The sequence below is a fragment of the Pelecanus crispus genome, chromosome 3, assembly GCF_030463565.1.
Source record: "Pelecanus crispus isolate bPelCri1 chromosome 3, bPelCri1.pri, whole genome shotgun sequence".
NCBI lineage: Eukaryota > Metazoa > Chordata > Aves > Pelecaniformes > Pelecanidae > Pelecanus > Pelecanus crispus.
In genome coordinates, this window is record NC_134645.1 from 124,584,492 (window position 1) to 124,856,729 (window position 272,238).

A 272,238-nucleotide genomic window follows, 5' to 3' on the forward strand; every position below is an offset into this window, starting at 1 on the left:
CATAATATTATTTCTCCAAGAACCCCCATCCACAATTAAAGTAGAAGCTAGTCTCTCTGCTCCAGTCCACTGGCAGCCGTTAATAACAGCAGCTGTGGTAAACTTCATTCTAGGCCTGATCCTTCAGAAGAAATCATGAGGGTCCAGCCAACCCTAGGATTTAGCTATAGTGTAACCATGCCACAGATTTTACAGTTAAAATACACTGAAAGTAGTGAAAACAGCTTTCTAGTTGCTCAGTTTCTGACACTGCAGAATCATAGAATGTCTCTGTATTGTATTAGAATAGAAGGTCATTAGTGTTCTTTGTTCAGAAATTATGTCACTCTGCTTGGTGGTCGCATTGAAATGCTTTTTTTGTAGGAGTGACCTCCACAGACTTCTGAACTGTCAGTTCCATCCCTTATAATTATCTCTTCTGTTGCTTTGAATATTAATGGCACAAAGCCGTCCTTGTCTGCAGTGAGCACAATCCAAGAAGAGCCTACAAAAAATAAGCAAAAAAAGAAAATGAGTGTACTTCTCTGGTTACATAAAATGTACAAACACGTTTTAAAAAGTCAGCCAGCACTCGAGCAGAGCAGGCTTTCTTTTTGTGCACTAAAGCCTTATTACACTAATGACATTAAGGTATGACAATCCATGCTAAACACGCCTATGTGTAAATGCGAAGCGGGGCTAAGTGAAAGGTCTTGAAAGGTTTGAGGCATTTTGTCCCTTATTTAAATTAAGTTGAAAAACAAAGTGCATCTTTGCTAGTTCTGATACACTGTAAGTATCTCCATTTTCTGAAAACCCAGCTAGACTTTCCATGCTGACTTTTGTTCTAGTGACATCTGCTTCTGCTTATCCTTTTTGCTCATCTGCCCTACCCAAATGATAAAGAGATGATAAAAGCTGAAAAAGTTGGCAAAGAAAATGATTGTGCTGTATTCGTTCTAGAAGGAAGTAGGGGTTTCCATCTCCTTTAGTGTCAGCCAAGATTGTTCAGTATGTTTTCAAATTCATATAGCACATGGAAGGAAGTTACACCTTGAAGATGATTTACAAAAGATATCATGATTTACAAAAGATGATTTACAAAAGCTGATACAATAAAATTTCTTGTCCTTTATTTATCAAATCTTCTCATAAAGAAGAGAATGAACAAAATCTGAATGACATTTTTAATCCTTTTTTTCCTGAAAAAAGAGGCAAGATTAAAAACCAGACATCAAAATCATTCAGGTTCACTTTCTATATTGCATAGAAGCAGAAAATAAACCTACCTCCCCCTTTGTTTTTTACTTTCCTTTGCAAATCAACTTGACAATGAAGCTATGTATACCATATATATTTTTTCTAGCGATTAATCTGTTTCCTTTTGGACTGGATATTGCAGTTCTTATAGAAAGTAGTGAATTCCCTATTTGTCTTTTTTTCAGTTTGACATTTTATGAAAAAGAAAAAAAAAATCTGTGGCAAATGAAAAGCATTGTGGGAGCCCTTGTATCACATGTTTTTCTTACAGCATACAATCCTGTCATTACTGAGCAGGGGCATTTGCTGGGATCTGAGGTAAAGAAAGCCCTGTTATGTTCTGTTGTTGAAATTTTTAATTTTGGCAGATAAAACTGTGTTTTGAAGAGGAATGTGAAAAAAAGGAAATGTAGAAAATCGAGGAGAACCATGCTTAATTTTTGTCAGTCACAACAAAGCATGTTCCTGGACAAGGCAAATCTCCCCTCCTTACACTATTAACACAGCACTTTTCCAGGCTGCTGCGCTATTGCATGTTGTCATGTTACCTGTTACATCATAAGATGATTGTCATTCCAACCCATGAATCTTTAATCTTCTACTCTTAATACTTTCTTTCTAATTCTGGACAGACTTCAGATTCCATAAGCAATGGGCCTGAAAGTGGAAATTCTGCTGTCTGAATCAATAGTTACTTTGTTGGTCAAACTGATAAAGCACACTCTTTTGTCCCACTGTAGGACTTCTTATTTTCATCCATTGAAATATTTGAAATTCTCTGTGTCATTGGTAACACTTGCTTTGAAGCATATCCTACAAAATATTTAAATGGTGGAAAAACGCTGTGCAGAATGTAATACCCTTTTGTGATGCACAATTATTGCAATGATGATCCGCCGAAAAGAGAGACTTCTGTGTGCTAGTACCAGGGCACTATATGACAGGCTATATTTAGTACAGGTATTACAGTCCTGGGCTTAAAGTGCACATGATGCGGCCAGGTTCATTGCTCATATAACTCTGATGATCTTAATAGCCTTGCTGTGGGTATGAATTTGGCCTACAGTTGTGAACTTTTTCCCAATGTATTCCAGTTTAAGTGTTTATTCATAGTAAAAAATGCCAGGCTGTCACTGCAATACAAACGTGCTCTTCATTACATCCCCTTTAATTATACAGTATTAAAGGATCAGAGTGATATTTTTAAACATAACATTTAATATTAATGCTTTGTGGCAAAGGAAAGATTTAGGAATGTAAATCTGTATTGGTCAGAACTGAATAAAGAGCTACATAACTACTTCTGCCCCAAACCTGATGATTTTGCAGGATTTTGGTGAGTTTTAGAAAGATTCTTATTTCAGTTGTTCTTTTTGCTGTCAACAGACTCAATTTCAGAAAAGCCAAGCATCACATTGAACAGAGAGAGAGGCATGTCAGGATGATTCTGAGACATTGTCTTTCGATATCTCTGAAGTCTAATGCATGAAATTGAGGAATGGTGTTCTGCTAATTAAATATTAAATATTCAGTTGTTCTATAGAGCTGAAAATAGGTTTTCTCAGGCCCATTATTTATTATTTTCATACTGAATTTTAAACTTCTTTTTTCATTATTGGCATTTGTTTCCAAAATCAAGAACTGGAAGTACAGGTTAAAAATGGCATCCTCCACGCCATGCAAGGGCAGAAGCCTGCTGGGAAATAGCTCAGGCCTTTACAGCAAGTGGAGTTTTTTCACATATGCCACTGCACTGTACACTCAAGAGAGACTGTTGACAAAAATATGAAATCTGCATATCCTTATTTTCTGGTACAACTCTCTGAAACTGCTGTAAGCCAAGGGAAAACTGAAATGGCCCAATGTGTCTTAGATAAAGGCAGCTCCCATGATCTGTGTTGTATTTGTAGCCCCTTTTCTTCATTCTTGTGGTCTCATCAGCAACAAGGTGATAAGCAGAATATGAATGGCAGAATGGTGCATATTTTACATCTCTTTCTCCAACTGTCCTTGGTGCCAGCATCAGTAACATCCCAGGCCCGGTTTCTTTCTCATCAATAAGCCTATTGTCAAGTATGTAACTGTCATTATTTAGAAAATTATAGCTTATATTATTACTTTACTTTTCTTTTTGATTTCACCAACAGTTGAATTAATTTCTCAGAAGATAGAGTATACCGATTAAGCCAATGTGTCTCAGCCTGTCAGGGGCTAAGACAAGGGGCAAGACAGAGAGTAATTTATGGATCTCTCAGTGTGGAAACCATGCAAGGGGATCATAATTACAGACAACTGTTGTGTAGCTTAAGATCATCATATACTTAGACTGTGATGAGAAAAACCATCAGAAGCATTATAGAGAAACGGCTAAAAAATAACAGTATGTATGTTGCTGAGAAGCTAGCATACGTGAACAGACAGGGACAAGGTAATGCAGAGAGCAGTCTGGGGCTCGGACTTCCCTAGCTGCTTCTGTCCTTACAAGTTAATCAGCGGTGGGTGGTAGAAATGTGAGACTGGCAAATTAGAGCATTGAGCTTCATTGTTTATTTTATGTTAAAATAATCCCAAATGCTACATGACATATATATATATATATATATATATATATAAAATACTCTGCGAATGAATTTTTCTCCAACCTACCCTCTATTGTCAGGTCTGGAACATGCTTATAAAGATGGGCAAAGCAAAATGCCAAAAGGTGTCAAGGAAGCATTTCTATTTGCAGGTAACACAGTGTACTGATTATTTTCTCAGCCTCCCTTTATAGAAGCATCTAACATATTACCCTGGTAATAGGTAGTTCTGCAATTACTTAGCATTTAAGTGATTTCAAGAGACACTCTGCTGTATTTCAGACAAAGGAAAACACATACTTCTAAAAAAAAGTTAGCTATCTCAGTTTACTACAGTATTGGGTAATTACTCTACCACAAATGCCTCTTTTATGCTAAAAATCTCAAGTGAAACTGGATACCAGAAATAAAAAGAACATACCGTGTTTCATTTCAATAACAGGCAGATTGAACAGCTGCTGAACTAAATTCAAATGGATCTTGCCATCGCAGAGGAGAACATCTTTTGTTTCTTCAGTAACTGCTCCATTTGAAAAACTTTTCTTCAAATGCGTATATGTAAAGGAAAAGATCTTGTTAAAGGCTTAGACATTGTGCCTGAGTTCTTTTAACCATTCCTCTGCTCTTACGCCTTTCAGTTCTTTAGTAATTTTGCTTTTTCTTTGTCTGTCTTTGCTACAATTTATAGATGACACCATCATGCAGTGCAATTCTAAGCGCAATCTCATAGTCCCATGTGAAGAGGAATATGCCTCTTTGCTTTTTGCTTTGTGTGCTTATGCAGCTCAAAACTGCATCAGCCTTGTATATATAATGTATTAGGTCATGCATATAGGTGTCCCTTGGGCCTTTCTGCCTGAAGAGTCAATTCAGTGGAAGGGAATGTATCATGCCTGGAATAAAGTTGTCCAAGACGCTACCAGAGCAAATGACTACTCTGCTCAGTTTCAGTTGTACGCGTGGGTGGTTTTGATAGTCATTGGTCAGCAATTCCACCCCAGTAAAATAACCTCAGTTCTGGCACAGAGAGAATTGCAGAGAGACAGGACATAGCGACTGTCTCTCTGAAAAGCTGGCATGACAAGGTAGCTCAGGAATCCTGTGATTTTCTTTGAGAGAGAGGGAAGGTATGGATTTACAGCCCTGGAATTTGCTCTGACATTCACTAAAAGAACACACTTGAACATAAAGGTGTTCATGCTTCATGAAGTTTAGCTGGCCTTGAGAATCGACACCTTTGTGTTCCATGTTGTGGTTTAACCCCAGTCAGCAACTAAGCACCACACAGCCACTCGCTCACCCTCCCCCCTGCCAGCGGGATGGGAAAGAGAATCGGGAAAAAAAAGTAAAACCCAAGGGTTGAGATAAAGGCAGTTTAATAGGACAGCAGAGGAAGAGAAAGTAATAATAACAACAACGATAAAAGAATGTACAAAGTGATGCACAATGCAATTGCTTCCCACCTGCTGACCGATACCCAGCCCGTCCCCGAGCAGTGATCGCAGCTCCCCGGCCAGTCCCCCCCAGTTTCTATACCGAGCACGACGCCATATGGTATGGAATAGCCCTTGGGGCAGTTTGGGTCAGCTGTCCTGGCTGTGCCCCCTCCCAGCTTCTTGTGCACCTGGCAGAGCATGGGAAGCTGAAAAGTCCTTGACTGGTGTCAGCACTACTCAGCAACAACTAAAACATCAGTGTGTTATCAGCATTACCTTCATACTAAACCCAAAACACAGCACTATGCCAGTCACTAGAAAGAAAATTAACTCTATCCCAGCTAAAACCAGGATATTCTGTCATTCTGATTTACTCCAAAGTGCAAGGACCACAAAATAGTTGAGCTAATATGGTTACGGAGTGGATATGTATTTGCATTTACATTTTCCTATCTGCTATCATTTGAAAGTCATTTTAGCATTAAAAATTTTCCAGTTACTCAGTGCCATTATAAAATATATGTGAATTGGACATTTTATTCTAAATAATCTTGTTTGTCCTCTGAATTTCATTGTGTTCTTCCCTCTCCATACTGTCCACCTGTGTAGTTCCCATGTGTTATGGTTTGGGGGTTTTTTTCCCTTTGGCATCCCTTATGTTTGCCATACCCCCAGATTTAACATATTTGTTATTTGAATGAACAGTCTATTTATCCCATTTCCTAGACCTTTCTGCTTTGTACATTCAGAAGGGTTCCAAGTTTTAGAATGGGTTGAAAAGATGTCATCTATCCTAACTGTTGTTCTAGTCCTACCCTGTCTGTGTCTGCTTCGTAGACTTGAATCTTTCTTGCTAATATGAAACTTACAGTTGAATGAATTCACAACTGCATCTTCTATTTCTGTGCATAGTAATCTAACCTTTGACTAAATAAATGTCTTTTAATGTGTGTCTTCAATTCTAATTGTGCTGTCTTTTGACTCAGTCGCTCTTTTAGTGAACATGTGCTTTTCTTGCTGTATAACAACCTTTCTAAATCAATCACTTTCATTTTTCTGTACATGGTATGTATACTGTCATGCAGCCACATTGGATTCTGTAAATCAGAATGTCTACCAACTGCTGCAAAAGTATTTTTTCCCCACTCTATCATAAATTTGCTATGCAGATAGTCTATGGCTGATGGTTATTTATTTATGTATTATGGTTGACTGAAGATGTAAGAACTGTAAAAATATCATTCCGTTAAAAATGTAAACTTTCCAACTTTCAAAGGTCTTTTCATCTCTTTCCTCATTCAAAACAGCCAGAAATGTGTTGCTGTGCAATTAATAGGAAAATACCCAAGGAATGCATCAAAGAAGTATCATTTTCTTAGTCATAAACCTATAGTAACTTTTTAACTATATAACAGAACTTCTTTGTCATTTTTAGGTCTCTTCAAATTATATAGTACTATATTCTGTTGAACCTAAATCCACTGAAAACTCAATGGGCTGAATGTTCAGCAATGAGCACGTGCTTTGCATTTACATTGCAGAGATGCTGTTTGCCTGTACAGGTATTTGTGCAAAGCTTTTCATTGCTGCATTTTGTGGATTAGCACATCTAACAACTACTTCATTTTCCTGAGTTCAGGGTGAAATAGCAGAGTTTATTCAAACTTGTACTTCGGTCAATGAATCATAGAAAAAGGTGGACTCTAAATGAGACAGGCACATTGCCTTGACCCGAGTGGTTCCTTTTTTCACGTAGGCACGCTTCAACTCAAGAATAATCAGAAAACAATCTAGCTCTGCCTCTGTTGACTTGAAATCAGTTGAATGGAAATGCATACTAAGGATGACTTCATTCTAGTATGTTTCCTACTTAGCCTTGCAAGTTATTATTGAAACAGCCATTAGAAGTGGAAGACATTTTTGTATATACAAAACTACATGGCATCTATTTTTTTTTCCTAACCAGTTTTTCAAGCACAGACCTCAAAGCTTAAGTTTCAGAGTTGTTTTGTCTTTCATCATTTGTGAGCATTCATATTAGCTATTCTCTCTGTCTTTGTCGTATACTTCTGTTTATAATGGTAAACTTAATCATCTCTACCTTTATTTTTGTCTGCTGGCAAATTCTGTCCGGTCACGAATCTTCCTCTGTTTCAATCTTCTAATTATTTAGCCTTTTTTGTTTAATGTTTAGTGTAGGTGATGATAACATGCCTCCTCTTTGAGGAATATGTTCACACATGTCATATCATAGATAACTGATTTAAACCCATGCCTTCTTGAGAGGTAGGTAACTGTTAGTACTCCCTTTTAATAGATGATCAAACCATTACACGGAAAGATGAAGAGATTCACTCAAGGTCATGGAAGTAATTTGTGACAGAGTTAGAAATACAACTAAAATCTCATCTTAGTACTTCCCATTTTCATGCCTTAACCCAAAGACAATTTTCTAGTCAAATGTAAATTTAATCCACATCTTCCCAAACTGCGTATCTGTTTTTGCTGTGTTGCTGTTTATCTCCAATAGAACCCAGAGGATTTGCCATTCTCAGATTAAAATCCCTTAATGTTAGTTGTTTTATCCTAAACCAAAGTTTATTGGCAGACTAAGAACATATTAATCACAGAAGAAACAAATGTATTTCCACATATGTGAGTGGATATTTTCACATTAAGTTTCTTTAGCCAACTTCGTGTAGTATGTCAAGTCCAACTCTCCAGAGAAGAGTTTTGATTCATGGTCAGCTTGTAGTCATTTAACACGTGCAAGCTTTTGTCATCCTTGGTTATTTCCAGCTAATGAATATCCAGTTTGTAGCAGAAATTCCTTCTGTTAATCCTGGAATATATCACTATGTGCTTCATATTTGTTCATTTCAATCCATTTTTTTTCATTCTAGATGCTAAGGTCATCAAATTACAGGTGCGATATCCAGATCCTCTATTGAAAATACTACTACTGTATGCCATATGCAGATTGTATTAGTATATCTCATCAGATCACTAATGAAACTTTTAGATTAGCCTGAAGATCTATCATGAGAAAATCCACTAGTAAATTTCTTCCTTTTTTTTTTACATTACTATAACCATTTTCTATCTTCCTTCCAGCTAATTCCTCAACCATCTTATATTTCCTCTATTAATCCCTATTCTCTGCTGTTGAACAAATAATTTTCCCTGTGTCACAATTTCAAGTACTGTACTTAATTACAGGTATTTTAAATATTATTAATTTCATATCCTTTGTGTTAATAATCTGTTCTTTTATAAAGGAAAGGTATCAGGTTAGTCAGCCACATCTCTGCATTGTAGGATGAATAGTGCTGTAGTTGCCTAGAATTCTGTTTTCGTTTTCTTAAACCCTTGATTTCAGCTCTTTGTGTTGTGCTTGAGTGGTAATTTCAGTTCTGATGCCTTAGTACCCATTAGTCAGCTTGCTTTTGCCTTGCCCCCACATTCATTGTGTGGGATGAGAAAAAACTAGTAAATTAAATAGACGTGGGGGTTCTGGCCCAGGAGACAATGAAAAGAGAGTTAAATGGCTAAGGAAGAGTGCTGAAGAGGAATGAGAAGTATGATTTTTGACATTCAAAGTACTGTGTCTCATTAAGCCTTGTGCAGCATTGCCACAGGTAGTGTTAATTAGGTTTGGCAGCCTGCACTGCTCCGCCTTCCTGTCATGATTTCTACTGTTGTTGTGATTCCCATTTGATTTTTGGTGGATCCTGATTTTATTTTGGTGGAGACCTTAATATCTTTGCTTACCCTTATGTGGGACATTCCAACTGCAACCCTAATTAAACTGTCAGAGCAGCATATGCCTGTAAAATGTTTATGTTGGAAGAGATGTGAGGTGCTCGGGGTGCTTAAATCCCAGTGCAGTTTGCATTTATAGTGCACATCAGCATTTCAGATGATATGATGCTAGGATTTCTCTACTCTTGGCTCCCTGTTGATAGCTCTGCAACTACTGTTTCAGGTATATTGTCATCTAAGATACACCCTTTGTCCTCATGCTTGCGCTTCCATGATCTTTGTGTTTTGAGTGTGGGGATTTTTTAACTCAGGTCTTTGCTTTCTTTGCACAGTACGAAAACTTTGATGCATTTTTGACATTATATATTCCTTTTCTTTTGTGTCTATGTATCCAACAAACAAATCATCTGCTCTAATAAAAGGCATTGTGTCTCCTGTACAAACCCTGCTTGTCTGCTATTGATCGGTTTCAGAAAATTGTTGTCAGAATTTGTTCTTAACAAACTCCTCAACCTTTGCTCAAAATGTTATCCATGCATTAATCACACCTTCTCTTGACTACTGCAGGTCTTTCTTTTATGGTTATCCTAAATCTCTTCCTTCTAAACTTCAGGATGGCTGACTAGTTTCTTACTCCAGGGAGCAGTCATATCACCTTACTCTTCCATCATTTTCATGACTTTCTTTCTGTTGCTCAACCTGAGTCAAAATTGCCCTTTGGATTTCAAAAAGGTTCGTGGTCTTACTACAGCTGATCATTGCAGCCTGGTCTTTGCTCATTTTACTGTGCCACCCTTATACCGCCCTTCTTTATCTCTACTTCATGTATTTCTATCAGGAGAACTTTATTGCCATATGTTTTGATCCTTTCTATTCACATCTCAGCTCTGTGTAAAAAAATTGCTTATTTTATAACTGACCTTGGCAATAAAGTTTCCCATAGTAAATTGTATGAAGATGCTATAAAAGTACAAATTGACTTGTATACAATTATTGGTGAGTGCTAAGAAAAGGAAATCATTGTGACTAATTGCTGAAAAGATATTTATTTCCTGTTTAATTATGCAATATGTGCTCTCAGTGATATACACTTTTGACATAATACTGCTTGTGAGCAAAATGTAGGAGTTTTAAGATAGTCTTCAGATTAAGATGAATCTTATTCCTTCTGGAGAGGTTTGCCTAAATGCCATTAATTTCAAATCCAGATTGGCTTTATTTCCACTGTAATTAGCTTTCGAATGAGGCTAGTTTAAATATTCTGCAGCTGTTTCTTTTCTGGGGATGATAGAAGTCTCTTTTTGCAAAATGAAACAGAAACAAATCTGTGACAGATCCTTATCTCTTCTTTTTTTTTTTCTTTTTAAATAATATCCTCTTATTGTGTTTGTCTGTCTGCCCTCCCACACTATCCTGAATCACAAGTCTGTATGTGATGAAAGAGCAATAATATTTGCTTTTCAGGGTTGAATGACCAAGTCATCTCTGGTGGCTGAATGCTATTACACAAGTGATAGTGCAGTGACATTTCCAAAGTGTGAGTGATCATGGTTTTCTTTTATGGCTATGGGCTGCAAAGAATATAAATTCTGGTAGCACTGCCTGGACGTGACTTCAGGGGAGTTATAGGTAGGCTAGCACTAACAGAATAAACAAAGGTTCTGAAGACTATTTAGTGAGCAGACATTATGAATTATTAAGTAATACACATTCTGGTTTGTATTCTGGTTTTCTAAGCAGAACCTGAAACATACATAAATATGTCAATAGTGCTTCTGCACAACAGTGTTCGTAATTGTCCATTAATTATTTTATCTATTATGTTTTAAACTTTTCTTTTATGTTTTTAATGCATAAATATGGTTATGCAGTACTGATCATTATATTTTATAGTACAATAGATTTCTCAATCAAGATTGAGCCTCTGCTGTGCTGGGGATTATACAAACACTTAAGAAGACATGCACTTGGCACAAAAAGCTGAAAGATAATGGCCATATTATTGACTGGACTGCAGTGTTCCTAAAGCTTGGAATGTTTTCCACAGGCTGATATTTATATCATAAGGCAATAAAGCTATTTCCTGACTTTTTGCACTGTGAACACAGAGCCTGGCTGGAACCCACAGCCCAGCTGGTTTCTGAGCTCACAGAGCGCTAATCAACTCCTGAAGGAGGAGCAAAGTTCAGATGTCTGAATCCAAACTAATCAAAACAACTATTTTCTGAGAAAATTATTAGCTGCCTATGAAGCAAATATTTCCCTGTCTGTCTGGAGGCCTTTTTGCCATCAGTCTATTTTTCATTATTTTTTGGCATCATGCTGCGATCCTGTTAGATTTCAGAAGAGGGGCTGAACTATGCAAGGCATTAGTTGAGACTTACACAGAAAAGCTGTGTGTGTGTCGGAAAGACTTTTTCTGAGTCATTGTAATGCGGTACTAGCGGTGCTTTCTGCTGGCTCAATGTGAAACTAACCTGTTCAGATAAATAAGAGTTTTCCTTCCTAAATCCAGTTAGTCTAGCAGTATTTTACAAGCACTAATTTTTTTTTTTTTTTTTTTTTTGCTTCTGAAGAAAAAAGCAGGATAATTAATTCTTACTGCTTGTGCAAGCAAACGTGCACAGTGACTTCGGATCTTAGATTAATATTACGTGTCACAATCAAAACTTCTTTGGGAAAGGTTAATCCAATCAAATCCAAGAGATAGGGCTGCTTGCTAAATAAATAACTTGATTTATGTTAAGAAATCAGAATTAATTCAAACATGCTGGAGAACAGAAGGGCTTGCTTCTTGGCAAATAAAATCCTAAATTATTTAAAATAGACATGTTGCTTTTTTCACCAGAATTTGTGTAATGTATTCAAGTTAAATTATTGACTAATCCAGATCGAAAGCTTTGCTTTTATCCTGAGTACCTAACATACTAGAATCTGCTTAAGTGCCAAGTAAACAATTGCTAGAAATTAATGAATATGATTGAATTGAGTCACCAATCCCTTAATGAGTGTTTAAGGAGGGGTACTCAGATGTCTCTATGGATTCCTTTAAAGTAAAATGAAGTCAAATTTGTTTGAGATGTACATACTTCAGCATCATCACAAAGTGATGTATTACTTTGACATAATGCTGCTTATGTTGCAGTAGATAAGAATGCATTTATAATTGGCATGTACATTCTGAAAGGGACCCCAGTTTTAGCAGCAATACTGCTAGCATCAGCATGACCAAAAATATTATCAGTATAACGTTAGTATTACTGCAAATAATGCTAAGAATAATAGCCAGAAATAATTACCCAACCTACATTCCTTAGTTGAAATTCTTATTGAAGCCAGTAGGAATTTTGCCAAAACAAGGGTGGGGTAGGAACATGATGATTTGACATTCGTCTATTTATTTAATGGAATGACAATTACATATTGACAGATTTTTTTTTTCCCCAGAAAATTTGAAGTGGCAGTATGTTTTACAAATTGAGTATGTCCAGCTCTGTGAAGATTAGTGGTGAGAAATTAAAGTAGAAATAAGCCAACTTCATGTCATGCCCATCTGAATTTTCCATAAATTGAGATTCAGTACTTTGTATCAGCCTTCATGAGAGTCTAGCTATCTTCAAATTTTGGATCTGAGCTCAGGTTTGAATTTATTATGTTTCTGGTGGGCTACTGTACCACCCTACGCATAGGCTCATCTCTACACTAAACCAACATACAAACCTTTTGTACATTAACAACTGTTTGGCTCTGTTCTCTCTCTTTGATAGATGCACACAAAATCAGCTAGTATCCGAGAGAGTTATGCGTAATCAAAGAAGAATGGACACAAATCTCCCATGTGAAGTATTGTCTAAGTTACCCACATCATCCTGAGTTATTGTTTCAATGACAAATTATAATAACATTTTAGATTAAACTTGATGCCAAACTCAGGTTACATTTCTCATGGGTTGATAAGAATTAAACTGCATCCTTTTGATTTAAAGCTAAATAAATACAAGATCGGTTAAAAATTCAGTGTCCTATCACATTATTTTTAAGCTGAAAAATAAGTTACCTGGTAAGTGATATGAACAACAGGTGGTTCCTGTGAACATGGATAGGCTAAAGATATCCTCCTCCCATTTTTAGCAAGGTCCGTTATTTCAGAAAGACTCAGTTGTAACTCATTGAAGCTGCCACAAAGTCTCTCTAAATTTCTAGATATGTGACTCATTCCTCTTTCACTTGACAAATTGTTTTTAGGAGAACCTGATGTTTCTTGGGTCACATTGAACTGCACTTTAGGGGAAGTTGGTCTGCTGGGAAGCCTGGTAGGTGTTCCAAAACCAAGAAGAGACACTGAACGATTGGTAGGTTCAGCATCCAATGTTTCCAAGGCCACTGAGGGGTCACCTGGGAGCCTTTTTTCATCCAGGTCACTCACACTTGATGAAGAGCTCTGCTCATAACTAGGGCTCTTTACTTCTTCAATGAGTCTTCTCCTGCCACTAGGAGATTGAATAACTGTGGTTCTTGGTATTAACAGCTCCCTGCTTTGAGTTTGGTCTTCTGTAGCAAGATTTTCAAAGAACTTTCTTTTTCCAGGTATATTAATGGAGGATTCAAAGTTATAAAACATATTCTGCTTAGTCTCAGGCAATGCTGAAGAATCTTCTTCCAGCATCAATTCTTTGATCATCAGACGCATTACATACCTGTCTGAACTTGAAGATGGAATGGCATTAGGCTCAGGGAACTTTTGCTTGCCAATCAGAATCAACAGGAGTTTATCTGTCAAAAAGCATAGGCCCTTTGGTCTTTCATTTTTTTCCAGCTGGATTTGTTGAATATGAGGCATGCAGGAAGAGGTTACTGAATACACCAAAACAATGTTAGAAGTATTAGAGGCTACTGCCACAATCTGAGCTCTAAGGTCAAAAGCCATTATATCAGGAACCAGAATACCTGGGATGGTGACTTTTCTGGTGGTGGTTACCTTCCTCTCAAAAGTCACCAAGATCAAGTGAGAAGAATCTTGACCATTTGTTGCTGCAGAGTGTTTGCGTTTCAGAGTAATAAGAGGATCGGGATCAGACCGACGGTGGTTTGCAAGGATATGGGTTAAATCGACAGGACCTGATGAAGAAGAAGCAACTGAATCAACACCTGATCTATCTGAATCTGTGGACTTTCTTCGCAGGTCCATGGAGTATTCCTCATCACCAAGCACCAGAGCAGACTGTGAGATTAAAGAACCAGTTTCTGTACCAGATGGTGTATCAAATGCAGTGCCTGCATTCAAACCACAGATATTATCTAAAGGAAGCTCGGTAGCTACAGCAATTTGGAAATCCAGTGTGGCATCTATAGCACAGATATAACCTCCCACATCAAAGACTGGGCAAAAGGAGCAGGTATTTAGAGTTTTCTGAGCATCATCCCATATGTAGGAATGCAGGGCACTGCCTATAGCAACTACTAAGCGATTACCATCCTTAGTCCAGCAAGCGCAGCGGATAAGCCCGCTGCTTTTGATATCTGCCTTAACTCTAGTATTGTCAGTACGAACAGCATGCAAGACTGAAGCATCTCTTTTTGTAAGCACAGCCAAGACCTCCTTCTTTGGATGCCAGACACAGCCCTGGGAAAGCAGTGGAAATGGCTCACCAACTTCACAAGTCTGAGAAATCAAGGGTTTGTTCTTCTCTGCAGCGCTGCAGCACAGCTGCCAAATGCTAACATGCTTTTTATGCTGAACAGCCAGCAGAGCTGGGGTGTCTGTAGAGCAACATGGGCCCCAGTAAAGCCCATGAACATGTTCAAATTGACCAACAACACTTGAGTCTCCAAACTTTAGCTCTCCATTATGATAGTATAAAGCAGTCAGTATCACTTGCTTCCCATCTGTCCAGGCAATTCCATGCACAGGGTGGATGGCCTGATATAAAGTGTTGAGGCCAGTTCTCAGTAGTTTCGCCTTTCCCAGCTCCATCTTTTAAAGCTTTCTGTCTACTGGTGGTTGTTCCAAAGTAGAGAATCCATGGAATTCACTTGCAGATCACAATGAGGAAAATTGTTTCTCGTATCTCCTTCCCTTCCTTTCCAGAATCAAGCTGGTTTTTCTGCTAATAATCCAAGAGCCTATATTGTGAACTTCTTCCCAGTAAGCCTGCAGCTGCTCTTCTAAGTATAAATCCATGTCAAAGCTGCTTTTGCGATGTCTTTTCCTGGGAGGAGTTATCATCTTCATGTGATGGCTAACAAGGTTTAACCAATTACTGTACGTTTTCGTAGAAGTCTATTTTTAACTCTTCACTGCTGGGAGTATATTTAAAAATAAAACCCTAATACCTTGACCTTCAGTGAATGAAGGTCTTTGGTGAAGACTGGAGAGAGATCGTACACTGTTAAGCCTAAGTATTAAGCTACAGCCCAAAATAATGACCTGACGCTTCTTTCAGCCAACCTTTGAAGGATAAAAGAAGATTTAAACGTACCTGAGAATTGTACAAGGCAGATTGCAATCTCTGATGGACAGCATCTTTCAAAGATACAAGATCCTAAGTGGCTATGAAAGGAAAGTAGAAAAGGAAAATCATGCTCTGTTCTGTTAGTAGTTACAAGAGAATTAAGGAAGGTGAGATTTTAAAAGAAAAGCAAAATAGTCTAGAAGCAAAGACAGCTGATTAGTGTTCATTTTACTGGGACAGATTTCCTAGCCACAAATGTATATTGATTTCTTTCTTGGTCTTTCCAGGCACCTGTATCTGAGGACTGTTCACTCATCATATAGCCAAAATGCAAAGAGGAAGCCAAAATTTCCCTGTTTCCCTAAACTCTGCAGTTTCTACACTATGTAACATAACATCAGGCAAAGATCCTTGACTTGACAAAGACCCAACCAATTAACTCATGTAACACAGCGGGGCCGTGTGAGGATACGCCAATTTGTTTCGGCTGTATTGTTTCAGGACCAGAGCTGGTTCAGATGGACTACCGTGGGTGTCTCCATTCTTCCCTCCTCAGCGCATCCTTTTCTGGGGTTAGCTTGGACAGAGCTTGCATATCGCTGAAGATAAATTGTCAGGGTGGGTCTCATTACTTAAATACAAGCAACCATTACTATTTTCAATTACTATTTTCCTAGGATTTCTGAGACAGCCACACTGGGCTGGCAGATATGGCATAGGACTTACAGAAGAGTAGTGCCATTCTGGAGTGGCAGCTGGCAACAGAGATGATCCCTAGATCATCCTTAGACTGTCTAAGATGGCATTAGAAGCTTATATACAGGTAACTGAATCCCATCCTCAGCATCTTTTTGTAGTTCTTGTTTTGCCAGCATCTCCTTTCTGCTTTGATGTAACTTGTGTCTCTTGCTGTTTACATTAAAAAAGTAATGTGAATAAATTAGACCTGGGTAGAGGTTTACAAATTATCAACATAATCACTATAGTTAAAGATGTAAGACTTAACTATACATATTCTGCATCTTTGGCTGATTTATACTTTATATATTCTTATAGTACTACCTGTGAAAAACAGACCTCTTGTTGAAGGCAGTTGGACCTCCGTTGTAAGAATTTTTTTAGTATCCTTTTTCCAGGTGTATTTACTGAGGATGGTGAGTACCAATAAAGAACTCCAAATTTATGTAAAGTAATCATACCATATTCTTATTCACAGCTACTTGGGTTTTGTAGATTATTTCATGAAGATTACATTCAAAATCAAGACTTTTTTATATTCATCAAGGACAAGCCAGCAGTGATGACTGGAATAGGTAAAAATTAAAAAGTTACATACACAGGTTAGAAGATCCCTTTTTATGCAAGACTCCTGAATTTTTGGTCCCTGTCTGTGCTTGCAGTGAAACCATGTTTTTTAATGATTTTACCTTACCCATTGCTGACACAGATGCCCAGGCCATGCTCAGGATGCCACACTGCCACACCTGCTTCACTAGGAACTCTGACTACTCTGCACTTCCTCAAAATGGTAGCAGGATTATTGTGTCATATATTAGTGGTAGCTTTTTACTCACAGTAGTTATAATGAATAAATTACATGAAAATACAGTCCCAGCTCCACAGATTTGCAGAGTCTGTATAAGATATTTTTGTTTTGCTTTAAAATAATGCTGCTTTGCTGTCTTCTGGATGTATTTCACTGAAACTGATAGAGCTATTCTTTAGCACAGCCATCTCGTCTACATTCTGAATGGTGCTTTAAATATCGTAACAAAACTATGTTGCAGCTGGATTCTAGCAACCTAAAATGTGTTTTGGATGCAGAAACTTCTGCCTGACTATGACTGAAATGCTCAGAAGATGTTTCACTAAGGATGATGTGTGTTCTGCCAGCTATGCCGATGTCTTGAGATCATGGACTACTCATGTGGAAGATTGGACTTTCTTTGCTGCTTCTTTTCGTTTCATCATCTCTCATAGCATGCATCTGCTCTTCAGCAGTGTCTGTGACATTATCAGAGGGCAATACAAGGCTGAATCTATGAGATTTGCCAGTAACAGAATCGTCCTCAATTTTGGAATTAAGGATGTCCCACAAACACTGAGGTCTTGAAAAATACTTGTAGCAGAGCCATGGTGAGGTTTTCATCTAGCTCTGAAAGTGTTAGGAAATAGGACTTCATCTGATGTACTTATGTTTATTTCTTGTTAATTTTCCAAGATACTCAGATATAAAAATGATAACATCCACAAAGTTTCACTGGCATGGTAGTGAGGTGATGAGCTAGTGAGGCATGATATATTCACAGCTGATTTCTGCTTTGTCCAGTATTAAGAGATTTTTTTCTCCAAAACCTAGCACCTTCAGTTCACCAAGGTTATTCACCTCCTGTAACCTATCACGTAACACCTTTATGGTAGAATTTTTCTAGAAAGTCTGAAGCAAATCAACAAAGGTGCTTAGTAGATAAAGAGTTACACAGTTCATTTAAAGCAAAGGCGGTTCAGAGATCTCTGGCTACAAGGAATGTTTGTAATACAACTTCAGTGAATGTGAGATGAGGCCCACTAGAAACCAGACTCAGAGAGAGACATAAAACCTTTGACGAGTTTGCTGTGGCCTTTTTTTTAATTCTGTAAGACACAGTGTTCCTTGAAATCTGCACGGTTTGGACACATGACAAGGCCTATTCTGTAGCAATCGAGTTTGAAACTCAGGCTCCATTGGGATAACATTTGAGGATCTCAAGGAAAATTTCCTCCCATGGTTCATTCTGTGGTTTTTTGGTGGGAGATAAGAATGTGGGCAAGAAACTTCTGTGTGAACAGAATCTCCTAGTACCTCCATAAACACCGTACCTGAGGAAATTAATTGGAGCTAAGATTACCTTTCAGAGTGTATCTTTAAAAACCTACGTAAATAATGGAAGACTTGTAAAATATATGAAGGGGAAAAAACCATAAGTTATGCCATGTTTACATAATTTAAACAAGTTATACTTGGGATCAAAGCAAATTCCAGATGCAGGCATAAAGTGAATGAAAGAGACAATGAACTTTTGTTTGGCACAGCCTCATTTTTAAAAACAGGATAAAAATAGAGAGGGGGAAAACCAAGATCCCCTATTTCAGCTAGCATATTTTTTCCAAAACCTGGTAAAACAGTTAAATAATATTTCTGTGTCACCTTGGCATGCACAGATCTATATAGCACACATTCAAAATAATGGCCAGTAACTGAAAACTGTCCTGGCAATACTACAGTTTTCCTTTGAGACTCAGGAAAAGCAACATGAAGCATAATCTGTTAGTAATCTGAGACACTCCAGTGAGCAACCACAGTCTTTACACTGATACTGAGCTAGATTCTGATCCTATTAACATCCCTGTGCCTCTGATTAACTTCGGTATAACTCAGATCAGAATGTCACCCGTGGTCTAAACAAGGTGTTTCAGCTGGTGGCACCTTGGCTGGCTCTGTCCTACAGAGTGATTCCAGCCAGCCAGTCTCTGTTGCTTCGGAGGAGATGGTTGTTCGAAGTAGCGTACAAAGTCCAAAACTGAACACCACCCGCCGAGCTGCACATAGCTGTTAGCAGCCGTGAGTTCCCATTGTTCAGAATGAATGTTGGAAAATCAATCCAGCCCTCATCATTGCAGAGGTTGAGCTATCCTTTTTTATAATACTGATTTTATATTGCTGTTTTCTCACACTGCTGTACTTAGTTTTCACCTGTCTTGGGAAATGGTGAATAAATTTTGAGTTCAATATGAATCAGAGCTAATGAGTTCCAGGCTCTTTAAATATATTTACCTTGATTTTTCTTGTCCAGTGGGAGATCGGTATCTCAATATCTCTGTGGATCTGAGTTCAGTGCCTTGCTGGAAAAGCTGAGATTCAGACTTCATTTTCTCCTTTATTTATGGCAAAATAACTCTTTCTGGGCTAAATCTTCAAGTTAAATTGATGTTAAAATTCCTGGTGACTTCAGAGGAAGACAGATCCAGCTCAGTATGTAATAAAAACGTAGAAGTAATAATTTTGCTAATACTAATTTAACTCAACTTTATAAAATGTCTAATGCTTTGTGGTATTTTTATTTAAAAATATTTCTATTTAAAGCTACTCATGGTGATTTCACCAGTTGAAGTCGATGTGTCATTTAGTTCAATACTTTCAAGAAGCTTGAGTAATGTATTTATTTTTCCACATTGACATTTCTTTGCTTTGAGATGTGATTTTAAAAAATAGTTATCTGTCACAAGCTAACTGGAACAGAATGCAAAAATGATGCACAGTTAATAAAGATACAAAATACGTAATCTGTCAGAGCAGATCTACTGATCACACTATGTAAATCAGCATTCTTTTGACAGTGATATGTCTGTGTGCTGTTACTGCTCTCAGAATGGGATTTAACCCACTAGCTAGCACATTTTTGTATGTATGTCATATAAAGTGGGAAAGATCTAAGAAAAGATTGTATTTTTTACTAAATGTATTTAAGAAAACTGTTAAGAACTTTGGTTAATTAAAAATTAACCAAATTACTATGTAAAGGTAAGGCCCTGATCTTTTCTATGCAGGCTATATTCAAACTAAGGAGACTTCAGGCAGGAAAGTCACAGCTTCTTTCTTAGACTATTTCTTTTATACTTGCAGTGCCATGGTCTTACCCTTCTGGAGTGACTGCCTGGGCCAAATGTAACAGCCTAGCTTGATTTGTCATCTGCTAAATAGAGGCATCTAGTATGGGGACACATATGATGGAGGAGACACTGCTACAGTGCAGACAAAAGGTTTGCAGCTTCTTGTAAAAGTTCACAAATTCTGTGAACTCACTTCCATACTCAGTGATGTGCTGCTAGACAGCAACTTTCCAAATGCAGTAAGTATATGACTGACTGCAGCCAGTCCTCTGATGTGGGACCTCCAGTTCCCAGGGATCTCCTCCTGGATCTCAGGGAAGCTACCAGAGATGCTCCATCATATCGTTCTAACCTGAGCTATCTATCAGTCTTGCAGGAGTGTTGTCAACAGTCGTCTTGATGTTTTTGGTTCTTGGAACTCCCTCCCTTCTGTAATGGAAAGGCAAGTATCATGCAAGTCTAACATAGCAGTCCAGCAAGTTTGGGGGAGTAGAGTCGGTGCAGCATTTGTTAATTTCCCAAGCCTTCCCTTTGTGGTTTAGAGTGAGACTCTTGTGGTTCGTTGGGGTGGGGAGAAGAGAACCAAACCTTTTCAGAAGGCCACTTCATTCCTGCTCCCAGCAAGACTGTTGGTCTCAATGTTTTTCTGGCTTTCACAATGCTAAAGCAAAATAGGTGAGGAATTAGGAAGGAAAGCACATAAAGGTTGATTATGCAAACATAGTCACAGAGAATGAGATTCATTTCACATTTAATTGTAGGAGTGGGATTCATCTCACATATTAACATGCCTGCGTTGAGGTATATACATATGGCTGCCTACACGAAAGTAGTACCCAAGCTCCCACTCGGCAACGGAGTTGAGCTTCAGCTCTGTAACATATCTCTACACATACACACTATAGTTGTCTACGTCGGACCCTGCTTACTGATTCGCTTAAAAGTCAGTGGTGAGAAATAGACACTTTTAGGGCATGATTCATTCCATCCTAAAGCACGTAAAATAGCTAAATTAATCTTGCTTTATGAGTCTAGCTGAAGTACTCAGATAGGACACGGTTATGGACAGGTGAATGCCAAAGAACGGTTGTGCAGTCGTCACACGCATGTCTGTTATAGCTAGCACATTTATCAATGATCAGCCCACTGATACCCCTTTCTAGAGCTACGTGATTCCTACATCCCACATTCCTCCCACCACTGAATGCCCTCTCTGTCTCAAACCACTATTTTGTGACTTAATACTCCCATCTGTACATGCCAGTCTCTTGTGCTCACTTTATAAAGCAATCAAGAAGTTTTCGATGGTGTTCTTAAACAGGAATATTTCCTGAGCTTGAGCTGTGTTTGCATGGAATAGAATCTTAAAGAAAGTGACAGAAACCCCAGTACTTATGTTATTAAAATTAGACTAGGCAGAAGAGTATGAAATGTTCTTTAGGAAACATTCCTGTCTTGGCAAAGAGAGGGAATGAATGATCTAATAGGTCTTTCCATCTGTAAGTCAACATTCAGCTTCCAAATTATGCCAGTCTTTTTCTTTCACAGGCATTAAATGTATTTGTTTTTGAAGATGTCTCTTATTAGTACCTTCTTTTTTACACGGTGAGGTAAATTTACACTTTTGAAGTGATATTTTTATCATTTGCACCAAACACATCAGGTAACTTAGAAACTTCTTGCATGGCTAAATGATAAATAGATCATTCTCATTTGAAGTCGCTTGAAGAAGAACAAAGGGTAATAATATTTTTAGCAGATATGTATTTATCCCAGCTTGATAATTTGTAAAGGTCACTTAAACTCTGTCTGTACTGGGAAAACAATTTATTATTGCAGTGTAAGTCAGGACAGTATGAGCCTTACATAAACCTGTATTGAAACTGGTTGTTTGACAGTGTAGAGAGAGTCAAACTCTTAGCAACATCTATTTTGGGAAGTGCACTAGAAGGCAAATTTCATGAAGCATAGCCAAATTGGTTGCTTCTGAATCACATGGATTCTAGTGTCTATTCAAGCAGTTAAACCATAGTTTAGAATATTGATTGAGAAGGATCGTGGGGTCTCTCTCTGAATCTAATTTTGCTTCATGTATGGGGTGTGTATGATGAAAACACTTCTGATGGCTAGGTTACATGAATAGTTTTGCTGTTGCTGTCACTGCTGTTCTACTTCAGGGATCATTATGGGGCAACTTCAGAACTAGCTGGAGAGAGCTGCCTCCCAGCTGCATTTGGAAACCCATGTAACAAATCACCTTTGACTTGCTCTTCCCTAGAAATGTTCTTGCTAGTTAGACTTAGCAGGATCTCCCTACCTTTCCCTTCACGGTATAGACAAATATACTGGTGAATGTGTTCTAACACAAACCTGATAATTAAAATGAAACAGTGGTAACATTGTGCTGCTATCCACCCGCTTTTTTAAATAGATCACCTTTAAACTTTCTGTGTAGGCTGAGCTATAGTGGACGATGATTTTAATCCGTAACCCTTAAGCTAGTTTAAGTGTTAGGTAGAATTGTACTGAAGGTCCTGTGGTATCTACATTTTTACTGAAAGGCTGAAATGGTTCTATGTTGGCCTTCTGTTTTGTCTCAGAAAAGGCCTTAACTTAGAGGGAAAAAAAAAAAAATACTGTCCTACTTCACTAGTAGGAAGGATTAGAAATTCTTTCCACTTGAAGGTCAGTTTAAGCCTAAATAGCTGTTCTCCAGGATTCAGCCACCTTGACACCATAGGTGCAAAACCCAGGACGGCTGACTCGGCCTTTCCTTTCTTTAAGAGAGCTAAAGGCCAAATGCTGGATCAACCTTGATAAAGAGCTGAAGATTAGTGTTTGTGTTTGTCATAGAGATGAATGTAAAAAGCCTGAGATTTTTAGTGGCTTATTGTTGATCTGTTGACACTTACCTAGAGTTAAAGCTGCTCCTGGAATATCATACAAAAAAAACCCCAACTTTTTACAATCTTTCTGTGCTGTCCTGCTCAGAGCTGTCCTGGTATGTGTACAACCGGCCTCTCTGCCTGCTGATCTTTTAGTTGTACCTTCAGATCTTTTTGGTTGGGAGGTTCTAGAAACTCATTAAATAGTGTTATAATTGCACATGCAGAATGAAGGAAAACAAATACGGCCTTAATTTTCTGAATCCATTACCCGGCTCCCTTGATTCATTTATCTGGAGGATTGAGAATGCCAGTTAATTTCTTTTCCACAGTTATATTTTCCAAAATCATCAAAAGACTAATCAGAAGCTTGTAGCTAGTATTTGCAGTTTGTTTGGTTTTCTCCTGTTGTTTGAACTGCTTCCAATATGTCTTGCCAGTGACATTTCTTCACCAAGCAGAATAAATACCAAAACTATAGAGAAGAGAGTTTTACTGGAGAAAGCACCAAATGTGTTGCACTGTAAATAAAAAGTTTCTCAAAGTCACTGACTTCCTTCTGTAACTTCCATGGCAAGGAAATTACAGAGCTAGAATAATTAGTTTACTGTTTATAGATGAGATTCCAGTTCTGTTTTGTTCAGTTTGAAAGATAGAATTACTTTCATTTTTAAATCAATTTTTGCTGTGAAAAATTGGATGGAAGAGAAAATTTAATCCTCTTGCGCTGTCTGCTTATGATAGTGTTATTATTGCAAATTTTAGTTTTGAGACAACACTGCATGACCCTGAGTTTAGGCTCTCAGTCCCAAGGTGTTACATTTATTTATAATAAAAGAGGACCTCTGCCCCTGAATTGTTTGCAATCTAAAGAGACAAGGCAGAATGATCATTCTCATTATATAAATGAAATACTGAGGCACAGAGCAATTCATAGCATATCTTCAGTTTGGCAAGCTGGCTTCAAAATGGTAGGCAGTGAAGCAGTATCAGTGCAGCAATCTGCATGCATGCTAATTAGCCTGGATGGATGCTGCAATTTCATATTTATATTGCATCTGAGATGCTAGCTAGTTTTTACACATACTGTTGTGCAGTGCCCAGTAGATGTATTAGCCACTCTGGAGCATTATGCATTGCAAACAGAACCAAAGTGATTTAGGGTCATGCAGTCAATTTCAGAACTGTGGTTAACCTCACTAACACTTCTTTATTTCCTTTGCTACTTCATTCTGTAGGAAAAATATTACAGATTCATAAAGCAATTTAGGGGAAGGGACCTTTGGAGGCCATATGGTCCGACTGCTTGCTAGAAACAGGGTTAATTTCAAAGGTCAATCAGGTTCCTCAAGGCTTTGTTTGATAACTCATCTTCTGAAGACTTTTTCCCGATATTTAGTCAGAATTTCCCTTGCTGTGACTTGTGTCCATTGCTTCTTGTCCTTTTGCTGGGCATCTCTAAGAAGAGTGTGGCACCATCCTCTCCACCACCCACTAGGTAGTTATGGACAGCAGCTGAGATCCTTCCTTAGCTTTGTCTTCCACAGGCTGAACTAACCCAGCTCTCTCATCCTCTCCACATTCTCCAGCCACAAGCCACCTTGGTGGCCCTTCACTGGACTTGTACGTCAGTGTCTTTTCTTGTACTGGGGAGACAGAAACTTGTGAGACGATGAGTCCATCTGAAGACATTAATCTAAACCCACATTTTTTTGCAAGTTGTAAACTGCATTAATCTCTTCCAGAAGTGAGCTCCGTTAGTTAGGTCCTGGTCTTGTGGAATTTTTGCCTCTACTCCTGAGCATAAGCTACCAATTTCATGGCTCTAGCAGCTGGTGTTGTATATCCGGGTAAGCTGGAGCTCTTCCCTGTGCATACCTGAGGTGACCTCACCTAGTCCTGTAAAAGGTCTTGAAGATCAGGACAAAAACCTGCATAATGGCTCCCGCATGAATGCTGTGATAGAGAATAAGTGAGTGTCTGAGTTGGGAAGAGGCAGAAGAGAATGCCAGAGAGAGGTGGCAGCTTTCAAGTCAGTTTTAGTGCTGCTGAAAAATTCCAGCTGCAGTTTTGCACTCATAGCTACAGCTGCAGGAGGAAACTACGGATGCAGACATGGATGAGGAGTTCCAAGAGGAAGATGAGGATTCAGAATAATTGCTTCAGGAGGAATGTCTATTCTGTTTTGGTGCATTTGGAACAAGTACTGGTTGGGAGGAGAAGACTCTGCTGCAGACCTGTGGTAACCAGCAGTGGTGAGAAGAGAGACAGCTGTGCTATCACAGGCACATTGAGATTTTTGGTATGTTTTGATCCATTCGTCAAATGGCTCTCACTGCGAGTACACTATCAGAATTGCCCTGGGCACCTGCTTTGAAGGAAATCACTGATTCTGGCCTGACTCCCTGGTTTTTTAATCAAGGCTAGTGATGCACAGGAGCATTCACAGTGACATGACCTGCTGAGCTGTGCAGGCTGGTGCGTACTTTGATCACTTTTTTCCAGTGTGGTGCTGGTTTTGTGTGTCCTGTACACTTTTGGATTAAAATTACTTGATGGCGCATGTTGGTTCAGTGAGTGGAAAGGTTGGTATTTGTGAAATATTTTTAGTTTGCTTTCATTATTTGTTCATAGAACAGTGGCTGGGTTTCAAAGTAACACTGAGTCCTTCTCCATGGATGCTCGTGAGGAAAATATGTATTGTCTGAGTTTTTCTGTGGCCTCCATGAATTTATATGCTTGCAGAATTTGTGCTTTCCATTCATGGGCAATTTAGTGCTTTGGCCTTCCAGGGGTGTTCCTTGTGTGCATATGGAATCTATTACACATGATTTGTAGCTCCTTTGTAGATTTTAAAACCAGTGAAGAATGGGATTTCACAATACAGGAACTATGAACTAAACTATGAACTAAATTAAAACACCCTAAAAATTTGAAAATTGTTTGTCTTCCTATAAGTGGAAATGCATAAATAGTTTGTAAACAGTGCAGGCTGTAGGGGTTTTAATTAAAGAAAATGAGATATTCAGCTGCTAAACTTTGAGGTTTGGGGTTTCTGCAAAACTTCATAATGACTGTGATCAACTTGTCCTCTTTGTGACCACTGAGGAATCTCAGACGTTGGAGTCATGTGGTTCCATCATAACATTTGGAAAGGAGGGTTCAGAAAACCCCCCGCTTTTCCAGGCCGCTGTTTTTGTTGCCAGGATAGAAAGACATGCTGTGGGAAGGTCTTGTGGTAAACCGCTGTTCAGGAAGGCATGCTCCGCAGAGCCTTGAAAGCTGAGACTAATGGACTTCATCCTTGATATAGATACACTGGATCCCAAAGGGGGACGAGGTGGATGTCATGCAGTAGCTTTCAAAGAGCATTCTTTAAAACACTAATCTCCTGGTCTGCTTCAGTAATTTGGTTTTAGCATTTCCTCACTCGCTCACTTTTTGGGGAGCTTCATCCAGCCAGCCCCAGGAATTTCAGAGTGTCCGACTCACAATAAAACATACATACAATAAAGCATGCGGGTGAACAGACGCTCTGATCAGAACAGCGTGAAAAGACACACGGAGATGGTCGGTACAGTTCAGAGCGTGGATGCCAGGGCCGCGTTATCACGGTTACAAAACAGTGCAGCGCTCCCCCAGTTCAATCACCCCGACAACTGCCCCGTGTAGATGGAGATCTTTTTCCCTGAATGGAATCCAGTTTGTAACAGATAAAATTCCTGAAAAAGCAATGTCAGAGAAGTGCAGGTTGGAAGTAGATGGATACAGAGAGCTCTTTAGTTGGAAAACTGATGATGTTGAGGTTCCAGTTTCATTTTTTTAACCCAGAACACACGGCACTGTAAACAGAACTATTCCTTTCGAGTCAGTGGAAACCGTGAGATTTGCGTACAGAGCGAGTTTTATGAGGAAATAGTATTTTTCATCTATTTCGGGTACACTCGTCAGGAGTTGTTGTAGCTCTCGCACAGGCTTTCGGACTCGTAATCTCACGTCACGGGAGCAACGCAGACGTGGATTTTCTTATTTGAAACACAGATTAGGACGGGAGGTTATAAATCGTGTAGCGCGGTGAAACTCCAGGTACCCCAGGGCCGGCCACCCGCCGCGGCTGCTGCTGCCGGGGGGCACCGTGGCGGCACCACGGCCCCCGCTGCGGCTCCTCGCCCGCCGCCGCGGGGCTGCCAGCGCACCGTGCCGGTGCCGAGCCCGTTCCTGACCGGGGAAACGCTGGCCCCGCACCCGCGTTCAGAGCCGCCCGGGGCCCGGCGGAGCGGGCTGCCGGCTCGGGAGCGCCCGCCGCGGCCCCCGCCTCCCGCACGCGCCCCGAGCCCTCCCGCCCCTCAGGCGCCGCGGCCGGGGGCGAGGCGGGGGGAAACCGGTGGGGAGACCCCCGGGGAAGCGGTGTGCGGGGCTCCGCCGCGCAGGGACCGGCGGGGCCCCCCCGTGAAGCCAGCCCTGCCCGGCCAGGGCAGCCGCCGCCGCGCCGGGGGCGGGATGCGGGCGGGCGGCCCCGCCGCCGGGCTCCCCTCAGCCGCCGCGGCCCCCGGGCGCTCCGGGCAGGGGCGGGCGGCCCCCTCCCCTCCGCCGCTCCGCTCCGCTCCCCTCCCCGGCCTCCCCGCCCCTGCCCCGCATTGGCTGCGGGCGGCTGACGGGCAGCCGGGGAGGCCCCTGCCCGCCGGCCGCGGAGGGGCATGCCTGCACTGGGGTCCGGCCGCGCCGCCGAGCGGGGCCGAGCCGAGCCGAGCCGAGCCGCGGGGCGCCGCAGCGAGCCCAGCCGCGCCGGTGCCGCCATGGGGGTGGAGATCGAGACCATCTCCCCGGGAGACGGTACGGGACCGCGGCGGGGGCAGCCCTGCGGCGCGGCGGCGGGGGCGCCCGGAGCCGGCGGGGGTCGCCCGGGGCTGCGAGGCCGGGGGAGCCGCCGTGCCCCCGCCGGCGGGCAGGGGAGGCAGCGCGGGGAGGCGGCGGGGGCGGGAGCGGGAGGGAAGGCACGGCCGCCCCGCACCCCCGCCCCGCGGGCTCGCACCCCTCGTGCGGGAGGGAGGGAGCGGGGCGCGGCGGCCGCCCGGGGTCCCGGCGGCGGGGGCGGCCGGCGGCGGGGACAGCCCCCGGCTCCCCGGGCGGCAGCGCGGCGGCTGCCGGCGGCGAGGGGCCGGGGATTTTTTCTGCGGCCCCCGCCGGCAGCTGCACGGCCCCGAGCGGGGCCGCCGGCCGGGCGCGGGGGGCGGCGGCGGGGCCGGGCGCGTCCCGGGGCCGCGGCGCCCGGCGGGGAGCGCTCCCTGCCGCAAACTTTCCCCGGTTCCTCGGCCGGGCTCGCCGGGGGCCAGCGGCCACCGCGCCCGCCCCCGGCTCCCCCCGGCTCCCCCCGGCTCCCCCCGGCTCCCCCCGGCTCCCCCCGGCTCCCCGGGCGGTGCTGCGGTGCCGGCCGGCGGCAGGGACCCGCCGGGCGCCGGCTCTGCCTCCCGCAGCCGGCCCGCGTCGTGCCGCTCGTCTGCGGCCTCCGGTAGCCTTGCCCGAGCTTGGGGGGGTTGCTTTTCGAAGAGGACGTCATTTCTAACATACAGCCAGACGTACCTATAGAGCAGGCCAGACTCACCCTTGGCTGGTACGCAGCCGTAAATAATTTGTTCAGGTGGATCTCAGCTGAACTTTCTTGGCCCGGTATCTTTTCTTTCTTTGTGTATGCTTTCAAACTGGCTTCTCCCTCAGCGCTGTTTAGCCCTGGGGATCAAATTCTTCCCTTGGTCGCAGAGATGTGAAAGCAGAATACTTACGTGGGTATAAGTAACGTTGCGGGGCTGAGAGTAGAAGGAGGGGTGGAACTTAACCTCGCAATAGTACTTTCTGGCTATTAAATATATCAAGGCTGTCTTTGTAAGCGATACGCTATTCCAAATAAGGTTATATGGATTATTTCTCTTGGTTACAAGTCTTAATCAAAATCAGCTGACTTTAAACGCTGCCTTAAAACCACAGCTAGGCAGTGGTCTTGAGCATCTCTGCTTTTAATTCAGCTTCGATGTAGCTTCGTTGACTTTGCTATTGTTACACGGCAGAGTGTGTGTCGCTAAGGTATGATATTCCTTTTCTCAGACCTCTATATAATAGTGCATCATTTGAATAACACCTGTGTTACCAAGGGTAGGATTCATCTCGCATAGCTTTTCTCAGGCTAGGTGGCTAGGCTAAGGCAGTCTTGAGGTTTTTTGCTGTTGTCATCTCCTGAGAATAATTTGTCTTGCCTCTCTCTGGGTAGGCTGGGTTTCTTTCAAAGCACTGCTAATTCTCCACTGTCAATCGGGGAAGCCCAGCATGCTGGCATACAATAATGGCCTGTGTTTTAGATGATTAAAGTTAAATGAGATAAATCCCACTTTAAGGTTACGGCGGTGCCCTGACTGGATACCTGTTGTACCGCGCTTCGTGCCACCCGCAGCTAGAGATGCTCCAGCCAGCCCAGCTGAATGAACAGGGCTGTTCAGATGACACTTGGAAGCACCATCTTCTCAATTTCATGTTATAAATCTCAGTTCATCATATTAGCCTGCCCTCCTGCCATTTACTGCTCGTGCTGGGTTTGGCATATAAGCCCCAAGTGCATGGCTTATGTGTTACCTGATGTTTTATACCCTGCGATGCACCCTGTAACGTGTAACTTGTTATCATGTTAATTCAGATTAAAGAGACCAGAAAGCCAGCTAAGAGATAACCCTCATTTTCTATCCGAATCCCCAGTTTCTAGCTTTCTGGCAAGAATGTTCCTTAATAATTGGTATCATTTATACATTTAAGTTCTTCTGAGCCTGGGCCCTCCCCTGGCCAACATTACCTGAGAAACCAAGGTTAGCTGCTTTAATATGACATTGGCACCTAATTGAGCCAGGAAAATCTTCCCCCTAGGTTTTAGTGCCTTTGGCAGCACCTAGAACAGGTAAAAAATGGAAATGGTAATTCTGTTTTCCAGTGGCAAGAAAAGAATTTAAACCTTCTTTTCCTTTCAGTATGAAAATTTTAGGAGGAGCTACCAGGCTCTTACAAGAACTCAGTGTATCACTGCTTTACTGTCACCCGACGCTACAAAATTAAACTGCCTTTGTATGTGAAAATTTTTCTAAAACCCTTCCCAGCTAATTAAAGATGCCCTTGTTAGAGCTGTCTTGAGTGAAAGGCATTAGAAATCTGAGTACACATGGATTTTTTTCACAATGTCAAACTACGCCTTTATTTGAAAAATTATAACAAGAGCATTCTGAGAATTTTAAGGTTATAGCCCGTGAAGTTTTGACAGTCCTTTTGCACTTACAGAATGTAAATGCATATACAGTGCCCACCGATATAGGGAAAATTATGCAAGGAAAATATTATTTGGTCTAACAACTAAATAGGAGCCAAGCTGGGACCTTCTGCCCCAAACCATACCCATTCCTGTCTTGCATATTAGTAATTTCGTAACGCATAGTCAATACAAACCTCAGTCTGGCATTTTCCTCTTAAAAGATAAACCTGCCTAGCCACACAGATTAATCAGAGAAGATAAAAGAATAACCTTTTATAATTTTAACAGGACGGACATTTCCAAAGAAGGGTCAGACGTGTGTGGTGCACTACACAGGTAAGGCACGTTCTGAATATTCACTCGATATCAACTGCCTTGCGTTGAAGAGCGATTTGCCATTTCACATGTGGCTCTTATATTTTTTTCTTCCTTTGTTCTGTCACTCATAATCCATCTGATTATGTTCTGATGGGTTTCCTAAATATTTCCCTTCTAGCTGAGCAGTTCAGGCTACAGTATCTAGATGTGCATGCTAGTAGATTTGCGAAGTGTAGTGTTCCATGGTGAGAGGTTAACAGATGAAGCTGTGGACCTGATTCTTTAAGCCGTTATACTGGCTAATGAAATCAAGCATGAAACTGTGAAGATGCTGGGTTCATATTTTTCCAGCCTCTGATCTTGATACAGACAATTAATGGTTGTATATGTCTTAAAAGCATGTGTCTGTGTGTTGGCAGTAAAATTCATTCCAGATTGAAGAAATCAAGACAAGGTCTATTTAACACCTGCTTTATGGACTTGTATGAATCTTAACTGGTGAGTTGGTTAATGGAGCTGTTTATGCTCCACCTTTGCGCAGAGGGAAAATGTCCTTTAAATCCGTTTGTAACATTGTGTTTTGTGTATAGTTACGTAAATTGTAAAAAAAAATGCAAAGACCTCTGCCATCCGAGTCCCCAGCTGGGAAGTTCACATCAAGAGCTGCCATTTTATGTGGTCTTTTCCTTAAGAAAGCAAAATGTAGGTGATGTGGGGATTGACAGCTACTGATCTGAGCCTGGAGCTGCGAGGTCGTGTTTTCCTCTAGCGTTCAGTGACTGTTGCTTTCTTTCAGTTTTGTACTTGCTTCTGTAGCTTACAGCTGGGCAAGGTGGGACCATTTTCCAGTATATACAACTAATGAAGTAAACCTATTTGTATTTTCAATAACTGTTTTGCTATAGTTTCAATAGTATCTCTCCTCAGAAGGTTATATGGGAGTTCATGTACTGGCTTGGGATATAGAATGTGTTTAAGCTCCTATACATTTGTATATTCAGAATATTTTGATCTGCTGAGGATTTCTAGTTTGAATGAGAACAAGTTAATCACATGGGTCTCCCATGCCAGTCTCAGCCTTACAGACGTTCCTCTGTAATTTAGATCTGAAAATAGATGTTTTGAAACTATTTTTGTGAAGATGTTGAAAGATACGTTTCTGTTCTGGCCCAAACTTCAAAAGTTTTTGTGAAATAAAATTGTCACCTCCCACTCCCAGTTAGTTCGAGATAAATTTAAATGTCAGAACTGAAATAGGCAAAAAACTTTGAGGCCTGTGGCTCCCACAAAGCATGGTTCTGCCGGATAACTTCAGAGAGAGTGTGAATGGTGAGTGTGGAAAGATAACAAGATGCTGCATACTCTTATTGATATTAGATAATGTCTTAGAAGAGGTTATCATAAGCTGGCTTTTGACATAAAAGACTTTATGAAAACTCATTAAATCAATCTCCAGTGTAAACGGTGCTTCCTCCGTATATCTTGCTATTGGTGCTATGCAGCCTCTCTAACTCCCAGATTAGAACAGATACCAGAAAAAGCTCATTGCCTCAGTTCCAGTGCTGCTGCAATGTTTAAGCAGTCTTTAGTGGTAATATTTTTAAAGGGAGCCCATGGTTAGTGAATGAAGTGGTTTCCTCCAGTGGTCTGTAGTCACGTGGGAAAGATGAAATATGAATGTTAAGTTTTAATTTAAAACTATTTTATCTGAATACAATATCACTTCTTTTTATACTGATGCAATTCTGGGTACGCCTGGGATTCATCTTGAAACGATCTCTGTCTTATTTATACGGTCTCATTGGACCTCACTGTACTTAACGCTTATCCTCACCACACTCCTGCAAGTCCTGCTTTGGGAAGTGGGTAGCTCAGTTACAGAGATGTCTGCAGAGACATCCAGAACATCTGTCTTGACCCTTAAAATGGGACTTAGGAAAAATTAAGACACTTAGGTGCAAGGAAATGATCCAGAAATCCTGCCTTCCAGAGCTGCTTAATATTGGGAGCATGTAAAGCTCACAAGTTGTCTCCATGTTCAGGCTCTGTGCCACTCCGGAGCTAGACACAAATACCTGGACGGAGGCGTTGCAGTCGGGGTGTGAGGGAACCACGCACTGACTGGACTCTGCCAAGACCTGGAGATCTTTTGGATCCTGAGAGGAGCCTGACCTCACCGGAGTGCTCTGAGCACAGCTCTGAATCCAGCATCAAGCACGGCAGTGACAGCCACTTTCAGTCAAAAACACGGCCTGTGGGAGCCCACTTTATGTATAATAACCGAACGGTTGTTTCAGGCGTGGCAAACCTATGCTCAGTTGCCTTTTCCAACAGAAGAGGGTCATAGCTCTATTTGCCACATCCTTAACTGCAGCCATTACATTCTTGGGGAGGAGAAAGCTGAAATTTCCTGCTCCTTGCAGTTTAGCTTGGGACATTCAGCAGTGAAGAATGCAAGAGCCGTGGGCAAGAAAAGGAGCAGGCAAGAGGGTGAGTAACTGGTTCAGACACTCATGCAGGAGTATTGAAGGAGTTGTATTCCAGTCCCTGTATTCAGGGATTAATTTCGTAAATTTTTTTTTTTTTGATCCAATGATTTTCCCATACAGTGGTGTCTAGTCTTGACAGCTTGGTAGGCCACGTAACTTCTTGCAGTAGCCCTTCTGCTCTCGTACCAACGCACACACTGTGGCGATACAGCAACTTAGCACAAACATGGTTGGTTCCGTGATTCCCTGAAGGGCTAGGTTTTTTGCGTGTGCATAGAAAAAACATTGCCTGTCCACTAATTATTCATGTCTCAAGAGTTTCCAGGAAGGAGGAGGAGGAGACTAGATAGAGCTTGCTTCTGCCGGATCATGTTATGAATTTTTAAGGAGACTCAAATGGGGAGTAGGCTGTGGGCTCTGCTTTGTCTTACTTCCCCATCTTGCCTTCCCTCTCCAGGAGTCTCATAGGTGTGCATTTACCATGTGATGGGGAGCGATGGCAGAGAGCGTGGACAGGAGGGGACTGCTGGCTCTACAGGAGTAAAAGGCCTGTAGCTTGCTTCTGAAGCGTCTTTGGGAGGAATGTTCCCTAAAAAGCAAGCTGTCTGCCTGAGTTGTCCTGGCAGTCCATGCAGAAAAAGTCCAGAGAAGACCAAAGGCTGGTACCCTAGATATTTGGCAGAACGTTAGAGTGATGTCTACTCATCCTCCAGGATCTTACGATTCGTGCGTCGCCAAGGTAGGGATTCAGCAGGGTAGTTTCTAGTCTGACGACCCTACGTGTTCCGGAGAAGTGGGAAGTGAGAACTGGAATCTCCTCAAGACGAAGGAGAGCTGTGATTGAGTTTTACACTTCTGCTGTCAGCGCTCCAGCTATTAGGCTGTTATATGTGGCAGCTTTGCCTCTTTCTCTCCTTGTTCAACTAGATGCATAATCTCAGGAGCAGACTTTGTGGTCTGATTCCCAAATGCGTTGCGATGCCTTAATGGACAGACCTAAGTTCCAGCGGTAGCAGGAGTTAAGGTGCAACCTCACTAGGGAACAGTTTAGAAGGAACCTCTTAGTTTAAGTAAATCTTTTTCTTCTTCTTTTTCCCCGCCCCCCTAAGGAGTAGTCCTTGGCTGCTTTACAATTATAGCAGGATTTTTGGATTACCCTTCAGAAGTACCTAATTGCCCTTTCTGACTACATAAGACGCCTTAGTGCCTAACTTTGGTACTGTAAATCACCTGCTAATTTTTCAGCTTTGCACAGCCTGAGTTAAGTACACAATTAGATGCTCCAGATCACTGCAGAAGATTAGAAAGGACTGTGATAGAACATGAAACTGAGTCCTGATCTTAGTATATGATGGAAGAATGGGGTCAGATTCCCATATGTTTTATCTTTGTTAAGAAATATAACAAATATAATAATTTCTTCTTACCATCCAGCATCTGTGTTGTGTCTCAAAAGTTACCTGACACAATATTAAAGTAATGACATTAATAGATAAGGTAGTGCATTGGCACCGAAATGCATTTCCAGCAGCAATGGTTTATGTCATGTTTTTGTCAGAGATTTCATTGAGCAAGCTTCTGAAAGCCTTTGGCAATCTGCTTACTCCTTCTGTTTTCCATCTGCAAAATGATAGTTGTACTTTGTCTGCCTCGTGTAGATAGATTGCAAGCAATTTGGGATATGAACTGCCTCCTTCTTCATGCCTGACGTAATGGCGTCCTAATCTTGATTGGGTCTTCAGGTTACGCTGTAGTACTGATAGTAATACAAGTAAACAAATTACAGTGTCATTAGTCCTGGAGTGTATCAACAGAATGGAGGCATTTTCTGCAGTTTTGTTTCCTCTGATATAAATTTGTTGACTCTGGCAATGGGAATTAGCAGTGCAGAATTTTCAAAGATTTATGAAGGTGACTTTCAGTTAGAAATGCCCCTAAGGAAAACCTTTGCTGAGGTTGTGAATGCTCTGTCTAGAGACTGCGGGGTAAAACCTGTGCTCCGGGAAGCTGAGTCCCATTCCGGCCCTTCTGCGGGATGATGGTGTGCCCTCAAACAAGCTTTGTGTATACTGGTCCCAAATCTGCTCTTAATAGTGAGAGGGCAGCTTGTTTTCCATGTTACTCAGAGCTGACATTCTCGTATGTTGTCCCATGTAGCTTGTGGCAGAGCTGAATTCTTAACCTCTTCTTCTTCCTTGGCCACATGTAAATCTGTGATAACACCATTACTCTTTTTAAGGAACTGATGATGTTCAGTATTTGTAGTGCGCTGGAACAGGCTTGTTTCAGTGAGACTATGAAGGCACATTGAATCATTAATTACTTATTAAACTGAATTTCTATCAGAGAAGATTTTCCATGGACTTTTTAGGCTAGGGCAATGGCCACAAAATTGCACCAAATAAATTTTGAATAGAACAGAATCATAGAATGTTTCCAGGGATGGGGCCTCCACTACCTCTCTGGTCCACCCCCTCCAATGCCTCACCACCCTCACTTGTAAAAAATTTCTTCCTTATATCCAGTCAAAATCTACCCTCCTTTAGTTTAAAACCATTACTCCTTGAGTAAAACCACTACTCCTTGAGTTTTCCTCCAAAAGAGCCCTTCTGTAAGCTGCTGACCCAGACTGTAGGCTCTGCATTTCAAATCTTCAAAACAAAGAGCCCCAAGCATCAGCCTGAAGGCACCACCCCAAGCAGCCGAGCAAACCAAGCGGAGAACCATGCCCAGGCAAGGGCGAGCCCAGCCGCGGGAGCTGCAGCCTTGCCTCGCACGCTGCTGTGCTCTGGGTGACATTTCAGGAGCTGCTACCCCTCAGGTCCCAGCACTCAAGGGACTGGCCAGATCCCAAGGGTCAGCCCAACAGAAGACAAACGCTTTGCTTTGGCAAGGCGTCAGCACCATAGGTGCACCTACTCCACTGCGTCCCGGTTTGCCAGGCAAAAAGCAGGACAAAGATTAGAATAGGAAAGAATAGAATAGAATACAATAGACTATTTCATTTGGAAGGGTCCTACAACGATCATCTAGTCCAACTGCCTGACCACTTCAGGGCTGACCAAAAGTTAAAGCATGTTATTAAGGACGTTGTCCAAATGCCTCTTCAACACTGACAGGCATGGGGCATCGACCACCTCTCTGGGAAGCCTGGTCCAGTGTTTGACCACCCACTTGGTAAAGAAATGCTTCCTAATGCCCAGTCTGATCCTCCCCTGACGCAGCTTTGAGCCATTCCCATGCGTCCTGTCACTGGATCCCAGGGAGAAGAGATCAGCACCTCCCTCTCCACTTCAATATTTCAATACTGAGAAGCTGATTTTTAAATTCTTTTTTAAGTGTTTAAAGTGAGATCTCCTATTGAAATAAATGAATACTACTCCATTTATTTCAGCTGAGCTGTACAAATTCATTCTGTTTTAGGAAGCAGGCCTTTATTTAAAGGAGAACAAATGATTAATTGTTCTTTTCCTAGTGATCTGAGGACAAACTCGTATCATCTTCTTTTCCCATATACTACCAAAATTACTTTATATTGTTTCTTTAGGTTTGGCAGCAGAGTAGTGTTGAGAGTTATGGTTGTGTCTGTGAAGTTGAAAACCTTCTTTTTTTCCACCTTTTTTTAATAACAAAAGGATACTGCATAGATGCAGATTAACAGCAATTTATGGAATATGCTTGATTTATCATGATTAAAAAAAGCATTTTCCATTTAACACAATACAAATATAATGCAATCGCCTTGAAATAACTCTTGCGAAAAAGAGAGCAGATCTGCCTATTTTTCTTGGATCAAAATCAACCCAGTCTTAAGTGTATGTAGTAATAGCCAGAGATTTGTCTATACTGACATACTCTCAAAAAGACTAACATAAATTAAGGATAACTTTGCAGAGTCATATATTTGTCTATGAGCCTCAGTATCTGCATGACCAGATGTACATTAGCTTTGTGTGAAAGCACTTTGTGCCAGGTGAGTACAGGAATATGTTATTTCTCTGGTCCTGCTTTCAGAAACATCTATACCACTTCAGTGGGAGCTGTGCATATGTATCTGAGAGGAAAATTGAACTAAGTAAGGAATTTAATCAAAATTCTTTGTCTCCAGGAAGCTGTCTAGCTGGGTTTGGAAGAGGATAGTGAACACTGCAATTACAGTTATCATTAATAAGAATTGTATTGTAACAGACATTATAATTGAGCCTTGAATTATAGCCAGCTAAATCTTGCTTACCTAGAAAGAACTTAATCGTTTTATTGAGCATGTTCCCAAGATAGATTACACCAGGAGAGTGTGATGTCTTTCCATCTTTTGGGCCTGCCAATTTTCTGTATTTTTTTACTTAAAGTAATCTCTTCAAATTGCTCTGGTTTGAAAGGATGAAAGCCTTTTACTTCTGCAGAGGTCTTGGTGGCAGCTAAGTACTTACAAGCATCCTTTTTCTTTGGTGAATCATAACTGCAAAAAGTAGTTTTAGTCCTCAGTGAAGAACTGAGGTCTTTTGCTGCCCCTCAGAAATGATTTGCAGGTCTTAAAACTCTCTCGGTAAAAGGAGTAAAATTCTCATCTTTGCTTATTTAATGTAGATTGGTTACCTCTGGAAATATTTTAGCAGCAACTTCAGCCTGATAGCGATCAAAGTCCAGAAGCAAAAGTTTGCAGAGAAGAGATTTCTCCTACGCGTTTTGCTGCCAGCTTAGTGACTGATTTCAGGTATATTACTTGCTCTTTCATTTTTTTTAATTTGACAGAAAAGGGGGCTGTGCCTCTCAAAATGGTCACGAAATTAACGTTTGCAAGTATGATGAGACTTGCTGTGAGAAGAGACTATTGACATGAAAAAGTGATTTGATGGATAAAAAAGGTTCAGAGATTTGTAAGAAAAAAATGTAGGAGCTTCAGCAGCTGAATTAGTGAGTTTAAACTGAACGTACCAGATTGTTGCCTGATGGAAAAGGATCAGCGTAATAAACTGTAGCCTCAAGTTTCCCAGTTGCTCCTCCTTTGCACTGAGTGCTGCATTGCTGTGTTCTGTGCCCATCGGTTTCACTGAAGTTACTTGTGGTATTAGATGCTGTTTAATGCAGGTAAGTGAAACAGTAAAGGAGCTTAAAATTATCCAACAGCATTCTTATTGGCAACCTCAGCTGAGAAGCAATGGTTTGACTAAAAATTGGAAGACTCTCCCCTTAAAGGTGGTCCCCATGGCATTGAGGTGTTATTTGGACAGCTGCTAATATGCTTTCTCCAAAGAAAGGGAAGACTTCAGGATTGCCTGCAAGCACTGTCTTACATTCATTTAAGAAAAAGGCAGGATGAGTTTCTTTCTTGCAGAGTAAAGAAGATTATAAAGAGATTTCTTCAAGATAACATGCACAGACACTTTCTCCCCTGACAGAGACTTCTGTCAGCATGAAACATGCTGAATGATTTGGTGACTGCTAGCTTTGATTTTGGAGCATCTGCTAACCTCTGAAGGATTTCCTTTCACGGAGGGATTGTAGCATCATGCTCCCTTCCTGTTGTGCATAGAAATGAAACTGCTAGCAAATAATGAAACCTCCTACTCCTACCTCACAAAAGCCTTGCAGGAGTGGATTTCAAGATATTTAAAAAAGTTCACAAAGCAGATTATGTATACTACCAGAGAACTAATAGCCTCTGTTCATCAAGTTTTTAAAAGCTCAGAACTGATCCAAACCAGTGCCATCTTTCAGAAAATTGGACTGCTGTTTTCAAACAAAATATTTTTGCTGGGTCCTCTTTGGACTTACTTTCAACGATGCCAGTGTGCCACTCTGCCTACGTACAGCTTATATGTATATTTAGGGACTAGGACCTGAAAGGTTTGCATCAATTCCTGATCATTAGAATTCCAGGTCCTTGCAAGAATGACATCGTTTTCTAATAATTTATGCCCCCAAAAAATCAAAGAATTGCTGAAACAACTGCGCAGTGAATAGCATTTGTTAGTGTGAAGTGTACAAATGGTTACTACATCAGCTAAATGAGAAACTCTATCAGCTGGCACCAGTGCCAGGCTTGTCTCCCTTTATTGACAAAATAGAACTGACATCACAGTATTTACCTAATTGAGAAGTCTAAATTGAGAGCTTAGTTACCTTAGGCTACCTAAATAGTTAGCCTTTGGATATGCCTCTCTATTGATTTAGATAAAGAGCTTAATACAGTTTCGAAGTCAGGCAACTCAGCTAGGCAGGGTTTGTGGAAGGGGTAATATTTTCTTAATTAGACAACGTGTGGTGTCATCTCTCTGCAGTGGATACGTGGCAGCCACATTTCGGGTGTGTGACCCGAGCAGTTCCTGTGTGGCCAGAGATCTCTGCGGGCTTGTGATCCTCAGAGCTCAGCGGGTTGGTCCTAGTGCTGCAGTGCTGTGCGTGGGAGATCCCCGGGGAGGACCATTGCCAAGGAGCTCATACAGTGCCTGTCTTTTGGCGCTGGTAAGCAATCGAACGGGTGGCCCCGGAGGAAGCGCGTAGTGCTGCGGGAAGCAGCGACTCGGCGTTGGCACGAGTTCTGCTGAGTCTTGCTGAACCAGCGCCAGGGGGCTTTACATTGAAAGCGACATCTCTCAATTGAGATGTATTATTTAGCTTTGGTTACTCAAGGGCACTGTAAATCTTACTAATTTTTTTTCACAAGGCTGCTGGCTGCAGAGGTTTGTACTCCTTTGCACATCACTCAGCGCGAGGGATCTTAAATGTTGTAGCCATGGTGTCATCAGGCAGAGCCAGTGGATCTTTGTAGCCGAGGCAGCAGCAGATCCCTGCAGTCAGGCAGCATAGTCCTTCGTCTCCCATCCAACATCCTGGGTCTTCTAAAACTCAGGGTTACAGCAGTGGTTGTGAGGCACATTTGATTTGTAGCTCTCCCTCTGTCTCTGCTTACGGTATCCCAAGTCTGGTTCCCCTTCCAGATCTTGTCCATTTAATCCTGCATAGTTATTGGTTCTTAGTTGTCCTTGCTGCTCTGAATCACTTCCCTTTGCACATTTAATGATGCAGCTACCTTGATTTAGCGAGATTGTCTTCTATTCTGTTCTCAGGGAGAAATTGAAGACTTTTGGCTTGGTAAGGGTGGTTTCCTCCTGGACACAGGAAAAGACCTAACACTTTATTAGTTCATTTTCCAATCTATGATTGCTACAAACAATACACTCCCTGATGCATTGGTTCTGTCTAGTTTTAAATGACCAAAGTGATAATGCCATTTTGCTGCTTCCAAACCCATTGAAGTTGCTGCTGTTAACATGAAAAGTAGCAGCTTTCTGTTAGAACTCTTTACCCTGCGTTAGGAAAAAAAACCAAAACCAAACCACAAAACAAGCAAGTGGTTGTTTGGAAATTACACTGTGATAGGGATTGTAGTTACGGGAACGTATATTTTCATTCTCCTCTGTGGATAAATTTCTGTTTATGCTATAAGCAAGGATTTCCAGGAAGAGAGGAGGGCCTTGTACTTTGAGAGGTGAAATCTAGCCATATGTAGGGCGCATAAAGAAAAAGGAGATGAGTCACACGGTGGACAAGTTCCTGAGGCATCGCTGTGAAGTGTTGCCATTTCCAGACTGGAATGTACAATTCTCAGCCTGAAGAATTGAAGTAAATTTTTGTTATTGTGAAAGCTGTAATTTTGGTGGAAAAGCCTTTCCCACAAATTCAATTTTGAAGACTGAGGATCTGAGACTGAAATTCATAGGCTAGCTGCCAACTCTGTATCATAGAATCACGGAATGGTTTGGGTTGGAAGGGATCTTTAAAGATCATATAGTCCAACCCCCCCTACCATGGGCAGGGACATCTTTCATTAGATCAGGTTGCTCAGAGACCCATCCAACCTGACCTTGAACACTTCCAGGGATGGGCCATCCTCAGCTTCTCTGGGCAACCTGTTCCAGTGTCTCACCACCCTCATTGTAAACAATTTCTTCCTTATATCTAATCTAAACCTACCTTCTTTCAGTTTAAAACTGTTGCCACTTGTCTTGTCACTATAGGCCTTGGTAAAAAGTCTCTCTCTGTCTTTGTTATACGCTCCTTTAAGTATTGAAACTCTGCAATAAGGTCTCCCTGGAGCCTTCTCCAGGCTGAACAACCCCACCTCTCTCAGCCTTTCCTCATAGCAGAAGTGTTCCAGCCCTCTGACTATTTTTGTGACCCTCTGGACCCGCTCCAACAGGTCCATGTCTTTCCTGTGCTGGGGGCTCCAGAGCTGGATGCAGCGCTCCAGGTAGGGTCTCATGAGAGTGGAGTAGAGGGGCAGAATCACCTCCCTCAACCTGCTGGCCGTGCTTCTTTTGATGCAGCCCAGGGTACAATTGGCTTTCTGGGCTGCAAGCGCACACTGTCAGCTCATGTCCAATTTCTCATCCACCAGTACCCCCAAGTCTTTCTCCTTAGGGCTGCTCTCAATCCATTCATTCCCCAGTCTATTGATATTGGAGATTGCCCTGACCCAGGTACAGGACCTTGCACTTGGCCTTGCTGAACTTCATGAGGTTCACATGGGCCCACTCTTCAAGCCTGTCAGGGTCGCTCCAGATGGCATCCCTTCCCTCAAGCTGCACCACTCAGCTTGGTGTCATCTGCAAACTTGCTGAGGGTGCACTCGATCCCACTGTCTATGTCATTAATAAAGATATTGAACGGTAGCAGTCCCAATATGGACCCTTGAGGGACACCACTTTTTACTGATCTCCATTTGGACATCGAGCTGTTGACTGCATTTCTTTGGGTGTGGCCACCTGTATTCAGCTAATTCCTTATCCATCAAGTAGTCCATCCATCAGATCCATACCTCTCCAATTTAATGACAAGGATGTTGTGTGGGACTGTGCCAAAGACCTTACAGAAGTCAAGATAGATGACATTGGTTGCTCTTCCTTTATCCACCAATGCAGTCATTCCATCGTAGAAGGCCATCAGGTTAGTCATATTGGTCTGAGCTAAGGTATCATATATTAACCAAAATTTGTGGCAGTATTTAAAGTCATGAATCTTAATTTTACAGTTCAGGCTTATCTTCAGTTGTAATCTGAATTAGTCTTACATGGTTTCTGCCCATTTTCATTGTAAGGCAAAATTATTTTTTCTTATTAGGAGGTTACTCTGTCTGACCCTGCCGTAACCCTTTCTTGCCTGAAAGTTATACTACCTGATGGTCACCCTACTACACATGAGCAGCCACATTAGGAGCATCCAGCCATAGTTTGTAGTAGCTCTGTACCTGGCCACTATCCACACACACTTAAATTACAGAATAAAAGCTGAAATACATGTAATCTTCTCTCATTCTGAAACTGTTCTGCTTGTTTCTGGAGGAAGCTGGAACAGTAATCACAAAGACTAACTTTAACCATGGGGGAGAATCTTCTTCAATGACATCTGTCAGTCATGGAGAGGAACGATCTTTTCTGAACTGACACACCTGACCTTGGCTTGGTCTTTAGACACGCTCTCTTTAGTCTCTCTTTAGAGATACTCTCTGGAAGTGTCTCTCTCCACTGACGAGAGCAGGAGATGCTCCTCTGTGATGCTGCCTGTGTGACTAGCTCCCCACACCTTCCGTGTCCCACAGTGGCCAGCTGGCAACAACTCTGGAAAAGCTACAGCTGTGTCTGTCCCACCCTGCCAGGGGAGTTTCTGGAGTGCACAGACAGCCCCATCCATAGCTTTCGTTTTATGCTCTCCTTTGAATTTTCTTCTGCTGCCATTTGCACCTTGTCTTCAGGCAAAGAAATAGCAGGGACAGGTTCACAGCTCTTCCTTAGGTGAGTCAGCAGTGCTTCTGCACAGCACAGCTGAGGGCTATCATCTAATGTGGGTTGAGCCCATTTTGTCACGTCCTACCTTTTCCTGGCTGGAACTCAAAAGTCATGACCTGTTATATCTGGATGCTGGGGACTTCCAGAGCCTGTAATTATAAGAAGAGGTGTTGAAAGCACATTGGATCAGGATGGAACTGCCTCATTAAAAAATGATCCATACCCGTGCCATTAAGACTTGTTCAACGTGAAACCATTTATATAGCTCATCTCCTTTTCAACATTTATTCAGATTCCTGGCTGGGAGTGTAGGAGTTTTAAATACTTATGAGTCAAATGCAAATTCAGGGTTTATACAGTCATGAAGAACTGCCATCATTAATCCCCTGTGGACAACTTCAAAAGTTGAATCTGATCAAAGTGCTACACCCTTCATTCATAAATCCCTTTGGAAAGGGAAGAGCATTGTTTACTCCCCTTTAAAAGACAGGGAAATTCAGAAGGGAAGTGATTTGTCCAGGGAACACATCAAGCTTCTGATAAAGCTGGGGCAGAAATTCATGTGCTTCTAAAGTCCTTATCTATTATATTTACCACTAGGCTGTATCAACTCTGTGGAAGAGCCGTTTCTTTTTTTCCAGACCTCAGAAGTGTTTAACTTTTGAGAACAAACTATTTAAATTAAGATAAATGGTGGAAAATCACAAAGTACTTTAGTTTTTATTAGGTTTTCTGTCTTTCTCTAACCAATCCTGATTTTATTGGTTATATAAGCATTATAAACAGATTAAGGGCTCAATCCTTCCCTGCTGTAAAGAATAATAGGGGATTTGATTGTAACGATTCACTTTATTTCAATGAAGTAACTAAAGCTTGCAATACATTGATTCGCTAAAACTGCAGAGCCATTTCTGAAGTGCTTTCCTAAGACTTGCTATCATAGTACATTCAAAGTTCCTCCTCAGATGCAAAGTTTCTAAAGCTTTTGGGAAAACCGTATCAAAGTGAGCTGGACCTGAGAGAGCTTGTAGCTATAAACACAGGCGCCCAAGGTGATGGGGAGCTGAGAAATGGTTTGCCTTGCAGAAAAAGAGCAATGAAATCTTGGGCTGGGATTTTTCCCTGCAGGAGCATGGGAAGAAACGTTGACTGACTGCAAAATTCCTCCATACTGTAATGGAGTTATTCAACCTGTAATCTTTCTATTATTCAGTCTGTCACCATAGGACTGGCCCATTTGTAGACTACAAAGCATTTAAATGATGACAGCTGTATTAGGCAGTAACAGACATGGTTAGCCATTGTGTTTATAGAGGGCAGTGAGATAAGAATAGCTCCCAGTCTTCAGTGCTTGCCACATTTACTTCAGACTTCAGACACCTCTGTATGTTTTGTGGACAAGTAGCTGTGTTGAAAAAGCGGGGGGTAGTAGGGCAATAGTTATCTTAGCTCTTCTTTTTCCCTTGAGAAACTGATGTACAATACAGGCCAAGAGGGTGTCAGCTGATAAAAGCCAGGCAAATGTGAAGTGTTCTCTGAATTTGATGTCAAGGAGCCTGCCATACGAGAGAAAGCGGACATCGTCCAGCCAGCACCATGAATGAATGAATGAATATCCCCAATGTGCCCTTCCACTGCACCCTCCTGTTACTCTCTTACTACAAGTCTACATGTAGGAGCATGCTTCTTCCTTTAGTTTTTCTTCAATACTTCAACAAGTTCTAATAGATTCTTACAAAAATTTTCTAGTCTGTTTGTTTAGTCATATGTGAGTTTTATTACAGTTTTCAGTGTTACTCGTCATACAGCTTCTAAGCACGTTTGAGTCATACATGAAATAATGGGACTTGTTTTCTGATTGCATCCTCAGAGGATGAAGCAGTAAAGAATTTTAACACATCCAAAAGAACACGTGAGTGCAGCCCGCATTTGAAAATGTTTCTTGTTCTGCAGCATAACTTCCTCTTCATAGGCACCAAAGGTACTACGACATGAACAGGCAGGGCTGAAACAGCGGATGCAGGAACACCCCCAGCTATTTCCTCCTGCCTTTGCACCTCTCTGTCCTGCACACAGAAGTGCTGCAGTGGCTGCGCTGTAAACTGGGCTGAAAATCTGACTTGAATGAAAAACAAGTTGGGGAAGGAGGGAAGAAGTGGTTGTGAAGGACAGCAGGACATCAGGATGGAAATGTAGGGTGATGGAAAGAACAACAGCAACGCTTGTAATCCGGCACTGCTGCAGATCCAGAGTCGTGCAGTGGTGTGGGGAACCAAGGCGCTGAGGTGGTTGTAGAGGAGAGAGAAGACTTGCCTGTGGGAACAAGCGGGAATATTTATTTCTGTTTCCTTCTCACATTTCTGACCTGTCAAACTTCCCAGTAGTGTACAGTTTGGGGACCCTGCCATAGCAACTCTCAATCTCTCTATTGCAATAATGTACTGGACAAATTTCTCTTTTTAGCATGCTTCATATATTTAATGCTGCTGCGGTGGGGACTATCTAGGGGTGGTGTTATTTGTTTATATAAGTGATCTCAGAATAAATTTGTTTGACCTTTATTTCCCCAAAAAAGAAAAAAAAATTCCTACTTGAGTCTCTGGACTAATGCACATTTTTGGTACACAGTTGTTTAGTGGGTGGGTGGACAATGATTTTTGGGCTGAGATTATGGTTCACAATGAGAGAATTTTAGCTTGAGTAGGCAGACAAGGTGTCTATACATGGGGAAAGAATTATTGTTATTAATATGTTTATTAATGCAGTGTACATGACTTTGTTTAAAGGAAGTCCAGCAAGACCTGGACAGGCGAGAGAGTTGGGTGGAGAGGAACCTAATGAAGTTCAACAAAGGCAGGTGTAGGGTCCTGCACCTCGGGAGGAATAACCCCATGCAGCAGTGCAGGCTAGGGGTGACCTGCTGGCAAGCCGCTCTATGGAGAAGCAGCTGGGAGTCTCGGTGGACAAGTTAACCATGAGCCAGCAGTGTGCCCTTGCGGCCAATAAGGCCGGTGGTATCCTGGGCTGCGTTAGGAAGAGTGTGGCCAGCAGGTTGAGGGAGGTGATCCTCCCCCTCTATTCTGCCCTGGTGAGGCCACATCTGGAGTACTGTGCCCAGTTCTGGGCTCCCTACTCAGAAAGACAAGGACTACTTGAGAGAGTCCAGTGGAGGTCTACAAAGATGATTAGGGGACTGGGGCATCTCTCTTATGAGGAAAAGCTGAGAGAGCTGTGAAGTATTGTTGTCCTTCTACTGAGCGATTGCAAATTTCAAGCCTTTGTAATTAGCTGCTTATCAGAAAATAAATCAATGTCACTAGCCAAGGTAGCTTCTGAACATGACTTGTATAAACCTGTCACTGAGCAGGATTCATCGGAACTGCATTTGTTCCTGATCAAGGAAAGGTAACAACTTAGATGTGACATGCCCTGTCAGGGTGAAGTACTTCAAAGACCCCCGCCTTACCCTGAAACAGTGGCAATGCTGCACAAGATGATATGCCTACTCCCCCTGCCCCCCCCCCCCCCCCCAAAAAGAAAGATTCATGGCTCTTGGATTTAAAAGTCGAGAAACTCTGTTTTGCTTAACCTTTCTTTTACTGCTTCTCATGAAGCAGTGTTTGCTAATTTAGAAATGCTTCTTTTGGCCAAGCCAAGTGAGGACAGACTCGATGACTGCCCCTGCATATGAGGAAGATACTTAGGACCTTACAGTGAGAAGCCACAACTCATGCATGGTCTTCTACCCACTGTTTGCCAAAGAGCTGGGGAGACAACTTAGAAAAAAATTAAATCAGCATACCAGATATTTTTAAACTGTTGTGCATATCCTATACAACAGAATATTGTATTAGCTTAAATATGGGATCAGCATTTATATATTTAAGGTGGATTAGTGTGGATTTTTACAATTTGTTTTCCTGCTCTTGGATTTATTTGAGTAAGACACCTCTAATACAGGTGTATATGTGTGCGTGTACTCTTGAAGTATAAACATCTTGGATCACAATGTTAAAAACTTTGGGTCAAAGTGGGTGGGTTTTTCTTAGTATTCAGAACATGTTAAAAATAATTCTCATTCCCCGTTTTCATTCAGTATTTGACTTCTGAAATTTATTATGTTATATCGTACCTTGTTCAGCTGGTCTGTCTCATCTGTGTTTTTGGTCAGTAATAGTGGCAAAATTCTGATTTAGAAAGAGGAGAGGAGAGAAGAGAAAAGAGAATAGTTCAGTTGGAAGGGACCTACAACAATCATCTAGTCCAACTGCCTGACCACTTCAGGGCTGACCAAAAGTTAAAGCATGTTATTAAGGGTATTGTCCAAATGCTCTTAAACAGTGACAGGCAATTTTGGGGTTATGGATACCAAATGCTGTCAGGCTGGCTTTCCAGGAGTAGGTACATGGATGACTGGACAATGTTTACAGAGGATCACAAGGTTTTCCATCATTATCTGCAAGGTATTCATGATACTTTGAGTAAGAAACTAAAAAAGGTACAAAATAACCAGTGGATATAAGATTGGCTTTTTGAGTAGAGGACTTGCTGGTGGGCGTTGGAATGGACTAGTGTTAGCCTCACTGTAAATGACATTTTTATCAGTGGAGAAAGATCTCAAGGTGATAAAAATTAACAAATAAATAATGGGTCTCATCCCATAAGGCATTGATACAGAGTAATAGGGATCACTATGTAAAATGGTCACAAGTCAATAATACATTTCAGTTTCTATAAAACCTTTTGCAAAGTCCTAGGTGGAAAAGCAAAGAATGAGGCCTGTGCTTACAGATAAAAGGACTTTGTCATGCAGAGCAGTGACTCTGAAAGATGTGGGGAGTGGTGGTTGATTATCAAATGAACACGAGCTCCGGAGCTGTTCTTTTGCCCAAAAGCTGACTGTAATCCATGAATACATAAACAGGAGCACTGAGGGAAAGGGAGAAGGTCCAGAGGCCTCACACTGCTATGGCTGTTGCAAAAATAGTGTGCTCAGTTTTGTAGTCTACAATGCAGGAAGGGGACGTGAAGGTGGTAGAAATGCTGGGAAACCTTCCTAAGCATAAAGTGCTTCATTTATTCAGCAGAGGTGAAGGGATGGTTTGGTACTTACATGGGGGGAAGAAAAAAATTGATAGGACAACTGAATTGTTCTATTAGTTCACCAAGATACATTAAGATACTATAGCTGGAAAGTGAAATTTTACAAGTTCACCGTAAAATAAGGAATATATATGAACTGGAAATACTGATTTATAAGTGAACACCAATCAATAATTGCAGTCAGTTCATTGCTCCAAGAAATCTTTAAATCAGCTCTAATTCAAAGAGGAATTATTTAGTGAAAATCCTACAGCCTGCATTAAAGTAGGAAGTCAGATGAAGAGATTGCAAGGAATACTTTTGGCATATAACTGCATTAATTAGGAGTTTTGTCATGTATTTTGGAAGCTTTGGTTGCATTCTCATTCAGTGGTCTTTTCCTCATGTAGATTAGTCCTAGAGGCTTCAGATCTTTCCTAGATTCATAGCTTTTAGGGCTGCACTGGCAATTAGTCTGACTCCCCAAATATCCACGTTTGAACTTGAACTTCCCTAGGTTTAATCATGTCAATTATTTTTCTTCTTTTACATTTCATTTTTTGTGTGTCCGTATCTTTGATGTGTTTTCCCGTATAGATACGGATGAAAACTACAAAATGGAGTAGATCAAAATGTTATCTGCGTTTTCAACTTCTTGTTTTTATGATGGTCAAATAAATGCTCTGCCACGGGTGGAATTCACTGACATCAGAGGACAGTCAGCATTTTGTAGGAGATGCTCCATATCATGAAAAATGAGCTGGTACAGAGCTCTGGAACCATTTATATCCACTTGCATTCTGATTGCCAGCTTGCGTTGGGCATCCTTAGAATTGGTCACTTCTCTAATTGGAACATATTAAAAGGTGATTAACAAAATGACTAATCAATTATGGAACGTAATGCCACGTTTCACTCAAAGTCATTTTCCATACTTAGCCAGAGGCCTTAATTATGTTTTTATACTGCTTTAGTTGATAGAATTTTTATTAGCTAGTGCTTATTGTATATGAAAAACAAAACAGTTGCATTAAAACAGATAGGTATTTGACTTCAAGATAATGTCTTTGATGTGGGGATTATTGGGCAGAAACCTTTGATTGGTGCTGTGAATCTGATCAGATTGCTGTAATGGCTCTTTCTGTAGAAACAGGTGAGTATTAGAAATCCCTAGCAGAGGACAGCAGTATCGACGAGAAGGGAGGCTTTCCATTGTGATCTGCAATGCACAAAAATATTTGCAGCTCGGAAAGATTGACAAGCCAGCGCGCTGTTCAGGGTAACAAAAGCTGTTTACCTAAATCCCCTTGCAGTCATTGCGTCTCATTTCATTGACATCCCACTAGTTTGCTTTTCTCGAAAAACTTCATTTGACTGAGTATTCTGGAGAACCCTGCATTGTCAATTTAGTACGGGCAAAGCCAGTTGCTGCAGCAGCTATTTTCAGGAGCTAATGTTGGCTCTTTGAAGCCCTGTCCCACCTTCAGCTCTGCCCTGTTTTGCAGCAGCACTGTTTGACTCTCGCTCTGCTGCTCCCACTCACGGGGCGTGCGGATGTGTGAGTCTGTATGTTGCACATGCATCAGAAGTGTATCGTGTTACAGGAAAACCCTGCGTTGGTGTCGTGGTTTAGTCCCAGCCAGCAACTCAGTACCACGCAGCCGCTCGCTCACTCCCCCTACCCCGATGGGATGGGGGAGAGAATCGGAGGAGTAAGAGTGAGAAACACTCCTGGGTTGAGATAAGAATAGTTTAATAATTAAAATAAAATAAAGTAAAATAATAATAACAACAATATAATAATAATAACAGTAATAATAATATACAAAGCAAGTGATGCACAATGCAATTGCTCACCACCCGACAACCGATACCCAGACAGTTCCCGAGCAGCGGTCGCTGCTCCCCGGCCAACCCCCCCCAGTTTATATACTGAGCATGACGTCATATGGTATGGAATAGCCCTTTGGTCAGTTTGGATCAACTATTCTGGCTGTGCCCCCTCCCAGTTTCTTGTGCGCCTGGCAGAGCATGGGAAGCTGAAAAAGTCCTTGACTAGCATAAGCAGTACTCAGCAACAACTAAAAACATCAGCATGTTATCAACATTCTTCTCCTACTAAATCCAAAACACAGCACTATGCCTGCTGCTAGGAAGAAACTTAACTCTATCCCAGCCGAAACCAGGACAGTATCCACCCCTTATTCTATACCATCTAAGTCATGCACAGGCCCTCCCCTTTCCAATGTGTTCCAATTAATCACCACCACTTTCCCTATCTTGATATACACACAGATATCATTCCCTTCGTCTATGGCCCATCCCTCTAAAATGTCCATTGAGTTCATTTAGTCCATGACTTTGGGTTCCATCTGTCATCACAGTCTTTCAGAGCAGGAGAGGTGGTGTGCAGTGTTGGACTGTTGCATGCTGAAGTCAGTTCTCATTCCAAAATGGTTTCATCAAAGTTCATTTTCATTAAGCTGGGCAATTCTTACTGCAATACCATTGATGTGACATATGGCAATCATAATATACAGTATTATATACTTAATATTAACCTACTATATTATTATATTAACATGCAGTTAAGAGATAACATATAGTTAAGAGATAACATACAGTATTATAAAGCAATTAATATTATACAATTCAGTTCATTAGCTATTTTCACCCAAAATCAAATTCCCTTGAGGTACACATTGGGCTTCCCCATCCTTTCGCATCACCCACCAAGTGCACCCAGGTCCTTGAGCAAAAGCAATCCCACGAATGGGTTTGCCTTTGCCAGAGGGGGACGTAATCCAGACTGTCTTCCCCAGCATATTTTTCATGTGCACTACAGGAACTTTATCTCCTTCTACAGTACGTAAAAGTTTTGATTGGGCAGGGCCAGCTCGATTGGCAGATCCCCTGGTGTTGACTAACCAGGTGGCTTTTGCTAAATGCGTATCCCAATGTTTAAACGTCCCACCACCCATTGCTCTCAGGGTAGTCTTTAACAATCCATTGTATCGCTCAATTTTCCCGGAGGCTGGTGCATGGTAAGGGATGTGATACACCCACTCAATGCCGTGCTCTTTGGCCCAGGTGTCTATGAGGTTGTTTCGGAAATGAGTCCCGTTGTCTGACTCAATTCTTTCTGGGGTGCCATGTCGCCACAGGACTTGCTTTTCAAGGCCCAGGATGGTGTTCCGGGCGGTGGCATGGGGCACGGGATATGTTTCCAACCACCCAGTGGTTGCTTCCACCATGGTGAGCACATAGCGCTTGCCCTGGCGGGTCTGTGGGAGCGTGATGTAATCAATCTGCCAGGCCTCCCCATATTTATATTTCAGCCATCGTTCACTATACCCAAGGGGCTTGAACTGCTTGGCTTGCTTGATTGCAGCGCATGTTTCACACTCATGAATAACCTGTGCAATACTGTCCATAGTTAAGTCCACCCCTCGATCACGAGCCCATTTATACGTTGCATCCCTTCCTTGATGGCCTGAGGCGTCATGGGCCCACCGAGCTATAAATAATTCACCCTTATGTTGCCAGTCCAAATCCACCTGAGCCACTTCAATCTTAGCAGCCTGATCTACTTGCTGGTTGTTTTGATGTTCTTCAGTGGCCCGACTCTTAGGTACATGAGCATCTACATGACGAACTTTTACAACCAGGTTCTCTACCCGGGCAGCAATATCTTGCCACAATGCGGCAGCCCAGATTGGTTTGCCTCTGCGCTGCCAGTTGCTCTGCTTCCATTGCTGCAGCCACCCCCACAGGGCATTTGCCACCATCCATGAGTCAGTATAGAGATAAAGGACTGGCCACTTTCCTCTTTCAGCAATATCTAAAGCCAGCTGAATGGCTTTCACCTCTGCAAACTGACTCGACTCCCCTTCTCCTTCAGCAGTTTCTGCCACTTGTCGTATAGGACTCCATACAGCAGCTTTCCACCTCCGATGCTTTCCCACAAGACGACAGGACCCATCAGTGAACAGGGCATATTGCTTTTCATTTTCTGGCAATTTATTATACAGTGGGGCCTCTTCAGCACGTGTCACCTCCTCCTCTGGTGATATTCTAAGGTTTTTTCCTTCTGGCCAGTCCATGATCACTTCCAAGATTCCTGGGCGACTGGGGTTTCCTATTCGAGCCCGTTGTGTGATCAATGCAACCCACTTACTCCATGTAGCATCAGTTGCATGATGTGTAGAGGGGACCCTCCCTTTGAACATCCAGCCCAACACCGGCAGTCGGGGTGCCAGCAGGAGCTGTGCTTCAGTACCAACCACTTCTGAAGCAGCTCGAACCCCTTCATATGCTGCCAGTATCTCTTTCTCAGTTGGAGTATAGCGGGCTTCGGATCCTCTGTATCCCCGACTCCAAAACCCTAGGGGTCGACCTCGAGTCTCCCCTGGTGCTTTCTGCCAGAGGCTCCAGGTAGGGCCATTCTCCCCGGCTGCGGTGTAGAGCACATTTTTAATATCGTGCCCTGCCCGGACTGGCCCAAGGGCTACTGCATGAACTATCTCACGTTTAATTTGTTCAAAGGCTTGTTGTTGCTCAGGGCCCCATTTGAATTCGTTCTTCTTCCGGGTCACTTGATAGAGAGGGCTTACGATCTGGCTGTAATTTGGAATATGCATTCTCCAAAACCCCACAACGCCTAAGAAAGCTTGTGTTTCCTTTTTGCTAGTTGGTGAGGACATAGCTGTTATTTTGTTGATCACATCCATTGGGATCTGACGACGTCCATCTTGCCATTTTATTCCTAAAAACTGGATCTCTTGTGCAGGCCCCTTGACCTTACTCTGTTTTATGGCAAAACCAGCCTTCAGAAGAATTTGGACTATTTTCTTTCCCTTCTCAAAAACGTCTTCTGCTGTGTTGCCCCACACAATGATGTCATCAATGTACTGCAGATGTTCTGGAGCTTCACCCTGTTCCAGTGCTGTCTGGATCAGTCCATGGCAAATGGTGGGGCTGTGCTTCCACCCCTGGGGCAGTCGGTTCCAGGTGTACTGAACACCCCTCCAGGTAAAAGCAAACTGGGGTCTGCACTCTGCTGCCAAAGGGATGGAGAAAAATGCATTAGCAATATCAATTGTGGCATACCACTTAGCTGCCTTTGACTCCAGTTCATATTGAAGTTCTAGCATGTCTGGCACGGCAGCACTCAGCGGCGGTGTAACTTCATTCAGGCCACGATAGTCCACTGTTAGTCTCCACTCCCCATTAGACTTTCGCACTGGCCATATGGGACTGTTAAAGGGTGAGCGAGTCTTGCTGATCACTCCCTGGCTCTCCAGTCGACGAATCAGGTTATGGATGGGAATCAGGGAGTCTCGGTTGGTGCGATATTGCCGCCTGTGCACAGTTGTGGTAGCAATTGGCACCTGTTGTTCCTCAACCTTCAGCAACCCTACAATCGAAGGGTCCTCTGAGAGACCGGGCAAGGTGGACAACTGTTTAATTTCCTCTGTCTCCAAAGCAGCTATACCAAAAGCCCACCGGTACCCTTTTGGGTCCTTGAAATACCCTCTCCTGAGGTAGTCTATGCCAAGGATGCACGGAGCATCTGGGCCAGTCACAATGGGGTGCTTTTGCCACTCATTCCCAGTTAGGCTCACTTCAGCTTCCAGTACAGTTAGCTGTTGGGATCCCCCTGTCACTCCAGAAATACAAATGGGTTCTGCCCCTCTATAGTTTGATGGCATTAGCGTGCACTGTGCACCAGTGTCCACTAGAGCCTTATACTCCTGTGGGTCTGACGTTCCAGGCCATCGAATCCACACAGTCCAGTAAACCCGGTTGTCCCTTTCCTCCACCTGGCTGGAGGCAGGGCCCCTCTAACACTGGTCACAGTATTCGCTGTTCACTTCCTGTAAATGTGAATCAAAAGTCCCCTGATCAAGGTCGGAAGTAAAATTAGCCCTCTTACTCTGTCTCGGGAACTGCTCACTGGAAACTGGAGCTGCAATCTTCCTGGGAGAACCGCCTTTCCTAATAGTTTTTCCTTGCAACTCACGCACCCGTGCCTCTAAGGTTGAGGTGGGTTTTCCATCCCACTTTCTCATGTCCTCTCCATAATCACGCAGGTAAAACCACAGGGTGCCCCGTGGTGTGTATCCTCTATATCCTCTCTCTTGAGCATAGGGACGTTGACTCCTAATGGCTGAGACACTGGTCCGTGCAGGTGGGGAGTAGGACAGATCCTCTCTGAGTTGTTGGAACTCTTGGCATATTTTTTCAGACAGTTTTTCCACAGCCGAGACACAGGCCCGTAGGGAGGAAGAGAGCTTTTCTTCGTAGTCCCGGAGTTGTCTAGCCACTTCATCCACCGTTGGTGCCTCGTCGTCTTTCCAGGCTAGTATTGCCAACGAGTTGGAATACGATGCTGGTGCGCTCCGTACCACCTTCCGCCACATGGATTGTGTGCACCTGACTTCATCTGGGTCTTTGGTTAACTGCTCATCATTCAGGTCACTGTAAATCACCTCCAGCACGCCTAATTCCCTCAGGTACTGGATACCCTTCTCTACGGTGGTCCATTTGCTTGGGCGGTATAAAACATCCTCCTTGAAGGGATACCTTTCCTTCACGCTTGACAGAAGTCGCCTCCAGAGGCTGAGCGGTTTTGCCCCTTTTCCAATTGCTTTGTCAATGCCCCCTTCCCTGGAAAGGGATCCCAGCTGCTTGGCTTCCCTACCCTCTAAATCCAGGCTACTGGCCCCGTTATCCCAGCATCGGAGCAGCCAGGTGATGATGTGCTCGCCTGGATGACGACCAAAATCTTTTCGCATATCTCGCAGCTCACTCAGGGATAGGGATCGGGTGGTCACCATCTCATTTATGGGTTCTTCCTCCTCTGGTTCTCGTGATGGCCCTGGTTCATCTTCATCCCTTACTAAACGAACTGATTTCCTTGTGTATTTTTTCTTCTGTATAGGGGCAACTGATACCGGCGCAGGTTGGTTCTCTGGTTTAGCCGCAGTGCCTGCCACTGGGGTTGGAGTGGCTGCAGTACCTGTGGTGGGTGTTGGAGTAGCCGCAGTGCCTGTGGTGGGTGTTGGAGTAGCTGCAGTGCTTGTGGCTGTGGTTGGAGTAGCCACAGTGCTCATGGCTGTGGTTGGAGTAGCCACAGTGCCTGTTGTTTTGTCATCAGATCCAGAGACCCTCTCTTTCCCTTGAGGGTACTGAATAGTGTTGAACAGGGCTCTATAAGCATGAGCCAGTCCCCAGCATGTTGCAATGAGTTGTGTCTCTTTGGAGTTGCCAGGGTGAGAACATACTTCTTCCAAATACTTTACTAGTTCTTCAGGATTCTGCACTTGTTCAGGGGTGAAGTTCCAAAACACTGGAGGTCCCCACTGCCCTAGGTACTTGCGCATACGATCCCACACACCCTGCCACTCATAACTCTCCAGCCTTGGGGCAGATCTCTGGATGATATTCTTAAATTGCTTACTAACCTTTGTCAAAACCAAAACAATATTCCCAAGAAGTATCAATAGAAGTATCTTAACTGCCCAGGGATGTTCAAAATACTGAAAACTTTCTGTAATGAGGGAGGAAGCATTATAGAATAAGGTAATGAAGGTGCCATTCTGTAGTTCCTCCACAACAGACGTCTCCGAGGGAAAGGTATAATTGCTAACTCTCTCCATGAGGTGGTACCCGAAGTACAGTAATGACTTGTGTATAAAACCCAGATACAAAACCATGCTCAAGGTCAGGATTTTGATAAGGAACCTCCCAATCAAAACATCCTTAATCACTACAGAGCATAGCGCAATGCACAGACCAACACCCAGCTTTAACATGCACAGCCAAGAAAAGAACATGGTACAGATCAGATGAACTAATATCATGACCGGCAACTGTTAACAGACTCCTTAATACACTCTAGTTAATCTGTTCTTATCTCAAACCCTTCGTGCCCCACGTTGGGCGCCAAAAAGGACTGTCGTGGTTTAGTCCCAGCCAGCAACTCAGTACCACGCAGCCGCTCGCTCACTCCCCCTACCCCGATGGGATGGGGGAGAGAATCGGAGGAGTAAGAGTGAGAAACACTCCTGGGTTGAGATAAGAATAGTTTAATAATTAAAATAAAATAAAGTAAAATAATAATAACAACAATATAATAATAATAACAGTAATAATAATATACAAAGCAAGTGATGCACAATGCAATTGCTCACCACCCGACAACCGATACCCAGACAGTTCCCGAGCAGCGGTCGCTGCTCCCCGGCCAACCCCCCCCAGTTTATATACTGAGCATGACGTCATATGGTATGGAATAGCCCTTTGGTCAGTTTGGATCAACTATTCTGGCTGTGCCCCCTCCCAGTTTCTTGTGCGCCTGGCAGAGCATGGGAAGCTGAAAAAGTCCTTGACTAGCATAAGCAGTACTCAGCAACAACTAAAAACATCAGCATGTTATCAACATTCTTCTCCTACTAAATCCAAAACACAGCACTATGCCTGCTGCTAGGAAGAAACTTAACTCTATCCCAGCCGAAACCAGGACAGTTGGCAAGCAGCGTTCGCAGTTTGTGCTTTAAGCATACCTCAAGGACATCTGTGTATGGTAAAAATAAAATAGCCACACTGGAAAGCACATGGAAAAATTCTCTAGAGTGCCCGTAAAATAAAATAATCCCATCTAAAAATACGATGTGTACCTAGCACAGAAGTTCACCTTGATTTTAAAGTCCTGCTAACGCTGGAGGTGGTTTGGGGAAAAGTCCTGGGGCCACCGGAGGACCTGTAGCGTGACTACACTGAAAGGTGCAGGCAGAGGTAGTCGGGGCCACGGCGTGACCGGGGGCTGCGCGGACACACCAGGAGCCTGGGATTGACCTGGACAGGCTGGACCGATGTGCCGAGGCCAACTGTATGAGGTTTAACAAGGCCAAGTGTCGGGTCCTGCACTTTGGGCACAACAGGAGGAGTGGCTGGAAAGCTGCCTGGCTGAAAAGGACCTGGGGTTGTTGGTAGACAGCCGGCTGAACATGAGCCAGCAGTGTGCCCAGGTGGCCAAGAAGGCCAACAGCATCCTGGCTTGTATCAGGAATAGTGTGGCCAGCAGGAGCAGGGAGGTGATTGTCGCCCTGTACTCGGCGCTGGTGAGGCCGCACCTGGAATACTGTGTTCAGTTTTGGGCCCCTCACTACAAGAAAGACATTGAGGTGCTGGAGCGTGTCCAGAGAAGGGCAACAAGGCTGGTGAAGGGTCTGGAGCACAGGCCTTATGAGGAGCGGCTGAGGGAACTGGGGTTGTTTAGCCTGGAGAAGAGGAGGCTGAGGGGAGACCTTATCGCTCTCTACAACTACCTGAAAGGAGGTTGTAGTGAGGTGGGTGTTGGTCTCTTCTCCCACGTAGTTAGTGATAGGAGGAGAGGAAATGGGCTCAAGCTGCGCCAGGGGAGGTTTAGGTTGGAAATTAGGAAAAATTTCTTTACGGAAAGGGTGGTCAAGAATTGGAAGAGGCTGCCCAGAGAGGTGGTGGAGTCCCCATCCCTGGAAGCGTTCAAAAAACGGGTAGATGTGGCACTTTGGGACATGGTTTAGTCTAGTCTACCCTTGATTGGCTTAGAGTAGACTTGGTAGTGTAGGTTAATGGTTGGACTGGATGATCTTAAAGGTCTTTTCCAACCTAAACGATTCTGTGATTCTATGATTCTATTGCCCGCGCGTCCTCGGGCAGTGCACGTGGCAAGCGGTGCGGTCTGTGCGTGACCATACCAAGCACCTTGATGTCCTTCCCAGTGTAGGCCTGCGTCATAGACATTACAAGAAGTAACAGAGGCATGGATAGCCTCGCAGCCTTTATTTTGGTAAAATACAGCCTCATCCCATAGGTGGTTTGGGTGTAAGACTTTTCACTTGATTTTGTAATAGTTTTGTTCTGTTTAAGTAAAAAATGATAGCTACTTCGTGTATCTTCTAGACCTAGTGATCAAACCGAATACACAACAAAACCTTTGTGAAAGACATTAAAATTCTCTTCTCTGTTAATGTCACACAGCGATAACTCTCAGATGCGAATCCACCTGTAGCCCTGATTTTGCTATGCATCAGTAATGATATGAATTTTATTCTTGAAGTATATATTCATCACTATTTTCAATACAACACAACTATTTACTTGTGTTACAGTAACCCCTAGAGGTCCCACTGGAGGGTTTCATCATGCTACGCACAACTGACATAATGAGGTTAATTTTATTGAGTGTATTTGGGTCCTTGTACCCCGATGTTCATGATTCATCATTTCTTCTATCAGTGAATAGTGAGATAATGAGACAGCAGGTTGACAAGGGCAGAAAATGCTTAAAACGACGGATGTGCCTTGTGAGCAAGTTCAGCCAAGTAGGACCTCAGTCTGTTCCATGGGAATTGCCAGGTCAAAGCTGACTCAGAATTACTATTTATGGATACCCTATCAAATTGTAAGCATGAATAATGATCAATGTCTTATTAATACATGTATTAACTGATATTTTCCTCTACCCAGTATTTCTTAAAATACCTATGCACCAAAGTTGAGAAGAACAATATTTTCAATATCATCAGGTCAGAATTACAGCTGCTGCTGTGATGCAGTCTGTGTTCCTGATACCAGATAATAAAAATACATATTTTGTACTATGTGGACGTGATAAACTTTGCAATGTTCTTGCCTGTCCATTTTCTCACTTTTAAACCCTTTGGGGTTTTTTTAAGTGATAAATGTCATACATGTTTTCACACAGCATCGCAGCTTACGGAGTTGAACTTTTTAAATGAGATGTTTAGGCTTTGGAGTGATGGTAATTACTGTAACTTTGTGATAGTTACACTTTATGTCTGGGGAAAATTTAAGAAAATATTTAGGGTTGAAAAGGTTCTAAAATAATGTAGTTAAAATCAAAGGAGTTAGATGCCCAGATGCATTTGAAACGTCCACAGTATGACTGCTGCATCTTTAGACACCTAATTATCTTCAAATATCTGCCCTTTATGCTGTGCCATTTGTAGCTAGTGTTGTGTTTTCTGGCATGAATGTGTTGATATATATGATGTGAGCATTGCAGAGGTATTGAGAGAAACTTGTATCTTCAGCCAACATTTTTATACGATAGAAAGTGTGTTTGAGACCAGATATTACATTCTGCTATCCTGGTAGGCGTGACATTTTAAATCTGGTCAATACATGCTGCATTTTGTATACATTTGCAGTTAAAAGAAGATTGTGTGCTGCTCTGTAGCAGGCACCAAGTGTTTCTCGGGCTTTCGATATTACGAGTCATGGAGACCGGGGAGTATTCAGCATTTCTGGCCACATTAAATGAAGATGGGTCCCATTTGGCTTGCCTACTTATTAGTTTATTTAATAAAGATTTTGGCTGCCTTTTATTATGTATGTGTGTGTGATTCACAGGCTTAGGAGACGTGGCACGTTCAGCCTCCAGCTCGAGAGGTTCTGCTGTGTTGGAGACAAGCACGTTCTTGTTCTTGAACACCACCCCGGGCCGTGTCTGGGTTACAGCTGACGAGGGCTGGGCGCGGGCGGCTGTGTGAGCCACCGCTGCTGATCGCAGGCTTGCCCTGCAGGCAGTCTACAGGCTGCCCGTTCGGGTGTGCTGAGGTGCCTGGCAGAATATTAAACTGCCAGACAGGCTTAGACATAGAGTCCCTTGGGCTGTGCCTGGGGTTGCACTTGCAGTTTCACCGTCTGAATATAGAGTAAGTCTGATCCGGAGGGCATCCTTTGGATGACCCCGGCATGCAATGTGGAAATACCCATAGTCGCAGAGCATAGCCAGCTCTCTAAGCTGGAAAGTTAGGTCAAAGATGCACGGCTACGAAGGAGAGCGAGCGAGCAATTTCAGCTGAGGAAACATCCATGACCTCAACATGCCCCAGCCGTGATTTTGTAGCCCTCCACTGGCGATAATCCATGTTGGCTCAGACCCCAGCTGGGATCAGACAGGTCAGCTCCTGCTTAGTGATTTCTGACTGGGCAACAGAAACAGAGCTCTAAACAACGGGAAAAGGATGAAAAGTTTTAGGATTAGACTGAGAACGATTACGTTTGGCTTAGCGGTAGCAATGCCACACACGCAGGCAGCGTTTGGGAGCTGCTTCCTGATGGCACCGCGCAAGACGCTCACGGAGCAGCATCCAGGCTGCGTATCGGAGCATTCGCTCGCCTTGCAAACCTAAGCGTGGCTCTGGAGCCAGCCACGGAGCTTGCTGCTGGCCTCACTGGGCAGGTTATCACTTCTCTTATTTCCTCGGCCTTTGGGCAGACCGAGAGGCTGACGACAAGAATGTCCAATGCATGATTAACTTCTGCAGATGGTCAGGACACGCCCGTCTAATTTCTTGTATGTAGGGGCCAGAGGGAGAGAAAGCAAGGAATTGAATGGGCACTGTAGAGCAGTCACAAGGAGCGATACTCTGCAACGTAATGTGCGAGTCACGCAGGTAAAACAGTGTTTTACCGGTGAGGACGCTGGGTTGTGTTTGCTTTATGGGTCTCCTTAGGGCTACACGGGAAGAATGTTTCTCTACCTCTCGGAGGCTGCATGTTGCTGCAGTTTGCAAGGTTTGTGGGGTTACGTTATTGATTTTATTTTCTTGGGAGAAAAGGTAAATAGAAAATTATTCATTTGCACACCCTGCCATGAGTTGGACCTCAGGACTCCTGTACTAAGCTCAAGGTGACTGAGAAACAGAAGATCCTTCATTATTTACCCTCCCAGTGAAGAGATGTGTTTCATTCTTTATTACATAACCGCCTTTTCAGAAAAATTCTCTATTTTTCCCTCCATCTCTGACTCTGTTTCCAGTTATTCTAGTTAAAATGGGTGTGTAGGAAGAAGGGGAATATTTGCTTTTTAAATGGTTGAAAATAATGCAATTACACTGCTGTAATCAGATGCTACAGGATGTGGCTATTCATTTCAAGGTCCTTTTTGCTAACGATCTATCCTGCAGTGATCAACCAGTGGCAGTTCTTGGGCTTCAGACAGAAATATCCAGGAAGGCAAAGCTGGGGGGAACTTCAGATCAAATTTATCCATGGCAATTTTAAGGGTGGAGTGACAAGATCAGCTCTGGAAAAGTAAGGAATGAGCTAGCTAGTTATCCCAACTAAAGAACCATTTTAATGATCCTTTGTTTGCTTTCAATGCAGGTGTTTTTGGGCAAAGTTGTGCTCTCAAATACTTCCCCCCCCTGACCCCCAAGATGTTCCCACCATTATTTTTTTTATAGCATCGTCATTGTCTCTGGGAACAGAGAAAAGAAAATTTGATTATGTTTGTATCATAGCATCATTCAAGAGCTTAACTGTGCAAAAAACAGATTAAGAGAAACTCTTGTTCCCGGACAGCTAAGGAAGGTGAAAAACAAAGAACAGAGGAGGAAGGGGACACAGTCAGATACACAAATATATAAACTATTACATTTACTTTCTGTTTTCAAAGGTAAATAAAGTAAGAGACATCTCTCAGCCAAATCATCCATTTAATAACTCATTTTCTGTAATGTTAGGACACGTTTGGGTGTTGAGGAGAGACACTTACAGAGGGAGGTGGCCTCAGAGAGATGCTCAGGGAGAAGGAGAGCGTTCGGGGCGTGGAGCACAAGAGTCAACACCTCCTCCGGGTCTCCAAGATCATTGTGGTTGGTTTGAATGTGTTTTAGCCCACTGGCAGCTTTGCCTGTGCTCACTTCAGAGAGAGGTTGTTATACTGTATTATGTACAGTATGAGTGCACTGCTATTAATACACCCCCAGGGAAGGGGAGGACGGCATGGTACAGTACATGTGAAAAGACATCTTGTGCTGGCGGCATCGTCGTTGAGTCATTCCATCCCGTCTGCGGCTGCGGGGAGCAGGCACTCCAGGGCCGTAAAGCCGCCACGGGCTAATCGTTATAATAAGCACTTCAGGCAGAGTCTGGCTCCCCCCATGTAGTCTCCCTCCGCTTTAGGTCTGTAAATATTTGTCCTGCCCGCATCTATTGTTGGCACAGAGGCATCGGAAGAAAGTTCTCTTAAGCCTTTGCTTGCATATTTGGCTTTGGGCCAGCAAAAGTTAAACCCAATCATCTTAGCTTCTTACTGCCCCTGCTAATTCTTTTTTTTTTTTTTTTTTCAGTAGTAAACAATCACTCTCTTCAAGATGGGCCGGAATTTCCTGGGGCTAGGTTGGCAGTCCCTCAAGGCATACACATTTAATAGCATGTGCCAGTGCAAGTAAACAGCAGGAGAGAGGGTTTTTTCTTCCTTTTGTACACACTATCCAATTTGTTCCTTGGCACTTTCCCCACTCATGGGGAAGGATGACTGTCTCTGTATACAAGCCAGAGTTTGATTTCCCCCCCCCCCCCCTTCCTTCCGCTAGCTGTCTGTAGCAGGCACACCAAATTTCCAAAAATGAAGGTGTTAATACAAGTATCGCTTACTGCCCCTCCTGCAACATCTATGCCACTGTTATTTCCAAGTTACCTAAAATGAGAAAAGCAATTTGGATGAGTCAGGGAGTCTGCCCTGACTTGGACTGTTTCATGTAGGAGTGTCTCAGGGTCATGCATATTTCTATTAATATAGGGTCAAACTTGAGTAGGGAGCTCTGGTTTGATTTGCTTATTTTTAGCAAAGTCACGCCAATGTAGCAAAACCAGCCAAACTAAACCTGGCTCGGTTTGCTTTGAATTTGTGTGAACAAAAAAAAAGCCCAAACCAAACCCCAAACCAATCATTATCTTAAGGTAGTGAAACTCACTCATTTTATTCTGTGCTCAGCCAACACACTGGTCTTTATGTCTGTGGTGGGAAATTTTGTACAAGGTCCTCCTTTATTCTTGCAGTCCCCGACTGATACGACCATCTAGCATCAGATGTTCTGCTTTTGAGGTGAAAAGCGTTGAAACCTAACTATTTTCATGTCTCATACACAGGTCGTCTTTTTTCTTCACACAGATTAAACCACAAAGACCTCTCTTGAATTCCGGTCCTTTCAAAGTCTATATGTAAGGACACTGAGAGGGACTATATTATTTCTCTTTCCTACCCTCTCAGAAGGCTCCTGATGCAAGGACAGATGAAGAAAGAGTTTGGATCCAGGCATGCTGTTTATTACTGTTAAGAATTAAAAGTAATGAGTAAATATTCTCACTGTATCTTTTGTGATCCCACCAAAGTTTTTTAGTTCTGGGTCCAACAGAATAAATCCATGTTGGAAAAAGTGACTGGTACAAGGATTAGAACATATTCATTTTCTGGCTTCCAGGAAGGCAAATTGTCTTTAAATACAGCGAGTGAGGGAAAAAAGAATAGCAAAAAATTGAATGGAATATCTAGGGAGCTAGGGGGACTGTGTAGGAGAGTAGAAAATGGTTATAGGAAAGTGTGTGGTGGGAAAAACCCTGTATCCCAAGTCTCATATCTCTGGAATGGCTCAGTGAAAATTTCTCCTCGGCTGCGACAAGTAGACCGTACTCTATTGAGCTTTTTGAGGTTCAACTGATTTACCCCAGCTTAAAATCTGACCTTTTGTGTCCAGATAGCAAGGTGGCATAGAACTGGGAGAGATCAGAGCAACACTTCCTAATCTCCGTGAAGGCTTCTGAAGCAGATAAAAAGGTAGCACTCCTGCTTTGCATTCTTCAACACTTTAGCAGAGCAAGCAGGATGTTGAAGTTGCTCTGAATGAGATCGGAACAAGGTTTCGAAGTTCTTGTAACCTTAAAAATACAGGTGACACTGATTTGTGTTCTCTTCTGAGAGCTTAAATGATTGAGATACAAGCAACCAAATGGAGACGTGGCCCAATGCACTTAGTCTGGTAGCACTGTCACCACAAAGACAGAAATAAAGATCATATCTGGGCACCAGCCTAAAAAGGTTCTATGGACTGTTAAACAAATTAGGAATCAGATAACATGTTCTCCCGGTCACTGGGACAAAGCCTGTCTGCCTCAGGGTAGAAACATACGTTGTGCCGTAGCTAGAAATGCTCACTCTCAACTTTTTGTCATGTGTGAAAATCCGTATCATTTTTATGGCTGTGCAAAGCATTAGATCATCTGAAAGAAATGACAAAAATCTGTAGTTTAAATCAGCCTCCCCTCTTTATTAAGCAATACCAAGAGTCAACACAGGTCTTGGAGCTCACCCAGAGGAAGTTTGGTATTTGATTTGAACATGCACAGTACATCTCTAAAATTCAAACTTGACATGGAGGCCAAGACAAATATATTCAGACATGCAGCCTGGACCTGCAGTCCATGTTACATGGCAGCCTGATGTCATGCTCTTAGCCTGTGAAGCATTTGCAGCAGAAATCATCCTTGCAGCATGGCAAATAAGGCCTTTCTGGTGGGGTTTTTTTCACTGCTAGGGCTTCATCTGTAGCCATTATTAGATTACTAGATAAAGAACCTGGCACAGAGCTCAAGCTAATGTGAGAAAATGGAATTGTATATATCCATGCATGCACCAGCTCTGAAGAATTGATATTGCTTATGTGTTGTTGTGGTTTAGCTCCAGCCAGCAGCTCAGCACCATGCAGCCGCTCGCTCACTCCCCCTATCCCGATGGGATGGGGGAAAGAATCGGAGGAGTAAGAGTGAAAAAAACCACTCCTGGGTTGAGATAAGAACAGTTTAATAATTGAAATAAGATAAATAATAATAATAGTATAATAATGATGATGATAATAATAATAATAACAACAACAACAATAATAATAATAATACTAATAATATACAAAGCAAGTGATGCACAATGCAATTGCTCACCACCCGCTGACCGATACCCAGACAGTCCCCGAGCAGCAATTGCTGCTCCCCGGCCAACCCCCCCCCAGTTTCTATACTGAGCATGACGTCATATGGTATGGAATAGCCCTTGGGGCAGTTGGGATCAACTATTCTGGCTGTGCCCCCTCCCAGTTTCTTGTGCACCTGGCAGAGCATGGGAAGCTGAAAAGTCCTTGACTAGCATAAGCAGTACTCAGCAACAACTAAAAACATCAGTGTGTTGTCAGCATTCTTCTCCTACTAAATCCAAAACACAGCACTATGCCTGCTACTAGGAAGAAAATTAACTCTATCCCAGCCGAAACGAGGACAATGTTTATCAGCTGTAGGTATGACACACCTTTAGGCTGTACTACAACAGTATGTGCGTCTCTGTCTTTCCCAGGGCCATCTGTGATCTTCCTTGCTGATATGATTCTATAATTCCCTCTTCCTTCTTCCTTCCGATCCTCCTAGTCTTACTTGCTGCAAGAAGACTAGACAAAAAAAAAAAAAAAAAAAAAAAAAAAGATTGTTGGATTTCTAGTCGACAATATCCTGGGAGAAGCAGCTTTGGCTGCTCCACTGAAAAAGTTGCTACAAGATGATGTCATCTGGCAGTAGGCACCAAAACAAGACGTGGTATTGCAGCAGCTAAAAATGACAATCTGCAATGCACCAATATTTAGGTTTCATGGTCCTATAAAGCAGTTCCATTCAAAGAGATGCAACTAAACACTGTTTGAGTTCTGGCTCCTTGCGAGGTGCACTGTGCCTGTATTACGCACATCATCTGGTGTAACAGAAGTAGAAAAAATATTACACCTAAACAGAAGCAGGCTGTTATATTTGCTTCGCAAATGACTTCTCTGCGTAATGCAATGTTGCAATCCACATGCAGCTGGTTTATAAATCACTTTTTAAAAATCACACTACTTTCTTTTAAACCCTTGGGAAAGCACAGCTGAAAGACTTATTTCTGAAACTGTTTAGCAAAATGTTAATTTGAGATTTGCTATCTAGGAGTCTGGTGTCATAATCTCCAGAGTTAGGTGTTCAGATCTCTGCAGAAAAGGCTGTTTACATTAAAGAACCACCTTAGTAGTAAGGGCAGATCACAGAAGGGCTCGCTGCTTCATTTGCAAGCTGTGCAAAAATTTAGATGCAGTTTTTTGCCTGGAGAATTGGCTCCTAAATACCAACCATATTGGGCTTGGAAACATGTGACCACCTTTCTAAGGCGGCCGTGAACAGCAAGTAAAAAAGTGAAGTTCCATAAGGATAGAAGGTAGTATATAATCCTCTCGCTAGAAGGTAAACAGTAGGGCGCACGGTGCACAAGCAAGGCAGATGATGTTTTGACTTAAAAAGGCAAAGCACAGAAAAATTACAGCAACATGCATAGATCAAGAATTGAGTTGTTATGGCTGGCTTAGACTTTTGATCCAGCAAATAGTATGACAGCTTTAGGTACCTCTCCTTCACCACGTATTCAGGCTGACGTTCAGGGTGTGGTGCAAGCAGCAGTGCCCTCTATGTAAGACCAGGCACCCGTCCGTTAGTGATTTACTACACTTTACTGAAGGCAGAGGAGAGGCTGGTACTGCAAGCCTGCAGAGAACAGTGGTCTTGCTCTCATGAAACCTGTATGGTAGGGTGGAGGGCGCTCAGAAGTCATGACTACATGCCACAACCTGCTTGACATGAAGTTCTCCACAGAGCATTTTCGAAATTGCAAAACTTGCTCATAGCAGAAACAGAGCTTTCCCCAACATACGGGGCGTGATGGAAGCGTGAAGTGGCTGCGCAAGGCAGCGGAGAGGTAGCTTGCGTGGTATCGTTGCAAAGCCGGCCGTCAGGAAGCACCACAGATGAGGGCGCTGCCTGAACACCTTCATCGTGCCACGATGCGTACAAGAGAGAGGAACCACTGATGCAAAATGACAAAACCAAAACTCAGCTAAGCCTTTCAGCTTATCAACAAGAAAATACAGCCAATGAATTATCTCAGCAGAGACTCCGGTATCAAAGAAAGACTTGAAAAATTTGAAAGCCATCATTTGGGAGCACATCATAAGCTATAAAGCACAGGTTTATTTCACAGAATCACAGAATCATATAATACCAGGTTGGAAAGGACCTCAAGGATCATCTGGTCCAACCTTTCTTGGCAAAAGCACGGTCTAGACAAGATGGCCCAGCACGCTGTCCAGCTGAATCTTAACAGTGTCCAATGTCGGGGAATCCACCAATTCCCTGAGGAGATTATTCCAATGGCTGATTGTTCTCACTATGCAAAGTTTTCCTCTTGTGTCCAATCGGAATCTCCCCAGGAGGAACTCACACCCATTACCCTTCACCTTTTCCATGTTACTCCTTGTAAAAAGGGAGTCTCCACCTTCTTTGTAGTCACCTTTTAAATACTGGAACATGGTGGTAAGGTCTCCCCTAAGCCTTCTTTTCTCAAGGCTGAACAAACCCAGTTCTCTGAGCCGTTCCTCATATGGCAGGCTTCCCAGTCCTTTGATCATCATGTTAGAGAGTTTCACTGCATCCCATCCTTATATATTTTTTCCTTCCCCTGTCCCTTTTCCTTGCCATCTGCCTTTCAGTGTTAATTACATTTATCTGTCTCAAATTTTTTTTGGAGCATTAGCCAAGGTTGTGGACATACAGGAGAAGTCTTCATCCAAATTGTGTGTGGGTAAAAACTGATGTACTGATAATGAGGGGGTTCTCATGAAAGTGTCCTGTCTTCAGGGCAGATCATTAAGTTGAAAGCAATAAAATGATGCCAAAAATGGTAGGTGGATTTGGTGAAAATGGTGTTTTTACTACACGGTGATGCTTATTATGCTAGGTGGGTGCTTATAATAGACAAAATAGGAATGCAATGTATGGTGCTCTGTGTCTCTAGGATACTGCCTGAGCCCACAGACTGTGCAGAGCACGTGAGATGTGAAATGAGATGCAGAACATGCTTTCATGTGGTTTGTTCCTGTTAAAATAGAGTTATGGCTTAAGCGTGCCTGGCTGTGTCTTTAGCGATCTTTGGTCACGTGGACATGCAGACGCTCGCAGATACTCAGTTGCGTTAAAGAACACAGATTAGATATACTGGGAAATTTAAATTCTCTGCATCCTTTTTCTTGAAAAAGCCACAAATAAAGTTGTTTTCCCAGGAGAGAGGTTTGTACCCATGTCAGTTTTGAGTCAAATCAGCAGGGTTTTTTTAATTATTTGAAACTTAGATTATTTAAGTTCATTGATTTTATGTAATTTTCCATTTTATTTCCTTTTTTTCCTGGCAACTGTTTGATAACATGAACAGCCAGAATACTTACAATTCTGGTGAATGATTTCCAAAGACTCAGTAGCCTGGGTGATTGCTGCCTTTGTGAGCGAGATCACTGGAACTCCCTATGCAGGCAGCCAGTAAATCTGCAGATACGTGTTTAAGCATTAAAATGGTACACAGAACTGAGATAAATTAACTCCCACTAACCTTTTTCTTTGCTGTGCAAAATGGAAAAATGGCAGCAGCAGCCTAAATGAATGGAGCTTTTACATGTTGCATAACATTACATATTATGGATTACAGAGTAAGGCATGTTTACCTCGTCAGGGAAGATCTGTTCAATTATTTTTTAAAGTGATGTAGAAAACCTCTGAGCATCTGGGGGAATTACTATTTTAGACCAGATAACTCTCACATAAATCTCAGCTTCTTTGATCCAAATTTTAGGTCAGTTCTACCTTTCTTTTGTCTGGCTTGGCTGTCTGGATACCTGAATTTTATCTGATATGCCTCCCCTTCAGCACGCTCCTTATGAATTATAACTTTTCCTTTTATGTTTTCTCCTTAATAGCTCCGGTGTCTTTTAGCTTGGATGTAACTAAACAATACTTGGTGTTAAATAATTGGAAAGGTGATGGTGTTAAAGAACTCCCTAGACCTCATCAAAGCTGAATTCGAACAGTTCATATTAATACCTGGAAACAAAGCGATGTATTCTCAGTAGAATGAAACATTTCAGATGGATTTTTTTTTTCATTTTCTAAAGCAAGATGCTTCACTCTCATTCCATTCAACCCTGATTTGTATTTTCTGTAGAATTTTGGATAAAATTGAACAGAACAATCCGTTATTTTTCTGCAGAAAAAACATCCTTTGTTGGTGTGGTCATGATGTATATGTTTTGGCCATTTGATTGTTAGAAACAGGTTTTTACTGACTTCATATAGTAAGTTAACTCATATAGGATGCTACTTTTTCAGTTACACTTAGTGGGATGATAAAAGTTAGTGTGACCTGTGATCGAGAGCTGCCTGCAGTTCCTGTGAGTTATGCACTGTATTCACCATCTCTGTCTTTGCTTTTACAGATGATAATATGACACGTTTTGCTGTAGAGTCTGAAACCTTCCAGCTTTTCGTTGCTGGTGTAATAATACGTTTGTTTATGCAATGCTTCGCTGTTTGGTCCACTCAACTTGCGTTGTTTTCCACTCTGTTGTGCTACTGAGGTATTTTTGGCAATGTTTATCTTTGTTGTTTGTGTCTATGGACTGACTACTATTTCTATTTGTAGTATCTAAACTGGCTTAATTTACAATGTCTTTTGTTTGCAGCAGTCCTGAGTGTGAAAATACTTTTGCTTTTGGAAAAGTGTTATGGTCTGTGCAGTCCATCCTCGGACTCTGAGAACTTTGTCGAAACAATGCAGGGACAAACCCTGCAGAACATGAGGCACAGCTGATCCAACAAGTCCTGGGAGCAAGGACTGGGATCCAGGTCTCTGTCCATCCCCCTGAGCTCCCTAATTACTGCTTGCTTAGTTCTCTCCTAACTCCATCATTCTCCATTTCCAGCTACCATGCAGACTCACGTGGGATCACAGAGGGTGATGCCATTGAGTGTTTTGTTGTCTGATGACGAGAACACCATCAGAAAAGGTGAAGGACATGGGTTTAAATTCAGGCTTGAGGTGGAGTTGAAGTCGTGGTGCTTTTGGCAAGTGTTTATGATAGAAAAGGTGGGCAGTAGCACCCTTTCTACTAAGCACCCTTTAAAAAGGATGAACCCTTCTCAGACTTGTGTCTGTCCTTAAAATCGGATTCAAAGCTCTACATCCAAAATGGGTAATGGTGCTAAATTCTAGGAAGAGCTGAAAATTGAGGTGCCCCCTTGTACTTATCTTGTCCTGCTAGCTGACTATGCTGCACTTCACTCAGTGCACAGGCTTTCTGTGTCTTGCCTTCTGGAAGTGCCCGTTTGTCCCCATTGCCTCTGTAAGAAACTTCTGATTCTTTTTCTGTCTGTCACTTCAGTAAAACTCAAGGGAGAAGTCACTACTAGGTGATACTTATCTGATTCTCACCCCTTTCTCTGAGATGTTTCCACTAAAACATTTATTTTGTATTCTCCTTGCTTCTTCCCTTCACTCGCCCAAGACATGAGTGGCTTGTTAAGTAGATGAAAACAGATACAGGCACTTGGAAATTCCTGTTGTTCTCCAGAGAGACGACTGTCTAATGTCCAGCAGAGCAATGCCTGAGACCCATCTGTCAAGATAACAGCTGCCACTTTTTCCATAGTTCGTTTATAAGATCACCAAGATCAAAACTTAGAGATGGAAAAGACCTATTTATAATAACAAACTGTGCTGTTAATAGCTCCTTTCCACTGTGGCTCTGAAGATACTTTAAAGGCTTACTGAATGAAGCCTTTCAAGATACCTAAGGCAAAGTATATTAATTAATAATATTATTGCTGGATATGCTAGTGACTCTCTTTCTGACCTTGGTGAAACCACAGTCATCGTTTCACAGGGAATAAAATGAAGGTGAGTTATACTTACACAGCTGTCTGAACACAGAACCTGTTCTTTTTGACATCCAGCTTTTTGCTCTGATCACAAATCTACACTATTCCATATTCCTGCAGGATTCTGCTCTGGAGAATAGTCCCGAGTGGATCATTCAACTTAGTTTTAAATTACCATGATTCAGGTCTTAAACTGCTACATATATTTTTGTATTTTCATTAATATCAGGGGAGCTGTGCCAGTTTATACCAATGAGGATCTGAACACCAGGAAGGATGAAGAAAATGAGGAAACAAATGTGGCAAAAGAGGAATTTTGTAGCTAATATTATTTCAGAACATACTTTAAGAGTTTACAGGCAGAGAGATATTTATGACACTGCTTGGATCTGCCTTGGAGCACGTAAAACACTGTTTACATTGAAAACGATACTACAAAAATACTCCTTTTTGTGAAAGCAAATGCATTCCTAGTAGGTTGGAAGCACAAACTGTACATCCATAGAAAGATTTTTGTTCCTTTGATGAGTGTATCTCATATAGCTTTTAAAAAGACAGCCTAGAAAAGTAATGGTGCCTGAATAAGACATTCTTCCACTGGAGTGTTGCAGTAAATGATAAAGACTGCTTAGCAAAATGCTGGTTTTATCTGATCTTAATGGTAGGCTGAACTTCTGGCAACATAATGAGGGTTACCCAATACCTAACTTGTTAATAAACCCTTCTCAGAGTTCATTCGAAGACTGGAAGTGGCTTTTATCTTCTGTTTTTTCTACAGCATGTTTAGTGTATGTATTACTGTACAGTAAGTGACTAGGTAGATCTGTGGCCACTAAGCCTAAAGGACCTTAGGCAACATAATCCACAGGAAGGCATTTGGTACACAAATCGAAACCAACTTGGTTTTAAACTGCATTTTTCACTAATCTGGACTGTGATCAAGTCGTTTTGGGTGGAATTAATCTCAACTGTCTAGCTACCTAGAAGTCTATGGTCTGTCCATGTCAATGGAGAGAGCGCAGCATGTAGATCCCTGTCCTTCTCCACTCTTGAGCAAGAGATTCGTTCCTTGAGTGAAACAGCAGTGTGTTTCACCTGATTATGCTGGAAGCTGTCTGTATTATGCTGAAGTGAGGCCCCATGGCAGGCCCAAATTGGTGCCAATGAAGTCATGTCTCATTTTCCTGCGTGGAATCGCAGGCGGGAGGAGACGATTCCCTAGGAATTCTCCAAACGCTTGTGAAGGGAGGGGATATTACATAATGCCAGCCAGGAAGGTTATACCACATCTCTAAAATAAGACACATTACAGGAATGTCTGACCAGTCTGGATCAAAAAGTTGGATACCCTGGATAAAAAGCGTTTGAATTCTGCATTATGTATGTTTTATGTACATATGAGATCATGACGGAACGGCAGTGTTTGCCTCTGACTTATTTAGAGTATATGTAATCTTGGCATATTGACTGTGCTTTCTTACATGGCTCAGTCAACACCCATTTTTATAAACTGCGTTTTCTTCCCTGGTTGCATCTTGTGTGTGTCTCTTTTTCCAAGAATGTTTTTCTTTTTCTCCTTCTTACTTAAGAACAGAGTAGTTGCTAAGTCTTTTGCACAATGTTAGATGATTGCTGTGTTTGTCAAGATGAGTTTCAGTAAAACGCTCCTCTGTGAATCAGGTATGGCCATGCTATGCATTAAGAAAGTTGGATGTGACAAAGAATCGGGTGAACAGGGGCCTGCAGGAGCGAAAGAGCATTCATTCACAAGGGATGTGGGAGGAAATGTTATTTTTCAGTTCCAAATGCCCCCAAAGCCAACATGCCATTTAACATCTTGGTCTTAAGTGGTAACACATTAAGAATATACTTTTTCCATGTTCAAATTCTTGGATCTTTGGGTATGCCCAGCCTCTTAATCCAGTGCCCTACTAGAGATGGGTAGATTTTTCACTAGGCTGTTGCTAGTTCTAGCCATGGGAATCTGAAGTGTTGCACTGATAAATTAAGATTCCAGCACGGGTTTTATTCAGAAGGAAACAGAGGCACATACTGGAAGTCTAGACAGTTGAAAAAACAAAGGATGCCCAATCTGGGAACAGCTCATCTTTAAAGCACACCTAGCTGCTGATGCAGTATTGTTATATCAGATTGGGAAGGTGTTTCTTCTGGCAGATCATTCAACATCCCCTTTCGCTGAGCAGAGGAGGAATTAACTAGTAGGGAAGCTGGTTCTTTTCTCCCCAAACCCCTCTCTCATGTGATCTCAGAGCTACACTCAGAGCTTTCCCAAAAACTGTCTGAAGATGCTTTTCTGCTTTCAGTGGTGTTTTTCCATGCTCCCTGCACCAAGATCTGTATTCAGAAGCTTTGGTGACCTAGCTCGGGCCCTTCTTGTGCCATACACAGAAAGGCAGGTAGCTGTCATGTTCACCTATTTCAGTGAGGTTTAACCCCCTACTGAAGTGCCTAACTTCCCAGCGGAGGGTCATCTGCACATTCATATATGTACTACAGGCTAAAATATCAAATCCATGCCACCATTGCATAGGCAAATGATAAAACAACAGTGGTGGGGGAAAGAAATACTTGTGTGTGTTGTGGCATTGGATGAGACTGAAAAAGAAACCAAGAAGAAAAAAAAAGAGATTAATTGTATTGTCCTATTATCTTGGTGCACTAGATGGCCAGAATTCTTTGGCCAAGCTCTTCTGCACGGGTGGGAAATCTTGCAAAATGTCTTTGTATTTCATCCATGCTCTCGAACTGCACTTTGTGCTTCTTGGCCGGTGCTAGAGGGCAAGGACAGAAAGACCTAGCCCAGTCAGGAACATTCCGTCTCCGTCCAGAACCTGTGTTACAGGACATGGCATTTAGGGCTGGAGATGCAAAGTATTTCTGTAGTAATATATTCTCTCTAAAATGTTGCTTTAGATATCTGTTGTCCTATTCATTAGCATACCCAGATTGACCTGATTCTGCCATGCTTATTCCAATGAAATTTACCTTATGCTGCAGAGCATGTATATTTTACAGCTGAACTTTGTAATGGTAACAGAATCAAACCGGAAAGTAAAATGACTGTTTTAAAGCAACAGGACACCAGAGGAATTGTTTTGGTCTCCTTACAATTCAAGTAGAATATGCTTATTGAGCCTCATATCTGCCTTGAGGGCAAATCTACTTTTTCTTCTCTTTTGAAAATATGCCAATCTATAAAGCCGTTAGGACAGAATAATGCCTTTCAGTAGAGTGAACTAGACAATTGCATGTAATTTTCTTGGCTGTGAAGTCAAGCTAAGTGCAAGGCTCTTTCATATTGTCTTGTAGTTGTACGCAACGCTGATATATAGTGCATAGTAATGCATTATTGAATAGTTGTCTGTTGTGTCTTCATTGCATGCTGTCAGCTGCATAATAAATAATTGATTGTGTTGCTCTTACTCCACATTAAAGATATATGAGTATATAATACATGAAGAAAATGAAGCAGCAAGGCTGCCTGTGTTGAAAAGATCAACTGTTACTGAAGTGCACTGCGGTAACAGGAACTAAGAAGTGACCACCACCGCTATCCATTTCCCATTTCTATACTTTGAGTCAGTGATTGTTTGTCATGGCAACAAATGGCACATTCAAATCATTGCTGTTGCCTTTTTAAACAACAACAAAAAAATTGTGGTAAGGAGCTGATATGCTGCAGAGATGCACCCCCCAGTCTCTTCAACTATTATGTCTCTAGACTGAAAATTCCCTTAAAAAGATTAATCATTTTTTTCCTAAGTGGCTGTAAACTGTCAGAAAAATACAGTCTAAGCCAGCAAATCCTTTTTTCCTCATAAGGCTTTGTTTATATGAAGCAGAGGAAACGTTAGCAGGGAAAAACTTGAGTTTGTCTTTACAGTGGTACTAAACCTCTGTTGTTGAACCTTTCCCTTGAAAAGCCATGCTTCCCTTCTCGGTTCAGTTGCCAAAGTCCCCATACAGGACACAGTAAGATGGCCCACTATTCAAACATAGCGTAGGAAATGAAAGCATCCTCCAGCTCACATTCAACACTCTCTCTTTATTTCCATTACAACAGTCATAATTTCTGATGAAAATAGTTTTCATCAGTAAAATTGATGAGATGCCAGATTTGTCCAGAAAAGAATCATAGAATCATAGAATCGTTTAGGTTGGAAAAGACCTTTAAGATCATCCAGTCCACCATTAACCTACACTACCAAGTCCACACTAAACCAATCAAGGGTAGACTAGACTAAACCATGTCCCAAAGTGCCACATCTACCCGTTTTTTGAACACTTCCAGGGATGGGGACTCCACCACCTCTCTGGGCAGCCTCTTCCAATTCTTGACCACCCTTTCCGTAAAGAAATTTTTCCTAATATCCAACCTAAACCTCCCCTGGCGCAGCTTAAGCCCATTTCCTCTCGTCCTATCGCTAACTACGTGGGAGAAGAGACCAACACCCACCTCACTACAACCTCCTTTCAGGTAGTTGTAGAGAGCGATAAGGTCTCCCCTCAGCCTTCTCTTCTCCAGACTAAACAACCCCAGTTCCCTCAGCCGCTCCTCATAAGGCCTGTGCTCCAGACCCTTCACCAGCCTTGTTGCCCTTCTCTGGACACACTCCAGCACCTCAATGTCTTTCTTGTAGTGAGGGGCCCAACACTGGACACAGTATTCCAGGTGCGGCCTCACCAGCGCCGAGTACAGGGGGACAATCACCTCCCTGCTCCTGCTGGTCACACTATTCCTGATACAAGCCAGGATGCTGTTGGCCTTCTTGGCCACCTGGGCACACTGCTGGCTCATGTTCAGCCGGCTGTCTACCAACACCCCCAGGTCCTTTTCGGCCAGGCAGCTTTCCAGCCACTCTTCCCCAAGCCTGTAGCGTTGCATGGGGTTGTTGTGCCCAAAGTGCAGGACCCGACACTTGGCCTTGTTAAACCTCATACAGTTGGCCTCGGCCCATCGGTCCAGCCTGTCCAGGTCCCTCTGCAGGGCCATCCTACCCTCCAGCAGATCGACACTCCCACCCAGTTTGGTGTCATCTGCAAACTTACTGAGGGTGCCCTCAATCCCCTCATCCAGATCATCGATAAAGATATTAAACAAGGCTGGCCCCAAAACAGAGCCCTGGGGAACACTGCTCGTGACCGGCCGCCAACTGGACTCTCCAAAGCAGAGTTTGCTTTGGAAGTCAAATCAAGGAAGTCAGAGGTATATGCTACTTACACGTGGTTGTTTGGAAGGAGGCTCATGGCCAGGTGTAACTACTGATTAGTGGGAGCTGTTGTTATGATGAAAAGGTGTAAAACAGTGAACTGCGTTTTGAGGTAATAATGAAATGGTAAATGAAGATATAAGAGGTGTGAGATATTGGGCTTACACAGACCTGGATTCTGATGGGATGGTCTGGAGACCTGAGGCATGTTAGGTCTTCTAGGCATTTGCTTGGGAAGCAGAAACATGAGGCACTGACTGTATTTGGCTAGAAAAGCATTGCCTAGATCTCTTCGTTTAACACTAAGGCATACAGGAACTGTTCTTGTTCCTGATGGGAAATGACAAGTTTTTCAGGTGCATTAGCGTAAGACTCAGCCATGAGCTAGGGGGGAACGCCACTGAAGGCAGAAGAGTTGTCCTGCTTTACCACAGTATGTCAGAACTGAGTCCTGAAGAGAACTGATCGATTTTTATGTAAAATGCAAATAACACCACTGAAATCAGTGGAGTTCTGCTGGTGTAAACCAACCTGGCATGTGATTTGTGACTTTATGGATGCGTTTCTCCCACCACTCTTATGCGATTATGCTGAACTACTCTGCTTTGCTGAACTTTGTCTTCCTGTATGCACTGTGAAGGTGTCAGTGTTGACACAAAGGCTTTTCCACAGTTTCTAGAAACTTCCCAATAATATATTTTCCAGATGAAAAGTGCATTTAAAAGTGTAATAGTTACGGGTTGTAAATGGGGGAAAAAATCAGAATTTCCAGCCTTTGTGACGTTATCCCAAAAGAATATTGACATATTTTGACATAGAAACAATATATTTTAAGAAAAAAAAGAAACATTTGAGATCAAAAATTCTTAACCCACAACAACACTAACTGCGGCAAATGCTGCCTCCAAGAGTCCTAGGAACTAAACCAAGTGACAAGTTTATAACAGCACAGATTTATTACAAGGCATGATTGGAAAGGTGATTGCATTAATGGGCATCAAAATATAGTCCCTGTCCTGAAGAACCTCTGGTCTACATAAAATGAAACAGGACAGTGTCCTAGAAACACTTTCTGAATATCTGCCCCTCTTTGTGCTGCCAACATATGTTCAGAAAGTAGCTGTCTTCCAGTATGTATTGCCTTTACATTCTGTAGATAACTACACTTGGAAGAAATAAGGTAATGGAATACTTTGCGGATGAATGTTGCTGGTTTTTGAAAGTCACCTATTCAGTTTATCCCCTTAGTACTTGTGAGGTAAGTGAATCCCATTGTACAGGATAAAAGGAGAGCAACTAGTGAAATCAAGGGACTTGTCCTGGATTAGGATCTCCGTCTTCTGATTCCCAGAATGTGTCAACACTGCAAAGACAAATAATTCAGTAAACACTGGAGCCAGTGAAGCCTGGGATGCAATTTGGTCTACTTCACTGAGATATGGATGGATGAGTTAATAGAAGGTTAATACCTCCTCACTAGGGCCCTATAAAAAGCTGGCAGTCTAGCATTTAAAATGAATATTGTTAACTTTTTAAACTTTTCTAAGTTAGTTGACTGAGAATGATAAACAATTCCAGGAGGTTATTGCAGTCCTGACATCTAAATCGAGGTGAGATGAATAGTTCTTGGAGATACCTCTCTCTCGCCATTAACTGTAGAAGTAGCCTAGATGACAGGTTGACACAGTTTCTACCTTTGACATGGCTAATGTTAGCAGTGGAATTTTATACATAGATTTTCCAGATTCAGGCACGTAAGCTTGACAGGCTATCTATGGAGGGCCTTTGGTGTTCTCTCTCCATCCTTCTTTTGTATAGATAATGTTTTGGGCATGGTTTGGGCCATGGTTTTGTTGGGACCATAGGTGTAAGTTAGGTGTTTAAATAGCTGGGCTGGCTCTGGATTTGTGTTATGTGGTTGGTTGAATTCCCAGCTGAATCATTCTCAGATGAAGGAACCCTCTGGTAAAAAGAAACTTAAGACTGCGGTCCAGCTGCAGCATTCATGTCTTCCTGTTGCTGACCTCTCCTCAATAATATAGGTTCTCTGATAACAAATAAAGATTGAGTCTTTCTCCTGGTAGAGGCACTTACAGGATCTTCTGACGCAGATTTCTTTTCATTACTGCATGGGATCTTTATGTCAGTATGAACCCTACTGCTCTGTCAAACTTGGTTGAAATTGGCTACAAGATTCAAAAGTTATTAGGCAAGTACAGACAGTGTCATTAGCCCTCTCCCTTTAGGAAACAGACTTAAATGATGTGATCTTAGCTGAGGTTGACTGACCTCAGTTAGTTAATTCATGTTAAAAGAGTAGTGCAGACACACCTATGTTTTAATAAGAAATAATAGCTTGTGTTAAACCTAGACTGAGGTTTTGTTTTCGCTGCTGTTTTAGCCCAAATGGCATTGTATTATTGGCCGTTTAGATGGATCCCTAGTCATGTTCCTTTACAAAATGATTTGTCAACACTTTGCTCTTCAGCTTCGATGAGCTGAACTTCAACGATTCAGCAGGACGCATGATCTGAAACATCTCCTTTTCTACAGCTGCCTAATTTTTAAAACCTAGTTATTAATTAGGACACCTTGTAGATCAGAATGTTTTCAAATCCGCACAATATTCTGAAAACTGAGTTTGTACAATTATTTTAATACAATGATTGTTACCTTTCAGAATCAAATGTAAGGTTATTATAACAAGTAAGCATATAGGCATCTAGTTGTCCTTGCTCGGTCAAAACTCTTACTGATTGTTCTGACTTCACAAAATAATGTTGTTGTTCAGTTCCAGATTGTGGGTTTTTTTTTCTCCTTGTTGTTAGCTAGATAAATAAAGATGCTAGCAGGCTGAAGATGGGCATCCGTCCTTGCTGAAGAATATTAACCAAATCAATTTTTTTATGAAAAGAAAATCAATTGATGCATTAGCAAGAGAGAAAATAAAACATTATGCTGTTTTAGCTCCCAGGAGCCTGAATAGTCCACTCTTTCAGAAATAGAGAGATAAAAAAGATCTAAAGTTCAGATCTAAATCTGGATCGGAACTTCTGCAGGGCACATGGGGACTCTGACTCATTTCTAAACTAGATGTGCATTTAAAGGGCAGTCATATAAAAATTGATCCTCCTGCCAGAGCTCCGGTGAATATGGACACATCTGACTCTTTGAATCCCAGTTTGTCGTCCAAAACGAGTAAGGTGGGGTGATGACAGAGAAGGTTACATTTCTGAATTCATCACCTGATGGATTTTCAGCCATTGCTGAGAGTAGAATGTTGCTGTAAATGTAGGAGAAGGCTGTTTTCTTCTACAAGACTTAACATGTCTTCCATAGGCTTTTGATGGTGAAATGGGAGTCAGTTTTTATATGATATATATTAGACTAGCAAGCTCATGGGCAGATAGAAATGTTATTTTAAATGGGAAACATTGTCCAGTAGCTGTTGTTAGTATCTCTGGAGAGTTAGTTCTGGTTCTGCCGCTGGTTTGATGTGTGGTATTTAGTAAATCATCAGACCTTTAAGCTAAGAATTTTAATAGGATGTAGTTACAAAATGAAGTGAAAGCATACTAAAGGTTACGGAACTTTGCATTTGAATCTGAACTTCCAGACTGAGGCTGTTTTATAATAAATATCTTCTTCTACCTCCTTGGGCTGCTGTGAAGAATAATTAATGTTTGCATGCTGCTTTGAACATGCAGACTGTAATGACAGTACTAAGTTTTAATATTAAAACTATTAAATATTGGGATTCTGTAATACTCTCCTTCCATTTCATAGAATCATAAGGTTTTATGATGTGTTTAAAAATAAAATTGCTGTGAGGAAGGACTGCCATTTAAATTTAAGATCAAATACTTCAAAAAGGATTATATGATATGCCTGAGAGTTTCCCCCGAGCTGCTTCTCCCTGCCTGCCCTCCTCCATATGCAGGCTGGTTTTCTACATTACAAATGCACCCATGTTTGGCTGTAACTAGAAGGCCTTGTGCTGGTGCGACTTCCCAGCCTGCGTGGAGGGCATTTGGGGATATCACTGAGCCGATATATTGCATAATATGTGTACATACTTGCATGAGAGCGTACATAAAATACTTCACTATTATACTGTGAAAAATGTAAGGAGTATGACAAGCGCTAATGGTGAAGGTTAGGAAACATACCTTATGGGCAGGTTATCCCATAGTTTTCCTCCTCAGGCCTTATACACACGCACACGCATCTCTGAAGTACCAACTTTGACAAATGTTGGACTTGGTCAACAGCTAATTTGCCTTAATATGGCATTTGGTTTTAGTATTGATGTAAAATATCTAGACACAGAACCCCACTGGAACGATCAAATACTGTGTACTCACCACTGCAAGTCCAGAATGCCATCACCACTGATTTAACTACTAATGAATTTGGAGACATCCATGTCTGAGCTAGTTGTTTGGACTTCCCGTATATTCATTGCAAAGAAATGGGCATTGCTAGGATGCAATTCATTATGTCCTAATGTAGATACCTAGATTTGGTTAGATGAATTGCCCCCTGAAAGTGCATTTTTCTCTGACTTGATTATAGAGGGAAGCAGAGTAATTAGCTCAAAAGTAGCTGGCTACATCTTAGAAGCATAATGGTTGGTAAGACCCTTTTCGTCTTTGTTTTTCATTCTGATACATCTCTTTATATTTACCTTTGATTCATAGCACAGACTTTTTAAGCAAGCAAAATATGCCTTTTTTTGTTGTTTGGACAATAACGGTTTTCACTGAAAAATAAAACTTGTGCATCAAGCTGGTCTATTAATATAACTGCTTTAATGAAAAAAACCTAGTACGACTGTATTTTTCATATTGGATCATAATGGCAGTATTTCTCAGCATTTTCTGCCAAAGCTGTGCTTGATAATGTTGTTTTCAACCAGGAACTTTCTCGGATATTTGCTTATTAATGAACTTTTTCTTTATACAGTACCTTGCACAGGAGAGTCATGGTATATGCCCGGAACACTGGCACTACAGCATAACAAAGGAAGCCTTTCTTCTAATACATAAATATCAGCCCAACCTTGCAATATCCAGAGTGTAGCATTTTGAAAGAGCAATTACCAGGTTCTTTTAAATTGAAAGCTACCATAATTATCCACTGTTCGAAAAGAGAATGAGAATATGTAATCACGTAGTGCTCTGTGAAGGTTTATCCATTTGCTGTAGAATCTGGGCATGTGTTCATAATGTATGGCTTGAAACAGTGTTGTGATTATGAAAAGGAACGAGTAAGGTGTTCCTGGGACTGTCTCTTGTGGCTGAATGAAAATATAAGGAATGAGGGTAGAAGAGCATTCATATAAATATCCCTGCTATTTTCATATTTTTGAATGCAGAGTCTTTTCGGTTCTTTCTGTACGAAGAGGAGACACACGCAGTTGTAACGTTGTGTAGCAGTTTCACATGCATGGTGTGGAATGGCCACGTTGTGCAATGCACATTATTTTACTACTCCTGCGTAAATCAAGTAGGGAAGGTAAACAGTCCAAGGTACCAAATATTCCTTCAAGGTATTCTGATATAAATTTGCAGGAACAAGTCAAAGGAGCTGCTCTGTACTTGGCAGACGTTGACTGGCAGCAAATTTGGCTCAAGAGTTCCCAAACCTGAATCGCCACCCTTTGAAGGGGGTGGAAAGCTCCTGTTGAGTGTGGTGAGCTTTGGGCCACACATAGCAACAGCCCCCTCATTACCCCACCTGTACTCCGCAAGGACTATTCCCTTTAGTTAGTTACACTGGTAAAAGAGTGCCTTAAAGTAAATGGTAACTATTTAACGAGAAGTAAGCCTGGTCAAATATATGTTAAGTTTGGTTTCTTTGTCTGTAGGCTTGTTTTAGGGAGGTTTTTTTGTGCTTAGGAGCAGGCCTGGATCAGGCACCTGCGTTGGGAGTCTCTCTTCTGCTGCTTCCCACTTGTTCTTTGCCTGCTTTTATCTACTTAGCCGGGAAGCTCCACTGCGCGAGCAACAGCTCTTTGGTGTGTCTGTGCAACGTTTGGTACGATATGAGTTATAACCTATTGCATTAAGAATAATAAGAAGAATGTATTTCCATTTTAGAGCCTAAATTACTAGAAGGCAAAGGTAACAATACGGTACCACTGCGTTTGACTCTCCTGCCTTACCCGTTTTGGATGAGGCTTCAAAGTGAAAATAGAAATGAGCAGCTGATGTGACCAAGACATTAATTTTTCACTCCTTCCCTCCCCCTGCAGCACTTAAATTTAGATGTAGCTCAGATTGAGACTGTGTGTCTTGTTTTGGCAGGAATGCTACAGAATGGAAAGAAGTTTGATTCCTCCAGAGACAGAAACAAGCCTTTCAGGTTCAAGATTGGCAGGCAAGAAGTCATTAAAGGATTTGAAGAAGGTGTTACACAGGTACAAAGAAATGATTCTGGCTGAACTTCAAGCCGGCTGAAGGGTGTGTGAGCACAGCAACGTCTGGTGCAACGGGGACAAGACCAAGTGGAAATCACAGTGTAGGATACAGATTGGTTTCCTGAAAGCGTGGTTGCACGCGGTCGCAAATTCGAGCACAGTATTTCCTGTAGTTCTCCTCCATCCATCCAGGGACATCCCCTACTCATGAGGCTTTCCGCGTGGTATGCGTTTGGGAGGGGAGAGGTGGGGTCCCCTCCCTGGGTGCCAATGTGCCACATAAGCCCCATCTTTTTCTGATGGGCAGCTCCACAACTAGACAACAGTGGCCTCTAAAATGTTCCAGGTGGCAGCGTTTTATGGAGTGGCCTCTCTTCAGCTACTCCATAAAAGTCCCAGCTGCCGTTTTTGACGACATCCATGACCAAGCTACAGATTTTGACCCTTACTGAGTAAGGTACCAGACTGCACTGTTAAATTTTTATGACTTCAGGCTCCCAGCTACGAAACTTAACATTCACTGACCAACCCTATGCTGAGAAAAAGGAAACTGCCCTCCATTAATTACAGTTTGAGTGCCAACACAGTAAAACCCTGAGCGCCACACGATGCAATTCATTGCCAGCTCCTGCTTTTTGTCTGCAGCAGTGTGAGGGCCCGCTACGAGAGGAGTGCGATCAGGCTGCTCAGGTGCAAGAGTGAATGAGATCAGGGTGCAAATTCCTCGTGACTCTCCGTTTCGGGGTCATAGAGCTCAGGGTAGGAAGAAACTGCTCAAATATTATAGGAACAACTGTAACAGGAAGAAGTTCGTATGCTTAAATAGAGGAATGATGCAACCATGCTTTTCCGCAGAGGGATGGAAGAGAAAATGTTTTCCAGCCCTATGGAGAAAGCGAGGCAAGCATTCCCTTCTCTCCAGCCAGAGAAGGAGAAGTCCATCTGAGGAATCCTAGACACTCTGAAAACACGCACCGTCCTCTCAAGGATTTGAGTTGGAGTCTATTATTTGCTTTGCAATAAGGCCTAAGTGGAGCTCAGGACCCCGGTGTGCTGTAGAAACCAGAAGCCAGTGCAGATAAAGCAGTGGCGACGAGCGCTGGTGAATCAGTTTATCCCTTCCTTGACCGCTCTCGCTCCCTGAGCACTGGCCCTTAATTAACAAGCGGCCGAGAGCCATTGCGGTCGTCAGTGTGGCAGCGCGCTGCCCTCCTGCTCCTCCTGGTGGGTCTCTGACTGAAGTGGAGCTTGCGGCTCTCCCCTTCCACCCCAGGGTTTTGAGGGGTCTGAGGGTTGTGACTGACACAAAGCACTTGGAAAAAGGCAGTTCGTTGCGTCTAGCATGCAGATTTTTCAGACCTTGGTTTAATGACTGTCAGATGTCAGCAGCGTCTGCATTTCTCTGCTCAGCTTCTGACAGTTCAAGGTTGCCCCGCGCCTAAAACCCGCGCGTGACTTACCAGCTGCCTGCTTGCAGGGACCCGTCAGAGCAGCCGCCAGCCCGCCCCACGCAAACCCCTGCAAGGACCAGGGGAGGTCATCTGCTCTCACACCCTCAGCCCCACGATACGAATACTCCCGGAATGTGGGAAAGTTCATATCCACCTTTTTCTTCTACCTAAAGTGATCAAAGCTCTAGCTTTGGCATATTTTATAGGACCTGAAAAAAAAATCAACAGGAGATACCACGTAATCTGTAGTCCGGTGATGTGCTTGATCTGGGGAGAGAGGTCCGAGTTAAAAATCACGGCTTCAAATCAGGGATTGTTTCTTGGCCTATGAATGAATATTCAATCACCAGCGCATGGTGCCTGAATAGCAGTTTGGGAAATGCTCCACCCCAAAATACTCTGTTGGAAGAGCAGGGATTTGATTCTTGTCACCCCAACTCTCGATGAGCACTGTTACCTCCAGACCTCACCTGGAGTGAGGGAGATCAGCATTTCTGTCCACCCCAGGGGCCAGGGCTCTCTGCTGGAATAAGCAGCACCCATGGTGAGACATCTGCCCTCGGGTTTGGGCTGAGTTTAGGGAAGTACGCACCTCTTTTAAGTAGGGTTGCATCAGTGTTTGCTTTGCATCTGCCCAGCAGCAGAAAGTTGGGTGCCTCCAGCGTTAGCATTTGAGCAATGGTTCTTAAGTTGTCCCTGGTGGTGGCCAAAGAAGGAAAACTGTTGCTGAACGCTTTTCAGGAGCTGAATTTAACTGCATTTCAGCACTGATCTCTCACGAATACAAAGCTCCGCTCCTATCTGTTACTGAGAGCCTTTTCCTAACACCTGCTGATGGTGTTACATGTACCCTGCGCGCCGCAGAAGGAACTCACACCTCCTACAGCTGGCTCCAGCGTAGGCACTATGGACCAAAGTCTGCATTAAAAACCCTGTGTATGAATATCAGGCTGGCTCTGGCAATTTAAGTAACTGCTGTGAGAAGCCAGAGGAGTCAGGAGACCTTCATCTGAGCTGTCTGTGGCAGCTTCAGCTTGAAGCTGAAAGATGACTCCGATGGTCCCAACGCTCCTCGATTCTGTAGATCTGCCACGTAGTGATTTGTTCTTTGGTTTCCTCCTAATACCAGTTTTTTGTCTTCTCTTTTTCTTTCTCCAACATCCAAAACCCAGATGAGTTTAGGACAAAGAGCAAAGCTGACCTGCACACCTGAGATGGCCTACGGAGCCACAGGCCACCCTGGGGTCATCCCTCCCAACGCTACTCTCCTCTTTGATGTGGAGCTTCTCAGGTTAGAGTGAATCTTCTCGAGGGAGTTGGCTGGAGACATCTGTTCATAACCATCCGTTCTTTCTCGCTTTGCCAGCAGCGGGAGAAATCTTCACTGGAATCCCAATCTTCCCTGCTCAAGCTGTCCTGTCAATAGCGCCTGCCGTTCGGTTTCTTACGCCTTCCTTCTCTTTTTTTTTAATTTTGTGGTGTCCGTATTTGCCTTTTATTAGAAGCTTTGCTTTGGGAAAAATGTCTACCGTTGTAACATTTTCAAGTTGTACATTTTATTTAATTTGCATGTAAGAAGAATTCACAGTGATGATTGAAAATATATATAAATATAAATATATATATATTCCTTATTGAAAAACCACTGCCTTACTGTACACTTAAACCAAGAAAAAAAAAAAAACCACAAAAGGTGCTCAAAAAGAAAAAAAATCCAGTGTACGCCTTGTACATGAACGGGCATTAGCCAAACAGAGTTACCTGCGCTGCCACTTTTCTCAACTTGTACGTTCTGCTTGCTGCTGTTTTAAAAAATACTGTCTCATTTAAGAATTAAAAGTATATATATAAAAACCAATAAAATCTTGATACTTTACAGTTTCTATTTTCTACTTTTCTCCTCTGGCCACTGGAATTCTTTTTGGTGTATAAGAAGCTCTTCAAACAATCATCAACCCATTTTTTTGTTAATTATTTCTCTTCTTATATGAAATACACATAATTCCGTGCACTGCTGCTGTTATAGATGGCACAGCGGAACATCTCTGTGGGACCAGAGGTGCCAGGAACGTGCGAGTAAGGGCTGCTGGCACAGAGGGGTTTCCTGACTCTCCATCTCCCCTGCCTTGCTGGTGGCCCCTCAACTCTGGCCAAAATTGGGCTGCTGAAGAGATGGAAAGTGATGCTTCTCAAAGACATGCAGTGCTGGTCCAATTCTATGCCTTTACAACAGTAAAACCAGTGTAAAATTTTCTACTGGAGTTGAGAAAGGCTAGGGACGAGCAGAATTACGTGCATCCACCTTACAAAACAAATCTGAGCTGTGGGATGATGTGGCCACTGAACGCACCGGGTTTTTTTTAAGGCTGCATCTTCTGATGCTGTTTACGTATCCTGCAGACTCATTTTGTGTGCTGGCCCTCATGACTGAGCAATATTTATTTCATTTGATGGTTATGTGAATTCACAAAACGCTGGTTCCTCCTCTGGAGACGGGAAGATGCGTAGACTGTCCTTTACCTGGTTTTAGGAGCAGGACCTGATCAGCAGAGCTGCCTCTTTGCTGTTATTTTGCTTTGCCTAAACTTGATTTCTCCCCTCTGCTGTAGGCAAAAAAGAGCAGCATTGGGCCACAATGTTATTTTTATTTAACTTGGCTATAAAGTATTTGCATAGTTTTCAACTGATGGATTTTTTGATGACAGGATTTCAAGCAGGTGGTGAGCTATTTCCTTGTGCGAGTCTGCGTAAGGAGAGCACAGCAGGCACGAGCAGCCAGACCGCAAAGCTCCGTAGGTATCTCCAGGTGATGCCTCCCGGAGATGAGAGAGAGAAGGAGCGCAGAAGAGCAAGACCAGCAATCCGGCCAGTGACTACGGCTCGCCCTCTTCTTTCTCTGGATGTTTGGTTTACCCACGAATCTGTGTTTGAGTCTGTTAATAAGCCCATAAAACCATCCCTTACTGACTGTTACTCACCGAGGGTTGGTGGAGTAAATGTTTTTCTTGCTCCCCTCTCTGTAAAGAAACGAAAGGCCTTTCAGGACTCTTTTTTTGGTGGAAACCTAGGATCACTGCAGCAGCAACATTAAACATTCACATTTCGCTAGCAGTTCTTTTCTTTAGGACAGGCTAATTTCCTGTTCATAAAGAGGAAATTAGACCTGCCAGGGTTTGATGCCCACCAGCTCTCCTCTTTAAAGGTCCCGGTCTCCTTTGCCACTGCCCCGGCCTCTGTCGCTGGTCCTGATTTCAGCACTGGCTCACAGATCGCAGGCTGCATTGCGGCAGCTGCAGATGAGCGCGCCTACAGATGTTTTGGTTAAATGTAACGTAGCCCTGCCATGCCTGTCAGACACAGGTGGATTCAGCACATCGGGCTAAAGCTGCTCCGACTGACGGCCCAGTTAGTTGCTCATTAAAAAAAAGAAAAAAAACCCCACCCATAACGTATCTGGTTTGGGACCTTTCCTGAATGCCTCGACAGTGAACAGCGAGGCAAAGGATTAGCTCAGCGTAGCTGGGACAGCCACGCGTTCCCTCCGTCACCTCTCGGTCCTGCTGTTGGCAAGCTTCTGCTGCATCTAAAGCAACAGGGAGGGCGTCGCTCTGCCCTCCCGCTTCTGCTAGGTTTCCTACCGGTGCAAAACGTGTTCCTGCTGGGCTTTGAGAGCTGATCACATTCAGTCCTATCGCCTCTATCTGCAGAGCCGCCGCGCGCTTTCCTTTTGCCCTCAGCAGTACAACCCGGCCATTACCGAGTCTGTTAAAATCCTTATTACAGCTGGTTGATGAAGCTCTCTCCCTCATCACCCCTTCTCTGCAGAGACCTTTGTTGGAAGCAGAGATTATTACATTTTTCATGCCAATTTCATTAAAAAAAAAAAATCTGAAAGGAAAACTAATTGTGCTTTGTGATACTTAGGGAAATTAAGTCTTCAAGGAAATGTAATCTTCAGCTCTTTATTTGACTGCAAATGCGTTAATTTATTTAATTGTATCATCGATCAACACAGTACATGTAATTATTACCACTATATAATGGATTGGAAAAAATTTACTGTCATTGCCTGTGTAATCAGATATGCTCTTGTTACTACTAATTTCTAAACAGCATCGATGGAAAAAAATGACCTTCCAGGCTTAATTTCATGCCCTACTTCCTGAAAAATTAAATGGGAAGTGAGCGCACACAAAAACCAGCACAGATGCAGAGTACGAGGCTGGTAACATCTGCCTTATTTGCTGCCCCCTCTGCCATTCATATAACTGAACTCATTTCCCTGTCCTTTGATATTACATTTCAAACAAAATCTTGAGCAGACCTCATCAAAATAATCCTCCAGGCATCCGATTTCCATTCCCTCTGTCTTGCAGGTACAAATTATTATTTCATTTTACATGTGCAGGGACATTGAGAGCCCTGAACAGGCACTAGAAGAAAAAGTATGAAATGGAATATTTAATGAAAGGCAGCAGCTGAGCTCTCCGCGAAATCAAAAGCTGCTGATCTGGAGGATTCACTGAAGGAATTTTTATTAATCTTATTGCCCTAAAGAGTTGCTTTTTATATGTTTTTCAAACAGCATCAAATCCTCATCAAAACAGACACTGTAGTGCAAGCACTATGCTCTCCGCTATTGACAGAAGCAATGTGGTATTTGCATATCATTTTAAACAAGGCTGGCAGAACATGCCACCATTATTAGCACTTTGATATTTTATTATCAGTATTTATTATTATTTATTAGAAGCATAAATCCAGCACCTCCAATTCCTGTTACAGCAAGGGGTCTTCCAAGAGCCCAGCAACTGCTGTAAATGGCTTCAGTTATCCTAGTGTTTGGCGTGTGTGTATGTATATACAGGGCATATATATGTATATAAGGCATACGTACATATACAGGGGGTGGTATGTAAGCCTTAAAAAGCTATGGATGTTCACACAGAGGCAAGACCTCCAATAGGATTTCATTCATTCAGACATTTTTAAGGCAAGCTGGTTTTTGCCTGAGAAACTTAGGTTTGTATTCATCCAATGGGCGAGACCTGAAAGCCACCCTGGGGTAGGAGGAGAAACTGCTCACCCCGGAGCGACGGCAGCAGCTCACGGCTGCTCTGCATTTAACGTGCGTGCACGACAGCCGCAGCCAACAGCAGAAGCGGTACAGCACAGGGCAAGGCTGGCAGTGACGCCGCAGCAGAGCTTTACCTTTCTGTAGTTCAGAGGCGGCCCCAGCCGCTGACGGGCTCCAAGTCTCCCATCGCCTGTTCCTGACCTCGGGGACAGCTCACTGGGGCCTGCAAGGCTTCTTGCTGCGAAGAGCAGCATCAATTTTAAGAGAACACGGGCATGGAAAAGCCCTGGAGTAAGGAGAAAGCTTTTTCCTACAGACACCAAGCGTAGCTCCCGCGCACATCCCAAATGCCTGTCTGCAACAGAAGAGAGGGGAGACCCGTCCCGGCGGGGCGCTCCCCGGTCAGGCACAGGACAGGTGCTGAGCACACGTGAACATTCACGTACGTATGAGGACGGATGCTCTACGAATTCTTACCTGTACCACATTCAGGGGATGAACGACATCCTTTCTAAGAGGAACGGTCAAATGCAGAAGTAGCACAGCACAAAGCAAGCCTTGATGAAAAAAAGCAAAACTACGCAGACACACATTTATTTTTTTACTAAATGGACACAAGAACAGCATGGCTTTTTAAGTGACAGATTTCAACAAAAATCTAAGGATAAGAAAATAGAAATATTCCTTTATGACAGTGTAACGCAGCGGAAAAAAAAAAAATAACTTAAATTACCAATCCTCAGGCAAAGTATGTCTGCATCTGCCCATGTTCTGCACTGGCTGGAAGTTGTATGGTCAGGGAATTAAACATCGCATCCAAGCAAATAAATCCTCCTGAGAGGCAGGATAACTATCAACGTTCGCAGGACTTCCAGCTGGTTCAGAACAGAGGCAGAAGTTATTCTTTTCCACTTCCAAAAATATACTAGTTGTGCATACTCTGCATCACACTAATTTTTGTTCACAGGACACGAATGCTGAAAAAAGAAGAGCCAAAAAATGTGAATGTTTTCTTTTTCCTCCACCAGATACTACATCTAAATTTTATGCCCATGAAATATATTACAGTTCAAACATACTGATTAGAAAACAATCATACTACAGGTATCTAAAAATTACCACCATTATGTACTGTCTTGTTTTGGTTGGATGTTCTCTACTTAACATTAAAAGGCGTTAAGTGTATTCCTGTCGCTCCTACTAACCTCAGCACAGACCTGGTACACAACATAAAGATCTCATATACCTCAGTTCAGCCCTGCAGCAACGCACTATCAGAGCAAGATTATTTTACTGCAGCTTATCTGTTTTGTCTTGGTCATGGGGAACAAGATATTTTGACTGAAGTCACCTAAGCAGCTGGATCATTTTAAAAGGCCGTTGGTTTTCTATAGCTTGTAAAAGAAACTTTGTTACAAACATGGATTTGGGCTTGCTGTGTTTCTAGTAAGTCAGCGCCTAACCACCATGTAATGGCCTTAGGCTCCTTCGAACACTCCCAGAGGGAGAACGGTGCAATAAACTGTGTGCGTACCGGTGTGATGAACTATCAAACCATCCTTATTTCTTTTTTTAAAAAAAACACAAAAATCCCTGTGGCAGGGAGACTAGTTGCAATACTCCATTTTCCAAAAGGAGCAAGTGAAATTTACTTCCATGCAGGCAGCTCATCCCGAGCCCTGTGAGCTCTTTGTATGAACTGTATTTAAGCCACGCTTAAAATCTGCCCTGGAGACCAGGCAGAGTTTGAGGAGGTGTGAAACACTCAACGTGCTCGTCCCACCTTGTAAGGTCCGGCCAGAAACAGGACTGCGGTTATGCAGCATTTGCCAGGTCACCCTTACAACGCAGAGAACCCATGTCCACTTAGGAGGATTTAATCTTAAAGCAGATCTTCCGATGTTTTACATTTATTTAATTCTAATGTGAGGATCTACAGAGTCAAATTACAGCTTATCAAATTTAAAAAAAAATTTTAAAAAAGTTATACTTCATTGAGAATGCCTATGTTTAGTTCAAGAACTCAATGGCGGGGCTTGCAAACAGTTGAACTCCACAGCAGGGCTTGAAAACAGTTTTCCAAAAGATCAGCTTATTTTGGTGGGTCTGTATTAATTCCGTATTTTTCCTTGAGAAGCTTAAGCTGTTCCTCTTTCTTCTTTGTGTCCATCTTTTGGAATGCCTGCAATTAGGAACACAAAAGATGTGAGAAGAAAAATAATCTCATCTTATGACACGGTATTTCCCTGTAACCACAACTAACATCACTGCGAATTACATCAACATCACCTCAAACAGCACTGCTTAATTCTCGACCTCAGAGCATGCCACAGTACTCTGGACACCATCAGTAACAGGCAGAACATCCAGCTCTAGAGACTTTCTGCCTGTAAACAAGAACTGATGTCCTGTTGCAACTGTTCAGCCCCCACTACCTCTTCTCCACAGTACACTCACCAGAAGCATGTTTTTTCACACCCTTGGTCCAAAGGTACATTTTTGCAAACAAATCACCAAGTAAAGATGAAATTCTGACAATTTATCCAGTCCATTCCCTCTACCAGTTTGGATTCATTTCTTAAAAATATCCAAGCAACGCTCTTTTCAAACTGGTTTTTTTTTTTTTCCATGGTAGCTGTGTTCACAGGTAACTTAAAAAAATCCCAAGCGTACGTACCCTGTTTGCATTATAGTACAAAACGACGAGGTATCTGTTGCACACGTTGAATCCTGACAGGTGATCGCAAGCGTTTTTGGCATCAAAGATGTCTTCATAGACTACATAGGCTGTTCCTCTAGTTTCAGGAGTGTTTCCACTGCAGGCAAGATTAGTTTTAATGTTAAACAAAATAAACAGGAAATAGTTCTATTAGTCTTTAGCAGTGACTGAGATTAGATTGACTAATGTAACTTCACTAAAACCCAATTTATTGTTATTTTGTTCTAGATACTAAAATACATCCCTGTTTTCCACACCAATCTCCACTTCCAATTCAGAGTCAGAGACAACAGGAAAATGTGACAGAGCCTGTGCTGCATCATGCTCCAAAGGGAATTCACCTCTCCACAACAAGCTATTGCTGTTAGGGGTTGTTGTATTTCTGGAAATACTTTAAGACTGTATTACAGCGATTAGCTTATTTTATTTAATATTACAAGACCAGGCTGTGAGTTAATGGTTGTCTGGATCGGATGTCTCCCTAGGATGGAATATGGCTCTTGGCACAAAACAAAGTCAATTTAGAAGAGTGAAAACAGCCCTGCTGGTGCAAGACCACTTCAGACGCACAGCCGTCACCTATCGGACCATCAATTCAATTTCCTTTGCCTGAGGGACAGGAGACACGTCTGGGCACATAACGCTAACTAGCCCGGAGAGATGACAGAGCTAACAGATCCAAAAGATCTCAGCTAAAAGATAGAGAACTTAATAATCAGAAGAACTCTAAGGCACTTGCTTCTAAGAAGAGAACTCCCAAGGACAAACGATATCACGCATATCCACACCAGGTTGCGTACAAGAATTAAGAGAACGGGATAAAAACCGCACAAAGCACAAATGTCATTCCAAAGGGACTTCCACATTACGCCTCGTCTTGTGAGGACGTTAGGATTTCTGTGGAAAACAATGTGAAGCGGTGGTTCTGAACGACCGGCAGGGAGGCTGCCTGCAGTTCCCTGTTGGACGCATAGGCCAGCACATCGCTTTCATGGAAAGCTCCCCTGATATGTCTTAATTCTTTATGTCCCACTGTCACTCTGTTCCAACCTCCACGCTTTCAGAAACCTTAAATAGTAGTTTTCCTTTATGCTTACTAGTGGAGAATTCCACCTATTTAGCCAAGCAGTAAGTTTATGCTGCCCCTTGTTCCTTTAGCCACTCCCCCAGTCACGCTTCTTGCCCTTGCCTGTATGAGGAGGATCTCACTAGCTACACATTCCAACACAGCATCAGCAGCGTGTCCCACCTGTCCTTATTTCTCTACTGAAGGCAATTCTATAGGTAAAACTCACTTTATTCTATACACTGAACAATCATTTTTAATCACTACAGCTCTGGAATGAGCACTTCTATGTGGGGTAGTGAAGTTCGGTCTGTTTAACTGTTTACATCCTGCATAGTCAAAACAATTAAACATACTGTAGATTAATTACCCATCCAAGTCTCAGAGCATAGGGAAATGGAGAGCCACATAAATGGCAAGAACACATTCTGCTCTAATCCAATCAGCAACACAGTCGAGAACTCAGAGATGCTGCAAGTTACTTTGCCAACATCTGGCTAAAAGCAGTACAAAAAACCCATATCAAATATAAACTACATTTCCTTTCTATTTGTACATCTATTGAAATGTGAATTACAACATTTTCTTTTCAAGTATTAAACACCAAGTTTTGTTTCCTCCCTCTCCCCTTCCTACATATTTTTCAGAAGGGGGGGAGTGGGGTGGAAATCCTTTTGTATGAGTGTCAATACTCCAGCCAGCCTTACTACAGTTCTCAAAAGCTCTTCCTGAATTCCACCTTCAGCCAACTCTTTCTGCTAGAAACTTAGCAGAACATAATATGAACCACACAGAATTACAGTTTAATCCACAGTATTCAGGCCGTACTCAGGATAACAAGGAACATCAGAGCTCGGGTCTTCTGTATTTGAAATGACTAAAGACAAGAGCCTCAGATTCTTTGTAGACATGTATAATCTCAGTGCATTTTAAAACAAAATTAGTCAGATCAACATTACCCACAGACTACGTGGCTCAGGGACAAGCTGTATCCGATACACAGGGAGTTGCTTCTGGTATTTATTTCTGGTTGACAGGTCCAGCAGCAATAACAACATCTCTATCTTCCCATTAGTTAAGTACCTCATACTCATTAAATATGAAAACTGTTTGTATTCAACTTCTGCTTTTCTTATTTTTACCTTTAGTTAAGGTAAAAGGTTAGCTGTATTGAAGATTTACTTAAGGGAGTAACTCATATTTTTACCAACTTACCCACATTCGCATCAATTTTAAGATTTTTCACCCTACCTACCAGCAATATTACTTTATAACAAATTCACACATAAGAGAAGTATCATCACATCCACTCTTGGCACACAGGGACACTGCTAAAGTACGTTTAACTTTTTCAGTGGTGAAATCCAGTTGCTACCTACTGCAATAGGAACACTGACATATAACACATACACTAAAGCACATAAAATCCTTAGCTTTTCAAAGAAAACTAAAACACTTACACTCTGATTTGTCGAATAGGCCCGTATTTCCCAAAAATATCATACATTTCCTCCGCTGTGATTTTATATGGCAGGTTCCTTATATACAGGATCCGATTGACTTCCGGAGGCAGCCGAATCTGATGCAGAAACAACATACGGCGTGTTAGACCTCGAGCACTCACTCCAAACCGTAAAAACAGCAGCCTACGTGCTGAATCCTGGGGCTAACATCACCGAGAGAGCCCATGTGCTTCACTGGTTCTTTTTTAGCCCTCCACAGCTACAAACTTGACGCGTTTCTGTCAAACAAGAGGCCTGCCTGGAGCGGGACGAGCTCCCTCGGCCGGGGACGAGGAAGGAGCCCAGGCCGGGCGGGAAGGCCTGCTCTCAGCCCCGGGCCGGGGGACCGCTCCTCCCCGCCCCGGAGGCCTGAGGGGGCCGGGGAGGGGGGCAGGGGAGAGCACTCACGTTGGCGCGCTTGGCCGCTTGCATCGCCATGGCGCCGGTCGGAGGGAGGGGGCCGCGGCCTGGGAGAGAAACACCGACAGGGAACGGGCCTCCGCCGCCGCGCGCCGCTCGCCTCAGCGGGGGACCCGGATGCTATCCCGGCCTGCACCGCGCCGGGGCGGGCACGTGACCTGCGCCACCGCCGCGCCTGTCGCCCCGCCCATCGCCCGCAGGCCACGCCCACCGGCCACGCCCCACCGGCCCGGCCGCCCGGTCCCTGCGCGGGGGGCCCTGCCCCGGCCCTGGGTCACCGCCGGCGGCCCCCGGGGCTGCCCCCACCGGTGCCCGCGGCGAGGAGGGAGCCCCGCGGCCTCCGCCCGGGCCCCGGCAGCCCCGCGGCCGCCACCGCCTCGGCGCCTCAGGAACAGGCGCTGGGCGCGGTGTGGAGGTCCCTGCCCGGCGGGGGGAGAGGCCTGGCCCGCGGCCGGGGGTGGGCGCGGAGGGGAGATCCCTGCCCGGTGCGGGGAGAGGCCTGGCCCGCGGCCGGGGGTGGGCGCGGAGGGGAGATCCCTGCCCGGTGCGGGGAGAGACCTGGCCCGCGGCCGGGGGTGGGCGCGGAGGGGAGATCCCTGCCCGGTGCGGGGAGAGGCCTGGCCCGCGGCCGGGGGTGGGCGCGGAGGGGAGATCGCTGCCCGGTGCGGGGAGAGGCCTGGCCCGCGGCCGGGGGTGGGCGCCGGGGGGGGGGGGGGGGGGGGGGGTCTGGGCAGCAGAGGAGCTCGGAGCTGAGGCTGGCAGGCGGTGCCTGGAGGTTTTCTCCTGCGTCGAGGAACGCTGCCCGACATCTTGTTTGCACGTTCAAGACACGATGCTGGAGCTGCACCGTGAACCTTTTTATTAAACGCGTCCTTAAGGCTTTGCTTTACCCCTCCTTTTTGGCTTCCTCTCACAATAAATCATTCCACTTGGGGACATGGTTTAGCAGGCATGGTGGTGTTGGGTTGATGGTTGGACTGATGATCTTAAGAAATCCTTCCCAACCTTAACGATTCCTAGTTTTTACTTTCATTAAAAAATAATCCAGCCACCAAGCCAGGAAACACGAAATTACTACTCTACCCTTAACTAGTTCAGTGGTGGACTTGGTAGTGTTAGGTTAATGGTTGGACTGGATGATCTTAAAGGTCTTTTCCAACCTAAACGATTCTATGATTCTGTGATTCCAGATTTGGAAGCAGAAATGGCAGCTTCTCTGCGTGTCCGACACCCGTAACGATTCTGTCCCTGAAACAACTACAGCAGTGGGCCTTTTTTTACGATGAAGCGGGCATTTCAATGACAATTTTGCCAATGTTCTTGTTTTCTTCCATGATCCTGTGTGCCTCTGCGATCTCGTGCAGAGGGTAGACGCTGTCAACAAGTGGTTGGAGGCAAGGGGAGGTTCCTCCAGAAAAATACGGCAGCACATTTTCTGTGAAGGCTTTCACCAGCTGTTCCTTATACTGAAGAAAAAATGAAAGCATTTTGAAGATTATTTCCAATCATTTTGTTCACAGAGGTATCTCTAAGTACAACGTACAAAATGTACACAGTTCTCAGGGAGACTCTGACATCCTCATAGTGAGATGGACATGTAAACATCTGACAGGTGTCAATTACAAACAAGAAAACTTTTAGATCAATTATATTGTAATTGAATTAAATTCTCCAAACAAGCGGTATAAGCTCAGTGCAGAACCACTTAAACTCAAACTGATAAAATTCTTGAGAATATTACGTATTAGACTGCGGACAGAATGTATCCTAGGGCTCTACACTGCTGTCTTTTACTGTAATATCTGAGAACTTTCCACATAAAGTTATTTTTCCTTGGTAATTTCTAGGCATCCAAATGGCCTCGGTCTCTATCTAACAGAGGTTTTTCTCTCCCCTGGCCCTGACATGATCAAGTTGCCTGATCACTTGAGTTTTGTTTTTTCTTAGGCCAAATCTTTAAACTGTGTTGCTCATGAAGTACATTAAGAAGTCCTGGGAATCATTCCTCTGATTCCATAGTTGTAAAAGGGAAGCATTTGCTAAAAATAGAGAAGGGAAATTACAACTTAATTTTGCAATGTTTTCCAAAGAATATAATAACAGTTTAAGGTGGTGCTTTTTTGGTAATAATGTGTTAGATTCTGCTTTAACACTGGTATTAGAAGAAAACTCTCAAAACTGTCATCCATTTTAAGATCAAACTGTATACACTGCTGATAGCCATTACTTGCCTCCTTGTCTCGTGATCGTAATAGACTTGTATGGATGCTCGCTCTTTTGGAAAGCAGCCTTGCAAGCAAATCTCCGTGTACTTCACCTCCACTCAGTAGTCCGTAAATAATCCACCGGCCATCAGTATTCAGACAGTTGAGATTCTTCTCCCAGTATGAGCCACCAACACAATCTAAAATAATATCTACTCCAGAACCTCAAGTAGAAACAGAAAATATTTCAGCAAAGTAATTGAGCTGCATTAAAGGTAAGATAATTTCAGGCAAAAAACCCTTGATCTTTATAGGTACAGAATCAATCTTGCAATTCTTATTTAAATCTTTCTACTGAAATTAGGAATTGGCACAATTTGTAAGCAATTCTAGAATCAGGCACAAAAAAAGAATCATTATAGATATCCAGATGCAGACTCTGTCATAAACTATCCCAAATGCTTAGAAAAGCTAAATTTTTCTAACAGTAAGAGAACTAGGTTTTATTCCCATATTCAAACACAAAGACAAATGTGAGGATTTGGTCCCACAGTTCCTCGTGGAGGCAACAATAGCACAGACGCAATATTTACGCCCCAAATGAACACAAAGCCAAAGAGTCTGTGCAGAAAACAGCACAATTAAACTAAGGACAGATAAGATTCTTGGGCTGAACGGGATGTTAGGTTGTGCTAACAGGGTCACTACTGTCTGCTCCTTCACCGACTAAGGTGACAGTTGAAGCTGAGTGTACGTGCGTATATGTTAGGAGGTACACACTCCTCCTCAACTCTAACAGTGTCTTTTGCATAGACGTTCTTACCTTGGGTGAACGCCAAGACCTTTTCACTAAAATCTTCATTCTTGTAGTTGAACCCTGCAGCTGCTCCGGCGTTTGCTGTTGCTTTCAGTTTCTCTTGAGTTCCCACAGTCACGATGGGAATGGCTTTGGCCAGTCTTACCAGCTGAATGGCTGCCATACCGACTCCGCTAGCTCCAGCATGGATCAACACTCTCTCGCCCTTCTGTATTTTACCTGAAGGAGGACATAAGGGGAATGGTTACTCTTTTGGCATCACCTTTGGATTAAAGTATCATCAGGGTGGAAAATACTACAGAGGAAGCTGAAAGAGATGCCCTTGAGCTGGCTCTGTTTACATCTTTATATCCTTCATAAAAGAAACAAATCCAGAACTAACGTAGCTCGCAGTATACCGACAAGACTCCATTTTATTGACTTCAGTGGAATGACTTTAGCTTGGCCCTGTCCGGTTCTGGGCATCTGTGACCAAGCTGCTTAGGTTAGTGCGGTCAGCCTTTTTATACTGGGACCATCCACTGCCACCAACAGAAAACACACTTGGAGGATGTCACTACTGAGAAATCAGGTACTCAACAATGGAGAAATACCAGGAGTGCTGGGTAATGGTTAAGGACCAGTTCTACCTATCATTTTACCATCTGCCGGTTGCCCTAATGCATTTGTTTGTGTCCCACTGATTGCTACTGGAAGTGAGACACTGAGTAGTCCTGGAGATGTGGTCCTAATTGACCACAGACACCAGGAACCAGCAGTGCTCGAAGCGAGTCTGCATTTTGGGTAGTGAGGAAATTTACTTTGCAATTCCTGTTCTTTAGTGGAGCTTTTAGATGCTACTGCTGAAGAAGGTGGAAGAAGGCTATTTGTCAGCTGAGGAAAACTCTGGCAAGTGCTATTGTTAGTGCCTCTGTGGCACATTTTCAAAATGAAGAGTGAATATATGTCTGTTTTATATGAGCTCAGAGGGGATTTTTACCTACAGTTAAAGTCTCTGTGAAACAAGGTACAAGAAGATGTTGTCTATTTTAGGTCCACAAGCAGTTAGTGAGAAAGTTCATTATATGGTTATGCTTGCAGCGAAGTCAAATCTTTAGAAGTAGGATGCGTTTTCAGTTTTTTGGAGAACATGTAAATTATTTCAGGGTTTAGGCTTAATGGAAATTGCCATTCAAGCTGAGAAATGTAGATGAAAAGAAAAACTGACCATTTTTCCATATCCTTCCTTGTAAATATGCAATCAGCAGAGTAAGATGTGACTGGGGAAATGTGGTCAAGATTTCAGGATCTGGGTCTGGCTTACCGGATTCTGACCCACATGAATGGAGCGACAGAGAAAAGGTTCTTTGAAGGCAAACAGCATTCAGAGGGAGGCAACAAAGAGAAAGGAAGACGAGCTGTTTTGGTGGGATAGGTTTGCAAATACGCCTCTCACCTACAAAATGCAGCAGCTGAAAGGCTGTTAACCAGGCTTTGGGAATGGCCGCAGCCTGAATAAAAGTCATATCCTTGGGAATTGGCATCAGGTAGCCTTCGGGTACTGTGACGTATTCTGCCTGGCCACCTCCGGAGAGCAGAGCCATCACTGCATCGCCGAGCGTCCACCGGCCCTTGCAGCCAGGTCCCAGCCCAGCCACGCTCCCAGCTGCTTCTAAGCCTAAAATATCACTTGCTCCTTTCGGGGGAGGGTACTTGCCTCTTCTCTAAAACAAAAGAAAAGAGAGGGCAAGGAAGGAAAAGCCACACATCAATGAGTGTAATGACCTGTGATATTTTACATGCATGCCTCCAACCTAAATTCCTATTTATTTAATCCTGATTTTCCACTGTGCAAATGTTCCAGTAATTTGAGGGTCTTCTATCCTCTGGCAACACTTCTTGTTTCCTAAGTATGTTTTATTCTTAAAACATATTTTATATCTTTATTCTGTGTGCAAATTTAATTTATTGTGAGTCCCCTTTGTCCAGGCCAATCCATGCTGGGGAGGTATTATGGTCTCCAGTTGCAGAGTGTGGCTTTCAGCACAAATTAAAGCAGCTCGGACTTAACAATTTGAATGTGATTTTCCCACACTGGAACTGAGCCAGTGGAACATTTCATGTTCATCTCAAATGCCCAGAGAATGGTCTAAGCATCTAGAAAGACCAGAGCTTTGGTTTTCCATCTTTTCTTGAAAGGCAGGTGCCTTCCCATGACACCCCTGCATTGCAGTGACCCAGATGAAAACATTTATCTGCTGAATTGACAGACATCTCTTCTGTCAGCCCTGTGAAGTCTCCCATCCAAATGCTCGCCAGGTCTAATTTCTTTTAACTCGTCAGATTTGTCAAGACTTCAGATAGGGGCTGGAAAAATTGGTGTCGTTTTCAGGTGCATAAATCTGCTTAACGTACACATACCTGGAGTAAATCAGCCCTATTCAGAGCGCTGGCAGAGACCTTCACAAGAACTTCTCCTTCTCCTGGATGTGGTTTCATCACTTCTTTCACATAGAGATTTTCTGGGCCTCCCGGGAAATCAAAATAGGCTGCCAACATTTTCCCTGGAAAAACAAAACAAAACAAAACCAAAAACCCAGCATGAACACAGGCACACTTATGTGCAGCTGGAAAATCTCAGTAATCAGTAACCACAGCTCCACAGACTCCACTCTGCAGAGAATGAAACCGTGACATGGCTCGGAGGTAGAAGAAGGGAGGGCTGCCAGAGAAAGGAGTTATAATGCAGTGAATTACCTTAACTTTGGGACACAACATATTGTTGCAAAAGCCATCTGACAAATGGTGGCGATTACCTTGCATCAAGTCATAGGGCTTAAACCTGCACAGAGCTGTGCGCGGATCCAGCAGCACTGACCTCCCACCCACGTTAACTGTAAAGTAGCACTCAAATGAAAATAAAATCTTTTGCTTTCGACTTCGTGCACGATTAGGGCCCCAGTGCTCAACTGACTAAAGGACACAGGCCCTTAAAATAGTAGACACAAATGGGACTTTAAAACTCTCAGCAGAAAGAGCCTTTATTTGACACATTTAAAATCATGTAAGTGCTGCCTTATGATTCAGCCCATGGATGGCAACTTGAAGATACGCAAAGGCACGATGGTGAGTTAGCGCAAATGAAAGATAACAAATGGTTTTAAAAATCCCTATTTGTTTCCCTTGCCTCAGCAGGTGATCCCTGTGTGCCTGATGCACCCTGGTAAAGGGTAGCACTGCTGCAGGAGTCTCTCCAGTAACTCCTCAGCCACTGTTCCTGGGTTCCTCAGTTCTGGCACCAGCGGTTGTTGAGATGGCCTGAGATGTCAAGCCTCCTCCCGCCCGGCAAAATCAAATCTGGAGCAGTCTTCCCTCTACCCCCTGGGTGGAAGGAAGTGAGAAGAAGAGAGAATCACAACGGGAATGACCGTGTTACTTCCCGAGAGCTGGTACTATACTGAATATAGTATTAGACGCAGGGTGGGCTGCAAGCCAGAGCCTCTTCAAGTAAGCAGCACTGTGTGACAGACCACCATGCCCTCTGTAAAAATCACTTGCATTATGATATCTGTGCAGGAAAAGCTAAGAGCATACTTAGTTATTTGTTGTAAGACTGCAGATGCAGAATGATAAACACCGTGAAACCCCAGCAATGTAAATCCCCACGGGGTGGTGCTCTATGGCTATTTTACAGTGAACGCACGCTTGCAATTACTCATATAAAATGTAACTTAAAGGCTTTTCTGTCAGAGGCTGGCTATTTGTTGGTTTCAGCTAAACCATTTAATCCAGTCCCACAAAATGTATCTGTATTAGCACAAAAATTTAATGGGAAGCCCACCAGACACCACTCTGTAACAGATGGTTCTGCCCTCCTAATCTGTCCAAATTGAGTCAATTAAAAATAAGATGCGAAAGAAGCTTTTGTCCCTCTTCCAACACAGTCCACTAAACTGCATTTTTATAAATGCTTTTCTTTGTTGCTAGAAGCAGACTCACAAAAACATAAAAAAATACAGTGAGGATCTGAATATCTACATTGCTTTCAAATGCACATAGGAGTTGAAAACCAAGTTTCTAACTAAGTGCAACAACTTCAAACTGTCAGATCTGCCGGCAGTGGCCCAAAACAACAATTTAAAGACATTGTGTGGTTCCCGAGCGCAATTTGTGACTCACCTTTTTCCCGTAAAGAAGGGAGGAGGTTCTCCGCAGCAGGAGCGAACCCAGCCTGTCCTCGGGAGCAGAGTCTGATCCCAGTTCCTCCTCTCCCAGCTCTGCCCTTGCTGTCAGCCATTCCGCAGCAAGTCAAGGGGTGGAACAGGACGAGGCTGTATTTCACTTTGGAGGGAAAGACATGAGCAGAGTCAGAAGTATTAGTACATCTCACCATTATTTTTACCCACGGACCTGCTTTATTCCACGGATTGAGGCAGCAATCTGCTTTCCCCTTTGGCATTGAGGTCGAGATCCGCCGCTCGTCCCCAGCACACAGGGAGGTTTGGTCTAACGCCTTCACTGTGCGGATCCGCTGGATGCGTCCATATTGGTATGTTCTCGGGCAGAGCACTGTACTGACGGTTTGATTTCTGAACTCTGAGTAGTGCAGACCAGATTTACTCAAATTGCATTAAGAGCATGTGAGCTGTGACAGTCTTTATGCTATATATCCACCTGAGGAGGCTTTATGGGGCTCTGTTCCTGTAAGACAGCAGTGTTCAAGGTTTACTGGTTCACACCCATCAACCTGGTGCATTTCTACCTGATGTTTTAGCTGCCTGATGGCACCTCTTCGTTGAGATTTACTGTTTCCCCCAGAGGGCAAAGGATCACATCATGCCTTTCTCTGTGTCCTAGTCACCAGCTCTTGAGTATTTGAGTTGTCAGGGACTAAAACTGACACTTTAGAGTATTTAAAAATGATAAATCATTTGTCTGTCCGTGTGTGGGACTCTTCTGTGGTATTTAAAAATGATAAATCATATGTCTGTCCATGTGTGGGATTCTCTGTGGATTTTTTTCCTCTTGATTTTGATAACTTTTAAACTCTTCTTTGAAACTAAACTAATTTAGAATCAAATATAGCTAAAAATTCTTTTGTTCTCACGTGACTCAAAGAGCTAATAATTTATTTGTGTCTGCAGATGAAAATATCATGGAGCCTGGTCTTCTTGAGACTGCTCTTTGATGTCCTATAGTACACACAATCTGATTCAAGCCTGGATAGTGATGTTGTCCCTCCTCCCCAGTCCTCCCAGAACTTTGCAATCCAGTACAGTTTAAAATAACTTCCTATAGTGGTCAATGACAATGCAAATTGACATGTTAAAAATGTGTTTTATTTGTAATATTCAAGGATGTACAGGACAATCTGAAAATCTGAAAAATCTGAAAAAATGAAACAATTTCCTTTGTCCCTTGGGTCTGTGATGCTACGCATAGCTGTAATGCTATTACAGAACTTACTTTGCTTAGTGAGATTAATAATTTTCTTATCTGGAAACAGGCTAAAAGAAGATTAAGCAGAGCATCTTAAACCAAATCTTGAAGACATCACTTTCAATTCAGTTAAGAAACTTAGATGATAGATGTGTAATGTAGTCCTCTTATCAGCAGCAAGCCCTCAAGTGTTCTTGAAAAAACAGAAGGAAACTCAGCAGTCGGAATGTTGCAAAGCAGAAGTTTCTTGCTTACATTGGATAATGCTTCAAACTTCTATGCTTTCTTCTATAATTTTTTTTATAATTACTTTCTTCTAGAACTAATTCTATAATTTCCTTGTGAGCAGTCCTTCTGAGGTTGATGAAATTCAAGTTTTCTGCTGATTCAGCTACCTTTCTCTCTAAAGTAGTCTGCTATAGTAACACAAGGAAATAAAAACATTTTAAAAAACCAACAATGATAAAAATCACATACAGAATTGCTGTAATGGAGATGCTTTTTTTCAAGTTCAAATCCACCTCAGACTATATTGTACTCAAGACAGCAGTATTTCTAGCTGAAAATTAAAAATACTAATACCTATATTCATGAGGTATTATCTGTTCTAAAGAATAAACACCAAACACTTTAAGTAATTTTCAGAAATCTCTTATAACATGTGAAGGAAAGCTGTTTTGTTTTCTTTTCACAAACAAATCATCCAGAACAACAAGAATAAACTCCAGAGAATACACATTTTCAAAACCACCTCAAATTTGGCCCTGGAAATACTTAGACCTTAGACTTTACTCAGGAACAGTGGCCAGTTACGGACAATGTGACTACTTGCAAGACCAAATAACTTGTGTGGAAATTATTAAAGGATTTTGCCGGTGTTGGCATTTTTTGCAATCTCCCAACTTTACGCTTTCTGCCCTCTTCCCACGGCAGCAAAGAAGCTAGTATCAAGTATGATACTGCTCCTGAATTTATTACTGAGCCAGCTGGACAGACCTGGGGCTAAATAACACAGTGGCACCTTTTGCTCCAGCTCCATTTGTAGTACTGCAGAAAAAGACTAGGATGGAGTTAGTCTGAAGTTAGCTGAAAACATAAGGTCCAATTCTTAGATTTCGTAAGTCTCATTAATGCTGCCCTAGATTGAAACAATCCCTTGAAAACACTCCTTACCTGGAAGGACCATTCTGGTGTGGTAGTATTTCATACCCATTTTGACCCAGTGATTAAAAACTCCTGTTGATGCTCTCAGTAGACTTACCCCAGTGGACATTCTTGAGGTTACTGCTTGAAGCTGTTTGTCCTTAACTTATGCCAAACGTTACCAGGATGGGAAATCTCTCTGTTCCTCAGCTCATAGCCCAGGACATAAATGTCCCCCAAAATTCATATAATTTGAAGTCAATGTGCTGGCCATACATGTCAGTGACAAAGACCTGTAATACCTAATCTCTAACAGAACCATCATAGCTGCTAAGTATGACAGGGAAGTTTGTTTTAAAACCTGCATTATAGCCTCTAAAATCCTCTTCTTGGCTGTAGCTTTTTGAATTGTAAAAGCCTTTTGAAAAAAGTATGATGAAAAATTTGTTACTGAGAGTCTTATAGCTCATTCCAGACAAAACAGCTTATGCCCCAAAACACAAATTAATTCCACTTACGTTTAGGTACCTAAATGAGGAATGAAAGCTAGGAGCACAGTGGGCCTACAATTGCATACCTATTCAGTGAAAGAAGATGGGCATATACCTAGATTAAGTTGAATCTTAATGGTCTACAAAATATTCCATAGAAATAGCCTTGAAATTCCTTAGAAATTTCTTAGAATTACCCCTACGGTGGAAATCAAGGCTATTCTGGGAATCTGCTCTTATGCATTTTATCCATTTGGATGATGGGATAAAATGATTGTATCCCTGATATGGAGTCAGCCATATATTTCAGCAATAAGTTGTGTAACCCTGTTACTTATCTCCCAGGCCAAGGACAATGAAGAGCGGTTAATCCTTGCCAGCACCTCCACACAAAGGGAAAACTACATTTGAGATGCAGTCAGGATTCTGCAGCTGGTCTGTGAAGGGCTGGGTTTTGCAGTATTTTGCAAAAAGCTCATGTGTCACTGAAGAAGTGGACTGTGAAGGAGAATATCAAAGCTGATGCTCTACAAAAGTGTGCTTAAGACCTCAGCGTTAGGCATATGAGGTCAAGAAAATGTGACTGTTGGGTCCTGTTTTGTTGAAGGGTAACTAACAGAAAACGTGTGCCAGGACAGCCAAGGAAAGAGGGAGTTCTGCAACCTGTTCATACCCATTGAGCCTTTGGAGCACATGTACCTAGCACAGTGGGATGAGATGTCAGGAGAGGGTTTAGCTGTGGAGCAATAACCCATGTCTGTATTCAGTTTCCCAGATTTTCAGGACTTGGTAGTTCATCAGTTTAATTTTTGAAGCTGTTTGCAAGGGTGGAGCTAATCAGTGAGATGCCGGCATGCAGGCACACAGATACAGGCCTTTCTCTTACCTAGTTTCTCCACGGCTTCCACGCACACACTGGGATACATGCCCACTCTGTAAGTAGCAACCAGGATGAAAGTCTTTGTCTTCACAACTATCAGGCCTCCATCTGCCTAGAGAAGATGGAAAATTGGTATAAGGTTACAAGGTTCTAAAAAAATAGAGCTGTATACATACTGCCTTACAATGTGGGCCAATTACAGGTATTTTCTTTGCCAATCTGCCTGTTTTCTTGGGGGGAAAAAAGGCAAATACTGTCTCAAAGTCTAAGCCAGGACTCAGACAAACAGTGACAGTGCCTGTTCTGAAGACTGTTGACTATTAAAGCAAGTCAGTCAAATGCTTTATTATATTGCCTATTCTCACTTCCATTGATTAATGTATTATTGCGCAGCATTTTGAAGAAGTGTTATCCTAGTGCTCAATGTCATATGGAAAAGAATTTGTAAATGCAAATAAAATAACTAGTATTTACATGAAAGCATGCCCAGTGTTGTATGAACCCTGCCTCCCAAACTCTGCCTCACTCATTTGTAATAAGGAATGGAAAAAGGCAATGCAAAGTACTTTTCTGAAACAGGATCCAAATTTACGAGCTGCTCAGCCTGTTCTGCAAGTTGCTTAGCTCATTTCAGGATGGATTTACTGGGGAGGGGAAGAATTAAGAAGACCCCAGAAACAACCAGTTGGATGTATTTACTTCAGATTCTGTGACTTGGCAGGAGTACCAAAATTCTGCCATCCTGAGAACGGCTGCATGCCGCCGTGTTCTCAGTTTCTGTTTCTGAATTTCATAGGTGAATTACTGAGGCTGAAGTCCCACAAGGCAAGTAAGCTGCCAAACAAGGTCCTGCTCACCCCTGTCTCTTCTCTCCCCCAACCCAGCTACCTGCTCCTGCAACCTTATTCTGGCCTGTGGGCTTGCCAGGCCCTCCTGTTGCCTGATTAATTCATTAATGTGGCAAGAAACCAACCCAGCAAAAAAATGAAGTGATTGGGTTTTGCTGCATTAGGGAGATTAACTGATTCAAAGGAGAACATGACAAGGCCTGCAGGCGGTGTTAGGGAAATGAATGGTGTTGCCCATAAAATTTCTATTATACAGCTGACACTTTCTTGTATTCTGCACCAATTTCATTCCACACCTGCTGGGAAGGTGATACGGAGAGAAAGAAAATAAGAAGCATGTGAAGGCTTTCTGCTTGTGTTACGGTAGTCATGTAACCAGGCAGCAAGGGAAAGAAGTAGGAAGTCTCCAGATTTCTCAGGATGGCCACAGCTCTTGTCAACATACATTTTGAAGATAGATGGAATGCTCATCTGCGCGGACACATTTATAGTACTTGTCCTTGAAGTTGAGTCCTCCCCTTCTAACTTGCAGTAAGTTCTTGTAGAAAGCGTGGATAAGGTTTAAAGCATTCTCTGGTGGCACCTGTGTTAGTACAACACAGTGTTATGGACCAAAAAGGCACCTCTTCGCAATGATGAACTGCTTTTCCACCCTCCTACTGTCTTTGATAGTTCACTTAAAATTATGATGTTAAAAAAAAAAAAAAGTCTGCCTGCCTTTGAAACCAGACCTAGTTTCTGTACAGTCCACTGTATTTTCTAAGTCTCATTTGAAACAATCTGCTTAGTCTGTCATTACGATCTGTGCAGTCCCATAACTCAGTGACACTTCTCGAGGTAGGTGATGTGCCCCGTGGCGACCGGACCCTTCTGTTGAAAGGCAACATAGGATAGGACGCAGCCTTCCCCGGGCTTGTGCAGAGCTCACCCAAGGGTGCCGATTTCAAATATTCTCAGTCTTCAGTGGGGAAGTGTAACTTTTAGCAAGTCCAGACCAGATCATCACACCTCCATGGAGTGGTCTACACAGGTCACAGATGTATCTATTCATGTCGATGAGCTCTTGGGCTCAGTGTATGTGTAACTGAGTCACTGGTTTGGCAGATTTATATTCAGCTGGTTGGATGAGGTGATCCAATGATCCCTTCTGGCCTGAAATTCTTTCAAGTCAGTGGGGCTGGTGATAATTTACACTGGCTGAGGACTTTGCTCTGGACCTCAGCATGTAATCTGCCTTGCTGAAGAGCCAGCAGGCTGGCACCTCTACAAGCTGTGGTTTGTATTAAAGATAATTTACATATTAAAGATGATGTCACTATTACCTAGTGGACTGATGACTCTCTCTGCTGAGAATCTGTCCCCAGGGATGGGGCTATCTTAACACAAGCTTCGTCTTCTGAACACATTTTTCTGAGCATGCCACGGGTAGCAATATGTACCCCTGGAAAAACTGCCTGGGATAGTTTGAGAGCTGGTATCATGGGAATTAGGAGAAGAAGTGGTACCTTCCAATGACATAAGGGTGACTGTGGTGTGGGGAGCATTTCTGAACTCCTTGAAAGTTTACAGACTGTGTCAGGGAGTGTGTATTAGTTTTGCCATATAATATGATATGACTAGAAGTGGCGTTATTCTGCTGTTTATCAGCTGATGAACAATGAAAAGAGATAAGCTACATCTATACTAGCAAATTTAACGTGCCAGGGAGCAGTTCTGAGTACTGTCAGAACAGTCCATGTAGACTTTTGGCCTGGGCCAGCAAGCTCTTTCCCAAACAATTCCGAGGCACAGTCTGCAAAATTAGAACGGCCCAGGACCACTCCCCATAGGCACCTGGTACAGTCACTCTGTTTTGGGGTTATAGTATGGGCACGGCACATTCTATACCAGTAGGTCTGGGTGCCAGAGAATGGACCTACGTACATCTGCTTTACTGGTAGAATCATTGAGCGCAAAGTGGTTAAGAAGGACTCCTTGAAAATGCCAGTTAAATGGCATCTTTCTTCCAAAATTCAAAGATGTGAAATTAGCAATCAACTTTGCAAGTTAACCTCTCAACACAGCAGCTAGGGTGTACCCCTGTAACTCAGGCTCCGAGGTTGAAAGAAGCAAGTGTATTTAGTAGAGTGCTGTGCTCCCTGCCATTATCACTACGTTGTGCTCTAGATTTCCAGAGTTTCTACCTCTGCTGTCACTTCCCAGGGTGCTCTTTGATCTCTTACATTAAAGCCAGAGGTTGATGCACAGACTTTTCTTTCCTTTATGTCGATGATAGCTGCGTTTTCCACGTGCTTTGTTCTGATAAGACTGTCATTCAGCAAAGCTTGCAGTTCGTTCATTTTCCTTCTGTTTTGTAAAAAGAAATAGATGTATAAATTCTCCTTCCCCTTTATATTGGAAACCAGATATTCCTCCAAGTGGAATTTAGGAGTTTCAGCAGAAGTGATGCTAGGCCTCAGATAAGCTAAATAACAAAATAAAAATCCTAAAAACAAGAGAGCAGCAGAATAGACCAGCAGGAAGATGGTCACCTTTATCAGAAAGGCCATAAAAGTCCAGTTACATTTTTATAATGTTAGTATTTCTGGGTTCTTTTTTTTCCTGGCATTTAATTTTCCTCTCACTGAGGAAATAATCCACGGTGACAACACGAAGAAATTAGATAAAAGCTTGCTACAACCAGCAGATCAAAGCAGAATTAGGGGGTTGGGGGTGGTTTCTGGGCCAGGCTTGACCCAAAACAAAAATTATTTTCTTTTTAAATGGTCAGCACTAACATGGTTATTGTTAGACCTCTGGGTCAGTGCGACACTACTGGGGTGCTGCTTGGGAATAAATCTTACATTTCTCTCATGCGATGACCTGTTTGGCTGCATAAGTAGCAACAAGAGAAGTTAGATGCTGGTCAAAACTTCAGAGAATTGCCAGTAGGCACCTTGTTTACTTCAGTCCTGGCCAGCTATGAGGCGCTGGCAAAAATTGCAGACTGACAGTTCTGTTCACGCCATTGTGCCCCAACCATAATTCGTTAGTAGAAGAGTAGTATTTTCTTGTCACTGGAGTACAGCCATATCATACATCAGATTTCAGTTTCAATTTGAGTTTTGTGAAGTCAGTATTACACGGTAACGTGTGAAATCTTATAGTAGAATTTAGTAAACGGACTGTGGATGAACCTTGCAGCTTTACTGCTACGTAATCTAGAGGGGTTTATTTTACATGAGGGTATTGGAAATGACATTAATATTGCCATTAAATACAGCTGTCGGGCTTACCAGGCAGCGCTAGTGAACGGCCTGTCATAAAGACACCAGGCGAGAGCATTTGTTAAGTCCTGAGCAGTGAGGATGTATTTGAATTGTAAACCAAGGAGGAATGCGCGGCATTCCGGCGAGGGCCTGCGGCCGGATGCCAGGCACCGCCCGAAGCCGGCCCTCGCCCGCGGCCTTCCCTCGGGCTGACGGGCGGCGGCCGGGCCCGGGCCGAGGCGGCGCAGCCGGGCCGCCCTCCGCTTCTGCCCGCAGCCAGGCGGCTCCCGGGCCGCACATCGCGGCCGGCGGCAGCCCCGTCGCCCGTAGCAGGAGCCCTCGACCCGCTCCGCCGCGGCCGCCCGCAGCCGCCCCGGCCCTCCGGCCCCGCGGCCCGCTGAGGCGTCTCCAGGGCAACCCGCACGCCAGCGAGCCCGACTGCGCCTGCGCGCCGCCCCCCCCACCGCGGCCCCCGCCGCGCTCCCGAACTACTACTCCCGGCATGCCCCGCTCCGGAGGGCCTGCGAGCGGAGTGCTGGGAGTTGTAGTCTCCCGGCCTCTACCTCAAAGCTGGCGGAAGGGGCTGGGCTGGGCTGGGCTGGGCTGGGCTCGGCTCGGCTCGGCTCGGCTCGGCTCGGCTCGGCTCGGCTCGGCCCGGCCCGGCCCGGCCCGGCTCTTCCTTTCGGGCTCGGCGCTGCCGGCGGCGCTGTCTCTCAGCTGCCCTGGAAGCCAGCTGTCCTCGCTTCTGATTGGCTCATTCACCCGGGCGCTCCCTTTCTGATTGGTGGGAAGGTCTACTCCTGACGAAGGAGCCCGGGGAGGGCGCCCAGGTTCGGGTCGCCATGGCAGCGAGAGACGCTGGGCGGCCGGGCGCGGAGGGATCCGGCCGTGCCTCCGCTCTGCCTCTGCCCGGGGCGGCCGCCGGTGGGTGCTGGCCCTGCAGCCGGGGAGCCGGATCGCTGTCCCCACGGGCAGCTCCTCCTCTTCCCGAGAGGCTGGGAGTGATGGGGAAGGGGCTATTTTCTCTGGCGGAGGGACACGGAGGGCGGTGTGACACGCTGTGAGCTGCACAGCGCGGGGGGCGCCGCCATTTTCCCCGCGGCCGGGCTTTGCCGTGCGGCGCGGTGGCCGTTCCCACCGCAGCCGCTTCCCGCGTCCCCTGGGGCCTCCCGGAGCCTCGCTGGAGCCGGTGAGGGGACCCCGGTCCGGCGGTGTGCCGGGCGGCGGGAGCGCCGGGCTCTGCTGCCTGCCCTCGGGCCTGTGGGATTCGCCTCAGGGCTGGGCAGGCGCGGGGCAGGCTGGGCCCCCTCAGGGACGCAAGGGCCCAGCCTCTCCCTCTCGCCGCTCACAGCAGCCCCATCGCTGCCTCCGAGGTGGAGGGGCCAGGCCCGTGCCTGTGGCCTTCTGGACCTGTGCACGCTATCTGTTAGCTTAGCCTTCCCAGACTACTAGGTCCCGTTCCTAGGGCTGCTCTGTTCGCCCGAGAGGCTGGTTCTCTCCTCATGCTCTGTTCTGGCACCTGAGGGAGTCGGAGGGGACCAAGCCACCAGTAAAGGCAGCCAGCTGTGCTTGCAAAGGGTGGCATCCATGTATGCGGAGGAGACGGTGACACCTGAGCCTACAGGCATGGCCCAAATAAAGGCTTTTGTCAGGGGCTTTTGAGAGGACTGGGGCACATGTGAGGATACTTATATTTTGTCACAGAAAGGATTAAAACGTGTCTTCTCAAAGCTGCTGCGAAGACTGGTGTTTGGGCAGAGACTGTGGATTTTAGCAGATGGGTGTTCGCGGGAGAATGTTCTGCTTTACTGAACAGGACTCAAGCAAGAGAAACCTGTCTTTAAAAAAATTTCTGATACAAAGCTATACTGCTGACAGCAAAGTAGGGTGCAGGTATATCTAGCAAGAAATTTTAGGCAGGGTTATTCTCAGGTTTGATCATAATAGAACAAATGTCCTACTACAGAACAGCGAACCTGCTCATGGGGTTTAGCATTTGTGGACACAACTGTTAGATTAACTTCAAACCTTGTTTTATCTGTTCAGACTTTGGAAATCCTTTACTATGTTTCTGTCCCAACACATGATTAAACTTTTAGTTTTAAGACCTGCAAAACAGCTGGTGTCCCATACAAGTGGGCTCTGCTTTTGCCAACCATGGAGAGTTGGCATCTTGTAGGAAAAGTCCAAAGCAAACGGAGAAAAAAAAAAGGATTAAAATTCAGTGGCAGCTTTAGTTATTAAGATAGGGGAAAAAATCTGCAGCTAGAGAGTTTGCCACGTGATTTCTTTAAGGCAGATTGCTACAGCAGGCAGATTTTCTACGTTTGCTCTGTTTTGTGTCTCCTGGTGTCCCAATCCTCTGATGAGAGCAAACATCTCTGCTTTATGCTCACAGAAAGGCTCAGTCTTTCTTTGTAAGATGGATGAAGATGCAGTCTTTATACTAGTTCCTGAAAACAGATGGAAAGGAGGCTAGTGTGGAGGGGTTTTTTTGTTTTGTTTTGTAAGCTTAGAAACTATAAAAATACGCATTTTCTTCTTTTTAAGCTTGTCCAGGGATTTACAGCATCCCTATCTCAGAAGAACAAAACTGCTTTGAGTGGAAGGAAATCTGCAACAGATGTCCTGAAGCAGGAGCCTGTGACACCGTTGCAGGTAGGTAGGATATATTGCGCATAGGAAAGTGTGTTGACTTGTCTAATACCGAGTTTCTAGCACTTTAAGTATCCGGATGTTCTTCAGTCCTCACTGTTTGACTGTTTATTTTGTATCAGAAATGTTATATCATATCATATATATATATCATATCATATCAGAAATTTTATATCAGTGCTGATGAGAGTGCACTTGCTGTTATTTATCCATGAAGGTAATATAGTGCACAGCCTCCTTTAATCGGTCATTGCAGGGTGAAGAATAAACTGTGAGCATCCTTCTCCTGCTCCTCAGAGGCCAGGAGATCAGATACGCGATACAGCGTTCCCTGGAGCTTAGTAGGCTTGGGCTGTCTGGAAAAAGGGGAGATCGTTTTCAGAGCAGGGGGCTTCTCACAGGGAATACCAGCCTCCATGGCAGGCACAGCACTCTGCAGAAGCCACGCGGCACATGTAGGCAATCTTCATTTCCAGATGGAGAGAGGCAGGGTACCTGCTTTCCAAGTCATGTAGTCGTGTCCTAATTGTATGCCTCTGTTGTACTCTCTGTGTCTTTTGTGTCCTCTGTACAGAGAAGGCAGGAAATCGTTAGAGGAATTGCCCTCTAGCCTGCCACAAAGCTAAGGCTAGTATGTATTTCTGGTTTTGGAAGCTGTCTTACAGTGGCTGAAAAAAATATGGAAGTGTAATAGAGGACTGGGATGTTGTGACCTATTCCACTGAGAATCTTTTAGTTTTCCTTGTCTGATGAAAGGAAGGAAAGCTTGCAAAGTTATGTAGAAGGGAAGGAAAGTCCTTGATACCATGTGCATTACATTGGCTTTTTTCCTTGCTTTGGTTTGTCCTGGATTACATGGCAGAAGTGAGGATTTTTCTTTTATAGAAGCAGTTGGAGTGAAGGACATGAGCTTGCAAATTTGAGAAAGGAAATTTTCAAAACTTGACTGGACAAGGCCCTGAGCAATCTTGTCTATGAGGCTAGCTGCTCTTCAAGCAGGCAGTGGGACCAGGTGACCTCCAGAGGTCCCTTCCAACATACGCTTTCCTGTGGCTTCTGACTCTTTCAGTTGGAAAAGACAGGAAAGCATTTCTGTGAGGAGGCAGGAGTATCCAGGCAGATATGTCTATCAGTGCATAAGAGCAGGGAACTTGAAATCAAAGAAAGATACAGATTAAAGACTTCACCTTGAACCAATGGTAAGAGATTTGAATCTACAGTTTAGAGAGGTCAGCTGGGAGTCAGATAGTATCACTGAAGTGCTGGGTTGGACAGAGTAAACTCTTAAAAGTCATCTTGTACAAAAAAATGTTGTTAACTTGTATGAATACCCGATTCGGAGAGTCTTTGTAGGTTGTTTTAACTAGTTGTTGTCAAAAATAGTTAAACAACAGATTTTTTTTTTTCATAGCTGAAAGATCTGGCTGAAAAACGTGTAGGTCAGTATCTCTACAGAATTAAGCTTTTCTTTTGGTCCACTCTTTACCTGAGTAATCTTGCGACTACATCATTTCCTGGAGGCAGCGTGTCTCCAGTGCATCTGAAATAAATAGAGGTTTAAATGGAGGTTCCTGTAAGGCGCATTCTGCCTCTGTGGTTCTGCTGTCTCTCTGTTATAAATTGATCCAAATATACTGGTGCACATACAGTAGAGGAGATGGAATTTCCTGGCTGGAGCTCAGAGTTAGTGCTTCAGCATAAGCTTCATCTGGTAGAACTAATTTTAAAAACAACTAAAATGTAACCATCCCTATGGTGGAATGTAGCAGTTATTTGAAAGTGACTTTTATGTAATTGGAAAAGGCACAAAGGAAAGAAGTAAAAGTCAGGAGGTGGAATTTGATAACTCTGAAATATTTTCAAAGCTGACAAGCATTCTGGAATAATTTGTGAATCACTTTGTTCTTTGAAACAAAATGTACTATCCATTGCTCATGGAGATGAGGACAAACAGTTACTATCAGAGGGCATATCTGACTATAAACCTGATACTTCATCTCTAACTTACTGTGATAGAAAACGCTGCTGGTATCAGCAGTTAGAATTCCTTTAGAGATCTGTTTCATTGTTTGGTGGGAATTGTAAGAAAACTAGGTTTTTGCTGTTTATACAATAGTTTTATATGTTTTTGAATGTTTTAATATTTCTCCCAGACTAGTCCAACAATGTGTACTGTGAATAGCTCAGACACTACCCAGCTACTAAGCCTTAAGTGTCCAAGACCTGTGAGAGAACGTGATCAGCAAAGGCCTTGGCAGGTGAGTGACTGTCCACATTCCTTCAGCTGTAGATTCTCCTGTGAAGAACCAAAGTTCAGGACACATGAAACCATTATCTGTAACTGGGTTCCCAGGATATTTGGGTGTAATTGAGCTCCTGTCTTGGAACTGGCCACCTAATACCCACTGAAGTTGTGGACGGTAATTGGTCTGTCTGCTCTACAGGACTGCTGTCCCTGGCATGTGCCTGAATTCATTAGTGAGTCCTACTTCGCAGGAACATCTCTCTGTTTTGTCTCTCCCTCCTAGGCATGCTCAGAAATGTTCATTGCAGGAAGATGTGTGTACTTTGTCCTTCCTGTCAGCTTCTTGTAGGTTGAGGCCATCTAGCATCCAAATACTGCATGAATCTTCCAGAGGAATCCCAAAAGTTAATGCTGGTCAGCAGTGTTAGTACATTCAGAAATGATATCGCAGCCTGTCTTATGTATGCATGAGTAGGCTGCTGACTCAGTAAGTGGTGGTCTGATATTACAAGAGGTGCTTAAACTCTTGAGTGGGTAGAATTGAACATTGTATGTGTATGTGTATATGTATATACATATGTATATATGTGTATGTGTATATATATCTCTCTCTTCTCTTCGAAGAAGTGTGCCCAAACCATTAAAATTGTGTCTCTAAATTGCATATCCCAATCTCCATTGTTTCCGTTTCATCTGTGTGAAATGTTCTCCATCTCCTATCCTGAAGTATTCCTGAGAACTGCTACAAGGGTGCTTTTTTTGTACTTCCTGCACAGAAATAATGAGGTTTGCAAGGTAGCACAGTGGGAAGATGTGAGGTGAACTTCTTAGCATTCTGTCCCAGTTTGTAGCTTGATTGTGGAACCTAGATGAGAACCTGATCTTTGTAAAACAGGTTGGCTTTTTATGTAGACCTTTTCCTTGTTTTACATTTATCCAGAGGTTCTCCTCAGCACCAGCAGAGTGGCACAGCAAATATTTTTGACTGCAGTAGATGTTTTGGGACGAAAAATAATACCAAAGATTGGCTAACACAGAAAGACTTCTATCATGCAAAGGTATGAGTGGAGGAATGAAATGGACTGGAACGTATGAAGGGAGGAAGGAAAAATAGTTATTTGCAAAGTCCTGTAAAATCTGAGACATTTGTCATTGGGAAAGGGAACAAAGCACTCTGGAAATAGCAATCCAATGGGTTTTACTGAGCCCTTGCATCCTTTAGAGGTAGCTTTATTGAGTTCTGTGCAATTTGGTGTGTGGAAAAGTTTCCCATAAAACCGTAAAGAAGCTTGTGACTAGTTAGAATCATAGACTCATAGAAAGCCCACACTGGAAGGGACCTCAGAAGATCACTTGGTCCAACCTTTCGTGGGAAAGGGACACTATATGAGATTTATCTTGCACCCTGTCCCATTGCATCTTGAAAACCTCCGGCGATGGGGACTCCACCACATCCCTGGGGGGGTTGTTCCAGTGAATGATTGTTCTCACTGTAAAAAATTTCTTTCTTATGTTGAGATGAAACCTCTCCTGACACAACTTGTACCTGTTGCCCCTTGACTTCTCCTTGTGGCTCCTTGTGAAGAGAGAGCTTCTGTCCTCTTTGTAGCCACCCTTGAAGTGCTGGATTACTGTGTGAGGTCCTCCCAAGCCTTTTCTTCACCAGGGAGAAGAGACCTAGCTCCTTCAGTTGAAGGAGATGTAACTCCCTTGGTTCTATAAGGATTCTTCAGATGTGTACCATCCTGAAGGAAAACTTTTCACCTGTTCACCAATGTGCGTTCTGAGTACATTCTGCTAGTGGTTCTTAGCTGGAGAGATGGCCATGTCTCCCTGGTGCTGTTAAGGTACTAGTTTTAGAAAGGTTCTGTGATTATGTGAAGTAGATCTGTCAGGTGTAACACAACACGCTGGTTGTTTCAGATAGTAGGATGAAAGGGCCTTAAAACATGCCAGAAATTTAGATTTCTCCTTTCTACTTTGTTTTTGGGTTTTGGGTTTTTTTTGATACTGCTTGCCAGTTCCTGCCGCCTCCTCCCTGCTTGCTCTGATGTATGGTGTCCTGTTCATGTCACCTCAGGATGAGAAGCCTGTGGGAACATGGAGCGGATCAATAGGGGCAAGGCAGACAACACTGGAAACTACACTGTTTATTGGGATTAAAAATTAATATTAAGCATATTAATATTAGGCTTGTGCAAAAATGTGATGGCTGTAGCTCAGTTTTTAAATGGTACAAGAAGGTCGCAGCGGGGGGTGACTTTGAATTCATCTATGGAAACCACAGGAGGTAGGCAGCGGGTCAAGCAGATGAAGTGTGAATGTTTCAGCCCTGCCTCTGGCTTAGGTCTAAGTAAAACCAGGTCACTTGAGGATTAACTTGTGCTGGTAGAAATATTTAGTATCGATGTACTGAAACTGATCTAAACTTTTAGTGATACCTAAGCTGGCGTTAGCATCTGTGCCACTCTGGTTGAAATGCAAACTTGAAAGTGACCACAATCATATGACGCACTAGCTGAGCCTTCCTGGTGGTGTAGCCCAGCACCTTGTTTCTCGGTTGGGACGGGCTGTGAGCGTGCCATTTACAGCGAAGCAGCTAGCATGGTCATTTGTTAAGCTGTAGAAACTCAGTTGCACACCTGTTCTCTTAGGCTAAGCTGGTGCAAGTGAAGCAAGTTCCTATCAGTGTCTAAACTGAGTGTTAGTCCCAGAAAGCAGAACAGGTTGTAAATTTGTTTTAGCTTAACTGAGATGATCTGTCTAAAACAGGTTGTGTTTTAGTTTCCTGCATTGCAACTTGCCTCCTGAATTTTTGGCGTAATGCTGAAAAGCTGGTAATTTTTTTTATAGCAGATTCTTCAAGATAAATTTTGCCATGGAATTAAAATTCTTTGTGAACTTGTTGCTTATAAAAGCTGCTGATCAACTCATGCTCACAAAGACAAGATCCCTCCAGTTAACCCACAGAATTGGTGCTGCCTGGTCACAGGGGAGATACCCCCTAATCTTGCCTGGAGGAACTCCATCCCCAAATGATAGACAAATCTGGTCTGTATTGCTTATGCTCCTCGGCTGGAGTGCAGGAGTTGCAATTAATAAGCCACATGTTACAAGGAATTACCTGTTTGAAAAATCAAATTGACAACAGCAGTGCATTGCAAGGGCTGTTGTTCTTAAATCATGTTTTAGTGTCCTGATATTCATGATGCAGGGAGCAGCTTCTCCCTATTCTGATCTTCAGAAATCTTCAGAGTAAGATGAGGATGATGCCAGAGGAGAACTTGGCTGATGTCACAACAGTAACTGAGATTTAAAATGCAGACAAATTCATGAGCAGGGGCAGCAGGGAAGCAGTTTCCTCTTTGCAGGGGTTTTTCTCATTATCTTTCCTCTTACGCTTCACTGTTTTCCTCTGTTTTTCCTTTTATACTTTTATGAATTCCTTGATGTAGTACCTCATCATGGTTTCAATTTGTTTGATTGCTGTTTGTATAGTGTGGCTGTATCAGCATTGAAAATGAAGGTTTGTGCCTTCATTGGGCACGTGTGAGCAACAGTGGCAAGGAGCAAGTGGTGGTGCGGTCGTGGTGAGGAGCAGCCAGGGAGGTGTATGGTCTGGTCCCGCTGGACATGGACATTCCAGTTCTTCCCACACTCTTCTGTTGCTACGTTTAACCTAACTTCAGAGCAAGCCTCACAACAATTTGCCTGTCTGTGCTATTCTGCCAGCTGGGTTATGGTATAGCGTGCCTTTAATCACAACACAAGTAATTATTTTGAATTCAAAGGTAATTCCAACTCCTACTGTAAGTCCTGCTTCTACTTCATGTGTTTTTTGATGTTTTGTTAGGCAGCATCTGATGAAAGTCGAGACATCATGGCTTCTGCTCAGTGCATCTTGGATAGAGAAAATTATTTTGTGAGGGTAAGAAGTGGTATCTCTTCTCTCATTTGCTGTGTGCTTTCCTGCATGTCCATTTTTTTTCTCTCCGTCAGTGATTCATGATAACATGTCAATTTGTATTCTTGGAAAACTAAATTTAGAAGTGCAAGTTTCTGGTCTACTTAGTCTCCTTGGGGTAGGACTGAAGTGGTAACCTCAAATACGAGCTTAGGAATCATCTGTCTTTGGTGACCTACCTGCCTGTTTACACCTAACTTTTGTTCTGTGGGTGTGATTAGATGGTGACGGTGGGCCTGTGGATAAAGGGCAGGAGGGCTGATCTGATCTAGCAGAGTGCCAGTGCTGCAGGGAGAAGGTCCTTCTCCTGCTGCCTGTCTTGCAGAGTCTGGTGCTTATCGGACCCCCACTCTGAATTGATTTCAGCTCACTAACCTGGTGGGAAAAACTGAATGATTTTCTGCCAGTCTTGCACTACAGCTTAAAAAATCAGAGTCTGAATGCCAGAGTCCATGCGAGGGAGAGCTTGGAAACAAGTGGCGGGAAGTGGAGCAAGGGAGGAAAACAGGGCCCTTGCAGCAGTGACCAGCCAGATCAGGTCAGCCAAGCTGTGTAGCTTCACCTGTGGACTCTTTAACGTGGTTGGCCAATAGGTTGTATGGTTTTTATTTTCCATTTTTTACTTAGGAGGTGGACAGGTATTTGAGGCACAACGATTTCTTAAATCTGCGAAAGAAGGAGATGCTGTATAAGAAATGGCTTGAGGATGTTTCAGAGCCACTGCTGCAGAAAATTGAGGACAAAATGGACAGCCAGTCAAGCGAAGAAATAAGGAAAAGGAAAGAAGAACAAATGTCTCTCTATTTAAACTACTGTAAAAAGAAGGTATCAATGAGAAGTAAATGTCTGTCATGGTGAGGGTTGCATACAGAGGGCTGTGAACAAGATCAGGGTTTTAGCTGTTATTTGCTGCTCAGTTGAGTAGCCTGGAGTTCAGATATGCCTTACCTGGAACTTACTCTTCTCAAGGACTTCTGTAATGGTGACATACATCATTACAGCTGTTTGTTTAAGTTCACCATCGGATATGAACAATAGCATTGTTTGGTGCAGTGAGCACGTGCTGGGGTCTGAATGTGGTGAGACACTATATTGTGGATTTCCCTCTGCGAGCCGGACTATTTAGGGGGAAAACCTTCAGCTCTGTCCGCTGAAGCCAAAGGCTGAGCCAGTGACCAGGGAGGGGACCGCACTCTCATGTCTCAGTTCAGCTAGGGCAGTACAGCAGTTATGTTGGCACAGCATGAGTGAAACATACTCATGGCCTTGGATGCTACTGATCAAGCTTTATAAAAGAAAAAAGGTGGGAACAGGGAGACACCAGCAGTTTTCTTAAGTCTGCATGCAGGTGAATAGACCCAACTCATGGAGTCTGTAGTTCTGTGTGTTTCAGTACTCATAAAAATTGCAGTCACTGTAGGAAACACTTGCTGGTTTTGTTGATTTTGCTCTGAATTTCACACCGCTGTTGAGTAGCAGATCCCCTGACTCATCTTTCTGCATCTCAGGAGTGGATATGTAGAGCAATAGGAGCAGTTACATCATCTGCCACAAATAGAATCGTATTTTATATAGAGCAGGCTTTTGTTGTCAGTGGAAACCACTGCACAGTGGAATTATGAGACTGTAAAGAAGCTTCCCATCCAGAAATGAAAATGTCGTGGGAGCTGTGTTGTTTTAATGAGAGCAAATGATCTCTTTTTCAAAGGTCTGATGTGAAAGACCCATGCATTTAAACCGCACGTAATGACAAAGAGCTGAACCAGTCCTACTGCTGAAGTCCTGGGGTTTAGGATATGCTGGGTGTACTGTACATATCTGGGTCTGCATCAGTCCGTCTTGCAGTCTTCTGTGTCAGGTCAGGACTTTGCTGGGTGTCCTCCAAAAGCCATGGCTGGTGTACTGGGATGTGTCCTTCTCCCTGAATTAGCACAGCACCAGTGGTCAGCCTCCACCTTTTCTCCTTGCTCTGTGGTGTCGGCTCTACCATCAGCGTATCTGAAAAGCAGGCTGAACCCCTTCAGAGTAACAGGACAATTAATTTGCATAAGTCTGCATTAATCGCGGCAGCATATGATCAATTTTACAGAACTTAAGATGCTTCTGTGGATTGGTTAATATACTGACTTCTGGCTGTGCATATTCCCCCCTCCCTTCTTTTTGTCCATTTTCTCTTGCTCTCTTCCCTGCTGTTAGGCTTCTCCTTGTCCTGTTCCCCACATCTCCTCACCTTCCCGTGTCTCTGTCAGTGGTCCATTCCCTCTTTCCATATCCAGTCTTCCTCCAGTCTCTCCTTTCGCTCTCTTTCTCTCTCCAGTCAACTCTTTTACTCCATCCCCAAGTCTCTCACTGTTTTGCCCCTCTTTCTTCTGTCAGACTCCCCAGTGCTGTGTCTCCCTCTCCTTGTTGCTTCTGATGATTCCTCCAAGTTCTCCACTCTGCTTTGCTTTCCAAAGCTGCCTTCACCCCCTTTCCTCTATTCTCCTCCTCCCCTCTAACACACTCTCTCCTCACTGTCCTTCCAGGTTCCTCCATCTCAGTCTTCCTGTCAGCTCACTTTTCTGCCTTCTTTTTCACATCATCGGAGCCTTCCTCCTTTACCTCCCTTCCCTGACTCTCCGCTGTTCCAGTGACCTACTTGCATGTGGGTTTTTTGCCTTAAATCTGCCTCCTTTTCACTCCCATTCTCACCTCCTCCTTACCCCTAGTCCCAGGGACGTGGACTGCAGATGCACGATGAGATGGTTGGTCATAGTGTGAAGATGGCAGCAGTGCTACTTTTCTTTTAGCACTGGCAGAAGTGCCACGCTGCAGCCTGCAAGGAGGGGGAAGTTCCCCCAGGCTGGGTTGCTGCTGTCTTAGCCACAACTCAGCTTCTGGTAGTCCAGGATATTGCAGGCATTGTGTGCTCAAAAACTGCGGAGTAAGAGACCTTTCCGACTCATTTTTAAGAGCAGACTGTTGCTCTGCTTTCTGCCAAGGGGTGTGTGAGTGATAATATATTGACTGCATGAAGGGATCAAGCATGGGTTTGCTGCACAGCACCTAGCACAATCGACTGAGGTCTCAGCACATATTGTAATGGGGTGATATGTAATAATAAACCAAGGGGTGGCACTAAAACTCTGCAAATTGAGGCGTGTTAGGACTTAAAGCTTTCCAGGGACAGAAACAGGAGATGGTGAGTGCAGCTGCTGCTTGCTCTCTGGGGAATTTCCAGATCCTGGGGAGCAGAGGCCCCTGCAGAGGTGGCAGTGTTCATGCTCAGCAGTAGCTGAAGCCCCATGGAGCTGCCCAGGTGCTTGTTGAGTGTCTGGGAACAGCACAGGCCCTTGGGGCCTGGCTCACTCGCCCATGTGAGCACCTGCAACATAGTGACCCCTTAAACCTACTGCAGTTCCCACTTCCGAGGTTTGGACTCGTCTTGCAGCATTCCTCAACTGTTCACGTTAAAGTATGTTTTTTCCAACTTTCAACTTGAAATCACATCCACAGATTGCCAAAAAGAACTGTGTAGGGCTGAGACCTAGAGGGCCATGGGCTGAATGTTCCCTTTTCTTCATGGGACCCCTGGAGAATCCTCTGCACAAGAAAGCTGAAAAACTTCATTTGCAAGGTTTTGGAAGAATGGCTGAGAGCAGTAGGGACAAGTATTTTAGATGCTTGTCCTGTTCTTACTGTTCTTAGGGCATCACTTGTGGCCTCTGTTCTTTTTTTTTTTTTTTTTTTTTCTTTTCTTTTTTCTTTTACTTAAATGTTTTGTCATCTGTACAGCTCTTAGTTGATGCAATTTAGGTAAGTTGTGGCTTATTGGCTGTAAACAGTGCATTATAATTTGGAGACAAATGGTTGTAATTCACCTTTCTCAGCATCAGGCTTGATCAGTGTGTCAACCTCAGTGTCTGTTCAGCTCCTTGATAGCCTGTTTGATCTGGTGTTCTTAGGTCTTGGCATCAACAGTGAACAGCAAGTAGTGGTACTTGCTGTTCCCTAGCTAACTCTGGTCATAGGGAACTTGAACTGCAGAATACAAAGTTTGGTGCAGGCAGAGTTCTTGGTGAGATGGAGTTGTGGTCTGGACCATTAGGTATGGTTCAGGTCCTCGCTCCTGTATATAGATAGAAAAGCATGCTCATGACCTAGACTTGGAGCTCACATCTCGCAGACTAGTAACTTGCCTAGGGTTATGGCTGGTGGGGGCTCAGTCACTTCTTTCTTTTTTGTTTTCTTTATAATATCTGTTTTCTTCTCTGTTGAAACATTTTCCCTTGAATGAAATTTCCATTTTCTTGACTGCCCTAGTTGTGATAGGCATTTTAGCCTGTAATTTTTTCTGGATGTTTCATGAAATTGTATGTCATGTATTTATGCCTATGAAAAATTAAAAAGGATGGAAGAATTTTCCTGTACACTTCAGTCACTTTCCTTCTGAAGTGCAGTGTGTGACAATTTGTGAGTCCTTTTCTCCACCACCTCTGGTGCTGTGTTCATACCGTGCCTAGCTGTGTAATACCTAGGCTGGCTGCTCTCTCACTGCTTTATTGTCAGTTGCTTCTGAGAGCTGACCTGCTACCTACTTCTCCCGCAGGGCTATGTGGCTTTGGAAGCTTATGACCCGTCAGAGTACGATCCGTTCTTCCTGAAGACCTGTACAGACTGCTGGAAGGTGTGATGGTTATTTATGCTGTGAGGTCTAGAGGCACCCTTTGACCAGCAGGAAGTTAATGGTTAGAGAGGAGGCAGAGCGTGTTACTGTTGTGCTGCTATGGGGCTGGTGTAGAGCCACACATTCTGGTTTTATTAACTGACCAAATATGGGTCCCAGCTCGTACTGCATTTAAGCCCGAGAGTGTTTGAAAATGGTTTTCACCGGGAACATGGTTTGGATCCATACTAAGCCCAAATTTGGAGGCACCATAGGCAGTGGCAGGGGGGAGGTTTGTTTTCCTCATCTCAAATTCATTGTGGCAGCTTGGGAAGTGTCCTGTCTAACGAGGGCTGGTGAGTTCCCAGGCAAGCTGGGTATGTGCTCTGTAGAAGGAAATAATCTGACAGTTCAGATGATCTTTACAGAAGCTCACTCAAATGCCCCAAAGACTTGGGTACCTAATAGAAGAATTAGGTAGGACTTGGACACAAATCCATGAACTGCAATTCTCTAAATCCCTTCCGGATGCTGCGAGCCCTCAGCAGCTGTGGGGACTGAGCTGGTACTTCATTGCAACGTGCCACACAGGGTTTATCAAGATCAACTGCCTTGAGGAGATCAGATCTCTGTCTAAGGTCTAACTTTACAGCAGAGTTGTTGAATGTGTTATAGCCTGCCTTAGGAGCTGAGATGCTCAGTGTTTCTCAGGCTGTGAGTCTGTGCCTCATGATTTTATTCATAAAAAATGAGGTTGATGCTCCTTACCTGCTAACCCAGTGGTACCTTGACATTCACCTCTTGACTTTGGTCTTTGAGACTCTTTGACAAAGTGTTTGTGTTGGTGTGTAAGCATGAAATAACTGTCTCTGTCACAGGTTTCAATACCAACTTTACAGGATCCTCTGTTAAAAGACATTCAAAGAAAGTTTATTGAGACAGGCACTATCAAGCAGTGTGAGACAGGTATTTAAAACAATTGGTATCCCTTGGAAATCTTTTGTATTGGGGGGGCCATCCTTGCTTGTGACAGTAGATGCTCACACGAAGCACTTGTTACTTTCCTGCCAGGAAGACCATGCTCTGCCAGAGAGCTGAACGAACTCAGGAAAGCAGAACTGCCCCTGCTCCCTTTGAGCCGGCAGCGTATGAATGCACTTGAGTGGCTGAAGATACCACACGCCTACATTGCTAGTGAGGTCCGCCAAACGAAGAGGTAAGAGCTAATGTGTTGTTTACTGAGAGGGAGCACAATGGCTACAGTGGATGAGGCCTCTTCGTCTCAGCTGCATAGCAGAGTATTTGCTAAAACTTAAATTTCATGGTGAATTCTGCTTTATTGTGTACTTCTCCTGAGAAGGGAGAAGGGAAGGGAAGGTCTTCAGGTGTGGAGTGGACAGCAGGATGTATCCTAGTAGAGCACTGATGGACGAGCTGAGCCTTGAAATAAAGTGGCTTTTGGTGGGGAGTTTCCTGCATTTTCTGCATGCCAGCCCTACAGGTCAAGCCATGGAGTATCTCCTGGGTGCTTTACTGGAAGATCTGAAAGGGTTTAATGTTCACACTTGCTATTAGTTTCTAGATTTTGGGAGCAGAGTGAGGTCATACTTATATGACTGGTTGAGGTTGGAAGGGACCTCTGGAAGTGATCTTGTCCACACCCTCCAGCTGAAGCAGGGCCACCTAGAGCCAGTTGCCAGATGGCTTTTTAATATCTCCAAGGATGGAGGCTCCACAGCCTCTCTGGGCAGACTGTGCCAGTGCTGTCACCTTCACAGTAGAAAAGTGTTTCCTGATGTTCAGATGGTACCTCCTGTCTTTCAGTTTGTGCCCATTGCCTCTGGTCCTGTCACTGGGCACCACTGAAAAGAGCCTGGTTCTGTCCTATTTGTAGCCTCCCTTCAGGTTTTGTACACACAGATGAGATCTCCCCGAGCCTTCTCTTCTCCCGTCTAAACCGCCCCAGCTCTCCTGGCCTTGTCTCATGTTTGCTCAACCAGCGTCCTTTGACCGTGGAGATACGGTGTGTGTCCTGGCTCACGCTGTGAGGCTGGTGCTGTAAAGGAGCAGCCTGCGCTGAAGGAGCTACACACCACTCCAGAAAGTTGCATCCTATAGCTAAGCTTTGTAACAGGGAGTTTTTGGTGTACAGGTTGGTTGGACTCAAAATACAGTAGAGATCACTAATGGTGAACTCTACCGGAGCAGTGATGCAGCTGCCGAAGCTGAGAACACTAGAGAGCCCCAGCTGGCCTGCCCTGATAGAGAAGCGTTTGGGATCAGCAAAGAGTGCCTTTTTTTTTTTTTTTTTTTTTAAATTATGTTGTTGTTTTTTTAAAGTCCCAGTGCTCTGATTCACCCCTTTTGAAAGCTGTCTGGCTCTGCCATTGCAGCGCACAACACTTAAGGGACCTCCTGCTCCCCCATGACGAAAAGATCAAAGCTGAACTGGGAGCCTGATGTCCTCCTGAGCCAGGCCCACTCTCTCCCCGTCCCTGCCCCCGCCAGCCCCTGCCCTGGAATTTTATGCCTCTTACTGGCCCAAGGCTTAACTCCAGCATGTTTACAGCAGGTGTGGGATAATGGCACATTCTAGAAGGAAAACTCGACACAAAGACAAGCATTTCCTAGAGTGACTCAACATGAGGAAGAGCTAGCGCAGGGAGCTGTGCTGGGCTACAGCAACCTTGGTGTTGCAAGGACTGGCAATAGTTTTTACTTCTTTTTGAAAGGCGGAAAGTCATCAGCCTCCACAAAGGCGGCGAGAACCCATGATGTCACCTGCCCTCCAGCTGCAGCAGCAAGCGCAGCCAGCAGAAGGTACCATTTGCAAAATATGTTACAGCTTCTGCCAAAGCACGTGGTAACAGGCCAGGTCTTCTGGCAAACTGCAATAAACTCCATTGTCTTAAACACGTGGTTCTGAAGTACTGTCACCCAGCAGCCAAAGAAATGTTTGAGATGCTGCTCCTGTTAATTCCAGCTCCAGTCCACGCTCTACAGGCCAAGACCTACTATTTTAGGAGGTTTAACTTAAACTCAGCCCTACAAAGATAGTGCTAATGTTCTCTGGTTTATAGGGTGACGGAGTCTTTGCATTAGAGGAGATGCACTGGTGAGAAAAGTTAAAGTCTGCTAGGCCCCTCTTCTACGCAGTGCAGGATCTGTATGTCATCCCCAGCTCTGGCAACAGCTGCAGCTCTGAGTCCATGTGAGGGTTAGCAGTGGGCATAGGGAATGGCAAAGCTTGCAAAATTTTAGTTATAGCTGTTGCAATTTTGCATGAAGCTGAAAGAGGCCACCTTGCGATTTAAGAACAAACCCTCTCTTTGAAGGAGGAGATGGAGGAGGTGTTCCTGGCTATATGCGTGGTTAGCAGCTGTGTACAGAAGAGCAGCTTAGAAAGCACTGATAAGGAAATAATGATTTGGCTGGTTTGTTCAAATCTTTATCAGAACTCCCATAGTGAATGTCTTGCAAAATATTATTTGCAAATAATGTTACAGTACTACCAAGGTTCCAAAGGACTTTCTCCTGGAGGCAGTGTACAAGCAGTAAATCAAACTTTAACATATGTATTGATTGTTCTGAGAAGGCAGGAAATAATTAGGGGAGAGGAGACGGTAAGTGTTCTTGTACAAAATGTCCAGTGCTTTTCAGAGAGTCGGTGCTGAGCAACAAATGCTGCCAGTGCCCTACAAGTGGGTTTTTCTCTTGCTCCAGTGTGGTCCCTGTCTCCCTGCTAGTGTGACTGCACAGCAGCTCTGGTGTCAAAGCCTGAAAACAGAATTTTCTCCATGCTTGTTCAAGAAGCTCCAAACGCCCACTGTACAGACACAATCTCTCAAGAGTTGCCAAGATTTAGTTTTATTTAGGATTAGAAATACCGAACCACAGAAAACTGTTAAAAGTAACAGAGGTTGACTCAGCCCTGTAACAGGAGGGGACACAGATGGCAATTGGGAGTGAAACTGTCAGACGTCAGGAGCTATTGCTGCACCCAGGGAAAACAAGGGCACGCGCCGCTCAGAATTGCATGCTGTGCTTTTTCAACAAAGCAGTTTAAGGAGGCAGTAAAATGGTTACAATGTATTAAACCCTTTATAAACAAACTTTTTTTTTTTAACCATCCCTGATTCTGGTGCCAAGAGAAAGTTTTTGCTTTCAACTAATCTCATTTTACAGATTCCTGTTGGGGTGACAGTTCCCCCCAAGCAAACCTTTTAAACTTGTAATAAACTTTTCTTGAATTTAATCCTATCAGTTTTTCTCATTATTTCACAATCCCCTTTAAAAAGTATAAAATATACTTTTTAAAAATCACTATGCATCAATAAACATCTGTAGACAAATTACATTAATAAATTTATATTTTACTCTCTATATACATGTTGGCAATATCCAAGATTCACATGGAGGTCTGCAAGACCGAGGAAATGTACACAAATAACTTACATTTAGGAAAAAAACAAAAGCTGAAGAGTATTTTTCCACATTATTGTGGGTCACAGTACTTAAAATATTTTTTTCTAGTTATTCTTCACCACATTGTCTCAGCAGAGAATGATGAATCAAACTGAAGCAGAAGGAAAAATCAAGTAGCAGTTACTGATTTCAGTGCAGAACTAAGTCAAGTAAAGAACTACACTTGATTCTTAAAGAATATACAATATATCGGAGACTTCTCCAGTGCTAAGGCTTCTTCAGCATTTAATCTTTAAAACTATCATCCTGAGACGGGAAGATTCCAGTGGATATCACTTTTCAGATTTCAAATGGAATGATTCTAGTGCCGAGCTAAACCATTCCTCAGTCTATATGTTAGACTAAGTGGTAAAATATACATACATCTTGATGCCACTTTTCTACTTAATACTTTTTATGGCCCTGAAAATGGAAACATTGGCATCCAAACCCAATATATTCGAACATAATAAAAAGGCACTGAGCTATAGTACTGTATATACAGTAACATTTGTGTTTGCATAGATCAACAACAACTTTGAACGCTGCAAGGAACTAAATGCCACCAGTAACTAAGAGGAAATACGGAAGCAGCAGGAACTCTTGCTTAATAACCAGCGTGGGGCAAGGAATCTTTTACAAAAAAATGTTCAGGCTGTCAGCTTCAGTTGTCCTTCATAAATTAAAAAAGTGTTCTTAGAGGAGTGTTTTCTGATCAAAGAGCTGCAGGTCAAAACGCACCCAGACTTCACCTGTTGGAACTTCATGCAGCAGTAAGTGTTTAGTTGTGGGGCCTTTGCTTTCTTGCTCTGTTCTGATTTTTGCTACTGGAACTTCAGTGCGACCCAAAAAATCTGTTGGGCAAATGAATAAGAAATTTCATTAAGCAAAGACATTAAGCTTTGAAAATCTGAAAGTGTCAGGTTAAGCAGCAATGCTGCATAATATGTATTCAGTTCCAGAGCACTGCTCTCAAGCTCCCTGTTTGACTAGCCCTTAGCCCTGTGTAAATCCGCCAGCAGTGACAAAAAAGGGTCTTTTTAGAAGACAAAAATGCTATGGAAATAGGATGGAAGACATGTCTTTATGTCACAGTTTGATCTACAGGCTTTAAAAATACAGTTCCCTTTCAGAAACACAATTTCAAATGTTCTTCTCGCTCAGAGCTGAAAGGTCAGAGTTAAGTGATGGAACCTGTTTACGAGTCAGCTGTGGTGCTACCAAGACAATAAAAAAAAATTTCAACTATTTTGGCTCAGCCAATTTTTAATGAGGCTTATGTATCATTCTTTTCACAAGAACAATGATCTTGAGCAACTACTGCCACTCGTAGGTTTACAGTCCTATTCAGAAATTGTATACCCTCTTTGTAGCCATTTCGTATGTAAACATCTTTGCCTGTGTCTCTGCATTTAAAAGTTTACCATGAACTGAAAAAACAACACTCAGCTGTCCAATGGGGAGAAGAAGCCTAGCAAAGTCACGTTACCTCACAGGAGAAAAGACTGAGCTATAGGTACACATGGGGCAACTCAGGTCAAGGCAGTACCTTGCAAATCTGAAATAATCAACTGTGTGTCAGAACCCTGAAAAAGCACTTAACCTTTTAAAGAGTACTAGAAGCTACCGGCTGCCAAAAACATGTTCCGTTTCCAAGCAAAAAAAGAAAGCTTATCAAGCTGTTGCTGTGCAAATATAACCTAGCACCTCATTTTGGGATATCACCTATAGTGAGAGAGAAGAACTTCTGCTTTCAACTTCTCTGTCTCCCCAGTCTGACAAAATAATAATTCTGTGTCTGACAGAAAAGCCAGAGTACGATCACATCTGACTGCCCGGAGCTGTTGGCTCTGGAGGGCTATTGAACCTCCTGAGTAAGGAGGCATTGTTTTTACACAACATTTCTCAGGAAGCAATCATATCTACAGGCTCTTGGAACTGATGGTGAGGAACTGTGTATCCCAAGTCACAAAAAAGTGTTCTTCTAAAACAAATGCTTACACTTACCATCGGGTGAGAACTGATCTCTGTCAAACATGGTGATACACAGGACATCCTGATACAGATCCTTGATGAAGAACTGGCAGTTGAAGTTCCACTTGGGGTTCAAGGTGTCCTGCAGGGTCCTTGTAGTATAGCTCTGAGAGCCCATGCTGACTTCACAATACGGGTTGCTCTTCCCTAAACACAGAACAAGCAGTGAAACACTCTGCAGCGCAGAAACCTCCCTCCCCGTCTGGAGGCTGCTTGGACACACATCGATGGTCCTGTCCAGAAAATGTGGGTCAGGCAATCCCTACATCCTAGAGCAACACAGAGCTGGTTCTTCACTCAGTCCTCTGAAACTAAAAGGCTAATTCGTTCAGAAGCTGTAGCTGAATCCACGATGTTTCTCAAATCACCAAACTCTTCCCAGCAAGCCTTTCCAAACGTTGCAGGAGTAAGTGATTTGACACTGTTTTCTTCACTTACCATTGGGCTTACAGGCCTTTAGCTCTGTCGCTTCAATCACATGGACCATCAAACGTCCTATTCCTGAGGTCTTCTGTGAACGAGCTGGGAACAAAGAAGTCAGAAATAAATGGATTGGTTGCAACTGTAAAAACTGGCAATAGATCTGAAGAGGGAGATCCTGCACAGACACTGTGGTGTCCTCCAGAAAAGGCCCTGCCCACGCGTCCGGGTGGATGAGAGGGAAATACAGAACCTGGTAGGTACCTTGATAAGCCTTTTCACGTTTCTTCTTCTCGGTTTCGATGTACTGCTCTGATGCTGCTTTGATTTTCTGGACCCAGGCAGTGCTGCAAAGAGCAATCCCTATGGTCAGGGTCATACCACAGGCAGGAAATTCCTCAGTATCAGCAACTCTGCCCCAATCTCTTTTGCCACTTTTTTACCCACTGGGTTTCAGAGACATCACAAATCAAGTTAGTTCAAGGACTAAAGTGACGGAGTTTTCAGATTTGATGTTATACCACATTTCCACATCTGCCTAAATAAATGAAAGTGGAGCTGCTGTTTTATTAAAGACTGCTGGGTCACATTAAAGACTGACCAGGACTGGGGAAGAACCTATGGGATGCTGGACTTTGCAGCCCTAAACTATTCTTCTATACAACTGTAACGTCAAGGAACAGTAGATGTGGCTGGATTCCACTGCAAGAGCAGCTGCACAAGCAGAACAAAAATCAGAGAAAACTTGTAATTCAAATGAGAGTCAAGCAAGTTTACTTCCTGACCAAGAAACTAAACCCTGTTCTTGAACTCAGAGCCTCCCACGCCTGCTCATTGGAAACAGCCTACAGGCATGATCAACAAGTTCAAGCTCAGATCTGCATTTTCACTACTCACCGCTCATTAATGTTGTCAGTTTTAAGCGTGTAAACTCTGTCAATGTGTGATATGTGGAAAACTGGCTCATCACTTGAGGGATCTGTGGGCAGTTTCACTAGGACTTCATTAAGGAAAACAGGCTGAAAGAAAAGCAAACATCACTGTGGCAGCATCACCCTGACAATAAGCGGAAACTCTACAAGGATCTTTAAACACATTGTTTTACTGTAGGGAAAATGAAAGTTGTAGGACACAGGATGAACAGTCAGATCGCCATATAAAGGATGTGAGAAAGGACTGAGAGAAAAACTACTCTGGCGATACACTCCATTCTGTCTTCCTAGATGAAGAGAGTTGTGAAAGGGGCAGGACTGTGTAAGCAGAGCTGCAGTGTGGAGCTAGGAAATCCTGGAAATCTCCCAGGTTCCCTTGTTGGAAAGCAGCCCTGATACTTAAACTTATCTCTCTAAACTTGAGAACACACACTGTGTGGACACAGAGACTAAAGTTTTGCACCTCTTACTGTTTTGTAAAGAAGGACAAGTATTTTCTTGTGCTGCAGGAACTTGTGCAAGCTTAACTCAAGGCTCCTGCTTCTGAACATCCCACTCAGCTGCTCAGGCACGGTGCTATTTCTGCCCTTTCGCCTCAATGTGGACAGAAGTGTTTATTAAACCAAGCCACAAAAGCCTGTCCTTTTCCGGAGACCAAGCCAAACAGCATTCGTGCATGTTGGCTGCCAGTACACGCCCGTATGACAGCAAATGGTTAGACGGGGCCAGACGGCTAATCCCAGCAGGGAGAGCAGCATTCCTCATCAAAGCCAGGTCCCACTGTATCAACATGACCACGGGACACCCCGATTCACTCACCATTTTGTACATTTTGAACTGGGAGTTGGATTTGGGGCTGAACAGTTTATCAGAGCCGGAAGAGACAAACTGTTTAACCATGTAGGTAAGCAGGAGGAAGTCATTGAAAAGGAAGCCGTACAGCTCCTTATTGCTCTTGGCCTTGTACAGCTTGCCACTGTGCAGGAGTTTCCGTGGTCCCAAGCAGTTTGTGAGGGAGTTGAACACCGGTTGCTAGGAGAGACAAAACCCATTAGTAGCAGCACGTTAATGCAGGCATCAAATTCTGGCTCCTCTTCACAGTGGAGATTGCTCAAGCTGCTCAAAATCTTCTTTTATTTTGTTTAATTAATTAATTTAGTTACAAATGAAGGGAAACTGTTTTTACGATCTGCCATGGTATCAGCACTACTCCCAACTTAAAGTAGATTTAAGCCTTACCAACAACATACACATGGGTCTGACTAGATAAAGGCATTTACCTCATGGCCACTTTTCAGTTGTCCAGAGCTGTGTTTAAGAAAAGCCTGCCAGGTTCTGCAGCCAGGTCACCTCTTAAGGGTGCACGGTTAGGTGATGGAACTAGGACAGACCTTCTGGGCCTGTCAAGCCCTGGTTCCTTACAGAGCCAGTGGAGAACTGTCACAACACCTCATTCTGAAGGCTGTCCTGAAAGGTACAGGAGCCTGAACCCCACATACCTTTGAAAATCTGGCATTGGGGGGGTTCTGTGCCCCTTCTGCATGAAGGAAAACCCTGGGAAACACACTTAAGTGAAATTCCAGATAATAACACCTGACTTAGCCCAAAGGCAGCACGAGCAGAACTTCAGAGATAAGACTTATTTCTGTTCGTTTAACCGTTGAAACGGTATCAGTTTTAAGCTGATAAAATGAGATTTCTCCACTGCCAAAATCATGCAAAACCAGCGAGGGCTCATCACGTTATGGCTGCAAGCAGAATTTAATAAAAGCTTCTCTGCCAAGAGCTCAGCAGTGGATCATGTTCCAATAACAGATATGAGCAAGGACCCCCACTCCCCCCCAGCCTCTCCGAAATGACTCGGAAAAGTCTCCTGCTGTACAGCGTATCAACGCAGCTACCTCAGCAAGACCTTCGCACTGGACGTGGGACTGTATCCATTCCAGCCTGTCCGAGTTCTCTTTCTCACGGACTCCTTCATTAACTTGAGAGCACAGCTCCTCCGCACGCTCTAAAGCAAGCTTGAGGTTACTGTGATCAGGGTGATTTTCTGGAGTGTTCTCTAGAATCTGGTACGGATCAAAAAGGAGAGAAAACAAGATCAAAACAGAGGTAAGCGCAGGTACTACTTCTCCATGCTCTGAGAAATCCCCATAAAGGGACAAGGCTTTTTTTTGCTTTTCCTATCCAGATCAAACTCAAAAGCATTCACCTACAAAACTTCGCTTAGGGTACTCACACTCTTTATGAGCAGAGGGTAGCGGGTTATTCTTTGCATAGGTTTCAGGAGGAAACTGGAGAGGGGCATTCCTTTGCAGCGAGGGTCCAAGGCGAGTTTCTGTGGTGCAACCCAGACATGTAACAGAGACATTGCATTACTCATCAAGAAACAGTTGCCTCACCGCACTGAAAACTGATCAGATTCATTTTTCCAGGCATTCCAAGAAATCTTACATATTTTGGTAAGCAAACAATACTTGTATCTAGAACAAACAGGAAAGCCGGCACTGTCATTATACTTGGAGGCTTTGCCACCATAAGCCGTAGGATCATTGTTCATGCAGAAACCTTACATTCAAAATTGTTCCAGCTTTTATTTTGACATTACAGGCTCCACTCAGGTTGAAAAAAAAAAAAAAAAAATGAAGCAATGAAAGAAACAAATGCCCAATGTCAACAGTTCTGGCATTTCTCCTTTCATGGCCTCAAAGCCACGGCATCAGCTGCAGAATGGCAGCAATTCCTTATTTATTTCTGCAGCATGCCTGCCTGTGACGCTCACGGCACACCTCTGGCCCCGGCTGCAACCCCACTGTTCAGACACACTGCACGCCCCATTGAATCACAAATGCGTTCAGAACAACAGCTTTTTTATTTCAGCTCCACAGACTCTTACCCTTTCTGACAGCATGAATTTTTGGGAAGGTGCAGACACCGGCACCATAGCTTCGTGGGGTTAGCATTACACTGAAGTAACGAGCAATGGAATGGGAAATGGAGTAATAAATTAGCTAGAGAGAAAGACAGGTATATAAATAAAACACACACACAGTGTTAACCATGGTCATCATATAAATACACCTTAGAAGGTTCTTAGCTATTTTGCAAGATTTTACTCTTCTGGCTTATTTTGATCTGGTCGGGCTCCTGTCATTGAGGAAAGGAGAAGGCATAAAAGCTACTGAATAAGATACCTTTAAGTAGTCTTTGAAATCAGCATCTTCATCAGTTTTCTGCTGCAGTAATGAAGCTCCGTTAAGCTGGCAGCTGCAGAACCGAATGTAGGCCTGCATGTGAGAGAGCTCTGCTGCTAAGATGTCCCCAATCATCTGCACTGGCATTTTTTCTCCTCCTGTTTTCTTACGCACCCGCAAGGCTCTGAGGAGAAAAGAAATCACCATCCAACTTTGCTGCCAAATCTGCGAGGCCTGAATCAAGATCCTCACAACATCCATCTCTGAAGGGACGCAAGCCTGTGAGGTGAATTCCCTTACACAGCACAGGCGCTTCCAGGCGGCGCAGGGTCCAGCCTGAACCCCCAGGAATTCACCGGCACGACATGCTGAGCTGAACGATCTGCCTGATGGGGTCTGCAGGACTGAGACTCTCCTTTGAGGTTTCTGGGATAACTGGCATCAATCTCTACATTCAACCAGCACCCCATTTCAGTGAATCATTAGCCACTTTGTCTCTCCAAAGTTTACTTTTGGAGAACAGAAGGTTGCTTTGCAGAAAACTGCGAAGAACGCCTCCCATGCACACGCTTTTGTGTAGGCTCTATTTCTAAGGTATTATAGCAAATGTGCATCTGTTATTGCTGTTTATTCCCCTCTCTCTCTTAACAACTCCTCCTTTGTGAGGTAGTCTGAATACATTTAGCTGTTCTGAATACATGCATGCACAGGAAATGATCAGGAAGGACAGAAATATTTACTGTAAAACCAGAAAACTTCCTGGGGAAAGGAACAGGAGAATAAAGATGAAGACAAAAACATAAAAAGTGGTTAAGTACTCACTTTAGTAACTTTGTATTTGACATGATGAGTTCCTTCCAGTTAACAAAGATCAGCCCCATTTCTCCTTCTGTGAGACAGCCCGAATCAGCCATTGGTTTTTGGAAAACCTGCAGTCAAAAAATCAGAAAGGTGAGCAATCCTTCAGAAACAAAAGCAGATCAGCCTCTTGCTCAGCCTAGCAGTGATTTCGCTTTTGCTGAATGCTCAGTGTCCAATTTCTCAGGAGAAGTTAAAAGCAATTCCTTACTGGCACTTGTGACAGCTGTCGCTATTTTTCCTAAGCGTGTGATCTCATTCTGACACCGGCATCACCATTTGTGAAGCCGGGACAAGCACTGGGACCTGCAGGCTGACTGTTCAGCAGAAGAGCACTCCCGTTATTTTGGAGTCAACCGCTACACAAATTACACTTATGCATCACACCCATCCCCGTACCCAGCGCACTCATGGTCAACCTGCGTGCAGAACTACAGCTTCTTTCAGGGGCTTCAGCACGGTACCTCTGGATAGCGGAGTACCTGTGTAACCCAGGCTATTTAACACCTTTAACACTTCACCACATAGCTGGCTTACACAGGGAGGTCAAGTCAGATGCCCAAAACCACCTAATGCTGGCCAGTTCCTGCCCTGCCTAGTGAGGTGGTCTTGCTTCCAGAAATAAAATCAGAGACGAAGGCAGACAGTAAACTTTTACGGTGCTTATACAGCTTCAGTCATGAGCCTGTGCAGCTTTGCCAGACAACCCAGCCCAGCCCATCATCTTTTCTTTACACTGAGCCCAAACACCTAAGAACAAGATTTGGAAAATAGGAAGGTCTTTGTAAGATGATGGCTTTCACAATGTGATGTTTTTGCCTGGTGGACAAGCACATAATATTCGCTAGAAAAGGAGGTGCTCGCACCACCTCACTTTCTTCTTCTAGCATTTCACAATTCGTAAGAATCCCTCTATTGCCATTATTCAGTAGGACAGAGGTGGTGTTCTTCCAAATGCATTTTCACATCCAAGACATCTCACCTCTAAGACGAGCTGAAGATCATCCATATACCTTTCTTCCGTCTGAATGAGTTCGTGAATGTAGCCCTGCCTTTTCCTTTCCATTGGTTGCATAGTGTCAAGGCTTTGGAGATCTGCACACCCTACAAGAAGCAAGCCAGTAGTTTAGATCCCACTCAGACCATCAGATCTGATGAATTAACAAAACTGCGTCACTGTACGCCAGCCTACGGTTCAGACTATATACACGGTGGTAGAACCCTGTCCACAGCAGCAGCGGGTTTCAAAATCGAGTGATGTAGCGATCAGCCCCCTCCCCCCTTCATGTCATTTTTCCATCTGTCACCTTTTCACTTCTTCGAACATCCCTTGTTCTTGTGCTGTGATGCAGAATAAGAATTCCTGACTTCCTGCCACTCCGTTTGTCTCAGGAGTTTTCTCATCTCCTTTTCTGCCATACTGTTTCAAAACTGTGATTTTCTCTTACCTTATGCAATGTCTTTTGTGAGATGCAAGTCATCTAGAACGTGTCTGGTTCTGACTTACAACATTGCACCTTCAATTTCCACCCCATTTCTAAAGTACTCTGCCTTGGTTATTAATTGATGATACAAACCACCAGTACAAATTTGTAAAGTTATAACGCATAATGTTATAGTTGCATAACTTCACAGCTGCACAACTTTTTTTCTTGTTTAGAAACAAAGCGAGCCTGAAATATGTTGGATTATTTTTATGCATCAAGTATGACTAATCAAAATCATGCACAGGAACACACAGACATTAATGACACAAACCCCAAGTTTTCTGTAAGAACATGCAGACCCTACGGCTTCACACTGCTTTTTCTCTACTGTATACATGTTAGTAAGCATGACAACAATGTTTGAAATTTAGTAACCAAATCAAAAACTGGTAAAAACGAAGCGGTGAATATGTTTAGATGGGTAAGGGAGAGCACAGAAAGTCAAACTCTGATCCCTCTGTTAGCCATCACGTGCTAGCAGAGTACTGCAAAGTAGCAGGGTGGGAAAATGAAAAAAAGAAACAATTACAGAGCGTTTGAGAACATACATCTATCACTTGATGTGATGGCATCAGATTTTAATACGACGTGAACTGTGGATTTTGCAGGATAGCAGAAAGGACATCGCAGGGACTCATTTGGATCCGGCATTTCTAGAGGAATGATACTTTTTGAAAGTTTACAGGTGTTGTGAAAGGCAGCGTGACCGACAGCACAGAGGGCTGCGTCTCCCTTGTCACCTACCACGTCTAGGACACTAGAACGCGACTTTATTCTATTCACTGCCAATGTATAGAACTGGTTATGGGAAGGCTGCTCTAAATAATGAAATGAAAATGAGTTACTAAGAAATTCTTTGGGAAAAAAACCCAAGGAACACTAAACATTTGGCTAAACTTGATGTGACAGTGGCCTAATGGGAACCTCCCAGGCTTGTGCACTTCCTGCTGCACAGGCATCGAGCTGCTCTGAAGGAGCAGCATCCTTCAGCAAAAGAGAAACGCTTGTCAAATGAAGTTTTATGGTATCATTCGAAGTAATTTAACAGGGAAACCCTCTGAACAACACAAAGAAGTAAACCAGTAAAGGCAATAGCTAGATTTAAAATCATGACTTTTCAGTTCTGTTTTGTCCCCCTGAGGAGGATCATAGATCTTAAGCTTTCCGACAATATGTGAAAAAATGCCACTTTTTATGAAGAGATCTGGGACTGCAGCTCTTTTGATCATGCAGAATGCTGCTTCTGGCCTTAGTTATTCCCAAAGTTACAATCAGGCCAAAATTGGATGAGAAAAAGAAGCGAAGTTACAGATCAAAGTGATTCCTGTGAAGTTAGGTATCTTAATCCATCAAGATGGACTGTGGCCAGCGTGTGCTATTGCTGGATTCTAGCGTCATTCTTTAGCCTGTACAGGACTAAGTTTAAGCCTGCCTGGCTCCTAAGACATGAAATTTTAGGATAATCAAGGGCTTGCACCATAACCAGCCTTTATTTGTCCAGATTTGGAAGTCTCAGCTTTGACCACGTGGTTCTGTTTTCTGCTGCAAGGTACAGTCCTGCAACATAAGCAGGGACGGACTGAAGCTCCTGTTGCCGTGTGCTTATATCACAGCTGTCAGAACAACCCACACGCTCGGATGTGTGTCTGTCTCATGCTGTCTACTTAAAGTTGAAGCAAACACTGGAAGGAAAACAGGCCTTTTTTATGCACCTAAAATAGATTTGGTTTATAAGCTCATTATCAGATACAAAAATGCAGTTACATTAACTGGCTCCTGCACTAACCTTGTGTTTGGACTGTCAGCTTTTGGGATGAACGGATGAGTGCTATTTTATATTTAAGTAAGCACTAGTGAAAACACCCCAAATTTTGATGCGTCTGATGATACTGGCATAAAAATGCAGTATGCAATCACACATCTGATTTTAGAGGGTGAATTCAGGCATTTGGATCTGAAGGGAAGAAAGGCGAACGAGACAGAGAATAAAACAACCTACCTACTGCATTTGCCAGTGTTTTCCCGAAGTGGCCATAGCAACTCATGGGCTCACTGGTACGGAAAGGGTGGACCTGCATCTCTACCCATTCTCCTCCCACATTCCTGTTCCCTCCTTTCCTTGCATCAATTCTGGCACTTATCTGACTCCCAGCTCACACCCTGGCAGCAAATGAATCCCGAGGGGGGAAAAAGAAAACAGTAGTTCTCTGCTGGTTTAGCGGCCAGGAATGTGCGTGGAAGCAGTAAAAATGCCGGTTTTGGCAGGAGAAAGCTGTTGGGTTCAGCTTCTGTCTTGTGAAGCTTCATCCCAAGCTCCCCATACAGCTCACGAGAAGCAGTGGGATTTTGGGGAGCGCCTGCAGAGGGGACTCTCAGCTGCCCGTGCTGGGGGCTCACCTCCCTCTGTTGCCTGGTAAGAGGCTCACATCACCTTTGGCGGGCAAGCCAGCCTGCCTCCTCCACCAAGAGCAGGGTACTGCCAGGCTGCTCAGGCAACATGGGGCATCCTCTGCCTAGCTCCCTGCGGAGAACAACATCTAACGGAGCAAGCAGCGGCTGCCTGGTACCTTCGATGCTTAGGGCATGGCAAGAGAGCAATGCCTGCTAGGACTGTGGTGCCGGTTGTGATAAATCCTGCTCTCCAAGACGAGGAAGCCACTGTCTCGCAGCAGCAGGGTAAAACAAGCTGAAGAGTTTATAAACAGGAGATCCCAGTCTCTAAATTAGGGTTAAAATTATACTTCCCTCTCCAAATATACCTGAACAAGAAGTACTTTCTTCCTACTAACAAAACTCACCCTGCATGAAAAACTACTGAGTTTCACAGTCAAAGGATGTTCTCCTCTGCAGGAGATTCAAATGCCTGAAAAACATGGGGTGCTGGGGGAGAAAACCTTTCCAATTACTGACATATTTTGGATTTGAGTACGTTCAAGGGGAAGAATGACACTTTCTGAAGACAAGAAATCCTCCAATGAAAGAAAGATGAACGAGACCTAGCACCATTTACAAAATTTTCCATTTTTTTCTTTGTTAAAAAAGGGGGAGTGAATTAAAATTCTTCACTTAAAAGCCAGTTCCAGAGAACTGAGGTAAAAAACCATATGGATAAAAGGCCTTCAAAGATGCCCAGATCTGCTTGGGCACTGCGTGCTTCGTCCCTTTCCCCAACGATCTTCCCCACTCAACAAACAATGAAAAAAACACATTAAAAAATGACAGCTCTGGAAAAACATCTTAAACCTCAAACACGAGCTCAGGCACTTGTCCTGAAGGATCTATCTATACCAGAGGCACCACTGCTTTGGGTCACCAGTGAAGACTATTGAGGGGTAGAGGTGGCCTGTATAAACTGCATTTGTATGGAAATAGCTTGGTTTGTTTATAGTTGTGGGGTTTTTTTTCGAGGAGGTGGGGGTTTTTTTGGTTGTAGTAGGGTTTTTTTTTTTATTATTTTTGGTTTTTTCGCTCAAGCCAGTTGGTATGCCTGGAAACAGCAGATAAGTTGTTGTTGCCGCCCCCCCCCCCCCCCCCCCCGCATTAGCCTGCCTCTATTTTCCCAAGCTACCATAGAAAGACTACATCTCACCTTAAGTACCATGGGCTGGCATGAAAACAGTCCCTTTAGTACAGCCAGAGAACAGACTGATGGTATCATGGCACATTTTACAATCTCTGCTGACACACATAAGGCTAATTCACTTGCAAGGTACTCCTGTCACTGCCTGTAACCGTCAGTAGCCTCTGTGCCTACTGAAACCTGTGAAAGGAACTAATCCAAGAAATTTGCTGCCATGGAAAGGCTGGTTTCCATCAGGCCCTGGGAAACATAATAAAAACTTCTATCCAATCTCCCCCAGTCAGTAAATGCAATATGCTCTCTCTGCTACAACAGAAGAAATTTGTGATTCAATTTTCAAGAGGTAAAAAACAAAATCAAGTTGCTCCGTCACAGAGCCAGGTAACATAATACTCGTACCAAGCTATTCAGATGGGAAAAAATCCTCCCCAGATGGACAAAAAAAAACCACAACAGACAAACTAGATCCTTTTATGTGTCCCTTTAATAAAATACATTTGCATAGTTATCTTACAACTTTGTTTAAAAACAAAGATGAACAATTGCCTCATGCTAAGCATAGCCTGCATTTGCATGTCTTAACAATCATCCCCCAACATTAATACTCTAGCTTGAAAAGAACAACAAAAGAGATTTTAAGGCAGCACACACCATTACGTAGCAGTTTTATTCATTCATTACATTAAAGTAGCATAACCCCGTAGCAGCTCCCAACACTACTACAGGCCAACGTTTCTCGGCATTCCTACGAGCAGACCTATTTACAGGTGTTTTCATCCCAACTCAAGAAAATCACACAGGGATACGATCTGACCAAGCATCGAGATGGCATAAATATTCAATGACTGGTAGGAGACGTTTCAATTATCAGCATGTAACATTTCTGATGGAGCTTTATGCCTTCTGCACTCCTAAGTGTAACATTATTAACACTGACATTACAATAGCGCTTTGTGTGCTTTCACAGCCCTTCACGATCACCAACTACTCGCACACCCCAGCCCTGCAACCGGGTCTTGGTGGTGGCCCAAGACTTGCCTGCGTGGATCCGATTGCTGGAGCAGGAACTCAGCTCCGTAAACTAAGCTGTAAAACTATGCTTTTGTAGGTTGTTAGTCCACTATGCAAACTAGACAGTTACAAAATCTGGAAGCGTTTCAGTACCTGTTCTTGTGCATTTACAGCGTCATTTACATTCTTACACCCAATTATACCATGGCCCCTATTCTCTGCTGGCCCACAGGAAACAATATTAAGCAAGTACTACGCTGCAGGCAACATCATATTTTGCTTTCCTGGTTGGCTTCAGTTTTAACTGTTAACCTTGTGTAGGTCTGAGCAACATTTAGACTCTCAGCCCTTCACTGGGGACCATCAGTTCAACAAGTAGGTCTCGTTTCCACCTTGTCCTTAGTTCCAAAGCCTACCTTTTTCACCCAAATAAGGGATGAACACTTCAACGCTAGTTTTACTCGGCTGGCTGGGCTGACAGCTGAACCCAAGTCTACGGACTTTTACCAACGAGGGAGTGGACTGCACACAACCAGAGAAAAAGTAACATTTTTGAAAGAGAAAGTCTGATTTAAACCCAGCTTCTATTAGCTACATCTCTTCAGTGAAACAGAAGATTATTTGAAAATAATCTTGCCTTAAATACATTCTCGGCATAGTCTTTCCTATCGATGATCTAATGTATGTATACAATTCTTTCTGCACCAGTGTGTGACACAGAGCAGAGCTCTCAGGTGATTGTGCTTGAGCTGTGTTAGGCAGCTTTTGCAGTAGAGATAAATACTGAAGGCAGGGGCTACATCTCTTCCAATCAGAATTATTAAGATGTATTACTATTATTACCGCTATTACAGTTAGAGAATTTAGAGTGTACTCGGGTAATACTGAAACACAAGAAGGTAACTGTGGGAGCCCCAAATGCTTCATTTCAATACTCATCAGTTCAAACTGAGGGGCAGCTGTTTCAATAATTATCAATGCTCCTATCTACATACCCAACTATGTATTTCACACCACTTGTGTGAAACTTTACCTAATACTACCCTAATCTCCAATTGTATCAGTTAAAAAATGGGTAGAATGCCAGTTGGTTTTGGAAAATGCCATGTAACTATTTCCCAGAACATCCCAGATAGGATGTGAAGTTGGTTTTCGTTTTTTCAAAGACAATTAGTAGCAATTTGGCATTCAAGGCAAACTGTCACTGATGACTGAGAAGTCGGTTTGGCTCAAATCCCACAGGTTAACAGTGCCTTTCAGAAATGGGATAATTTATAAGACCACCTACTTATTAGACTACAGTAAGTGACTGCTTGATGCCACTGGTGTAGCACAACACAGTGCAGCCTGTGTTAAACAGGGTTTCAAAGTCAGAAATTCGGACAAGGCAATTCAGGGTGATTAGCATACTTTAGTAGGAATACTTACAATATAGTTTCATAAGGAAATCAAGTCAGCTAGAATACTTGAGGAATCATCTAGCACATTATTTGCCTACAATAACATGGTTTCATTCTATAACAACATATTGGTTTAGACAAAATACATCCAGAATAAAAATCCATCTGTAGTTTTATGTAGGCACATTGCTGTAGTCCATATTGCACAAAAGATATCTCTCTGAACTAAAGGGCACATATACATTATTTGATCAAGTATATTAAATACGTAACATCTCACTCTTTCTATAGAAGTTTTGGAGAAAGGCTTTCACACCTCTGCAACTGGACTGACCTTTTCCTGATAGTACCTTCACAACATTCATATATATATATATATATATATACAGTAAACAGACAGTATTTTGTAAACATTTCTGATTGCATAAGTGACCTTTGCTGTTTTGTAACCAAGTTCAGGAAACCAACTAAATTAAATACCACGTCTACTAGACCTCTCCTGTTGTTACAGGAGCACAGAACTATTTAATCAGACGAGTAGTCTGCTATTAAGTTAATCCTTTTATTTCAAGCTGTATCAGGGTTATAGTCCTGAAGTCCTGGTCCCTCCCTCCCCCCAAACTAATAAAACGTGGGCACCTTCACTGCGCCGTGCTGCTGACATGCCACAACTGTACCTTTAAGGACCACTTTTGAGCTGAGGAATATAGTTCCATTTCTAAACCCAAATGCTCTGCCTTCAGCTCCAGGTGTCTGTTAGTGTTTCTTTTCTGGCAACATCTCTTTATCGACGTTACCTATGTATTAGGCTGCTAATTTATTTAACAGAAATAGCTTTCAGATCGTTCTTACTTTTAAGTCACTGCAGACCATAGCCAGATAAAAACACTACTCAGTACCGTTAACTATGTAATGGAGAAAAGGGGCAGGGAAAGGGTCTAGTAGCACAGAGGCCGTATAAGTACTTACTGTAGTAACTAGTACATGTTTGCTAAAACTGAAAGCAAATATGAATTATCAGAATAAAGTATTTGAAGGAAGGAGGTTGTTTAGGGATAGGACATATCGAGCCAAAACAACCTGAATTCCTGCTATAGTACTACTGTGAAGGAAGAAAAAAATTAAATTATCCTCCACTTTATGCTTAATAGTTCTTTCCCCAGTTAAAAAGGGCATTAAAAGGCTGGATGGACTGCACCAGATCTAAATCTTAGATCTCACAGCATGTTTGTAATCACAGTGACTATCAGCAGCAGAGACAGGTAGGGTTTGTTTTCCAGATGAGCCTTGTAGGCTGCCAATTTTAAAAGCTCAACATGTAAGAGATTAAATCAAGTCCATTAGAACAGTGATCAGCGAACATTTTAATTCTGCAAAGTATGTACATTACAACATTAAAAGAACACAACTGCCCATTCAAAACAGCTCAGATAAACTGTGCAAATAGTGGGTCTTTGTGTGTCTGCAATCCCACCATGCAAACGATAACTTGATATGCATGCTAATGATCTACAGTTAATCAATACCAAAGAAAAATACTAAAGGAAACAAGAATGAACAGCAGTGAAAGCCACACAAAGACCCACTATCCTTTCTGCTTTTACAAATCAACTGTAACTGTAGATTAGAAGAAAACCCACAAAAACCTAATTACTTGACTGGATCTAACGTTCAAACGAAGCAAAAGGATTGTGTCAGAGATATGTGAGCAGGGCTGGCCACCCTGCCTCCACGCTACAGTCAAACTTGGATAGTGGGTCTCTGAGGTGCTTTCACACTGGAAGACAACATTGGGTCCTAAAAAAAACAAAAAAAATGAAGGATAAAATGAACATAAATTTGAAGAGTGAAACATATGAGTTCTATGGACAAAGACAGAACAACACCAAAAAAGTCAGAAAGGAATGACTAACATTCAACTTTCTGAAAGCAGACATCATGAGCTTCTACTCTTGCAATTTCATATTTATAAACACAGTTCTAAGTACTTGCGACTAGCCACCAGCCATCGCTGACTCTGAAAAACACTCGTAGCTCATTCACTTGAAGACGATAGTTTCTTCCCAAGGAAGATTTCTGTTATATAGACTCAACAACACAAGGTCAAGCTCTAAAGGGTTTTTTTAAAGGCAATGGCAAAATTCCCTGAGATTTCAACAAAGCCAGGATTTCTCCTGAGAAACTTCTAATGAGACATTAGAAAATCAGATACAAACTAAACTTGTAAAGAAAAGCCTTGCTGGAATTTACTCATATTGGCACATAAAGATTAACCAGTTCAACTCTGCTCAAAGCCTGAAAAGAAATGAAATCTTGTCTCTAGTAATGTATGTCCAGGAAGTAGGAAGTACGAAGTACCACATCACTCAATATACCCATCAGAAACCAAGGTCTACAGGGTCTAGAAGAGGCACTGCAAAGTCAGGTTAAAGGCAGATATATGACGTGGGCTGCAGCTGCACACACCTTGTGGGCAATCTGGAGCCTATTCCAGACCCCAGGATTTCAACCTGGAAGCTTTATCAAGCCTGACTGACATTCACCAAATAGTTTGAGAAATACAAAATGACTAAGGGATTGATTTCATATTTTATCCCTAGTAAAAGGGGTAAAAATCTGGAGCTGTTGAGTAAAATCTTAGAATAAACTATTAATCTTCATGTGTTAAAAAATTAATGTGGACCTGCAACATGCAACACCTCAAAGCCACTGATACCACAAACTCTTACTCCATAATCATAAAGAGAAGTTACTTGGCAATAACTAGAGAACTTCAAAATGTGTTGTCCATATATAGACACAGAAGTGCACCTGCCACGAGCAATGCCAGTTCAGAAGTTGGTTTTTTCACTATGAAAACCCTTGAAAAACCAGTCAGCTTCATTCACTACAGTGATGGACAGGAATTACTAATGATCTTTTGTGCATGGAGATAAACTTCTGGAAATACAGATCCTTGTTTTTGAAAGGACAGGACTTGCCTCACATAGAGCTCTAACGTGTGACATCTACAAGTAAGGTTTGGGGAGGAAAAAAATTAGTAGATCTAGTGACATTACTATAAACATCAAGTCTGCACCTAAGGAAATTCACATCGTCATATGCATGTCAAGAACAGTCTACGGAGAGAGGATTTGTTCCCAGTCTAACCAGCTTTTGCCATTGCATGGGCAGAAGGCAGAGCAGACAGCTTTAATGGGGGAAGGAGGTGCTTATCAGGCTATGGGGACTACCTGGAGCTCACATTTGAGCACCTGAAGGAGTAACTTAAAATGCCTGAGGAACTGCAGCAATGCTGGGCTATGACAAGGGGAAAAAAAAAAAAAAAAAAAAAAGAGTGAACAGAAACAATAACTATACGTACATTACAGTAGAAAGAACTGGTACAACATTCAGCTCTATGAAAGACCAGTCCCACCAAGGGAGATGAGATGCCTCAGATAAGATGAATTAGAAGCTTCTGCACACTGAACATAGGTATGTCCACCTGGCTGAGTTACCCAGCTCTCAGCAAGAACATCTGAGAGATGAACTGATCTCTAACACTAAAAGACATCCAGCAACCAAGTATACAGACATAGCTGCAGCATCTGTCTTGCCTCCATCTGAGGTACCTGAGGGGAGAAAATCTCAACTAAAGAGAATATAAGGACAAGGCTCAGACTGGTCCCATGGATAAAAAGACAAACTGAAAAGCTATCTCGCTGACAAAGCCAACAAATAAGGAGAGAACAAGTTTCTAAGAGTAACTGTTTAAGGCAGACAAAGACTGGCTGAAATAACAAAATTATCTCCAGACCAGGTCATTGGGGAGAACTGTAAAGTGGTAAGTGCACCCTGCCTACTCCGCCCTACACACCCCTTGGGAAGAGTGGGAAGGTAGGCTGTCCTAGATGGGTACTGGCAATACATGAAAGAGCTATTGAGCAAGCACTCAAAGAACAGAAGATGATGAGATTATGCATATTCCTTTACCTTAAATTTATAGCTATTTATATTTTGAAACCTCCTGCGTATCTTATTTATTCTTTATGACGATTTTTGTGCAAACATTAGAAAAAGGACTATTAAAATGTCATTAAAACATGAGTAAGTCTAACCATCACCAAGGTCACTGAGAGCATGACTCTCAAGTATTTTGTGTTCTGCAATCATCAGGACTCAGTTGTATTTAAGAGACCTGTTGACACACCTATGACACCCTTCATTGACTTTTTTTTTTCCCCTTGCAGAGACCTGCTGCCAGGATGTGCAGCTACACCAACAGGAAAAGTGATCTCGTCAGCACTGCTCATTCTGTTCAGAGACCTATTTCAGCAGCCTGAAAGAAGAAACATCTCACTGCCCTAAGTTCCTTCTTTGTTAGGGAAGTTTGCCATTACAGCTATAACTAGTAAGCCCCAGGAAAGACTCTGGGTACAAAGGTGGTCCATATAACAGAGTTTATATTTGAGGGAAAACCAGAATTTTCCTAGGGCGCAAATCTATTTGAGTAAACCAAATCTGCCTGCTCCCTTTCAAATACCGTTACATTTGACTGTCTACAAGAGACAGTGGGAGAAACTGCTGTTCTTCAACAGAAACATTACAATACTCAGATTAATAATTCTTTAAAATATGGCAATGCATTTTTAAAATTATATTCTGTCATATCTCCAAGCTGGTCCCTAGAGGGCCACATCAACATTTCTGTGGGACAATTCCTCAGTAATTTCTCAAGAATACTAGTGATAGTTTCTGCACTATATTTAAATAAGAGCAAAAAATAGTTTAAGGAAATCCAAGAAAGTTTGAAAGTTCAATCAGTACATATTCAAGTATTTCTCTGGTTACTGAAGAATGGTACAGCACTAGCTTACTGCTAACACAACTTACTAGCTCAGACTTCACACCATATGAAAGCAGCCCAGCTGAAATCTGTGTAACGGTATTTGTACAATGCTGTGCTTGAGCTAACGAGCCATGCTGATTTTGAGCGGGCTCTGGACTTTAAGCAGGATTTTTCCTGAAGTTTCCAAATACATATGTTTTAATATCACAAAAAAGTGGCAAATCCCAGCACAAAACTGATAGACAAACTAGCTTATTTGAAATACTCAGAGAATTTTTTTTAAAAAAGATTCAACATATTCTTCATTCACCAGCAGGCAGATTTCGTTAATTAAGTACCGGTAGATCTGCTTCATAGCAAACAGACTAGTTCTTAAACCAAAGTTTAACAACAACATACAGATGAGCCGGTACACGTCTGCTCATGTGACTGCCACTGGCTGACCTTTGTCAATGTACTTTCAAAGGAAAATTCTGTTCACACAGACACAGTTTGATGTGAATGGAAATATTTTTACTCCACAACACTGAAATCTGAGAAAAAGACAGCCTAATGACATATCAGCAAACAATGAGAAAAATTTAATCATCACATCAAATGCTTCCAATTACAACTTGATCTTAACACTGCTTTTGTTGAAAGTTAGCGGTACATATAATAATCTTGCACTTACCACACTCAGCGACATAACTCTGAATGGAAACACACCAGGTGTGATAAGCTAGTGTCTCTATTATTTTTGAAAATTCAGAAAGTTTTAATAACACAGCCAGAATCTTAATTTTATAGCCCATCTGGATTTAGTCTACTCATTCAAACCTGAGATTTTTGTCTCTATTTAAACAACAAAAAACTTTCAAAAGATCATTTTAATGACTAATCGAAAGAACGTTCAGTTTGATCTAAATGTAGAAGTTTTTGACATCAAAGCCACACCAGCCAGAGGCATTAAAAAATCAGTATGTTACCAAGAATGCAAGCACAGATGTAATTTAGCTAAAAAGAAAACCTCAAGAATGGTGCATACTGTGTTTTGCCCAGGTACCATAACAAGCTACCCAGGGAAAATATTTTAACTTCCCAATCCAAGCTGTACCTTCATGACAGAGTTTGTGAAGTCTTCTGCAAGAACACAACTATGTTGATCAAATCTTAAGTGCAAACTGGTCCTACACACTAGCTACAGGCTGTTAAGAGTCTACCTCAACCAGACTTCTGGATGCATGTTTTTATACTGGGAAAACTACAAATGATGCCTAGGGAAAACATAGTAAGTGAAGGGACAGGCTTGTTTTGTCAAAGCAGCAACTTTTATGTTAAGATATGTTCCCAAACCCACTGATGTCATGGATTGACATAAAAGTTTGTTTAATCACAGTGCTCCAGGATGAAAAGCTGAGGGAGTATAAAAATAGTGGTAATTTTCTCCGGGGAGAGGGGCCAAAAAAACCAGGGTGTGCGTGTAGGGGGAGACACCAGAAACCTTTACTGTGTTTATATGCAAAAAAGACAGAGAAAATTCTCACTGTCAGATAGACAGGTGTATATCCTAGCATTCAGTTCTCAGCCTGCTGCTGATAATTTTCAGCTTAAGGTGTGTTTCGATATATCTCGTTTCTCAGAACTGGATGACAGCTGGATTATTGGGAGCCAGGACACGCATATTTACCATAGGAGAGATCACTTGCTAATGCTAGAATTGTTTTCCTACCCTTTCTATGGTTATTTTTACTTAACTGACAAATAGTTTAAATATAAGTTAAAGATGACTACAGCAGACACTTTTTTGTATTTAACAAAACTCGAGCAAGTACTATAATCAAGCACAGCATGCCTCCACTGACTCCCAGTCCGTGTCAGTTATCAAACAACAGCATCTTTAATGGAAGGGGAACCCCTACCAAATCTAGTATTTTTAGCTCACCCTAGTGCTCTTACTATCACACACTGGCTGGTTGGCAACATGCTGGTTGTTTGTAGGTTAAATAGAAGAGCATTTGAAGTACATAGTGCTGTAGTAAAGTATTTTTAAAGAGAGTATTTAAAGTACCAATAAATTCAGCTGATGCTTGGAACTCCAAACTCCAACCACAAAGCAGAACAGCAGCAATGCACCTTTGAAATGAAGTAACAAAATCAGTAAAAAATAAAAGTTGCTTACACTGCTGACTTGGATCAGAATCCGTGGTCATCTTCACATAGTTTGAGGGGAAGAGACCTGTCACACCACTGATTTCCCCTTGCCACCAGTCAGCATCATCTTTGCTCAGTACATTAATAAGCTGCCCTTTGGAGAAACTGAGCTCATCTTCGTTGTTTGCCATGTAATCATACATCGCTATCACTTGACACACTAGAAAAAACAAAGAAAAAACAGCAGCAGAATAGTGTTACACAAGTATTAACACTGTTTTTTCAGTGTTTTACATAACCACAGGAAAGAAACAATTTCACATACACTGTTACATAAGAAAAATGCCACATGATCTTATCTTGATGTGGAACTGTCCTCCCTTTTCTTTTACCTTTTTTTTTTTTTTTTTAATTGGGCTGGGCAGTAATCTTTATTTCCAGTTTATATATCTATGCACTTATATAGCAAATTGGTTCAGTTAGTATAGCATCTGTTGACCTTCTAAGCATTTTAAAATATAATCAAGTATGCTTCTATCTCTTTTACTGGCTCAGAAAAGAAAGTGAGTTTGATTGATGTGGGTTGGGCTAGATGACCTCTAAAGGTCCCTTCCAACCCAAAACACTGTATGACTCTTATGATTATCTTATAGCTGATACCTGTGAGAAAAACATGGCAAAGAGGAAACGTGCATTAGCAAATTGTAAGCTGCTAGTTTAGTCAAAGGGAAGTTTTGTCCAGTAATACCCAGGAAGCTGTTGTACAAGCAAATCATAGCTGTGGAGAGCAGCACAATTTAAGCATGCAGAACCAAAAAAAGCTCCTTTTCTGTGAAATAATCTCATTTGTACCCGGTCATTTAAATGGAAAAATCTAGTGGAAATTTGCTGCTTAGTCTCCCTCCTTGTAAGAAGCAGTGCCTGCAATTCCAAGGTGTTTGTCAATGATTGACAGTTTTCTGTAAGATTTTTGCTAGCATTTGGAAACACGGAGTTTCCAAATGAGAAGAGCGTGGGTCCTTACTGCATTCAGCAAAATTAAAAAGCTCTTGCCACAGAAGATGGACTGCTGATCCTCACAGATTTGTGGATATAAACGTCTTTGTATGACTGAGACTTTCTGTTGTAAGGTACGTAGAGGATAGCCTATGCTAGGGAAGGACCCCCATGAAGAACTGTTTTGATTAAGAAGTTGTGAGATTTTTACCTTTCTTGGACAGAGATAAGAGCTGAACGGACATGTCTGTCAAAAGACCCAGATTCAGACTAGGACTTTACCTTCCACCGTGACACCACAATCAGATACGGCCATTAAACATAATATTATGCTAGTTACATAATTCAGACTAGTATCTGAACAATTGAAGCAGTTACATAAAATACTCTAAATGACATTTAAACTAATTTTTTTCACCTGAGGGAGCAGCAGATATGGTTCTGTCACTGCTTGGACCCAGTAATTTCACATGGCTGGCAGGGAACCATCCTTTCTGCCTCTTTTTCCCTCTGGCCTGTAAATGTTTAAAATGGTTATTACATAATTAAGAAATGAAATAGTCTATAGACTGGGAAAAAATGCAACAAATACATCACACAGTTTTGCCAACAAAAGACAAAAAGTCAGGCTTCCAAACACCAACTAAATACTAAACAGATCTCAAAAGGAGAAAATCTGGCTAAAGGATAAAATAACCCAATTCAAATAAAGCTGCACCCTAATATGTTCTGGCAAATGTGTTCATCAAAAAGTTTCAAGAGCAGCTGATGATTTCAGTGCACAATTTAATTGTAGGGCTGAAAATTCACTCTATGAATGTTCCACTTATGCACCATATAGGGAATCTCTAACGAGATACCCAGAACAGAGGTAACAATTACCATGCTGAATAGTTAGATCAGCCCTGTTCTAACTGTTGGAGAAGGAAGATAGGTGTTAACAAGGGTATTCGCTCCAAACAGAGTGTGTGCAGCTGTAGAATACCTTGGGAAAGGCCAATTAAGTGATATTAAGAGTACAGAACTTTCTATTGTGCTGTTCAACCCCAATACTGGAAATAGCATTCAGTATTGGAAGTAACATGTTTCAATTCAGGCTAACGCTGTGGATTCAGCTAAAGAAAAGGGTAACAAAGAGACATTGTAAGATCATGGTTTAACTTTTTGCATTGGTTGCAAAGATGAAGGCTATTATGGACAAGATCCATGGGGCTCCAAAAGTCAAAATAGCAACTACGATTTAAGAAGAATGTCATGTAACAGTACCCTCAAACCTTGGGACTAGAAATTCATCACTAGGTGGGGAAAGGAGAAAAGTGGGAACAGCAATTTTCACAATAAACTAGCTTCCAACTCCAACTTCCAAGAATTACTGTTCTTTCATTAGAATAATTTTACAATTTAACGTTTTACCAATTAAATCCTAACCAGTTTATTAACTGTCAACATCCCTCTTCCCCCTCCCATGCACATGTTCATTAACAGCTTTACTGTTTTCCGTGACCAAAACAACACCACAAAACAAAACAAAAAAAACCCCAAACACCCCCCCCCAGCAATCCCAGATTTAATTAAAAACTTGTTTTTCTCCAAATATGGTTTATACAAGATGAAAATAACTTCCTAGCCAGCTTTTAGAATGCTATACTTGGGTTTAATTCAAGAAAACAACTAAGATCACCTCCTTGCCATTCCTGAAGTCACAATTATTTCTCCTTCAATAATTACCTGCAACTCTCCTTGCCACCATCCACTAGCATTTTTCTTCAGAATAAGTATTAGCTGTCCTGGAGCAAGACTAAGCTGTTCGGTTCCTGATGCAACATAAGCAGTAGTAACCTGAGCAATTTCTGAAAAGATAATACATTAATTGCATTTGTTATTTTTTCATTACAGTAAGAGCTAGATCCACAGAAATATCCTGGTACTTGTCTTGCAGCTAAGCACATTAGCCACCATTAAAACACTGCTATGAATCTAAACGCTCATAGTCACTTAAGAAACAGTCCTAAATGTTAAAAAGTTATTACACACTTACCAGGTTTCTTATTTATTGCTCCAGTTTTGCCAGCATTACTAGAAGCCTACAAAGACACAACAATCATCTTTTAACGTGCAATAAAAACAGTAGAGTCTACACCAACTTTAAGCATGTGGACAGAAAAGCACGTGGAGATTTTAATTTTGAGCCCATACTTAACAAAATACCATACAGTACGGAGAGAGACAGTGTGACACTGTGGCTAGAGCACTGATGTAGCACTCAAGCTACCTAGGCTTTGCTTTTCTGTCAAGCACATTAACCTCTGCTTAAAATCACTTTCTAAGAGCTATATAGCAATATCAGTAATACAATGAAATTGAGAGACAGCATCATGTGTTAATTCTGAGAATGTGAACTCACTTCTTGATCCTTTGGTCTGACGTAATTGGAGGGGAATATTCCAGTTCTGCCATCAATGCTCCCGGTCCACCATTCCCCTTCCTTCTGGGACACTAGGATCTCCTCGCCTTCCGTGAAAGTCAAGTCACCAGGCTCAGAGCTTGAGTATGAATACAGCGCAACATACTCTGTGCAAACAGCACACAAAGAAGGAGACAATAGTTTCAGATAGGAGTATAAAAGTATATCAGATGCAAGTAAAGCTATCTTTAACATCAGCGTTCATCAGTGCATTCGTAACGTGGATCATGTCTTCACAAGTTTGTGAATCAACCTACCTACTTGCTTGATTGTAATCACATCTTGCCTCATGCTTACAGCTCTGAATTACAGGTACACAACTTTGTACAGATAGATGAATTTGGCACAGTTACTACCTTGTGATCACCCTGTGGATCAGCAGGAGCCTGTAGACCACAGCTAGCATGTATATTGCACATGTAAACCTGATTAAAACCATTCTTACCTGACTAACACAACAAAAAAATGAAAAAACATAAGTGGAATTAAAATGTAATTGAGGAAGCATGGAGATACACTAGATTAAAAGGCTCAGAAAGTGCTTCCCACAAATTTTTCTCCAGTAATATTTTTCTCCACTACCTACCGATTAAAAGAGAATGAACCACACTCAGGAGACTAAAAATCCCTTCTCATGTCTCTACAGTACGGCATAAGACAGTAGAGAACAGCAGGAAGAGAACTCAGCTTATGGGTATGAGACATATTTAAGTTTTCAGAAATAAATTAATGCTTGAGCAAAAGTCTTAAAAACAAAACCAAAACCCAGGCCTATGCTCAACTTGGATTAGTTATAAGCTTTACTTAAGTTCCTGTTTTAGAATTCTCGTAACAGTAGCTCAACATTTGCACTGTATCTTTTGGACAAGCATTAAAAGGCCTGCTCAGAAACTCTTCACCTATTTAAGCTTATTCACATGCCATTAAGCAGAAACAGACTGTATCATTAAGTAGCATATTTCATGCTGTCTTACCCTCTCCTGCTGCGTAAGACTGTGTATTATGCTTTTTGTTTACAGATGCATAAATAGCGTCTGGTCTGCGGAAAGAAAAAAAAAAGGTTGAGTACCTAAATGCTGATCAAAAACAAATCTCTTTATTAGGATGAGACTAAACTCACTTCGGTTATCTCAAAGTTGGTATTGCCTCTGAATTAATTGCAAGGACTTCCCTGACTGTCAAACAGTGACAGGTATTACTGATATTTAAGATATGAATGGCATCCAAGAGCACAACACTTAAAAAAAAAAAAAAAGTGATGAAAGACAAGAAGATACATTCGCAAATTATGCTATCCAAATTCTTTTACAAGTTAAAGATTTTGACTAAATTCTCTCATTCTAGAGAGCTTCTAAGAACTTTTATCATAAAGCATGAAAAGAACGATTCACACACAATCCCAGCAGAAACCAGACTCTGAATTATTTATTACCTGAACAGTTACCTTGTAGCATTAGAACAGACATAATGATCTTTTCAAGTAAAGAAAAATACACTATTTCTGCAAGACGCGCCTTACAAGCTTAGAATTCTTTGTAGGTCAATTAGAAATTGGCACCTTCAGAGGCAGAAAGCAACTACACTGCGGGAGAGCTGACTCGGTAATGAACCAAAACAAGGTCTGGCACTTGAATAATCTAAGACCACTGATTTTTCACAGCACTCAGGCTTGGAAGACTGTCTGTTTACACAGTAGTGAGCCCAACATTACTTGGCTTGCCAGAATGAAATAACAAAAGCCTAAAATGGCACGGTGTAAACTGTAAACAGTATTTATATTCTGCACTTCAAAGCACTGCAAGAATTTTGCACTCTAAAACCACCTTTTTTTGTAAACTGTTGAATAAAAAACCAAAAGTCATACTTACTCCTCTTTCTTGATTTCACTCCCAGGTAACAGCTTGACATAAGACTTTGGAAACCAACCCCTTCCTCCATGTACCTCTCCAAACCACCAGTTTTCCTGCTGCTCCAGGACAGTAATGATATCATTTTTTGAAAAATTCAAGTGGTTATCTTTTTTTGCAGTCCAAGAGCAAAGTGCTTGTGCTTTTAAGTTCTCGACAGGTTGCCCCTGTTAAGACAGAAGTGGAGATGTTGATCGGCCACACTACCCCAAATTGGCGCAAGTGTTAGAAAACCCAAAACAGACACAGTGACGTATCTTTTAATTGCAGTCTAAGCAATTTCATTCCTAAGCACTGGCTGAATAATTTGTTGTCTGGTCCATGACATTTTACATTGCTGTATACAACCTGTTCACTCAAGAACAATCTCTCAACTCTGTTTCTTATTTGCTAGAAATATCCTGTGTCTAATTACAGGTGAAAATAATTATAGAATTCTGAAACATACTGCATGAGTCTTCTTGCTCACTGGTCCATGGAAATGCATGGAATTACATCAATGCACACTAGTGGAGAATTCAGACTAGCTTCTTTATCCTCTAGACTGTTCAGTGCACCCAGTATTAGAAAAGCTGTGGTCTCGTTTGTTTTGGGGGTTTTTTGTTTGCGTTGTTTGGGTTTTTTGGTTGTGGTTTTTTTTTTTCCCCCAATCAGTTTCATTAACATCAATCTAAAATACAGCAAGTTCTCCATACCTGTCCATGAATGGGTGAAACAGATCCAGGGGACACAGTGCGAGTAAAAGCTGATTTCTGTTGCCATGCTGTATTAACATTCAGGCTAGAAAAAGGTATGTTTTGGTAATCAGATCCTTCTGCGGATTTACTTGGTGAAAGTGGTCTGCAAATTGAATACAGACATATTTAACACATCATAATTTTTATTTCAGAAGTACCTCAAGCAGGATCACTTTTTTTTTTTAAAAAAAAAAAACATATGTAAAACATATTCTACACAATGCGAAGCAGACTACCAAGTACTTAAAATTTCCAAGCTAAGACTTTCAGGTAGGTTCTTCTGCAGAAGAAGTTTTCTGCATTTCTATTTTAAAAACAAACACCAAATGAAACTATACAGCACATTACGTGCTAGTTAAATTTAGAAAAAGCAATTTTAACACACATGTAACAAAAACTCACTCTGAAGCAGCTGAGGTAGTAGATAAAGATACTGTAGGAGGAAGTAAGGCCTTCTTAGGAGATAAAGATTTTTCTCCTTCTGGTATTTTTTCTACATAATTGCATGGAAACCAACCAAAATGTCCTTGAAAACTCCCATAAAGCCAATCAGGCTCTCCCACGGTTTTTTCATCAACCTATGGGCAGGAGGACAAATACAAAGAAATCACAATTAGCAGCATGAAACAAACAGGGTATCTAGTGCATCAGCACCTGCTGGCACTCTGAATTGAACAGCGTGAGCAGCTCTCACACAAGCATCAGCATTTTCATTCTCTTCCCTTTCAGAATTGAGCTGATTTTGCCCTTTTCAAGAAACAGGGTGATGATGCAGTTGCACTCATTTTAGACACAGGCAGAGACAGGCCTCAAAGACCTTATATTCCTTCAAAGGGGTCCCAAGCATGCACGTTGGGGACCATGTACTATACCTGGGGCCATTCTGGCTTGCCAAAAATTATGGTGCATTGTGTTGTATTTTGCCAAATGTGCAGCCAAGAGGCAGCAGCTGGTGAACCTAGCGGCACACGAAAACAACTGCTGTAGTTCTGCCTACAGATATAATTGTGTCATTTGACTGCATCCAAAACATGTCCAAAAATTCTGTTATTTACTATACGGTAAGTACAGAACAGAATCATAGAATCATTTAGGTTGGAAAAGACCTTTAAGGTCATCAAGTCCAACTGTAAACCTAATGCTGCCAAGTCCACCACTAAACCATATCCCTAAGCACCACATATACATGTCTTTTAAATACCTCCAGGGACGGGGACTGGACCACTTCCCTGGGCAGCCTGTTCCAGTGCTTGACAACCCTTTTGGTGAAGCAATTTTTCCTAATATCCAATCTAAACCTCCCCTGGCACAACTTGAGGCTGTTTCCTCTCACCCTATCACTTGTTACTTGGGAAAAGAGAACTGCACCCAGCCAAGAGCATCCTTAAACATTCGTAGCAATACTGAAGCCTCCATTACGCTGCAAATAAGTCAAAAATAGCTAAAAGTTAGCAGTTCATCAAATACTATCAACTAGTTAGCTTAGTTGACATTTGGTGTATAAGAGGAGAAGGAAGAGGAGGCGGCGGTGGTGGCTATTAGCTTATTTCTGTGATAAGTTATCAGTAGTTAAATGACACAGTTAATTGTATCTGAGAAGGAAGCCAAAACAAAACCTACTTCTCTCTTTCATGTTTCATTGGTATGAAAATGCAAAAAAATGATTTAACACTGTCAAACTGAAGGCTAGTACTTAAGTGTTTTAGTACTTTGTACCACACTGCTTTGCAAATTCTCCCTTATCACCTACCTATATTGCTTATAATCTGAATGAGGAGGAACCGCATGGACTTACATATTAGATACATATGTATTAATTGTATTACCCACAGTTGTAAAACAGTTTTCACAAGTCCACCTTAATGCACATGCTTTCAAAAACGTGTATGCTGACAGTTGATATAATTACATGAAATAACACAGAATTCAACTGAGAAGCCAGAATACATTTCCATTCTTATGATCCTGCTGTAATATTCTAGATAGCACATTCAGCTGAATCCAGAAAAGTGCTACAAAGAACGGACACAGAATAGACTACTATACAGATCTGCCTGAGGGAGCATTTACAAAGGACCAGCCAACAAGAGGCAGAAGTCTATGCTAACAATATATTAGAAAATGGTATTAAGATTCAGAAGAACCCTTCAGATCTACTTGTTAAATAACTAGTTTAATTTGAACTGAAATGTATTAATACTTTTGCCATTTTAGTAGCCATTCATGTCTCTATTTTCTACACTCATATTTCAAGTAGATATTTAAATGCTAACCTGTACACGTACAGCAAACTGCAGCAACTACATCATTCCTGATTAATTGATTTCAGAAAGTTTATGTTTAGAGTCCGCTATTGTTATTCTAAACAGATTCTCAACACCTCTAGGATATGTACAATCCAAAGAAAGATTTCAGTCGAGCTAATCCTAGTTTAACCCGTTAAAAAACAAACAGAAAAACCCAATCAAATTTAAATTTTGAGTAAGTCTTAAAACACATCAAAATAATGCTTTTGACACTTAAGATCTTGGTGTATCTCAAGGCTGAGAAAGTGGGGTTGGGTTTTTGCAAGTTAAATGTCAATGGCAAATCTTACCTGAATTATATCCCCAGTATTAAAGCTCATTTCATCATGATTCCTTGCTTCAAATGGATATAAAGCTCTGTAATTTACCAAGGCAACTGAATTCCTAGACTCTGAGACACTAACTGCATTGCCTGAAAAGATAAGAAAACTAGTTACCATTTTGATACAGCTGAAAGACATGCACTTAGTTGGAGCCCTACCATTCTAAGGAGCAGGTATGAATACAAGAGAACTGTTCTTGCCCCAAAGACACTATGCAAGTGTCAAAGGAGATCACTAGCTACAACAGGCTAATAGGACGCATGCAATGCAAGCATTTAACATGCTCATCATAGTAAACGTAACACAGGCAATAAAATGCATTGTCTTCTGAAGTGAAAAAATTACATCTTTATATTCTCATCTTTCCCTGTCAAACCGCTCTAAGCCAGTGCTTTAATATAGTCTCATTTAACACAATTTTCCAAGTTGAAAAGATACCACTGCTACAACAATAAGCGTTCAGCAGCAGTTGTGAAGATTTTACTTCGAAACCTAAAATACCATGATTTCTGTTTTCTTTGCATCTATGTTCTCCAAGTCTGCGACTGATGTTGCTAACAGTGAATGTTTCACAAGGTATAGCTGAGATGTCCAAATATCTTTCAGCACTGCTCTAATTTGGTTCTTGCTGAACTCAGTGATAGAAGTGGCTAATAAAAACTGACAAGAACTAATGAAGGATGGAACTAATCAAAACTACCTTTAGCAAAAATATTGCTAAACCAGTATTTTTCAAAGTCCCACAACTAGACTTAGGTTGACTTCAGTTCTTTGTTTTTAAATAAGAGGCATTGACTATTGCAGAAATAAAATAGATTTCAACGTTAACAAATCACTTCGCTGAGTGTTACCTGCCCATCCACTCAATCATTGAACAAAACTCCATATTAGCATTCTGCTTTAATGACAGAAAGTGCAGGCTTTAGGGAAAAGCTGAAATACTACTGTTTCCTGCATCTGTGATTTGTTGGCCATGATCACTGGAAGATTTGTCATCAGTCATAAGTGCCGAAAACTGATATAAGTTAATAGGATGATTTATAACTAACTAAAGACATGAAACATTGCTGGAGGTTTTTTTTAATAATATTTTAGACAATAAGCCTGCCATTGTGTCACATTAACAATAATACATTCAAAGAATGAAGTAACGCTCAGGAAAATAAGAACCATTAAAGCAAAAAATCTAACAGACTAAGATTACCTTCACTTTGCCAGGGTGGCTTAAGACTTTTACCCTCTGCTGGTTTCAACAGATCTGCAAACTTCTCATTTATGTTTAATTTAGAAGTGCGTTTCTCCACCTCTTGAGAGTTGGACACTTCTTTTATCTTTTTTATTTCTTCATTCTGCTTACGCCTCTCCTCAGCTTCTTTTGCAATTTGTTCTTGCTTTCTTTTATCTTCTTCCAGTTGCCTCTGCCTTTGCCTCTGTTGCTCTGTTTCCCTCAAGATCGTGGCTTGCCTATTTTTCTCTTGCTCTGCATGAAGCTGTTTATTTTCCCTTTCTCTCATCAGAGCAACTGCTTCTTCAGCTTTGAGCTTTTCTTGAACTTTTTCCTGCATTCGTTCTTCCTCCAGTCGCTTCTTTTTCTCTTCCTCTTCCCTTCGGATATTTTCCTGCCATCGGTTCTCCTTCTCCCGTTTTGCTTTTCTGAAAACAAAGAGTGAGAGAGGAGTGGGAGAACATTCAGATAAAAGTGAATGAGATTGTGTTCAGAGAGTAATCAACTGCACTTTTAAGTAACATTGAGTCTATAATATCAACTACTTTTCTCTCTGGGCAGTAAGCTCTTCCACAGGAGACCATGCTTTGTCTTAACACGAGTGCCAGTATATTTCACATATAAATAACAAATGGATTCAAATTCTTGGTATAGAAACACTGCCACACAGTTACTTTTGCAGTGCCTCCACGAGCACTTCTGCTCACCTACATCCTGATGAGCAAGAAGTGATCTATTAATTGAACAAAGGTGGTTTTAAGCTGTCCACCAAGGTAGCATCCAAATCTCACGACTGGAAACTAAGATTTCCAAACAGATTAATAAAAAAATTTCACTCTGGTACATACATAAAACCAGCCTTTGCATACTAATCTTTGCTGCTTTAATTTTTTGCCTTCAGCTGTTGTAATCTATTCAATACGCTTATCCCTGCCACTGCCACACTCTTCAGCAGACAGAATCTGGAAATCTGAATGTATTCTCTGAAACTATTCATATTTTATCCTCATCTCTCCAAAGAGGTTATTATCCAATTCAACACCCTTAAAAATTATTGTACGTTAGCTGTTGAGACCTTTCGTCTGAGAAGAGTGGACCTAACCCTTTGGGCCACCCCCTGAACAGGTTGTTGAGGAGGGACCATGCCTAGAGGAGACTGCTTCATCAAGTCACTGTGGGAGGTCCACTCATCTGATGGGCATCTGATGATGTTTTCAAGCACATGACAGGATCTACTATGAGCTGTGCAGTAATACTGTTGCTCTATCAGATAGCTGTGTTCAACAGAAAAATTAACAGAACGTCGTTATACATGTGGCATATAGTTCTCTTAAAGGGACTGACACAAATGTTATGAAACTCCCTCACACTGTTGTAGAAAAATGCTGTCATGAGTTAAGACCATGAATCACACATACTACAAGGTCACTAGCTCTGCTTCATTAAAAACAGTCAAAGCAAATATGAACCACTGAAAAAGAAAATCCCTCTCAAATTGAAAAGACAAAATGCAGCAACTCTCTGAATGAGAAGTCAAAACTAGTACACTAAAGCAACTCCAGAGCTGAGGACTGCCCACCGAGAGCGCCCATCCACCCTCTCTCTGGCACTGTTTCAATCCAGGGCTGTTAAGCACAAAATAGGCAGCTGATAGCAGAAGGTCTGGAGAGAAGAAAACCAGAGTGGCATCTTAAGACAGCCAGAATCAAACCCTAGAAACTATGGTTTCTTAATCAGTCAAACAAAAAAACCCAAAACGAGTTGGGAACAAGACCATGAGAAACCAAGAGCTGAGCACAGTCAAAATTTGAGTGCTTGACAGAAGGCTGGGCTGAGCAAAGCCAGGACCATATATATGTGAAGGGATGATCCTCTCAGTTATATGTTTAACTTTTCTCATTGCCTTCATGAGAAAGGAACCAAATTTAAAACTCAAAGATTGCTCACTCATCCAGCTTTCAAGATTCTATTAACATAGGAATTAAACAATCAATGCCCTTCCTATTGTCTTAAGTATCTATCTCACAACTGTCTGGATATACATCACAAAAAACTAGTACCTACTTAGTCAGAAGTGCTTTTAAGGAAACAGGTCAGATCTTTTGAAGGCCAGCAAAACAAGGCAGAAAATATAAGGAATTCTAAATGTGTGAGGATTATCTATTAAAGGAGCTAAAGATCTTATTAGCAAAAGTGACTACTTGGTTTATCTGAATTATAATTTTTTTTTTTTAAAAAAGAGGGTAAAAACAGACTGGAAAGAGGAAATTCAAACCATCTTTTATCAGTGGTACTCCATATAAAATGTTTTCTCTAAGGCAACTCACTAGGATGTATTTTTACTGATCAGACCTCCTGCTTATTACAGTCAAGTGTCTTAAAGTCACTACAGCATTCTTTTGCTTTAAAAACTGCTACGTTGATACATTCAGACATGGTACCTTGCAGCCTCATCTTCCAGTCGCTTTTTCTGTGCGAGTTCAGCTCTTCTTTTTTCTACCTCTCTTACTTTGTCCTGTTTGATCCTGTGGAGCTGCTCCAAGGCTAACTGCTGTGTACTGTAACTTTCTCTCAGGTCCTAATGAGGAAAGACAACGAAGTACATCAAAAGGAATAAAACCAATCTTTCGAGAAAAGCATCCAGGCATTTTAGTGCTTTGTGAACCAAGTTTTAATACAAATGGATGAAGTAGTATTAAGTTATTAATAATCCTTGGAGGTCACTGTAAAGAAAGTCAAATAAACAGAATTATAAAAGTAGCTGGCAGGTTTGCAAAGCCTTTGACATAACTTAGGCTTTCAAAGAGCCCTTCCAGCCATACACCTGCTGGAAATGGCAAAGGACAGAGGAGAAGGGAAGACATAAAACTGAGCGTTCAAACACAACATTATCTAAGAACGAGAAGGCAATGAAGCATATTTTAAATAACTACAAGACACATTTGCTGAGGAGGCAGACTTCAGCTGAAAGCCAACACAATACAATAAACCTGAGAATGCATCCCTTCAGTAGGGTGTTTGCCCTTGTGATGCTGTCTGAATGATCAGTCCCATATTTAAATCAGAAAAAGTTTATAAAAATATCCAGCAAGCTTACCACTGTGGGAAGCCATAGCCTAAAGACACTAACTCAGACTGGAGTTTTCAGGTATACCCTGACTTTTCATATCTGATCTCATAAATGCAAATAAAGCAATTAAGAATGATCTATTCCCACTACAATATGTACCTCTACCAATAATCACATCGCCGAAGAGATACTGTGCAATTTATATGAAAAGGGCAAGATAACAAGATTTCTGTGTCAGTGAAAGTCTCTGTAGCAACAAACTAAACCAAACAATTGACTACTACATTTCCGCAAACCTACTCAGCTGAGAATACTTTTTCTTCTCATTTTGCATAGAAATTGAGGATCACTATGGAAACAAAACTGCATTATAAAAAACTCTCGTATCTTTGATTTAAGGACAGAATAACCCTTATACAAAATGAAAAGGTCAGTTAAGTAATTCTGAGAATAACTGGGTGGGTGGGTGGGTGGGACACCAAAGTTAGATTTCTGACCCCAGCAGACAAAAGCAGTGTTGAGGAAAAACAGCAAGTAGGTTTTAGTACTGGGTTAATCTGGAGACATAATAGTGTTGCGTTTGCCATGTCATATGTCATATTCTGGGCATTAATGCTATTTCTAGACTCTTAAACTGAAATGAGAATTCATTAACCTGACTCACAGCTTAAGATGTATGGGCACAGACATAGTGAAACAAGTAGAGAGCAACAGATGGAAAGGTGAGAGAAGACACTGTTTCCATCAAATTCAGTATTTTTTTTGGTTGATGTTACGTTAACTAAAAATAAAAATACTTGGGTAAAAGAACTTTGTGAACGTAGCCTGTTAAGAAATAAAATGGCTATCCATATTTTGCAGTGTGGCTTTCTAAGCAGGTAAGAAAATTTTAAGTCTTTAAGAGGATGTGAAAGCTAGCAGAAATAAAAAGAGCCTATCAATTTGATTTTAAGAAAATTTATTTAATAGAAGTTGTACATCCAAACAGAAAGGGTAAGCAGAGAAAAACTGCGAAATAATTAAAAACCAAAAGAGCCAAAGATTAGAAAATAACCTTAAGTAAGAGGAAGAGGTTGTTGAGACAGCTTAGCAGAGACAAAAGGCACTGAAGAACAGAATCATCCATATTCTCACACTGTAAGATAAGGCAGATAAAAAGCCAATTAATCTTTGCACTGTATTTTTAAAAACATATTTCAGGGAAGACTAAATGGTGGATTCAGCCACTGAACACAGCAAGCCATGCAATAAACAAGTAACTAAAAATGCATGTTGTATGTAGCCATTTTTTAAAAAGAAAAGAAACTCCTTAAATATTTACAAATTTTTCTTTGTGTTCTTTTTATAGGAGAGTGCAGAGCCCTCACGCTGGCCCAGCATAAATCCATTACTTAATAAAGTTCATATCAGTGCCACTAGGAGTAAGCTGGTAAATAAAGTTAAGTGGATGCATGCTACCCTGCCTGAGAGTTGCATGCATTTTTAGGCAAGTCAAGAGTTGTCTCTGAAACAAAAACGCCTTCAGGGCCAGAGGTCAGTATTTCTTAACTTCTACACCAGTAAGTGGCCTATGCTTACTTTTAGGATAATACTGAAGTCTGCTACTAGATCCTGTACAATGTCCTATGAAGCCCTGTATTTCTTTCAATAGAAGTTGAATGTTCAGTCCACAATTCAAAAATAGTGGCCAATATAACCTCAGTACTGTAAGAACAGAATTTGCAAAGGCCTGAAAAACTTCAATTCTAAATCAAAATGAATTCTAGAAGGCAAAAGTTGAGAGTGAGCAACAGTTGATTCATGCAAAGCAATGATTAGCAAGAGGTTCATATTTTAGTACGTTAGCAATAGTTTTAAATGCATTTTTATTGCACTATTTATGCCAAGACTTTTGCTACTTCTTATTTGACACCGAAAGTTGGGAAAAACTTTTTGGGAGCCTGGTAGAAGTGCCAAAAATCTTTATGACTGGATGAAGATATGAAGATACTGCTTACCAGTGTAAGAGTAAGTATTTAGAGAATAGATGTACCTTAAGCTGACTGTTAAATGCATCCATTTCAGCAAGTTTAGAAGCAGTTTCTTTCTCGAGAGCATCTAGTTGTTCCTTAAGTCTTTGGCATAATTCTTCCTTTTCTAGGGACTTTTTCTGCACTGAACTGATTCCTGTACCTGCATAAGGAAAGACAAGCAATTTTACAAGGATTTCTCTTTTCACTAATTACTTTATTACTTTCCTAATATACACAACTTTTATATATATATATATAACCACTTTTCCTCACAAAAATTCCTTGATTTACCTTTCTATTTGTATACAGCACAAAGTGGGCCCAACATTTAACTGAGACACACAGGCAATACATGTAATACATACAGAATAATTTTCAAGTTGTTTTTTAGTATCAGACCAATTCATAGCAAGCTTCTCTAAATAGGGACTTCCAGTGTGATTTGATATAAAGACTAGTGTAAATGTTACATAAATGAAATCCCTTGAGTTTACACTACCAAAAAAGACAAGGTGTAGTATCATCTGTGGGCTGTATAGTCTGTATAAATAAAGTTCAAAGCAAAACCTGTGCTTTCTCACAAAAGTAAGTTTGTTTGCTCCTTATTTAGAACATGAAGGAAATAAAGAAATGCAGATGAAACAATGCTAAGATGGCACCACCTCAAAAGATCCAAAAGTGAAGGTGTGATTAACACCTCTGTATCCTTTTTTATAAGTGATGAAAAGCCAGCAAAGCAAACAGAAGAGAATTCATTTACAGGTACTTACTTGGAGTGTTTTCAAGTTGAGCGTTTTTAATTCTTTCACTTAACAACTGCTTTTCAGGAACTAAATAGATTAGTTTATTCTGATACTCCTGTAGATATTGAAGAGAACATAACAAACTTTTAGTATTGTTTATAAATCAATAAGTAGAAATGGGTGAATTTTCAAACATAACTTCAACTCATGTTAATGAAACGTAGATGCAAGTTACCATTATCGGGTACAAGAAAAAATGACTTCTATACTCTCAATATAAATACTATTAAAATTGAATGCTTTTTGACCCAAAAACATTAACACAGCTGGGAAAAAAATTAAGACATGCTAAAAGTGTAAATACTATCACAGGAACATTTAAGTTGACTGCCCCAAGCCTAACACAAAACAGTAACTTTCTCTGATACACAGGAACATGAAAAGAAGTTTCCCTGATGTGTGGGAGCATTACGTAAAAATGTAGTAGAGGATGATTTATGGTAGTCAACTGATTTGAAATAATTCATGTCTTGCTACTCAAAGAGAGAAGAAAAAAAAAAAAAGAAAAAAGAGCAGCAAGATAATTCAGCCTAAACACCAGCTTGCCCGGCGTACAGGGAGACATTCCTCACAAAAATTTTTAGTCTGGAGCCATAAAGAAATTCGTAATTAAAGAGAAGTCACTATTAGTGGTTCAAAAATAACAGCTGAGGCTTTGACAACTGTCCTCATTCAACTATCAACTTGTTGTAGTACATGTAATAATTTCTTTAACACCACAAATAAAACTAAAAACTTCTGCAGTGTTGATGGCCTTGCTGATTTCCTCTCTCCACTATAATCGAAGTGATTCACTAGACCTCCCTATGGGGATGTATTACCAACAGCATTAGGGAAACATGGAATAGGAAGTAAAGGAAAACAACAAGCTTAACAGAAAGTTACATACCTGAAGCTGTCGTTGTAGTTGCTTAACCTCCATGATTCCTTGGTCATATTTCTTATCTAAAGCCTCCAGCTCAGCTTTTCGAATTTGCTTTTTGCTTTGAATATCTTGCAATCTGCCCGAGATTTGCTGATGCTTGTCCATCTAGGAAGAAATCAAAGACGAATTATACCATATATCGCAAAAAAACCTTCTGCACTAAACCTGTGGGCAGTTTAGTTCATGATGGTTGACTTGATGATCTTAAAGGTCTTTTTCAACCTAAACGATTCTATGATTCTGTGATCAAGTCTTTAAAACAACCCAAAATATCTGCTTTAGATTGCTCATTCAAATAGACTGAAACTCCTAGTGGGCCATTAATGTAGATTCTAAGATTTGCATACTTAAAAATAGCGTATTTCAAGACGTGTAGTGAAATTACTGTCTTACCAGGGCTTCTAATTCAAGATTAAGGCTCTTCTTTTTAGAGGTCAACTTGACAATTTCTTCTTGTTCCCTGTTACGTTGATTAAGAAGCTCTTGGCGACGAATTCTCTCCCATTCCAGTCGTCGCTGGCGCTCAAGTTCTTGCTTTGCTTCCTGCAGAAAAGTTACATTACCTTAAATTACAATGGAGATGCAGAACTCAGAAACTGTGATTGAATATAATGTACTCTATTTCTAAATAGCATAACAGCAACACAACATACTGTCTTTTGAAAGTGCTCTTATATACTTCAGCATCAAAGAATGGAGGAAGCGATCCTATAACCATGCTCCTAACTCTGCATGAAGAAAAGCTACGTAATTCAGAGAGAAAGTCTGTTTAGCTTAGAATACTGTCCACAAATGAGCGCACTGACAGATATTACTCATAACCTCCTTTGAGTATTTCATGGAACTACACAAAATATGCAAGTCTTATGCATGTACTGAGACACCAATAGACGCACATTTGTCTCAAGTTCAACTGTCAAAATATTATCAGTTATTAATTCAGTACAATCTTGTTGGGTATACATATTTTTGCATAAATTCAAGAAATCTGTCCAAGAAAATCTCATCTGTCCTATGAAGTATCTGAAAATACTCAACCTGTATCAACACTTGATTCATTTCTAACAGACACAACGTTTTCAAACAGAAACGATGTTCCCTCTCCAAGACAACCTGCCAATGGCCACACGAGGAGACAGAACCAAAGCCAGCATTCAAACCCTGAATGCTCTGTCAAGTGGATACTTTATGCATGTACATATTCCTTAAAGCATAAAAAAAAAATAATTTCAAGAAAACAACCTCCCGCCTTTCTATTTCTTTCCTCCTTTCTTCTTCCCTTTGTCTTTCCAACTCTCGTTGTCTCTCCAGCTGCCTTTCCATTTCGAGTTGTTTTTTCCGTTCCTGTTCCTGACGTTCCCTCTCTCTTCGCTCTTGTTCTTCTCTTTCTTTCTGAGCCTTACGTTCGGCCTCTCTCTGCTGCTGCTCCAACAGGACCTGACGGCGTTTTTCCAGCTCCATATTTCCCCTCTCATAGTTTGCTTTCCTTTTGTCCTCGAATGTCACTAAAATAAGGGAAGGTAGTTATTTCTGTCCTGGGCAAAACACTGCTCTCAAACAAGTACCTCAGTTATGTCACTAAAGATAGATACTTTCTTTTTGGCCAGCTCAGGTTGTTAGGTCATGGATGATACAAGCATCTTGCGTTTGTTAAAGTATCATTTTCCTTCTCCAAAATACCTTTAAATTTTCCTAAGTCTACTGCAATTGCAAAACAATGTTGCAATTTAAAAATTACCATGAAAATGACTTGAATTTTAGAGGAAACATAAAAGAACAGCTTTTATAAGCTAGGAGAAGACTATCTTCTGTTAAAAAGGTTTTCCACTGTGCAAGAAAACATCAACACACAGAGAAAGAGCTTAGTTTTTAAGGGTGTTCCCTATAAGAGCTCCTGGAGTTAAAACCAGCAAAAACCAAACCAGGATCAAGCTCAATTACTGCAGTAAAGGATAGTAAGAGATACAAAGGAATGATTTAGGCTCCCAGCAACCACCTTTCCAAAAAGAGAGGGAAGTCGTGTCTCACAGTGACCTTTGCTGGTAGCATCAGGGAGTCAATAGTAGAATCTACATTATGTGCAAATTGCACCTAGTTTTCAGAGAATTAAACTACATTGGAACACCTTGTATTCAAAATGTCCAGAACAAAGTAATGCCAGGAACTTTCAACTGAAAAAAAGCTTGCAGTAGCATGGCAGTATTTGGCCATGAAGTATTTCTTTTCCAAAATACATTATTAATCAGCACACTTTTCCTTTCCTACAGCTAAAAACAGCCCTTACCTCTGCCTTCTCAATTCTATTAGATGTCATAGGCTGACTACATCCACTTAACAACCTTCCGGCCATCCAAGTTAAAAGGGATCTAAAAGGGATCTCCTGAAATGAAGCTCCCTAGGGGTTTGATTACGTCTTCCACTTTCTAAATGTTTCAGTGCCCTTCAGAGACAGCCCTATACATTAAGAATGTGAACCGTACTTTACCTGGCTGTTTTTTCTGTGGCTCCTCCTCTTGCACAGGCTGGTAAGATGGCAGGGTTCCATTTATACTTTCAGTATACTTTCCAGTCCTGGAAGGAAAAAAAACCCACCATTGTTAGAGAAATAACACGGTTATTTTCTTTGTATAAAACACTTCCATTGAAAATTATTATGTTTCACTGCCCTCAGTGATATACCTGAAAGAAGGTGGTATCAGTTCAAGAGGCAGAGTTAGTGGCAGAGGTTGTCCAGCTTTGGCCATATCAGTTAGGTGCATGGCTAATACAAACTCATCAGCTTTCAGCTGTCCATCTCCATCAATATCAGCTAGTGACCTGCATAGTTTTAACATCAATAATAATTAGAACCAAACATCACAATCACTCACAAATGATAGCTGAAACAATTTACTGTAAAAATAATTTTTAAAACGGAGAATTCCTGTGCAATGTTCTGGTAAAACTGATTACAATTAATAACATGAATAGTTGATAAAAGGAGATATTATTTTGTTCAATAATGTACTGCTACTCAGATGTTTTTGTACAATACAGCAAAAAGGATAGGAAAGGTTAAGAGACATCTCTTGATTTACTGCATCACCAAGAGAAGAGCTACGAAGAGAATCCAGGACCATTCTTAATCAGCTCAAAATGCTAAAACCCACTTTTTACTTTTTTTTTTTAAAACCAAAAAAACCCATTATATAAAATTACATCAAATTCGACAACAGGAACTTTTGCATAGAATTATTTTTTCCCCTTATGCCTCCTTGACAGTGCAGGGAAGATGTGAGCTCCCCCAGAGTACCTTGCAATGGGTGGGACAAACATCACCTACTCTAAGGAGAGGGCAAACCACACAATCCATCATCAAGGGAACTTTGTGGTTGGTGTCTACTACAGGCCGCCTGATCAAGGGGAGCCTACTGACAAAGCCTTCTTCCTCCAGCTCCAGGAGTCTTCGCGCTTGCAGACTCTCATGCTATTAGGGGACTTCAACCACCCCGACGTTTGCTGGAAAAGCAACACGGCGAGCTGTAGGCAATCCAGGAGATTCCTAGAATGCATTGAGGATAACTTCCTAAGCCAGGTAATAGACACCCCTACCCAAGGAGATGCAATACTGGACCTGATGGTCACCAATGTAAGTGAGCTTATCGGGGACATCAAGACTGGAGGCAGCCTGGGCTGCACTGATCATGCACTGGTGGAGTTCACAGGCCTGAGGGATATGGGTCAGGTGAAGAGTAAAGTCAGGACCCTGAATTTTAGGAAAGCAAAATTCCAGCTCTTCAAGGAGTTAGTCAATAGGACCCTCTGGGAAACTGCCCTTACGGACAAGGGAGCAGAACAGAGCTGGCAGATCTTTAAGGATGCCTTCCATGGAGTGCAAGAAGTCTTGATCCCCATGTGTAAAAAATCAGGAAAGGAAGGCAAGAGACTGGCATGGATGAGTCGAGACCTGATGGTCAAACTAAAGGGCAAGAAGGAAATGCACAGGCAGAGGAAGCAGGGACAGGTGTCCTGGGAAGAGTATAGGGATGCTGCCCAGTTGTATAGGGATAGGGTCAGGAAGGCCAAGGCACAGCTGGAGCTGAACTTGGCAAGGGATGCAAAGAATAGTAAGAAGCACTTCTACAGGTTATGTCAGCCAGAAAAGGATGGTCAAAGACAGCGTACCCACCACTGAACAAGACTGGCAAACTGGTAACAACGGACGAGGAAAAGGCTGAGGTACTCAACAACTGCTTTGCCTTAGTCTTCACTGGCAACCTTTCCTCCCACACTTTTCAAGTGGATGGACCACAAGACAGGGACTAGCAAAGTGAAGTGCCTCCCACTGTAAGAGAAGATCAGGTTCGTTGCCACCTGAGGAACCTGAACATACATAAGTCTATGGGACCTGATGAGATGCATCCCAGAGTCCTGAGGGTGACATAGTTGCTGATGTAGTTGCCGAGCCACTCTCCATGATATTTTAAAAGTCATGGCAGTCAGGTGAAGTCCCTGGTGACTTGGAAGAAGGGAAACATTGCACCCAGTTTCAAAAAGGTACCCTGGGAGCTACTGACCTGTTAGCCTCACCTCTGTGCCTGGGAAGATCATGGAGCAGATCCTCCTAGAAGATATGCTCAAGCACATGGAGGACAGGGAGGTGATTTGAGACAGCCAGCACGGCTTCACTAAGGGCAAGTCCTGCCTGAGCAACCTAGTGGCTTTTTATGATGGAGTGACTGCATCAGTGGACAAGCGAAGAGCTACAAATGTCATCTATCTGGACTTCTGCAAGGCTTTTGACACTGTCCCTCACAACATCCTTCTCTCTAAATTGGAGAGATATGGGTTTGATGGGTGGACTGTTCGATGGATAAGGAATTGGTTGGATGGTCGCATCCAGAGGGTCATGGTCAATGGCTCGATGTCCACGGGGAGACCGGTGACAAGTGGGGTCCCTCAGGGGTCCGTACTGGGACCGGTGCTATTTAACATCTTCATCAATGACACAGACAGTGGGATTGAGTGCATCCTCAGCAACTTTGTAGATGACACCAAGCTGAGTGGTACAGTTGACATGCCTGAGGGACAGGATGCCATCCAGAGGGACCTGGACAAGTTCGAAAAGTGGGCCCATGTGAACCTCATGAAGTTCAACAAGGTCAAGTGCAAGGTCCTCCACCTGGGATGGGGCAACCCCTGGCATCAATGCAGGCTGGGGGATGAAAGGATTAAGAGCAGCCCTACAGAGAAGGGCTTGGGGGTACTGGTGGATGAAAAGCTGGATATGAGTCAACAACGTGTGCAGCCCATAAGGCCAACTGTATCCTGGGCTGCATCAAAAAAAGCATGGCCAGCAGGTCGAGGGGATTCTGCCCCTCTACTCCACTCTGGTGAGACCTCACCTGGAGTACTGCGTCCAGCTCTGGAGCCCTCAGTACAAGAAGGACATGGACCTGCTGGAGCAGGTCCAGAGGAGGGCCACAAAAATGATCCGAGGACTGGAGCACCTCTGCTATGAGGACAGGCTGAGAGTTGGGGTTGTTCAGCCTGGAGAAGAGACGGGTCCAGGAAGACCTTATTGCAGCCTTTCAGGACTTAAAAGGGGCCTATAAGAAAGATGGGGACAAACTTTTTAGCAGGGCCTGTATCGATAGCACAAGGGATAATGGTTTTAAACTAAAAGAGGGTAGATTTAGACTAGATATAAGGAAGAAATTTTTTTACAATGAGGGTGGTGAGGCACTGGAACAGGTTACCCAGAGAGGCGGTAGATGCCCCATCCCTGGAAACATTCAAGGTCAGGTCGGACTCCAAGCTCTGAGCAACCTGATCTAGGTGAAGATGTCCCTGCTCATTGCAGGGGTTTGGACTAGATGACCTTTAAAGGTCCCTTCAACCCAAACCATTCTGTGATTTTATGATCATTAGCCTACAAAATGCTTCCCACAAAACAGGGGAGGGAGGGGGTGAGAAACCAGTGAGATGTTTCCAGGGATGCAGGCAATTTCCCCATACTCCAACCTGACACTCCATTTTTATCTTCACAGCATGCAACCAAATAAGCTGAAAGAATGTAAGGAATATTTCTGCTTGCTGCTGCTAGAGACAAACAAATGACTGTCCTGGGATAAAGAGGAAGAAAGGGAACTCAAAGAGATGTAAAGCACCAAGGTATTGTGAATTCTGCTGGGCCAGTAAATTTTATGTATAACATCCGAGTTATGCCTGAAGGTATAATCCAAACTACCATATCTAGCAGGGTAAAGGCAGATTATTCAAGCCTTCAGATAACTGTAACCATTTCCATCACCACAGTAAAGGCAAGTCTTAACAGATGTGTAATATGCAAATATCTTTATGGGACAGCAGTAAAACTCTAAACACCTGAAGGGTTACTCCATTTTTAATCTTTCTCCATATTTTGAAACTGAAGAGCTTGATTTCAGAATCCTACTTTTAAAATGAACAAACCCTCATCTCAGCTAAACTAGTGCATCACTGAATCAGAAATTGAAATTACTATCTGTACTATTATATGGAGTTAAACACAAAGAGTGAAAAAATTAATTATATTATGTCAAGGTGTCTTTTGAAAATGTACTAATGAAAAAACTAGTTTAAGAAGTAGCTTAGTTTCAGTTTATGATTTTAGATCTATGGTGTCCCGTCATCATTTCTTGTTAAATAAAGTACATTTCCTCTCTTAACACTGTAAATATGTTGAATTAATAATCTAAACTTACCAAATAGTAGCCAACTGAGTCTGTGAAAGGTTTGATTGCAGAAGGGCATTCCTTGCTTGAAATCCTTAGTGAAAGTGTAAAAGATTTTAATAAAAATAAATACTTTGTTCAAAGAATCACATGTAGCAAAAAATGGGTCATGAACTGGGGCATTTTTATTTTTAATATTAATCTAATCCAGTTTCATCAGTGGCTGACAGTTGGCATTCCAGGCTTAACAACAGGCATTACAACCTGACCACAATAAAGATGCAAGTATTCTTGTGTACTTTTCACTCAGAACACCTAACAGAAAAACTGACATGAAAATGGGTATTTATGGTAATCCCCAGAGCTGTTACAAAAGCACAGCTGTCTACCTAAAGCTTGAGCTAGCACGCTGGAAAGCCATCAGGTTTCCTCTGATAGCAAAGAACTGTATACCTTTCTAGGCAGGTTGATGAAACCTTCAGTCCAAAATCAACTGAAGACGATAAAAGGCATTGAGTCCCTTTCTTGAGAAGGAGAATTGTCCTCCTTTTTTGTAGGTTTGGAAACTGAGGCAAAGCCTTGGTAAGTGCTTATTCAAAATGGGAAATCTAGTAAGCTACAGACATACACACTGACTTTACATCTACTAACTGCTTGGCCAGCACTCTACTTGCTGCAGTACAGTGATTAATCCAGTTTTAAGAACTTTCATAAAACTCTGCTCTTGTGTTAAACCTTGTGCGAAGTCTTTCAAAACCACCATAATGCCGTGTGCACAGCAAAAACGTCACTGGAAGTCCACACGGAATGACTCCCTTTAATTACTTATGAAAAATTCTGATCAATGGCTGCAGTACTGCAGTGTCTTTCCTGAACTGCTTTCTTTGAAAAGATGTGGTGGTGCATCCCCCCCCACCCCCCGTTCCTTTCTCTCTTCAACAGCTTTACGATCTCAGGAATTCCAGGCCGCTGCTTTTGTGTAGTGAGTTGGTCAGTTACGCGCGCCTTAATTGTACTAGAAACTCCTACGTGGCTGAAGCAGAGGGCAGCCCTGTCCTCATCAAAATCTTCATATTATGGCTAATAAGGGGAGCAAGAACAAACAGCTACCCCTGACAGCCTTGAAACAGAGTGGTATCATCGTTACTGGAATTCCAGGAACTACCGACCCAAATTGTGGCTCGGATGGAAATTTACTGGTGATTAAAGTCAATCATCTCACAATCCTATGAACAGCAGTCCTAAGTGAGGCCCTTTGAGCTCTCCTGGACTGCCGCGGGCTGCACCAGCATCTCCCTCTGAGCGAGATGCCCCTCAGAGCCAGCAAACTCTGAAAGTTTGCTGCAACCAGAAATCCATTGCCAAAGACTGACAGTGGAGCTTGGCCTGAAACCCTTCACTCCTCAAGGCTCAACCCTTGCCCATTGAGAAATGCCAAGACATTAGACGTGAGTATTTCACTGAACTCGAGGGGAATTTTTAACAGGTATACCATTTTCATATATACATTCATATTTGTGAGTGTGCATGCATGAATCAATTTAAGTAATCTGTAGATGTATGATTTAATTTCAAAGGGAGTCTTATACTGCTGTATTATTCTTATAGCGTTACTCTCATAAACCGTTGACCAAATCTGAGACTAAGATTAGACCTAGCCGCACCTAGGCTCCTCTCTGAGAAGGAGTTTAGAAAGCAAGGGGGTCTATTCTGAACCTCGTGACTCAACAGGAGGGTACTCTTTATCCCCTGCATACGCAATCCCCTTATGAATCATTCCAACCCAGTGTAATTTAATTTTCCTTTATGCACTTCCATGTAGTAATAGAGTGAACCTTGCCATCTTCGAATCTGTAACTAAGTCACTGTTTTGATCAATTATGTCTAGTCACTTTATTAATCATTGATGATTGAGTGCTATTAAAAATATTACAATCAAATTCTGCGATTTGCTCCAAGTAAATTCTAACTGTTACTAAATCAAACTGTGTAAAGTCACTCATTTATAGTAAATTGACATAATCAGCAGGAATCACAAACCTGCATGCGTGACAAAAGATAAAGCCCAAATATCTAAGCAATTATTAATATATATACATAGGAGCACAGGGCACAAAAATGATCATGAGATGTCCCCCATTTTACAAAGTCATGAGAAAGAGTCTCAGTCCAAAGAGTGATGCTTGACAAATGACTGCTGACTTCATGGAGCTAACTTCCCTAGCCTTATGGTTCTCAGGCTCTTCTAGTTAGATCCCACCACTGCCACTCTTCTCTCCTTCCCCTCAACTGCTGCTGTAGCTTCCCCAGTCTACCTGGGGAGACTGCTGCCTCCTCAGGCCCCTCCAGATCTAATGCAGAGCCCAAGCCAATAAACTGATAGCCATTTCCATTGCTTGGCTGACTGGAACCACTCTCTCCTGCATAGGTTTCAATGTCAACAATTTCAGCTTTAATTTCATATGGAAGTCAAATCCCAAGCCAGGATTCCATTCCTCAGCTTGCGACATTCCAGAGGCAGAAAACGCTGCTGGTTTTCCCCCTCCATATCAAATGCCATACTCACCTGATAAATATCCACTCATACTTTTATCAAGACTGTTAAATTTCTGTCTGTATTTTAATCTGGAGGCCTGAGGAACTGCCCAATCTGTGGATGTAATCTTTGGTGAATTCCCAGCTAGTGAAGCACTAGAGGAAGAATTTGAACTGTAATATAATTTTAAAAAAAGAAAAAAAAAAAAGAAAAGAAACAAAAGAAAAAAAAGGAGAGAAAGAGAAAGAAAGAACTCTAAGTTACTTGGCTTAATAAACAGGCATTGAAACAGAAGATATATAGCATCTTCTGGTAACATGAAACAACCTCCACAAAGTTTTACCTCTGCTAACTTGCTATAAACATTTTCCTCACTAATATGGAATTTTACTGTGAAAGTAGAGACACACATTTAAAAGGAAACTCTTGAATTCAAGATCCTATTCCCTTCGTATCACAGACACTTATGCCACATAATTCATCGGTCCACCACTGCAAAATAATACTAAAGAAAACCACAGGAAAATATTTCAACTTTCACAAGAATGTTTACAAGGGCTGTGAAGCACTGGGTGGATGTCTAAGAGGTATGGCAAATGAATAACCATGAGCATAAAAATTTATCCAAAACTCACAACCAAAGCAGCTTCTAGAGCTGTTAAAGCCACTATATTCCACCTCTACCTCTTTCTGTTAGTGACAATGACAGGCTGAATGGAGTTTTTCCATCTCATTCAACTTCTGCAGAATAGCACTGATCGAGTGTTTAATTGTACCGATAAAACTTCTACCTGCAACTCCCAGCATTTCACAGTGTCCCATCTTTGAAGATTAGACAAAACCAGGTGCATCCAGCCTGCCCTGTTTAACGCAATCCCTACTCTGTCAAGTAAAAAACTATTTGCAGTGTTATCCAAGGCAATAAAGTAAAGAATGCTGATATAAACAAAGCCTTTCGGGCACGATGCTGCATAGACATCCTTTGCATGGAATTAGATAACATGATGGTGAAAATGCTGTCAACAGTAATATCAAAGAAGAGCTACTCTGCAACACTACACCACCAGCAAAAGAAAGCTTTCAGATGAAAGAAAAAAAGAAAGATGATTAGAGGCACACACCACGCCTACAATCATCTTGCCGAACATCTGCTAGCATAAGGTGTCTGTCTGTATGAGGAGCCCAAGGTTAGACCTGCGTTCATCCTCAGTGCCTTCTACCAGCAAGAAAGAGGTGCGAGCACTTCTGAGCCACCTTTTGGAACCGAGCTGGGGCTGAGATGCCCTCTGGATTGTCTTTTGGGAGACCGTTCCCTGGATGCCCAATGGGATAGATAAGCCTAGTCCCTCACTTTGTCTAGGGCGAAGCTGTAAAATCAGCGAGCAGTTGATGACAAAGATTCATAATCTTCTGTTATTCATAAAACAAATTCACACATAAATATTTATAACAAATACTATCCTTACATGCCTGCTAATTACATGGTAGCCTCTATAATGAATGAGCACATCAATCCGTAAATATTGCTTTTGTAATGATGTGGTAAGTTTTACTTCTATTTACTAATGAGGTACATTCCCCTCTTTTTGGCACTGCTTTCTCTCATTTGAACTTCTCACCTACTTCAGATAGTTTTGTCATATTTACTGAAATTATTTATTGTGCATATCAAGACAATCTATTTTCAGACTTGGTAGGTTATATGAGATAGACTAACTTCTAATGAATATACTTTGAAAATAGAAATGCTCTGAAAATTTTGGAAGGCATACTACTCAAGTTTAAGATACAACCATTTTAAACTTAACTTTCATACCTGCTAGATCCTAAATCGATCAGTGACTGTGCCTTCTGTATACTAGTACCACCAAACCCTCCTGCCATGGGACCTAAGGAGCCAGTATGAGGCAGCGCTGAAACAAACAAAAAAAAGCAAAACCAAAAACTGTAAAGCAACTGGGTATAAGGCAATGATTTGTAATAAACACTTTGACGGAAGTAAGAAAAGCTAATCGGTGCCTTGTTGTTAAGACTAAATACTTAGAACCAATTTGACAAATATGAACTTTGGAAAAAATACCTTTTTTTTTTTTTTTTTTTTTTAAAACTCACATGCAAGTATTAGCATTCCTGTCTGAAATTATCCATAGAAAAAATAATATTAATAATTCTGAAAGCGAGTACTGGACTGTACTATACTTACTTGAAGAGAAAGGTATGGACAAAGGCTGCAGAAGGCTGGATGTTCCATTTGGCAACGAGGAGGTACTGGCAGAAGGCACCAAGGGAGCAGAGATAACCAAAGGAGGAATGGAAGTCATGGAGGTCAGAGACATGGGAGCTAATGGTGTGATCGTAGACATAGACGTTGGCATGGACAGATTTGGCATACTACCCATTCCTAGAGCAAAATCCAACAATTCATGATTTAATACTGCAGAGGCTCCAGCAAGAAATTGGCTCCACTATGCTAGGCAGAAACTATACAAAGTAACCTGCGTCCAGAGATGCAATGAGCTAAAATAGATGCTTGTGTATAATATTTACTTCTTCCCTAAAGTTTAGACAAGACAGCTTACAGAGGAAATATACTGAAGAACATGCTTTTTTTTTTTTTTTAAAAAAAAAAAAAAAAATCCTTACAAGCAATTAATTCTCGAGGTAGATTTAGCTAGTATTTCACAAAAGAGTAAGACCTAGTTTTCTATAATTGCAGCTATAAGTAGCTCTTCAACAAACCTTTCCATGCCTGGTCCCTGAGAGAGAATTACAATGCAACTCAAAAGTTGTGACAATCCTCTAGAGGGAAAAGCTGATATTGTTTCTGCACTAAGTCTCTTCCAAGCATCAGCCTTAGAAGAATCTGTACAGGTGAGAAGTCCGTACTTAGGGACCCATGCCTAGCAAGTGGTTTCTTTAACGCAGTTGCCTGAAGCAAATACGGGCACTTGGATTACTGACTGAATCTTGTGGAAGAGAACAGTATGGAGATGCTATGATGGAAGGTTAGTACGTAATTGTATGCCAACCACAGCTATCTATAAATGCATGCACTTGTATACAAACACACAAGATTTACCGATGGGCAGGTATTTTAAGTCATGTATGTAATTAATATATGCATACATTTAATTTCAGCATAGAAGTATGCACTAATTTTGTAATCCAGCTGAAGTCATTATGTATACTTTGTTCTACAAAATAGCAAAATAACACGCATGCACTAAATCTCAAAACACCATCAGAAAAGGAAAAAAAACCCAGTTAAAATAATTATATTCAAATGATCATATAACCAAAATAGACAATCTGACTGATTTTGAAAAAATATTTAAAATAAGTGTTCTACCAAAAATTTGACCTTTACTAAGTTTAACTTTAAAAAACCCGAGTATAAATAGGTGAATGAGTAGGAGGGAGACAAAAAAAGACCTTCACAGTACAAGATGACAGCCTGCAAGTCAGATGGCAAACGTGAATGGTCTTCTTGCACCTCATGTCAAAATTCAATAGAAGGTTTTTCTTTATTATTAAATGTCTTCAAACAATGAAATTATCAAAAATGTCAAAATTTCCTAAATCAGAATACCCTTGGGTTTTTTTCACTGATTCACTCAACTGTCGTGGTCAGATTAATGCTTGTATTTGGCTGCAATTAACGGTGTTTTTTTACCTCTGAACACTAAGTAATTATATATTCATAAGTACCAAAGCGAGCTGACATTAGTGGCGAATATACTGGGGTTTGTTTCATGACAGGTGGGAGAACCGCAGGCAAGTTCTGTCCTTGCAATTTCAACTTGATGAGTTTCATGGCTATAGAGAACTCCTGTTGATCCATTTTTCCATCCTTGTTCAGGTCTGATAGTGTCCTTAAAAATAAAATAAAATTAAATGAAAAAAAAACACAATGAAGAAACATAAAGCTAACTTTTTCACTTAATGAGAAGCTTTTCTATCAAATTTATTTACTGCTTTTGTACAAGAAAACAACAAACTTATTGCAACCATCTGGAGATTTTTTTTACAACATTCAAACCCTCTGAAGTTTGCAGATCTTAATTTTTCTAGTTTGCCAACCTACAGGTATTGAAGGTCAACCTGGACCTCCTGGGCTTCAGCCTGTTCATCTAGCTGTATTAAGTATAATTCACTTGGTAGTCTTCTGCAGAGTTCAGTTTTAAAGTTGCTGTATATTAAATAACACCTGAGAAAGTAGGAAGACACTCAGAAAAGCAGCAGTCTCCTGCTGAGTGGATACACTTGTTGCTACAGATATGCCTCTTCTATGCTTCTTTCCATGCTACTAGCCAGACTAATATTTTAAATTAATGTCCAGTAATGTAAGGAATTAATGCAAGAATCTGAAAGAGGAGGATGCAGAAACCTGCTGAAGACACTATATGCCACTATCAAACCTGCATTAATTCACAAACAGTGGGCCTTTTAAGCCTGATATCCACACTGCCTTCCTTTGACACTTTTCCAAATAAACTTAAATACAACAGAAAAATATATGCAACAGTGCATACAGAAACAGACAGTATTTCTGGTCAGAAAGAAAACATGAAACCTTATTAATACTTAAACATGTGAGGACCAGGCACAGGAACGTAAACAAAATTGGGGGGGGTGTGGGGTGTGTGTGGAGAATATCAGACTTAATACTAAGTTACATTTCCCCTTTCACTCTGTTACTATTCAGTATAAAACTCCAAAGCCCTATGCAAAAATTTCCCTACCACTCTTTTCTAGGCACTTTAAGTGTCTGAAGAAGAAAGTAAATTTGCATTTAGTTAGTTTCTTTAATATTCTTTCACAAGTGAGTTCTTCTTAAGAGCCTCCACTGTGTGCCTTTTAGCACAGGCACATCTTGGTAACAACCTAGCACCCCAAAACGAACAGAATATTCTAGTGAAGACCGAGGAGTTACAAAGAAGAAAATGTCTGTTTCAAGTGTCGCAACCACCACATATATGCTGCAAAGAACAGCGCTTTTTCCAGTTCCCGTATTACAGCATTGGTTGGTATCTTATAGTGTATTATAACTGACCTTCCACTAGCATTCTCTGTGGCTTTAGATTTTTTTCCTGTCTTCTACTTTCAGTGTATTTCCCACTCCCAGTTTAGTAGCATATAATTTTTCCCACACTTAATCTTATTGCCATTTTTAGTGGTTACTAGTATTTCAAGCATCATTAAATTTGGTATCTCCAGGAATTCATTAACCCATTATTTATCTCTTTTTCCATATTGCTATTTAAAGTGTTATTTTTTTCCTCTTTTTCCGTATTATTATTTGAAATATAAAGACAAGGCTTAACAATGACCTTTGTGGCAGTCCGACAGGCACTTCCCTCTATAAAAGCCCTGCAATTTATCATTGCTTTTTGTTTCAAGCACTTACTGTAGTTTATAGAGGCTCTGTTCAATATGATCCAATTTGAAATAACGTAAGAAAGATTTTAAAAGATGCTGTGTTTTAATTAAGTGTTGGTACACATATGGGCTCAATCCTTCCTCTACATTTAATAAAATTAAAACAAGCATTCAGACAACACTCCTACCTTGACTGCTGAAAGCCTCTTTGAGACAACACAACATACTAAAGACAGTATTTGAATGCTATGCATCTCCTATCTTATAAAAACAAAAAAAAGTAAAGAATACCTTACCATATTTCAGCAAGGACTGAAGCTGGTAGACCTGATTGCAAAAAAAAGGTACGTGCTTGATCACCTATGATAAACAAGAAAGACAGACAGAGTTTTACACTACAGACATAGATTTTCAGAATACCTCAGCACTCTGTCGTGGGACAGATTTCCAAAAGGAACCACAGTGCTGGATATCAAGCTTTCCAGTTTTGTTCCGCCTAACTCCTCCCCTGGTGACAGCGATTGTCAGATACCCATGTATTCTGTAATCCTGAATCTTGGCTCTGAGAAGTGATTTCAAATAGCTATAAAAAGCTTTAACAGGTCACAAAACAACAGCTGCCAACAGTTTAATAGATGCAAGATTTAAAGAAGTAAAAATGACTGAAAATTTAGTCCTGACCCAATTACTTTTACATGAAAGGACACGAATGCTATTTCTTTTCTTCTCCTTCATCCAATCTAACTTTAGCCAGTACTGCCTCTCTAGAAAAACTGGAAAAATAATCGTGTCCTAAATAATACTCTGTTCCATCAGACAACATCCACTGCTTCAGTATTTCAGGAAGGGAATGGAAACTGTTGTGCAATTCCACACCAAGTTCCACATCAATTGGTACTGATCACGCTGTTAAACAAACTCGTAAGAAAACACGGATAGAGGTGTTTATGCTTACCTATGAGTGAATTACAGATGCTTAAAGCTAAGACTTCAAATTACTCTTTCAGCTCTTTCTTCCTTTATATTCATACACGGCCTCTCATTTCAAGCACTTGCCAAACAAATAATGAAGCCTGCAGATGTACGTGCAGGTAAGAGCCCAGATGTGGCCTACAGGGAGTCCCTGGGACTGCATACTTTTCAGCTGGTGGTAAAGCAAACACCAACCTCCCAGAGCTGTTTGGCCAAAGCAGGAGTTACCTGTCACTTAGCCAGGAGATGTGCATGTTCCCACTCTTCCCTCAGTCTTTTTTGGGCCAAACTGAGGAAAAGCAGGGGCAGTGGAGTCACCAGACAGGGCATTAGCAGATAGTTAGGAGGGCAGGAGCGATCAGGGCTGGTTCTTTAGCGCCCACCCGCACACAAAGAACAGAGCATTCTTAAATTAAGTCGCCTTTGCCAGCGAAATCGAGCCTTTTCTTGATGTCACAAGCAGATTCTTAAATTTAAAAACTTCAAATTCTGAGGTTCGCGGAACCATGACCCAATTGTTTCAGAGGAGCAGCAGCTGAATGCAACCAGAACTGACGACAGGCCATTGCGAAGCGCCATCAGTCTATCCAGAACTCGCTGAAGGCCCAAGGGTTAATGAATCTCAAGCAGTCATTAACAAGGACAAGCTGTCAGCATCTCTCTCCCTGCCTCCTCCCCGAAACAAAGATATCTAACAGCACAGTATGCTCTAACAGTGTTCAGACACTTCTGGTGTCTCTGGCGTCACTTGCCACAATAGCCACTCTAAGTGCTCCTTGGCAGCCTCCCATCCAAGCACAGATTTCGCCTGATACGCTTTGGGTTTCAAAACTAGACAGAATGACAGCACATAACCACTAGCCGCAGAAGCGACAGGGTTAATAAAAGAGAGTTCTTGTGCCAGACTTTAGCCCAAAGCTTGTGTAAGTTTAGTAATAACCCGTGGATGTTTGCCCAAAGAGCAGGGTTATTAGTCACACAACAAAGGGCTAGAAATAGGATATAGTTTTCAAACTGTTTTACAAAGATACTTATGTGTACGCAGAAGTTAATGTGTAATGCAGAATCTCAGACCAACCTGTAATGTAGCCTCCTGTGGGTTTGAGACTATCAAACTGCTTGTCATGCTTGGCCCGCTCTTCAGAGGTGATAGCCCATATGTTTGGACCTCCTAAAAAAACAAAACAAAACACCAACAAAACCACCAAACCAAAGAGATTGAAGACTTTTAAAAATAAGGCACGTCACTTGCAAAAGAGAAGCTTGGCTTCTCAAGAGACAGAGTTAGATCCAGACACACCCAGCTCCTACCAGTTTGGCAAGGGCCTTACGAAACACCAACCTGCTTCCCAGATGTGCAGGCGCTAGCTGAGACAATTCCTCGGCTAGACTGCCTTGCACTCGGCTTTCGAACAAGCTCTGTCATCCTCCAGAGCTGGTGCAAAGCAGTTTCCTGTCGCTGCTGAATTGTTTGCAGCCTGGGCAGGATGCACGTTGCTCACCATACCCTGTGTGAACCACATACTCCCCTGGTTCACTGGTAAACAAAAGGGATTCAATGTCACTTAGAAGTTCTCATGCAGAGGGCTAACACCCTACAGCTGCCAGAAAGACTCATGCTTAGTCTTGCCAATACTCTAAAAACAAAACTGGGACTGCTAACAAAAATATGTTTATTTTGTCTGACACAGGAGTAACATTCTAGGTTGGCTGTTTGGGTTTTTTTGAACAGCATACAACTTCAATTTACCATTTTTCAATGCTTAAAAAAAAAAAAAAGTATAAAATATTACAGCCTCGAAGTAACAAAGAGAAATTGCAGGGATTAATCATGTTTACAGAGCTATGCTGATACACCAGGCAGAACCAGAGTGACTTTCAGAAATGCTCCAACCTGCTGTATAAAGGTCAGGGTGTGTGTCCTTTGCGGGAAAAGCAGTTTGCCAGAAATAATTTGGTTTGGTTTTGGTTTTTAAGTAGGAGGAAGTTTTAGTCGGGAAGCTCTTGACAAAAATACAATTTTTCAAATCAATGAATGCAAGAATTGGCAGAAATTCTGAACAGAAACCCCCAAAACAGCATTAAAAGGTTAAAAGCACCTTTGAAGACACATTCTACTCAGCATTGCCACTTCCAAAGAACTGTTAATCTGTTGTTCAAGTATTTGCATTGCTCACTAAAAGACAGTCAAGGGAATAAACAATCCTTCTAATAAGATATTAACAATTGCTTTAAAAACAACAGGGCTTTGAAAGAAAGTTACTATAAAATGCTTCCTCTTTTCCTATATAAACCTCATTTCAAAGCCTTGAGCCTACAGAATTTGAGCACCTCTTTTCACTGTTTTTCCAAAGTAATAACCAAGCCAGCAGACTGCAAGCTGACATACATGCTAATATGCACGTATTAGGGATGTTAATCACCTCTTGTCTGTGTTTATCCATACATACAAACACATTTTCCAAAAAGACCTAATGTCTCCTCTTAAGGAGGTCCTGTTAAGACCATCGTTCTCCTTTTGTATTTACAAACTGAATTCTTTACCCCTGCTGCTTAATAGGGAAATATAAATAGCTAAAAAAACCAACTGGGGATATGAATGACAAAAAACTTGGAAAGGCATTAGGATACAACCTCTAAGCACCTGAATTTGGAGTTTTGCTTCCCTCTCTTCAGGATCTACTGGTGGGTTTGGTTTTTTTTTTTTGTTTGGGGTTTTTTTTGTGTTTTTTTTTAAGTGTGGCCTCAATGAAAGGGTCCTCTTGCAGGCTGCATGCAAAACTGCACGTCAAGAACCCCCTTATTTCTCTCTTCTAATTAAAGGAGTCTAAATAAATCTAGACTAGATACCGATAATAAATTTAAATAAATCTAAACCAGATGCTTAAAAGTTGATGGGCAGTACAAGTATTGGAATAATACACAAAAGAGGACAACTTATGCCCAATGGCAAAAATTAGAGCGGCACTCAAATCTTTTTAAAATGTTACTTTTAATATACAAATGGAAAGTGCATAATGTGGTTAATGCTTATAGAAATGATCTTGACAAGATGAAGAAGTGCTCCTAAAGCTGTCAGCAACAACTTCAGAAAACTTGACCAGTTTTTTCATATATGGAAAATAAAATATTAGCAACAACACATTTTTGTTACATGAAATACCACATTTTGATCATCTTTAGAAGCAGGTAGCTGCAACACTCCTCAGCTTTTATAATCAGAGACAGAAGGATTAAGACCATCACAATATATTCACATGGTCAGTGGCTGCAAAGTGCTAGAAACACAGTAAAAATACCTTGACTGGAGTTTCTGGCACCCCCATAGCTTTTGTAAAGAATCCAATTTACACTGTAAGGGAACTTCTGTTTAAATATGTTCTCAAATGCACAATTTCCTATTTATATGTCACAAAGTAAGCAAGAATATGGCAATCCATCTTGAAACTCTTCTAATATATTTCAGTGTCCTGGTTTCACCTGGGATAGAATTAATTTTCTTCCTAGTAGCTGGCATACTGTTGTGTTTTGTATCTAGTATGACAGTAACGCTGATAACACACTGATCTTTTAGCTGTTGCTAGGTAGTGCTTACACTAGTCAAGCATTTTTTCAGCTTCCCAAGCTCTGCCAGGTGCACAGGAAGCTGGGAGGGGGCAGAGCCAGGACAGGTGACCCAACCTGCCCAAAGGGCTATTCCATACCATATGGCGTCATGGGCAGTATAGAAACTGGGGGGGGTTGGCCGGGGGCAGCGATCGCTGCTCGGGGACGGGCTGGGCGTCAGTCCATGGGTGGTGAGCGGTTGCATCACTTGTTTTTCCTGGGTTTTGTTTCTCTCTCTTGTTGTTCTCCTTTTCATTACTTTTTTTAAATGATTATTATAATTTCAATGATTAAACTGTTCTTATCTCAATCCATGAGTTTTCTTACTTTGGCCCCTCTGATTCTCCCCCCTATCCCACCAGGATGGGAGGGTCAGCGAGCAGCTGCGTGGTGCTTGGTTGCCAACTGGGGCTAAACCACGACATACAGCAAAACACCCCTCAGAACAAAATCTGGTAAATGCTGTTTCCTCTCAAGCTATGAAATTCGAAGTTCTACACGGCACTGTCTCAAATGTGTTAAAATTTTACAGCTGAACAAATCACCAGATTCACACCTGTAGCTATACGACGATTAAGATTAGCTTCTCATTCAATTAACATTAACATCTCACTCAAGCAGCGTTTCAAGGTCAGCATTCACCCTTCATTGTCATTTTTTACTTCATTAACACGCCTCAAGAAGCTTGCTGGTTTTTGCACACTAAATATTTTGTGCACTTTTGCTCAGAGGACTGCGATTGCTTTTCTCTGACACGCAGAGGTGCTGAGCGCAGGAGTGCTGCCATTGCCCCACGACCTCGTGGTCATCACAGAGCTCTCCCAAAGCCAGAGCGTGGGGGGCACATGGGGTGCTCATCGCACCCCAGCTCCAGCTGGCTGACTCTTATGACTGTGCACTTCACACTACTGATGCTAGGCTAGGCAAACCCCCCCCCCCCCCCCCCCAAAATCAGTGCAGCCATAACAAGAGGCCTCTAGATGCACACTCTACTGTTAAAATCATGCTGTTAGCATAGTTTATTTGTTCCCAAATTAAACACAAAAAAGCATTTCTTCAGCAACCATCTCCATGACACGTTTCTTGCAAGTACAAATTTAATTTAAAAAAAAAATCTCTGAAACCAACATTATTATAGCAACAAGTGCTTCTAGCAGTCCCTGCGAGCCAGTGCAAGCAGCTACTGTCACAAAATGCTAACTATGAACACATGTGTTATCAAAATTACATCATGTGAGTGTTTCAGGAAACTGAATATATCTCCTGAAAAGGCCAACCTGCTAATAATTTCATTTCAAAGGTATGAAGACTTTCAGATTTTCCCTGTCCCCGAGAACAGAGACTGAAAATCGTTTTTGATGACTAATTCCATAAAGATACACTCTTGTCTACTGAGTTTTTTTTATACATATGGAAGAAAATAATGTAATAGACCTTAAAACCAAAGGCTGGCCTCCTCCCACGTAATTTGACTGTTTTCTTTGAAAGTAAATATATAAAAATGTACACACTGTATAAATGTAAATTAAAAGAAAACACACTCAGTTCAGATAATTTCAGCCACATCTCTCTTAAGACCTATCAACATTTAATAATACCTTGAAATTTAAGATGTTTAAAAGGAGGTATCACAGCACCTTTTAATTTAGAGGGTTGAATGAAAATATGTACTGAATTCCAACCAGAAATGAGGTAAGTGGTGGGAGGCGAAAGCAAGGCATTACCCAAAGTCCTTGCAAAGCCGTGATTCCTTACAAGCTAAGCCTTGAAAGTAATGGGGATTTTTTTAGCAGGAATTAGGATCTAGAAAACAGCATAAATCCAAGCGAGTACAGCTCTCCCAGTCTTGACAGTGTGATTTTTGGTGCTTGTCTATAACTGAACAAAGTCCCAGAAAACTAAGCTTTAACCTAAAGTCATTTAAGAGCGAGTTCCTGCCATTTTTAGCCTAAACTAGAACAGGTCATTGTTTTATGAATACAGGTTAATAACCACTGGACAATGAAAATGTTTAAAAAAGAAAAAAAAATTAAAAACCACCCAACACTTATGGTAGGGATCCACAGTGTGGGCATTCAAGCCCCACCCAACACTTCTTATTTAAAAGATTCACTGTTTTTTCCAACTCCTACCCCAATATGCAACAGAAACAAAATTAAGAGCATAGCATAAGAGGGAAGGTGAAAGCATTGCGAGCGCTTATTTTTAGCTTAACCAGGTGCTCACGACTCTTTTGATGTTACCATTTAAGAAAAGAAAAATCTATGTACAGAAAGTGTCATCAAAATTAAGATTCCTGAAAATACAGAGCAAAAATACCACATCGGTCTATCTGAAATTAACACTTTGAACAACGGGGATCACAAGGTCTTGGCAATTCCACAAAGCGCATCACGAAACCATTCTTCAAAGTAATTGCCATGTTTACTTATAGCACAACTGAGACCATCACAATAAAGACTTACCACAGACAAAATTAGTTTGAAACCCAGTTCTCCTGTGCAATCACCATCAAAACATGCTACAATCCTCACGAATGTTGTGGCTGTCTCCCAAAGCTACCACCAGTGGTAAAACTGGCCACTCAGCATCACTGCTGAGAAAAATTACACTGCCTGGTTTACAAACAACCAAGTTTTGGGCACCTCGAACTGTGACAAATGGAAGACAACTACTCTTCTTGGAAGGACAAAGCTGCAGGAAGAGTCAAACAGAAACATGTGACATCCAAGACATGTCATCTAAACTTACCTGGCTTAGCTCCACATTTTTTTGCACTAGCACGCCTTCAATCCCAGGGCTGAGAAATGTCTTGCCCATAATCCAGATCCAGCCAAAGAGAACAATAAATTTTGCCCAGAGACATCGCTGTTCTTATTCCTTCCTCACAGCCCCATTCCTTACTTATGGCAAGTCATACACGAATCACTAAACCAAACTGCAGGCATTTTCTCTTCGCAGACACCTCTCTGATCGCAGGATGGGGCAAGAGGCACGCATCTCCTTGCTGGAGCAGTAGTGATCCTTTGGCACTCCAGAGATTCTGAGCTGGCACCAAGTAGCAGTGCTTGTAGTAAACTACAATATTTTAAAAATCAGTTTAGCATCAGGAATCAAAATACAGTTGCCACTACATGCTCTCATGACAGGCTTTGCTGCAGCCAATGAACGGTGCATTTCTACTTTTCCGACTTAGCTTAAGTTTCCTGGAAATTTTCAGGAGACAAGCAATTTTTTCCCAACTGTAGATGGTATAATTTTGGAGTGGAAAAACATACAATCTCTCTGACAAGAAGGTATCTCATTAAATCATTATTCTTCAAAAGAGGTTACCTGGCAATCTCACAACTTCCTACATGAAGCAAGACCCACCTAGATGAAGCTAACGCTATATTTGTCTACGCTGCATTTTTAGGAATCAAAACTCAAGAAATGCTGAACTTGGAGATTTTCCCCACAAAGATTCTCCCTACAACAGAGTAACTATTGCCTTCACTTGATTTTCCTGTTTATGAATAAAACCACATTTCTCTATTAGTAACACTTTTGGAAGACAGACGTCAAACTATCTTTCTACTCTAGAGAAGGCTGGTACTTGCAAAGACTGTGGACAAACATCAGGACTGGCAAGTGTTCTCAAGATCCAAGATGGGAAATCTGGGCTCAAGGTCCAGAAGTGTCTCAGCTGATGCCTTATACCAGATCAGAAAGCTTGGGGGAAAGCAACAGAGAAAGCTCCTTTACTTGCCCACTCCACACCTCTACAACACATTCAAGAGTCCAAAGGCACGTGTGGATTCTACCCACGTAGAAAGTCCACAACAGAACGACAAAGACCCACACAAACAACCCGGTGCTACACATCATTAATTCAATGTACCTTCAAGACTTCTCTAAAGATGACAAAATACATACTGACCTCCCCTTCATGTAACAGGTGTTAATATGTAAATCAATGTGGTTGCACTCACGATTTTTTTAGTGTTGGAAAGAAGTGACTATGCTGGGGATTAAACAACATTTTCTGTTCCTTTAAGCTAATTTTAAATAAAAGACATGTTTCTACAAGAGAGCACGAGGGTCTGTTTATGGCAGGATCACAGCATTTGGTAGGACAGCTCCAGAAATGCCTTTACAATCCTGCATCAGCCAGATAATCTTCTGAAGAAAATAAAGGACTTGCTTTGATGGGCTGCCAACATCAGAAACAAACACAGTTCTTTCCTAAAAACGGTACGCTGCAATTGAAAAAGAAGGGAGAACAGAAAGCGCAGTCCTAGAAAAAAATTAAATAGACTTGAAAATGTGCTGTAAGACCTCTGCCACCGGTTAGTACTACCCGTAGGCAAAAGATAGTTGTACCCAGAGCAGTACTACTAGTGAAAACGACACAGGCAACTTTTCACTTGTGGACAATCATAAGACATTTCTCACATTCTCCAAAGAACTGTGTTTGTTTTTCACCGATAGGCGTTGCTTGTTATTCTCTAATAAAAACTATGCTCCTACAAAGTTAATTAACTCCACAGAGATAATAAACCTAAATTGAAAGAGCATTCCTTGTACACATAAGTCACGAGGATGACTGATTATACCACCACCTTTTTCACCATCCAAAAAACTCGCATTAAGCTTCATAATGACCCTAAATAAATATTTATCCCCGTGTTTAAAGACAGGGAAATTTCAACACAGACACGCAGCAGCATGCCTCAAGCTGCACAACAAGGGGTTTTCCGTAATGCAACCAGCAGTCGCGGTACTGTCTCCCATTAGGAGCCTCAAGAGAGTTGTTTAGTGTAAGACATATTGGGATAAATCTAATCATTCCAGTCTTCTTCTGTCTGTGTTTGTAGATAAGTTTACCACAGAATTATTTATTACAGGTCAGATTTAATGCTCTCAACTGAGACGCTGAATCACATTTCTAATTCTTCCTCAGTGGTGAGTAAATACTCCAGGAGTCTGAAAATATACAGAACATTTTACCATTAGTCTGAATTTCCAGACTCCTTATCAGTGTTATTGCTATTTTCAATATTTGCTTCCCTCCTTTGTTGTTGATTCTTTGTATCAAATGCAGGAGAAAATGCTGCCCGATAATAAGCACTTACTTAGGTGTGCAAATGTGTTACAAACTACTGCTGTGGTGGCTGTGGGTCCATCCCAAAGTACCACCTGCTCTTCCTTGAGGAACATACCTCCTATTTCCAGCTCCCATGTTCTCAGGCCATGGCAGGAGCCACATGCAACCTCCTTTCACAACACACACATTAATCCCACTACTACTTGTCCTACCAGAAATGCCTCATGGAGGCTCTCAGCGTTATTAAGCAACACTGCGGCAACTGTCAGAGGAAAAAGGTGTGTCTACGCTTAACAACAACTTCAGCAGCTTCTCTAATGTATATACAGTTAAAAGCAAACACCTGTAGCTAAAGCACGTTAAAGAGGGAAACATGTTTCTCCTTCAATTTTGTATTTTCACTAAAATTACAAGAATTGTGCCCACTGAAGCCAAGATAATTTTTAAAGATTTTCAAGTGTCTCTGATGTGCTATCCAAAAATAACTGTTACCTGCAGACAGGCTGCTAAATAGCATCAGGCAAATGCAGAGCTACACACATTTGGCCAAGAAATGCTTGCTTAACTGAAGAGCATGCTTGCAGAAACGTGGACAAAGCAGCAGCTTTGTATTTTAGGGTACAACTCATACTCTACATTACATACAGGATTTCTAGATATTTTGGTGTATTTGGAATCCTTAGGTTCAGCAGTTCACTAAAATCAAATATTTGGCTCGTTTAAACTAACAACCTGCTCCTACAAAACAGGAGCAGAACTCCCTGTGATGCAGTATTTTGCCTGATGATGTAGTCATTGGCATCCCCCCACTCTTGATACACAAAATCTATCTGTAAAGGAAGAACATTAAAATTTCTGTGCCATGCAATGATCTCAATTTAGCAACATGAACCTTGCTTTTAGAATGAGTATAATCCCTAAATCAATTTAGAGACGCATAACAGTCTAGTCCATGCTAACAGTAAAGATCCGCTTGCTTTCCAAATTTTACAGCGCAACTTGATGATTCCAAAGCACTGAAACGATCAGTTCATAACAGGATAGTATTTCTATACTTTATAAAAATCACAGAATCATTTAGCTCACTATGACTATCCATTTTCAGAAGCTCCTTTTTAATTAAATTATTGCCAAGCTGAAACATAAGAGCAACACACGAAGCAAGCAAAACATATATATATAAAAAATAAACAAAACACAGACATAGCAAATTACAGCACTTTTACTTGAAGATGTGTAAACAAAAAGATCTTTTTTTAAGGTTTTGTTAGAGCTCTACTAATGTAAAAACTACATTAGGAAATGTATAGAAACATGACGGTACTCTCAACTGCACATTAGCATGCTACCTTTTACACTAGTTTTCTGTAGAATTTGTGACAACTCATTCAATAGTATTTTCTGAAGTTTTAATGAAACAAGTTTTCTATTTCTCATCAAAAAGTGTAACCTAAAATGTTTTAGAGATGGAAAAAAGAGATAAGAAAAATGTCACACCAACAAGAATCTTTCCAGTGGAAGGTATGAAAAGTTCAAAGTAAGCAATATTATCAAAGCATAAAATAAGCGTACTTTGCCAAATTCTCCCCGACCAGCTTCAAGACCTGCCTCCATTTGTTGTTAAGGTAAGCATACTTCCAGCTGATGGACTCCACAGCCTTCGTTCCCAACATGACACAGAAGATGGAAGATATGCTTACCTTTCAGTTTAGGACAAGTCAGAAGCTTTTTTGAGTAAACTCCTGTCAACCTGCAGAGCATCAAAGTCTTCAATGAGGAAAAGAAAAGTTTTTAGTCACCATGTCTGAGGAAAAAGCCCACCAGAGCTTAGACTAAACTTCTAATTCTGAAAACGGGTATTTTACACTGCTGCTGCTCATCAGCATTCACCAAAAAAACATACAACTTCATTAAAAATTTACAAAAGGACAATTTGTTTAATTATTGTCTAGCAAATCTCTGTGGAATGCAGCAAAACTAATAAGATTCAGGTGAGTTTCCATCTGCAGCAGCTAGTAAATCTTTCTGCACCAGGAGAAATGCAGGCAGTAAAAATAACAGTCAAGAGGATGCAAAATGAACCTTGAAATTAGGTGGAGTAAAGGAAATGATTCTCCTACAAAAATATACGTTGACATAAAATCAGAGCAGAATTCTGTTCAAGGAATATTAGATCATTCACAGTAATTTTTGTGGTTCTCGTCATTATCTGGCCATTAGAGTAAAAACGACATTTCCGGGTTCTCAGACTTGAGGAGGAAGTCTGGGACCAGGAGGAAGGCTGATGTAAATATAGCATATTTACAACAGAGAATTGGGATACAGACTTGAAAGTACAGAGGAAAAGAGAAGAACCACCAAATTTAAAAAAAAAAAAAAAATTACACAGGAAGGGTGGGAGAGAAGGAAAGTGAAGAGGCATTTCCCAAATGATCTGTGGAATAAAATTAAATTAGGAGATAATTTAAGAAACAAAACACAGTACCGACCCTGCCAGCTCAGACCGAATATTTGCCTACCTAAGCTGCTGGCCCAGAGTGACAGGCTGAAGCAAGCACGTGGTGGTACTTCCCCAGGATGTCTTCTCAGACCCCAGTGTAGCTCCTGAACCAGAGGTGGTACCTCATTAATGGAACAAAAATCCACCTATCTCTAATCACTTAAGAAATCCAAGTAACCTTTTGGCATCTACAGCTTCCCACAGCTTTCACTGTGTATTTGACACTGTGCAAGTGCTTTGTTTGTTTGATATCTGCCAATGGTATTTTCATTTGATAGTGATTAATTCTTGTGTTATCAGAGAATAATTACCATTCCCTTGCCTACAAAACGATGAATGACCTTGAGAAGGTGACATCTACTGTATCTGCCATCCCCACCGTTTCTTTTCCAAGCTGAAATATCCCAGTCAATGTAATTATTCGTCATATGGAAGCTGTTCTGTATCTTTGATCATTCTTGTTACCCTCCTTTTTATAATTTCTAGTCCTGACAGAAAGAAAACATGTAGGGAAAGCTGGAAGAAAACACAAAGGTAACAAAAGCAAGAATAAAAGGGTTTGCTTAAATAATACTCCTTACAATGTTAAATTACTAGTTAGCAGAACCTGCCAACTATATCCAGTACATATACAATATTATTTTCCCAGAACACTAGTGAGTTTGATTTTAAATATAATAGATTAAAATTATCTAATTTATGTTCATAAGACCTTTGGTATCAGTTTATACCATAGTTCCTTATCCTGCCTCCACAGTGGCTCATAGGACCCCTTAGGGAATAGAATTAGGAACAGAGTTCTTCCCTGGGTATTACAGTTTCTCAGCTGTCAGAAATCAGCAATTTGGCAGACTTCTTGAGCTAAAAAAGCACCAAAAAAAAAAAAAAAGTACTGAATAGCCATGGCATAGATCTTTCCTCCCCAAGTTTTGATTCAATGTACTTGGAACTTTTTTTTCTAAAGCATCTTGAGACACTGAGTCCAAAACTGAGTTGTTCATTATGTGACACAAACCAACCAACCAACAGACCCATTTTCTTCTGCCTGCCTTAAGCTCCATAATTTCACTAAGTATTCCTTTCCTTTTCAGGTATGAAAAAACAGTGACTATTCTTTCCCTTGTTAGCCTTTTCTATACTATTATGGCTTTACAGATTCCTATTATATCCTCAACTCAGCTGTCTCTAAACTAAACAGCTCTAATCCATTTAGTCTCCCCTAACACAGGAGCCATGTTCTCTCTTTGGCCATCTTTTTCACAGGTATCATTACTCCGTGTATAATTCTAGGTTTTTCCAGAGCCTCAAGTGTAACAGATCCTGGCAACAGCAAAGTGGATAATTTCCAGAAAGGTGAGCCTAGTGGATGTTGAGTTATCTTCAGGTTAGGTTAAAAAGCACTGTCCATGTATTTCTTAATTCAGTCTGAATATAGAGAACGTGAGAAATAAGAAGAGTAATTCTGCTGGCCTTCCAACCCACATCATCTCTATCAGAAAGAGTTTACACATTAACCCGCACCTGTATTTTATTTCCCCCAAGCTTGAAGATTTGTTGCGAAATACAGTGTTATGAAAGCACTATCATTTGTTGCATAGCAAATTTTACCTGTAGCTCTTAAGAAAATACAAGTGTACTCTTTTCCATACTGTTACACAAGCATCAACACACACTGTAACAAGTGCAGAGTCCTTCAACAGTGAAACCATGACTTTCAGGAAATACATATTTCCTAAAGAAACAAAAACTGTACTGCAGAGATCACAGTTAAACACAAAATTATGGTTATAAGAAGAAATGCAGGGGAAAATGTTGGCACATGCTTCAAAATATACAAAGTATTATTAAAATATATATATAAAACTTTTAAATAAATTACTTCAATAAACAGCACTAAAACAGCTCTCGATACTCAGTTAATCTTACCTGTTCTTGAGACTCCCACCCACAGAATTTCACATCCAACTAAACCACAAATATTTTTAAGTTATTAAAATATCTTCTCTGAAGGTACCCGATAAGAATGTCAGTCCCAGGAACACTGATACTCTTTCAGCTTTCCTTCTAGCTACCTCAGTTATGATTTAAGGTTACTGTTCCATTGTAAGAAAAACAACAGATGTCCTAAAGAACTCATGCAGTATATTGAAAAGCCTGAACATACACGAACCCTAAATAAAGTAACACAGCATTATATAAATACATTTGACAGACCACAATGTCTAAAAACGTGTTTATTCTTGCCATTATAATTAGTGGGCTAAACCTGAACTCATTCTGCCAATAACAATTAATATCATCCATGGCCTCTTCAAAGTGGCCATGATGATCACAGACAACATGGAATTTAGTGGATGTTAAGCTGGTCACACAATGCCCATCAACCCTAAATTGCAACAACCACACAAAGTGGTTTATCAGAGTAGTACACTTCCCAAACTTTTGGAGCTAAACCTTCAAGGAAATCCAAATTTTAAGTCAAAGCCCTTTGAAGCTCAGCCATGGGATAGATTTATGTTTCTGAGTCCCTTCAGCTACGCCTTCAGTCCTCTGGCTCCATTTTGGGGAAGTATTTGTAGATCTTCTTTTGGTTTTTTGTTTAGGTTTTTATATGCTTTGCTTTGAAGAAAAAACATCAGGAAGTCTCACTGACTTCCAAAATGAATAAACCAGCTTGCATTATAGTATTATTATTCCAGATAAAAACCATCCTGGGTTCACCACTCAGTGTAACCTTACCTTATAAAAGCTAACACGATACCAACAAAGTAAAAATCTTAGCAAGACAAAGCAGCTATGGCCTTAAAGTAAGTTAATGGATGAAGATCTAACACTCATCTTCACCAGGTTATTATCCAATTTTTTTATTTAGTTAATTCTTTGAATTTTAGGAGCATAGGATTGGAAGGAACTTCCAAGGCCACCATGTCCAGACTGCTGCTACTCCAAGAAACTCTAATACATTAATTCCTTCCTAAAATGCAAGCTCTGCCTTAAGGCTTTTTCCTTGACCATGGTCCAGAACGTCACTGCTGGCAGAACCATTCCCATTTCTGCACCAACTGCACCAGCAGCCGATTCATCTCTATTTAACCTTGTGCTAACATTGTACTTAAAAAAAAGTTATTTTTCCTCCTTAATGTTTATCTTCCTACCAAGGAAAAATAAAGAGCAAATTTATTTACTGTAAAGTAAATACAATTAAATAAAAAACCAGTAAGCTTTTATTTTGGTAGGGTAACAAAGCTGATCTCTCTAGTCTGTCTCAACACTTAATTTCTCCTGGATAACACTGAAGCCTAACTCTGCATCTATTACACTTCCTGGGGTTTTTCCCTTCCTAAGCAGATAACCCAAATTCTACCCTATATCCCACAAGATGTCTCACCAGTGCCTTATGCAATAGCACACAGCACTCCTTATTTCACCCACCACATTTTAGGATGCACTTCCCTTCCCTCAAATCACATAATTATTACTTGATCATCTAATTCGTCCAGTTGTCCTCCTCCTTAGTCACGGCCAACTGCTGAGTTCCCAGCATTCAGCAAAAATTCTTCTAGTCCAGAATGTTATGACTAAAACGCTATTTGAAGACAGCACAACAGAAATGTGATGAAATTTAACCAATAATATGCAGTTCATACTCTATAGTTCTGGCTGGAAAATGACTCCTAATTTTGTCATCAACCAATTTAACCAGCATACATTTGCTTTTTACTGATGATGTCGCCATAAATAGTAACAACTAAGACTGGTCTCAAGATAAAAATCCATAAAGAAGATCACTATTGCAACATCCTAGTTTAAAATTTCCATTTTCTCTCCCTTTTAGCCAGTTATTTCTCTAATGAAGTCCAAACATGGATCTGTTACACTTTGCCTACAAAATTCAGTTACTGAAGAAGGCATAAGGTGTAACCTTCCTCTGTTAAAACCTAGTTCCATTTATTCCATTTAACATTTACCTCCATGTCTAATTATTTCTTCCTTCCAAGACTTCCTCTTGTATCTTCCGTGTGAAATGATATCATCCTTATAATTAAATATGAATAAGACACTTTGTATTCTGCAATCCTATAGCGCTATTTCTAACTTGTTAGGATTAAAGAAAACATATAATATGGCACACACAACTGGAAATCTAATTATTTGCAGGGTGTGATGGTGAAGATATATGCCCCTCTGACTTAGGCACATGAATTTTGCTCCGTATCAACTGATACCACTGTGTTAGTGAAAAGTGGAAGGAAGGATTAATTTATAAGTAAGGACATAGAAAACACTTGTCCTTGTCTTAGAATTTCTTTCTTTTTCCTTCTTTTAGATGGGAGAGCAAGTTCTGATATTTTCTTTGCAAGGTCTAATTCAGCTTAGTATCTTTATCCATACTTGTTGATATCCAAGTCTACAGTTTCCGTACCTACAGTGCACACAAGGTTAAGAGTCAGGTTGCATTCAATTAGTTTTTAGTTGAACTGTGATGACGAGGGTTCCTCCTAATTCAAAAAAATTCAGACCACTGATCTTGAGACAGACTTTTTTTAATAGAGAAGATACAGCAGAACTTAGCATCAGTGAGTGTGTTACCCTTGACATCAGTGGAACCAGGACCTCACTCAATCCATTCATGTCTACCCTAGTCTCCAACACACCTCAGTGCGGGGACACAAAACTTAATTCTGTTCACAGCAGCATAAAATCCAGTTTGACTTACAAAGGTTGAGAAGCATGTGAAATGAGTTATGAATATTACTTGTTGCACCTCAGTTTATCAGAGGTGTTTTCCTGCTGGACCACAAAAAAGTATATCAAAAGGAAACAGGTGGTAGGATGGAAGAGGAAGGACAAATAAAAACATAAACAAAAAGAAAAGCACAGCCCAAAAATTCCAATGGTACTTAAGGAAACAATGTGAAAGATACTGATCGGCAAATACTGCTTTCCTTGTTCCGCCTGGACCGTCAAGATTAAATCTCCCCAAACCAAGATCCAGTATCAGCATGGATATTAAACCCTGAAAAAATTTAGCCTACAGAAAAAGGGGAGTTAGGAGAACAGCAACATCTTGCAACTGCTCTCCAGCTGTAAAAAAGTAGCAGTGAAGGCTACTTCTTCCTGCTCTGTGATAAAGACAGCAATCACAGAGACGAATTAACTGGAAGTGCATTTTAACCTATTAAAGCCTTTATGCTTTTAACTGTTGTTTGTGGTTAGTACATTAACTCCTTCTTTAGAAATGCAACTGTTGAAGATACTTGTTATTTAGTGTAACTAAATGCCACATCCAAAACCTTCTGCAAGACTTTGGATGAATTCCTACGAAAGCTTTGACCAGATAGAGAACTGTATGTAGGGAGAATAAACTACCAGAAACTGCGTTTGTTTTATCATTTTCACAGAGATAATGATGAATATTCAGACAGTTACAGGATAAAATGAAATCCTTAGTAGGGAATCCTTGATCTTGTTTGCGTACTGGGGAGATGGATATGCCTGGAGTAGCTCTTTGATTGAACTGGTCTCCAGAGATAATGTCTGTTATCCATCTGGGGCTGTATGTATATTTTGTAATTGGCAGCCTTTCTACGTAAGAAGAAACATGTTACTCAGCCTTGCCTGTTCATAGAAAATGTCATCACAACCTTTACATTTTGCATGGGAGACACATTTGTAAGAACTGGCAGGTCTGCCCTGAGTTCCAGAAAAATCAACATGTGCTCTTTAAGAACTCCTTTTCCTCTTTGAATTTCCAGCCTGTTAGTAAGGCATCCACAAAGGTCACCTTGGACAGAAATGGAGAGTCAAAGGGAACTCCTTTCTGTTCACTGCGTCCTTTCATGACTTTAGAGAAGAAAGGTAAGCAGTCTAGCAAGAGCACGTGCCCCTAGAGCACACAACACCTCAACAAGCTGAAGTTTACATGTGGCCACATAATTGGAAAAGAACATGCCAGTTCTCAGTATAACACGCAGTTTGGCCATCAGCCACATGCTGAGGCTGGACAGTCTCGGGAGCCTGCTCTGGTGGAGGTATATTCCGAGTAACAGGTCAAGGTGCCCTCAATGAAGTTGAGTCTCTCAACTGGAACTCAAGCACACGACTCGGTTACCCTTCCTCCTTGAGGTCCTGCGCAGACTTCCCCTTCTCTGCTTAGGTTGGTAAATAAAGTGTTGTAGCAACTTCTACTACTATTTGTTTGAGACTATCTGAGTATTGCACTTTGTCATCTGAACCCTGCAGTTCTCAAACTCATCGTCGCCCTGTGTCATATAATCACAGTTGTACACACATTCGCGCCATGCTATCCACTCACTTTTCTGTAACACCAAATGCCAAAAATACTCCTGAAACGGAAACTACTTCATGCGTTGCACTACTAGTGAACTAAAAGCTAAGTATGTTGTACCTTGATAAGAATAAGAGGGTTTTTTTCCCCAGAAGAAAAACACCATTTTCCCCTAGTAGGATACAAAAGGAAAGGGTCAATGCTCTGCTAATACGAAGGTGTGGCAGGCAGCCAGTGCTCTCAGGCTGCAGCAATGCCTAATGGTTTAGTTGGCTCATACATAATCTCATTCTTCATCCCATGCTTGAAGTCACTACCAAGGTCTAACAACATAATTAGAGGCTTACCCTGAGCAATGAGTGGTAAATGCAGGTGATCTACTTTGAATACAAACAACAGTGGTAGCAAGTAGCAGGAAACAGGAACACGAATTAGAGAAGAACGATTTCAACAGCAAAGGTTGCTCAGTATTTATCCAGAAATCACATTAAAACTACTCTTTTTTTCCCCACCTGACTCATTTGAAATTTAATCAATTCTGATAAGAAATATGACTGCAAAACTACACCCAGTCATTCAAATATCCTGTGAGGAGCAATAATTTAGCTATTGCCTGGTATCTCTCTTACTCGCATCCTCTTACTATGTTTTTCAACACAGTAAAATTCTGCAAGGGGAAAGGCTGCATCTTGTGGCACCGTTCCTTTTGAGAGTGGCGGACAGTACAGATCAAGGAAAGGATTGCTCTCCCAAACTAGACTTCTGAGATCAAGTCGTGTACATGCTCAGTGATGCCAATACACCTTGCAATCCTCCAACAGAACCGAGAAGTAAAAAGCCAAACCAAAGAGACACCAAATAATTTATGCATAAATCAACCAAGGAGACAGCCAAGAACATAAATCTGTATCCTCCCTGAAGAGAGCTTCTCTTTGTTTATTTTAAATTGAGGAGCAAAAAGCATGTGGCAATTAAAAAACCGCTTTTTCATTATGTACAAGAACATGGGGAAAAAATCTAGTATTTAGGTTTTTCCCTCTTATATACAATATATTGATTCCTTTTACTTCTCTTTTATTGTTAAGTCTGTGAAACAGTCTGGAACAAACTGCAGCTGACAGTATTAAAAAAAAAAAAGGTATTGATCACACCGATTACTTTTTCACAAAATGTTTTATGCACACATGAAACATGTGAAACAGAGCTTTAATTTGAAATCTGAATGTTATTCTGCAAAAAACTACTTCCCCTTATTCACCCAATTTATCTCAGCAGTGATGATTTTCTAAGTCAGTTAAAGACCTCCCAGTCCTGCAATAACCTTCAAAGATAAGTAAGAAATACTTTTTCTTATATCTATTTCTCTATTTTTTTTCTATATTAGAAATACTCCCTATCTGGAATATCTGAAGTGCAAAGCATTGTTCCTATACTTGTCTCTTCATTTTGGCCAGCTCAGTAAACAACAACATAAACATCAAATTTCTCAGCAGATATTTGCAAATTGTGTCTTCACAAGTAAGCTTGCTGTAGAAATAAAGAGCTCCAACACACACATACACGTGCAAACAATTTTAAGGTTTCAACTCTCACGTCTTCGAAACAAAATCACTAAGAAACAAATCCAAAAGTTTCTACAGTAGATGGGGCACAGAATCAAGAGGAAAATTCTCAACTTTTTTTTTTTTGAGAAACAGTGATTATTTTTGTCAATGTAGCAAATCACTTAACACATTCAAATATTTTGGTTTAAAATAAGTAGCATAATATATTATAATGAAATCCATTTTGTGCTGAATTACATAACAGAAAAGGTATGCAAGTTTAATCGACTATTACTTAGTATATTCCCCACCTGAAGTCACACAGTATTCACACCACAAGTTACACATTCCTCAACCCTTTAAATGATCTGACATTACTAGATGCTTCAGGTGTATCTGTACTCCAAATTACACTGCAGTAATGCTTCTGCTGAATTTCTCCCAGTCTTACAGTACAAGTTAGGCTACAGGAAGCAATCTGCAGCAAACTAACCATAATGCTGCAGCAGGTACTAAAATCAGCATTTAAAAAAAATAAAAAAATTTAAAAAAAAGACAAACACTCCCACCCCTACCTAAACAAACCGACCCGAGCTACTCACCATTCATAGCTGTGGGAAACTGAGCCATCATGGTCTTGAATATGCCTTGCTAGCTCTTAGCCATCTGCAACATAAAAACATTGTGCCATTAATAATGCAACAAGGGCAAAACGTAGCTCTGCGCTCCTGCTGAGCAGGGGGAATGTCTGTCCCTCTAGCTCACACTTCCGATAGCAAACAATGCCGGGCTTCAGGCTGCTGCTGAACAAGCTGAATTTACATTTGGGAGGGGGTGGGGGAATTTTTTTTTTTTTCCTATTTTTCATAGGGTATGCAGTGCAGTCCTGAACCTAGTGGCACATTCTTAAAGGAAAACAGTACCAACTGTTTAGCAACTGCTGCATAACATACACAAACAGTTGACAACATGTCAGAACATATGGCGTGGAGAACAGCCCTCTCCTGGCAGGCGGACAGACTCGGCGTCCTAGCAGATCTCTTCAAGCTCTCCCTGGTAAATATGCGTATCATAAAAAAAGTTCAATGCACAGCTCTGTAACTGAATGCTTCTGCTGAGAAAAGTGGAAGAACAATTATTATTCAAATTCATCCATTCCACTACTTCATGCACTACTTACAAAGAAAACACTCTTACATGATGTTCCAAAAAAAATATGACTTGTCCTAATAAAAATTTGTAGGCAGCCAGTTTTCCACAACCAACACAATGAAGTTATTCCTTCTCTTGAGCTATTACATAAAGATTCAAAAGCAGCATTTAAAGCGGTGTCAATGTAATTTATTTTCATAATGAATATCAGAATACTAAGACTTACTTTGTTTTTCTAGTATGTATCCTTTCAAGAGTACCTCTATTAATGTCATTTTTTGTAACTGCAAAATACTCACTAATACTTATCTGAGTGATAAGCATAAGCACCGCTTTAGAAACGTGGAACTAAGACAATGAAGTGAGCTTTTGCTTTGGATGAGATAGTTTTAGTCTTTAACTAAAATTTATACATCATTATCCTATGCTCTACATGAAGAAACTATTGCTCAGGATGAAGCTACAAAAATGAAATTTTTACTATAATAAAAAAAAAAACAACCCACATCTCGGATCCCTCTGTCACTCCCTCTTCAGATACCAAACCTTCTCCCCACACCAAAAAAACCCTTCACCTCTCAATACAACCACAGATTTTAATATTAACTACAAAAATATCAGAACGCCCACGCTCCCTCCCCCTGCAAGGAAATTCCTGCGCACCTCATCACAAAAGTCACACAAGTGGAAAGCGCTCTGGTTTCACGTGTGGACAGAGGGCCACAAATCATTCATTCGCACTGGGTCAACTGCAAACCTTACAGCCACATGTGCACCTGGTCCCCCCCAAATGAATGAAGAACAGTATTTTATCTGAAGTTATCTTGTTCTGCGTTGTTTATGTAATTGTCCAGTGAGGAATGAACAATTTTTTTTTTTTTTAAATCTGACACATTACAGAACAGTGTCATTAAGACACTTGACATTCCAGAGTTTTCTATATACATTATACATACATACATTTGTGTGTACACACACACACATATACATATATATATATTTAAAAAAGGTAAGTGGAATGATTGGTGAGTCCAAATGATCTCTCAGGGTGAGATTAAGTATCAGCTGCAGAAAGATGAAAAAAGGAAGCATGGATCTATTCCAAGACATGAATTCTAAAACAAACTGGAGTATTTTTAGGTTGCTTCCAGCATCCCTTCCTAGGCCTTACCAGCAACATACCAAGAGACACTTGAAATCTATATACAGCCTTCCCAAAAAATGCTTCCAATGTTGTTAAACATTTCTACAGCGCATTTCTCTGCAAAAGCTGTTCTGTCAAGGAGGGCTAAAAGAGAACCTGAAACCGTAACACAGAAGCGGGATGCTGGAGAACATCCCCAGAATCAAGAGAGCAAAGCTCAGCAGAGCTCTATGTTGACAGAGATTTCCACCTGCACATGACTTGTTCTAGATTTACAGTCTCATTGGATAAAGGCTACACATTTTATCTTTCCTCCAACATATTTTGTTCTCTTATTTTCAGATCACTTTTAGGGTTTTTTTTAAAGGAGTAATTACAGTAGAATCCCAGAGCCATAGAATAACCCAAGTTGGAAGGGACCCACGAGGATTACCGAGTCCAACTTCAGTCTCCACACAGGACAAGCTAAAAGTTAATCCATCTATCTCGGAGCATTGTCCAAACACTTCAGGGACACCAGCTGGCTTAGGGCCACGACCACTTCCCTGGGGAGCTTGTTCCAATGCATGACCACCCTCTCAGTGGAGAACTTTTTCCTAATATCTAACCTTAACTTCCCTTGACGCAGCTTCAAGCCATTCCCTCGCATCCTATGCCCAGAGAGAAGAGACCAGCATCTCCCTCGCCGCTCCCCCTCATGAGGAAGCTGTAGGCAGCCATGAGGTCACCCCTTGGTCCCTTCTGCAAGCTGAACAAACCTAGCATCCTCAGCTGCTCCTAATAAGTCTTGTGCTCTAGTTCTTTCACCATCTTTGTGTCCCTCCTTTGGACACATTCCGATATTTTTATATCGTTCTTACATTGTGGAGCCCAAAACTGCACGCAGCACTCGAGGCGAGGCCTCACAATGTAAGTCAGATAATTATAAGACAATACAAGTGTGCCAATAAACTGATTCACTCTTAAAGCCCAAAATCTTAAAGATACATTTTTTAAAATACAACTTACAGCTATAGAAAAAGTCAGACTTTGCCTTCTTTGCTTTTGCTGAAATGGCTCATGTAGATTGAAGCTTTCTAAACTCCCAAACACTGACCACGTGAGTGGGAGAAGTAACCCAGGCAGTTTCATGCACACAAAGCGTCTAAACCCCCTCTCCCTCATTTTGATGTCCCTGAAGTCTCAACTGTACCATATTTTAAAAATCAATTTCAGCTGAAAAATCCTGAGGTCAAAGCCCTCACATTAGCTTGGTGAGGGTCCTTCCTATTTATGAAAGCTCTGCATCTACGGAGCACACGTGTTCCTGGTTCATTTTCATCAGCCGCGGTAACTTCAGCTGGCCGTTACCGACAGCTACGTATACAGGCAACTACCTTTCACTAATCTGTAAGACAAGTGATCTTTATTCTGCGCTGCATCACAAGAAGCATGGCCAGCAGGTCGAGGGAGGGGGTTCTGCCCCTCTACTCTGCTCTGGTGAGACCTCACCTGGAGCCCTGCGCCCAGCTCTGGGGCCCTCAGCACAAGAAGGACATGGACATGTTGGAGCGGGTCCAGAGGAGGGCCACCAAAATGATCCGAGGGCTGGAGCAGCTCTGCTACGAGGAAAGGCTGAGAGGTGGTGGTGTTCAGCCTGGAGAAGAGAAGGCTCCACCTTATTGCAGCCTTTCAGTACTTAAAGTGGGCCTATAGGAACGATGGAGAGAGACTTTTTCCCAGGGCCTGTAGTGACTGAACAAGGCGCAATGGTTTTAAACTAAAAGAAGGTAGATTTAGATTGGACATAAGGAGAAAATTCTTTACAAATAGGGTGGGGAGACACTCAAACAGGTTGCCCAGAGAAGCTGTGGATGCCCTGTCATTGGAAGTGTTCAAGGTCAGGTTGGACGGGGCTCTGAGCAACCTGATCTAATGAAAGCTGTTCCTGCCCGTGGCAGGGGGGTTGGACTAGATGACCTTTAAAGGTCCCTTCCAACCCAAACCATTCTGTGATTCTGTGATAACAGAAGTTTCATAGCTCATGTCAAGCAGAATTAGAAACCGTAGTCAGACACCGAATACAGCACACTTATCATCCATACCACTATCTGTCCTCTCAAAAGGAGTCCAAGATCAGACGTTTCTAATACCACACCATGTGATACTCTGTTCCAGTGCAGCACACTCAAAAATAATGACCAGCCCACCCCAAATTATCGACACAGGTTTTTTCAGCACACCTGAAATTTCTCCAAGTTTCCCAAGCCTAGGCTGACCCAGCCTGGTAAGCCTGCACCAGGCATTGCCGTGTAGATGCACCAACCTTAGGTCCAAAACCAAGAGGGAACTGCCCAACAGATACATACTAAGAGTACATTACACCAATTTGATGCGATTACATCATGATGTAGTTCTGTCGTCTCAATATTATGTCTATAGGCAGATTTCATCATATATTAAAATACTAGACCTGAAGGGCACCAAAAACCTCTCACATTAACCCCCACAAGTGAAACTCAAAACTGTGACCTTACAGAAGCAACCAGGAATCACAAACAGGATTTTTACAGGATTTCAGATTGCACCAGCACTGAGACCCCATTCTATCCCTTCGCACAGATCCATTTCATTTGGACACCAGGGTTACACCAAGCATACATGCATCTCTGATGACAGATTCCGAAGTTATACTGAGAGGTAAAAAACCAGGAAAAATAAAAGTATTGCTGCAACATAATTTCCCCTCATTCAATTTTTCAGGGAAGGAGGAAACAGCCCAGTAAACTCAAAGTCTACACAGTCTTTTCAAAGGTCTGTGGAAACAATCCTTCCCAAAGAATGGAGCTTGCCCTCAACAAGTATTCTGTCTTCTACATTTCCACAGCACGCCCCCAAAGGCTTGGATATTATGCACATATCAAAGTTAAAAGCAGCTTATTTTCACAAATTCCCAATAAAGTTGCTCTAGTCACCATCTGTAAAGGTACCTTGCACCTTTAGGACACAGGTGTGCACCATTTATTTACCAAGGGAAATCTCAGCAAAATATTGTCGCTTTAAGCCAAACTTACTTAAGAAAGACCCTGATAACTTTTAATCATTACTCGAGGTGAAAGCTGTAAATTTCCAAATAACCTTATCACACAATACTACAGAGAAACTCTATGCTATATAAAAACGTTTATTGAAGAAAAAACCCTCAAGAAAAGACTATAACCAGTATCCCAAACAGATTATATAGATGAAAAAATGGTCATCACAACCAGAATATCTCACAGAAAATGACTTGTTTCTGCAAAACGTGCTAGGAAAGGTGCTTGGTGAACTCAGTTATCAGTCATAAGAAACTGGCAGCCACAGCATGAAATCCACATTGTAAGAAAACAGGATCAAACATCCCTGTGAGCACTGTAGTCGACATTAAGCCCTGCTGCCATTTAGGGTGAAAACAGGAAAACTTGATGTTACCTTTAAATAGCAGAACGGCAAGTTCTTGTAAACAAATGATCTGACTAGTCCCAGTGTTTAAAGCACTAATTGTTTTCACAAACTGACCTGCCAAACTGCAACTTCTGCTCCCTCTCTCAGTGTCTGTTATAGTTGATACAACTTGAGAAAAGAAATGAGGAGATTGCAAGAAGCAGGGGGGAACACAACAACCATGCTGAAAGCATTAGAAAACATTAGAGCTGGGCAGACTGCAAGAGAAAGGGAAAAGAAAAAGCTTCTTTTCCATCATAGTTGTATTGCCATTTTATGAAGAACAGCTTTACCACAATCTTTGTTAATATTTACACTTGAATCAATTTTTTTTTAAATATTTCTCAGAAAAACCACAGGCACATAGTTTTACTAGGAATGAAAGTCTGGTGCATCAGGCTCTGCCCCATCAGTTTTAACTGGAAGAAAGCAAATACTGTAGAAGCAGCATGTGTGGACACACTACTACTCTTGTTTTTCTCAAGGACAGAAAGATCTATTGCAGATTTTTGCTGTGAGAACCAATTAGCAAGGAGAGGGACTGCAGTTATTAGTTGACCGATTTACTCTTTGCAACACCTGTAGATCTGGACAACACGAAGACTACTCATTAGCATTTGCAAAGCAAACAGTGACAGCGTAATAGCCCATGTAGCTGTTCTGTGCTTTTTTTGGACAATCCTCCTGAAAATCAGAGAATAATAAGCATTAGTAAGGCACTGTAAACCAGCACAGTCTAGAATTTCTCTTTGTTCAAAACACATCAGTAGAAAAGTTTACCGATTTAAAAAAAAAACCAACCAAACCCACAACATCTTGGCAGGCCAAGAATTTATCTCCTTTATACAGTGGAGTTATATACAGTGACATGGCCTTTTCAAAATGTACTGTGCCAGCTTCACAAAGTCCACCCACTCTGATAACAAATGAATGACATCAGTAACAAAACGAAGAAGTCGATTCCGGGTAGCTAGCAGGTTGCTAGCCCTTCCCTGCTCCCCTCTGTTACTGTGGATAAGAGTACTGCAAGGCTTAGTTAATATTTTGACATTTTGGGGGTGGGGGAGGGAAGCGTTAAATATTTTACTTCTTAACCCTATGGTATTTAGTCCCTTCCTTGCTCACTGTTATAGAGCAACTTGCTTCTAAACAGTGATTAAGACAGAACACAAAAAATATTTTTTTCTGACAAATAGCCTTCTGCACACCTTGCCCGACTAACAGGCTTTCTCAATATACTGACCACGCAAAATGGATGCCATGCAAAATGCAAGAATCTCTCTTTCTGTTTAAAAAAACATAATTGTGTGGTCAGTATTGATGGGTTTACTCCCTTTCTTACACAGCTGCTCAGCTGTGAAGGCACCCATTCAAAATATCAAGATCCAGTTCAGCTCTCTCCTTTGTCTCTGGAGATTGAAACTGATCTTTCCCTGCTCCTAGGAGAAGGCTTTCCCGCATTTTATTGCACAGTCATTTAAGAAAACCCATGCACAGCGTTTGGAATAGTAACATCAACTGAGGACTCCAACCTCCTACATGAAATTCGCTACCGTTAAGCCTGAGAGCCGCAGGTCCCTCTCTGTCCGTGCCCCTCCAGCTTGGATTCCTCGTTGCAGAAAAGAAGAAATTCTGAAGGAGGGAATGAGAATCCCACTTCAGGAAGCTCACTATTTAAATCCCTGGCCCTTCTCCCAGGAGACGCATATGTGAACTTCCTCAGGAAAAGATGGGAATTGAACCCAGCTCTGTCACGTCCTGGAGGAATACATTCACTAACCTGATCCCAGACATGGACGGACATCACCACCTCTGCTTTGCTTAAAAAGGAAAAGAAAAAAAAAGAAAAAAGCACAGCATAGATTATTTCTAAGATTTTTTTTTCTAAAAGGCTCTGAGCTTCTACCTTCCAGGAGGAACTCCAGGCTGCACATCATAACCTTTCCAGAGAGCTGAGATACACTTGCTCCTGAACGGGTGGTAACTTAAAATACACTCTTGTCTTTTTTGCTTCCTACTTTCTAATTCACATGACTCCCCACTCCATATGCTGTTTTTTCTAGATCCTGTTTTGAGACACATCAATTCTCACATCTAATCATTTGCAAGCATTGTACAAGAGCCCTAAGATGCTGTTTGGTGAAGTCCACACACCTTGAAACCTGCAGCTCCACTTCCACACTGCAGTTCCTAATTTATGTCAATGTGGACTTAGGCAGAACATAAATCTTTGATGAGTTTTCTCTTCTTTTCGTTATTTGCTTACTTCAACCATGACTGAAAACATTCAGAGCATATTATTTAAGAGCTTATCCATTTGAAATCTTGCCTTCTTGGAGGAAATTTTTGAGCCCCCTCCTGTCCTTCCATCAGAATCACAAGCAGAATCTGCCTCCTAACAGAGCAAAAAAAAACTAACAGAAGAATTCTTACATTATTTTCTCCTCACGATACAAGAGCTTCTACTTAGCTTGTTGCTTGGCTTTCAGTCTCAGATAACAGTGCAAAACATGCAGAACATTTAATGGACTGCTGCAGCAAAGCATAAAACAAAAGATAGAGAATACACGGGCAGTCTTCTCTGCTCAGCAGAGAACAATCTTTCACTATTTGCAAAACTAATGAAGGCAAAACATTCAGCGAGACTTGGATTTACATTTTACGCATCTGCTTTCAAGCTGGGCAGGTGCACAAAACCATCGCAGGCTTAACTTTTCAAAGCTGAATGAGATGACAGGCCACAAGAGGCCTTTAAAGCAAAGAAATGTAGTTTATCTTTGATGAAACAAAAACCAGGGAAACCTCATGGGAGAAAAAGCAAAGATCAGCATAACGCAGTCAAAACAAGTAAAATTAACTAGGCAGCTTTAATTTGGATGAGCAACAGATGGGTAAAAATGCATTCCCCAAACGAGATAGAAGAGCGTGGGTATAATGGGGGTCCAAGAGATCCCACCCAGTACGGGAGCCCCGGGAGGCTTGCTGGTCCCAAGCTGGAGCTGGGACCCAGGCAGCGTGGCCACAGCACCTCTTACCTGCCCCAGCTGAAGCCTCCTGCTTCTGACCCCGCTTCTCGGCTGCAAGTCCTGTCCACGCTACATTACCAAGAACAGTCCTTCAAAGCATGCGCTTGAAATTTGATCTCTTAAACGCTGAGCTCTACATCATACAGTAATAATGTTTTAACCACTACAAATTAATTTCATAAACTTAGGGCATGAATTATCATCTGGGTTAGACACACATCGCAACGTCATGTAATGTCCTTATAAGCAAAAGTACATCTCAGTTAGAAAGACACTTGTCCTACCTTAAGAAACTCATAATATTATGGCTACCCTAAGAGTGTAGCGGAAACGGTAAGAGTTTTAGATTTTCATTAGTAAAATTCTTGACCTTTGAAAGGTAAGACTAAAAGCATTATTTAAATCAGCTCTGATTTTTGATACATTTATTAGCATAGCCATAATAGGTCATTTTTTTGCATTCCAATTGTAGTATTTTTAGAAACAAAGAGTAACTCCCATTTCCTGTTCTTCCCTTACTTAATGTGCATGTTGTTGAATCACTAACTACAGATATCACTCATGACTGATGCCACAGCATTTCACAAGCTCCACTTGCATCAGCCTTGAAAATTTTCACTAGAAGAGCCAGCTCAGAATTATTATCTGCTACTTCTGTAGCTGAAGCAACAACATCCCATATCAAAATGTCTTAAGTCAAACTGGCTGCTCTCAGAATCGCAGTTCCAAAGCAGCTGTGACTTATCTGGATCAACCGTGTTTTTTCAACTATCTGTAACTGCAAAAATGTATAAAAACAGTTCTCAGGTAATTGTCCTCTATTAGGTAATTCCAACATACTGTGCTGCTACTGTCATCACGTTACATCACTAAATCTCATGTAGTGTTCTGAAAATAAGAGTTACACAACACTGTGCTCATTTATACAATAATGTTCAATCCATTACTTTTAACTCTTGGATCCAAGTAACCAATCTGGCCAAGCTGCGTTCCTATACTGACAAAGTCTTAAACATTCTGAATTTGAAGAAATATGCAATTTCATCAGCTCCACTTTTACTTTATGATGTTTATGTGACCTAATCCTCACCTTTTGAACATTTGGTGCTAATGGCACATCAGTACCAGAAAAACAAGTTACTACAGTCTCTGTATAATCTTGCAATAGGCAATAAAACAAAGTATGCATGGATGTAAGAAGAATCAACGACACCTCATGAAATAAAATCACCTATCCTGTTTTCTACAGAAAAACTTACCCTTAAATAAATCTGAGAATAATTAAAAAAAAAAATCCTGATAGACAAGTTAATCAATGAAAGGAGTGACATGCTAATAACCAAGTAACCAGCACGCTTAAATTCTTAGCTTGGCTTTCTAAGGTTATAAGACACGAGTACTTTGATGAATCCCATCATCCAACATGAACCAAACTTAACAGAACGGTGTACTCTGCAAAGATCTTAACTGCCTACAAGATTAATGAAAATACGCAACCAGACAGAGAAGACACTACCAAATTTAGTGCCCCCATTAATGAGAAAGACTGCTGTACGTTTGCGTACCAATATTAGACACCAGAGAATCCACATGGCTGAAAGATGTTCTAAACATATCAACCAGGAGAAAAACTTTACCAAAAGCTTACATCTGATTAGATTCAGACAGCCAACACTGCAGAAAACAAGGCTTCACCGGTGACACTGCTCACAGCTGGCTTAAAATTCCAGCTTACATTGGTCCATCACTGGAAGGAACTCAAACTTACATGAAGAGATAAGGCTCCCAGTTCTAAACTGATCAGGGTTCAAAAACAGATTTCCAGAGGCAATTCAGGCATCTGCAACATTTGCAACTAAGCATTAGAAAATTTCAGCATCACTTAAAACAGCTGCTTAGCACTTCCAAAAATCTGACCAGGCACTTTAACAAGAGTGCTTCTCCCCAGAAAAGTCTGTTGCATCATCTATAACCAACCAGGGTACAAAAGGGAAATGAAGTTTTAGAAGGTGAAGTTAAAGGGCGATAACGCGATTTTAAAGCTAAAAAGAATACAGTAATTACCCTATTTCACCCCACACCTAGGGTCAACCTCTGAACCTCAAAGTACACTTTTTGTTAAGTGTTTTACTGACAAGTGATAGTGATTGAAATAGGTCAGAGTCAGTCATAAAAGAAAGAATTCTCTAATTAGCTCTCCTTTATCTTTATAATCACTAATCATCACCTAGCACAAGAAAGGTAAAGAAAAGTCATTGACTTTCCTACAGCATTCAGCCACATGAAATGAGCCCTCCAATCTAAAAGCAACACCACAAATTCACAAAGTCAATGACCTACTGCTCTCACAATTTTCACAAAAGGACTATGTTTACGTCAAGCTTCTCCCCAAAACTCAAAAACATAGCAGGATCCATCATCTAACATACCTTGCCAAGAGATGCGGCATTACACTGAACCGAAAGCAGCTTTTGGAAGTCAAAATAAAGTAACTATAAAATGAGGAAGTATAGCAGTTGCATACATACGTATGGAACAAATCACAGCAGCAGTGCTGCCAGGAACACTGGCTGATGTCGTTGCAAGACCAAGCTCTGTGATTTTTGGAAGGTCTGGGTGACTGACCAAGGATCCTGATGACTGGAAAAAGGCAAACATCACACCCATCTTCTGGAAGGGCAAGAGGGACAGCTCAACAGTACAAAAGGCTGCTAAGTCTGGCTTCAGTCCCTGGAAAGATTATGGAGCAAATCCTCCTGGGAGCCACCTACAGATGGTTGAAGAACAAAAAGGTGATGGGAAACTGCCAGCGTGCACCTACCTAGGACGAACCACGCCCTGACGCATCTCATAGCTTTCTCTGTTGAGACTGACTGCCTCTGTGGATAAAGGCAGAGCAGCTTGTTTTGACTTTACGAAGGCGTTCAACAAGGTCTCCCACAGTATCCTTAGAGTCAAACTGGTGAAATATAGTTTGAATAGGTTGACTGTAAACTGGGTGGAAAACTAGCTTGACCACTAGACTCAAAGGGCTGTCATCAGCAGTCCAAAATCCATCTGGTTGGAACTAATGATGTTCACCAGGGGTTGATACCATGGCCAGTACTGTTTAATGTCTTCACTGACAATCTGGGCAATGGGATGTGATGCACTCTGAGCAAGTGTGGATACCAAACTGGAGAGGGCTGCCCAGTGAGTTTCTGGGATCTCCACCGTTGGAGGTAGTCCAAACACAACCACACATGGCTCTGAGCAACCTGATCTAAGTTGGCTGTGCTTTTAGCGAGGCTTGGACCAGATGATCTCCAGAAGTCCCTTCAAAACGATATTATTCTATGACTACATTTTTGGTAAATAAAAGCAAACAGAAGCAGTTAAAAGCTATTTTAAAAACTGAGATATTGGACATATTTCCTTTCAAGTGAAAATACACCAGAAATGAACATTAAAAGTAAAGATGTCCAACTTTTGAACCAGTTTTAAGAAGGCAAAGAGAACAGCTCTGGACTTTAAAAGAAAATCTCATGAAATGCTGTTTTCACAAATTTCACATGCTGATCAAACTAAATCTTTTGAGGTAAGAGCAGAGACTGTACTTGTAGACTGTTAACGGGTTACCTCTCAGACCAGAGACCTCTGCCTCAATTTGCAACAGGAACCAGTGATCTGGACTACACTACTCTTCCAGAACTAATCACAAGGTCTTTTCCTGACAGACACCTGTTTTCAAGGGGTGTGAAGCTTTCTGATAATGCCCAAGCGAAGCAGGTACCTCACCTTTCAAGTGCTGTCCCATTTCCCCCACCAGCTGCAGATGAGTGGCGCAGTGAAGAATGACTATCGCTTACAGAACTTAGCTTTGTTTTTCAAAACTGCTACTCTGCTATGGCATGCAATTAATTCACTTTTCAATATTAAAGACTACAAGAGAAATATTTATAAAAAAACATTCTGTAAGAACTGTCATGGTCCCAATCACTGTCATACCTGAATCTCAATAAGGCCTTCTCCACAACACAGTTCAAAATCATCCACAGGTCACCTCTGTCCACAAGAAAAATAGGGGGGGGGGAAGCAGCCATAAAGCTCTGACATGAAGCTATGGTAGATAAACCCGTATGGTGATTAGCACAAACAAGCCACAGGTACCACATTTGTGTTACTGTTAGTGCTGCAGGAACATACACTTTGTTTATATTACAGTGGCAGCTAACAACTCAGTCAAGGACACATCCCATACCCTAGATCTTGTACAGACGGAGGAGAAAAAAATAAATGCAGTTCCCTCAGGAGAGTAATTAAAAGGAGAAGCATATTCACTTGATCTAATTTAGGCATCTGAGTTAGGAGGCTAATGTGACCAAAATCTCTGTTTAACAGAAAGCGTGGAGCAGCCTAAATCCCCGTTGCACGGATGCGTGCAATTCTCTTAACATCATACGGAGCCTAGAGTCTGAACTAAGGTTTCTCTAAATATCCAGAGGTACGGTGGTGTGAATGCCCCTCCCAGCTTAGTCAGAATAAAAAAATACAGACAAACCAAACAGGGAAGGTAGAGTGGAAACAAGGAAACAAAACAAAGTTTAGCAGAAGAACGAAGCCCAGCTAGCTATTTATCCAATTAGTTCCTAATGCTCATTACTTCTAAACATCACTGTTGCATCAGTGGATCTAGATACTTGTTACAGCTATAGTCTTTGAATTTCAACCAAATTTCAGATGAACAATTTAAAATTCTTGAAAGCCAGCTGCATCTTATGTACCACTGATGTTATCCACACCACTGCAAAGCCATACTGCTTCACATGCTTTGTATGTTTTCCTGTGTACATACAAGCGTGGGAGCTGCTGCCACTGCTGGCAATCACAAACAAAAACAAGTTTAAAAAACATTAGGCTCCCAAAAGATACATACATACAATAGGGCAGTCTGAATGCAAGGGTGAGCAGTTTGCAATTTCTCCTTCCAGTGTTTTAGGTGGGAAAATTCCAACTGCTGTTTAAGAGAACCGCTATGGGCATAGGTTAAAGATCACAGGTACTATCTAAAGCACATGACAGATGTCAAAGTGTCAACTGCTATGAAGACCATTTAATGTATTCAAAATAGTTATAAGATTATATTATTTCCTTAATGTTTAGGGAACCGAGTCACGTATCTCAGCCTCATTTTATGTTCTGAATTACTACATGCCGCGGTGTGAAGTCGAGACCACGGAAAGCCAGTCTATTTACAGACAAAACAGTTTACAAACTTTTAACTGCAGAAACCAGCTCAGTTTCTCCAGTTTTCACAGTGACTACAAGAAACAAAATCACCATCAAACCGGGGTCTCTTAACATGTCCGAGCCACCTCACCTGGCCTCTGCTCCCTTGGGCAGGCAGTGAGCTGCTGGGCACCGACGCCGGTGCTCCTTCCCCTTGCAGCGCAGCAGCAAAGCAAGGGCGAGCAGCAGCAGCGGCAAAGCAAGGGCGAGCAGCAGCAGCAGCGGCAAAGCAAGGGCGAGCAGCAGCAGCAGCGGCAAAGCAAGGGCGAGCAGCAGCAGCAGCGGCAAAGCAAGGGCGAGCAGCAGCAGCAGCGGCAAAGCAAGGGCGAGCAGCAGCAGCGGCAAAGCAAGGGCGAGCAGCAGCAGCGGCAAAGCAAGGGCGAGCAGCAGCAGCGGCAAAGCAAGGGCGAGCAGCAGCAGCAGCGGCAAAGCAAGGGCGAGCAGCAGCAGCGGCAAAGCAAGGGCGAGCAGCAGCAGCAGCGGCAAAGCAAGGGCGAGCAGCAGCAGGAACTACCGTCGCCAGCGGCAGCTCTGCCCGGATCGCCGCCGCCCCGCAGACAGGCAGCGGAGCTCAGCGGCCGAACTTCACGGCCCGGCGATGCAGCCGGCTCCCGGGAGGAGCAGATCCCACAGAAAGGCTGCAGCGGCTCCCGCCGGGGACGGGACCGCGGTCGGGAGCGCCGGAGCAGCCGCTGCCCAGCCCGGCTCCCTGACAGCGCCCGGCCCCGCCGCCGCCGGGGCACTCACGGCCTCGCCGGGGAGCCGGGCAAGCCAGCTGCGCTCCGGCTGGGCGAAACGTACGGAAAACGCTATTTTTAAAAGGAGAGGGGAAAAAAAAAAAAACCAACAACCCCAAAACCCTAAACCTCAAACCCCACCACCCTGAAAGAGGGGAAAAAGCCCCTCCATGAAGCCGCTGGGCGCAACAGGAGCCTCGACTGTTCCTCCCCGCGCCCGCCCCTGCCCGGGCGGCCGCCGGCGCTCACAGGACGGCGCTCACAGGCGCCTCCCCGCACGGCAGCGCCGAGGCCGGCCGTGCCCCGCCACCCCGGGCCCGCAGCGAGGCCCCGCGGGGCGGCCGGGCTGACAGCTCCGCGCCGCCGGAGCTCGCCTCGCCTCCCCGCCCCGCGCCTCCCTTCTCCCCGGCCGCCCCGCGCCCCGGGGACGAGGCCGCCCCGCGGGTCGGGGCGCGGAGGAGCCGCGGGCCGCCCCGCCGCCGGTACCTGTTGCGCTGCCCGTGAGCGCCTGCTCCGCGCGGGGCTGCCTCCTCCTCCGCCTCCCGCGGCGGCGCCAGCCCCACAACATGGCGGCGGAGGCGGGGGCCGCCCGGGAAGGAAGAGGGGGAGGGAGCCGGGGAGGGCGCCGGGGCGGGCGGGCAGGGGCCGAGGGCGCCGCTGGGTGCCGGCCCCGCGCCCGGCAGTCGGGCGAGGGCGTTGGCGGCGTTGGCTTGGCGGGGCCCGGCCGCATCCCCGGAGGCGGGCAGGCGGCCCCGGGCGAGGGGGGGTACCGGTACTCGGGGTGCAAGGCCGGGGCCGCAGCGAAGGGCCGCCTCGGCCCGGGGTGCCGCCTCGGCCCGGGGTGCCGCCTCGGCCCGGGGTGCCGCCTCGCCGGTCCGGCCCAGTTAGCGCCGCTGGGGTCCGGAGCGAGAAGGACGGGGCCGCTGCCTTGGCCCGGCCGGGCCCCGCGGCACAGCGGCGGCGGTCGGGCGCAGCTAGCGGGGCTGCGAGCGCCGGGCCCTGGCGCCTGCCTTGCTGGGTGATTTCTGCAAAGTAATAAGCTACCGATTAAAGACCTTAACTAACAAAACTTACCACATCCTTAACCGAATTTTTTTTCTCGCTGTTGAGTCTTACCGTTGCCTCCTCATCTGCCCCATAAATTACTTTTTCTTTTCTATCTATATTCAGAAAAAAAGGGGAATAAACTCTAAAATAAGCTCAGCCCTATCTCGACTGTTAGCTTGTGGGAGCCGAAAAGCCAGCGCCTCTGGTTCGATGGGTCCGCGCAGGCAGCGCTCCGGATCGAGCGGATTTTCCACGCCGTGCACCCCTGGGCGAGGGCTGGCGGTGCCTGTGGGAGCGCGGAGTGGTGCTCCCCGACGGGGAGCGTGGAGCTAAATTCAGCTAGCGCCGGGCACTGCTCAGCATGCTGAAATATGCGAGTAAAAAGATATACCTGTTCGAAAATTAAAGAATCGTACAGAAAGGGGACTCGTGGAAAATGCCGGTTTTAAACATTTTCTTCTTTCATGAGTGGATGGATGCATGGAAGATTACAGCACCTTTCTGCTGTGTTTTTGCTGTGTAGATAATTACTATCACCTTCATATAGAGCAGATTTTTCCACCGACTCATTCTTTTGGGTTTTTAACGAGCCTTTCCAGTTTGTTACACCTTTTATCATCCATCATGATTACCAGAGTAGTCATGTTATCGTGCCATGTAATGGTCATAGCCACACACTAGCACATACTACTCTTAGGTATTTTTGCTTAAACATCTAGCGTTTGCCGTTACAGCTGCCACACTGCATTGGCAGCTCGCATTCATGTGTTTATCCCTCATGATCTCCTCAGCCCTCATCTGATTTAATGCTTTTGAAGATACAGCATTTTCCTTCCTTACTCCCAGCCCAAAAACATGCTTTGCATTTTTGTTCCTATGCACAACCAGCAGCCTCATCTTTCATGCAGATACTTGCCATGTAGGTGGATTAAAACACATGTTGTTCAAGGGGCGCTTGCTGACTTTGTGATTTAAATCACTCAGTGGCCACCGGCCCTGGTGGCCTTCGGCCTTTGGCTGGTTTGAAGCGACCTGAAGATTTCGTGAGCAGCGCTTCATTTAATTCCAGATAATTGACTGAGCTAATAGAGCAGCCCTGGGTCAAGAACAGGCTCCTCTGGAGCCCAGTTAAAAAGTCTCTCATCTGACATTTTTCATTTGAATTACTTTCTAATGTCTGTTAAAAAGCAGCCTTTAATCCGCGTGGTACATATTATAGTGATATAGCATAGTTCTAACGTGACTGTTGTATAGGCAGTGCCTACAGCCTGCTTTGGATTGAAGATAAGTGCTTGCATCGGGTATAACAGTCTACAGGTTCATGAAGGCTGTTGTAGAGAGGATTAACATAATAAACCAGATAAACATGTTTCTTCTCATAGGAAGAAAAAGATCAGGTTACTGATTACGGTAATTAAGTACTGGGAAGGGCAGTGGAGAAATCTATCAACAAAAATCTCTAAGAACAAGTTAGATATCTGTGAGGAGTGAGGTACATACAGTTGATCCCGCCTTGAACACTGAACTGGGTGTCTTCCCAAGGAACCTCACAGCTCTTTTCTTCTATAATTAACGTTATCGCCAGGTGCCGCCAAGCGAAGGGGCTCGGGCCGTGTACTGCGTGACGTTTGTCCCCCTGGACAAAAGGCCATGCGGACAACCGGGGGGGCAACGCTGGGAAGCTGCGCCGGGGACCGGGTGTGGGGTAGGGCCTGCGTTCTGTGCACATCATCAAAGAGAAGATCAGTCATATGGGGGGGGGGGGGGGAGGGATTTTAACGTATATTTAGTTGATTTTAATTTTATATACAATTCTGCAAGTACTTAAGCCTATGGCTAGGCTGGAATATGACCTTCAGTGACTCTCATTACCTGCTTTGCTGCCTCCATTGCCTCTGTTGCAAACTTCACCAGAAACAAGGGAGATACCTGGAAGCTGTAACATCTTAGCTTTGAATTCCACCTTAGAACACTACGTGCAAATTTTGTACCCTAACAATGTTTATAACTATTGGTTACATGTTTTGATATTTTGTGTTCTTACTGTTAAACATTCCTCTCTCCCCACACCAGATAATTTGTACGCTAAATAAAGTCAATAGTGGCTTTTTTTTTTTTTAATACACAGATTTGCTGATCTGTGCATATGAAAGAAGGTATGTGTGCTTTCTTCACTACTGGGAATGAGACTCCTTATATGATATTGAAAAAAATCCTGAATTGCTTCTCTACTCCTGTCTGAAAACATACTGCCATCTGAAAATAAGTTATTAAACTTACTTGAAAAAAAAAGAAACAACCAAACATGGTGCTTTACCATTGCCTTTGAGGTGACAAAATGCACAAAGCAGGAAGTGTATAAAGAACATCGGGATACTTGATTCTGCAAGTATGACAGATGGGGAAGGACCCATCTGTGTCATTAATGTTATGGGAGATCCCTATAGAAAGGCAGCAACATAGCTCATTTTGAGATAAGTATAGATGTTGCCTAATACATCTTCTGATGCAAAACTGAAGAGAGGAAAACCTGCAATACTGTGAGCTCTGTTGCCTGGGAAGGGAGAAGTCAGAGAGAATGCAAAATTCAGCTGACTGCCTAGAGAGAAAACCTTGTGTAAGAAATTAGCATATCAAAGCTTTATGTATTCTTATTCTAGACAAGCTGATTGCTGTTTCACCTGCATTACCACAACCAACCAGAGCTAATCAGAGGTATTGGAACAATAAGAATCTGTAAGATTAATTAATTAGCAGGAAGAGGAGCAGGACTCACAGCTGCTGCGAAGATGTGTTTGAATGCAGCCGCACCTCAGTCACTCTTCCTCATAATTGGAGCAAGTAGACATCCAAAGTTTAGTGTGAGCTATAAAAAATGCATCCTTAAAGTGAAGCTGAACTAATTCTTACCCAACCTGAGAAGACTCTTACAGAGATGGTTTTTTTAGTGATGTCTGAGGCACAAACTAGTTTTCCATCTACTTTGGCTAAATTTCCTGTATTGTTTTGTTTTAATTAGTAACTGCATTACCATTTCTTTAAAATGAAGAATTTTGTCCTCTGGTTTGCTGGAATGAAATTTGTTTCCATTCAGAGTTTGACTACTGCTTAAAGTATGTTCAAAAGAAAAACACTCTACTTTTATGAAGTTTCTAAAGGCACTGTTGCAGATGCTGCCTTTGGGCATCTCAGGGTTTGGGGAGACTGCTTTTTGCAAGCTCCAACATGCTGTTTTGGGAGCTGATGTCAAGTACTAGGTAAAACAAAAGTCCCTTCTGGTGGTAGTTAGTACCCTTCTAGCAAGGGGTAGACAGTGGCAAAGCAACTTAAAACTGCCGGAATGAATTTGTTTGTATCAGAAAGCCATAAGGTAAGGGAAATTGCTTAATAATAACTGATGAGTAATAGTAAAGACAGGTGAAAGGAGAAGAAACCGATGGCATGATAGCATAGAGACTTGTTCCAGACATAGGGGCAGGGTTGCAGCACAGCAGCTACCCAGAAGAGACCAATTAAGATGAAATGTGTGGGAGAAGCAGAAAAGTAGGATTTACTACAAGCAATGTCGCATCCTCTAGTATTACTATGTTATCATTTACTATCTTGCAAGTCCTTGTCATATCTGAGCCAAAACCAACATACAACAGCAAAAGCTAACAAGATACAATGAAGACGGAGAAACTAGAAATATTAAAAGCAACTCAATTTTCACATTAAGGCTTTACTTTTTAATCATTATCTGTACTCTGTCTTCAATTTCCTGTTGCAGACAATTTTGCTATCTCTAGAGTAATACGGGAAGATCTCCACTGATAGCAAAAGAGATCATCAATAAAGTTCCTTAGCCTGAGCTGAGCGGCAGTAGATAATATGACTTCTTCCCTGCTCTCGGTTTACTCCATAATGTTGCTTATTTTCTCTGCAGTGCTGCAGGAAAACACATCAGCAGTGAATGCTTTATTCTCCCTGTCCAAGCCCTCTGACCAGGCAGTGTCTAAGCTTGTTGACAGACATGTTCTGCAAGTGTACGTTTAAAACATATAAAGTTAAGCCAGAACACCAGAAATCAGTTACTACCAACAATAAGCCACATTTTGTGGACAGTTACTGATCAGGGATGCAGGAATGTAAAGCAAAGCAACAACTATTTCTGAGTGGTCAAAAAGCAGTAATTGCAGCCCAGTGATCTGCACAGGTTCCTCCTGTGGTGTCCTGTTTAATTTTGCTTGCTAATGAGAGGCATTTCCTCATCTGGAGAGTCAGCTTGTTGTCCGGGCTATAAACTGCTTAGAGACAGCCACACCTACCCGATGAGTGACAGCTCTGACCCCTTTATTACATTCAACTCCATTATTCATGCTAAATTTCCTTTTGCGCCTCCTCTTTTTCCCCTCAGCTAATAACAGAAGCAATGAGCCCTCACTTAGTGCTGCTGCCAGGTTTCATTTTTACATCAGTATTCAACCGTTTTCTTCCTTTTGAGCAAATGCTAGATACTGTCTTTCACCTAGGTCTTTGTTTAAACCTGGAGGCACAGAACACAATGGGATAAACAAAAGGACAAGTTCACATTTACTTTCCACACCTAATACAACAGGGGTGGTGCATTTCTGATGTTGATTCTGAGTAATAATTTATCAAAAAGGTATAGAACATACAAAGCACACACTGCATCAAAAATAGTACTAGTGATGCTGGTTTGGATTCTGAACCAGAAACCCACTCAGTTCTTAAAACAACAAATGGTACATGCTACTGTATTCATTTGCAGGATTTTCTGCTACTTAATAGCTGTATAAAATAAAATATTCATGTCCCAACTTTGTTCCCTGCCAAGCACAGATATTATTTTGCTGGGGCTGGAGAGCTGGACTGTATTTGTTCGAAGAGTGGCAAAGGCTCCTTTGGCCAAGCACACTGAAATTATTTTGAGATTTATAGAACATCGATGTAACCGTAGAGAAAGTAGATTTCCAGACAGGCCAGAATGTGTTGTGAAGGAAAGTAGCGCTGACTCATGCAGGCTGAATTATGGCAAATAAAATTTTGCCAACTGCTGAGCAGACACAGGGTTTTACTTGCAAAACCTAGCTGCGGCGCAGGCATTTGGAAACATTAAAGTACACGTGCATTTCACAAGTCCCAAGTGCTGGCAGTGACACATCAGTGGCGTTAAGCAAGGTTATTTGTTTCAATTTGCAATCCTTATGCTGTAATTAGTAAATAATACCTTGGTAAGCCAGAGCTGCAAGTTAATTTCAGATGCATTTGTTTCTCCACACTCATGTTTTAATGTAAGCCAAGAAGCCAGTCTAATCCCAATAGGCTGGTTTCCCTACTGCATTTGCTATAAATGCATTTTTTTCCCAAAGCTTTCGGTTTTAGGTGCTAGAAACATGTCATTGGGTAGATATTGTTAGGTTATGTGATAAAAGCTCATGTGCATGCCCACAGGGAGATGATGGTGGGGAAGACCAAGTAATACCCAGCCCAGCTACGCCCCACAGGGGCCATCAGCCCCTCAAAGAGCCATCTGCGCAAGCCCAGAGGAGCACAGGGGCACAATGGAAGGTGACAACCCAATTTACAGACTCCTGAGGAGTGACCGCCTTGTCCGTCTGTCCCAGGGCTGTCCCAGCAGAGCCATCAGCCCCAGGGTCCAGGTGTGAAACTCATCAGGGTGAGCGTTGGGAGCAGCTCTCCAGGACTGTGGGGGTTACTGCGCGTTACTGCATACCGTGTGCTGCACATTACGGGATGCAGCGGAAGAGCATTTTAGGATCGCACAGGACTTACTATGGACTGTTTAGGGGAGGAACCAAAGGTTGGGGATAGGAGAGCTTTAGGTGATTTGGGGAGGAACAAGTGTGGGAAATAGAGGGGCCCTGGGGGATCATACGTTGAGGTGCCAGCAACTGGGGAGACTAGAATGCAGTAGTACTGATTACTACTACTCTTAAGTAGTAAGTACACCTCATGGTGTGCCTCTTACCCGAATTTTGTGAGGTTCTCTGGAATTACATGTTGCTTTTAAGGGTTGAATGATACAAGAATCAACTTTGAAATAAATCTTCTCAGATCTTTCAGAACGTTTTGTGAGTTGCTGTGAAAAGGAGAGTTTTCCAGATTCACGGATTTCTGGAAGGATGCAGGCATGCTATAGAGGAAATAAGTACTATGATAGAGAGAGGAAAAACAGTGTAAGATGGGGAAGTAAATGTATGATTAATAACATAATTGATCAAATCAGGGATTCATTGGCAAGGCAAACAGATCACTCTGGTTTTTGTTCCACCTTGTGGAAGTCTACACAAAAGCTCAGTGCTGATGAAACAGAGCAGTTTCCCTGGACTGTGACTCTCGTTGCCAGATGTAACACTGACAGTTTGAGGCGATGCTGCACCCCCCCCCCCCCCTTGGCCAGACATTCTGCTGGACTTTTCCACAAGAGGCAACAGCAGCAAAGACAAAGTCTTCCCCCAGCTGCTGCAACTAACAGTGCTGCAAATTGTGCAGTACCTCTGATCAGTGGCATAAAGTTGTTGCATTCAGAGGGTTGGATCTCATTTTGCGGTCTATCGCCAAAACTGAGCTGGCCTTCTAGATTTAGGGTTTTTCTGCACTTGAAAGTTGTTTTTGAAGAGTGGGAAGTCTTTCAGAGCAAGTCACTTTGTAACTTACATTGACATTAAAGTTTAACAGAGTTCAAGCCAGAGCCGAAATCAATGCAGTGTGAAAAGAGACCATACCATCAGTCACTAATGCATCACTTGAATTTTCATGCAAGATTCGTCTTGCTTTCACGCTGCTTCTTGCTTTGGTAAGGGAAACCTATAACAATTTGCTGATGTACTTCACTGATCTCCTCCAAGCCATTCCTAAAATTAATTTGCCTGAAGAATGTTATAATGGTTAGACTGAAGAATCACTAAAACAGCATCAGTTGTCTAATAACTAATGTTTCTAATATTTCTGACCAATAATCCTCACCTGTCTATGTTACCTTTAACCTTCAACTCTAAATAGTTTAAGGCGAAATTATCTTTTTGTCCTATGTCAGCAGTGTCAAGAAAAGGGCTTCTGCTGCCTAATAAAATAAATTCATTGGCACTTGGCACTGGCAGTCCTTCCAAAAAGATACTATGCCATATTGTTGCAGTTGAATTTGCTTTTCCTTTTCTGCACTGAGATTGTCTTGATGGGATGTCACTGCCTAGATTAGTATCTTGGCACTTCGCAAGTGTATTAACTGGAGTAACAACTGCAAACATGGCAGTTTTAATGTGCTAGAAATACCAAGTGTACAATAGTTGTGTCCCATGTTTCTGCCACACTGAAGTCCTGGACCATTTTGTCTCATAAGGAGCCAGCTCAGTCCTGTCTAAGTAGCACTCACTAGATTGAGGGGATTTAAAATGAGATGAAAGAGAAGAAACTCTTTAATACAGAGTCACAGCAAAGGAAAGGAGCTTTGTCACTGTTATAATGACATCAGAATAACAATAGGTTTCTGGTAAAACTCACAAGATCTTTGTTTAGCATCATGAAGTCTTCATCAGTCCTGGAGTGGTAAACAAGAAATAAGCCACTTCATTAGCATTATTCCAGGTCAGTCTACATCGGCAAACTCTGCATTGTCCAGGTTACAGTGGAGAAACTCAATATACCTGTGCATCCCCAGACTATCCTTGACTTCATCACTCAGTCAGAGAAACCATACAGGGAAAGCACATATCAGTTCTGCAGCTATAAGGCAGCTTTGAATCTGAGCTCACAATAAGTCAATTTTAGGCACAAATCCATAGAAAAGTTTAGTTCCAGTGCTTGCAGAATACTTTATTATTTCACCAGACCCCCAAGCTTTTTCAGTACAGAAGATGAATAATGCTTGCAAGATTAATGGTGCTTATTGAATTGTTACTTTAAAGCTTTTATCATCCTCATTACTTGTTGTATAGCCTTGGGCTTTATTTAATATATACCATTAAGAACCAGTGCTGAGTAAAAATATATTTTAGTTATTTTTCTCTTGGGTTTTTATGTTGTTCTTGCTGTAATGGGTGCTTCACAAATGCAGTTTTTTCTTCACAAGATTCCTGAGGCAAGTTAATATCAGCATTTTCATCTTACAGATGAAGGACAGAAAGGTGGAGCAATTTAAGCAAGAACATTTCAAACATGCGCTATTTTTGGATATTTCTCTTGAGACACAAAGGCCTTACTTGAAGGACTTGCTCTGTGTAGCTGTCACGGTTTCATTTGAAGCTGGATGTGCTTTCTTTCCACATAGCCCGTCACACGTAGCTCAAGTCAGCACCGCAGAAATGAAAGGCTGGTACAGGCTACAGCACAACGCTTCCCCGTGCAAAGCAATTTAAGTCATCGCTTGCCACAATCCCACCTTCCTTCTGCTCCCAGCCGTATGTTCCCCTCCCCTCGCACCAGTGCTGGCACCTGCCAGACTCCTTCAGTCAGCCGAACTGAATGAAAAATGGAATAAAAATCTGCAATTAGCTTTTGACCACAAGTTATGGAGTAAGTTTCATATTTCTAATAATGTATTATTATAAAGAATATTTATGTATCATTAGTTTATATTATTAGTAATTCGGAAATAGCAGTTTTATTTAAAAATAATTATGCATTATAAGTACATCTTCATACATTAATTTACATAAGGTATAATAATTATAAAACAGTTTATGGCTGGTCATTAATTATATTTTAATTATTATATATTCATTAATAACATCTATATTAATTAATATAGACATTATAGAGGGAGGTGATTCTGCCCCTCTACTCTGCTCTGGTGAGACCTCACCTGCAGTACTGCGTCCAGCTCTGGGGCCCTCAGCACAAGAAGGACATGGACCTGCTGGAGCGGGTCCAGAGGAGGGACACAAAAATGATCCGAGGGCTGGAGCACCTCTGCTACAAGGCCAGGCTGAGGGAGTTGGGGTTGTTCAGCCTGGAGAAGAGAAGGCTGCGAGGAGACCTTATTGCGGCCTTTCAGTGCTTAAAGGGGGCCCACAGGAAAGATGGAGAGGGACTTTTTAGCAAGGCCTGCTGTGACAGGACAAGGAATAATGGATTTAAACTAAAGAAGAATAGATTTAGACAGGATATAAGGAAGAAATTTTTTACAATGAGGGTGGTGAAGCACTGGAACAGGTTGCCCAGAGAGGCAGTGGAGGCCCTATCCCTGGCCACATCCCAGGCCAGGTTGGCCGGGGCTCTGAGCACCCTGATCTGGTTAAAGCTGTCCCTGCTCGCTGCAGGGGGGTTGGGCTGGATGGCCTCTAAAGCTCCCTTCCAACCCAAAGCACTCTGTGATTCTATGATTAAGTGACATTATTTGCTTTTTTAAAATTATTTCTACATTATTATAAATTACGCGTATAATAACCAAACCGGAGAAGGTTTTGCGGGCCGGGCCGTCAGCAGGGGCCGCCCCCCCCCAGACGGGCCCCGGCTCCCGCCTCGCCACTTACCAGCACAGCGCCCCCAGCTGGCCCCCGCCCCTCACAGCGCCGCCCCCGCCCGCCCGCCGCTCCGGGACACGCCCCCTCTCCCTCATTGGACAGCTGTCTCCGGGGCACGCCCGCCCGCCCTCATTGGACAGCTGTCTCCGGGACACGCCCCCTCGCCCTCATTGGACAGCTGTCCCCGAGACACGCCCACCCGCCGGCGGGACGAGGCCAGGAGAGGCGGGGCTGCGCCGCGGGGCGGGGTTTGCGCAGGGCGGTGGTGGGGCTTTGGGGCCGCCGCGCATGCGCGCTGGGCAGGCGTTGGGCGCGGGGGTTCCGCCGCCGCTCGCCATGTTCCGGCGTCCCCCGCGTAACTTCCGCGGCCGGCGGCGCGTGGCCTCCAGCGGCAGCAGTGAGGAGGAACCGGAGCCGCCGCCAGCCCCCGGCCCCAGCTCCCGCTCCGGGGAAGGCGGGGGGGACCCCGGCAGCGCCGCCGGCTCCCCCGAGGGGGCCAGGCCCGCCGCAGCGGAGGAGCCGCTGTCCCCAGAGGAGCCGGCGGGCAGCCCCGGGGGCCGGGAGGAGAGTGAAAGGGCGGCTAGGGGCCGAGGGCCCCGCCTCGCTGGATCCGGGCCGGCGCCGGGGGGAAAGGTGCTGCTGAGCTTCGGGAGCGAGGAGGAGCGGGAAGGTAAGGGTTCGGCCGCGTCCCCCTCGCCGGAGGCTCGCCCGGCCCGGGCTGGCACCGGCAGCCTCCCACCCCGCCGGCGGCGAGAGCAGGCGCCCGGGGCTCCGGGCCGGGCGGCCGGGCTGGGAGTTGGGTGAGCAGGCCGCGCCTCCGCACCCCGCGTACGGGGCGGGAGGTGCCTGCCTCGCCGAGCCCCGGGCTGCGGAGCCGGGGGGCTGCGAGTCGCCTGTGTGCCTCCTGGTAACCAGACCATGGTACGGACAGGGCTGTGGTGAGGGTTTGTAAGAGAAACGCATATAAAAGCGCTTCGAAGATGGCAAACGGCCATGTGCTTTTTGGCTGGGAAGCTTTTGAAAGTTTCTTACAGCTGGAGGAAACAAGAAGACAGTAGGTGATTCCATGACTAGCATACTTAATGACGAACAGGCTTAAATAACTGAAACTTAAATGCTCAATTGACTCTTCTGGGCTGTTGCTTTTGTGGCTGCTGACACAAGGCAGCTCACAGGAGTCACCCTGTGATGGACACGGGCTGCAAAGAAACAATGCCTTTCAACAGCACAGTGTTGCTGTATTGAGGAGGCTGAGCTGCACAGTTTTAAATTAAGAGTTGAGGGATCTTGAGTGATAAAGCCATAGGACTATTAGGCTTACTGCAGCCAGAACTTCAAAAAACATGCTGTGCGCGCATACAGATTACAAGTACTTTTTAAATATATATATATGCACATATATTGCTGTCTTTGTTAACACTACTCAGAAGCATTTTGTTTTATCTGGATAGGTGATGAACAATTTTTTAAAATTAAAAAACCATCCTTCAATGAAGTAACCTTTAGAATTCAAAAGAAGGAAGGCCTGCTACCTGCACAGACAGAAATTGAAGAAAGCAAAAGTAAGTACTTTTTTGAGTTTAATATTTTGTGGAATACTGAGAAGAAAATATATTACAAAATCAGTAAGTGAAGAGTGATGTACAAATGCTGCTCTTAGACGTTTTCTACTTGTTAATTGAACCTGGGATTATACATACAATGTTACTTTACATGTTTATAATTTTAATCTATTTGTGCTGAAATTATTTTCCATATGACCTTGGTAAAACAGCATCAGAACTTGGAGGCTGTTCTTGAGAAGACCTGCTTATGCAAAACCCCTGTGCTACATCAGGCTTTATGAACTTCTGATAAATTTATACCTCAGTATCATATCTTTCAAACTGTGTGGCAGCTATCCACTGCTTATTGCTGTGAAATTGCAGTTTGAGCTGAGTATTTGCATTGAGAGAAAATGTGAGCTTAGTAGGATTTTGTTTGACAAAACTTAATGTAAACCTTAAACTTCGTGTTGTTAAACTGTGTGCTATTACAACATTTGAATATTTTAATTGAATACTGTCAGGCCTTGGTTGTTCTGGTAGTATTCCTAGTCTCATTGAACTATAGTAAGTTTCCTATTGGGATATTTGGGGTTTGTGTGTCTAAAAGTTCTTGTCTGCTCTCTTCCCCTTTTGACACCTCTGTCAAATCATAGATACAGCCTAATTGCTACTGTTAGATTAAAAATAAATTAGATTGAGAAATAATTCCCTTTGAGATTGTGATTCAGATGACATGGTATATTTTCTTAGTAACTTCTTACAAAAGTATACCTGCTCCTCTTATAAAAGGTGGCACATTCTGTTGTTCAGTAATCTGGATTTACTGGAAATGTAGTGGCAGATGAAGAGAAATCAATGTTTTTAAAGAATTTGAGGATAATTGGAGGCAAGACAGACATACCTAAACCTTTATAGCTTAAATAAGGACTCCCTCTTGTTAATGCTAAAAAAAAAAAAAATCTTTCTAAACAGTCTATAAAGTCAAGGGAAACGAATCCAAACATGCTGTGAGCTATCAGGATATTAATCAGTTGTCATCTGGGAGCTGATATCACTGCTTTTGTGCATGTAAATGTGCTCTGTGTCTCAGAAGGACATACTAGTTTAAGACTGTCACAGACGGTTTGATTTGAGACAAGAACTGGCTTGTAAATGACTATCTTGGAGTGTTGGAAGATTTGACATGTTTTGATGAGGACAGGTGGAAATAGATAAGTGACCAGTCTTTGCTGCAGCAAGGTGTAGATAGTTACTGGTAACCCGTTATGGCGCACCAGCTTCCAGCAGCTGAAACTGAAATCATGAATCTTACTTATTTTCCCCTAAAACAGAAATCTGTCAGTTGGAGCCTAGAACTGGCAATGTCAAAGGGACTTGTGAAGAAGAGGAGGAGGAGGATGAAAGTTCTTCTTCACTAAGTGAGGACTACAACAGCTTAGACTCTGAAAATGAATGCAGCTCTCTACAGAGGAGGAAGGATTTATCACCAGGTTAGTTTCCTGGATTTTTTTTTAAAGGAAGTTATTTTACAACATTCTTTGTTTGAAGTATGTGACAAGATAGGCAAGATGAATCCCACTCGGTTTAATCGTGTAAGGTATAGGCATCTTGTTTGTGCCGAGTTGGGGCTACCCTTCTGAAAGAATAGTGACAGTTGCCCAGTATTTTTGGTTGCAGATGTTTGTTGTATTTCTGTGTTAATTTTGGAAATGGACCAGAAATTATGACCATTCGTTTCAAAGGAAAGGTAGCCAACAAAAAAAAAAATTCCTGTTTAACAATGCATAATTACCTTCATGAGATTAAAACTTAAGCTCATTTGTGCTGTCTGATTTGTAAACTTTGGATTCCTTTGTAAACTAAATAAATTTAGTAACCCGTATCTTTTGGGGAGATGGAAAAAGGAAGACAGGCTAATGGCAATTTATTTAAAAGAAAAAGCCTGAACTTTGTTTTTAGACTGAGTGCCACTTTTTAAGGATGCTTTTCCATCTCCTTATATTCAACATGGTAAGCTTAATAGAAAACTATCTTGTGTGCTATATTCAGAATTGTACAGTGATCCTGAACAGTGGTGATTGTTGACATTAGGAGCTATACAGAGTGTTGCTTTTAGTCTTTTGCTTAGATTTTCTTTCCCTTCAACGCAGGTTATATCCCCAGTGCAGCTTGTATTGATGCCGCTCGGAGGAAGCGTCACTTAGCCAGGACACGGGCTGATTATCTTCCACTGGATGTTTCAAACAGTCATCAGGTCTCTCAGAGAAGAGAAAGCAGTGATTTAGAGAGTGAAGATGAGTCTGATACGAAGAATCTCAATTTTGTTCCTAAAATGAGAACTCTTAGGCAGAGGATGACTGAACACATGGGTGAGTTTGTGTCATTTCTCCCAGTGGTTGTGGCTTTGTTTTGCTGATGTCTGGAAGAATGTGGGACTTGCCTAATAAAGAGTGAGTGCAACACAAGGCTTTGCTCCTCAGGGGTCTTGGCAGAAGGCTGTACAGCTGGTGCTTGGTGTTTATATGGGATGTTATCTGCTTTAGGTCTTGCTAATGTGGTGGTGCAGGATGCTTTGAGAAACAATCACAAAATGATTTTTGGCCTTGTTGACTGCAAAAAATTGCCTTGTAGGAGGCACAGTGTTTAATGTGAATAAAGTTGCTGTGATGTAAGACAAACTGTCCAGCTGAAGTTTTCTAAATCCTGCCTCCTGCTTCTGGTCTGGTCTTCTCAGTGCTCTCCCTGCACTGATGTTATGGCTGTTCTTGAAAAGGGGGGAAAAAGACCCAACAACCCAGCCCTTCGGAAGTAAACAAACCTATTGCACGCAGAGTGTATGTGGGTTTTCCATTGCTTTTTTATCTGTTACAGCTGCTTACAGTTTTGTTTATGAAGCACTGGTTTACCAGAGCTGTAGACTGGTTTTCTTTATTATTTGAATAAGGGTTATAAAGAATGTGTAACTATGAGCCAATTCAGCAATTCTAATCAATGCTAAAGAGATGTTTTTGTATCTATAGTAGAGCATGCATTTTAGAGCACTCAAGGATTTGCTGTGTATAATATCATTGTGTTATAGTCTACCTGTACTTACACTCTTATTTATACATATTATACACAGCTTTGCTTTGAGACATGAAAATGAGATGTTTGTGCTCCTTGTACTGCAGTAGTAGTTGTCTGAGAAACAGAATGTTGGCGAAATTAATACTGGTGTGAATTCTACAAATCCCACTAGCCATTTCCAAGCCTTCCTTGCCTTTCAGTTTGGAAGTCCCGCATCTGCAGTTTTTTTAATCTGCTGGTTTTTGTGTGTATCACTTCCCAATAATGTTTGGGAGAAGCATTGTTGCTTTAGATGGAGGAGAACGTGGGAGGGCAAAAATAGATAAAGGATGTAATTACATCTAATAATAATTGTTTTCACTTCCAGTGTCTGTGAGTGATGAATCAAGTGAAGATGAAGCAGAAATTAAGTGGGAAGAACAACAAATAAATAAAGCCGTTAAACTATCTCAGGTGACATATGCTTTCCTAACCATTGGAAAATGCTTTTTGCTCATCAGCAAGAGAGCTTGTTCTGTAGTACTGTCGTATCTCCTACCTGCCCTCTCATTAGAGAGGTTTTTAGGAAGTTACACCATAATTCTTCAGAGAAAAAGCAATTGGAAATAGGGGAAGATGATAGTGCAAATCTGTAATCTCTGTCTAGCTGTTCAGAAGCAGGGTATTGTTGTCTGCCTGTATGTCATGGAAGACTGTGGAAAGCAGAAAGTAAAGTTCTGAACCCTGATTTTTTTTGCTGCCGTGCAAGGGATCTTGAAAACAAGAGTATGCAAATACTACAAATGTCAAAAAGTCGCAAAGCAAAAAATTATTCTTTTATTATGCTAAATTTCTGTTGGGTGGCAATCCGAAAGCTTTTTTCACAGTTCAGCAGAATTCTGTCTCTCTTTTCCTGGTAAATAATTGGCAAAAATAAACTGTGTATCTTCTGATGAGCTGGAAGTTTGGGTTTTTTTGGCTTGAATCACCTACTCCGGATCAGATTAGGAAAATCTGAATAACCAGTTCTCTGTTTCAGAATAGACAATTGTAGAAATTCCTGTCTGTTAAATGCAAGTAGTTAGAGGACTGGGAGAAAGTTACATCTTTCTGCTGCTGAATTTCAAATCCAGTATGATTGGTGTTCTTAGGTCCTCATACCCTACTCGTTTCTGGAAAGCTGTTAATTTCTGCTGTTCAGGAAACAGCAGCAATTTTTAGTAGCAGAGCTTGTTAGAAATGGACTTGATTGCTTCAACTGATTGTGTTTTGGCTAGATTTTAATATACAAACTTTTACTGGTTTAGAATGCAAAATGTCTTAATTTATAAGGTAAAATTCAGTGGAATCCTTTTTTAGTTAAATACAGTGAAGCTGAGTTGTCAGAATGAAAAAAATCTGTCCTTTGGCCACTGTCTTTGTCAGAAGGTAACACTCATATTTATTGGGTAGGAAATCAGAAAGTTTACTATGAGAAAACAGAAAATTAAATGACTAATAGATGGCAAATAATTTGTCAAAAATATATTCAGATAGTTTTAAAAAAGCAAGATGTGCGTAAAATCATACTGTCATCACCGCTTGGCTGTAGTTTATTTCTACATTTTATATTTAGAATCGTAATACTAGTGAAGTCTCAGCTGTCAGTATAGAAGTGTTATGCATTATTGAAAGCTATTAATATTTTCAGACCAAGACAGCAACTTGTGTACCCTAAGTTATGAATTACTTTGTGCTGTTTATATGGTTATGCACTATATGTTTTTATACAACATGTATATGCAATTTTTATACTTAGTTTCCCTTGCTTTTGTGTTGTACTTTTCTGTACTTAATTTGATGAATGAAATATGTATCTTTATATCATATGCGTTGTGCATTCAAATGATATGTCTTGTTGATCTGTAGAGCTACAGAGGGAAAACTTGTGTAAATGATGTATTAAAAACTAACACTTAATTCTTGTAGGAAACTTATGATGATGCTTCCCTGCATAAATCTAAACCAGCTAAACCAAAGTTTGATCCCTCTGTTTCTCTACCACCTGTGAACTTGGAAATTGTGAAGAAGCGACTGACTGAAAGGTAAATCCTGGACTTATGAACTTAGCTTTTGAGTTGTCTGAGTTTTTGTCACAGAATGAGAGATGACAGCTTTGAAGTCTTATTCTTTTTCTAGAGTATTGGAAGATTTTTGGGTTGTTATTTCATGTATAATATACCTGTTATGATGTCCATAGAATCGTTTAGGTTGGGAAAGACCTTTAAAATCATCAAGTCCAACCGTTAACCTAACACTGCCAAGTCCACCACTAAACCATGTCCCTAAGTGCCCATCTACACCTTTGTTAAATACTATCAGGGATGGGGACTCAACCACTTCCCTGAACAGCCTGTTCCAATGCTTCACCACTCTTTCAGTAAAGAAATTTCTCCTAATATCCAATCTAAACTTCCCCTAGCACAACTTGAGGCCATTTCCTCTTGTCCTATCAATTGTTACTTGGGAGAAGAGACCAATGCTTACCTCACTACAACCTCCTTTCAGGTAGTTGTAGAGAGTGATAAGGTCTCCCCTCAGCCTCCTCTTCTCCAGGCTAAACAACCCCGGTTCTCCTAGCCGCTGCTTAGAAGACCTGTGCTCCAGACCCTTCACCAGCTTTGTTGCCCTTCTCTGAACATGCTCCAGCACCTCAATGTCTTTCTTGTAGTGAGGGGCCCAAAACTGGACACAGTATTCCAGGTGCGGCCTCACCAGCGCCGAGTACAGGGGAACAATCACCTCCCTGCTCCTGCTGGCCACACTATTCCTGATACAGGCCAGGGTGCTGTTGGCCTTCTTGGCCACCTGGGCACACTGCTGGCTCATGTTCAGCTGGCTGTTGACAAACACCCCCAGGTCCTTTTCGGCCAGGCAGCTTTCCAGCCACTCTTCCCCAAGCCTGTAACACTGCATGGGTTTATTGTGACTGAAGCATAGGACCTGGCACTTGGCCTTGTTGAACCTCACACAGTTGGCCTTGGCCCACCGATCCAGTCTGTACAGATTCCTCTGTAGAACCTTCCTACCCTCCAGCAGATCAACACTCCCACCCAGTTTGGTGTCGTCTGCAAACTTACTGAGGGTGCACTTGATCCCCTCATCCAGATCATTGATAAAGATATTAAACAAGGCTGGCCCCAAAACTGAGCCCTGGGGAACACTACGGTCACCAACTGGATTTAACTCCATTTACCATAACTCTCTGGGCTCGGCCATCCAGCCAGTTTTTTATCCAGCAAAGAGTATACCTGCCTAAGCCATGAGCCACCAGCTTCTCTAGGAGAAGGCTGTGGGAAACAGTGTCAAAGGCTTTACTAAAGTCCTGGAAGACAACATCCACAGCCTTTCCCTCATCCATTAAGCGGGTCACCTTGTCATAGAAGGAGGTCAGGTTAGTCAAGCAGGACCTGCCTTTCATGAACCCATGCTGGCTGGGCCTGATCCCCTGGTTGTCCTGTACGTGCTGTGTGATGGCACTCAAGATGATCTGCTCCATAACCTTCCCTGGCACCAAGGTCAGGCTGACAGGCCTGTAGTTCCCCAGATTCTCCTTCCAGCCCTTCTTGTAGATGGGCATCACATTTGCTAACCTCCAGTCAACTGGGACCTCCCCAGTTAGCCAGGGCCGCTGATAAAGGATTGAAAGTGGCTTGGTGAGCACTTCCGCCAGCTCCCTCAGTACCCTTGGGTGGATCCCATCCAGCCCCATGGACTTGTGTGTGTCTAGGTGGTGTACCAGGTCACTAACCATTTTCCCTTGGATTATGGGGGCTTCATTCTGCTCCCTGTCCCTGTCTTCCAGCTCAGCAGGCTGAGTACTTGGAGAACAACTGGTCTTGCTATTAAGGACTGATGCAAAGAAGGCATTAAGTACCTCAGCCTTTTCCTTATCCTTTGTCACTGTGTTTCCTCCCACATCCAATAAAGGATGGAGATTCTCCTTAGCACTCTTCGTTGCTGATGTATTTATAGAAACATTTCTAATAGTCTGTAGTTAGTAGAGTACTTAGTAGTAGAGTAGTTAGTAAAGTAGTTAGTACAGTAGAGTACTTCAAATTTTTAACTTTATGTGGCAATGCTTTGTTGTAGGGGAGCACTTTGACTTTTCAAGAGTGTTTATCAACTAGAACTTCAGAGAGTAAGCTCATTTAAATGGCAGCAGCTTTTTATGCTTGCTCGTAGCTTCTGAGAGGAGCATCTGTTCAATGTTACGTTTGCCCAGCAAGCAGAACTTCAACCAGGGCAGATGGAGCTGGCAATCCTAGCCCTCTTACGGTGGTTCTTGTACTAGCTGCAAAAACAGCTCAGTATTTCCTAAAGCAGCAGTAAATCTGTGCAGCCTGTTTAGGCGAACTGGAACCTGCCTTGATTTTTTTCTTTAGTCATGTGCCAGGCTGTGACTTTTCTTTAGCAGTTCAGCTGCTGTATGGGCAGCTGAACTGTCCTGGGGTGGAGGTGGGAACCTCCAAGAGGGTGTGCAAGAAGGACAGCTGGGGTCAGGCATCCTAAGGTAAGCTGTCCCCTCTCATCTCTCAGCACCCTGGGAAGCAGCTGTTCAGATAAGTTTAGACAAGTAATGTTATACAGCTGAAACATATGCGCTACAGACTTGCACCAAGCTCTCTCTGTACATGCTTTGCTTTGTGTAGGCTATCATTCACCTGCTTGTTTAAAGAATTGCAACTAAATTTGACTAAATATTTTTGTGGAATTGTATGTTTTCTTTGCCATAATCACCTGCAAGGAATGAGTTAAATGAAGTAGGAATTTAGGTACAGAATCAAATAAGAAAAATGAGAATAAGGCTATCAGGAGTGGGAAACCTCTTCAGAAAATAGCGAGAAGGGGAGGGGGAATCTGTTTGATGTAAACTTTATAGATGTGTTTAACATGATAAATGGTGAAATAGCTGCTTTTTTTTTTAAGCTTGTAGCCCAGTAGAGGGCAATAGCTTAGTTCAACTATTTTCATTGAAAAGTGTTCCCTGCTTCAGGGAAGTGTAAGTAAAAAGTGTAAAAGTTCCTGTGCTGCCTATCTTAATAGTTAGTGACAGCTGTAGACAGAGGTTCCTGTTCTTTATTGCCTACTAGCAGCAAGAGCCCTCAGTTAGTTTGTATTTAGTAGTGAGCATGTGATGAATGCTTATAGGTACTGCTATCCATGCAACTTACTTTAAACCAGTATGGACATGTGACATGAGCTGTAGTTTTCCCCAGGTTATGTTGGGTAGGATCCATTTAATGTGATATCACAAAGTCTGGCTTTTTATGTTTTTGGGAATTGTGGTGTATTGAGGAATCTAGGTAAAATGTCAGTGGTGCTTTCAAAACTAGCACTATGTTAAATGACATTTGAGCCTCCAAAGCATGATGCTTGTCCACACCCCACACTTCTGCAAATGTTGGCATGGATAAATCTTTCAACACTGCTTAGCTCAAATGCAAGTACTGTTATTAGCACAGGCAAAGATTTTGTATGTGATTATAATGGGAAAAATGTTTTGGAATGTATCAACTATTAATTTGGCAACAGTTTTAGTTGTCTGGGTTCCTTTTTTTTTAGGATAACATCATTACAGGATGTGCACCGTGCCCACCAGAAGGAGTATGAAAAATATATGGAGGACATTGAAAGTTCAAAGATGACTGTCCAGGAGTTAGAGAAGTCTTCGGATGCAGCTCTGAATTACAAATTCTACAGGGCCATGAAAACATACGTGGAAAACTTGATAAACTGTTTGAATGAAAAAGTATGTATATTTTCCTCTGTTTTTTTAGATGATAAAGGTGCATTCTGTCAATGAAAGAGGAGGGGATTTTGTTTGGAAATGATGACAGACAGCACTCAGTGGAAATCAGTTCTATCAGAAATGTTAATGTAATGGGAAACAAAATGTAGGGAAAACAAATCAACCCTCACCTGAAGTTATGATCAAGCTAGCACAGGTGTACTGACTTGAGCTGTGATCTCACCTAGATTCTGTTGGATGAAAACAAAATGTTATTGGAGGGAGTTTTCTGCAGGTCTAGTAACCAGAGTGCACTGAAGTTGAATGAGAGGTGGCACTTACATTTTGAGAGATCCCAAAAGTGAATTTATTTACTCAGGGTTACATAACAAAGGTAGTAAGGATTTCCTGTTAGGTTTGAGTTGGGATTCAGTTAGCAGAGCTCTGTGAGAATCTGTGTTATTGGCTGCATTAGTTTCCTGAACTGCAAACCTGTATTTAAAAAGATGAAGACTGGGAGAAGGGGAGGAGCCACCTAAAGTTTGTTGAAAGTAAACTGCTGTTATCCTTTATAGATAATGCTATCAAATCTAGTTTATGTCACTTAATTGCATTGCAATTGTGAATTTCTTCATGTAACTTTAAAGAGAACAAATGTTAGTTAACGAATACATTTTCTTTAATGGCTAGTGGCTCAAAAGCAAACTGAAAGCAAACTAAGTGCACCAATAGTGTCCTGTTGAACCCTTTTGTATGAAGTCTGAGGTAGTCCTGTCATGAGCAACTGGCATTTAGTTTGCATTTTCCAGCCTTATAGAAAAGCCTGAAAAACTCCAGTGACTGGGAACTTTTCAGTCTATGATACTTTGGTTCTAATTTCAAAGCTGTACCGAAAACCTATGGAAACTGTTTGTTTTTTAATTCTTTTGGTAATTTAATTAATTGAAAACCTGATTACTGTTTACTCTATTTCAGCTGAAATACATTAATGATCTAGAATTGGCTGTACATGTACATCTTCAGCAACGAGCCATGAGAGTATTGAAACGAAGGCAAGATGAGCTGAAAAATGAATCTGCTTATATTCAGCATCTGACAAGTTAGTATGAAGTTAGAAGTTACTTTCTTACCAAAGCATTCACTCTCTGAGCAGAAATACACAGTTTTTGGATGAAGTTTAATTTTCACCTTTGATCTCCTTTCCCCTTCCCATTGTCAGTAGGTGTGCTCTACTGTACCTCAGTTGAAATCCTTACCTCAGTAAGGCCTGTGATACTGGTTTTCTCTGGTTTAATGGTGAACATAATGTGACCCAGTACTTTGTCAATTTTTAGTTATTCAGCTCAGCAATTTCCCATCAATATTTAAAAAGAAAAACTGAGTTGTTTTTCTGGTAGGTCTTAAGTTGGAGAAAGCTTGCTTATTGTGTGATTCTGTGAACATACGGAAAAAGCAGTGTGTTTATCTGGCAGCATTGCTTTTACATGAGAGTGTCTTTAAGGCTATGTGTGTCCTCACAATGGAGATTTCAAACTAGGGGGTGACACTTATGTGAAGGGAAGGACATGAAGAAAGAAGCCATTTTGTGTAAGGGTTTTATCTAAAACAAAGTAGTGTTTTTTCAATTGCCGCAGGAAAAAAATATTAGAATTTTCTCATCTTGTACTTTCTTTCCACGCTGATATATTGTTTATATGCTGTGTGAATCTTTAGCTGCTGCTATTTAAAAAAAAAAAAAACCAAAACAAAACCAACCCAACCCAAACCTCCAGAACCAAACCATTTAAAACTGTTTAGGCAAAACTAAGAACGGTATGCTTGGAGCTGCTGGGAACAGATGGAGGCCGGATGCACCAGTTCCTGGTAACTACTAATCACATGGGTTCAGTCTTCTCACTACACAGGGTAAACGGCTGATTAGAGAAAAGTAGCAGCCTGTATGATTTTGTAAAATGGTGTAGTAGACTGACAGCAGGTGTTAACAAGAAAAGGATAGTGCCATAATAGTTGCCATTAAAATGATTTTGCTTACAGCTCATTACAAATGAGACTGTACTTGGATATTTAACAGTGCTTTTAATTGTTTTTTATGTTCCTAGTTGTATTTCATATAGTGTAAAGGCTGTTTTTTCTGCTATAATACTTCAGTAGTAGTACACTTTTTTCTTTTTGGCATGTTGTGCACATACCAGCTAGCTAATAGTGATACAAATGAATGGCCCAACTAGAAAATGCTCCTAATTTCTACTCCTGCATTGGACTCGAGAATCAGAGTAGGGGTAATTGGGGTCACACAGTCAGTGACTGCTCGGATAACAGGAGGCAGTGGGAGCTGACTGGTCTTGAAATCTAAACGCAATGATTTTGAATAGTGTACATCAGGGCTTTAACTTCCATTACAATGTTGGAACCAAACCTCGAAAGTTATTCTGATTTATTACATGGCTTCATTTTTGACATACAGTGCAAAGGTAGGTCCCTGTGCTTGCCTTTCACACTGCTAAGGACCTACTACGGAAGCCACTAACTTCCTTTTCCAGGATCGGGAAGCAATGGGCGTTGACTGGAATGTCATCAACTCGCCTTTTCATCAGCTGCTATAAGGGAACAACCACATCCTGACTATATGTGGTTAACAAGTAATTTTTACTGTGTGTTACTCTGGAGACTGTTAGAGTTCTGATTAGGAGGTTTGATTTTTCTTCGGCTATTTTCCAAATGAAGAACAGTAGAAGGAGAATCTATGATTCCTATTTGAGAAAATAGGAACTTTAAAATCATCCCATTTTACTTTTGGCTATTTCTGTCTTCTGATAGGTGGGAATGACAAACCAACTAATGGTGGATTGGAAGGTGATGAGAAGACACAGCTTCTGGAAATGTGTGAACGTCGAAGGTAGGTATTACGTATATGTATGCTTAACTCTGATAGATGTACTGTATGCTGGTTTTCTGTCATTTATGCAGTGATGAATGTAAACCTGTAGGATTACTAAATGAGATTATACAAAAAATATGTATTTGCTTTCCAAAACTTAAAGTACATGGAAACCATCTGTTTGTTAATGTCATTCTCTTACTGTTGATTTGAAACTGAATGCTAATAGATCTTGTTTTTATAACAAGTCTTATTTGAGTGAGGCTATTTACAAAACTGTGAGAGAAGCTTCTTCTGTCCTGTTGTAATAAATAAAATTATGACCTTATACAGAGATATATTATTGTATAGATAGCAAAAAAAGTCAGGCAGTATTGTTGCTGCTGGGGGTGGTAGTGGTGGTGAATGAAGCAAAGCTATATCTAGCCCCTCCCCTGCTATCGGTGTAGGCCAGATGCTACATTTTGGACAGTATAGTGTTCAGAGACTGCTACTGATTTCCACCCCACCTTCCCCGCCCCCCCCCCCCCCCCCCCCCCCGCAAAGTTATTGGGAACTTCGAAAGTTTTTCAGTTGCATTGGTGCCTAAACTCATTTTGAAGTGGCAAGAACTTTGGCATTTTAGTGGATGAAAAATGATACAATAAGAAATTGCACTTGATGCAGTTAACACTTATGTAAATAACTGTATGAAGTTATTTATACATATCATTTTCATATCATATATAATTTTCCTGTGGCAGAGATGCAAGCTATTGATTTTGCTGCCAGTTATGATTCTTGGTGTCATGGCAATAGTTTTTTGAGCCCAACTGGCACTTGGGTGCTATCACAATTTTTATGAGGGTTGTTGCACAGGTGATCCAGAACTGAGATGTCAGACTGAGAGCTCAGTGGTTTCCTGTACACTAAAACCATTAGAGACAGTGTCCAGTACCGTGCTAGATGTTTAGTGTTCCAGGTGGGATGAGTTATTAGCCTCATCAGTGGGAATGAGGTGAAGTGAAGGTTATTACACGGTTCATAGGGGAGATCAGGGACATTGCTCTAACCTCTGTTTTGCCAGCTCCCAAAGCCCCTCCTTCTGCCACAGTTTCTGTGTCCATATGGTTACGTAATTACTATTGGTCCCTGATTGTGCTTCTTTAGGCTGTTGCTCTCACAACTTGCTTTTAGTACTTTTTTTGAAGTTGGATTGTTTTTCATTAAGCTTCCTTCTGCATACGAGGGGAGGATAACTCATCTGAGTTCATTACAAAATGCAGGACTTGCAGACGACAAATGAGAGAGTGTTCAGGAGAAGCTGATCACCATGAAGGCATGTCGAGTGATGATGAGTTGACTCCGACAGAGGCGACCGAGTTCCAGAAGAGCAAAGGTTGGTGACAGTCTTATTGTGATGTCCTGGAACAAAATCTTTCTGCTATTTTTTTAATGATTTTTTTTATTTTTAGGAAAGAAATACTTCATTTGAGTTACATGTTCTTAGTTACACACTGTAAAAGAGAAATGCGTTCAGACAGTTCTCACTAATGACTTGGGAGGAATAGGTGTACAGTTGTAGATTTCTTTTGGTATGAGTTACGTGGTGGTAGCTTTATGCATGACTGAACTAGAAGTAAGCTCTTCTAGATTATGCCAAATCTGATCTGACAGTACTCAATGCAGTGCTACAACATGTTTTGTATAATCAATTTATTTCCTGAAGGTAGAGTGAATTAAAGGTTGGTGTTTTAATTATCTTGAACAAATAGATGAAGAGGAGTAGGGAAAGGCATAATACCTTTTCTCCAGATAAAATTTCAGACATGAAAACCCTTCTGCTGTTATCACTGTGGTATAAAGTTTGAAACGGAGTGGTTGTATAAATCTGGAACAGATCATGAAGAAACTTGCCTTTTTTGGTCTTTTGACAGTATTTTTTTTCTGAAACTGGGTTTTCCAGGGAGCCGGTTTTAAAACCCGTTTCACTGTCAGGTGTGTCAAAGATAAATGACAAATGCACTTATCATATAGATATTTCTTATGTCCTGTAGATGCATAAACTCTTCAGCTTATGTCTCAGTAAGTTCTGTGATTGTTTCTTTTTATTCCCAATGAATATTATCTATAGATGACATTTTAGAGGATAGTAGGAAAGTCTTCGAAGATGTACATGCAGATTTTTGTGACATCAGAAAAATCCTGTTGAAATTCCAGGAATGGAAAGAGAAGTTTCCTGACTCTTACTGTGATGCTTATATCAGTTTCTGCCTGCCTAAGCTATTAAATCCATTGATCAGAGTTCAGTTAATAAATTGGAATCCTCTTGAGGTAGGTGTATCTGCTGACTCTGTTTTCTTCAAAAATTGTATGTGTGTTTGTGTATTATGTATTAATATGAAAAATGAGATGTTTTTTCTATACATAGCACAGTGCATTAGAAATGAGTAGAAAAATACTGTGTTGGCCTTAGAAATTGAAGCATATGGTTGGAATATTCTTTAACTTTCTCCTTTCCCCTTACCTCCAGCCCCTTTTACAACACCTTTTGTAAAAAGAATTCTTCTCCCAAGTTTTGAAGACACCTTAACAATCCCACCCTTTAAATTCTGGCTTTAAATCTAGTTTTCCTGATTTACTTTTTGGCTTGTTGAGTGATGAGGGTGGATCTGAAATAAAGTGGGAATCTGTGGTATCATTGGATGGAGCCTTTCTTTTAATCCTGACCCAGCTGAACAACTAACAGGAATGATCTTTCAGCAGAATTTTCCAGAGTTGGAAGAGATGCCCTGGTTCAGAGGTATAGAAGAATTCAGTGGTGCCAAAAATGCATCTGAATCAAAAGGGGATGGTGATCCTGATCAAGAAGTTTTGCCTAGAGTGATTGAAAAAACTATTCTTCCAAAAATTACAGGTATAGTAAGATTGTCTTGAAAATGTTCATTGCAGCTAGGCAATCAAAACTTAAATAAAAGCGATAGCTATCAAACAATGTTAGTTATATAATGGTGCTCCAAGAGGTAGTGTTTGTGTAGTTCCACAGGGTGAGGCTAAGGTAACCTCTTTTTAAGATTATTGTGTAGGCTTAGCTTTTTACAATGTAACAGAAGTGAACATATAATGCCTTGAAACTAGAGCGGATAATTGTGAATGAAACAAATTCCTTTTTTTTTTTTTTCAGCATTTGTAAAGAGTGTGTGGGATCCTTTATCTACGTCACAGACAAAGAACCTTGTACAGCTTTGCAATAACATCTTTGAAAAACAAGTCTTTTCCAAAAATGAATGCAGTCGAGCGAAAGAGGTAAAAGCTCCTGTGGTATTGGGGAAGGGAGAACTTCATCCATGGTGTGAGCTTTCTGTGCGTGCTCCTACAGGCGCTTAAAACACTGTCCTGAAGTTGTTCAGTTCTGATTACTTGTTTGTTTTGTTGCTTTATATTAAGAAGATTTAAGTTAAACTTCCAGTGCTCTGCTGCTCTTGTTATTGAAGATGATGGGAGATGGGACACTCTTGAGGCAGAAATTAGCTCCTGTTCCTAGAAGAATTCTGCCTGTACCTATCAAGAATCTGATCGTAGATCTAATCTTGCTTCACTGCAATAATAATGGTTAGAGTTTAATTATCTTTCAAAATTTTGAGCTTTAAATGCTAATAATGCTCCAGTGGTCAACTCCTTAAGCTTTTATTTATAAAGTAGATCTAGAATTTTAAAACTTGAAAATCCCCAAAGGTTAATTAATTGGCTAGGAGAAAGACTACTTTGTAATCTTAGCAATCTTTTAGTAATTACTTTCATAGACATAGTCATTCTAGCATGCCCTTCTTTGGCCTGATTCTGGTTTTATTCTGATGTAAATCTGGGGGTTTATCTACTATAAAACTGGTGAAATGGGATGGATGTTTAGGCTCTGAGTATGAAAAGAATTATTTTTAAGAAAATATTCCTGCCTTCCAACTAAGCCTTCCAAAGGTTGCCAATTTGAAACCATGCCTTGAAGAGAAGTGGTACAACTGACCTTAGCCAAGATACCGTTTGTACAGAAAGTAAACCAGAACTTTAAATAAATAAAAAGCTTTAAAAAAAAAAGAAGTAGGTGGTAGTCTATGGCACCTAAAAGCATGTTGCCTAAAAATGCATACTATCCTAGCTGTGGTGACTTTTTTTTAACATAGAATTTCACAGCTTTTTATGGACATCCTGTGTACATAACATATTTTGTTGTTAAACTATACAGTTTTCCATTTCCAAACTATACTGCCTTGCAAATTAACATGCAAAAAAGGTCTCATTTAGGGAAATAACTTCATATTAAAAAACCAAATCCTCTAGGCTAACCCTGTAGATAATTACAGCTGTGACTTGTCTTCTGTTTTTAATATATTCATGGTCTTAGTGTGTATTTTATACAAGTGGCAACTGTACTTAACTAATTAGCATATTGCTCTTCTGGATAAACAAAATAACAGTTGAAGTTACTATAAGCGGAAGATGAAGTCTTTCTTGTGAGGACACATTAATTCTTTTTAAATAGGATTTGATGAACATGGTTGTCTTAAGAATGAAGAAATCTGTAGAGGAAGATGTCTTTATTCCTCTGTATCCTAAAAGGTAAGCTGACTCTTGGACTGTTTTAAAACTTTTTTTTTTAAATTCCTGTACCCCTCTTCCCCAGATGCAGATGAAATATTGTAGACATCCATTAACAGCTAATGGAATAAACATGCCTTCTACTGTTCTATTATAGGAAAGGTTATGAAACCTTATTCCTGTTTATGAACCCTTTCTAATAAGGGTAACTCTTAATACTTTTAATACTCATTCCTAAAATAGGGTTTATATTGTTGATGCTTATTACTGGGCAGTATTTCAATGATGGGAATGGGTAGGAGGCTGGGAGATGTGGAGTTAAGATACAGCTAGGAGAGAGAAGCTTTGCTAAAGCTGGTGTAGGATGTTTGGTTCTAAGCAATGCTGTTTTGATCTGAAGCCGTGAGACGCAGACATGGGTGTTTCCAATTACCAATTTTGTTGGAACTTATTTCATAGTAGTTGTATTATTATGGGTTCAAAATGACAGCGGTTTCCCTAGACTTTTATTCTGATTGTGGCTGTCACTGCTGAAAGAATGCCAGAATTAACATTTGTCAGTAGCTAAGATATCAATTCTCTGTTTTATCTTTTCAAAGCAAACAAAAAAATGAATCCTTATTTTACCTTTTTCTTTCCATGACCAGCACCATGGAAGACAAATCATCACTATGTTCAAAATTTCAAGAAAGACGGTTTTGGTCAGCTGTTAAGGTAGAAAAAACATACCTGATTTTTATTTTGAAATTCATTTTAGTGAAACAATATTTTGCAGTCAGTCAGGAAATATATCTCCATGCAAGTCTGAGTCCTGAGAGATGATTACATTTTTATTAGGATGGATAACCATTTTTCTCAGTGAAGGATGTGTTCTCAGAGCAACCTGCATGTGATGATTTAAGAGTGAACTATAAATGAATGCTTTATTTCTGTTTACCCAACTGGTACATCTTCTGCAAGAGATTTTGATCTGACCATCTGTTCCTGCTGGTTTGTTTGTTTTGTTTGTGTGGTTTGGTTTTTTTTTTTCCTCTTGAGTGGGTCAGCCAGGCCTGTTGGCCTTACATCATATTATTTAGTCGTTGCTGCTCTGCTAACAGGTTGTCACCTGACACTACAGGTACAGAGAGGTTCTTTTGGGGGATCCTGAGGAGAATGATGGCACTAAGTTGTAGGTACAACTAAAGCTTTTTTTTAACAGAATTTTAGAATCAGCATAGCATGGTATTTCATGATCAGAGTAGCACAGGATTTTTATAATCAGAGTCAGTGTAGCACAATTTAAGTAGCATAGCACAGCATTTATAGTGCAGCTTTTGTTATAGTTCCTAATCACCTGGACCCTCTGCAGATCCGGTCAAATCTTAATATTTTGCTTGCAGTATCAATAATATAACAGTTGTAATCTAGACTAGAAACATGTAAAAGAATACGAGTCACTTGGTCCTTGGAGGAAGCAGAGGACAGTGGAGGTGTCCCTGGCCGCCACAGGGGCTCACAGGTCTCACTGACCAGCAGCAGTTCTGGTGCAAGTTCCCCTTAGGACTTGTAACCGCTTGATTTTATAGACAGCACTCTGTGCTGTTACATTTCCCTGTTCTGTGACGGGGTCATCACCACCACTTGGCTGGCTGGGTCCCTGGGTCCTTCAACATATGCATATGCTGAAGCATATGCTTCAAAGACTTGCCACTTCTGCTCCTGGGGTGAGCTGCTGTGCAGGAATCTGTTGTGCACAGATTAACAGAAAGCAAGAGGGAGCTTAATACTCGGGTTAGGACACCTAGCAAAAACCAAGGCAGACTTGGGATTCTGATCTGACCTTCTAGGACTGTGTTGTGTTGTCCTGGAAGTCAGACCTGGGTGCTTCCTCCTGCAGATCGAAGTTTTCTCCTTTTAGCTTTTGATTTCTATCTTCACTGTCACAGTGGTTGTCTTTGAAGGGGTGACAATGGAGAGTAGTTTAAAGCGTTCTTGCTCTGTATGTCTGAGTAGTTGTTACATCATTTTTTCTGGAGTGGAGGTGTGAATTCAGTCACCCCAGGGTAAATAGTGCTGCAACTCATCTGTGTTAAACTCTTGGGACCTACTTTATACTTAGACTAGTGTAACTCATCTCTGCTTGAGACTGCTCTCTGGCCCTGAGACCCACTGCCATTGTGCAGCCCCGTTCATGCTGTTAAACCCTGGCTTTCAATATGGGTTGCCATCTTCACAGTGCTTATTAGGAATGGCCTTTAAACCATGCCCAGAAATTGTATGGAAGAATACTAACTGGCTTGGGTGAGAAGTGAGCCAGGATCTCTTCTAATGCAAAAGTACAGATGATGGAGGTTGTACAAACCAGTGTTTGTACCCTGGTATTGCCTAACTTGCCTAGCGTAGGTACAGTGCGTAGCTTCAGGGCTTAAACATGCTTCTTGGTACTACGCGGTGTACTTTCCTGCTTAATGCTGGCCAGTGGAAGCACTCCTTTTTCTTTGATCTATGTTTTAGTCGCTCGTGCAGTTAGATGGAAGTGTCCCATCGGATGCTCCAGAGAAACGTGCAAAGGTGGTGGGCTTTGTGAGTGCTTTTTGACTGGTGACTGCAAAGATAGCATGCTTGTGTCTGTGAGGGTAAATTACCTCGAGGTTAGCACCTTAAAATTAACCTATTCTGAGTTAAGGGAAAAAATAGTCATGTTCTTACATCAGACTCAAAAATGACAACAATTACAAGGATTTATAGTGATAGAGGCAACAGAAGAAAACTCTCAGTACCTAATAATACTGAGATCAACTACAAAAAAAGTGCTGCTATGAACCGTGGCTGCCAACCTCCCTCATGTTATGAGGGACTTGTGTGTAGTCTTATCCTGAGCAGATGTATAACTTTTTTGTTTTTTACTTCTGTCTTGGATTCTCTGAAGGTTTGCTTAGAATTGAATGCCCCTTGTTCTTGGTCTGTATTTCTTGTAGGGGGGAGTGTCTTAAATACTCTTTCCCTCTTTCCTTCTTTCACGCTTTCAGATATGGCTGCTAGCTCTTCTGTGAAAAGAATAAACTATAGTTGTCTTCTGTACTTGGGCCTGAGCAAATTGTGAACCTATTAGAAGGTTAAAATGCTCATCATATATATATATTAGGGTACAGTTCATATGCATATGTAAAATTAATCCTACTTGATAAGATTATTTACTATATGTAGCTTATTAGTGGCTAACTGACAGTAAATTTGGAGACAGTGAATCCTGGGTTTTGAGTACTTAAATGGGGTGGACATAATATATATTTTTTTTAAACATAAAACTCTTAATACTGTGTTTTAGCACACCTCTAGCCACCTAGTGTGCATATTCTCTGTTTCTTCATTACTGCAGCTGCTCTCCAATATTCTTCTTTGGGATGGGATTGTACAGGAAGATACGGTCCGTGATTTGGGACTGGGCAAGCTGCTGAATCGTTACCTTCTTCTGAACCTCTTAAACACACCACCAGGGCCGGATAATATAGAAAAGTGTAATAAGGTAAAAGTTTACATGTATGTTGGAAGAAAGTGTATGCTAAAAGCTTTTTTTAATAAAGAGGGGTCTAGACTGAAGATGGACTATTTAAAAATTTTAACATTTCAACAACACTTAAAAAAAACCTGTAAAATTTAAAATGTTTTTGATGACCTTGGTGCATAGAAGCATTTTAGAGCAAACATTGGTCCATATGTTCCTAAGAATAACCACCTGTAGGGATAATCAATCTTGGTTTCAAAGAAAAAACACACTACTGACTGAACCTGCCAGCAAGAAAAAGTCCCTGTCAGAAGTGATGTGACTTGGTTATATTGAAAGACTTTTCTTTTTAAACCTCTCCAAATATTTTTTTGTGTGAACAGGTGGTTGCGTGCCTCCCACAAAGATGGTTCCAAGATCTTAAAAGTGGGTCAACTCTCCCTGAGTTACTGAACTTCTGCCAGCACTTGCTGCAGTGTGCCCGTATGCTACACAAGAATAACCACAGGTAATGGATAAGGCTTTCCTTGGGATTCAAGCACTTCCTCGTACGCTTTGCGTTAAATACTTCGAAGTTCCTCAAGTCTCATGTATTTGACACTTTCAAGGATGTTCTCATCCCATATATAGATAAAACAAAAGATGGAGTCCATAATGTAAAGGAGTGCTTTTGCAGTTCTAGTTTAATGTGATCGTTCAAGGTGCCAGATGTTGGGTGCTGTTACTGATCAGTGTAGCCAAGGTCAGCTGATGACAAGGGGCCAAAGAGAGATACCCGACTCTCTTTAAAATTAGTAAACATAAAGCGTACTTAAAAGTCAGTGCCACTATATAAAATTTTTCTTTTCTTCCCCCCCCACATAGTGGTGAAACAAAAGAAGTTCTTCTCTTGCTGGTGAAGGTCAAAGCTCTGCATATTGTTGAAGACTTCATTGAAGAGTACAAACTTGAACACCTTAGATTTGTGATTGGGAAATAGGAAATTCTGGGAGGAACACTTGTATGGCTGAAAGAAGCCTGGTATTAATACTAAAACAGTTCTAAAATGAAATTTAATTAGTGGACCCTGCCTACTGAAAGATGTAGTGGTAATCACTGTCTTACTGTTAAATACTTGAGGATTTTTTTTTCCAAATGTCTTCTACTGCCATCTATTCCTAGGTTAAGGAGTCTTTAGAAGTTACAGTTGTCAAAGTAAAGCGATGGTTCAGGCATTCTAGAACATATGACAACGCTTTGTTGCTTTATCCTTTTTGGAAGGATTCCTGGAAAGAGAGTGAGTGCCTGTAAGGTTTATCGCTGTTAGTGAGTAGCCAACTTTACAAGCTGGTTTTGGTATTCTGTTGCTAAATATCAGACTCTGACTCTGCAGTCATTGAGCTCTTCTGACTTGGGGTCCACAGTGATTTTGGTAGGGTTATCGTTAAGCCAACCCTGACGAAAAAGAAATCAGAATGTTGCAGGGGTTTTGACCGTGATGCAAATGAGCAGTCAGTGTGCAGGTAAGGAGTTTGATGAATGTTTATTGAAAGTAAACGTGGGTTCAGTGAGGTAAGAGCTGCACAGAACATCTGGGGAGAGCAAATGCGTAGTGAAGATAGTGTCTGATGTGCGTACTTCTGTACTTGAGAGATACAGACTTATCTCATGTGCGCATGCTTGGAGCTGTCACACATCTTGCTTTATCAGGCTTTTAATGACAGACATCTTGATGATAAGCACAAGAACAACTTCAGTTACTTTCTAGAAAGTGACACTCTAGGGAAGTCTTCCTCTTGCTTCCCAGTAAGATCTACTGAACCTTACTTCATCATACCCTTATTAGATTTCTGATGTTTTATAACTTTTTATATTTGCAATAAATGGTGTTACAGAGTAACAAGGATGCTTCATGGTAGAAACTGTAGTGCATCATGGACTGTATGCTTACTTGTGCCTGTATTTCTCAAAAATCTTCTGGGACTAAATTTAACTCTTGCAGACTTAATCCATATGACTTCTTCTATATTTTTTTAAGTTAAATATATTTTTGTAAAACATTTTAACTGTAAATAGCTTTGATCAGTGTTACAGACAAAAGATGACTTTTAAAATAATTCTTTTATTTTGAAAAGAAAGTAAAAGTATTTTGCTGTGTTAATGACTCCTACAGTTCAATTCTTTAACATGTCACAAGAATGTTAGTAGAAGTATGAAAAAACCTCAGACACCATTAGCCTTCATTACCTTCAGGAGTTATGTTGCAAATCCTGCTTTCTAATAATGGTGAATTTCTGTTGCTTTTCCTCTCAGAATGCCAACAACCATGCAATAGCTGCTCAGCAATCACCACAAGCTCATGATCTCATTGCTTTTCTCTTGTTCTCCTTTGTCTCATCCCAGCTAAAGGTCTCCCCTGAAGCAACCAGCCTTGGGCTGTTATAAAATATAATAGATGTTCTATCACTGTTTAGCTCTGTAAATCTTTATTCCAGAAAGAAAGATCACTTCTAAGCATGGGAAGACAGTTAACACTTGAGCTCAGAAACCCTTGTGCTTCTACTATGGAACTACAGTTCTATGAAACCTACTTCTTTTTGAGAACATACTCTGACACTTTGTGAGCACTTCATCGTGAACCTTACACCAATTCATGAGATTTGGCTTAAACTGGCTCAGTTCTTCACTACTGATTTTGGAGCATTTGTATTTGCTGCTCTATCAGAAACCTTTTTTTTTTTAAATGGTAAAACTAACCAGCACTTACTCTGGGAGAGTATGGTTGGCTCAGACATGTCTACTTTCCTGCTATAGCCCATTCCTGAAGGTGTGAGTCCAGCAGTTCTACCACTGGCCACTACCTGCTCTGTAAAGAGAGAAGTCACAGAAGTATCTGGAAATGACAACACAACTAACCCGAATGAGTGATACAAACCCTTCTTTTTAACTGTAATTTAAAAAAGGAGGCTTCTTGTTTCTGGAGCAGAGGTGAACGTAACCTTATGCTCCTCAGAAAAAGGAGTGGCTGTTTTCATGAACAGAAGGTTAGTGTTCAACAACAAAATTTTGTACACGTTGAATTTTTCTGGAAAGGTTCACTTTATTGTGTGTTTTGCCTATGTGTATATATACAAAACTTGGCAAGTGATAATTCATACAGTAAATTCAAAGTAAATACTAATTCTCTCAGTAATTCCTAGACTGCAAAACCCATTATTTTTTAAGCTCTTCACTCACTTCTTTCCAAATTTTCTCCTCTATTTTTGAAGTATCATATTCTCGCAGCATATCAAATTCTAGCCACGGCTGGCTCCACTTCTGTGCTTCTTTCATTTTTTTTTCAGGTAGCTCAAACTTTATTCCTTTTACATTGTATTTTGGCCTTTCCCACCGTTTTGACCATGGTTTAGGTTTCATTCGTACCTGCAGCTAGGGTGAAAGATTTAAAATTCCCGTTACTTAATACCTTTTGGGTTTTTTTTTTTTGATTGTGAGCTTAGCAAAAGGTGAGATAACTGTTGCTCTAACAGAAGGAAAATAAGAGAAAACAGACCAATTTGTCAGTATATTAAGGAAGTACTACTTTACACTGTTAAGAGAAAAGGAATTTTTTGTGTCTATATGACTGTTGTCACAGTATCTTGTGAAACTTTTTAATTAACAGTCTTGATTTATTACACAGTCCTTAAATTGACAGATAAAGTGAAGTTAACTGATCTTCTGTATTTCTACTCCTGTTCCTTATTAAGGAAAAGCAGCATGACAGGGAAAGGGAGGAATGTTCACTGTGAGTTACCAGACAGCCCTCCCTGACAGGGTCTGCTGGTTTCTGGATCTTCTCCGAGATGTGGTTTTAGCTGACTCTTCCAATCTTACCTACCACTCCCAACTCAGTAGCAACAATAACATTTCTGTAAGAAAAGCTTTCCCTTCTGCACAGTGTTACATAGAGGCAGGTGGAGGCTGCTACTCCTTGCATGTCTTAAAAATTAACTACTGAGAATGGTAGATATTTACATTCTCAACATTCTTTCACTACAGAAATGGCATAAAGACTTGCCTTATTTTGTGTACTTTTGTCACCCTGGTAACTAATGCAATGGAGAGCTGTTTAACAGCCTTCCAGGATATCAGTCAGAGATTAAAGTTACCTAAATTATCCTCCACTTTCCCTCTGAACCATGCATCCCCTACCTTGTTTACAGGAATTTCTTCGTGGTCTAAACGAGACACAGGTTTCATATTCATATCAAAAGTGCTATATTCAGGGAGGGCATCTCGCAGGTACATCAGGTTGTCATCCAGCCTCTTTTCTAGCTTAAGAACCTCGATCGCCTGGATTCGAGGATTGTATAGTTCATAACATACTTCAACACCTTAGAGAGAGAAAGTCTGGTTTAATGAACCAAATTCATTAGAAAGACTAATGCCAAATTAGTATTTCTTCAGTGTTATACATTCCTGTATTATTCAAGAACTGCTTTTTACTTATCAGAGAACTACAGTATACAGTGCTGTGGGCACGTGATTGTACACGTGCATTGTGTCTACACAGGCAAATGCAGATTTCTTCTGTAAGTCAAGTCTTTGATAACAATGGCTTAAGGGACATTGAATGGCTTCAATTTAAGGAAGATGAGCTTGGGTTTTAAACTTTACTCCCTTTTGGTTTCAATGGTTGTTACCATCTATCTCGCTGTATGTGTAGCGTATATAAAGAGACATCCACCCCTTTCTTATTTGCTCACAGAACATCAGTATTTGCATCTTCCCCCCATTTTGTCATAAACCAGAATATGAACCTATTATAAAACTCTGCTAATCTGTGGCTTGTTAAACAGTTCACGGATGCGGCCTCGGTTCATGCAACTACACAGCGCTCAAAACTGGGCTGGTATTTACATGGCTAACAGTAGACTGCCCAGGCTCAAAGATAAGCACAACCGTAGCGGATCACATTCAGTCTCCCAAGAATACACATCTAAAAATCACTAAGCATATAGACAAAAAATTACTAAGCAGTTCCATGCCTTCAAATATATAGCACAACAACATCTCTGTGTATACAGTTTTAAACCTGCAGTATCCCTGAGTAGGTAGGCTCACGATTTCACTTTAATCTGTTGCCATCCTGTCCGCAGACTAAATTTCTACACCAGCTATGTCTTCACATACAACTTCAACATTTTTTGCTTACCTTTTCTAGCATAATTACCACAGTTAAAAACCCACCTTGGTCTTCTATAACATTCCGAAGGACAAAGGTAGCACCAAGTCCTTTTCCTCCTCTTTGAATGCAGATGCCTACAAACCGGTTGGTTTTTTCATTGGCATAGGGATCTGCAGTAGTAACAGCAAGTACGCTGCCTGCCAAACAAACAAAAAACCAAAAAACCTGTAGACTGTTCAAGTAAACACATACCAAAATGTGAGGAAAGAGCCACAAAGTGCATGTTTTATTTTCCACTAAAAACTGCCAAAAATGGAATAAACTTCCAACATGTCCTGGATTAATGTATGTTAAAGTGATTCTGCAGGTTAACTATGAAGCTGCTTCAACTTTAAACCTTCACCTTTATCTTTTACTCTTCGTTATGCAAATTGAATACCAATAATTTAATGTATTTTCCTTTCTTGAGCTTTACTGGTAAACCATATGCTAAAGTGCCAGGATTTTAAAAAAATGTAACAAACACATTAGTATTACATTTTTAATGGAAACTGGATACAAGTATGAAATTAAAAGACAAAGTAGTAAGCATAGAAACACACACTAGTTCATGTAACACACCTGATACTGTGATGGTCTGTGATATTCTACAACATCCAACCACCCTTTTTACTATCCCACCCAATGAACAATATTGATAAAACTATGAAAGTTCTGTTACTGACCAACATAGAACTCTGGGATGTTGAAGACTTTTCGTCTCTGTATCATATCTTTTCTTTCTATATAGAATTTAAGAGGATCTGTTCTCCCTCTGGGAGGTATAAATTCAGGGCTCAAGAACCTGTAAGAAAATCCAAACTTCTGTAAGTATAAAACAAAAGCATTTGCATAAAAAGCACTAGAGAAGTCCAAATATTTGACATAAAAATTAAAAAATTACCACCTGTTAGCCACCAATACCAGCTGCCTTTTCAGAGATATGAACTGCAGTTCATGAAGTTACAATTTTTTTTTTTGTTATCCAAAAGGTTTTTTGTGGGGTTTGTTGTTTTTTTTGTTTTGTTTTGTTCTTTTAAACAATTTTTTTTTCAAAAAAATAAATAGATGTTGGTCTCGGAGGAGCCAACTGAAAGAGGACAGTTTCATTACTGCTGTCACAGCTTAGGAACAGGTTATTTCATGGTTTAATTGTAACCCATGTGACAGAACACCTAGTATTTGATGACTTTATAGTAACAGATAAGGAACAATCAGTTCCAGTACCAGTTTTTAGAAACAGCCAAACAAAGCCTACAGGAGACACCATATAAATGTTCTTTTGTGTTAGAGAAGCTTAAAGGGACTCTTAAAACTATTTTCTGCTCCAATAAATTAAGCCATGCCAAGGAATTTCCTCATGCCCTGTTAACTCAGTTGTCTGACTGCTGAGTTGAAGGCACACCTCCTGACACGGTACTGGCCTGGGCTGAGGACCATTTCCACCAGACCATTTGGATGTGGTCACTCTGCTTTGGATGGTAAGACCGCTTGGCCTCAGAGCTAGAGGATGAAGCTTGACACGTTTAATTCACTAGTACAGACATATCTTAAAAGTCCTAGATCTGGCCAGGAGAGAAGTGCCCAACACACACAAGGAGGACAAACACCTGCCTTACAAACTGTACGGGGGCTGAGGGAGGAGCGCAGGGCAATGTGCACGGCAGCACAGAGGTTCTGGTTGGTGCTGCTGCCTATGGGCAGCCACACAGACCCTAAACAACATCGAGCCTACTCATAATCTTCGAAGTTGCACAATCTCAGGAGAATGAAACGTCGTTTAAGTGTAACTCTCTGTTCTGCCCAGCTGCCACATCACACACTGCCTTTTTTAGAGGAGTCGGGTAGACTCTTCACTTCTTAAAGATACTTCCGTTAAGAAATCCAAAGACAAGAGTGGAAATTTTTGTAGTCTAATTTTTAATACCTTCCCCATTCCTAGGCTGCCTATGTGCTATGGTTTTTTTCTTTTGGGGTGGATTGAGGGCAGATGAACAACACAGTACTACCACTCTCCTTCCAGACACAGCACTGCAGTTTTAACCACCCCATCATTTAAAGCAATGCAAATGGGTTGAGGTGACAACAAAAACACTCAGAACAAGAGACGTCTCATGAAGGTTACCACTGCTGACATCAGCTCCATTTCACAAACAGTTATGTGCTCACAGCTGACCTGAAGGTCTAAGGCAAAGGTAGACACAGGACCCGTGCCCTGTCACCTTGTGGCATACTGAAGATGCATGCCTTTAACAGACAGAACCTCACGCATTAACGCCCAATTTGCAAAAGTGTTCACTGCTATACCTTTTTTCCATGTTTCACTGCTTTCAGGAACTCCAGAACACAGTATTTTAAGGTGCTTTAAACACATTTCAACATAAATGGTCTTTGCTAGAACTTTGCAAGTGCTTTTTGTGTAATAATGCCTTAGAGCTTTAAGGAGGTGCTCACACAATTCCCAGCCTGCCCGCAGACCTGAACACAAGTGCACCAGGACACCCTACCTCCTCTCCTCTCTCTGCTTCTGCTTGTCAACAATGACGGGCTTTGGAGGCGGCTGAAATTTTTCTGGCTTTCCATCGCTGTTAATTCGATACCCCGAGCAAGAAAAACACCCTGTAAAAATAAAATAATTTTAAAAAGCCCGCGTTTTCAAGTCGAACTCCCCCCAACAGTCCCGCAGTTCCAGATCCCACTCCCGCAAAGCAGGCCCGGGGCACCGAGGGCACCGCGCCCGACCCCGCTCTCTGGGCAAGCACGCCGGGGCGCGCCGAGGGGCAGGGGCAGGCCGCGGGCAGGAAGAGGGCACCAGGCAGGCGGGGGACAGGGGCACGGACGGTGCTCACTGCCGGGCCGGGCGGCGGCGAGGCCTGCGGCAGCGGTCCGGGACAGCAGCCTTCCGCAGGCGGCTGCCATGGCGACTGCGGCCGCTTCCGGCTCGCCCGCGCATGCGCGCAGCGCCACTACGGCAACCCGCGGCGGCCAAACCGGCCCCGAGCGCGAGGCGGAGCCGCGGCTTCTGGCGCTGCCCTCCCGTGGCTGCGGGGAGGCGCAGGGCCCGGGGCCGCGCCGGCTTCGGCTCCTCTGGGGTTTTCCCACACCAAAAGCTGGCGGCGGGGCGGCCCAGGTCATACCTGAGGGTCCGTGGGGCCACAGAATCATAGAATCGTTTCGGTTGGAAAAGACCTTTAAGATCATCCAGTCCAACCATTAACCTACACTACCAAGTCCACTCTAAGCCAATCAAGGGTAGACTAGACTAAACCATGTCCCAAAGTGCCACATCTACCCGTTTTTTGAACACTTCCAGGGATGGGGACTCCACCACCTCTCTGGGCAGCCTGTTCCAATGCTTGACTACCCTTTCCATAAAGAAATTTTTCCTAATTTCGAACCTAAACCTCCCCTGGCACAGCTTGAGCCCATTTCCTCTCGTCCTGTCGCTAGCTACTTGGGAGAAGAGACCAACCCCCACCTCACTACAACCTCCTTTCAGGTAGCTGTAGAGAGCGATAAGGTCTCCCCTCAGCCTCCTCTTCTCCAGGCTAAACAACCCCAGTTCCCTCAGCCGCTCCTCATGAGGCCTGTGCTCCAGACCCTTCCCCAGCTGGTCCCTGCCGCGAGTGGCCCCCCCAAATGGCACAGGGCCGCTGCGGCTGCCTGCTCGCAGGGTGGCGGCGAGGGCAGCGGGTTGGTGCTGGAGCCAGGCATCCCTTCAAGGGCGGGAGGAAACCCCATGCAGTGCTACAGGCTTGGGGAAGAGTGGCTGGAAAGCTGCCTGGCAGAAAAGGACCTGGGGGTGTTGGCTGACAGCGGCTGAACATGAGCCAGCAGTGTGCCCAGGTGGCCCAGAAGGCCAACAGCATCCTGGCTTGTGTCAGGAATAGTGTGGCCAGCAGGAGCAGGGAGGTGATTGTCCCCCTGTACTCGGCACTGGTGAGGCCGCACCTGGAATACTGTGTCCAGTGTTGGGCCCCTCACTACGAGAAAGACATTGAGGTGCTGGAGCGTGTTCAGAGAAGGGTAACGAAGCTGGTGAAGGGTCTGGAGCACAGGCCTTATGAGGAGCGGCTGAGGGAACTGGGGTTGTTTAGCCTGGAGAAGAGGAGGCTGAGGGGAGACCTTATCGCTCTCTACAGCTACCTGAAAGGAGGTTGTAGTGAGGTGGGGGTTGGTCTCTTCTCCCAAGTAGTTAGTGATAGGACGAGAGGAAATGGGCTTAAGCTGCACCAGGGGAGGTTTAGGCTGGAAATTAGGAAAAATTTCTTTATGGAAAGGGTAGTCAAGCATTGGAACAGGCTGCCCAGAGAGGTGGTGGAGTCCCCATCCCTGGAAGTGTTCAAAAAACGGGTAGATGTGGCACTTTGGGACATGGTTTAGTCTAGTCTACCCTTGATTGGCTTAGAGTGGACTTGGTAGTGTAGGTTAATGGTTGGACTGGATGATCTTAAAGGTCTTTTCCAACCTAAATGATTCTGTGATTCTATGAAACAAAGTGGCTCCTTTCACCCCCATCCCTCGAGCGGGTTTTGGGTGGGGGAGAAAGACCCAAAAGGAGGACCAGAGAGCACCCCCGGCCCTAAAGCGCCCGTGGAAGGGGAGAGGGGCGGGTGCCGTGGCGCTGGGTCGCAAAGCCAGAGCTTGGGCTCTGCAGCAGCGGTGGGAGCGCGGTGCAGGCACGCTCATGGCAGCTCCTTGGGACATTGAGGAGGTCCACCACGTTTGTTAATGCTGGCTTTGCTGCACAAAAGTGGTTATATGGTTTCCAGAAACACGCTCCTGTGTGTTTTCATGATAGAAAGCCTCTGCTAATGAATTTTTCTGGGCCATTGTTAGCTCTGTCCATAATTCAGATAACCTGCAGTCCCAGTGATTTCCCCATGGTTAATTTAGAAATGATTACATACATTGGTATTATTGAGTTACTTTTAATATGCTTGTTTCAGACAGGTTTCCTCAAGTGTCAGTAGCAGTCTGGATTCAATTAGCAGCTACACAGGCAGGAGAGAGGCAAAGTTTAAATGAAGAGTGTGGACCTCTTAAATAACACCCCACTATTTAAAATTTGCAGAGATTCACTTCAAAATGTGCCTGACCTCATCAACTAATTAAATTGATCATGTTGCCTGTGATGTTCCCCCAGCCCCTTTTACTGGTGGCAGCTGACTTTGTAGCCTGCCTGAGCCCCCACATTAATGAGAGCTGTTTTCTAGTTTGTGATCAGCTGTTTGGTTTCTTAGCTGTTGTTTAGAAGATGATAGGGTGTGCAGAAGACAAGTCACAGTATTTCTTGATAATCTGCTGATCTAACACAGAAGTTAATAATCAGACACAGATGGGACAGAAGAGGGCACTCTGACCCTTAAAATACAAAAATATTTCCACCAACACTGAGCATGCCACTTGAAGCGAAGATTCCTTCTCAGGATTATTCTTTTTTTAAGTTCTTGTCACTATCTAAGCACTATTAAAAAGTCAGAAAAGTATATCTCAGAGGGGTGAGGAACAGAGCATATCCACCCTCAGAGGGGTAATTCCAATAACTTAATGGTGATTGAGGAGATGCCAAAACAGCTGTAAGGAGATGTGTGGGTTATGACTTGGAAAACTGCAGATTTGTGGCTCACAACTGTCTTTAAAGAAGAGAATTGGATGTTTCGGTGTAAGGGAGCCATTTCTAACTTCTTAGCTGACCATTGTTGATGGCAGCCTAACAAGACCATCTCGACAGCCTGGTACTGCATCCAGCTCAGGGATTCCCAAGTCACTTCACCTGAGGTTCCCTACAGGACCCTGCACCCTGTGTCTCGTTCCTGTGTGGCCTGTTGTGGCACCCTGACATCAAGGCACCACTGATTTGCTTGGCTAAGCCAGTCAGGTGTGCCCCAGCTTTCCATTTTTAAAGAGCACAAGTGCAGGTTATCAAGGTTGACTTGCAGACAGCTGTTCCCTTAGGTACCTTTAGGTACTGTGTGAGCTTCTTACTCGTGATGGACACCCTGTTCTTAGATCTCTGTCTTCAGGGACAGGTTTCTTGAGTTTGAAATGCAGGTACAATGGCCTCAGCTTGAGTTTCTTCACTAAGCAGGTCAGATAGAGTAGAGGAAGGGCTACCTTCCTACTTTTCTTACCTATATAAGAAAATTTATGAAAATATGGATCACTTCATAATCACGTGAGTTAATAATTTCTGTAAAATGCTTCTAGGAGTAGGATCACATTCATAAAGGCACCACTGTACTCAGGTGATCTGGCAAAGATTAAACAGACTTTGGGACTTCTGTGAATTAACTCTGTTTGAGTTAAGCATATTTCTAGTTCCCCCTGTCAGGTCCTGGGGAAGCTCACCTGTGGTTCTTTACTGCTACCATACAAAATTTATTTGTGACCGCTTGTCCAGCTTGAATTACAGCCCCCTATTACCAAGTATGTGTCATCTTCTCATGTAGTCATGGTCAAGTCAGTCTTTAAGTTATTTTTGATTAGAAGTTTTGGCCGAATCTACCCTGGAGGAGCAGGGATGTCCCATGGAGCACACTGTAGGTGTGTTTCCACAATGCCTAGGCAGCTGTGACTCAATCTAGGGATGCTGTGCCCTGCAGCTCTTTTCTGTTCCTACCAAAATGCACTGCAATCCCCTGTCTGAGCATCTGAGTTTCCTTGGGAAGAAAACCCAGACAGGTAGAAAATAAATAGTGCTTAGCCTGATCCCCTCTCATCTATGGAAGTAAGGTGGGGCCAAGGTCTTCCTTTAAATGTCATCCTTCATGTTACTGCCTTTGAAGTCTCTTCCAGTAGTTCAACACCCTTCTTGAACTGTTTGTTTCAAAACTGAACACGACAGTTCAGTAGTGCTAAGAGTCATCCCAAATGTGGAGATAACGATAGCTCACAGTCTTCAACTGCGTTTATATCCAGTACTGAGGTAGCCCTTTAGGCCACAACATTGCATTGAGAGGTTGGGTTCAGTCAGTTATCCAGCTGGGCAAGCTCCCACCTCCAGCCTGTTTCAAAACCAAATCTCTTTTGGCATAGGTGTTTCAGTGACCTGTCTTCCTCCCCTGACATTTGTGTCCTTGCAGATAAAGACAATATATTCTCTCTCAGGTCACCAGTATAACTGATCCCTCTTGGACTTATGTAGAAACACACTTCCTTGCGAAAGATGCTACCGAATGATGGTTCTGCTCATTAGTGGAAAAAAGGCAGATGTTTAGGGACTACCCTGAGATGAAGGAGACCTGTCTTGTGTTTTGCTCCACCCTTTCTTTGTGACTCTGAGCCACTCATTTTTGTTTTCTGTGCTTTAGCTCAACTTTGTTGTAAGCAAAGCCCAAAGAACAGACCTCAGACCATATGCTGCTTTTGGCCAGATAGGGAAGGGGTATACATTTCTGATGTGGAGATGCCCAACAGGCTGTACTGGTGTTGGCTCGGAATGAGTTCAGAGACAGCTACAAACATCTGGGTTTGTATGACACTGAGCATGAGTTAAGAAACCCCAAAACTTGTTAGCAGCACTGGGGCAGGACTCCTACTCTGAGTTGTGTGAACATGGGCAGGCTGCTTCCTGGCTTGAGCTGACCTGCCTACCTGCATCTAACATATGCTGTCTGGATTTAACCCACTCATGTCCCCATGAGGCCAGGGACGTGGTGCTTCAGTCCCGGCATAGATATGTGCATTGATCTCTGCAGCACTGGCATGAGGGCTGTCAATAAAGCCTTCTGAAACAGGCTGTCTTGTGGTCTGAAATCACAGAGGTTTCTTCTAAACACCTGAGGCCACCTTGCAGCAGCCCCAACACAGCTGTCTGTGGAGTGTTGGGGGGGTTGTGAGGAAGGGAGTGAATTTTCATGTTGCCCAAGGGAACTTGGGTGTCTTTCTAGAGGAAGCACAGCAAAAGGTGGTAACACCTGCTGTTGTTGTTACTATGTCTCTAAACAGAAAGAGATGTCTACAAGGGGATGAGCTGCTCTGGAGATGTGGTCGGTTGTGCCTTCAGGGTTGAGAAGAGGCAGTTGGATATCCCCAGATTCCAAAAGAAGTGGGGCTGGCCCATGGAGGGCCTTCCCCACCTCATCCTCTCTGCATGTGCAGAAAACCCTTGTGGTCATCTCCTTCATGGATGGGAATGAGCACTGGCTCAATACAGACCTCAAGGCTTGGCACAGTTTGGTTTCAGTTGGATTTGAAAGTGGAAATAGTGCTTTTGGTAATTTGTTTTTAAAACCTTACTTTGGCATTTGTTACCTCAGGAGTGAAGCTCCTTCCCCTGATGTTTATGCAACAGTGTGGCACAAATGCGTCTCTCGTCTGTGTTTCATTGGTTTGTACAGTTGTAACACCAGGTACAGAGCCTGGAAGTGATCCCTGCTCACAGAGGTGTCACCCAAATGTCAGAGTGGGAGGACGAATGTCTATGGGGTGAATCCTCTCAAGCATTCAATTGCTCCTTATTGTTAGGAGATGCCGCTGTTACCAACACACTTCCAAGGGTCTCCTGAGCTGCTTTTCCAGTGGAGGAATGGAGGCCCAAGGAAGCTAACTGGAAGGATGAGGACAGACTCCATGGTGTGGAGCAGTTCCACAGCTCCATGGCTTGCATGGTGACGTCTTCCTGAGAAAAGTAGCCCAGAGTCTGCTTTTGTCCTAGCTAAATTGTGTGCTTTACAGAACAGCTGTCAAGTCATTCATAGTTGCTGTAGCCTTACCAGTGGCTGGTGGAGCAGACATAGTTCCCTTCACAGAGGGCCCATGTGTATCACACAGTCCAGGAGTACCTGAATCCTTCAGACTCTCTTGCAAAACCATGTCAGCATGGGCACAAGTCAATGCCTGGATTGCTCTGTGTCCTGTTTATCCCAGGTATCAAAACAGCTCTATAAACTACTCTGGAAAGGTTTGAGTATGGTGGATTTTATTAGAATATTTAAACAATCTGATGGCAGCTGTAGTCTTTCTGGAAGCTTCCCTTTAATGAGACATGAGTTGTTGCTTAGCTTAAGCTGCATTGCCCTTGCTGAAACTTAATAATTGGAGATATCCCAAAATGTTGCTTAAAATAACCTAAGGTGCCAGACCCTTCTGGCTTGAACAGCTGTTCATTAAGGTGGTCATCAAGCATCCACAATTACATTTTTTACCTTACTGTAGAGCAAGCAAAGAGGAGAGGGAGAACTGTTCTTCAGACACAGCGTCCTAGCACTGAGCTTGGAGAAGCGATGGACTGGAAAATCTTCAGCTCTTTCTGTCAAAACACCCCCAGGCCTCAGTTGTTTTAGAGCGTACATCCTGTTGGAGCCACGCGCGGTTATCATGCCAGACCAACTGCATGTTCTCCACTTTGTGCGCAGTTGCTGGAAAAGTGATCACATCTGCTTCCCTGAGCCCAAGGCTCCTGGAGTGCCTCTTGCAATGGGCATGGCTTTCATGGTACATCACCAGTGTGTTCATGCACACCTATTTTCTTCTGTTTCTCTTTTCCCTGTGTTGCGTTCCAGCCCTGAAGGATAAATTGTTATTGTATAACTATTATGGGAGAGGAAAAAAAACAGGTGCCGATGATTTCTATCAGTGTGTAGGTGATACATGAAATATGAACTGGTCTGTTGGCAGCTTTGCCAGTGCCTCAGTAAATACTGGTCCTATGACCAGAGCCAGAAGTGTCTTTAAATTCCTCTTGGAATCTGTGGTGTTTTCAGATCATCAAGAATTTAAGATGTGACTGGCTTTGCAGCTTCTCTTGGAGTTTTGGCTCTTGGTTGTGTCCACACTCAGTATTGAGTTCCCTATGAGATGCCTGGCACCCTTACAGGTTACAGAAAGGACAGCAACACTGGCTTATCTCAGCACTCATGAAACACTCGATTCTCCTAATTTTCTGATTCAGTAAGACATTTTTAAGAGGAATTGGATCTAATGTGGAAGCCAATGTTGACATTCATCTAAAGTAGACTCCAATAGTCTGTGTAGAAGACACGTATAGCATTGCTTCAGAGGTAAATGAGTGAGACATCATGAGTTTGGAGGGGTATGAAGAGTGTGTGACAAACTAAGATTAAGTTCAATAAATGGTGCCAGAGGCCTTTCCCTTAGGCAGTAAATTATTGGATCCTCTTGAATCCTGTACAGGTCCAGATGCCAAGGGGTGTCTGTGTCCCTGAGCTTCCATAGTGTAAGTGATGGAGGGTGAGTCTCTGGAGCCATCTTATAGAAAGCTGCACCAGAAACACCATCAAACAAGTAACTCATTGACCAGTCCAGGCAGCTCCTTCAGTACTTATGTCAAACTGAAAGACAGCTCTTGGGTTGGGAGTGTCTAGCTCATTCCAGAAATTGGAGGTACTGTCCTTCAGAAACAGTCTGGAACAGGTTGAAAACCAAAAGAGAGCACTGGGTTGAATGTCCCCATCCTGTTTCCTAAGATGCTTAAAAAAATAATCAAAATGGATTATGAAAGAAATCCCATTCATCTTGAAAGGCAAGTGTAATCTAAAGACTGATGGGTGAACTCCCAGGTACCTTTACATTTCATAGAGTCAATATTTGTTCTTTCTCCATTTATAACCCCATTACTCTCTCTAGGTGGGCAGGAGATTTCAAAGGGGGACCATTTGTTTTTCTTGATTAATGCATTAATGCTAGTGGTTTGTCATAGTAAATTATACTTACTATCACAACCTGCTCATGCAGGAGAAAAAGCAAGAGAAAAATTTATGATCAAATTGCTCAGTCACAGCTTCTCATTATTTTAAACAAAGCAAGCCAACTTCTGCTCTTTACTACTGTGCGAACAGTGACTAAACTGAGGAGAAAATGATCCAATATCCTTTGTTTTGAAAAAAACCCTTTAGAAATCATAACATTATTTTCCACTACACTGGTTCAACTTTGTGCAGTATTATTGCATGAAGATAGGTGGGAGAGAGAAACTGCTGCTTCGTTTTATGTCTCACTTAGCTTCCCCTGGGTTCACAGCAGGGCTTTCACCTAGGAACTGGGCTTTACAAGCTTTGTATTTCTGCCTCCTCCTCCACAGAAGCAGTAGCAGCTATGGCCAATGTCTTCCTACACCAGCTGAAGAAGCCCTCAACTCTCCTAGGTATTCATAACACCGCCTGTGGCAATCTTCTTTTGGTGAAAACCAAACTGCCTTAAATCAGCATTTAGGACTGGGACTCCTTTTAATGAACACAGCTGCTTTTCCTTTAATGTCAGAAGGTACATTTTGCAGAGGGAGGTTTATGTGGAGGCTAGCTGGTGTGCTATGTCAGGGTAGATTCAGTGAGCTGCAAATAAATTGTTTTACCTGTCACTGCAGGAAAGAAGGTGGTTTGGCTAGTTATGTATGTCCAAGATGGGGTTGGCAAGTGTAGCAAGAAATTATCAGCAGTGTAGTAATAACTAGAAAAGATTCTCCATGGACAACATCATCTCATGTTGAGAATGACTAGGGAAGGGCTGTGCATGAAATAGCACCCAGGCGATAACTGCAGAACAGGGTGGAGAACAAGCACCGGCGTGGCGGGCAGGGGAAGGCTGGGAGGGTGATGCTGGTTTGTCAATCTATCGCAAAGGGCTGGTCCAGCAAAAATCAAAAAGGGGTTGGAAGCTGGGTGGGCTCTAGTCTCTTTGTACCTCAGCTGAGGTGTTTCTGAGGCAAGTTACTTGTGTATAGAAATGCCATCTTTTATACTAGTCTTATGCAGTTCCCGATTGCTTGCAACCACTAAGCTAATGATTAGCATACATACACAGCTCTGCACGTACCACTGCTGTCAGTCCAGACAGCGCCGAGCCTGGTGAACTTGGACATTTGCAAATCTCTTGTAAGCCACTGTATAGTCTCCTTCCTTCCTCTGTATTCTTTGTAGCTGATCCAGTAAGTAACATTACTGCATTAGGTGTCAGCAATGTGTCTTCAAGTCAGGTGCCCAGAGACAATGAATGCAGTAACATTTCAGTATGAGCTTTCTGCAGTGGGAAGTGTCTCTTGCCCTAGAAGCAAGTTAACTGGAGTTCCCTGATGCTAGTTTGTGGCTACAGAGTGCAAAGGTTTGGATGGCTTGAACTTCAATGCCATTGTACGTTCCTTAGGCTGTTCTAGATGACATAGTCCAGCACTGTCTGCAATGCCCAGCACACCTGGACTTTGTCACTGGATAGTCTCTTGAGACCATTGTAAAACAAATAACTGGTGATATTATTGTCCTGGGTACTTAAATGCATGTGGAAGCATACAGTTACTCTTGAAACAGTCCTTTCAAATAGAAAAGATTAAAAAAAGGAAAAGACAATGTATTTTTAAGCACATGTGAAAGGAGAACATAAACCTGTTCTTCCAAATGGCAGACCTAGTCCATTGTTGAATTTGCACTGATGCCAGTGAAATTACACTTGGGATTAATTTTACCCATTCAGCAGAAAGGCCTTTCCTCAGATTCCCTTTGATTTCTTACCATTTTGTGATCTGTGAACCAGAGGGTTTTTTTGTGTAATTTTCTGTCTGTACAAAAATGAGGGAAATAGCCTGTGCCCCTAGGCAATGATAAGCCTGAGGCAAAAGCTGATCTGTCCAAGTTATGCTGGAAAGAGATTTGCTCACTCTATGCTCCTCACAGGTTCTTCAGCTCTGCCTTCCATTAGACCTGTCCTTTAACAAAGAGAACATTAGAAAGTTCTGTGAAATTGCTTTCCTGCAATTTAGAATTGTTCAAATCCATCCATGATCAAAAAGATGTGAGAATGGGAGGGACTTTGAGAGATATGTTGTTGGTTTACTCCCACAGGAGAAGACAGTCCTGGCCCTGAACAAGGGAAGCCAACAAGATTTTTTTCATTGACTTCACCAGCTCAAACTTGAGCACAGTCTATGCTGAATGCCCCGATAGGAACAGTCTATCCTGCTGACTGCTGTAAATAGGTGGGAGCACGGCAGGTAGCAGCCTGGGCTGTAGCTGTGCTGGAGTCTGGAGGTGGGACTGCAGGATGCACTGTGATTCCTGGACAGCTCTAATCAGGCTTGCCTAGGTAGCAAGATGGAGAGGATGCTGTAGCACTGGCAGACAGTACCAGTCTGCCCTGGGTCCAGGGTTAGGTTATTTATTCAGTTCTTAGCCCATGCCACGTGTCTTCACCATGGCCATTAAGAACTTCTGAAATACTGGTGGGTCTTTTAGCACACATCATCTGGCTATGTTCATGCTATCAAACTCCAAAGCAGGATCCCTTCCTGCCTGTTGGGAATGGCCAAAGTCCCTGCTGACTCCCCAGCCATGCTCAGGAATTGTCTGGATGCCAGGTGGCCTGGGTCAAAAGTGTGCCAAGGACGAGTCCAACAGGTAACTGTAACCAGGTGAGTTGCAGTGTGTCCCAGAGACTTGCTTGGTTCAGTTTATTGCTATAGACATGGATGTTATGCGAAGGCTACATGACTATGCTTGGAAACAATCAGTTTTGTGGGAAAGAAGGTCTCTGGCAACAAAAATGGCTTTCCCAATGTAAGTGTCCAATGTAAGTTATAACAGTAGTTGCAATAAGGATGGTGTGTGATTGCGTGTAGAGGATGTGTGCCTATGAGGGACCGGAGGATCTGGGGGAGTGCTGAAGGACTCTCTTGTGGTCCTTCATGCTACTGCACTTGCATGCCCTCAAGGTGGAGTCCACAGTACTCGTGAGGTTTGGGATAGGTGCCTGTGGTATCATTTTAAGTATCAGTTTGAGGATGAATGTTGAGATAATTCCCAGTTTGTATCAAATTGCATCATTGCATGTTTCTTCCACAGGACAAGCAGAGAACTTCCAGACAAGTAAATCTGAGGAAGAATTCTAGTTCCTGTGGAAATGAATGACGGTGTAAGTTATCTGTGAGGGTTAGTAGTAAAACAGGAAACAAAAGGGGAAAACATAGTGGAGATCAAGATTAAAAGGGGTCTGGAACCTGAAGTGACTCAGACCTATGTAGCAGCATAGAGACAATTCTCCCTTGGTTTACCGTAGGTGAGATAATAGAAAAAACATACTGCTGCTCACATTGAACCAGCTGGGATGTCTCTGCTCTTCAAAGCAAAGACCACCTGGGTCAGAGATAGGTATTTTAAGGGGTAAAATTCAGCCTCTTATCTAACAAGCACTCCTAGAGAGCTATAGAATATACTAAAGGAAAGATAGCAGTGGCGAAAAAAAGCCAGTACGTACCATCATCCAACTGATGGAGAAATCTTCCCAGGAAAACTGTTAGGAGAAGACTCATGAGTCGTGTCAAGTGGGAGAATAGTTTCACATTACAGATATAAGAAGACAATGCAAGTCCTGAAGGTCTCTGTGAACTTCAGGATCTCAGCTGGGTGCTATATGCCCACATAGCAAAAAATCTCAGGGAACAACATCCAAACAGGCAGGACACATGAAACACAGGGAAAAAGAAGGATCCAATTCACAACTGAGGAACTCTGATCCTTGAAATCCTTGTCTCTTGAAATCCTTATGTGACTCACAGTGGAGTACATAGATGAAGTATGTAGATAACTCCAAATCCCTGTAGTTCTAGTACAGTGATTAACCCAAGAACATCCTGGACACAAAGCACCAACTAAACCCAATTGGATATGTTGGTTCCAGATAAAGCACCAGACTGTACAGTATCCTCTAATATAGAATCAAAGAATCATAGAATCGCTTAGGTTGGAAAAGACCTTTAAGATCATCAAGTCCAACTGTTAATGAGTTTGGAGGGAAAAGTAACAAAAATGAAAGGTTGTGACTTTATGGGAAGTGAAACATGACATCACTATGCTAAGGAGAATGCCAGCTGAGAGAGGTTTCAACATCAATTACTTGATGCAGACATGAGGAAAAAGTTTTCTGCTTTGTTGTGGATCACTTTGTAGTCTCCAAATATTTTATTTTTGACATTTTCATGCATTGGAGGATTTTGCATCACTGTGTACAACATTTCCCAATGTTTTAGTGAGATAAGTGCATCACTTGAGGCCTTTGCTCTACACAGAATTATGTTAAAGCAACACCCCACTCCAAACCTATCCCAATATGAGCAAAGTCCCCCAGCTTTTATATTTGTTTTGTAAACTGGAGTGATTGAGTGACACAAAATGTGAAAACTTCAAAGGCTTATCAGTTTGAATATTCTGCACAGCTGTTGTTTAACATTGAATGTGGAGACAGGGAAGGATTTTACTTGTGAGATACTTGGTGTAGTATTGCAAAACTGCATTATGTGAAGTCCTGTGCCTTCAAACTGATGAAAGCAAACAGTGCTTACTTCCATGAGTAACCCCATCTGTTTCCATAAGACACTCTTAGGGGAAAAATAAAAAAAATAAAAAAAGAACAAAGAGCTGTACTATACTGGGAAGCTTAGCTGTTTTATATTTGAACTCTGTCCACCCATTTTAGATGTATTTCTACAGGTATAAATGCATGTATACTTTGTCATTAATTTACGTTTGTTTACAAGGAGGCAATGTGGCCAAGTGGAAAGAGCTCTAACTGGACTTAAAGATTACAAGTATTTAGTCTTTTCTCATCTCTGGCAGTTCCCCCTGGCTGACCTTGAAAAAGTAGTGACCTCAAACATATGACTGCTTTGTCCATGTGTGAGATGGCAGAATGCAATGGTGGTCTTTTGGAGAGTGCTTTGAGACCTTACAGAAAACACAGTAAGAAGTAAGTAAGGTTACTAGGGTTCAGAAAGCAAGACTAGTCCTAGCACATTTGTACAAATAAACCTGCTTGTGACTGTGTAACCAAACATGGCTTCAACCCTACATATGGTTCTCTAGCTGAAAGCTAATCCTGGTCTGGCTCTTCTGCTGATCAGTTCTTCTTCAAGCTGTTGGTGGTTTAGTCAGCATGGCAGAGGTTGGTGGTGCAGGGTCAGTGAAAAATAGGAAAGCGTTACCAAAAACAGCCCTAGAAGGAAGCAAGATCAGCACATACAGCATTAAACTGGGAATCATCCTAACTGGGTCCATTACTGATTACCATTTATAAACTGGGTGATGTTGGGGTGACAAAATTGGATGACAAATTGCTTCACTTTTAAGTGCCTCAGTTTCCCCAGTTGCAGTTGACTGCTTTTAAAGTACTTTGGGAATTTGCATGCATGTTTCAGATATTACAGGTTTATGTATAGCAGGAGAAGGAGAGGATCTGCAAGAGAGAGGAGTATGGGGGGGGAAAGAACAATGCACTTAAGTATCATAGTCAAAAAGCAGGACTGGGGTACAGTTGTTAAGCATCCTGAACTAAAGCCATGCTGGGATTCAGGTGCCTAACTCATGGCTTAGCTCTGGCTGGAGAAGTACCCCAGAGGGTGGGACTGGGTTTTGTGCCTGGGTCTCAGTGCTGAGTGGCTACAGCACCGGTTACGGCGGGGGAAGCTGAGAGGTGCTGACCTCAGGCCTAGGCTCTGTGCATGTAACTAGGTGCTATGGACTTTGCTTCTTAAGCTGGGCACATAGGCCCTGTACGCTTTTTGCCACGATCAGGAAGGTACTAAAATCCAGCTCAGACACAAGGCTCCGTGTCTTCTAGAGGGAGAAGTGTTTTTAAGTATGCCCAAATGCTGTATCTAAAGAAAAGCACTCATTCTCCATAGTTACTCTGTGGAGAGAAAGAGACCAAATAATCATTCCTCCAAGCTAAGATGTAATGATGAACTGCAATCAGTACTGGCCTATTTCACTTCTGGGTGGCTTTGGGGACAAGGGATCCAAGAGATTGTGTATCGTCATATGCATTATTGCCTATATCCAGGAGACATATTTGAAGGCATGGCTGGATTTCACGGGCTGTTACTCCTAAAAATAAAGATCCATATTGGTGACCCCTTGATTCATGTTCACCCCATGAGACTGTCCATGACAGAGAGACCATCCTTTGTCTGTGCTGCAGTTGGGACAGGTGGCCTCTTTCCGTTTGAAACACACAGCTGATATTCCCACATGCCCTAAGGAATAAGGGCATTATGGAGATGGGCTTTAACTGAACTGTCTGTTTCTCAAAGGCTGATATATCTTTCTTTTTTTTTTTTTATTATTTTTTTTTTATTTTAGCAAGAGCTGCTTTCTGCTTTCCTTTTGGAAGGCATCTTTGTAAACTTGCTTAAAAACAAAGCCCTCACATAACACTGATGTTAACTTCCTCCCCTCTGGTTTGACTTTATTAACAATAACCTAAAGGGCTGCTCAGGCACACTTCCCATGTTTAGCCTTAAACCCTTTGTCACCAGAGTTTTTTTCTTCCCCATATATTGAGTCAGCCAAACCTAATTACCCTTTAATCAGTAAAATCAACACCTGCTAACAGGGTGGGCTCTTTTCAGCAAATAGTGCTTCCCTTTTCCAGAGTGCTGATAAATTTCCAGGGGCCCTGTTGTTTCTTTGTCCTGCTGATAAGGAGCTTTGGCTCATAATCTGGCAATGGGTGTGCTTATCTCATGCCTATAAGGCAATAGTGGTGAATCTTCCTTTTGGTGAGGGCAGCACAACTAGGTGAGACACGAATTATACATAGATGCTAGGAGCCAAATATCCTGATCTTTTCTCTTTAAAACTTAGGTCAACCCTAGAAAGTGTGGGTTAGAGAGGTCTGGCATGTGGGATTAAAGTCTCAGATGAAATAAAGAGTAAGGCAGCCCATAGAAGTTCTTGGTCTTTGATCTTGCTTAAGCAGCCCTCTGCCAAAAGGTAAGTTGGCAGGATTGTCTGCGGAGAGGAGGGACTGAGACTGGATTGTACAGAGCCTGCTGGACCTCAGGCTATGTCTGTGCTGTCAGGTCAACCCAGAGCCACCACTGTCCTTGAGAGGTGACTTATCTGCAACTTCACTGTAGATCCTCAGTGGGTGAAGAGCTCTTTGTGGGAAGGAGGGTTGCTTAGGTGCAATTCAGGCCAGACCACCCTCTTGTTCACATGGTCTGCATGGCTGGGGCATGGACAGGATTCAAGCTCAAACTCAAGATTTTCCATGCTACCCTCATCCTCAGTGTGGCTGGTTGGAACCTAAGCGAGTGTCAGTATGGACAGAAAGCAAACGGGGCCACAGGACTTACACTTCCCCTTGAGTTCTGTTTCTAGCACACAGATCATCCCAGGACAGATTCCTGGTGGAAACAATGACTGTGGTATTCATGGCAGCACTCTTGAAAATGTCTTCCGCATATGATCTGACAGCCAGTCTGATTTTCATCTGAGAACAGCTGAAACATTGTTAGAAATTTCAGCATAAGAAACTCTTTACAAGTGTACTTAGCTCTGAGAAAAGAGATCCTGTTGGGCTGAAGTCTCTTACACTTGTTTTCAGCTCTAAGGTGAATGTTTTTGGAAAGCTTTGCTTAATTCCATGCAGATGAACAGGATAGACTAATAAAAAACAGTTGTGGTTTTCCTTGGATGTTCCCACTCAGGTTATTTTTGCTGGATAGAAGCTGCAGCTTTGTTCAGCAGCTGTGCCTGTGCCTGGCTCCATCTCCCTTTCTCTGGCAGCCGCGTTTGGTGCTGCTCTATAGGTTTGTGTGTGTGTGTATACACAGGCTGCTAAGTGGCTGGTGTTAGCTTTGCCTGTGAAAACTGTCCCCTGCTGTCTGCACTGACACTCAGCCTCTGCTCTAGCCTAGATATCTTGGCTATTTGCATTATTTATATGCAAACCTATGCCTGAGCTGCAGCTAACGCTGATGACCAAAGCCCGGTCATCAACTCCTTCCTGTACCAGGGAGAACAGGGTCTGCTAGCTCAGTCCACCTCTGTGTTCCTACAGCTCAGCTCAGCTCTTCCAAGTTAGCATGGCTGGCTTGATGCTACCAGGATATGGATGAAGAACAGGCAGGATCAAGTTTTTACTTTCATTATAAATAATCCAGCCACCAAGCCAGGAAACATGAAATTGCTACTCTACCCTTAATTAGTTTAGTGGTGGACTTGGTAATGTTAGGTTAATGGTTGGACTGCATGATCTTAAAGGTCTTCTCCAATGTAAATGATTCTATGATTCTAAGTACTGGATGTGCTTCCAGGTGTGCTGGAGCCTTCTTTTAACTCTGCAGGGTGAGCAGTGTTTGAGTTAGCAGCTAAGGCCATGCTAGTTGGCAGTTAAAGTAATTGCTATGGAAGGAGACAGGTCTCCAGGCTCTGAACACCACAGGTTAGAATCTGCCTGAAAATCCTCTGTTGAGTTTGATGGAGGGGAGAGAGGTCCACTGGGACAGAGGGAGCCTGGCATGGCTGGCTGCTGTGAAAAGGAAGGAGGATTTTGGATATGTGGGCTGACACCGGTCCCAGTCCTGCAATGAGATCCAGGAGGGTTTGATCCCTGGGCCTGTGCAAAGTCTCCTCCATTGTAGGATCACTCACAACAGTGGACACAGCTAAGAATTGTCCTGGTACCAGTCTGGCAGGACACCACTGCTCATGCTGATTTCAGCAGCAGCTACAAATACCCGTCACTCCAAAAATCCGTGTGAATTCAGGTGGTTTGTTTTGGGCCCCCTCCTTTGAAAATACTGCCCGTCCTTCTGTCTGTCTGTCTGCACCAGAGAGACAAGATCCCTGGGTATCTCAACCAGCGGCAACCGGGCTTCTCCAAACCAGCCCCGCAGGGTACCCCCCTCTCCAGACTCTCCCCCTTAACAGCTTGCGGTGCCGCTGCTGGACAGCTG

At 42.2% G+C, this 272,238-nt stretch overlaps 8 protein-coding genes across 8 annotated transcripts; 3 read left to right on the forward strand and 5 right to left on the reverse strand.

Annotated features, from left to right (window-relative positions):
- Positions 1 to 317: 317 nt before the first annotated feature.
- On the reverse strand, positions 318 to 14,990 carry LOC104037022 (WD repeat and coiled-coil-containing protein). The gene is made up of 3 exons (XM_075708155.1): positions 13,074 to 14,990; positions 4,240 to 4,360; positions 318 to 484 (listed from the first exon to the last, which is right to left on the reverse strand). The coding sequence occupies exons 1-3, from the start codon at positions 14,988 to 14,990 to the stop codon at positions 318 to 320; spliced, it is 2,205 nt and encodes a 734-aa protein (XP_075564270.1).
- A 12,809-nt stretch (positions 14,991 to 27,799) lies between these two features.
- On the forward strand, positions 27,800 to 84,986 carry FKBP1B (FKBP prolyl isomerase 1B). The gene is made up of 4 exons (XM_075708168.1): positions 27,800 to 27,836; positions 30,574 to 30,621; positions 82,122 to 82,234; positions 84,858 to 84,986. The coding sequence occupies exons 1-4, from the start codon at positions 27,800 to 27,802 to the stop codon at positions 84,984 to 84,986; spliced, it is 327 nt and encodes a 108-aa protein (XP_075564283.1).
- Positions 84,987 to 89,340: 4,354 nt separating this feature from the next.
- SF3B6 (splicing factor 3b subunit 6) lies at positions 89,341 to 94,532 on the reverse strand. The gene is made up of 4 exons (XM_075707662.1): positions 94,458 to 94,532; positions 94,008 to 94,126; positions 91,440 to 91,578; positions 89,341 to 90,944 (listed from the first exon to the last, which is right to left on the reverse strand). The coding sequence occupies exons 1-4, from the start codon at positions 94,485 to 94,487 to the stop codon at positions 90,855 to 90,857; spliced, it is 378 nt and encodes a 125-aa protein (XP_075563777.1). The 5' UTR covers positions 94,488 to 94,532; the 3' UTR covers positions 89,341 to 90,854.
- A 1,214-nt stretch (positions 94,533 to 95,746) lies between these two features.
- TP53I3 (tumor protein p53 inducible protein 3) lies at positions 95,747 to 108,640 on the reverse strand. Its single transcript, XM_009484749.2, has 8 exons — positions 108,493 to 108,640; positions 106,716 to 106,853; positions 105,429 to 105,534; positions 99,891 to 100,033; positions 98,926 to 99,193; positions 97,497 to 97,709; positions 96,701 to 96,897; positions 95,747 to 95,935 (listed from the first exon to the last, which is right to left on the reverse strand). Exons 1-8 carry the CDS (start codon positions 108,607 to 108,609, stop codon positions 95,747 to 95,749), a joined length of 1,371 nt encoding a protein of 456 aa, XP_009483024.2. The 5' UTR covers positions 108,610 to 108,640.
- Positions 108,641 to 109,617: 977 nt separating this feature from the next.
- Positions 109,618 to 125,838, forward strand: FAM228B (family with sequence similarity 228 member B). The gene is made up of 9 exons (XM_075707742.1): positions 109,618 to 109,685; positions 110,328 to 110,442; positions 112,069 to 112,176; positions 118,272 to 118,346; positions 119,010 to 119,207; positions 122,971 to 123,048; positions 123,906 to 123,993; positions 124,099 to 124,243; positions 125,760 to 125,838. Exons 1-9 carry the CDS (start codon positions 109,618 to 109,620, stop codon positions 125,800 to 125,802), a joined length of 918 nt encoding a protein of 305 aa, XP_075563857.1. The 3' UTR covers positions 125,803 to 125,838.
- Positions 125,839 to 126,712: 874 nt separating this feature from the next.
- ITSN2 (intersectin 2) lies at positions 126,713 to 216,060 on the reverse strand. The gene is made up of 39 exons (XM_075707530.1): positions 216,022 to 216,060; positions 201,349 to 201,412; positions 182,800 to 182,892; positions 181,046 to 181,109; positions 179,079 to 179,242; positions 177,574 to 177,771; positions 177,187 to 177,283; positions 175,401 to 175,543; positions 172,865 to 172,928; positions 168,819 to 168,956; positions 168,625 to 168,710; positions 167,382 to 167,644; positions 166,533 to 166,682; positions 166,104 to 166,244; positions 165,182 to 165,269; positions 164,432 to 164,571; positions 161,771 to 161,907; positions 159,309 to 159,757; positions 158,072 to 158,193; positions 155,878 to 156,053; positions 155,434 to 155,578; positions 154,700 to 154,905; positions 153,806 to 153,870; positions 152,772 to 152,938; positions 152,406 to 152,451; positions 152,096 to 152,217; positions 150,786 to 150,882; positions 149,400 to 149,591; positions 135,912 to 136,033; positions 134,894 to 135,000; positions 134,072 to 134,255; positions 133,117 to 133,215; positions 132,779 to 132,946; positions 131,697 to 131,909; positions 130,843 to 130,964; positions 130,210 to 130,292; positions 129,964 to 130,047; positions 129,499 to 129,672; positions 126,713 to 128,345 (listed from the first exon to the last, which is right to left on the reverse strand). Exons 2-39 carry the CDS (start codon positions 201,377 to 201,379, stop codon positions 128,188 to 128,190), a joined length of 5,298 nt encoding a protein of 1,765 aa, XP_075563645.1. The 5' UTR covers positions 201,380 to 201,412; positions 216,022 to 216,060; the 3' UTR covers positions 126,713 to 128,187.
- Positions 216,061 to 226,403: 10,343 nt separating this feature from the next.
- On the forward strand, positions 226,404 to 249,297 carry GCFC2 (GC-rich sequence DNA-binding factor 2). The gene is made up of 18 exons (XM_075707743.1): positions 226,404 to 226,743; positions 227,519 to 227,629; positions 228,946 to 229,104; positions 229,765 to 229,983; positions 231,048 to 231,133; positions 232,628 to 232,743; positions 236,264 to 236,450; positions 237,405 to 237,528; positions 239,247 to 239,325; positions 240,573 to 240,685; positions 241,421 to 241,620; positions 242,053 to 242,203; positions 242,471 to 242,592; positions 243,824 to 243,900; positions 244,527 to 244,593; positions 247,241 to 247,387; positions 247,750 to 247,874; positions 248,231 to 249,297. Exons 1-18 carry the CDS (start codon positions 226,404 to 226,406, stop codon positions 248,343 to 248,345), a joined length of 2,538 nt encoding a protein of 845 aa, XP_075563858.1. The 3' UTR covers positions 248,346 to 249,297.
- Positions 249,298 to 250,450: 1,153 nt separating this feature from the next.
- MRPL19 (mitochondrial ribosomal protein L19) lies at positions 250,451 to 255,473 on the reverse strand. Its single transcript, XM_075707882.1, has 6 exons — positions 255,404 to 255,473; positions 255,062 to 255,173; positions 253,241 to 253,359; positions 252,578 to 252,712; positions 251,540 to 251,721; positions 250,451 to 250,774 (listed from the first exon to the last, which is right to left on the reverse strand). The coding sequence occupies exons 1-6, from the start codon at positions 255,471 to 255,473 to the stop codon at positions 250,559 to 250,561; spliced, it is 834 nt and encodes a 277-aa protein (XP_075563997.1). The 3' UTR covers positions 250,451 to 250,558.
- Positions 255,474 to 272,238: the final 16,765 nt, after the last annotated feature.

Excerpts from the sequence above, each read along its gene's own strand:
- MRPL19 (XM_075707882.1), bottom strand. The coding sequence starts at position 255,473 with ATGGCAGCCGCCTGCGGAAGGCTGCTGTCCCGGACCGCTGCCGCAGGC. Across the intron at positions 252,713-253,240 it reads CATCCCAGAGTTCTATGTTG|GCAGCGTACTTGCTGTTACT; the intron begins GTCAGTAACAGA and ends TTTGTTTGGCAG. Across the intron at positions 250,775-251,539 it reads AAGAAATTCCTGTAAACAAG|CTGCAGGTACGAATGAAACC; the intron begins GTAGGGGATGCA and ends CTTTCACCCTAG.
- FKBP1B (XM_075708168.1), top strand. The coding sequence starts at position 27,800 with ATGGGGGTGGAGATCGAGACCATCTCCCCGGGAGACG. Across the intron at positions 27,837-30,573 it reads GACCATCTCCCCGGGAGACG|GACGGACATTTCCAAAGAAG; the intron begins GTACGGGACCGC and ends TAATTTTAACAG. Across the intron at positions 82,235-84,857 it reads TTGAAGAAGGTGTTACACAG|ATGAGTTTAGGACAAAGAGC; the intron begins GTACAAAGAAAT and ends TCCAAAACCCAG.
- GCFC2 (XM_075707743.1), top strand. The coding sequence starts at position 226,404 with ATGTTCCGGCGTCCCCCGCGTAACTTCCGCGGCCGGCGGCGCGTGGCC. Across the intron at positions 229,105-229,764 it reads GAGGAAGGATTTATCACCAG|GTTATATCCCCAGTGCAGCT; the intron begins GTTAGTTTCCTG and ends CCTTCAACGCAG. Across the intron at positions 237,529-239,246 it reads TTATATTCAGCATCTGACAA|GTGGGAATGACAAACCAACT; the intron begins GTTAGTATGAAG and ends GTCTTCTGATAG.
- TP53I3 (XM_009484749.2), bottom strand. The coding sequence starts at position 108,609 with ATGAACGAACTGCAAGCTTTGCTGAATGACAGTCTTATCAGAACAAAG. Across the intron at positions 105,535-106,715 it reads ATTCCATCTATCTTCAAAAT|GCAGATGGAGGCCTGATAGT; the intron begins GTATGTTGACAA and ends CATCTTCTCTAG. Across the intron at positions 96,898-97,496 it reads GGTCTTGGCGTTCACCCAAG|GTTCTGGAGTAGATATTATT; the intron begins GTAAGAACGTCT and ends TTTCTACTTGAG.
- SF3B6 (XM_075707662.1), bottom strand. The coding sequence starts at position 94,487 with ATGGCGATGCAAGCGGCCAAGCGCGCCAAC. Across the intron at positions 94,127-94,457 it reads AAGCGGCCAAGCGCGCCAAC|ATTCGGCTGCCTCCGGAAGT; the intron begins GTGAGTGCTCTC and ends TTTCTGCATCAG. Across the intron at positions 90,945-91,439 it reads TGTACTATAATGCAAACAGG|GCATTCCAAAAGATGGACAC; the intron begins GTACGTACGCTT and ends TCCTAATTGCAG.
- ITSN2 (XM_075707530.1), bottom strand. The coding sequence starts at position 201,379 with ATGATGGCTCAGTTTCCCACAGCTATGAATG. Across the intron at positions 164,572-165,181 it reads TCAACTTGAAAACACTCCAA|GTACAGGAATCAGTTCAGTG; the intron begins GTAAGTACCTGT and ends TTCCTTATGCAG. Across the intron at positions 133,216-134,071 it reads ATTTCAAAGACTACTTAAAG|AAACTCGCCTTGGACCCTCG; the intron begins GTATCTTATTCA and ends GTTGCACCACAG.
- FAM228B (XM_075707742.1), top strand. The coding sequence starts at position 109,618 with ATGTATTTGAATTGTAAACCAAGGAGGAATGCGCGGCATTCCGGCGAG. Across the intron at positions 109,686-110,327 it reads GGCCTGCGGCCGGATGCCAG|GAGCCCGGGGAGGGCGCCCA; the intron begins GCACCGCCCGAA and ends CTCCTGACGAAG. Across the intron at positions 124,244-125,759 it reads GAGGTCCGCCAAACGAAGAG|GCGGAAAGTCATCAGCCTCC; the intron begins GTAAGAGCTAAT and ends TCTTTTTGAAAG.
- LOC104037022 (XM_075708155.1), bottom strand. The coding sequence starts at position 14,990 with ATGGAGCTGGGAAAGGCGAAACTACTGAGAACTGGCCTCAACACTTTA. Across the intron at positions 4,361-13,073 it reads TTGTTCATATCACTTACCAG|AAAAGTTTTTCAAATGGAGC; the intron begins GTAACTTATTTT and ends ACGCATTTGAAG. Across the intron at positions 485-4,239 it reads TGTTATTGAAATGAAACACG|GCTCTTCTTGGATTGTGCTC; the intron begins GTATGTTCTTTT and ends TATTTTTTGTAG.